This window comes from Cygnus atratus, chromosome 2, assembly GCF_013377495.2.
Source record: "Cygnus atratus isolate AKBS03 ecotype Queensland, Australia chromosome 2, CAtr_DNAZoo_HiC_assembly, whole genome shotgun sequence".
Lineage (NCBI taxonomy): Eukaryota > Metazoa > Chordata > Aves > Anseriformes > Anatidae > Cygnus > Cygnus atratus.
Window position 1 is genome coordinate 151,439,309 of NC_066363.1, and position 288,358 is coordinate 151,727,666.

At 38.7% G+C, this 288,358-nt stretch overlaps 1 protein-coding gene across 1 annotated transcript; it reads right to left on the reverse strand.

Moving 5' to 3' along the window:
* Positions 1–21,367: 21,367 nt before the first annotated feature.
* Positions 21,368–146,392, reverse strand: ADCY8 (adenylate cyclase 8). The gene is made up of 18 exons (XM_035556245.1): positions 145,463–146,392; positions 119,700–119,849; positions 97,778–97,908; positions 95,676–95,787; positions 85,198–85,325; positions 75,052–75,210; positions 71,712–71,982; positions 64,941–65,138; positions 57,709–57,809; positions 49,082–49,283; positions 45,769–45,861; positions 43,918–44,090; positions 41,023–41,104; positions 35,547–35,705; positions 31,611–31,757; positions 25,336–25,428; positions 23,047–23,161; positions 21,368–21,855 (listed from the first exon to the last, which is right to left on the reverse strand). The coding sequence occupies exons 1-18, from the start codon at positions 146,390–146,392 to the stop codon at positions 21,368–21,370; spliced, it is 3,732 nt and encodes a 1,243-aa protein (XP_035412138.1).
* Positions 146,393–288,358: the final 141,966 nt, after the last annotated feature.

Consider the following 288,358-nt stretch of genomic DNA (forward strand, 5'->3'; position numbering starts at 1 on the left):
ACATCCCCTTGAAGCTGAAACCTAGTCTGAGTCACAAATAAACACGTTCATTGAGGTGAACGGCACCATTGATTGAAAAACAGATGGCTGGGGACAGTTCTGAAGATCTAGAGAAGAGTGCTCAGAGGATGAAGGGAAACTGATCCTGGCAATTGCTTTTAACTGTGCATGAAATGGTGGGAGAGTCCTAAAATGAAGAAAATACTGGCATTGTGTGCAAAAAACATGAGATACATTTTGAAGACTCGATTTTTAACAGAATTATACTGCAAAGGTTTGCCATCTACAAACATCGTTAACAGCAGGAACTAAATGGAGGAAAGAAACATGAAAATCAGTTTTGGATTTTGAAGGGATAATTTGAATGATGTCTGAAGAAACCTTACCCAAAAAATTAATTCAAAAAGTCTTTGTAGAAAAGTTGGTTAAATCCACTGAAATTTTTGAGGAAGTGGCTAATGGGTTACCATTAGAGTCAGTCTTGTTTAATACCGGTGTTAATGGTCTAGGAAGGCTGAGTTGGCTACTTGTTAATGGGATTTTCAGAGACTATTAAATCGAGGGGAAATGTGAACACTAGGCAGGAGATAGAAATAACAATAAAAAGACACAGAGCTGTTATCAAATGCAAAATGAGATTCAGTTTAGAGAAAAAGAAGCAAAATGATCAAGAGGAAATTTTGTTTGTTTGTTTGTTTTAGGCAGTGGCTAGAAGAATATGAAAAATCAATGGTGCTGAATAAAGTATAGAGACAGAAATAGAGCTGTGGGAATGTTATAGGTTGAGCAGATGGGGTTGGGGTCAGGAGGATGGTCCAGATGTCCTATTTTCTGTCCAATTTTCTAGGATTCTGCAAATTTTCAATAACCCACTACTGAATCTTTTGGTCTACATAAAAAAATAACTGAGCAAAGCAAACTGATCATTTATCTGAGAGGTGTCAGTCTTATCTATGTATCCAGAGCATCATTGTAAGTAGGGCAGCATATTCAAATTGGTGAAAAGCAAAGAGCAAAAATTAAGGCATCTGGAAAACTGGAGGAGTTAAATCAAAAAGAAAACATTAGAAAGTAAACTAATCTAGCTAAATAATGCCGCAGGCTGCAGTCCTGCCATCACAAACTACAGTAGTGGCTGTCCAGCCACCAGCTGAGATTCAACTCAAAAGCAAGGCTGTTGATTAGAAACCTCCCCGACCTACCAGGTCAATCTGAGCTGAATAGATGAGGCTCTCCTTGGGGTGTAACTGCTCTGTTTTTCTCTGAACATTTCCAAATCTCATCACATCTGACTAATGGTGCACCAGCAGGGCATAAATTAAGGAGTGGCTGTTGGAGGTAAGGACTCTCTTCTCCTGGGACTTACAGTTCCATGCAAAGATGTCCTCCCTAGCCTCTGTTTGCAGTGACACTTTTTCACCACCACGTGGGCTTTGGGAGATCTCCTATGGGGAAGTCAGCCCTGATATGTGATCTGCGCTCATGCTGTAGGGTGCAAAAGAAACAGTTCCTGGGAAAGCTGCTGAACCATGCTGATGTCTGCTCAAAATACCAATAAAACAGCTCAGGAGTAAGGAAGAGAAACTGAGGTCCTTGTATCAGGGTGCACTGTGATGTCCCAGACCAAGGTGTTTATGAACATGAGAATCTCTCTGATCATGGTCACAGGGTAGATGGTTTATTGAAGCCTTGTTCTTGAAACCAGGAACAACTGTGCCATACCCAGGTGAAGAGCTGGCACGGCCATGTAGATGTAGAGTGGCTAGGTGTCACTAATGGCTCACTCTCTTTTTGGGAGGGACCTGAGGGAGCAGATGCACAGACAAGTCAGACAGAGATGGGGTTAGGGTTGTGTCAAGTGCTCTTCTCTGTGGGTGTGGGCAGCCCTTTCTCAAAGCATAGACACTTTGCCATTCTCTTAGACTGAGCTCCAGCCATCGCACTAAACCTCCTCCTGCTCCTTATTTTTCTCATTGGCTTATTTTCTATATTTTTCTGTTTCTTCCCTGCAAAACCTCACATGCCAAGGCAAACAGTAGCAGCATAAGGGTAAGAGGCACTACTGCTGCCTCCTGTCATACTTCCTATACCCACCCAATAATTGTGTCTGTCCTTTTCCTTTAATTTGTGAGGTTTGGGACTGGGATTTTCCTGTACTCTGTTGTTATACTCTGAGGATGGCTATAATTTACAAAGTTATAAAGATAAAAGGGCCTTACTCTTTGTTGGTGCTTATGTAAAACAATAGTAAATGTATTTAAAGAAAGAAAAATATATAGCTCCTTGCTCCAGTGAGAAAAAGAAAAAGGTTTTGAAACATGAAAGTAACATATATCACAGTGACTTTTCCAGCCACAGCACAGTACAATGTGATTCTGCAATTCATTAGATTTTACAGATTTTGCTGTCAAAAAAAAAAAAAAAAAAGGAGCAAAGCAAAGGCCTGGAAGTGAGATACATTATTTTTCCCAGTGAATAAATGTATTGTTAGTGTTCCAAGACAAAATAATGTGGTGAATTCACAAAGTTTGAGTGAGCCGGCTGTCAGTACAGTTTGGCAGCCAGGACTCTTCCATGTGTCCATGAATTGCTGCAGAACTGAATGTGTTGCTCATTACTGAAAATCAACAGGTCAGATACTAATTGGCATCACTTCCTTCTCTCATCATTTACGCTGTATGCTGTGGGTGTTAAATGTCACTGTGGGGTCACTGACTGTAAATCTGTGACTTGAACAATGAGTTCACCCATTTTGCCAGATTCTGCCTGAGGACACAAGAACAATGATTGCAGAAAATTATGACCTCGGGGTGTTGGTTTCTTTTTAATGCTCAGAGCATTTGATTGGTTAGGTTTTTCCTTAAATTAGACATGACAAAAATGATGCTTTATCAGCTAGAATGTCTGCCCATGTTAATTAATGTAGCATCAGTCAATGCAACAGAGCTGTATCAATTTGCACCAGTAGGTGATTTAAAGAAATTTGCATTGGCCTAGAACAGCATCCTAATTTTCTTTGCACACCTTCCCCACATGTCAAGGTAACAGATATTTTTACTCTTCATGTTTGGACTGTTTGTTAATGAGATTTATGACAAGCGGTGTATGAGTTTATTGAAGTGACACTGTTTTAAACAAAACAATAATTACTATAGCAAATTGCTGATGATAACATTTTCCTGACTGTTTTGCAACATAAGGTAGTGCTGTCACTTACTGTGTGCTTTTGCATGGGCAGATAGGAGGTAAATAGTTGGAGTTCACATGGGTGGAGAGCACTGGTGAATGGCCAGACTATTTAGCACACTGAATAGCATCCATCACTCTCAGAAAAGCACTCACAGCTAGTTATGCTAGGCATTATGTGAACAAATAGAGCATTTTCTGGCCTCAGAGAATGAAAACATTATGCAATATGGTCAAGTGGGCAGAGTACTGGTCTCCAAAGAATAGAGCTCTCTTGCTTGCTTCTTGACCTTGAATAAATTGATTTGCCTCTCTGTGCCTTCTTTTTCTCATCTGTGGCATTGTGGTGCTGATCTTTGTTGGAAAATATTTGGAGATAAACTGTTGAACAGGACATCCTAATGATGCCTTCTTAATTTTGTCTAGTAGAGCCTAGCTAGAGTACTTTAAAATGTAGTGCCAAGCTCATAGTAGATGAATCCTTTCCACCCCAGTGATTCACCCTCTGGAACTGAGATCTGGGCTCACAGCACTTACCACTTTTGACAAGATATTCGCTATTGTTTCCTTCAAAACTTGCACAGAAAGTAGCTGTTCTGTATTGTTCCAGCATCATAGATAAATTGCTTGACAACTAATTTTCCCACTCTGTCTGCCACATGTCCTCCTCTAGGATATGTGATCTCCCCATTTAAACTTTTTAAAGTAATTCAATGAATTTACAAAAAGAATGCTCTTTGTTTCTCTGAATGACTGCAGAATCACAAACACAAAGCACGTGTAGTTGCCTTGAATTTTGGCTTCCAAATGAATTACACTCTACGATGCAGCATGGTCTGACAATACGATGAGTACTGATATTATCTTCTGAAAAGATCAGGGTACTGATATGGGTACCTGAAAATATCCCCTGAAAATATGAAATGCCTGAAAATATCAAATATGAACACACATTTGTACATGCCAACGTTTTATAAGAAAGTCTAATGTTTGGGCTTACTTCAGCAGTGACTGTGAAGTATCCCAAAGAATATACTTTTTGCATGAATAAATCTGGGGGAGGAAGGTGGGATAACCACTCAAATTTGTTTCCCTGAGGGCTAATATTTAGCTTCCCCACACAGCTAACATGGCCTGCTTGTATGTGCCATGATTGCCCAAAGAAGAGAAGTCTGAAAGGGGCCTGTGGTGTACTTACTGAAGAGGGTTCCTTTCTCTGTTTGTGTTAATGACCACTATGAAGCCTCTGTTTGCTTTTGTTGTCAGGCTAATGGTAGACCATGCCCAGAGAAAGAGCTTAGGGTAAATAAACTGCCTGAGCTTTGGAAATATTAGGCACTTATAAAATATGTAAATAAATGCCTGCTTTTTATGGGATACAAACTTAGTCTTCTTAAAAAGATAAATTTTAACTGAAGAGGAAAAAAGCAGAAAAAAATCCAAAATAGCATATTTTAAGTGTCTCAGCTGATGCCAATTTCAGTGCCTAATTTGAGACCATGTTTCACTGTGAGGCTGTACCTACAGAGCCCTGCAGTCCCACAGGCTTTCACAGCACTGTTTTACTGGGATAACATAAAGACCTTCAGGCCTCACAGGTTTATGTCATGTACTCTGTGGATATTTTCCTTGACAGTGCAGCAAGCTGGAGGCAGCCTTGGCTGCAGCTCATCCAGCGATGATTGCATTATCTGCTCTTGGCCACCCTGTATTGGATAATAACATTTAGTTACTCATAAATAAATATCACGTGACTGCATTATTCAGTGGGAATTAAAGATGTTAATAAACTAGTACCCCGTAAGAGAACCTAGTATGGATATAAAATGTAAAATTCAGGTCACTTCTAATAACTTACCACCATGAAGTCATACAGTGTCTATTTATGATGCCACAGGCAGAAGACAACTTTAAATTGTTAGTGGATTTTATCAGTCCTACCTACTTAAGCAGCCTTTATAGGCTCTAGCTTATGACAATTTATGTATATATATATATATTGTATTTAGGATTTTCTATTCTTTCCATATTTTGCATAAAAAGACTGCCTGCATGGAGAATGTATTACAGTATAATTTCTGCAAGTGAAAAAATATTTCCCTCATAATAAGGAAGACGTTGCATAATCTTAATCATTCATCAGCTCACACAGTTCCATAAGCAGATAAACTCATGAATGATCGTTCTTCAGCTCTTTTGGGGGACTTAAAGCTTTACCAAAAAATATATACATCTTGGAAAATCTTGGGTAACAATGAGATCAAAGTCGTCTGTAATGTGAGGTGTGTGCACAGTGCGAGTGCTGCTGCAATCCTCTGAACTGATGTGCTGCTGCAAACTTGTTCACTTCAGCATTTCTTTGTTTAACGGAAAGCAAGTTTTGGCTGTTAATCTTGTCTGACTCTTTCTCTTCAAAATCTGTTACAGTCTCCCAAGAATGGGATTTTCTTCAAAGCTAATCCAGAAATATTTTATTTGTCTGTCCTAGAAATCATGGCAGTAAGGATGAGAATCCTGCTGGGGCTGCAGTAACTAAACTCCTATTCATATTGCACTTTATATATACATATATATGCATAAATATGTAGATATTTGCATAACTGCTTATATATCGGTAAATATATGCATGCACATACGTATATTTCCCCAGAGGTCATTCAAGAAAAAATTGCTTCATGCTGGTTTCACCTGACCTGAATGATGATGTTTTACAAAATGGATATTTTACATTTGAGATGTTTTACCATACAGACCCTGGCACTCAAAGAAAAACATATTTCGTGAAGAAACGATATGAAATAAAACAAGCTGGTTTCATGAACATCTGTCTCCAGTCTAGGTGAATTTAGGTCAGAATGTATTTTGGTGAATGAAGCCTCTTATTTTTGTTCTGAATGGGCGTTTTTTTCTATAATCCCACAAGAGGGCAGCAAAGGAAAATAGTTGCCAAAACAGAGACAAAAACATTCAAGGACATTTAAGCATTTAAGTTTCCTACTGTGTTTAATATGATACTGAAAATACCATCGTGTGGGAACTAGGAGAGCTTGCTGAAAGCCACCTGGTGAGAGAAAGAGAGATTTTTTTTTTTTTTTTTTTTTTTTAATGCTCTCCAACCTTCCCAGTCCGTTGAGAGCTTAATGAAGTCACTTGCTATTACCTTCAAATATGCTCCCCCATCATGTGATAACAGCACAGCAGCTAAGAAAGGTCTCCTGGGCTTCAGTATCCTCATCTCTAGTGCTAATTGTTATATTCTTGCCAAATTCAAGTGCTTTCCCCCAGATCTCTCCTTCTCTTTCTAAACCATTCTTTGTCTGAGGAAGCACTGACACTAATAGTGAGGGTTGCACTTGAAGTGTTCTGGTGACAGCATAACCGGCCCACTTTTGGCTGTTTTATCCTAAGATGACACCTAAGCAATAAAGGAATTCTCATTTGGGGGGATTTTGTCATCTGGCAGCCTTACTGAGAGCTATTCAAACAGGAGCCAGGGTGTTTAAACTGGGTTCAAGTTGCTGGGGGAGTGTCTGTGTGCCACAGTGTCTGTGCTGAATGCAAATAGAGATTTAGTCAAAGCAGAGGTTCTGTGCCACATCTTGCATTTTCATTCATGTATTCTGCAATCCTGCAGGCAACCAGGGCATCAACATGTTAATAACCTCTAAAATATGAAGGAGGCTTTTCACCATTTGAATGTTTCAGTTTCTAAATAAATGAAACAGAAGGCAGAAACAGCTTTTTCCAATGGCTGTATTAGAGCTTGGATATGAACCCAGACCTCAGCCATTCCGTAGCCTCAGGATGGTGGTGTTTTCTGCAACCACCACTGCCATATTGTACCTAACAGAAAAATGTGCTCTGGGTGACTCCAGAACACAGGTAAGAGGGACCATGCAAAGGCAGATTTGTTTATTCAAAGTAGGACCCCACTCCATTGCCAGGTGCATCCAGCGAATGTGGTAGTAGGATGTGTTAAGTATAGCAAATAACAAGTGTAACAAATGGTATTTCTATTTAGTTGAGGCTGGGGATTAACTACAGTTTCATATGCATAAGCTATTGGGCTTGGGTGTAAGACCCGGGCATCCTTCCGCCATGTGTCTATTACCAGAAATGAAGCCTGAGCTTCTGCCCCAGGGGGAGCATCACAGGATCACAGAATGGTTGAGGTTGGAAGGGACCTCCAGAGATCATCTGGTCCAACGCCCCTGCTCAAGCAGGGTCACCTAGAACATGTTACATAGGATCAAATCCAGGTGGGTTTTGAATATCTCCAAAGAGACCCCACAACCTCTCTGAGAAGCCTGTTCCAGTGCTCTGTCACCCAAACCATAAAGAAATTCTTCCTCATATAGCAATGAAACCTCCTGTGGTTCAATTTATACCCATTACCCCTTGTCCTATCACTGGCCACCACTGAGAAGAGTTTGGCCCCATCCTCTTTACATTGTCCCCTCAGGTATTTATAGAGATTGATGAGATCCCCTCTTAAACTCTTCTAGGCTAAACAGGCCCAGCTCGCTTAGTCTTTCCTCATAGGACAGATGCTCCTATCCCTTCATCATGTTCGCAGCTCTATGCTGGACCCTCTCTAGAAGCAATACGTCCCTCTTGTACTGGGGAGCCCAGAACTGGGCATAGTACTCCAGCTGTGGCCTCACCAAGGCTGAGTAGAGGGGGAGGATCGATTCTCTTGACCTACTGTCCACACTTCTCTTGATGCAGGCTAGGATCCCATTGGCCTTCTTGGCCACCAGGGCACACTACTGGCTCATGGTTAACCTGTTGTCCACCATGACCCCCAGGTCCCTTTCCACAGAGCTGCACGCCAGCAGGTCATCCCCCAGCCTGTACTGATACATGCTGTTGTTCCTTCCCAGGTGCAGGACCCTGCACTTGCCCTTGTTGAACCTCATGAGGCTCCTCTCCACCCAAATCAACATGCTCCAACCTGCTGCTTAGATAGAGAAGTGGAGTGTGACCCCATTGTCATCTGTGATAGATACTGAAATATGGAGCTGATGGTTTAACCCCCCACTTTTTTTGCTGCGAACTAGTGAAAAACCCTGCTTAGACTCGAAGTAGAAGCAATGATCACTGTGCCCTGTCTGCTGCCATTCATGGGGTGATGCGCTCCATCCTGCATCACAGACATTCACTCTTCATGTGCCTCTGTGAGCAGAAATCTGTGAGCTGTTGGGGACTCACCTGCAGCTGTGCAGCCGTTTTCTCAATACATCTGCCTGGCACCAGGGCCCCATGTCCTACAATTATCTTTGCCTCAAGCTACTTCTATGGCTTGCTGGGATGGAGTGTGGGGCTGTTCCCCTTCAGGGTTGCAAGAGTCAACCCCAGATCTACTCCAGGACTGGAAGAGCCCTGTCCAAGCCCTGATTAAGACCAAAAGAGAAACCCATGCAGGATACAACCACACACTTGGTGTAACACTTTCATACAAGGGAAAAAGAAATATTTTCTGTGTCAGACTGAACACCTGAAATAGTAAGTGCTGCTCAGCTCTCCAGAGCTCTAGAAGAAGCAGGTACTTGAGGATGGATTGGGAGTGTTTTTTAAGGCAATGTGCACCTCTCCAAACAAAATGCCACTCTCCATTATTCTTAGCTGGAAGAATAATGAAAGAATCAATCAAATCCTCTAACAGTGACAGAAAACAGACAAAAATCCATGTGAGTCACTTTTGAGGCTCTAAGAGGATTAGACTCCTCAGGCAGGAACACCTCTATAAGCGTTTGTTTATGGGGAGAGAGAAAAGTTTGACAGATGTGTATGATCAGCTCAACAAAGCAGCCTGTAAAAGCCTTGTAGGCTATCTGAAATGACACAACTCAGTTCTTTAGGTCTGTGTTAGGATCAAGGACCTGAAATGCAATTTTGACTCTGACATGAACAGGCCAAACATCATCAAACAAATCCCTCTGGTACTTAGTACTTTTCCTTTTCTTTTCCTCTCCATCCATTTTGTCTGCTTTGGTTGCAAACTTTTCGTTATTGACACACATTCAGAAGTGGCTGGCGAAGTGATTTATTCAACCTGAGAACCACCGAGGGCATCTTGCAGAGTCCCACTGCAATAATGCAAAACCACTCCTGAATACTTCCCCTCATCAGCTGTGACTGCACCTGGTCTTGTGTCTGATAACATTTCCCTGGGCACTGAAGAGATAACAAACTCCATTTGCACCATATGGAGTGGAGTGAAGTGGGATTCCAACTTTGGCTAGAGACTGTATTACAAATCAACAGGAGTCTGGTGTAACATAAAAGAAATGTAGGAGGAATTAGCCAAACAGCTTGGACATTGCCTGTGGCTTATGGAAGATAATGTTTTGGAGAATATAACACATAGGGTAGTGTTTTGGGGATTTCTAGTACAATAACTCCAGAGGAAAGTGATTTTGTTTTGTTTTGGTTTGTTTGTTAGTTTTTTTATTTATTATTATTATTTTTTAATATATGTATATAAGCCTGCTTTAATGTTAGAAAGTGCTTGATTACATATTCAACAAAGTGAAATTACTAAAAAAGTTTTCTCTCTCCCAGATGATTGGGATGTCTTTCAAATGACTGTTGCCATTCATAGACTTGGGCTGTGTTCTCCTGACCAGAGATCCCAGCACCTTATGAGTTGCAACACATCGTGAAGGTAGTTTTAAACCCACAGGTTTTATTTTGCAATTGCATGGGGCTATCAGCAGGCACCCAGTCGATGGCAATTGGTACCTCTGTGGGGAACAACAATTTGGCTGTGCAGCTGGAATACACTGTGCTGACTACTGCAGTGCTGTGTGTTGGATATATAGAGATGTATATGCTGGATAGCTGCAGTCCTATAAGTTCAGGACTTACTGAGGCCCAGCAGGGAGATGTCCTGAATGTTATTGCTCATTGTTGCTTTCATTTAAGTCTTCCTGGCACATGTGTATAGAGATGGAGATACTGTAATAATCCCTGTCCAAGCTGAAGTGAAACACAGGGAATTCTGGGGGTTGCCAAGAAGAAATCAGGTTAGAAAAGTCTATGTTCTTCTTGTCCCCCTTCTCATTTCATTTCCTATCCTATTCAAAACCTGATGATTCCACATTAAAACCATATATGTCCAAACTGATATGGCAAACCCCCTCTAGGTTAGTTTGGGCCCTACAGCTGGCCTGAAAAATCCAGAAATGCTATGTGACCTTCTGGAAAACTGATGTGATCACTGAGAGAAATCAGATGATTTCCATGCGCTTTAATTTGCGCACTAAATTTTTTGCTCGGCTATAAATACAACAGCATTATATTTTTAGATATATCTGCCTTCCTTGTTCCAGGCAGGGAGCACTGAGCTTGAGAAGAGCATCTGATGTTTATTTGTTAGAGGGCCACGTGAGTTAAGAGCTTCTTTTAAAAAATGATGTACTGTAGAGGACAAAAGCAGCTGACTTTTTTGCACATTAGCATTCAGTGCTGGTGAAAAAGTGAATGCTATTTAAGGGTGTTACAGGAAAACAAGAAAGAGGGAAAGTATTTCCAAGCTACCTAAACAATGATTACAGAGTAAATGGATCTCTCAGAAAATACTGGAAATGTTTCTGATGCTACTGGCTTTCCTCTGCAAGCAGTATGACAGATTTTCTAATGAATTAGACTGTGATAGTCAGCAGATGCGATTGTTTTCCAAAACCATTTTTAAGACAACCTTATTGAAATTCTGATTTTTTTTTCAAGCTCTCTGCTTCCAACAGGAGCTTGTGTTATTCTGTCTTTCTCTCTTTCTTCCCCTTAAGCATCCTAGACCCTTTGGTCTTTATTTTCTTAAAACTGACATGAGACTCAACAGTGTGTTGTTTTCATCTTGTGTCAGATAGCCAGGTTGGGGGCTATGTTTGCACATGTACAGGTTTTGCATGTGATCTTGCATCCTTTCTATTTCTGTACCTGTGGCTCCTTATAGCTTCCATAAGGATGATCATGGGACCAGCTGTCTTACTGAAAGCAAAGGAAGAATTTGCACTGAACTCTAACAAGGGTTCAGGTAATGTCAAGTGTGGGATGTTTCATCTGCTACATTTGTTTTTTAAGACTGTGCATACAAGTGTTTCAGTGCCAAACAACTAAATGTAATGCAGCCAAGTGCTGTCACAAAGGTCTGGAAAGGTATCTGTTACAATCTGATTGCTCTGGAAAAGGCTCTTCAGCTTTAACAGTCCCTAATGTGCTTTGACATCCATGGTAATGAGCACCAGGCTCCTGGAGTCTTGATTCCAGCCAGGATCATGATCATGAAGGAAAGTCAAGAGTAAAGGTCAGGGTAGGAGGAAAATTCCCAGGGGTGTCTAAGATGCAAAATCTCAGTAGCCATTTTATGCTGTTTGGCATGGGAGGAAAGGTCTCACTTGAGCTGTTTGGTGCTGCTGTAAAACTTTGGGTTTATCTATTCCCATGAATCCTCAATTCATCTCTCCATGACTGAGATTTGCACCAGCACAGTGGAGCCTGAACTGAACAAGGAGTCTTCAGACATCTGGGAGGAGTTAGGTTTCCATGACTATTGGAAGAAATGTGATGCAGGCCCCACTAAGAAAAGTATTTGCTGTCCTTCTCGTTGGGATAGAAATTGCAGGACTTAGCATGACAGACTCCAGGTCACAAACTAAAAGTAACCAAGATTAGAAATAAATGTTAATTTTGTGCTGGACCATTAAACTCATTTATATAGATTATCCAGCCCTAGGTGCTTTCAATGCAAGGTAATAAAATAATGAGTCCATGCACATAACTTGCAGAAGAATTGCACCAACAAGCAATGTCCATGCCTCTGTACATGCATCTCCTTGTGGTGGCATTGTGAAGAGGGTACCTACACAAAAGCAGCTTCTGGCAGGCTTGCAGTGGGCAAGCAGGATTTATCCCCCAAAAGGCTACTCCTTGCTTTGGGTGTCAAAATTAGTAACTCGGTCAGCTGTGCATGCTTCATCTTTTTCATCTCTTGGGCCAATAGTTTAATCCTTCCTGCAGGTGCAAAAAGATATTGCTGTGTCATTTATGCTTGTTTCAGGTTTAAAATACTTTCTTCTTCTTTCAAATAGTAAAATGTATGCTTCTGCTATAGAAGTAAAATCCTAAGTTTTCTAGTTAATTCAATCCAATATGAGAGATTCATGATTCCTCTGCAAGTTCTCGCATCCTGAATCATCACCTGTCAAAGTGAAGGAGACAAGGGAGGTTGCAAACAAAGATGCCTCTGCAGGAAGCATTTTTTACATAGGTGAGGAATAGCCATAGTGGAGGCTGCTATGAAGGGCACTATGGAAATAATTTACTCTAGTCCACTGCACCTTAAACCACAAACTTGTTAGGAAGCAAGATTATCATATTTCAGAACTGTTATTTGGACTCAGCGAATACACTGCTGACAACCCCCTGAGCTGTCCCTGCTGATGTTTCTCTCAAGTCACAGTAACTCCAGGACACCCATAAGAGGTGTCCAACAAAACAATTTCTAGTTGTCCTGAAGAATCTGCTTCTCTTCCTCAAAATACTGTTCAAGCTTTTTAGATATGTTAGGAAAGGCTTAAACATAATCTGTGGGATAATGTGCATAAAGACACCCAGCAGAAGGGAATCATGGTGCACAGCAGCTCAGAAAATCATACACTTTTTTTTTTTTTTTTTAAAGTAGAACTTGAAGGGTTGATAAACACTAAACTGTTCTCCTTCCACTTAGCTTCTTTTGAAAATGTCTTCCCAAAACAACCCACGTGAAAGCCTCCTGTTATACCCCAGGCAGGATGCTATGTCTTTAAGAAGGCTGCCCTGCCCTGAAACTATCCCAGGTATGAAATAGCTGGGTGGATTTGAAGCACTTTTAAAAGGCTTGAAGTACACTGGAAAACTATGTTCCTTTCTCCTGAGGCTCCAGAAAAGAGAGCAGTGTGATTGGTATGTGCAGTGAGGTGATACACTATTAATAATTCAAAGCAGCAGAGTCTTTTATTCTGCTTTGCCATTGTTACTTTCCAGTACAAATCTTTTGCCTCTGTCATTTGGTGGGAACTGCTAATCCAAGTGAAATATTAGGACTTAGCTTGTTCTCATCTCGGTGACAGAATTAGGTAATGGTGCAGGTTGGGGGGGAAGGGAAAAATTCTCCTTGTCAGTCTTTGTGAAAAGTAAGAGAAATGCATCATGAATTACAGGTTGCAAATAGGTAATTGGGTTATTTGGAAGATACTTCCCGAGCATTTAACATGCCTCCCTTTCTTCCCTCCACAGATCCTCTGTTTGAGCTTTTATTTCCATTCTTCTTTTACTTCATCCCATGCTTTCTATTCAGCAGAAGCATTTCTGGCTGTGTAACAAAAACCTCCAGACATCTTGTCAGGCTGGGTCTTTTACTTATGTCGTATCATATGCTTATATAAAAATGTCAGGGAGACATTGTGACAAAAAAAACCTACGCTTATATGGAACTCTTCATCCGTTTAACTCAAGGTTATAATTTCAGTTATATGGGAAAGTAGTAGCACCCTCATTGTAGCCAAGGTCACATCACTGAATTAACACAAAGATTTCCTGAGATCTCATCAAATGCTCTGTGAAAAGACTCGTTCTGTTAAGAAACAAATGCTCTTCCTCAGGGTCTCTAATAGCCTTTCCTTAGAACAAATGCAATGTGTGGATTGCTCTAAGCACCAGGGCAAGTAAGGAGAAAGAGCAGAGAGGTGGTGGGGTGGGAATGGTGGAATGCAGCTGGGGACCAATTCAATTTCTTTCCTGACGCTTGACTACAGAGTTTTTGCTAAAATTAATGAAGCAGCTATATGAATGGTAGGGAAGCTGAACAGTTTGGTACAGTGTCTGCCTATGAGCTGAGCCACTGGTTTGCAACACCTCTAGTGCTTCCACAAAGGGAGACATATGAAAAATCATGGTTTTCTGGGCTCTGAATCAATGCATGAAATGGAATAGGTTTGCCTTCCCCATCATCAGTTAGTACCAGCAAGACCTGTGAAACATTCCCAGGACAGAAGATTTTGCTTCTTTCTGTTTTGCTTGTTTAGCTCAGTGGTGAAGAGACAATGCCAAATTCATGGTATTAAAAAATAAAAATCTTAAACTATCCAGTCTGCCTTTCAGGGCTTCACACATTGTAGAAAGCTTTATTGTTCCTCTCTGAGTGGACCCAGGCACATGTGTTTGAAAGAAAGCATAATTTCCAGAAAGATCATTTTGATTTGAACTCTTGAGGAGATAATAGATTCACTGGTTTGCATGGTAGTTTGTTCCAGTGTTTAATCATGTTTGCTGTCAAAAGCATGTGCCTTATTTCCAATTTGACCTTGTTTAACTTCCCATCATCATTTTTGTTTTGCTTTTCTTCCCTAGCTTGAAGAGCTCTGCAGAAACTTCTATTTTTAGCCCATGAAAGTATTCATATATTGGAATTAAATCAATTAACTCCAGCAAAGGCTTTATTTCAATAAGCCACACTGCTTGACTCAGTTCTGCCACAGACCTCAAGCAGAATTCATTATTAACTCATTTTCATCATCTCTGACAGTCTCAGGGATCAGAAGAAGGAGCATCTAAGGCTATTACAAAACTATGAACCAGGGCTGAAAGAACTTGAAATATAAAATGCACTTACACAGAAAACAGGTGCCCAAAACTGAAATTATGGTCTTGAGCAAAAATAATTATGGTTGTTGTCCAGATGTAATGGCTCTCACCTCAGAGGAGGAATGATGGTTGGATACCAGTCTCAGCTCCAAAGTCAGATTTTATTTATTTATTTATTTATTTACTTGCTTATTTTAATTGGAAATTACTCTTGGAACATGGAGCAAAAACAATTTCTTCTTGACTGTTTAGATACCAAGACTTAATGCTTTATGATATCCACAAGAAATATTCCAGCATGGGCATGAAAAGAGGGAGAATAGGTTGGAGCTGTAAGGATAATCTGTGACCTCTTAATCGAAGCATACAGATTAGGGTCTGGCTAGCTGTCTATCAGTGGAAGTTCACATTGCAGCTGTTGCCATGAAATTTTTTGTCAAAAAAGCATGACATGTTTGTTAGGTGATGTTCCAAAAGAGAGAATACAAAGGCATGCGTTGCTACACCCAGCCAGGTCTGGCTAATGTCAGTATGCTTTACATGGGAATAGAGATTAAATATGGAGGCAGCAACAAATGTGAACGTAAAACCTGTGAAATTGTGTGCTAGGGACAGTGGGTGATAGTGGGGGTCTCTGTGTTCACCATGAGTTTAAAGCTGCAAGTAAAATATTCACTTTCAGCTGTAAAACTCAAAATAGCTTGGAACTTATCTCATGGAGAATTTTTCTTTTTTTTTTTTCCCATCCCTCTCAGGCCCATGAAAGCCCTTCTGCACCAGTCCACTATCTCTAAAAGGGATGGGAGCAGAGGTGGGGTGAATTGGGGGCTGAGGTTTCCTTGCAAACATTCTGTATATAGATCTCTTCGGTGGGATAACTCTGAGGTAGAGATGAATATCTCTGAGAGGGAAGTATGGTGGGGCTCCTTAAGCTGCAATGGACACACAATCAACCTGGTCTGGAAGTGTAAGAGGAAGACATATTGCTTTTGCTTAAGTTGATTTTTCAGTATTGGACACAGGTGTGGTTTTAGTTTTGTAATGTAACTCTGAATGAATAAATTAAGTGGATTTTTTTTCCCTGCAGGAAACATTTTAAAAAAGAAAAAAAAAAAGGAAAAAAAAGAAAAAAAAGAAAAAAGGATTTTTTTAAGATGGTTCCATGGAAACTTGTCTTCTAACATCCATACAATGGTTTCTGAAAGGTCATGGGTCCTGCCAAGTTAGCTGCCAGGAAAGGGGGGAAATTAATGGTGCAAGAGATGGCTGCATACTGCTGTGTCAGCTGTGGTGCAGGGGAGATATCCCTTGTGCCCTCATTACCCTGTCAGCTGATCTGGGATGGCCAAGCTGCTGAGAAGCCATTAAAACACCTTGCAATTAACCAGGCTGTTAATGAAAAACAAGCTGTAAAGGCAGCATCTGGACTCACCTTGTGGGATGGATCATGCTGGGGTCTTCTTCCCACCCTTGTTTAAATGTGAAAAATGTTCAATTACAACTCCTAGCATGCCCAAGTCCCTGCTCTTGCCTTTCTCAGGAACAGGACCAAGGGGAAAGAGTTGATGCCACTGTGAGTCTTGGTTTTGCCCATACAAAGTGCACTGACCCCAGAGATGGGGCTGGGGGTCCTGACTCCTGAAAGCAGCATTACACCATCAATCTGGATCCATCCGGAGGGGGCAATCATTCGTCTGAAACGCAATCACTCTGTGATTTATAAAAAACTGGAAAACTGACAGCTTGTCACAATAGTCACTGTGAGCGAAAATGATTAGGAAGAGGGTGTTGTGTTTTTATTATTTTAAGTAACTGATGAGTTAATTAAAATTATACTTAATATCCTGCTGCTGTGAAAATATCCCTTAACATATCCCATGTCACTGCTGTTGGGAGTGGGCTTTGCAATCAGAAGTCATTTTACACATAACGTTATTTTTTTTAAAACCTTAGATTTTCAGCAAACCAGCTGACATTTCTTTTTAGTTCCCTTGTTGTTGTTATGTCACAATGGTGACACTTATTTTATTTTAATATTGCAAAGCTGAAGGAGGAGCTGATTTCTAGACCCTCAAAAAGCACATGCCCTGTGAAACAGGTTTTACAGCATACTAAAAAAGAAAAAAAAATCAGCATTAACATATTCATCAGAAAACAAACAAAAAAAAATCACAAAAAACGCACCTTGGGCTGAGGGAGATCTGGGTCACAAGAAGAAGCATGAGTTGCATTTTACAGGGGATGTTGTCTAACCAACCCTGCACATTGATGTCATTTTTACATAAAAGAGCTGAATGAATCAGTCTCTGGATGTCTCTGTAACTCTGACGGCCTTCACCTAAACAAGCTCTTAGTGGAAAATAGACTGAAAAAAATATATATATTTTTTTTGGGGGGGGGAATTGGACCTTATCTATTAAAGTTACCTAAACCAATGACTAATTTTTTTTCTTTAACCAGGAGAGGTAATGAAAGCATTCCATAAATAGCAACTCAACTGCAGTTTCAAGTGACTAGAGATATGAATATTGAATATTTACCCCTTCTCTCCCATCTGCTGACTGCTCCTCTGTTGTATTTTCCCCTCCTCCAGGAAAGCTCAGAGCTGGGGAAACCGCGAAACACCTCATCATGTCACTGCCTTTGAGCAACACAAAAAGGATTCATGGGGAGGTTAATAAGTTGACTGTGCAATTTTAACGCTTGCCGTGTACCACTGACGATGGTTAATGTGGTTATTTCCTGCTCCTCTGATCACTTCTCTGCGTGCTCGCCAAGTCGGCTGTGGAGCAGGGCTCTCTGCTGCCTGCATCGCAGCTCGGCAGCGCGCAGCGACGGGCCCTTTGGCTACGAGCCACCATCGCTGCGCTGTGTGTTTGTCTAAACTCCTTGACTCCTGCAGCACTTAGGAAAAGGCAGATGAAGTTCTGCTAATGAGGCAAGGATTAGATGAGATATTTTTTTGCTGTGCTTTTCAAAATGTGCAAAGTACTGTGAAGTAATCAGGAATGAATTGAAGCTGAGGACAGTGAGTAATATTTTCCCTGTATGTGCAAAGTCTGCTCTTTGAACTGCTTTGTGTCAGCTAGCACACACCTCTAAATGATATCACACCTAAGCTTTGTTCTCTCCTGAGTCTTAATATGAGCTTAGAGTAGATACCTTGATAGGTATCAGTAGTTAACTGTAACTTTCTGGATAGATATTACTAAAATTGGTTAATGGTATAAATTAATCAACCCTAATACCTGTTCACTGTCTGCAAACAAGCACTCTTGCAACACAGATGGTCTTTACTAGAATGCAGGGTTAATGGTTGCAAATATCCACATGGAGCTTTGCAAATTGATGACTTTGGTACAGAACTATTATCCAGGTAGTCGATATTCTGTCTCCTTTAATGATTAAAAATGAGTACTTCAAAGCTGGCATAAACTGCCCTTGATGCAGTTGATTGTATGTTGCTTTTTGTAAGCTATGGAGTTCAGCTTGTTTGTTTAGAAAACATTGAAGTCAGCAGAGCTTATGGCATGGAGATTGTCAGAGGGACTGAGGTATGAATTTCTGATCAAGCAGCTGGCTGCTGTTTTTTTTTTTTTTTTTTTTTTGTAGTGTACATCGGTAGAAATAAATAAGATGACATCAAAGAGTATATTGAGTTTCTGCCACGGCTTTCTCCTCTTAACGGGAAGAATCTAGCAATGTCCTCGATATTGGCTAGCTGGCTTGGCCAAGGAGCTACAATATCAAGGCAATTCGCCTTTATTATTCAAGCATGTGTGTTTCAAAGGATATTAACCAGGTGTTTTGGCTTTATAGATTCTTCCTGTATGAACAATTCTGTTCTGTATGAACAAGAATCCCTGAAGATAGTGTTGTGAGGGAAAGCTGAATGCACTAATGATACCATGAAATGGAGTAAAACTAGAAGACAGTGCATAAATAGTAGCTGCTGTTCCTCTGAAAACAAATGCTACAACGGGGAATAACACTGCTGAGCCTTTAAGGTCATTGCACTTGGAAAAGGAACAGGCAGTGTAATTGCTGGGGTGACAAATAGCTGCCTCGTGTAGACAAATAGACCAAAGCAGGGATTTACCTACAGCAGACACAGGTGAAATTCCTCACTAAAGAATTATTCATGGTAATGAGCTGATTTGCCACATTCTTTATCTGGTCAACACAGGCTCAGAGTTCTTTAGCAGACAGTTTTTATCGGGAACATAGTTATGTTAATGGGGATTTTGAGAGGGATAACACAGAAAGCCATCCGTGTCTAGGATAAGAAGCAGGAGATTTAGGCCTGTTCTAAAACACAGTGAAGGTGCCCTCAGTCTCCAGTCTCCCAGCCTGTTTAGATAACACTTTCCACTCACTGCTAATTGTCATTACAGAGGCTGGCAGCAGTAGTGAGAATTAGAAAACTGGTTCAGCTGGGATATGCGTTTATCAAGAATTAAATGTTTAGAAAACCAGGAGGAGTGAACCCACATCCAGCAGAGAGATAAGCTGAGGAGAGGACAGCTGTTTTATGAGGAGTTTAAACCAGCCAAAACTTTCTTCTCTATGACTTCAAATACCACTTTAAATGTGAAATTGGTTTAGCTGCTTCAGATATAAGCCATGTCTTGTCTTCTTCTCCTACAGCACCAATACTGTCCTGGGTGGTTGAGGGGCTCTGCTTTACAGTGTTCCTAGGTGGTGTAAAGAGCTGATATTTGTAGGGTCTAAAATCAGTAATCAACTTGAAATAAGAGCTCTGTTACTGGCAGCCTTATCACTGTGTATAACATTTCTGACAGCTTTCTGATATCTGTGATCAGACCCATCCTTCAATGATACAGTTTTCTCTAGAATTTATTTGGCCATTTATTGTTATTTTCTGTTTCTGAAGGCTGCATTCAGCTGATCAAATTTTGCCTGACATACCTATTCTTTAGCTTGTTTTACAATGAAAAGCATTATTTTTGTCATACTACAATTAAACTTTTTTGTGCTTTGATGCCTCTTTTGTTAGCAAACCATGGTGTCTCATAAAATGTAGGAATCAATATTTCTTAGCCAAACTGGCCACCTTTATAAAAATGTGCCCAATCCAGTGGTGACACACCTGGGATATCCTAGTTTTCATTAAAGACTGTGTAACAGCCTGTAAAAAAGCAAGGCCTGTATTTACCAAGAATCCATATGTTGCACTGTATTGGCTGTCTGGGGTCTCGTCTGGGGATTGCTGTGTGATTGCAGGTTCTGCTGCTCCCATCTGTGATTTATTTTAAAGATAATATTTAACGAGACAAGCCCAGCTCCTTTGAGCATACAGACTTGATGAGAGGTTCATTTGTGCGCTTTACTGATCAGTATGAATCATGTTACTGATGCATATAGGTACCTGTGCTATATATTTACTTTTTCCAGGGGAAAGCTGATAAGCTATCCTAAAAAAAAGTCATCCTGTACTTGTTTTAATGCAGGGTTTGTAGCACCTAGGTGTACCATTTCAGCATCCCAACAGGACTGTCTCTGTTCTGGCACACAAACCATTTGGGGTAACCTCAGTCACGGCCTCTCTCCTCCTCCTGAGGTAACCGAGCGGGTGTTCAGCTTTGTCTCCTGTTGTACTTTAGCACATTCTCATTTTACAGCTTGAGATAAGCCTTCTTTTGCTAAAAATGCAGACTGGGGATGGGTTTAAGAGCTAAGCTCAGGAAAGCGAACCAAGGGAATTTGGTTAATTCTTTGACTGGACAAGAGATTCAGCTGTAGACTCCAGACAAGTCCATTTATGTCTTGTGTCATTCAAGATATCTTAGTACATTTGAACCCTTCAGATGGGACTGACAGATATAGCATAGTGCCCACAGGAGAGCCTTGACCTCCTGGAGTGGGTGCTAGAGCTCAGGTGGGTAACAACATGCAACACTGCCTGCAGTGCAGCCTTGTGGGCAAGACACTTCAGTCTCTGTTAACAGCCCATAGCCAGTGACTCAACGGAGTCAGTGGGTTTGGGGTAAAATCTCTCCCTTCTATGTCCCACAGCCTCACATTTGGGCAGATAACATACATAAATCCATTGGCTGTATTGACTAGCTTTTCACTGGTTGTTATGGAGACCAGACAACTAACTTAGATGGATATCACTCTTCTTGAAGACAACTACAAGTGAGAAGAACCTACTCAGTCTCCTTTTGCCTTTGCTTCCACATGACAAGTGTGTTGTCTCAGTTTCCCATGATTTATACAATTTATGTTCTAAATCCCCCCAAGTCAGGGATTTATTCTTGACCTTTTCTGTGGGTAACCAGCACAGCTGAGCAGAGGTCTACAGCTCCTATGGCTGGACATTCAGAGGTGAATCATAGTAAATGGAGAGAGATACTGGCAGCATTTGTAAAAATGGATGAACTGGAATCTCATAAAAATGTCACACCAGAAGATAATCACGCTTATTCTAAAAAAAATTAAACCCTTTTTATTTGTATATTTATTTTTATATATAAAAGAAATACAAAAAAAGAAAAAAAAAAGAAAAAAAAAAAGAACACAAACAAAATGTTGATTATGGCAATTCAGTTTTGTCGGCCCCCTCTGCCTGGGCTGCTGCCTCAGATCCACCGGGAGTGAGCAAAGTCCTCCGGTTATAATGTCCCTTTATGATTCCAGAATTATTGTTCTCATTAAGGATTTGCTTCTGTTTTTGCCTGTTAAGAGACTGTACAAGTCCTAATACAACAGCTGCTAATGAATACTGTCCAGTCAGTTTTCTTGGTTGTAAGATTAAAGGATTTGGTTGAACTCTTCCTAGAAGAAAATATGTTTTGATTTTTCCTTCCTGTTCACTGATACCTTTGACATAAATCTCTCCTCGGTAGTCGAAGGCAAATCCTCGGTCCTTCAGGATCAGATATGTTTCTTCAGGCACTTGTATTCTGTCACTAACTCCTGTGCTGTCCATTCGACTTGCTAAATTAACCGTTTTGCCCCAGATATCATACTGCGGTTTCTTAGCACCGATAACTCCTGCTACGACAGAGCCATGGCTAATCCCTATTACAAAAAAGAGAGGAAGGGAGAGAGAGAACAACCAGTTAGATGAAAATGACTGAAAACCATGTTTGTACTTCAGAATTGTATGAAACCTGTTTCACATATACTTATCTCTAAGTTTAAGGAAAAGGTGCATATAAAAAGAAAGTAAGAAAAAAAGTTCAGGAAAGGTAGAGAACAAAAGTTATATCCTCAGAACTATTTGGCAGGGCATCCATCACAGTGGAACTGCAGTACTTACATGTCATCTGTATTCCACATACTATTGCCAAAATTCCTGCAAAATTATTCTTAAGTAGTAGGAAAGATCTTTCTGGCTCTGCACTTGTTGAAGGCAACCCTGTCAGTGCTATGCAGTCCAGAAATGACATCCTTATGTTCCATGAAGCGAAAATACTAAAGTATTCCTGTGAAGTTATTGGAAGACTATATCTTATGATATTGTTGCATAAATTCAATGCAAGAAATAATATAAAGGTGACTTTTTTTTTTTTTTTCCTACAGTGAAGTTTTAAGAATAAGTTTACTGATAGTGAAAGGCACTTTGGGAAAAAGATCTTACATTTTTAGATTTTCTTAAAAGACTTTATATATACATATACGCAAATACGTATATATGTATAAATTGTTTATAGACATGGTCTCCAAATACAGTTGCATTCACGATGGATAAAAGCTTTGCAAGGGATCCACATTTACTGGACATGGATGAATGTTCCCTGAAAAATCCTGGGAGCTGGAGTTTTCCATGGCTCAAAACTTTTGGGAAGCACTCTGAGTTAGCACAGACAGTGATGATGCTCCTCCATGCTGTGATTAACGAATACACTTCAGCTTTTCTAAGGGTAAGATTGTCTGTAAAGGACATGTTTCTTCTGAGTGGAGTTGGTTTTGGCCAGTGATCCAGTCAGCATAAATAGTCATCAAATTTGTTCCTGCTTTGTTGCATACATTCAGGTCATCCCTACATTCATGTCCCACCCTATTGATTTCCTCCAGGATAATAGTTTACCCTTAGCAGAAGTTTAGAGGTGCTGCCACTGGGACAGATCAGGTCAGAACTGGAATTCAGTTTTTGTGCAAAGTCAAAAGGCTTTGTGCACAAAAACTGTGCATAGAGTTTAGGGTAAGCTACTATTCCCCTTTTTAATTTAAACCACATTTTAATTTTCATGCTTGTACTGTGCTTACCAATGCGGAGCTCAAAGTTGTTAAAAGAATGCTTGTTGATCTCCTGTATACTTTCATTCAAAGCTATGGAGAAGTCAGCCAGAGCACACAAATGCCCCCATTTGTCTTCACATTGCTGAGGAGTCATTAAAAATAATGTTAGAATTGTTTTGCATTTGCCTGTAGAACAGCTCCCACCCATCCCCACCAAGTGCCAAGTATCTTACAGATTTGGAATTTGTGAGAACAGTCTAAATGTGTTAGATCAAAGGCAGATAGGGTATTATTAAAGTTAAAGTAGTGCTTCCCACTTATATTACATCATTTGTATACCTGGATACAAGAAGGCTCACTGTGAAGTACATGGCTTTTATAAGGACAGATAGTGATAAAACAAAGGGGAATGATTTTAAGCTAAGAGTGTATATTTAGATTGGATCTTAGGAGAAAATTCTTCTCTCAGAGGGTGGTGAGGCACTGGAACAGGCTGCCCAGAGAAGCTGGGGATGCCCCATCCCTGGAGGTGTTCAAGACCAGGCTGGTTGGGGCTTTGGGCAACCTGGTCTGGTGGGAGGTGTCCCTGCCCATGGCAGGGGGGTTGGAACTGGGTGATCTTTAAGGACCCTTCCAACCCAAACCTTTCTATGATTCTGTGAAGTACCAAAGAAATCCATTTCCTACCAATAATCCAAAAGGCAAAAATGGGAATTAACAATGCATATGCATATATCTAATGCTGAGAAAAGAAGTATAAAGAGGATTGAGATTGTCCTGATAATGTTATAATGTCACCTCATCTATTATGAAGCCGGGTAATTCTTTCATTTAACAAATTTCCAGTCCATAGGAAGGAAGCATTGCAAGCCCCACCTCCAATCATGCAGTGCAGCCCTCTGACATTTTGATCATCCTCAGTATTTGAGCCAGATCATAAGAATCTCCCTAGCTTCACCCTCTTCTGTTACATTCCTTGTCCTCAGCTTTATTCAGTTCAGGGCATGTCATCTTCCCTCAGCAACCCTCACCTCTTAGATATTGATGCAGTCATATACATATATGTATGAAGATAAGTATATTTAAAACATAGTTATAAATTTCATTAGGCTTTTGTTGTTTAAAAAAGGATGAATTAATCAGTATTGGAAATGCAGTGAAGATTTTCTCCTTTTGAATTTTTACCCTCATCAAGCCTAAAGAATTAGTTAGGAGCTATGTAGCTGTGTCTCTGATGTTCAGTTCTTTGCTCATCTCTGCACAGAAGCAATTTAAGCTGGAACAAACAAACAAAAAAAATCTCATGCATGCCTAGTTTTGTGGATTTCTAGCTGTCAGAATCACTTGTTACTCTGTAGGTGGGAGATGCTCAGCTAGTTACACTCCACATGTTTTATAATGTATTCTAAACAAACAATGGAAATTTTCTAGTTTATAAAGCTCAGTCTAATCTAGTTGCTGTTTTCTTGGCAGTTGCAATCAACGTAGGCAGATCTGATTCCCACTCTCCTGTTGATCTGGGGCAGCACACCCCTGTTCTGTGGTGTTCTTCCTCGTGGGGAGGCACCGGTTGCCAAGCAAGACAGATTTCAACAGAAGCCAACTTCTTGCTGGATGTATTATAGAAACTCATTTTATTCCTTTGGAGACCCCATTTTCAGGCATATTATTGCATGTAACTATGAATGGATTTCTCTCATCTGGCTCATCTGAGGTTCATGGCTATGACAGTGTATGTGTCTTCTGGGGCTGATTTTTTTGCACAGGTTGGTTTGCACCTCTGTAGGTGAGGACAGTGTGCAGACTTCTGGTTTTATGATGCTCTGACATGTCAGCTTTATTTTGATGTATAGTTTATCATTCTGTCTAAAAATACACAGTTACATCCTTGTAATAAATGTTTAAATGCAACCTTGCGCTTACATAAGCATGCTGCTAGTTAACAGATCCTTTCTTTTCATAATTTATTGCAGATTTCCAGTCAGATTCTGCTCTGAGTTACAGTGGTAACTTTAGAGTATGTCCGAAGATATAGATAGACCTGCTCTAGATTCACATCAGTGTGATTGAAAGGAGATTTTTTTCTCTCTGATAAACTTAAATTTGAAGAAAGAATCCATATGGTTCTTGTTCAGAGCACAAGATGGCATTTCAATTCAAGAAGTGCAACTGTTGTCTGCCAGAAGCCCCAAATGTCTATTTTTTTTTAGCATACACAGCTCTATGAACATCAAAAAGATAACACTAATATTTTCTAATATGAATGTTGGGATCACACCAAAAAACTTTGCTTCTTAAAGTAGACTATTCTCTTACCTGTTTTTCAGGTGATAATCCTGACACGGCCATGTATGTACTGCCAATTGTTTTAATTTTTTCAATATCTTGAAATCGCTCTTCACCTAGTAACTAATACACATGTAAAACAAACAACAAACAAACAAACAAAAACAAAAAAAGTGTAATTTTTATTGCAAAATGCTTGTACAGATATAGAAATAAATCTTTGTGTTCATGGTTTCTTCCGGTCATGGCACACAGTTTGCTCTATGTTCTGGGACACACTGAGCTGTGGCTCTTTGCAACATCATCTATTTACAGAGTGCATTCAAGATAAAGCCTGCTGTGCTCTGTAAAGCTGTTTGGTACATTTTGGAATGGATAATATAAGACATGCATATTCCAGCCTAACAAAAATGCAGATGAATCCCGCATTTGCTGAGATATAATCACAGAAAATTAATGAAGACAAACATTCTGTGTATGTGTGCTTGTATATAAGAACACCCAATCACATTAAAGTATTCCTAAATCTCTTTGGGAGGAATTCAGTTTGCTTAAATTAAGTGCTCTTATGACAACGTTTCAGGTGATGAGGCCAGTATTAAAGGGAATTCAGCCAATTAACCATTTAAGCATCTTACACAGTCAGTGGATAGAGGTAGATGCCTCCGAAGAATTTCTATGAGAGACCAAGTCCTCATGCATGGCATGTTTCTCCCTATTTACTACCATGCCTGATGCCAGCATGTTGTCATTGGGTTGTTCCATCTGCACTTTTGTTATGTGTTTACCTCTTCTACAAAAACATCATGGAACCAATAGGAATTAGTAAACACCTGTATTGATGCTAAGTAGGAGTAATAACAATAAATAAATAAATAACAAACAAACAAAAAAATACCGTGCCAGATTAAGAATCTGGAAGAGAAAGAATAAATATTGTCTACTGACTAAAGCCCTGAGTGGAGTGGGAATGTCAATCAGGTCCCTATTTCAAGCCCATCTTCATAGTTTAAATAAGGATTTTGCATTAAGCTGGAATCAGAGCCTTACGTTCCTTGAGAGACCTAGGCAGACTTCAGATTGTGAACTCTACCAATGACAGCAGAACTTTATGTGGAAAGTGGGCATGTGTCACCTCATCACAGGCTTTAAAGATGTGTATTACTGAAGGTAATACCAAAATACCCTAGAAAACTTCAAGACATGCAGTGTGGTATCTAATAAATTCAGGCATCAATATGGTTATGCAGTCCTGGAAAACAACAACCAAAACCACCAACCAAAACCAACCAACCAACCGACCAAAAAATCACAACAACAAAAAAACAACCAAACCACTGTTCCCAGGCAATGAATTTGAAACTTTCAGTTCTAAAGTTGGGATTTAAATTTAAAAAAATTCAAAATTTCAAAAAAAAACCCAAAACTGTGGTCAGGCAAAAAATTAATGGAGTTTTCCCCCTTCTTTTATACAGTGTCATGCATTCTTTTTCCATCTTGTGGGTTTCAGTTTCCTGTCAATTAAAAACTAAAGGGAATATTTTACTCAAAGGGAAAAGCATACCAAAGGCACAACATGAAATATCCCTGGCCATTGAAGTAACCACAGCATACGTCAGCCACAGTGTCGGGGGCTTGGAAGCGTTGCTGTTCATGTACAGATACAACACCATCTGTCTCTAATGGGAGGCTGCACAGCATCGCACAAGGGACACAAAGCCATATGGTTAATGGATCCCTTCCAAGTCAGGAAAGTCCAAAAACTTGACCCGCTTCTCATTTTCTTTAAACTGCCAGAAAAGCCCATTATCTGCATTTCCCTCCTACACGGGCAGCTCTTCCAACTGCTCCCTTAAAGAAAAAGAATGTTTCTCTTTGCTATGCTTTTGTCAGCAGCCTGAGAGCACCAGGTGTGTGGGCAAGGAGAGAAAACGGTCTTGATTAAAAACAGACTATGTTTTCATTTCACATGCTCACTGGAAACAACAGCAGAGAGCACAGTAACAGAAAATGTATGATGAATATCTAAAATGGTTATTTTTAAGGAGGAAAAAAATTATGGGCTCTCAGGAAATTTAAAAGAAATAAACTTATTTTATTTCTTCTCATTCATTATTATTTCTAAATCTCTATTTTTTTTTCTTGCTTTATCTTGTTTATTAAACAACATATTTCCTTCTTCAAGTAATGGTTTATTTACCCATTACTTTCTTCACAGTATGACAGGATGATGGAATTTGTTATTGGGGAAAGGTATTCCCACTCAGGCTTAAGGCAACAGTTATTTGTTACAGCACTTTAAGTAGGCTTGCTAATTTACCAAGATAGTCCAGGAAACATTTTCAATCACTGTAATGTGGTTGGTATCTGAAAAGAAACTGAAGCTTAATCATTCAGTTCATGTACAGCCAAGGTCAGACCCTGTGGTATATTATTGCAGTAGAACGTGTACGAAGTAGTAGAAAAGGAATGCTTCAGGACATGCCACACAACTGCAAAGTAATCAGCGAAGTCTGAAAGCAGGATCCTGCAGGCTGCCAAAAAACATGTTTGTGACAACATAGTATATTAGAACCTGTTTTTATAAACACCATGCAAATCACTGCAGGATAAAGGAAAAGGGAGGGAAAAAGAACCCATGAACTAGAAAGCTCTTATTAAAGAACAAATCCCAACTGTACCATCACTAAGATACACAAACGATAGATTAAATGACTAGAAAGACTATTACTTTACAGAAAAAAAGTCTGTCAAAACTCAGAATTTTCACGAGAAATGTTCTGGTATTAATTTTTGGTAACAACGTTTCTAAGAATGGGAGTTTAGCCCTGCATGTGTCTTAAGAATACAGACACTTATGAGTAATTATAAAAATGAGTAATTATAAAAACAGATTTGTAATGTTCATGTTTGTTTAAATGTGAAATATTCCCTTCAGCACCTCTGGGCCTGGGTACAAAATAGGAAATAATTGTATCATGTAATGATGTTATGTGCCAAAAAAAAAAAATAGTGTCCTTTTGTCAGTCCAGAACCCAATATCTCCTGAAACATCTCCCATTCTGCCTCAGTCAACAAGATGCCTGGACAAGTTGGAAATCAACAAATTTGGGGGCCTTCAGGGGAAAAAAAAATCCTAAGTAATGACTGTGCTTTGAGAAGACTCAGTCACCTACTCCCCAATACTGACTTTTGGACCAGGTTCCCCAGGCTCCTTAAGAAAGAGTCAGTCACATCCTGAGTTGTCTGGGGACTCCTACCCTGCACAGCTGCTGGTGGCAGATTCTGTAAGGCCACTGTTCACTACTTTTTGTTTGACTGTTTTTGACTCCCTAACACAGATCCGCTAAGTGCAAAACAAAATAACAGATCTGGATAGTAAGCTTTCTGTTTTATTGTAACAAATAAATGCCTCTAAAATGAAGTAAAAAGAACCCAGATCCCCACCCATGTCCCTATCACATTTTTCAGACCAGGTCAATTTGGATTTTTACCACTGCTTTCATTCAGAAATATATTCCTAGCACTATGGATAAAACATCCCTTTTACTATTACTTGTAAAAGGTAAGGTGGGGGTTCACAGTGTAGAATCTGTTTTGAGATTAGGAACTCAATTCAGTTGTCCACACACAGATATCTAGTGTTATTTAGACCATGTTTCCTGGTAAAACATCCAACAGCTTGCTCCAGGACAGTATGAGTTTTCTGATGGTGCAGTATGGGACCTGTCAGTCCCATGTGGTTGTCTCATATCACCTCAGAAATATCAAATGGCATTAAGCACCAATGTCTTAGACTCCTGTCATAAGAATTCTACATTTGGGTGTCTCTACAGTGTTGTTCACGTGATGCTAAGGACCAATGTTCTTCTATGAAGAACAGATGTTCTTCCGTATATCTGCTCTGTTCTTAAGCTGCAAGTCTGCATTTTGTTTCCAGGCCTGTGTTGAGACAGACAATCTTGGCAAGAAACATAATGATAAGCAAGGCATAGTGACATCATGTAATGTCAGTCAATAGTTATGTGGAAATATTACTGTCCCTGAAACACTGGACCTGAAATGACTTCTGGTTCCATTTCCATGGCTAGGATTGCTCACTTCACAGTGGTTCTGTCACCTTCCAGATTGCTTACAGAGTAAACTAATGGCATGACTACGCTGGAAATAGGTTAGCAGTCAGCAAGGGATCACATAATTTCATTTACTACCCATACCAAGAACATATCTATTATTCAACTGAACATGTCTGGGACATAATGCAGTCCCTAATTAGGTCCTTTATTAATTACAGAACAGGTGTTGGGGACCTGAATGCATTATCATGTTAGGGTTTTTGATGAAAATGTTGTCTTCGGTAATCACCTCAGTAGCAATGAAATTTTGCTGTGAAGATTATATGAACATGCATGAAAAGATATCTTAAATTAATTCATAGCAATAGGCTTTGCATTAAGTTTGAGCCATAATCATTTTAATCAGATCTAGAAAGAAAAACAAAACTATTAATCATGAAGCAAGCTGACAGCTGTGCAAGATCTCAGAGATAAGAATGAGGTATTTATACCTATAGGGAAAGCAGAGCAGGAGTTTAGCAGGTGACAGAGCTCTTCTCATAGGAGAGAAAGTTAGTTTTCTACTGAAATGCACAAGGATGCATCTGTGAATTCTTCTATTTCCTGTTGGCAATTCTAGTATTTGCTCAGCTGTATGAATTAACCCTCAATTTCATTGTCTCTCACAATTTGGTACATTTGACCCTCATCCAGTTTTCATGAGCTACCGCTCTATGAACTCTCCTAGTGTTCATCTTTACCTCCAGTAGCTTCCTCTGAAGCCCTTGGAGATGTCTGTAGTTCAAAGCAAAGTAAAACAAAACAATAAAAAAAAAAAACAAACACCCTTAGACTAGATCCTCAAAGGGAGATAGGTACGTAAAGTAGGACTGAGATACTAATTATGAAAAAAAAAGAAAAAAGAAAAGAAAAAAAGGGACACATTCTCAATTTTTCATTCAGCTGTAGTCTAAGCCCTGGAGATGTCCAAATTCTGTCAGTGCCTGGAAAAAAAATCTGTATGCTTAATCTATGGACAGAATCCTGGTATCCCTTCTCGTCGTCTCTCAAAAACTCAAATTTAATAATTTGTATTCTGATAATGCCTTTTGAGTTTAGAGCCAAAAAAATAAAAAGAAACAAACAGTGGTGAAAGCTTTTCTCATTTTTGCAAAGCACTACCTAAGTAGAGCTTTTCCCTATTCTGTTTAAGAAAATTGTTCCATGGTTACATCGCTCGTGTGGGATGTGAAATCCAGATCCAGCTCATTTTGAAGGAATTAACTCATTCCTTCTGCTTTCTTGGAAGGTGTCTTAATATCAACCTGACATGACATTCTTCACTTCTCCATTTGATACTCTATCACAAAACAGAAAAGAATTAAAAAAAAAAAAAAGATAAACAAAACATGAGATTCTAGGGTAGAATTTTTTACTGTTCCTCAAAGATTACTTGCTATACACATGCCCAGTCCCCTACAATCCAGGTTAGTGCCAATTTTGTGTTTCTCAGAAAAATTCTAAAAAGAATGTGTTTTTCCCATTTTCTCTTTAAATCTCTTTCCCATATGGAATATTCCAGTCCAGAACATAGATCCAATCTCACTTGTTCACCTTCTTGAAGGACAGGATACCTAAATAAATACTTCTTTCTTTTTATGTCCTTTCCAAGCTTTTTTTTTCCTCTCCACCTGTGAATTCCTTAACAAAGCAAGCAGCTTAACCAATGTATTACTTACCTGATCAGACAAGTGACATCAGTAAAAATGCCACCACCTTTCATTCATTACCCAACAACAGATTAAGAGCTGTGTGCTTCACATTTTACTTGACACTGTTTTACCTTTAATGTTTATTGAGTCCATTCACCTATTGTCTTCAAAAGAATACCTTTATAAATTCCAGTATTTAGATCATTATTTCCCAGAACTGCTGTAAATATCTTCACCCTTCCTTCTGCAGAATAAAGGCATGTTCTACTTTTAGGTATGCTGGAGCAGACCAGTTTTAACTGCATACGTTTATATTCAAGTAACTATTGATTTCAGTCTCTAATTTACTAGTCATTCAGACCAAAGTTTGGCAAGTCAAAATTAAAAAGCAAAGTAGACAATTGTAACAGCAACTGGAGTTAAAAAAAATATCAGAAAATGATTGGAAGAAAAATAGTAAATTTGATAATTTAGGACAACGTATTTGGTGTTTGGGAACTCTAAGCACTACCAGATTTTCTCTAATCGCTGGTATTACCTCATCAAAGTCTGCAATGATCTCATTCAGCAAGCGCAGACATTCTACCCCTTGGTTATTCATCTCAGTCTGGGAATAGAAGTCAGCAAATCCAGGAATAGAAGCAAACATCACACCAACAGCATCATAAGACTGAGAGTACAATTCCTAAAAGAACAATGAAGAAAAACAAGTTGGAATGGGAATATAGGGAAGAGAAAGTTATTGTCTGCAAGTAAAATATGTTTCTTATTTTTTCCATGAATAGTACCTTCATAACTGAGGTTAGCATTAATGTATTGTGTAAGTGACTAGCCAGGTTCAACAGAAGCAGGCTGACAGCTTTCATATTTTTCTTATGGATTTTATGCAGGGTTTGACCTTTATTGGAAAACCTCTCTTTTTGCTTCTGAGGTCAGGAAACTACACCAGAAAAAAAAAAAAAAAAAAAAAAAAAGAGTAGAATTTCTGATTTTAATTTATACGGGGAATCACTTGAAGGAATGAGGAATTAATTTGCATGTATAGGTACCAGAGAATCAAACACTGTTAGGGAAGTAAAAGGAACCTAATGTTTATTATTTTTAAGATTTTTAAGTCTGTCTTGTATGTTTGGAGTCACCAACATATTTCTAGATTAGTTGATTAACAGGGATAACAGGGATCAGGTGGAGTCATTTTAAATGTTTAATATGAATTCTTTGTAAAGATTCTATCAATTAACTCATTTTCAAGTGGATAGTTTATACTTTAGATTACTGCATATCTTTACAAGTTTGTCTACTCTCTGGTAACCTGTGGTTCTCCTAAGGTGACTATGGAGCCATCTGTTTGCCTGGATCTTGGAGAGGTTCCTGTTATTAGGGTTTGGAAAGAGGGAGAAACAGAAGTGAGGGTTATAACGGAGTTACTGGGGATAGAAAGTAGTTTATAAGGGACCAGACGCAGGAGGCTATAAGGATAAAGTATCCCCTGGCATAAGCTTTCACTTATGCTACATATATGTTTCACTCTGATATTGAATGAAAGATTTATATATGTATTGATTTTTGTGAAAATACATGTGAAATACAGTCAGTTCTTTGAGCCCAATTTTTTTTTTTTAAATTAAAAAATGCCAAGGACTTATTCTGCACAGTTCCTGGTATGCTTTGCTAGTGGATAACATAACACAGCTGCACACGTTCTCTTTTATTTGTCTTTTATTTTATTTTATTTTTTAATTTCAACTTCTAGCCATTGGCTCTTTCTGTATCCTGGCAGTGCAAGGTCAAAAACTGGCATGGTGTTGCCCAATGTCTGGGTACTTTTGTTTCTGTTCTGGGACTTCTCTTGATATGCTGGTATGGAGCAGTTGTTCCTCAATGTTTTTGTTATTGTGCTTTAGGAAATGTTACTGCTTTACCCTCATTATAAAAGGACTGGACCCCATACACTTAATGTGAACACCTCAGGCTCTTATTCTTTCATCATTCTGTTTCTCCCTATAAAAGCATCCTGAACCCCTGCCCTGCACTTTGGTATGCTCTTAATGCTACTGCTTATCTAGACTTTTTAGTAGTGTGTCCTCCGGTGAAAATAGAAAAACTCTACTAGTTTCCAAGTTCACTGCCAGTCTCTTATTCAGGGAAAAAAAAAAAAAAAAAAAAAAAAAAGAGATTGATTACCATTTTACCCTTACACTTTCCTCCACTGAAGAACATCTACAGGGTCATGGAAGTCATACTCTAAGGATATTTCTGTTCCCTTCCACAGATATAGAAAAAAAGTAATACACAGGCTAGTTCATTGAGCCTTATGGAAAAGGAGACAATATGCACTTGAAGCACATATGCAATCAGGCATACACTTTCCTCGGATCTTGAAGATAGAAAACAATTGGTTCAGCCTTCGTCTGTTCGGTTTTTCTATTTTTGGTAAGAAGCATCAAGACAAAAATAATATATCCATGAGAAAATGCTTACAGTACACATTTGAGAATTCATGTTTTGAGAGCAGAGAAATTAACTTAATGGCCAGACTTGAACAGCAGAATAGATTGTACTGAAATGTGGTAGATGTTACAGCCAGCCAACTCACACATAAATCATCCACAAGTATAGTCAGTCTGGGAAATTGCCCTACAAAATGCAAAAGTGGTGGCAATGAATTCAATGGCAAATTATTGAAGCATCAGCAATGATCCGTGGGGCATCTGCTTGCTTCTGAAGATTATTATGCATGTGAGCATATGTGAATTGATGTGTAAGAGAGGACACATATTCCCTGAGAATCCATAATGCAGATATGACAAAACACTCTCATGGTTGGTATCAGGTCTGCTCCACTTGCAATGAAGTGTTTTAACCAAGTTGCTTTCGCACATCCATTTTCTCACATGCAAAGTGGTGTTTTTATGACCATTTAATACCCACAGAGTGGGTATTCCTCAAAAACATGATTCCTATAGTTCCTTTCCTTGCAGGTTCTCACTATGTCACCTTTCTCTTGGTGTTATTTGAAATCACATATTCAGAACACGATTCCTCATTGTGTAGTGTAATTTGGCTGCTTACATCTATTTTCAAAATGTAGAAACAGAAAGAGGGAGACCTGAATCCATTTTACTACACAATGAATCTTAGTATGTCAGAGTTGGCAACTTTAATCTTGAAGCATTTGTTATGTCTTCATTGTTAAATATAATTCCAACATTAAATGAGAAAATCCCAATTTTATAATTTCTGTCTCTATTCACGGACAATACTAAAATATGCATTTGCCTTATTTCAGATAAAGATTAAGTGATTTCCTGCTGTTTTCGGAATCAAATGCTGATCTTTCCTATATCTGTTCAGCAATCCCTCTCCAAATTCTGTTTTAGAAATATGCAGAAACTCCATCACCAGCAGACTTTTTACCAGTTTTCCCTAGATTTGACAGACCTTCAGGACAATTAGCTTACACTTACAAAGCTTTTCTATGTGTATTGCAAATATGCTTTAGAAACAAAGCTACAAACTGTGTTTCTGAAATGAGTGCTTTGTTAATTGCACAGAAAAGGCAATTCAAAGCAAACCAATATGAAATGGCAAAGATGTTCTCTTGGGTCTGGATATACAGGAGGCTTGGGTCTACTGCTGCCTGTTGCACGGATTGCTTGCATAATAATTGGCAAGGCTTTAATAATACTTCTGCAATACTGGGCTATCTTAAAGTTTCATGGGTATCTTGTTAAATATCTAACTTTTTTTTAGGAATATTTGATTTTCATAGACTCAGAAGTTGGGAGGGACCTTTGAAGAGTCCCATTAGAAGCAGGAACAATTTGATCAGGTTTCTCATGGCCTTTGCCAAACTGAAAAGCTGAAAATTTTACATCCTCTGTGAGACTTTGATGCAATATCTGACCAGATCCCTAGGCAAAATTTTTCTTTCATCTAACTGGGATTTTTCTTCCTGCAGCTTGTGTCCATTGCATCTTGTCCTTCATCTGAGAAGGGTTTGTCTTTGTCTTTTCTATAACCAACCAGTAGGTAGTTGAAGACAACAATAAGATCCTCCTTCATCCTTTTCCTCTTTAAGGTTGAACAAACCCAGTTCTCTCAGCCTCTTGTCATATGTCGTGGTGTCTGAAAATACTAATAATTTTAGTGGCCCTAAGCTGAAATTGTTCTGGTAGGTCTATGTGTGGTAGGTCTACTGGGGACCCTAAAGCTGGATGGAAACAGCACTCCATATGCAGACCTAGAAGTGCAGAACACAGAATAGCAATTTCCCAATTTCCCTAACATTAAAACATGATTTTTTTAAAATTCATTATTTATTTATTTATTTTTAAAATATGGACCAGATGCCAAATACAGGCAGTATTTTTGTATTGAGTACTATTGAGAATGGTGTAAAAACAATTCCTGAACAGATCTGTTTTTCTTTTGCTAATTAAACAAAATTTTCAGAGATAATATTGATACCTACTTCATTATCCCGGTCCTTCTCCAGGAAGTGACGGGCAACATGACTGGGTAAAATATTCCGTAGCATATTTTCATTGTGCTCCCTTAACTCCTTCATTTCATTGATTTCTTCTTTTGCTTGAACACGCCAGAGAAAATCCAGCCTTGCCGTGTATTCAAGCTGTAATTTCAGAAATAAAAGAAGTGCAAAAATAAAACCCAACAAGATAAGAGTAGCTGTTGTATTGTCATTCTGGAAGGCTGCTCCTGCCATGTAATTTCTTCAGCATTGCTGAAGATCTTTGACTCAGAAAGAATTTGATTTCATTGCCAGAAAAAGTATCCTTTATTTGCCTTGTGTATTGTGAGTGCCTCAGAGAAATATTGGGACTAACAATATTTGTCATTACTGTTACAGTCAGTGGCTAGAAATTTTCAGAAAGTTATTTTCCTTTTAAACACCTTACTATTATTTAAATAAAAACATAATGGAATAAGACAGGAGATTAGTAATTGGAAGATATTAGTATGAAATAAATATGTTCTCCTTTTCATGTATATATATATATATTTAATGAAATGGATTTCATGAGGAAATAACAAATATGATTCCAAATACTTTTCAAAGTAAGGTGTTTTACTTCTTACAGATGAGCATCTTTCAGCAAAACTAAATCCAAAAGTCCAACACAATGTCAAGGAGGACTTTCAAGTCTGTGGTACCAAAATGAGATATTTCTGTTGTGGGGACATGCACTTGTATGTTTTTTAAATCTTTTAAAAGATAGTGAAAGATATGCTATTGGCATTCCCTTGAGTATTCAGTCCCTGTTGTACTGGGGATCCAGGGTTTGCACAGTAAGAATTTCAAACCCACAAAGTGGCAGTGCCTGATAAGTTCTAACCAAATTAGATCACTTTCAGTGCTGCATGTATATAGAGCAAAAGTAATATTCCTGCACAGCACAGTTTATATATAAATACATATATATATATATTTATTGCATATTTATACATGTATATTTGTATATGTAAAAATGGAAGCTGTCTGCTAGCTGGAGAGCATGCAGAAACATCACATTTTTTGCCTGAGAGGCATGTCTTAATACATGGACAAGACCACAACTGCCAGGACTTTTGAGTGCATGGCACTGAAGGAGAGCTTTCAGATTTGAAGGCAGGTGATACTTTAGCTTGCACAAGGCCTGTACAAAAGCTGATTTATTAAACTACAGCCTGATGGAAATATACCTTTCTGTGATGCAAACTGAAAGAGAAGATGTATTTTTGAGACTTGAGATGCTTTAAACAGAGATAATAATCAAATATTCAGCAGAGGGTTATATAGCATCAGTAAATAAATGCATATTCTATTTGGGAGAGACATCAAATGGATTGCCAAAAGGTATTGGGATAAGTATGTGGCTGCGATATAATTCACATAACAAGGGGAATCCTGCAGTGGGTGGGAATGGCTAAGACGGGGTTCAGGCATTGACTAGTGACTCATCTGGTCCATGTTTTTCATTGTTAGCAGTGACCAATGGCAAACAGTTTTGAAGAATATACAAAAGCACCTTGCAAGGGGGCTTACAGTTTGACTGTACTAGAGGAAGCTTTTCTTCCTAAAAGCTAAAAATGAGCCTGACTTGATATAATCTTTCAAAGCTTGTATGCATTTTAGTAGTGATTTACATTTTCTCTAAATGCTATTGCCACCTTTAAAAACAATCAGTCTCTTTTCTAATTCTAATATTTTGATCTTCCATCTTGTGACTGTTAGATTAACTGCCCCCCCCCCCCAAAAAAAAAAAAAATTAAGATAAAAATAATCCTGTGTCAGGAAAATATATAAAGCATTTTTCCTGACATTTGGAGTTTCCTTGTTGTTCACTTTGCATTTGTGCTAAAAGAGAGAGCCCATACATGATCATATCTGACTTTTATCTCTACCAGCTGACTGTGAAGGCAACACTGACTATAATTTTGCAAGAAGATCTTAAGGTATTTTACAGATTGGCTTGGAGCAGGAGCTGCTGATGGATTCTAAGGTCTTTGATGCTTCAGATATTTAAAACCACTACAATGAAAGGTTTTCAAAAGGCTGTAATGCATTTTTTTCACAGCTGAGGTTTTTTTTTTTTCCACATCTCTAAACCTAACTCAGAATAGCAACAGTTTATATTTTAGATAATTTCATTTTGGTTATTTATAATCTTATTGTAGCATAAAATATTTTTCTTGGATCTTCAATAGCTGAGATGACGTTGATAGTTCAGAGGTAAGAGGATGTCCTACATATGAGGTTTGAAAATAGTTTTAGGAAGATGTTCTGCTAAGTTCTGATACTTACTAAAACTAACAAAATTGTAGGGTAGAATTTTGGGTTTAGAAATACGAGTACAGAATAGAAATAAAAATATCTGACTGCAACCGTCTGATCTTGAAATGTTCAAGTTTTCTTGTCCTGCCATATATTCCCCATATGCACTCCTAATTTCAATAGTGAGTGAAGAGAATAGAGCAGATGCATTATACAGCAAGCCTAGCGTTCCCTATGTCCGGTATTGCTAAACAACCCAATCTTTCTCCGGACAATTTCCATATGCAAGGAAAGGACAAGGTAAGGATCAGTGTTTGAGAGACAGAATATTTTTTCATTTAAGAATGAGAAAGGAGAGGGTTTGCATAACAAAAGGGCACATTCAACCACTGAAAATTGTCTAACTTCAAATAAAACAAGCAAATAGCCTTTACTCACTAATTTAAAATCTGTGCATAGAAAAATTAATGAAGAGACCTGTAGCATAGTATCAGAATTAGATATGTATCTTCGTCTCTTTTTCTCTTTCAATTGTAACAATCTCCTCTTCCTATTTCCTCATTCTTCCTTGTTTTCCCAAGCATGAATAAGGTTAAGGTGGTCATGGTTTTTGCAAATAGTTTGCCTTGGAGGGATGTCAGTCCTTCATCCCTTCCCAAAAGTCTTTGGAGAGTAAAGCTACAGCTCTGACATCCAGAGGTTATTGTGTACAAAGCTGCCTGTGCCAACCCTGTCAAAGCTCAAGTTGTCCTTTGTACCAAATAGCTCCAGAAGCAGAGGAGCAATCGGTCAACACTTGCCGGCGCCAGAACACCCATCTGCAACCTAACAGAAACCAGAGACAGTCTTTGACCTCTGTTTCATAAGGTCTCTTCTTAGGTCTAATTTCTTAGGTCTAATTGGAAATTGGAGTGGAGGGAGAGGGAGGACTGAGCCTTCTGTGGGCAGTTTTATTCCTTCTGCATTTGTTAAAACCTTTTATTTATTTATTTATTTATTTTTTAAAAAACATGGTGGTAGGTTGCACTCAGGTTTAATAGGTTACTTATTTTTGTGTCTTTTCATGAGAGATGTATTTCCAATAGAGAAGACTGTATGTGATATTGTATTTTGGTAAGATTTTGAAGGATCTTTTATGTTCTATTTAACTCATTAAAATGATAAAGCAGTACATAAACACATTTTAAGTACAGAATGTCTAACCTCAAAATAGTCCACAATACTTCTTTCATGAACTTTTTTTCAAGTTTAGCTTGCAGAAATACTGTTGTAAAATGTGTACTACTCATCTTAAGAATATGTTTCTAGATGAAATTGGCTTTCTAATGAGGAATTATTCTATTTGGCCTGATGTCATAAATCAGTGATAGAACTATATATAATTATGGGTTTAGCACAAGAGACTGTCTCTATTTTTTGGCTGAAATACAGGCAAGATTGTAAGAAGAAACTGACTTTGATTAGACATACTCACACAACCTTTTCTTGATAAGAATCTGATTTAAAAGTCTGTCTGCAAATGTGGGGATTAATTTTAAATCACACTAGATAAAGAATAGCAGAGAATTAGCTGTTCAGAAATTAAATGCCCATAAGCTTGATCTTACAAAAGTAGTCTCTTTTGCAAAAACACCTAGAATGAGGCATATCTTAAGCTATTCTAATTCTGCAGTTTTTAAAAAGTAAAGCTGTGCTGGAGGACAGCTTTATCAGATTTAATGAATTCTCCATCAGTTCATACAATTGAAGAGGTTTTTCTAATGTGCTCTGGATTATTATAATTCTTTTTATAATTCTTTTAATATATATATATTTCATAGTTTGTATTTATACAGATACTTTTAGGCTAACTTTATAATAGTAAATAAAACAGTGCAAGAAAATGTTCTCAGGCACTGTTTTTGGATTTTGTTAAACTGATAGATTAGCCCTATGAATCATTTGGGAGAACATGCAGAGGTAAGGGGGTCCACATGTCAGGGACCATTTCCAAGGGCAGTTTGGGTATAGCCACTCTGTTTTATGGGACAAGGAAGATTAACAGGCTGGAAAAAGGCTGTGCTGTACCAACAGGCCTCCAGGCTGGAGAACAGTTTCAAATACCCTCACTCGGATTTTTGTAAAATACAAATGTTTACACACTCAGATTTTGATCCTGAAGAGCATTGCTGTCTTAATTCTTACTCTATCTTAATCAGTGTTTCTTTCTAAATGCTTACTCTCACTTTAGGAGATTGCCAACCCTTAGAGTTGTATCTTTGCTTATGCTAAGAATTTCCTAGCCTTCTCTTATTGCCTCACTCCAATTAGGATCTACAAATGCTGGTATTAATCAGCCTAACCCTCTTCAAGGGAAAATCTTTAAGCAAGTTGAATATGCAGGACCATGTCTAAGGGCAATTATCATTGATGCTTCCTTTAATGTAGTAGTTCTGTTTGTCTTTATGTGAACAGAAACTGCCTGCAGTCAGCATGCTTGATATGCAGTGCCATAGAGGTTGTCAATCAGAAGCACTGCAAAGAAAACACCCTGATTTAGATGTATTTTAGTGAATGTGTTGGTTGATTAACTATTATTTTGATACAGTAGTTCCTTGATTCCTCCTCAAGTATCAGTCCTAAAACACTGAGGCATCTAAGTCCTTGTTATGATCTAGGACAAGGTGAAAGCATTCCTGCAAGCGGTCCATGACCCAAAGAAGTCAGTGTTGGTGCTTAGACCTCTATAACCTCAAATTTTCCTCAGTTCCTCAAATGCAGTGTTTTTCTTCTATCAACATATTAAGTCATTTCAAGGGAGTTTTATTTACTGATTTGTTATTCCCTTTCTTCATTTTAGTTTTATGCCTGCTCAAGTGCACTGAAGTAGTCAGATGACACTGGAATTGCACAAATACCTAAGATAAATGAAGTCCCATTTGTTTGTTCAACTTCTATAAAGAACTACAATATAACTTGCCTATTGCTGAATATAATATCGCACGTGTTCTTTAAGAATGCTAGGCAGTGTCAGATGTAGGCTTTCTTTAATCAGATTCTGCATATGGCTTATTAAATTGTTAAAGGTCATATGCTCAAGTGGATAAAAAGGCAGTTGGTATTTTGAAAGTAATTATTGTCACATCCTGCAATTGCAAGTGATATAGGGAATGGTTGAGGCAAATGTTTGCATTACCTGTTGACCATGATAAAATACGGCTAAAAGGAACATTGCCATCAGTAGTAAAGATGCCTCCTTTGTACCCAGGAAGTCTGTTCTGGAAAAATAAAATAAAATACAGTTATTGATTTGTCAGTGCTTGTTGTAATCATGCAGAAATTTCATTCTGTAATTCCCTGGTACTTTTTCTTGTTCATTAAAAAGTCCTCTGTATTTGAACATTTAACTTAGAAATAATTAGTTCAAGAGGACAGGCATGTAATTAGAGTGCTTGCTGTTTGGAAACAAATGTATTAAATAACTAAATTGTAGCCTACAGTAAGTACACAGAAGGTGATGATCTTTCTCTTTCAAATGTGATATGCAAGCTGTGTGCCAGTCATTCCGCTTTCCTGGGAGCTTTATAAACAACAATGAACACAACAACCCTTGCCACGTACAGGAGGTTGTAGCTGCATAGGGAAAGGTTTAGGTTGAATCTAGTACAGGGAAACTTCCAGAGTGTGACAGTAAGAGCCCAACAAATGGGCCTAGACATAAAAGATGGACCCCAAGGCTGTTGCTGAAATTTAAATATCCCTATATTGATTTTACTGAGACACAAAGAGGAGAGCATAGAATTGTTTGCCTATGCTGGGAAGTAAAGGAAACGCTTGTAGATAGTAGGGAAACAAAGAAGATGAGTTAAGAAAGTATGTGTCTATTTTCTGCTGAATGGAGTCAGAGATGCTGTGTGTGGAACAATGGAGAAAGTGTGATGAAATATGGTGAAAAGAGCCCAGAACAGTTTAAGTAGGTTTCAAATACAGGGAGGAATTGCAATTATGTTGAAAGATGACAAAACTGAAAAAGCCATTATCTCTACAATGCCAGAGGGTTTTAAAGAGACATGTTTCTCAGGGGGGAAAGACATAAATGGAGAGGTTGGGGAATTGGCAGGGTCAAATTTATAATAAAACAAAAGGGAGAAGGAAAGTTTGGAGCTGAATGGAAACAGATACTTGACAATTATTTTGTTGAAGGTAGATAAATGAAGATGAGGAAATGACTAAAAGTTGCTTAAAGCGTGAAGTTGTGAAAAAAAGTCCATATTGGAGTAAACAATGAAAGGTGGAAGAGACTTTGGGACACGCTTCTGTCTACCTTGAGATATAAGAATAATCATAGAATCATTTAGGTTGGAAAAGACCTCTAAGATCATCCAGTCCAACCTTAAGTAATGCACAGCCCAGACCCTGAATCCATTTACCACAGTAATTTTGAAAAAAAGATAGATGATACTTGTCAGAGGACTCCCATGACAACTACAGCACACAGAAAAGTGGACCTTGACAAGACTAAACCAAATAGAAACTTGCTTGGGAGTGAGGTAACTGAACTGACCTTGTGGGTTTGATGAAGAATGTAAATACTTTGAATTCAAGTGTTTTCCCATTTTGCAGTTGTAAGAAATATGGCCTCCCCAGGATTTCATTCTGGAAGGACTCTGATACACTGGCTGAGGGCAGCAACCTCAAAGATAATAGTTACAAATGCCTCTATCATTGGATATTGTAGTAAAGTAGTTATAGCCCCAAATATATGAGACAGATGAGTTTTGTATTAAGTTGCAATACCTTTTATTCAACTATTTAGTATAGCTAAGAAAACAGAGAAGCTGCTGAAAACAGGGCCGTGAACCTTGTGCTTCCTAATGTCAGAGGTGAAGCTCAAGTCCTTTTCCTGAGTGTGGAGCATCTCAGCTGAGATGAACTGTTCTGCTGGACTGCTGGTTGCTCTGAAGTATATTCCTGGCTGTTTCTTCCTCTGTGGTAAAGTCCCTGGAGAGTTTTATTGCCATGGGAAATAGAAACTATTCTGAATCTGAAGATTTTCATGCAAGGATAAACTTTCTTTGCTGTGCTTAATTAGTGGAAATAAAAATATGATCATGACATCATCAGATAATGACCATAATATCTACTTCTAGTTAATGCTCTTGGTCAGAGTATTATTTCCCTCCTGTCATTTGTTTTATTTGCTGGGCTCTGTCATGAGTATACTATATGTTATATGATTAGACAGTAAGAGCATAACTAGGATTAGAAAAAGGAATTGCATCTTAAGTCATTAGTATTTTGGTACTGTAGGAAGCTAGTAAGGAAAGATATGTGTGCAGAGCCTTATTGTGTGTAAAGATGTGTCTGTTGTGAGAACTACTTGCACTGCAAATGCATGCTTTTCTGTGCTTTTGCAGTTCTTCAGTTACAGGTTTTGTTGGCATGCACTTAAAAGCACAAGCAGCAGCACAAGCTGGTCGAGTACCAAAGATTAAAGATGTATTTTTCTGAATGAGCTAAATCACTGCTACTCTATGTTCAGAGTTATTTAACACTTGGAGCAGCTCTAGCTGCAAATCGTGGTGGATCTTCTGTCCTCCCACTGGCTCTTCAGCTCCTCTTTCTGACAAGAGAGTCTACAAAATGAGATCATCCCTGTATTCCTTATATCTCTAGCAACTGTATGCTATATTTTGAGATTTATATGGGTAAAACCCTGCCCCTAAAATATCAACTGTTTACTCCTGGTTTCTTAATTGGAGGTAAAAGTTTAAATCAGTACTTCTGGAGTATTCAGGACTAGAAACAAGTGGTGTATATGCACTATAACATATTTTTGCAACATGGATGGACTATGGGAGATTTAAGAGATAATCCCTGCTCAATATTTAATTTTCCTCATGAAATGAGTACTTAAATAAAAAGGCCTGAGAAAAAAAAATCACATTATAAATCTTGTTAGATTAGCCATTGCCTCTTGTAACCAACCCTATTCTTTACTATTATGTTATCCAATATGTGTACTCTCTGGTAAGACTTGACCTTTTACCTTGTTAAAAAACAGTTCCGAAAGGAAACTGTGAACACTTACTCTCCATTGTGGTTAAAGTTGTCATATTGCAGAAAAAGTGAAGCATAAATGGTCTCAGTCAGCAGAGAATAGATCGCAATCATGATGAGGAGTACTGCCAGTTTCAGGACAGAGTTGAGACGAAGAAAGACTGCACAAGTCACCATTGCCAGCACACCAGTGAAGACAAAATACTGAAGAGAAAATGACAGTCAGTTACTTTTAGTGATTAGTGATTATACATTCACTTCATTGATATCTGCATAAATGATCCAGTGATCAGAAGTATCAAAAACTATTGGTCTCGAATTTGGTGCTCTTGTAAGTCTTAGCATACAGACTACTATAGAAACAAAGTGCTCATATAGAATGTTCAATTAAAACTTCTCTTATTTTGCATGACACCTCCATATTAGCAGAAATGCTCTTTTGCACCTTTGTTGCATTTTCATAGTATTAGAATGGAAAGGGCATCCTGTATAATGAAAAGAGGAAAGTGAGAAATGCTGTATATAATAGCTGGCTAATGAAAAGTCAACAGTGAGAATCCTTTCTATTCCTTTGGTTCTAAACTTTCACAGGATTCACATTAATTAGGACAGGAGAATCATACTCCTGCTTTATCCTTTTCCCATGCTACCTGAAGAGAGGATAAAGCCATAGGTTTGGGTGTTTATTACAATTATTTATTTATTTATTTAATTATTTCTAATATTACAAGTAAAGCTCAGTTTCACTATTCTCTTAAAATGTGATGCCCGGAAGTTTTATTCAGACTTCATTTTCTAATCTCATCATTGTCTCATTTTTCTCAATGATTAGTCATCTGTCAAATGCAAACCATGCAGCTGATACTGGATATAGAAAAACAATCATGGCCATAAGCTATTCCGATTTGAAATAGCAACCTCAACACACATGGTCCAAATGTAGTTTAAATTAACTCCTATCATACAGTCTTAGGAGAGACTGCAGCACTCAATTTTCTGACTACAGTTTTTTCTTTAGTACAGTTCCTCTGTGGGAAAGAGTGCTCCTCTGCAATTTGTGGCAATATCATGACACTGCCATATGACATTCTAAGCAACATGCACATAACCAAACCATTGATTTTGCTATCTGCTTGCTCATCATAGAGAGGACATTTTTGTTTGTTTCAAATGGAAATTTAAAATCACTGCAGTTTTTTGTTGTGTTTATTTATTTGTTGATATAAAAAATATTAGTCTCCTCCATTAGCTTCCTAAGAATTAAGTAGTATGTTTTATTGAGGTGATGCACTGAATCGTTGCTGGATGAGTTTCCAATTATTTTTAAATACACAAGACAGGCAGAAAAAGCTAGAAATTTGGGCAAATGAGATTCTGATGCTTACAGAAAGGAAGCTGGAGGACTTAGTTTGGTAAAGCATTTAAAAATGATTTGTCATTGATTTCATACATGAACAAGGATATTACTAGCCAGAGGGGGCTTCCGTTTTTCTTAATGACTTCTATTGAAGAAAAAAATAATAATCTTTACTTGTACCAAAATGCAGGTCTTGCCACATCTCAGTGTCTCATGTCTACTCACATTTCAGCTGTCTGCTGAACGCTGTCTACATATATACAGGCTGAACAGCAAGAACAATAAAAACCTTAGGATACATAAAGATTCTGGTTGTAATGTTCTATTAGGCCATAAGATTGATTCATTCTGTAATCCATCTCTACTTTTTCTGCCAGCCTATTGATAGATGACAAGGTTCAACTTCACAGTCCTATTAAGGCACCTGACTCCACCACCACTACGCAGGTCATTGATTTTAGTTAGTAGTTGCCATGTAACTTCTGTGGAGCTGTGCCTCAGATTCAAAAGCACCCTCAGAAATACCTCAGGATAGGAACAGATGTCTGTAAAAGGTGCAGATGAATTGTTGAACGTCTGGTTCTTCAGGGGCACTGGTTTGTCAAAATCACACCATAGCTGTGAATAAAGGAAAAAAGAGAAAAATAAATAAATCGGGGCTACATTGTGCGCTAGTGATTAAGCGCTTGTGTGGCTGTCTGGCTTGGTTCAGGGGTGGAACTGGCTGACCTGCTCCGCTCCATACCAGCTTCCTAACTGCCAGCAAGGGCTAAATGGACAACATGAAGACAGAAAAGTGGGAATGAAAAGGAAATGGGAAAGCTATTCACACTACAGGCATTTAGCGTCTGCGTAGCCTTCCTATTCAATCCTGTTCCCAAAGGTGAAAGATGAGCTCCTCCAGGAGTTTCAGAGGACTGACATTGGACTCTTAAGAACTACCATGTGATAATGTCTATATTTTACTATGAATTATAGACAACATAATTGTATTGTGAGCATAAAATCAAACTATATGTGTACACTTGCTTGAAGGCAGGTTTTTCCTGCTATGCTGTTATGGATGGTGTTATCCTTCTAGGGGTGGGAAAAAATCCCATGACATCACGCCATGTGTCAAAGAATAACATGCTCCCAGAATTGTAAGTGAGACATCTAGAATGTAAGGGAATGAAAAATGGTTCATGATACAATGTTTTTGATAATAGTATCTAGGAGAATTTCAGAAAATACAGCATTTTAACTGCTATGACCTGAATTCATTTTAATGGTATTTCAAACTGGCTGTATTAAGTATAAATAAGACACCAGTGTTGAATCGTAATATATCATGGTCTTAGAACACAGGAAAAAAAATCATTAATGTTTTCATGTTTTGACAGTCAAAGCAGATGGAGTTTCCCGTCACATATATTAATCCAATCTGGATGTTTATACTAGGTCATTTCATTAACCTGATGTGTACAAGCTAGTTCCCTTGTCCCTCTTTCTAAAAGTTAGATAGTTTGTTTAATGAAGCCCAATTACTTAAAATTAAATTCTAATGAATTTTGAACTTGGAACTCTCTTGTTTGTTCTTTCAGCAACTCGGTCATCTCTGAAGTGCAGCAACATTTTCTAGGTTGTCTATACAGTCCTGCATGACAACAGATAATGGTAACTTCTGCAAGTTCATGAGGTGTATAGCACCTCTCTACAAGGCAGAGTGCGATCTCTGAGTGCCTCTTTAAAAATATTCAGGATCATAATCTTTTTTTCTAATGTTTTAATAATAAGAATGTACTCGATATAGAGAATCACTAGACTAATTTGCCCATCTAGTGAAACCAAAGATTTTTGTTAGAAGGTACCCGAACCTTACTTCCCTCCAGCTGGCTGAATTTGAACTCAATGTATGCACATAACTGCAAGGCTGAGCTGCATTACCTCCTCTTAAATCCACATAGGTCCCTATAGTGCTGCAGTCCACCATATGGAAAGAAGTGGCTGCTGTGGTACCTACTTCATAGAATTCACTTTTTTAGTGGTGTGCAGGAAGTAGATAAAAATAAACTATTATTAAGGCAGGATTCCTTTCCGTATAAATTAATGATATATTACATACATGCTGCGGTTTCTTGTAGAGGTGAGGTCTCAGTGCCCCAAGTCACTGCAATTCTGAATATAAGACAATAAATGTAACTATTTCTTGCCTTATGGAAGCCCACTGGCATAAGAGTAAAACCAATTACATTTCTTATGACTATTTTTGGATTAGCCATCACACAAGATTACAGTGGGCACAATCTTCAAAAATAATCCGCGACAAACCATGAAGAAAATCTTGTTATCATCATATTGATAGAAAATTGGGTATGGTCACCTTGTTCCAAGAGCAAGATTCATTATACCAAAATCTTTCCAATTTGTCAAACATGATATTTGTCAAACATGATTTTAAAACCTCTATATTCTACAACACACCTTAGTGATCCATACTATAATGTAGCACTGTCCTTATCTTTAGGAAGTTTTCAGCCCTATTGAACTTCCTGTCATCGACCGTATTTATATTTTCTCAGTGGTGACATTATTTTTTCTCCAAACGACTACCCTATCAGTGACTGCATGGTATCACAAAGAAACCAAGACACATGTTGAGTTCTAGTATATTGGCAACCTGTGCTGTTATAGTTGCTACTATTTCTATTGTCACTAAATGCTTTCTTGGTCTAATCTTAAAGTAACAAATATCTATGAAGAACAAAGTTCAGATGAAAAAGCACAGCTACATCTATACCCAAAAGGTTCCTTAGAAGAAGGAGGTGTGATAAAAATGTTATTTTTAATCTATCAGTGAGATATTTACTGTCTTCTTGGCTCAGGTTGCAATACCTGCCAGGTAGTCCGATACTATTATCTGCCTAATTCATGCAAAGCTGTCTCTTATTTCTAAAGACATCTGGATAATCAGAGCTTTATTGTATTTGCACCTGTGTTACTCTTTTAGCATGTGACATGGTGAAAATGACATGTCGGCTAGGCTGACAGTATTCAATTAGCAATAATTTTATCTAAGCACAGTTGTGAAACAAAATTTGGTATATGCCTTTTCTCACAGATATGCTGATAAAATTTGGTCTAGATTTGTCATACCTGGGACTTAGTGGAGACGTACATTAGGAGCCCAGTCAGACCATATTCCTAGTGTGGACAGTGGAGAGTGGAAAATCTCTTTATTGGGACCGGTATGATTAAAAGACATCTTTGAGGATACCTGTTTTTCTGCACTGACTATAAAGAAAGCTGAAAGTGACCATGACCATAGCTTGATACTTCAGCTAAAGTGAATCTGGAGTGAAGGGAGTTGTTAAAACCCCTTTAGGCTTTTAAACTTTTCTCCTATGCTGAAGTTACTGGCCCAACTTCACCTTCTCTATCCTTTTCCTATAGGTATTTTCTAGTTTTGTTGACCCTTCTCATTTTTTAGTAATGTAATTGATAGAACTGTGAGATGAGGAATTTAATACCTATAAGCACTATGGACTAACAGTCCTTAAGAAAGTATATCAGAACGTCAGAAAATTGTGAATTATCCTCAAACTGTGGATATATTGAACAGAAAATGGCAGAAGGGTTTTAAAAATGGATGATCCTTATGAGGGAGAAATAATTATGTATTTCAGAAATACATAGTTTAAGCAACAGTCTGAATTTCCTGAAGCTGTGGTACTTTGCCTTTTATATTTAAATTATAGCTGGCTTATAGACACATTAGTTAGCAAGTCCTTTAGCAAGCTTAATAATTCATAAATCATATTTTCCTGTATAATAGACCCTGGTTCCCTATGAAGCTTACGATATTTATGATGGCTCCAAGAAAATTAATCAGAATAGATGCAAATATAATGACATTCCTGGCCAAGTAGGTCTCATTAATCCAGCAGCAAGTTTTCCGGAGCATTAAGGGTAAACATTTGTAATCCTCTGCTGTGGTGATTAGCACAAGAGCGGAGTGCAGCATAATCAGAATAGAAAATTGAATGACCATTGGTATCACCCTGGAAAGAAAAATAAGAGAACCCAGCATTAAACCACATCACAATACTACTGCTAATAAAAATAAATGTGCAAACTGTTAACTCTAGGAAAAATCAGTTTTCATAAATCTGAGACAATTACTCCAGGGGGGGGAAAAAAAAAAAAAAAGAGAGAGAGAGAGAGGGAGAGAGAGAGAGAGAGAAGCAGAGGCATGTTCCATAGGTCTGTTACTATTTCACTTGTTTTCTTGCTGAGAAACTGCTGTTGAAGAAATAAGCCAGGGAAATTGCTGCCAGTGCCTCTGTCTGTCTACCTAGGGTCTGAACAATCAGAACATCCCTTCTTTCAGCATTCAGTTGTCCCTTAAGTTGCTTTTGGAGCAAATCTATTCACACTGTAGGATTCTGACTCCACCTGTGTATGAACTGCTTCCCAGCCCCAGTAGGCTAACTTTCTGTGGGCAGTTTGGAAGAGTGATATTTTGTATACAGCACAACACAGGTATCTTGAAATTGTACTACATTTTTGGTCTCAAACTGTAAACTCAGAAATGACCAGTAAAACAATGCAGCCTGATTTCTGGCATGTCAGAAAATGGTAATTACAGATATGCAAGATTTTCCTGATTTTAATTAATAGTGGGTCAACTGCGGCTAAGAATGTCATCAATTTTAAAACAAACAAACTGATCTACTGTTTTCATGGAAGACATTCAAAATATAAATCATATGAAAATATGTTCTGTGGTCGAAAAATTTTAAAATAAAACATGTAATTTGGCATACCCTAAACACTTCATTCGTGTGAATGTGATCTTTATCCAAGTATTGTTAAATATGTACATTGAATAGACAATTAAATTCCTTTGAGTAAACCATTAAAACCAGAATTTCTTCTTGTCAATCTTTCATTATATTTTTCTAAATTTGTTCCTTTTTTTCTTGCTTAAGTCTGGGACATGAAGTCAATCAAGTAACTGACATGCCTGAGAAATGTGGTAAATTGTTTTAATTCACTGAGAACAAAGCACTCAGCACTTCATAAATCAAGTTTATTGTCCCTGTTTCTGCCAGTTATTGTCCTTTCATATCTCTTTTCCCAAAGATTTTTATTTCAATTAAACCCATGAAAATTAAAAGTAACTCCACTGCTTCTGTAAAGTTCCCATCTCTTCACACTCCTTTCCCTTGCCTTTTTGCAATACAGAGTAATTAAGTAATTAAAATTTCTAGTAACCTAGTTGTATACATGCCAGTACTCTACAGTGACATAATTGTAATTTCTCACAGGAAAAAAATCTTTGAAAGAGATTTGAAAGAGATCAGAGCATTCCAGAGAGACTTCTGCAATTCCAGGTAGCTAAGTGTAGGTGAGATGTACTCTGGCTCTTTAAGCCTTTGTAAGAGTATGTTTTATCTTATTGAAAACATGAAGATTCAGATTTGACTACACATCCACTATCCCTCATCTTGTTGAGTAAGGTACAATACTACCCCTATGCCTGGGCCTTATTGCAAGACAAATTTAAGGGTGTAAGTGGAAACAGCAGTGAAAATATCACCACAGCTTTTCTATCCTAGTTTGTCAGTATGTTTAGATCAGCCATATCCACTCCCTGAATCCGAGTGGGCTATATTTCAACTTACCTGGAATTGTCCTCAGTTTCAGGCTATTCAGATTTGGATTTAGCAGAGCAAATTCTGAACTGGATCTAAGCTATGGTTTCTATGTGTAGGAGTCCAGAAAAAAAGAATAGCTCAACAGATAATAAACAGAAAAAGTGTTATATGCATAAGATGATAGTTTTTTTGTAGTACCAAATTATGTTACAAAACATTTTGAAATAGTATACAAAAAATACCAAAATGGAAACTCTGTTCCCTAATGACCTGAAATAAAATGATTTACACATTAATGTCCCTTGAGAGCTTCCATGTGGTAATATTAGTTTTGAAACTCTTCTCATGATGTACTATTAGTACACAATGTTATATTACATTTGTTTCAGCATTTCAGTCCTACAAGACTTTCCAAATATTTGCATGTGATGAACACAGAACACAGTGGAGCTTCCCAGAAAAGTTTCATTCCTTCAGCGAGCTCATTCAGAATTTTGAAGGAAAGAACAATGTAGCCAGAGAAAACAAATTGCATTTGGGAAGAGTGAATAATGAAGAAACAAAGACTGGAGCAGAAGCCACAGATTTCATCCTGTACAACTAAAAGTTTCGTCACAAAAATCTCAAGATTCACTGAAAGTCCCAATGACACCAAGCAGGCTATGTGACAATGCTTTGAGAACAGCTTCTGTCTGTGAAAATACACAGAAGGCCACTGATGCTTACTGTAAGAGCAAAATATGTTCATGGATACACTCAGGATATCCTCATGAATAGAGTATAGGAAAAAGGAGGTATGTGTGAAATCAACAATCCTGGAGACAGAAGCCTTTTCTTCATGGAACTGATAGTTCATGGACACTAAATATTCTAGTTTTTCTCTCACTACTATATAGAGAGATAAGAAGTAGTACAGTCTCCATGAAAGAAGACTATACTGTGAAAAAAAAATATACAAAAACACTAATATGTTTAAGAGACAGCAATGTAGAATCATAGAATCATAGAATCATAGAATATCCCGAGTTGGACCCATAAGGATCATCTAGTCCAACTCTTGGCACTGCACAGGTCTGCCCAAAGCTTAGACCATGTGACTAAGTGCACAGTTCAATCGCTTTTTAAATTCAGACAAGCTTGGTGCAGTGACTACGTCCCTGGGGAGCCTGTTCCAGTGTCCGATCACCCTCTCAGTGAAGAACCTCTTCCTGATGTCCAGCCTAAACTTCCCCTGCCTCAGCTTAACACCATTCCCGCTGGTCCTATCACTGGTGTTTACAGTGAATAGGTCACCTGCCTCTCCACTTCCCTTCATGAGAAAGTTGTAGACCGCGATGAGGTCCCCCCTCAGCCTCCTCTTCTCCAGGCTGTACAGGCCCAGTGCCCTCAGCCGCTCCTCATACGTCTTCCCCTCTAGGCCCTTCACCATCTTCGTCGCCCTCCTCTGGACACTCTCCAACAGTTTAATGTCCTTATTGTACTGTGGTGCCCAGAACTGCACACAGTACTCGAGGTGAGGCCGCACCAGTGCACAGTAGAGTGGGACAATCACCTCCCTCGACCGACTAGCGATGCCATGCTTGATGCATCCCAGGATACGGTTGGCCCTCCTGGCTGCCAGGGCACACTGCTGGCTCATATTCAACTTGCTGTCAACCACAACCCCCAGATCCCTCTCTGCAGGGCTGCTCTCCAGCGTCTCATTGCCCAGTCTGTACATATAGCCAGGGTTGCCCCGTCCCAGGTGCAGGACCCGGCACTTGCCTTTGTTAAACTTCATGTGGTTGGTGATTGCCCAGCTCTCCAATCTGTCCAGATCTCTCTGCAAGGCCTTTCCACCCTCATCAGAGTCCACAATTCCTCCAAGTTTGGTGTCGTCGGCAAGTTTGCTCAAAACACCTTCTAGTCCTACATCCACATCATTTATAAAGACATTGAAGAGGACTGGCCTTAAAATGGAGCCTTGAGGGACCCCACTAGTGACCATCCACCAGCCAGATGTGGCCCCATTAACCACAACCCTTTGAGCCCTGCCCGTCAGCCAATTGCTCACCCATTGTATGATGGCTTTGTTAAGTTGTATGCAGGACATTTTGTCCAGTAGGATCCTATGGGAAACCGTGTCAAAAGCCTTGCTGAAGTCCAAAAAGATCACATCAGCTGGTTTCCCTTGATCGACTAGATGGGTGATCTTATCATAAAAGGAAATCAAATTTGTTAGGCAGGACCTACCCCTCATGAACCCACGTTGGCTGGGACCAATGACTGCATTGTCCCCCAGGTGCACCTCAATAGCTTCAAGAATCTTCTTCTCCATAATTTTATCAGGCACTGACGTGAGACTGACAGGCCTGTAATTGCTAGGGTCTTCTTGCTTACCCTTCTTGAAAACTGGGACAATATTTGCCAGCTTCCAGTCTACTGGGACCTCTCCAGATTCCCAAGATCATTGAAAAATAATTGAAAGAGGTCCTGTGGTGACATCAGCCAGCTCTTTAAGCACCCTGGGATGGATCCCATCCGGACCCATGGACTTGTATGGATCCAGGTGGAACAGCAAATCCTGCGCACGTTCAGGGTCGGTAGGGAGTTTGTCATTCCCACCGTCATCATGGTCCTCCTGCTCAGGGCACCCAGGGACCCGAAGCCCATCATCAGAGACGAGTTTAAGAGACAGCAATGTAGTCAAGGAAGAGACAATAAAGCCAGGAAAAAGCTGCACAATAGTCATGGAGAACTAGTCAAGAGAGTCAAGAGAGCTGTGTAGTTTAGGATATTCATCTCACTGCATAGCGGTCTCATATTTATTCAGCTGAAAGGCACCTTGAGGTCCACTGACTGACTGGTTCTCTAGTGGTTATATTTTGAACCCAGGACATGGACTCTGGGTTTCAAAAGTTATGTGAAATAAACTCTTTTGGCTTCCTACACTACAACAATATTTTGCAGTAGGTAAATGACTGAGATCCTTTTTGGAACTGAGAGTTTCTATTAATAACTCAGATGCAGATAGACAGCCTATTCATGCATATGTGTCCAATACAGCAGACCTAAACTGACCCAGCTTTAAATGAAAGCAAAATAAAGCTTTCAAAAAGTTTGAGGTCAAGACTCAAGATGTCAAACCTGAGGACACTAAACATGAGTTCTTATTTTGGACTGTCGCACTACACATTTAAGACCAAATGTTATTGTATTATGGTACAATACAGGGAGCAGCTAGGGACCTAAGACTGGGATATCAATCCAAAATGCAATGCAACCTGCCTAGGCACCTGAGAAACCATGGCTTTGTATTTATTTATAATAGATATGTAGGGAACAAGAATTCTTCTGTTGTAGCTATTCTGTTAGATATTGATGTGTTTGTCTCATCCAAGTCTGCTTATGATAAAAACAAAATTAAACTGTGCACACCTAAGAAGTCCCAGAGAATCAGCCCAGTATCTGTGTAAAGATTATATTGGCAGCATGCTGATAGGATCAAGTACAGCAGAAGATATAACAGAGGTTATAAGAAAAGGAACAAGACATAATATGTTTCTGTCTAAGAACTTCTCTCAGAAGTGCATGGGATAGATCCCCTTTTCACTGAAGAAGCAATTTAAGGCCAAATGATTTTCTTTTCCAGGGGTCCCCTAATGTCAGAATAGAGTTTGAAATGGAGCTTTTTGCCTTCCCTCTTCCTGGTTCACAGTCGTAAATCAAGAGTTGTGGAGCCAGAAGGAAAATTTATGTAAAACAAAGGATGCAGATGTTTTAAATGAACAATTTGAAAACTGTTTTTCTCCCCTCACAAGAACAACCCAGTGAAAAACTGTCAGAAATAAGAGTAGCACAGAAGTCTGCTCTAGTATGACCTGTTGCCCATGTGAGCATATAGAAAGTTTATTGCAGGAGATGAATCAAACTCCCAAGCCTTTCAGATGGAAAAGATGAATCACTGCAAAGTTGGCAATGCAACTTAATGGCTTCATAGAGGATAATTACAATAGAAATATGGCATTAATTTATGTCACTTAGAGTAAGGACTCAATATTTCAAAGCATGAAAGCTACTGCGAAGATTCTTAAATTCTGTGAGGTACCTATCCTATCAGGGGAAAGTATGAATGAATCCAATATTTATCCTGCAGGAGACATATATAAACTGAGATAAAATTCTGCAACTCCCTTACACAGGAGTTATAATAACAGAAAGATAAGTTAACTTTTCTGTTAAGTAAAGTTAGTCTTTGTTCTTTTTGCAATTGCTTGATGAAGTGCTGGATGAGGCCCTGGGCAACTTGATCTACTGGGTGGCATCCCTGCCCATGGCAGGGGGTTGGAACTAGATGATCTTTAAGGTCATCCAACTCAAGCAATTCTGTGATTCTATGATTACCTTTTTTAGCACACAGACCTAGGCAACCTACATGGGAAATTCTCTGAAGATCCTTAGTAAGATATCCTTTATGATGATTTAAATAATGTTTCTTTTACTGTGTTTCCAGAAATTCCCAAAAGACTCAGCTTAGCAAAATATTCAAACGTACTTAAACAAACACATAATTCCATCCCTGTTCAACAAAGCATCAAAGCATAAATTGAAAAGCTCTAAAATATGTTGATAGGGTAAGTTACCATGAGGGGTGTGAATTATACAGTTTGTTAGTTTTTCCGTGTAAATGATATCCATGCTCTCCTCCTTTGGTACTTCTCTGATATCTACTAGAGGTATAAACATAAGTGTTTAAGATTCTCTGAATCCAAATCCTGCCTAACTTAGTGATACCTTGTTCATGTGCTTATACTCATAAGTGGAATTGGTTTTTGAACAGAAATTTTAGAAATCTGAATTTATCGGAACTTATTTCCTCATTCAATACATTTAAATAAATCTTCTTGTTCAGATCCCCTCATCTTTTTCATCTTTTTTTTTTTTTTTTTTTTTTTTTTGGCCTTGCTCACCTTTTGAACACTCCTCATTTAACAACTATGCTTTATTAAGACTGAAGACTGAAACATATTTCTGAAGTAAAGTATCAGAACTTGAAAAAATGAAGCCAAAAATTTGGCTTCTTAAATCTTTACAGTGGTCTTCTGAAAGGACATCAGAACTGCCATGAAGTACCTGATAACTTACTCAAATCCTCTTTCTCAAAGGGATAGTGGTAGTTAGTCTTTCCCCAGATATCTTCCCAGGTTCTATTAACCAACTTCTAAGGCAATCCTGGGGCCAAGGTTCCACAATTTTGTTTAAAAACCTCTGCTTATCTTATCTGGTAGGAAATAATATAGGAAATATCTAAACTTTTTTTTTCCCATTTATTATATTTACAGCCTGTTTAATATTCAGTGACAAAAAGGTCCAAAGAATTTGTGAAGTGCAGGGGAAAACACAAATTACTGTGCAATATGGGAAACCAGAATGAGAGACAGCTGCAGGCATAGCAGCTATGTGACTCCTTCTCTAATTCCAGTGGCACTAGATACTGTCATGAGAATTAACAGAGATGAATTTGTGCAGATAGAAAAAATGTCATGTATTTTTGCTGGTATAGTAGTGATTGATATAGCAGCAGAAATAATTTTAGAAAACAGGTTCCATTAATAAGACCCATAAATCTTGTACATACTGAGAAAAAGCAAAAATAACAGCTACCAGAAGTGAAAAATTTTGAATGTGCATTGGGAGAAAGACTTTAGACAAGCAAACAAACTTACTACTATTAGAGCAATATAGCACATAAGGAACAGCACAAGGTCAGACACTACTCTGGGTACATTCCCATCAAGGAACAACTATGGAATACATGGTACACCACTGCTGCAGAATGCAATTACCGACCTGCATCCAATCACTGTTTTGTTATTTGGGGACATAAACATGGTGAACAAGGCCTTCTAAACATGATCCAAGAAATATTGCTGGATGATTGTAACATAAGCTTGTTATTTCATATACAAGTACTGCATTTTCAAGGTCATTGTCCAGGAAGCCATAAGCTAAGGTTCATCTGAGTGGTAGAAACCACTTGACAATTATGCTCATCTGGGCATTTCCATTTGGGCACTTGTTCAAAGATCAAATGGGATTAGAGGCTTGCTATAGCGACAGTTGATGTTCTGCTGGCTTTGCTATGATGTTAGAAAACTGACTGTACTCCTTATATATAATCTTGTTTTGTTAAGTAGTAGACTGAAAGGCCAATTGGTGGGCTTGGCTATGTTACACATGTGAACATATAGGTCACAGCTGTGTCAGTTTCTTCATTTTGATAGGAGCTTGTTGTTTGGTCAGTCCCAGACAGAAGCAGAAGTGGGAAAAGGTCTACCAGATCATTTACTGCTGCTGCTTCTTAAGGGCAAAATATTGCTTCCCCCAGCTAGGTAATAAATATCTTTAGCAACAAAGCACAACAGTACAACTTTCTAATGTAGCGTGTAAGGAACAAAACCAAAACAATCACAGATTGTTACTTTGTAAAAACAGTTTTAAGTCTGGATCATGTTTTATTTGAATACAGAAAGCACCAGACCATGCCATGTCAAATTTTTGTAAGACGAAGTTCACACTTATCTCAGTGGGAGTTCTGCTTAAAAACATAATATTATAATGTCAGTAGATACTACTGTCTCTCACATGAAAATGTGAAGTTTCAGAGAATGTGATACAAAAGCAGATAATGGGGGGGGGGGGGGTGCGTAAGAGGAAGGGCAAAAATATTTCCAAAGAGTTTGGGGAACAAGCAGTTTATTGGCTCATTCCACATCTGCTAGCAATGTTATCCCATTATTTCCCCAAGAGTGCCTTCAGATATACAGTAATATATTTCTGTATTTACCTGGAAGAAGGAAGTAAGCTTTGGATAGCGGTGATAAACACAAGAACAATAAATGCGCATACCAAGTTTGATTTGAATACTTCATCCCGCATTTGAGAATACTGGAATAAAAAGAAAAAAAAAGAAGAGCAAATTAGCTGTTAACCCAGTGATTTCATAAAGACTGATGCATATGAGAGGTTTGGGGGAAGAGCTAATAAGTCAATAATTCTGAATTTATTTTTAAAATCCAAGCACAACAAATAAATCACAAATACACTGGTAAAATACTTATTGAACATAAGTCTCTAATTTTCATTTGTACTATGAAATGGTTTTGTTGGCTGTCTCTTTTTCCAATTTATTTGCCTAAAATGAATGAATAGATACTAGAGGGTTCTGCTGCTGAATACAGTACTAAAAACATAACTGCTTCACCAAAGGAATTGTGGGTCTCTTCACCTAAAAGCAAACACAAAAGTAACCTGTCTGCGTGCGTTATATTACAGAGGTGTCCCTGTGCTTTCCATATTGATACCTTTCTGCTTTCTTTTTTAATTATTTTAAATGCACCCAATTTGGAACATTCTATAGCTAGGATGTAGGTTGTTATGTCTGTACCCTGACATTTCCAGAGGCTGTACAGAAACTTGTCAATGTGGGCATTCTCCAAGGAGAAAATGAGGATATTATTATGTAAAAGATCATTTGAAGTGCATTATTACTATCATTTATTGTAAAGGTATTTTTTCCCCAGCATATTGGACCACTAAAAATGCTAGCAGGCTCCCATTCTATTGGAGTTAGCCAGAATTGGCTAACAGATACATCAATAAATCATAGTGGGTCAGTAAATTGCAGTGAATCAGATTAAGTAGAAATGTTGCCTAAATCTTCAGCTGGTATTAAACACTGCTAATTTAATGAAACTCTAATCATTTATGGCAGATGAAGATTGGTCCATAGACATATTTATCCTATACAGATGACAACAAATTTTCTTCACCTAATGATCAATCCCATAGGAGCTTGTCTCAGTCATTTTTCTTCCTCTGAACAGTAACTCCATTTTATTTAATCTCTTTTGAGGGATCTGAGAGTTACATATGCAGAAGAAAAGTAAACCAGAATCAAAGAAATATCTGATATTAGGATATTTCTCCAGGAGTTTGAAAATAAGGCAAATTGCAGTTATAAATGCCTGAAGAGTTTTATAATTGAGAAAAATAAAAAGCAATTAAGAACTGTATCAGCAACATGCATTGAGAGGGTTCATATGCGTACTCCTGCATTTTACTGCTAAACTGTTCTTGAAGGAAGATCCTGTCTAGACTTAGGCTATACTCATACAGACTATACAGACTCAAGCTTCTGAAACAGGAAAAAGGCTTCTCTTTCCTGCTCCCATTTGCTTTGAGTAAGAGATGTGTTTGTTTGTTGACGCCTTTCATTTTGGATCCTCCTCTGCCATGATTATACCCTGTGTCTGCTGTTTTCAGAAGCAGTACTGTTTTGACATGATTTTTGATGGTGCTCAAAGGCATCTACACTTCATTCTGCTGCTGAAAGCACAGAGGCACTGACCCCAATTTCATGTGCAGGAAAACAGAACTGCATCAGTCTGCTTGAATAATGGACCCAGTCTTTTTTGGTTGTGGCACAAAGAGAACCAAAGGGAGAAAGACACATTTCTTAAAATATAACATTAAATCCTAAATATTACTTAGGAAAATTATAGCAAATTAATTGAATGAAATACAGACATGGAATTGCTCACTGTGTCAAGCGTTATGTCAAAGGATGAATGCTGTGGTCTAATCAGTAACAAAGTTGTGATGAGAAATTTTTATTGTCTCTGAAGCAGCACAAACACCCATGATAAAAGTAGCATTTCTCTAACAGCCTATCTTTTTATGACTTGGAGAAGTCATTAAGGATAAATTAAGCCTCAAGACTCTTCCGTAAATATGGAAAGGCACGTAGCCTGCTGGAGCCAAGTAGAGTGGTAGAAAGAGTCGTGATGAGACGTACTCTGTAATCAAAGCTGTAGCTGCAAAGTCACACAGGCCTACACGCACTGGCATGACTTGTTTATTGTGCAGCAGGAGCTCCTCCTTGATTCCCAAGGGACTTGAGCCATTTGTCTTGAGCTTTGGGCTGTTGGATGGCACTGTTTATCCATGCCCAGCCAGCTAGCTGAAATTTGGCTCAAATAAATAAGGCCAAGTTTTCTCTGCCAAGTAATGTTGCTCATTTTTTGAGGAAAAACTTTATTATGAGAGTGACTGAGCACTGATAGGTTGCCCATAGAGGGTGTGGAGTCTCCTTCCCTGGAGATATTCAACAGCTATCAGGACATAACACTGGGAAATGTGCTCCATGGGACCCTTCTTGAGCGGGTAGGTTGGACTCCAGAGATCCCTTCCAACCTTAACTATGCTGTGATTCTGTGATTCACCACCTCTCAGTTTTTCCCAGAGCTCCTTGGAAGGTGAGTGCTGGACATGCAATAGGCTTTATATGTTCACCTAGAGCGTTTGCACACTGGATAGGAAAGTAGTTGGCTTTATGCTCATTGTTCCTCTTTTGGATGAAAGGGGAGACTGTTTTTTTGTTTTGTTTTGTTTTTGCCTTCAGAGCGAGGATGTTTGTGCTGCTGGAAAAGCTTCTGCAGTTTCTGCTGGGCAGGCACGGAAGAAGATGGAAACTCAAGGCCGGAAAAGGGATGGATGAACTTCTGAGAAGAACAAAGAGTCTACACGGACCCTGTTGTAAATCAATAACAGAAAAGAAGATGCTAAACAGGCTCAGAATTTGCCAAGTGTTTCTTCCAGAGCTTCTTGGCTCTGCACTGGAAGTTTCTGAATCAAAGGAAAGAGGTGAGGCTTATTTCTGCAAGGATATGGGATGAAGGAAGTGCAAGGTTTGTTTTCTAGTCATTTAACTTCTCATCCATCTGAACCTTTTATACAGAGAAATTCAAATATTTAGGTCTAATTTTGACATAAGATAACCTGTACTGAGAAATTCAAAGCTCTTTTGATATTTTAAGTGTGCTCATCTCACAGAAAATACACAGACACTCCACCTCTAAGCCCAGTCTTATTTATGATCTCAATACAAACACACATGAGGGCTTAGGATATCTTTATACAAATCTTTACACTGGAAACTCTCCTTAGCAAAAACCCTACCAGAATGCAAAATTCCTTACCCCGTTTCTATGATTTATCTTCTCTGAAAATACATGCTACTGATGTTACCAAGTCATTGTTATCATGGTAGAGTGTCTTAATGACATCTTTTAATATGTGGAAATCAACTAAAGTAGAAGGAGATTTTCCCCATGAGCGATTACATGTTTGAAAACCTTTAGTGTATTTTCATGCTACCATTAGAATTACTCTACAGTGATGACTCTTTTGCTCTATCTGTCTACATCCTATTTGTGAAAATTACCTCTAGTAAAATTGAGAGTGAATTAGTCTCTAAACGAGCCATCAAGTGCTAATGAGTAAAATACAGGTTAATAATGACTAGTCCATTTGGGGAAAGAATCTATAAAATATACCAAGTGGGGATATTGCACAAATCCTCTGAAAAATGTATTCTTACAAAGTTCATGTGGAAATATGCGTATTGCCTGAGGGATATAACCCCTTCACTAATGCAATCATTGCAGCTTGCTGTGGAACCTACATTTATGCTATCAACAGGAAGGACATAAAAGCAATGAGATAAGAGAGGAATGGGAAGATGTATCACTGGCTTAAATTGCTGTCGTATACAAATGATTTAAACTGTTGCAAACTGGGACCTGTGCTAGCTCTCATGGTAGTTCTGGGCATGCTGTTTCCAGAAAAAAAAAAAAAAATATATATATATATATATATATATATATACACTAGTGTAAATCTGCTGTCTACAATTGCTTTGCAATGAGAATAAGAATAAAAGAATAAAAGAATAAGAATAAGAATAAGAATAAGAATAAGAATAAGAATAAGAATAAGAATAAGAATAAGAATAAGAATAAGAAAAAGAGATCCATTCAAGCCACCCAAAAAGGCTTATGATCCCAATGCATAGCAGTCCTGTTACAAATGCAGGAGAAAGAAAGATAGAGTATTGTTCATATGGTTACTCACTTCTCTGTGGTTTCAGGCACAGAACATTAACTTAATATTGACTGAACACCATTAATGTAACAATGCTTGGTGGGGAGATCCAGTATGGGTACCGGTTGTTCTACCTACTGAATAACTGTGAGGTCTGCAGTGAGAAGTATTTGCAGGTAAAAGAAATAAGTATTAGGCAGATACAAGTGCTGCCCAAAAGTGTGATGTCTAAATGTAAGGGTGCAATATTTTACATAAGAGAAGTTCGTTTATTTCAGAATTATGTCTGACTTACAGCTGCTTCTGTGCTGAGCTGAAGGTGACTGGCAGCAAATGGAAATGGCAGTGTGAGATGGGAGACCAACAGACTTATACTCTCTCTTTGCTCAGCAACACTGCAGGGTACACCTCATGAGGCTGATGTAGAAGGTCATGGTAAGCAGTTGCAAAATGTTAATGACTAGAAGAAAGCATAATTCCAGACTGAAAGGTTAGAGAGAACCTTTCATAGGTTCTTTCTAACAGAGAGAACAGAGGGGGGCTTCTAATCTGAGCTTGTTTTGCTTCCTGAATGGGCAAGAGGAGAAAGGGAGAAACTGATAGCAATAGTAACATAAGACAACATGGAGTAAATAGCTACCTTCTGTAGGAAAACATTTCCCCTATTGTTTTTTTCATGATTGTTTGTATTCTATAGTTTAACACTAAGGCCATCAGGACAACCTGTAACTACTGTACGGGCTAACAAGGAAGAAAGGGAATGACATTTTCCACATCGTCCCCTGTTATAGGCAGGTGCCTGTTACAGATACCTGCCTATAATGAAGAGTACATTGCAATTCATCTTTCCTTAACCCACATCATCCCTTTACATCCTGATGCAATCCTCAACTTTCTCTGAACACACTCATGGTGTCTTTGCACACTCAACACAAGCAAGAAGTTTGCTGGCTGGCAACTATCTAACTATTGGAGGTGGGTGAACTAGAGCAACTAAAACAGTGTTGACATTTAAAAAATAAAAACAACACTTATTTCTGTGCAGTGCTAAAAAAAATCAGCCCAATTCAGAGGCCAGAAAAAAAAATAGGAAATACCTAAGGAAATATTGAATGAAAGGAAATATTAAATGAAAGAACTACTTTCCAAGTCTGTTAACATAGGGTGGCGTTGGAAATGTTACACTGAGAAGAAAATGTATCAAAACGGATAAAAATGTTGGCTTTCTAATAGACTTTTTGATATACAGAAGTAATTAAACACTTTATTAATATTTAAAATCTGACCTATGAAATGTCATAGATTAGGGCATGGTTTTGCTCATCCTACCCCCCTTGCCTAAATTGCATTTTAATGAAATTCTGACCTGACTGCCTAGATTTTCCATAAGGATGTTAATTATGAAGTCTAAAATCACGAGCGAGTTAGGATTCTGAACATAGGACCTGATTCTGGGCAGTGTCCATTTGCTCCAGCCTATGTTCAGGACTTGTTTTTATTAAATAGCAATGTAAGGTGAGGTTCTTAATTCAGTAGTCTGCTTTACTCTGCAAGTTGTTTGTGACCAGGCTGTTTCTTCTTTTACACATACAAAAAATTCTAATACACCATCCCCCACCTTGATTATTGCTGTTATATCCAGACTTTTCCATCTTATCTTTTTACCTTGGGTCTTTAAAAGATTAAAGATTGCTCATGACTTTTAGATCTTTAAATGCTAATTAACAGGATATCAGAAATCCTGAATTTAACTTCCTGCTCCAAAGCCTAATACTAGTGTTAATGTCTTTTTCATATAGCATTCACAAACAGGTCTTGGACCAGAGCATGTGATCCGGAGAACCCCACCAAGCTTCCAACCACTATACCACAGAGTCATATTATTCCTCTTACCAAGATTTATGTCCCTGACAATTTTGGCTTCTTTTCTGGTACAGTCTCACAAGACAAGTGGGGAAACTTTCTTCATTGACTGCTTTTGTCCTGCTAAGAGAGGTGTGTTTTCACGCACAGCCCTTTCTTTAGCTATTGTTGAGATCTGGGTTCCTGACAGCTTTGCATAATAACTGCATTCTTTTGCAGCAGTAGCATCTTTTGGGATTTTACCTTGTGTCTCAGTATCTTAAATATCTTCATGGGGAAATTGAATCTTTCCCTTTTTTAAGCAAACAATTATTTTTCCTTCTATAGGCTTGCTTTTAAAATAAGGACTTTGATACACTTCAAGCAGATTTTTTCTTTTCCAGCAGTTTTCACGAAGCTCTCACCATTAATACCACCTGAAGACTAGTCTCCTATAAGTCAAGCAAAACAGTCTGTTTTCCAGTGGAAAAGTGATGGTGATGTAAGCCTTCATACTAGCAACTACTTTTTGTTTTTCTTTTCAGTCAAATGCACATTATATCATAGGCCTGCTGTTGCTGCCTTTCAATAGCATGCAAGTCAATGAAATCATTTGAGATCTATGCAACACCTCTCCCACTCAGCTTGCAAGTAAAGTTCTCCCATTGCCTTTCTCTTTTTAACTTAAAGCTTATATATGGATGTGGGCTGAAATAGAAATTAGTGAGACCATATTGCTGCTGAGAAGCAAAAAAAACATTTACCTCTTAAAAACAGATGTTAAAAAGGGGTGTTTAAAACAAAGAGTTGACATTAATTTTGACTTGAAATAAACAGGGACTGACTAGAGGAGACCAGATGGATTCTATTAGTAAATGAAAGGCACATATCTATATAAATATAGATATATATTTTGAATAGAAGTGTCAGTATATTAATATGCTTAGTCACCATTTGTGCCAAAGCAACCTGTCATATGACAGAAAACTGCTTGTACTAGACAGCAAATGAAACCCGCAAAGTAGCTTTTGTTGTTTTCAGAAGAAGAGTTTGCTCAATGTAGGCATTTTCCAGCAACGAAATATAATCACTGCAGCACTGTAACACCCGCATCATGACAGTGTCCATTATGACCTCTAGTTCAGTCCCATCTTCTGAAAACTGAAACAAAATGAAAAAGAAGAACAAAACCAGAAAAGAAACAATGCAAGCTAGAACCTAGAGCTTCTCTATTTCAGTGGACATTTATTACAATTTGCGTAGCAAATAATTCAGCTACCAAGACCCAGCTACCTTGTGCTCCAGGCTGGAGTCTTTAAACATCAGTGAAAAAGGCTTGATATGCTCTCTTCTCAATTTATCGCCACTCCGTAAGTCGATGGTGTGCTCTATTCGCTTGTTAATTTCCTCAGGCCCAGACTGGACATGCAAAGCTTGTGCAAGATGGTTTGGAAGCAGATTTATTGAATTTCTTGTTAGGGCAGCCAGAGTCTAGGGGAAAGCACATGCAAACAGAATAAACCTGCTGGTCCCCTTGTGTTAAAATGCAATGTTTTAGATCATGTTGCATTGCAAACCATTACAGCATTCCATGCAATTCATTTGATGAAATCTACAGAATTGTAAAATAATATGTCTGTTCCACTAAACACGTACAGTAGATTAAGGGGAGTACTTTAATGTCTGGTTTAAACAGACTACGAGGTTTGCTGTTGTACTGAATATTAGGAATACAATCTCCTTTCCAGATTCTGACACACAATCATTAGAGCATGCATAAGGGGAGTACACACCAAAATCACAACAGAGTATTGAACTCAATGGTGTGTTTTCACAACTTAGAATGGAAGCTACAGAAACAGAAGACACAAACAAAACAGGAGTAACAATGTTTTTCTTGGTCTTAAAGTTACTGGATGTGTGTAGTTAAGGAACAGATCAATTGGGCAGGACTGAAGAAGGTGCATTTATGGTTACTTCAGCATGGCTTTTCAGATAATATGTTCTTCTTCACTACTGGTATATTTTAGCCAGTCAGGATTACAGTTAGGCTATATGATTTAATGTAACTGTAATTCAGATTATTTAAAAAATATATATATATTATCTAAATTGCTTTATTCCTTTGATATTTCATTGACATATCAAAAAAAAAAAAAAAAAGTCCCTTGCACGGCTTTGCAAATGAAAGTTAGTGGAGGTAGTACAAAGGATGTTTCACCTTCAGGAAAGAAGTAGAGTTTGCTTTCATAAAAATAACTCAATCCAGTTTTATGGTACCATTTTGTGACACAAACTACAGGGAAGGTGCAGGCTGAATAGGAAAATAATCTCTACTACCTGTGATATTCCCAAGTGTTAAGACATGTTAATGAATGGAAAGGATATAAACCTTCATACATCACAGCATAAAATACAAATTATGGAAAAACAATATACTTTTGCTTTAGGAAATTTATCCTATAGCTCCTTGCTGGAAAAGATCCTCACTATTTCTTACAAGTCGTTGTGAAAAGGAAGTTGGGATGGATTTATCGCTGCATTTCTCTGGAAAGCCAATTCTTTTGGATCACAGGATTATGTATAGATAATGAGATAAGGAGGTTTCCCTCATTCTTAAAGTATAGTCAGCAGTTAACTTTTAATGAAACTTGGAGATCACATTAAAACACAGATAAGGGTCTCAGGTACTTGCTGTCAAACACTAATTTACAACTTTCTTTGCAGTCCTAAAATAAAGTCCAGGGACTCCATAGTCATGGATAATGTCTAGTTTTCTCATATTTCATTCTTTAAAGATGTAATTAAGAGTCCAATATATAGGCAGAAAAGGATATTACGACTGAAATCATCTGCCTATTGAAGTGAAAAGCGATCTTCTTGCTTGCTTTAGTAGACAAAAGGCTTCAATCATGAATGTTTGGCAAGTCTCTCTACTCCAGTTTCCCCATCATCCCTCCAGAAAAACAGTATCATCAACATTTTGGGAAAAAAAATCAAGGAAACTGATACTAAAGTTTCTCTTTTTATAATAATATTTCAGATATGCCTCAAACCATATCTTAATTAAGTTGATAATTAATTTGATAGCTCCAAGATTAGAGCCAAAACCCAGGGAAACAATCCATTGAGTCAATACTGTATTGCTACACATTAAAGCACTTCTTAATTTAGCTATTCCTATCTCTTTTAAACTGGGTATTGCAGGAAAGTTATTATCAGTTTCTGGGGATGAAATCTCAAAAGAGGATCTGAAGTCACCGTTAAAGGACAGGATCATATCAAATGCTGTTGTGTGCATTAATTTCTGAGAACTCATATTACTATATCTGCATTGGAAATGAGGGTGGAGAAGGTCCCTAATGTTTTAGTTGGGTACTGTGTTTTATTTACATTAAGTGGATGTTCTCAATTCATTCTGTTAAGTGACTATTTTTTCTTCAAATTATCTTTTAAAATTTGATTAATATGAAGAACAGTTTTCTTGCTGAATGTATGAACTGGTTTACAATTTGTAGCAGATGAACATGCCGTAATGTCAAGAGCATGGCAACAGTCAATAGTACTGGTGCAAAATTGACTCTGAAGTTGTATTTATTTTCAGAGGAAAACAAGAAAATTCATATTTGAGTTTAGTAGAACATCTCCCTTATACCCATACACGCACTTAAGACAAATGCTTCCCAGTAATTAGCAATAACAATAAAGCAAAATATCATGCAAATTATTGGCCAAGAATATCTTCTAACCATACTTTGTCTCTGCAGCCCCGTCTTCATTCTGTATTTTTAAGACTGTGCTTTCCCTAGGTAAAGAAATATTGGTTCTCCTTGCTACCTCTTCTACACTTTTATGAACAGCTGTGTGAATAATAGTTGTGAATCCTACAATAGTCTTTTGAGCTTTCCTGATGCTGATGATAACCATTCGTTGTACAAAACATGTACAGAGTTCTTTTAGGCAAACCCCCCACCAAACTTGAATCTGAGTATAAACAATAGAATGAATTAAAAGCAAACAAAGAAATAGAGAAATCCACCCTACTAATCCATCCTATTTAGAAATATTTTACAAAAAAATAAAAAAGGTAGCTAGGATTAGTTTTTTCCTCCTTCCCATGAAGCTGTTATTTAATAAATCCAATCATCCTGACTTGAGAAAGAAGGGAAATTTATAACCAGTGATATTTATAAAACTCTAGGTAAGCTTTACATTATTATTATTTTTATTATTATTATTATTATTATTATTATTATTATTATCATCATCATCATCATCATCATCATCATCATCATCATATATCAAACACCAGATCTTAGAGGTAAATGGGGAAATACAAGCTCACATGTTTAGATAGATGGGGGGGGGGGGGGGGGGGGCGGGAGCAGGTAGGATTTGGTTCAGGAGGAAGACATTTAAGTGAAGATGCCTAGGTGTTTGGTGTCTAAGCATCTATTAGTAACAGTACATACCCTGGATACGTTCAGTTGCCCAATCAAGTGCAGTAATTGAATTGTCATCTGAGATGTCCTAGGTTATCCTGGAAAGCAATCTAGAGCTAGGAGATTTGACGCAGGACCTACTGAAATCCCACACACTGTTGGTCTGGGTGGGAACCAGCTGAAGTGTGCTAGGGTATCTCAAACTGCAATAGATAGCCACAGTTAAGAAGCTGTATGAAGATCTTACTCCACATGGTGAAGCCTAGTGAACTGTTCAGATAATGCACTAGTTGGGACATTCAATTGTTTCAGCTTGGGCGATTAGCAGTATACGAGACATCACAGTCTCTTGCCTGGTTTTATCAGATAGTCCAGATGATCACGTCTTTTATAAATCCCTTGTATCACATCCATGCATGTGGATGGCATCCTGGAGTACCTCGAAGAGCAGTAGACCTTTACAGTTAGGAACTGAGCTCTGTGGGATATTGATACCTGAGACAGTCAGTAGACAAAAATGGAGGTGCTTTGGTTTTGAACTGAATTCTATCCTGTTTATACTTCGCTGTCTTGGAATTCATTATGTTTTTGTTTTCTTTATTGCTGTTTTTTTTTTTTATGTCTTTCTTTCTTTCTTTCTTTCTTTCTTTCTTTCCTTCTTTCCTTCTTTCCTTCTTTCCTTCTTTCCTTCTTTCTTTCTCTCTCCCTCTTTCTTTCTTTCTCTTTCTTTTTCCTTCTTTCCTTCTTTCTTCCTTCCTTCCTTCCTTCCTTCCTTCCTTCATTTTTTTATTATTTTTTTTTATTTTTATAACTGCTGTCATTGCAGCCATTACTAAGATATGCTTACTAAAACACAGACATTTTAATTTACTTTTATCTAATTCACATCATTACAGCCCCATTAGGTGCCTCTAATACCACATCTAATCACCATATTTTGAAAGGCCCTCTGGAAGGCCCAAAGAAGAAATCCAGCTCTGTTCTCTTAACATAAAATAACTGCTGTCTGGCTTTCCCTGCTTTAGAAAAGAAACCCAGACACCTATTTCAAAAACAGAAAGCTCCTTCCATATCAGCCATGGTCTGAATTTCCAAGCAGACACTTGCATCCTTGGCTTACCTCACAACCACAGCTAAGGCACGTGGTTGTGACAGCACTGTAGATCCTTACATCTTTTGTTAAATGTCTATGAATGTGTAAATAAAGAGTGGTTATTCTGTTCCTCACTCATATCAAGACACTTTCAATTCACTGACTTAGGCTGCCCTCAGGTTGCCTCATACTAAGTGAGGCTGGGGTAAAGAATATGCATGACAGTGAATTTGAGTTTGGGCAAGAGAGCTCACCAGACAGTCTGCCATTTCATATACTTCTCAACATAACTACAGCTAAAAGTAAGCTAAACGTGAATAGAGTTACTCAAATTTTGTAATAACTTATGTGAGGTAATGAAATCTTTTAAGTGTTATTGGCAAATATTCAAATGTATTGAGTGACATTGTTAGGTTGCTGCTACTTGGATTCTCAACATCTGTTGCTATCAGTGCCTTTTAGGCTGCATAATTACAGTTATTAAACCGTTGTCTTGTCCAAGGCTGACATGCCTCTGAAAAAAAGCTACTATATCCTAGTATGATTTAAATTTATCTGATTTTTGAGCTGAAATACATTATTTGTGAGCAGTAATGACTATTCTCTCAACTTTAAAATTAAAAATTACATAATATAGTCACACCTGAAATAGTAGATTTTTTAAAGCTAATGTTCACCCAAAAGCTTATTGTAAAACTGCGTAATATAAAATTCTAGTTGCTTCCAGTACAAAATCAGTTCTGTTCTGTTCTGTTCTGTTCTGTTCTATTCTATTCTATTCTATTCTTAAAAAAAAAGTGAAAAACAATTCTAGATATGGATCATTTGTTGCCATAAGACAAACATCTTTGTAAGACAACAGTTTAGCTATGCTTATTTCAATGATTTCCATCAACTTTTTACTAGTTCATTAGGTGAGAGTTTTTTCAATAGTAGAATAGAAAAAATAACCCTCTATTTTATTTATCTTTTTTTTTAGTATCAGGGTCAGATTTAACTGAAAAAAATAACAGTGAAATGATAGCCTATTCTACATAGATTTTTTTTGACTACAGAAATGGTAATGTCTTAAAGTGAAAGGAGAAAGAGAGACATCAGAAGGTAGGTACAGCAGCATGCATTCATACCTCTGTTCCTAATGAAATGAGAAACTAGAGGGAGCTCAACAAAATACAGAGAATACTAAAAGGCAGTGTACATACAGATACATGGATGTACAGAACATAAATAAAGCAGGTGTTTTATATCACAGAAAACTTCAATTCACTTTGAAGAGATGAAGACACCACCATGGACTGATTGATTGTGAAGGCTTCTCACTTCAGACCAGATTTGCAAGAAGCAGAAGACAGTTGACAGAAAGACCTGCACACAGTGCTTGAAGTTCAACAGACTGTGAAGACAAGTAGGACTAAGGATGTGCAGCAGAAGAAAGGATATATCATGTCATTACAGATCACTCAGAAAAAATATAATGTAAACGTAGTCGACCTTGTTTCATAAAGACTCATCAATCTTTCAAATGCAGTGAAAACAGAGGTGTCTGAGGGCATTTTAACCTTTCCAGCTTCAACTCCTTTAAGTAAGCAGACTTCACAAGTAATTTCTGTGACTGTATAAGAATTGCTGGTTCCTAAGGTGCTAGCAGTTAGTGTTGTAATGCTTTTGGAAAAGGTCTGATTGGGAACAGTTTTCATTGTTTCATATTTCTGTCAAACTAGTCATGACTTTAGGCTCTAACTCACTTGCTATTGAACCTTATTTATGTCTTAGAATTAGCCTTTCAATTTTTTTTATTTTTTTTTAAGGAGAGGAGAGGAGAGGAGAGGAGAGGAGAGGAGAGGAGAGGAGAGGAGAGGAGAGGAGAGGAGAGGAGAGGAGAGGAGAGGAAAGGAAAGGAAAGGAAAGGAAAGGAAAGGAAAGGAAAGGAAAGGAAAGGAAAGGAAAGGAAAGGAAAGGAAAGGAAAGGAAAGGAAAGGAAAGGAAAGGAAAGGAAAGGAAAAAAGGACAAAATGCTTTAACAAGGTGCTTTTTTATTTTTATTTTTTTATTTATTTATTTTTTTTAGGTAGATCTGTTTTCTTTCCATTACATATCAATAACTTACACTATGTTTTTTCCTCTGTCAGAACGTCCACACACATATCCTTTTACTTTCATGGCAGTACAATGAAGCTGTGCAGTGAGATTCATGCTTTGACTAGAATGTCCCAGCTAGTCTGGTTAAATTAGATTAACTTTTAATTTACTTCTTTAAGGACTGGTTCAATTAAAACTAAGTTGTATAGTATTACATTTAAGTTGGAGAAAAAAGAAAAAAAAAAGGAGAAGAAAGAAAATACCTGTGCTCCTGGAATTTCCCCAATTTACGCATATTTCTGCCCTGAAACAATTTGTTTAATCATCTGCTCTTACAGTATATGTTAGAGAAAAGGTTAAAGATGAATTTGTTTTCTCTGAGGCTTCCATTATTTAAATGCACTCAAGCACGCATTCATACTCAATGATACTAAAGGAAGTTTGACTTACGTTCTGTTTTCCCACTATGTTATCAAATGGAAGTTCAGGGCTCCATGATCCTTCGGTAAATGTTGCCCCACTGTTTCTCCTGTCGGAGGAGCTGACAGCCTCTTTCACAATATCTTCAGGCAAAGCCAACAGACTCTCCTCAGGCTGTTTAATTAAATACGTCTCAATGTTATGTTTTCTCAAGAATTCATTGCGTTCTTTGCCATGCCCTTCTTCAACTTTATAATCCCCATTGAGGCAGTCCAGAGTGGCCTTGGAGATGTGGATTCTCCTGTATAAGTGAAATAAGTAGTAGCAAATACTGATTGTGCTCTAGTATAAATAGGTAACAAGGAGTTTTATGGACTCTGCACCATTTTTATATGATAGATAAATAAAAGTGTTAGAGTTGTTTATGGTGATTTCTATAAAGAAAATGAAATAATGTATTCAACAAACGATGATTTGGGGATAAATACTGTCAGAGCACATTCTCATCAATATGATCTCATGAATGCACAAAATCTTGTCACAGGAAAAACAATTTGATATTAATATCTGATGCCTTTGTTCACAGTAATAGTTTAATAAGAGATCTTCCTGAGTGAAATGTTATTCAAAATAAATCAAAATTACCACTTCGTGTAGATGGTCAGAGGAAAATAAATGTTATATATTAGAGCAGCTTGTGTGAAAGTGCTTTAATTTTCTTCAGTTAGCTGAGGTAGCTTAGACTATTTAAATTAGCAGTCATTGTATCTGAAGTGAATTAGGGAATAATTATGCAAACTGATCATGTACTAGACAGGTGAGGTGATAATTTCTGGTAAGACTAAGTGGTGAGTTAAAAGCTTTTGGAAAAGTGGATCTAATGAATCCAAGAGATGACATATGAACAGCTGAAATTTTGCAAAAATGTAATAGGTCTTTGAATGTCTTAAAACGAAATCAGGAGGTGTTTGGTGTTGATTTTCTTCATCATAGTTATGATTACTTGAGAAGGACAGAAATAAGGTAAATTAAAAAAAAAAAAAAAGTTTCTTATTTCTAGTTTTAAGAAATCTTCAACCACCTATATGTTGGATAAATTGAAGACACCTCTGAAACACATGGTTTGCACAGTTATTATATTATATTGCATGGTTAGCCATGCAATACTTTACAAAACAACATCATAAATGCAACATGAGGAGATATTCATTAGATATTTAGCTAACTGAAAAATAAATGTACTGTCTCTTTACTTTAAAACTGTCTCAGTTTTTAAACTTTGGATTCATAGCACTTTTTGAAAGTCAGGCTTGCAGACAGATTTCTAAAATTCAGAGTTAGCTAAAATTCATCATTTCTTGGTGGCATGTGCTGAGGTATTTTTCTCAGACACTGCAAATTGGTTGGCTTGACTGAAGGAAATGGTCCTAGTACATCCCCTGGGAACTTTTTTTTCTGGAACTAAAAAGAATGCCTCTATACTACTATAAGAACAAAATATTACTGGATTGAAAGGGTTGTGAACACCTGTATAAGGTGCAGGTATTGCCAGAAGAATCAATTGCTGATTGTCTTTAATCATAGTGAAAAACCCAGGAGTATCAGAACCTGGCACAAACTGGGCCTATGTGGAATATTAAACACCAGTCTACAATTAAAAGATCAAAAAATTGTAGCTTAGCCATTTTTTAACTTGTTTCAGCTTCTCACTGAAGTCAATGTAGGTCCTGTACAACTTTCACTATCTGAAGTCATGCTGTTATGATGTTCACAGAGATTAGTACACTTGTAATCAAATCTCAGTAAAACCGACAGAAAAAAAAAGAAAAAGAAAAAAAAAAGAAAAAGAATACTCTTTCTCAAATATAAGCAAATTTTGCCCTGGACTTTAAAAACAGATTATATATCTTAGAAAGATAATGCATTTCCTATCTCTTACAATAGGCTAAATCGATTGAAGTAAACTACTAATTAAAAAAAAAGGGGGGGGGGGAGGGGTGAAAAAGAAAATGATACATTAGTTGCCAGGGTGACTATCTGTGTAGTGAGTTTCAACCTAATATAATTTCAGAAGATTGTATTATAAAGTCCTGAAATATGGATTTTATAATGGAAATGATAACAGCTTTAACTGGAGTATGGAACTGGCTATTGATGTAATACTCTTAAGTGGACCAAATACTAATAAAGAGTTGCTAGATTAAAAATACTTTGGGTTTCACCTTTTCTACAACTTACTTAAAAATAAAACAAAATAAAATAAAATAAAATAAAATAAAAATAAATAAAATAAAATAACAAAATAAAATAAAATAAAATAAAATATATAATGGAGAGTCCCCTAATTTCATACAAATACAGCAAATTGTGAAACTGAGCACCGAAGCCAAAAAGTATCATCTATCCTACTGTTGAAAACATATCAGGCCTAAAGCTTTAAATAATACCTGTCAATGATGCATCCTGGAATATTAATTATTAGCTAAGTTTTATGACAATTCAATACAAAAGATTAATACCTAGATGTACCAGGAGAAGAAAATTAGAAGATGGGAACCTGGCAGAAGAATGTTTCTTAAATAACATTGTTCAGTCTTATAGTGGGAGAAGTAAGGAGAGGCTGAAGTGACCTTAACTGCTCTAGGAAATCTACTCTGTGCACCAGGAAATCAGACTTCAGTCTGATGTAAATCACTGCTTTGAGAGACTTAGTGAACTGCTGTCACGTACAGGTTTTATTCTGTTAGCAAATGGATATGCAAGAGTGGAAATTACTTTGCTCCAATAGACTGCAACTTGCTCTGATTTTTTGGCGGTCCTGTGTGGAGCCAGAGGTTAGACTCGGTGATCCTTCTGGGTCCCTTCCAACTTGGGGTATTCTATGATTCTATGAGCCTGCTATCCATAACTCCTTGCTATTAGCCATATCAACCTATGAAGACATAACTCTTCCCATACTTTGTGCATTACGAAATAAAGTAAATTACATTACTGTGCCTCACAGCAGCAGAATGAAGCTTGGAGAAACTCAGGAAGGGTCAACACCTAACTGGGAAATTTGAGCTATCCCTGTGTACCAGATCATCTGAATACAACCATTGACCATCGTCATGAAATCTTAGCTGAAAAAGGAAAAAAAAATATTTTTGTCTTTGCCAAAACTCCTGCAAGTGGACCATTTCTACATTGTTTCTTCTTCACAAATCCTTGCCAATCACAAAATAGAAATAAAATAAAATAAAAAATAAACAAAGAAACCCAAGAAGTCATAGTTGATGGAATAATGGAAAGACACTTAATCTGTTGGAAATGTGAATAGTGTACGGTGTTGACAATGTTTTCTGACTGTGGGAAATACATGTTGCCTTACCCAGGAATTCCACCAGACTCAAGTTTGTTTGCAATATCCACATCCCATGACCAGACATCAAACTGCCACTTTCGCAGGCCCAGCACTCCACACAGAACTGATCCTGAATGTATCCCTATTCTCATGTCAATGTCATGCTTCGTTCTTGACCTAACGTATCTGTTAAACAAAACAAAAACAAACAAACAAACAAAAACCAGACTCATGAAAGTATATGCCACATTTTTCACATCTTTTAGAAAAAAATACAATGTAAAATACAATATCAATTTGGTATAAACAACCACTTAGTCTGCAAAATGAAGAGCTATTTTTTTAGGTAGGCAAGTACAGGTAGTGATAAAATGACTGTAAAAGCCGGATTATCATTAAGTGCTTAATTGTATGCATGGTTCAGTGGCACACATATTACTCCTATCAGACAGAAAGGGAAAGATAGGGAGAGAAAAACATGTCTGAATGAAAGGATTTGTTGAACTCATTGAGTCCATTAGCTTAGAATTATAAAAGAGCAATCAACAACATGAAAAAAACCTACTATAATCAAATGTGTATATACTTTTATATTCTATTCTATTTTTGAATAATCTTCAAAATTTGATTTATTTATTTATTTATTTATTTATTTTTTGGACTAAAACTTTCTAGAGTTACTCTTTGTCCAAAGGTGAATTATTTGCAGTAGATTTGGCCAGAATATTATTTGCTTTGTTATGATAATGATATGATTGGAAAATAAGTTGTTTCCATTCAATGTGATGGTAAAGACCATTTCACTGCTCAAAAATAGAAACACAGAAACATTTGTCAACAGCCTCAGAAGAGGGACTTTGTCCCAACACAGTTTTCAGTTAATATATCTGTGGGCTATAAGGGGAATTTCATTGTTTTAAAACAATATCTTCCTTTTCTGATACAAGAAAACACATATTCACAGCTACAGTCACTTTAAAAGTATCTTAAACCTAGGACTGCTTTTTTCCAAGTCTGTGTTGGGATAGTCCAGCACATCACCATAAGAAACTCACAACTAAGATGATTGATCCATTGGGGTGACAAAGAGAAAGATTTTCCAGTCCTACCTGAGTGACAACAATTATTTGCACAGAAAATACTGTTAGAGCTAGTGTTCATTAATATTTGAATAGCTTGCTCAGGTTCGGAAAAGCGTGTTACTGTTGGTCTACAAACAAGACAGCTATTTCTCTGTAAAGAGTCCCAGTCACTGAAGTCAAAAGAAGGGCAGCAAGGTCACACAATAGAGAAGATAAAGAATAAACAGCTCTGTTTCATAACTCTGGAGCTAACTACCATTGCTTCAGATGCCTCAGTCATGACCTTGACAGACCCTCTCTACAGGAGAAAATTGCTTACTGAATTCAATACTTGGCCTTTTGTTATTGCAACAGGGGGACCAATTCAGTGTGTGAAACAAATAATGAAATAACAGTTTCAAAATGGAGAGAAATCAGTCACACAAAAATGTGAGGAATTGAAAATAAACAATTAATCTTTATTTCCCTTTCCTGCATAATCCAAAACCTTGGAGAAAAGCATGTCCCAATGCAGTTACTTGTGTACTAGAGAAGACCTTTTCATCATATCAGGAAGCTAACATATTTCAGGTATTTAAAGAAACAGATTTACACAAAGTTAATTACAAGCTAATAAAAAGGAGAAGCTTTGGGAAGGAATTTATCCATGTTTAGATAGTCTGTGTGTATAGTTTTCATCTACATATTTCTTTGTTTTGCAATCAAGAAGGCTTGAAATATGAAAATTTAACACAATCACCTAACTCTGGAAGACAGGACTTGAAAACAAATCTTCCATGTTGAAGAAGTGCCTTAAGTATTATGAGAACAATTAAGAGAATTAAGAACACTGCAATTTTTAATGTGTTGTGGAGAATTTTTTATAGATATACTACAAAAACACCTAAACTAACACTCATAACTCTCAGAGGTATTATCACACAATTCCCCACGCAATAGTTTCCACAGTCTGCCTTTTTTTTTGGTTCAAGCCAAAATAATTATTTCTCATTTTATGTCTGATTTCTCTATCTTGAAATAATAAGCTAATTGGATTCAGAGAAGTAATTGAGCAAAAAGATTTTAAATGGAAAATGCACACAATAAGAGGACCTCAAGTTTATTAAAATAGGCTAATAGCGTGTGTATATATGTATACTCTTTCTCTACATATATATACTCTCTTTTAGACTGTTAAATTTTAAATACGATAGTACTTAATTATTAGTAAATAATGTCATTTATTTTAAATACTGTAAATTATATCCCTATATCTGTACATTGTATGGGAATTAATGCACACGTCTCATTAGAGAGGCCTGGTATAAACAATGGTGCAACTGAGTAATACATCCCTCTGTTTCCTGAATGTTCACTAATAGTTGCTGGATTTTAACATTTCCTTTTTTTCATAAAAAATGGAATGATATCCTGAGAAAACTTCAATCAGCCACACAGGACTTTTGCATTTGTTCAAAGCTTCACGTAGCTCTGCTGTCCATGCTGCCTCCTGCATGACACTGTCTATGTGAGGCCCTATCCCCTCTTGTCTCATCTGTTGTCTTTCACAGCTTCCCAGCAACTTTTCCATGTGTGCTGCCGAGGTGATAGTTGATCTCAGCTCTTCACCTGTGGTCAGTGGGGATTTGGCCACCTGCTTGCATCCTTTGACTGAGGGCTGTTGTGTGTTTCTGTCTGCTCTGGTGTTGGTGCACCTGCAGGGCCCTATCGTCACATCCTTCTCTTACTTGCCGTTCACAGCAGTATGCTCTTACATTGATAGGTAGGAAACTAATTGCATAGAGGGACCTGATTGAATTGAGCCACAGGCAGTCGGAGATATATTTAAACAGACTGTCCAGAACATGAATCAAACCATGATGGAGGTTTGGTCCTGCTTCTGTTGCTTTGCTATTTGCAAGACCAAGAACAGAGCTATTGAGAACATTTGTGGAGATGTTATATTTCTGCAAACTTTTGTTGTAAGGTTTTAATGTGAATAAAGAAGAAATAGTTGTGGTTGAAAGGAGAGGTGATTGATTAGTATGTAAAAAGCCACTTTATTTATTTATTTATTTAGTTAGTTAGTTATTTTTAATGTGGATTGAAGCATTTCAGAATTACATAAAGAAGGGGACTTCACCTGAGTTGTCTCCATAGCCAAATCCAACTCCCTAACAGCCAGACTGTCACTTACTGTGTAGAGTCTTGTTTATACACTGCTATAGGACAAAAACAATTAAAGTTTTAAGACTACAAAAGTTGGGTTATCTTACTCAGTAGAGCTAGTTCTCATTTATTCAGAAGAAAGAAAAAAACTTCTCATAAATAATACTGCATAATAGATATTGAAATAACTGTTTTTCTCTTTGCATATGTTCATGTTCCGCATCCTCTAGTTCTTCTGACTCTTAAATTTATTCAAATATAAATTAAGTTTCTGATTAAAAAAAAAAAAAGAAAAAAGAAAAAAAAGTATTTGCTTCAACTGTTTTAAAGGTTTTCTGCAAATATTTTCAAAAGGCCTATACATGAAGCTGAATTATTGATACTCTACAAAGCAACCTAACAAGCTATGAGATATCTTATTCAGGACATTGAAATTTTGATTTGAATTTGATGCTATTCATGCCATATCTCATTTCAGTCAAGTTGGTGATAAAAAATTCATTGATTTTAATTAGATCTTGGCATTTCCGTCTGGTCAGCATCCATTGATGGATTTATTTATTTATTTATTTATTTGTGCTTCTAATCTGAGGCTCTCCTATTTGCATATAGAAGGTAAGCAAAAAGTCACAGATCTGCTTTTCAACCTTTTCTGACGCTGCCAGAAAACGGAATGTCCTGGGACTCATGCCTTGCAGGTTCAGACAGTGACACAACATCCACACCTGTGCTAATCAGTGTAACTGTGCAAGGCTCTGTCTACCAACTGAGATATTTAAAACAGCCCCAGCATGTTTTCTTCCTGGCCGACTAGCTCTCCTGCAGGTTCAGGAGTTAGTGTGTGATATCTGTCAAGACATAGCCATTACTGTCTTAATGCACTTTTAACAGGAATAGGAAGACTGTGCTTTCTAAACTAAACAAGGGTTATAGGTGACCCTGCTTTGAGCAGAAAGTGGGACTAGCAATCAGTCTCCTGTAGTCCTCTCTAAACTGAACTGTCCTCTGATCCTAAGGTTCAATCACATAGAAAAAATTTTGGTTGGACCTAACAGATTTGTGGCATTTTCCTAAAAGAACTCAAATGCTTTTTGGTACTGACATGAGACAGTAGTAGGTTATCTGAGGTGAGTGCTCTCTTTGGTGTGATTCTTAGAGCTGTGTCATCCTTGCAAACCAGACATTAAAAAAGCTAGGTAACAGGGTGCACTAAACTAAAGGTTCAAAGAATACAGCTAAGGTACTATGACTCACAGGATATAACACTTTGCAGATGGACTTTCCAAGCACTGAATTTACAATTTAAGGTAGATATTATCCCATGAAGACAGTTTAAAAGGGTGGGCCTACCTTGGAATTAGGGCTGGATTCCAGTGCCAGTAACAACTGTTAACTGAAGAAGTTTCATATTATCAGACTTATCATGAATGTAAATGACTTGCTCTGAGCTCAGACTGATACTATAGCAACATGGACAGAGTTAAACTACTGCTGTATTCCTCTTTTTTATGTCTGCCTTCTCTGAAAGGCAGGAAAGAAACATGAGGGACTATAAATATTATTAGAAATCTGCTTTGTCATTTGAAAATTATGTGATAACAGCTATATAAATATATACACTCCTATGATAACTTGCCAATATAGCTTTGATTGTATTTGGTAGTACATTCAAAGAAAAGGGGACTCGGAAGTATACAAGCCTATTGGTCATGACACAGTTTGATTAATATAGGCACCCAATAGCAAAAGCAGGGAAAGATATACTGTCCTGATGCTCTGTTCATTCATTGTCAGTGGCTGAAATGGACACGTGAAAGTGATGATGTGATTTGTGTCTGAAATGCACTGAACTTGTGAACTGAGAACTTGTGAATATCTTGCAAAGCCTCTTTCCACCACCATACAGAAATGAAGGTGTACAATAGTTTTTGGTTTTGAGAAACATTGTTCTGTTTTCTGTGAATCAGGGCTAGCTCCAACATAGGTTGAGCCTTGTATATTATACAAGAAAGAATCAGTGGAAGGAATACGTTAATGGATTAATTACATAATAAGTCATGGATTATGAAAGCAGTTCCTGGCTTCTTCGTTGCATAAGTAACTTATTTAGCCCCCATCAATCACTTTATGATTTTATTTTAATACCCGACAGATGAAGTTAAAAGCATTTTTTTTGTGTGTGTGTGTAAAAAGCTGAAAACCTAGCAGGTCAATCACTGAGATCACCTAAAATATAGTTTCTCTTTTATTTATTTGTTTATTTATTTATTTTTCTCATGAATTTATATTAATGTTAACAACTTATCAATTTATTATAGATGGTTTCTGGAGTTTAGTCTACATTGCATGCAGGGACTATTTTTTCTGTCATAATAATTGCTCTTTCAGCTGGTAATTTAGTGGGAAATAATCCAAGAGAAGAAACCACTCGCAACTCCTTGACTTACCAAATAAATATACCAGCAAAAAAATTTGCTTGATTTTCCACCATTATGTGGATATTATAGTTGGATTTCCATCATTATACTATGTGAATGAGTCCTTGAGGACTCCATACACAGTCTTGGGATTTTAGTAATAAAGACATTTGAGAAGATGGTGGTGAAGAAAACAGTCTTTAACCTGGAAGCAGTTCTTGTCACCTACACTGCCACTGTGTCCCAAACTGAAGAATAGAAGGTACAGTTGTCCATCCTGATATACTGTGTGACACAGAACAGTACATTTTACCCACTTGTATTTGTTCTTTTATGTTCCAGTAGCTTGTGTCTAATGGAAGTATTTCTTCCAGAAAAAATAAAGTTTTGATCTGAAAACACTGAGGGACAGAAAAGCCACCACTTCTTTCAATAATATTGTTGCCAATCTTTAAATCCAGTGTTTTCTGCCCATATTAATGAACCCCTAGCAAATAACTTATTCATATTATTATTATTATTAAATATTATTATTAATAATAATTTAATCTAAACAGATCTATGACAGACTGTGTAATTCTTTTATTTTAAAGGTACTTCTGCTTCACAAATTATTTGCATGGCTTTTTTCCTACATTCTTATAAAAATGCTTAAAAAGCTCTTTAAAATGAATACATAACACCAAGATTCAATATTATCATCTCAGTCTTGACATTAACATACTATCATCTACAATTTCCACTTTGGAAGTATGCTCTCCTCTTCTTTATAGTTATTTCCTTCAGTTGTCTCAACAACGTTTTTTCTATTCCTTTCCTGTTTCCCCACCCTCTCCTTTACCTCACTTTTCTGCTGAACTTCCCTTGGCCTCTCATTGTGCTTTACGATATATTTCCTCTTTTAACAGCTCAACTGAAAGAATAGAAAATTGTAATGAACAAGCATACTAATATCTGACTGGAGCATAATGTGATATTTAGAAATTATCTAATTTTAGAATTACTTTTATGTTCTCTTTCTCTTATCTATTTTACATCCATTTTAATATATTTGAAGAAGAGATTGTTTCAACAAATCTAACCTCATTTTACTGTTAGGTCTTAAAGTTGTGCTCCATAATTGACTGTCAGCAAGTAGATATTCCTATCTTGAATTTTATCACATATCCCATCCATAATCCCATCCATCTGGCATTCCAACACAGTTTTTAAACTTCACTAACAGGCAATGAAAATGCTGATGACTGCTTTCTTCTTACAGATCTTCCCCTTCTCATATATCAATAAAGATAAAGATAAAATGACTGACTATTTTAAATAGATAAGAGCAATTACAGATTTAGTTCCCCTCAGTGTTATCTCTGACATCCATTTAGCTTGGGTGATAGCTGTGAAAATGAAACATTATCATCTGATGACTAAACATTCCTCTACTATCTTATTTTTACAAACTGTCACAATAGACAGGCATTAATAAAATACATTTAAATGCAGGAAGATTTGCACAGCATGTAAAAAGATGTGAGAACCATCTGAATAAATGGACATAAATGAATCTTCATAAAGATGAAGAGCTTGTTCTTTTTATTTTCATTTGCCCTTTCAATTGAAGCCTAGGACATTTTCCAGAAGGTTGGGGCTTGCAAGACAGCCAGAGTTAGGATTCTTGGTCATGAACAAATGTGATGGGGCAAAGCTTCCTTGCTTTAGATTAAAAATCAGATTTTGTGGAACATTCCCATGGATTAAAGTAATATTTCAATTGAGCTCAATGGTTAAGAGAGCAAAATACATGACATTTGAAATATCAAGAAAAGTTTTTCTTGTATAAGCTTTGTAACAAGAAACAGTGATGCATAAAACATTACAGAGAAAGCTGTGTCTTAGATTATTTGGCTGAGCCCTGAGCATTTGCAAAGAGAGAAGTGGAGCAGCAAAACTCAAATTTAAAGCCCTTAGGACTCAAATTTAGCATCCTCAAGATCAAGTTGAAGAGCCTTAATTAACAATGAATAAACACTTTAGCTGTATGGATATGAGTCATATTAAAACACCTAGAAGTCCCTTATGAGTCAACCTGTCCAAGCAGATTTGTTTTACAGTTTGTGTAATTAATGATTTTACATTCTTGTTTAATTTCTGCTGACTGTGTAATCATCAAGAAGACTAGAAGGAAAATTCTGTGGTGGTATCTTGAGATGGTGGACTTCTGGGCACTGCCTCACCTAAAGGTACTGATACTTGCAACATCATCAACTAGGCATTGGAACAGGTGTCCTAGGGAGTTGGTGGAGTCACCGTCCCTGGGGTGTTCAAGGAAAGGTTGGACGTGGTACTTAGGGACATGGTTTAGTGGGTGACATTGGTAGTAGGGTGATGGTTGGACCAAATGATCTTGGAGGTCTTTTCCAACCTTAATAATTCTATGATTCAACGAACTACATAGTGTCAATGAAGAGAATAAGATCTTGGAGGATCTACAGGAGAAAATCTGGTCTGCCTAACTTAAAAATACCTTCTATATTAATTGTGCAAAGAATTTACTGCTAGAAAAATCAAAAGATCTAGAACTACATGGATTTTTCTCCATTTAAGTGCCTAAATCCCAATTTAGCTGGGATATCATAGCATAAATGTAATTTTTTTTGAGGGGGTGGTGGTGGGTTGTTTTGTTGCTGGTGTTTTAATATCAAGTTCTTAAGCTAGGCTAAGTGCTTGAATTAAAACATAGTTGAGATTTAAGAACTAACACAGAGCTCTGCAAGATGGAGAAGAAACAATGGTTCATGTCGTCTTTATCAGTACTCTTTAAATGTTTAGATGTTTCCTGTAAACTTTCTCTGCCTTGCAAGAAGGCTGTGAATTCATCTATACAATTTGAATATAATTGTGAAAATCTGAAAGATAGTTTCTTATATCTTGGGTCATTTCCAACTATTTTTAACATACCAAATATTTGTTTCATAAAAACTTCAGATAAAGATTAAATACATTACAATCATAAAAATGTCATTTTAAACAGGTTATAGATCAAATATGCACAGATCAATATAACAGAAACTCAGTTTTTCAAATAAGTTTTTTCATTTTAACTGAACGAGTTCTATCAATTTCAGTTCTAATTAATGGACCGTTGGTAATTCTAAGTTCTCTCAGATGTATTGACTGAGTTTGACAGACTGAAGTATTTGTAATATCCTATAGCAGGATTGGTCCTCCCTGTTTACTATATGGCTGCACATTAAGATAAGTAAGATACCACTTTTGTAATCTGAACGGAAAATCCATGGGAAAACCTTATCGGATGGCCAGAAATACTATCATTATCAAACAAAGTGAAGACAATCTGAACTGAATTAGCCTGGGATGACCAAAGTCCTACTAAGCTTTGGTTTCACAGCTCCTGTAGGGTGCACATATTATTTAAGATATGAAAACTACAGTACTATTTCTGTTGGAGTACAGTCTTTGAGACCTACTTCATAACAGGACACCAGCATTTTAGAGACTTCCACATATATAAGGAAATTCAGAGAAACTCAGAAAAGAAGAATGACTTACAATGGGTTCATTGTGGATGATATTACCAAACAAATGCAACTGATTTAATATACATCTCTAAATATTTTTAACAATACTTTTTTTCATCAACGTTTTTTTTCTCTAATTCATGTTTCGCTTTCACTGTGGGGATTCCAGAAGCAAAATATTGATTACTTTGTGCAACATTTAGTCTGTGATATTTGAATCCAACCTTAGAGATCATTGTTGCATAATCATTACTCAGTTACATTTTCCATTTATTATTTTTTGCCAAATTCTTTCTCTATTAAGATCTCAGTAAAGTAGCTGCAGTACACCCTAACTTTCTAATGTACATAATGAAACACATTCAGATTAAAGGAGGAAAGCGGTCTGGAAAAGAAGCAGACAAAGATATTGCATGGCAAAACATCCATGAGAAGAGGAGAATGTTCAGGATAGGAAACACTGTTTTAGGGAATACAGCAACAGAAGAAGGATTTGGAAAAGGGAATGTCAGAAAAATTGATAAAGTGGATAAAAAAGACTGAGAAAACCTCTTTTGGAGATGTCATGGTAAATGACGGACTAGCTGCTGCAGACCATGTAGCACAGTAGCTGTGTGTGCTTTGAGAGCAATAAGTTTCACAGATCTTAACAGTTCTCACTTTATACTGTTGCCATTTTTAAGAGGAGGTTGAGGATGAGCAGACTAAATTGTTTGCTGTAATCCTTTTAATACAATAAAAAATAATTAAAACACTAAATAGACACTGGTGTCAACACCTTACCTTGGAAACTAGCTTATAGACAAGGTAGCATTTAGTATCTGTTTCCACACATATGGTGCCTTGTATGGATTGAAAAAGTCTTGTTCTTTTCACAGTGATAACCCTGAGATCTCTGAACCACCAAAAGAACTAATTGTCTAGTAATAACATTCTTAGATAGGAAGTACAAGACATTGTCAGTACGAATGAAAAAAGAAGAAAAAATCATATTACCTGATAGTTTTGATCATGCTGAGCCCCATTTCAACGCAGCAGTGTGCATGGTCCTGGCGAGGTTCTGGGAGCCCAGACACACAGTAGTAACAGTCCCCCAGGATTTTTATTCTAAGACAATGATGTTCCTAGATGTAAATATATCAAAAGAGAAAGAAAAGATTTGCAGTTGTGTTCTTATAATTTTACGATGAATTTGAAACTTGTTGGAAATAGTACTGGAAAGTAATGTAAGGGATGTTTCCTGTTTGCAACTAGTATGATCTTGATTTATTTTTTTCTTGAAATAAATCGCCTTTACTTTTTCAGTAAAAAAAAAGGATAATAGCCATTTCTGTGTTATGTCAGGCAGAGGTGGACTTGCTGATGGTGAGAAAGGTCTCAGCAGAGTTAGACTGGAAACTACGCCAAGGATTCAGAAATACCAGCTGAGATAATGAATAACACATTTTAGACTATATTCCTCCAGGTCATTCTTTCTGCCCCTTTTTGCACTGGAAATAAAGGAGAGAAACCTCTTTTGTCCTACTGATAATGCCTTCCCACCTGTTTTCCACTGTCGCATTCCCAACAGCTATAGGAGCTGATCAAGTATCTGCATCACAAAAATATCAAAGGTGTCTTGTCTTAGGCTTGTACTGTGGAGAAATGATATTTACTTGGCATCCAGCTGGAAACATTCTTTACCCTGGAAGCAAATATTGAGTTTTATTCCTTAAATACTTATTAACTGTATCCTTATAGACTGAAAGAACATACTGTGGTGTGATTAGATAGACTGAAAGGACATATTGTGGTGTGATTAGATCATTATTTTAGAAGATCCTTTTCTAGTGAGTTGCCAAAACTTTTGCAGTTCCCAGACAAGCAGAACAAGTAAGCCCAAAATAAGCTGTAATCATGCCCAAAGTATTCTGCTGGCCTGGCATCCACAGGTGATAATCAATGCTGAGGAACAGGGACCATAACAATTGGAGGACACAACTGCAAGTGCATAGGGGCAGGACGTACTGCAAGTTGAGTCAGGGACGCATTTTCATGATGGGGAGATCATTGAAATGCAAGATTAACTTTCAATCAGTAAAGGCTCCAATGAGAGGACATTAAAATGAAGACCGGTCATTATTGGAAAGCAAGATAATTTCTAAATCTGAATCAGTAGAAAATAGCAAATTTTTGCCTGTGGTGTATATTTCAGCTTTTCTTCTCTTTCTCTCCACCAACCTGTGGTGAAGGCTGCACTAATCAAAGAGGAGCAGGGATACGCTAGTCCTATTGGGGAAAAGACAACTTTAAGTAGGATACAGGAGCAAACATGAATGCTGACAATCCTCAGAAACTGAGTACTGGCCAAATGAATGGGAGTCTAAGTTATTATTCAAGATTTTGCCTAGGAAGAATAAAAATTTGTACTGAATCTCAGGCAAGTGTTTAAAAATCCAAAGTGGCAAAAAAACCCTAAACACTTACAATCATAGGATCACAGAATAACCCAAGTTGAAAGGGATCCATAATGATCATTGAGTCTTTTATTGCCCTTCTTTGGACGCTCTTTATTAGTTTTTTATCCTTCTTATATTGTAGCACTCAAAACTGTACACAGTAGTCAGGTGAGGCCACACTTGCACATAGCATGATTTCATACCCAAATCTTTTGTACCCAAATGCTTTCACCCAAAATCTTTGTACCCAAAGCTTTTGCTGAAGTCAGCTGAAGCTTAACACATACCAGTGAAGGTAAAATTTGCTCTGGTCACAGGGACAAAGTAAACTGATTCAGCCTGAAATCTCCTTAAACCATCAGTAGGAGCTGACTGTGTCTGAAGCCTTGGCTTCATCTCCAGCTACTACTATCACTGGCTCTAAGAGTGCAATATCTAGATGCCAAAGTTTCACTGAGAAATTCAAAACTAGAGTCAGGATTCTAAAATGACAAATTTCACATGTAACTCTTCTTTCCTTGTTCCTTTCTCTTCATTCCCTCTGCAGACCCACACAAATGAGCAATGAGTATGTTCCATAGGCTTGCAACTGAAATTTCACATCCTAAAATCCACTGAAATATTATTTTTATACATTTCCCGCTCAATGGAAAGAATGAGAGATTTGACTTTACAGCAATTTCCATCTAAATTTTTGTTTGTTCTATAAAACTATGAAATACTACAGCTAATCAGCTATTAATGAGCACTCAATGACACAACTGAGTGCATGTTAAACTGTGTTCCTCTTCAAACTTTCCTGTGTTCCCAACTTAGAAAAATGGCAAAGATATAAAGATATAATAAAACACAGATTCTGTGGTTCTTTGTCTTTGCTAATAGTGCCATTCAATGAATTCCACACTCTAATTGTCATGTGATTTTACATCAACAATGTAGAAAAAGCATTTATAACATTATATTAATTTGATTGAAGTGCAGTAAAACAAAAGGCAGCACCTCAACAACATTCAGACCCACTACACATAGATTACAACTGATGAATCCATAGTATAATTAGAAATAAATGGGAAAATATTCAATTTTCAGGAAAGAAAGAAAGATATGACTCAAGTAGTACCTGTTAGTTACTACTCAAGTAGTACCATAGATTCTGTGGTACCTTCCTATCTGAAGACATGGGACTCACCTATTAAGTGAGCATCTAATTCCACAGTTAGAAAACTCAGTATGCAGCAGGAAAAATGCCTGGATTTGGATCATAATGTCTCATTTAAACTGGTTGAAGCACTGATTCTATTAAAGTCAAATGAGACCTCTGTCATGGCTATGTCTCCTCATTTACTGAAAACCAGAACAAGACAGACCACTACAAAAAGGTGTGATTTTGATAAAAATAAGAAAGAAGAATCTTAATGAACAAGACCTGCTAATGAGGGTTTGATGTATGTAAATGCGAGTGCATGTGACACAGGAAATAATTTCAGCTGCACATGAATGTGTACTTTTTTTTTTTTTTTTTTTGCCTTGATATGTCATCTCTACAGTCATTTGCCAAAGCTCAGGAAGAAGTAATTTACAGAAGTGAGCTATCCAAACTGACATGACTATATATAGGTGTCCATATGTCAGCCAGCAGCCAAGGCTGCCATTACAGTCAAAAGGGAGACAGGAAATGCATTCAGTTAAACCTATAGTGATTCAGCTCACAGCTAAAGCAGTCAGCTGGGCTTTAATTCAGTTGTCTGCACATAAGCTTATGGTGCATTGGCATGACCCCTGGGTATGTGAGGCACCCACACAGCACTAACAGACATGACACAAGACATATGTCTTTCTGCATTGGTGCAAGAACCATGCAGGGTGTCTCTATTGGCAACAGAATCCACAAGGAATATTTAAATGACTCCTTGTCTTCCTAATTTGTCTTGTTAGTTGAACTGTTCTTACTGATAAATGAGTTACAGTATGGTTATATTGTCCTTACCCCTTTTATATTTCCCTTTATATTTTATATTCCCCATACTTATTTTGTAAGTAAACCATGGATTTTTTATCACTGGAAATGTTTTAGTTAGTGAAAGATAGTTCAACAACTGCAAGGAAGGACAGAGGACTGATAGTATCTGCTTTGGCAGTGGAAGACTGTGTGGTCTTCTGAGATCTCCTCTGATAACTCTGTAGCTGAATCACACCTACAGTTTAGTTAGATGCTTTGCCAGTCTGGTTGAATTAGTATATTAAGGCTAGATTTATGGGTAATGTGTGTCCTTTGACTAGCCATGCTGCAGTGATAAATAGGAGATAGTTTTGTTTGTGCCTACCTGCTTTTTAGTGGTAGAAAATGATAGCAGCAGCGTTAAGGATCACCTTTCCTCACACTTTAAAGCTCACTCAAACCCAATTCCTAACAACATCTCACTGTGACATTATCAAATAGTTGTCTGTTACCATTAAATAAAAATGGATGAAAAATCAAAAAAAGTATGAAGTAACTGCAAAATGAGTAAATGACTTAAATAAGAGAAAATGGATATACAAGAATTTTGATGCAGCAGTTGTTACATGGCAGTGTTAAATTCTTATACTCCTTTTAGGCTGTCATGATCTTTTCTTTATTTTATTCTACTCCCCTTCACCTTCTCACGAGTAATTTCAGAAGTTCTCCTTGGGCATGTACATGACAGATGATATTGTACAGACATTCACACCAGTATCCGTCATCTTGCACCCTTCCCAAAATCAGTCAGTAGTGCTATTTGCTGATGGTATCAATTAATTTCAAAGCATGTCACAAATAGAGGCTTTTTTCCTCCTTATTTGTAGCCTCTCATTTGATAAAAGTTAAAAATTAAGGGGCCTGATTCTGCCAAGATCATTTGAAATCAGTAGAATTTTTGCCTGGGGATGTTGAACAGGCTCAAACACTCAGATAAAAGTAATAGTAATTTTAGATGGATTCAGAGGTAATTGATAAGATTATTTTTTTTTTCAAAATCAACTTAATTCAGTGCAAAAGAAAATATGCAGCTCTTTCATAGATAACTACCTAATGCATTTGAATGATTTATGTTTAAGCTTATTAAATACACCCTTAGTGACTGGAAAGGGAACAAAGTAAACTGTCATAAAGTGGAACTGAAGAAATGAGTTACTCAAATATCAAGTTACTGAACAAAGCTGACAGAAACTTCATTAATATTTCTTGTTTCCTTCAGCTAAATTTTGGGGGGGGGGGGGGGGGGGGGAGTGTTTTGTATGTTACACCACATTTTTAAATCTGCCTGTGGTGAATTAATCACTTCACCTACTTTTCAAGGGAATAGGCTACTTAACAGCCCATAAGAAAATCCACATTACCAATTTTTCTAATTTCAAGATAAAATTTGAACACTGTGGTTGAGAAATTATTGAGGCTGAACTGTAGAACAAAGAGATTATACATGTATATCTTTTAAAAGTGACAGAGAAGGAGGAAGCAGGGACTTGGCCTTTGTATGCAACAGCTCAACTCCTGAAATGTTTGCCAAAGGTACAGGATACCTAGATAAAAGGCCTTTCTCAGCATGAATGGGGCCTACGCCAAAACTCTTAATCAGCAGGCTGGTTTGAGAGGGCTCGAGAAAGAAGTCCATCCAGGTTTCTCTTATTGCAGCTCTGCCACTTTTGAAAACAGAGCTAGGACCTTGACAAAGCCAGATGGAAGGAAATTCTCTAGTCTGGTGATTCAGGCAGAAAGGAGGATCAGGTTTTGGGTCATGGCTGCCAGGACTGTTTCTATTTTTTTATATAAGTGAAGGAAAATACATGACAATGCACCATCATGTATCCTCCGACTACACCAGGGAATACTTAAATATTTTTACACTGGACACCAGTTTAACAGATCATGTAAGGAATGACTTCTTTTGGAGACTAACCTATGGCTGGGTGGTTAGGAATTCTGTAGGCTGACAGAAAATATGGTTTTGGGGTCTCTTGTTCCATGGAAGGAACTAAAGAACATTCCTGCATGAGTTTTCTGATATATTATATCTATGCATCTGTCCCTTGCGGTGCTGTGGAAGAAATGGCTGTGACTTCTGTATTTGGTGAGCAACCACTCTTCCTAACCAGTGTTGATTAGTAGGTGGTGCCATGACTGTTTTTAAGTACAGACACTCCTGTTACAACGATTCAAGGTGTGTTTCTTTCCTGCAAAGGCAGAGCCCACTGAATCTCATGAGGCAATGGGCATAAACTGGAACACAGGATGTTCAGTCTGAACATCAGGAAGCACTTCTCTACTATGTGAGTGATTGAGTGCTTGAACGGGCTGCCCAGAGAAGTTGTGGAGTGTCCGTCCTTGGAGATCTTCAAAAGCTGCTTGGACGTGGTCCTGGGCAATCATCTCTAGGTGTCCTTCCTTAAGCAGGGGGATTGGACCAGATGATCTCCAGAGGTTCCTTCCAAACTCAACCATTCTGGGATTCTATGCAGTTCCGCATGGAAATGAGCATAGCCTGTGCCTCTTAGGAATTTCTAAGACTGCAGATGCATAAAGGGCAAGGTGGACATTTCTCGATAGTACACTTGTAAATCCAGAATTTTATCCAAATCTCAATTTAGTCAACAAAGGTTTTTTTTTTTTTTTTTTTTTTTTTTTTTTGGTTTGGACTTAAGTGATTCTATTCCTAAAATTTCAACCACTTCCACAGTGATTTATTTCTTTAATCAGTCATTTTCATCTGATTTTTTCATAAAACACCTGTAGATTAATTATGGTGACAAGCATTTCTAAAACTATCTTATGGACTACTGCTTTATTTGGCTGCCTAGAACCTTTGATGATTCACTGGACTCTTTAGCATCTGAAATACTATAACTTTAGTAATAAGATTGTTTAGTAGTGTTGTTTATTCACTGGTATTAGACAATTAATTATTGACATTGGTGAGGAGGGAAAAAACCTTAAGTACTGCAAAAAGAATATTCACTTCTCCCTGTTACTATAAATTTGTATAATGTCCTTATAACTAATTAAATATCAAATATGTATGCTCACAATCCAGTTAACTTTGTTTCTTAATACAGTACCCGAAACATATAAGAATGGAGATTCACACCTTTATTTACTGCTCCATACGTTTAAACAGACAGTTTTGTTTAGGAACTCTAGGGAGTTCTGAGAGTTACATGCTTGAATATCATTTCACAAAAGAACAAAGCACTGCTACCTCAGAAGTAAAATGTGTCAAGGAAAAGTAAAACACTGCAACAAGAGTGTCTTTATTGAGGAGACAAAGGAGCCTTTAATGCCCTCCACTCTTCCTTCTTTGTGGTGAGGTCATGTACAGGGGTTATGCGATGCATTCTTGGCTGAAGATCTCACTAGTTAGATGGGTTTCCAGCCCTGGAAACTCTATTCACAAGCAAGACCAATAATTCCCTTGTGGTGAACTTTTTAGCAGGTTGTCTGAAATCTCCCAAGACAGAATTCAACCAGTGTTACAGAAAAAAGACCATCTCTCTTAGGAAAAAAAGGTAATCAATTCTTAAACACGTGTAAGTAACTTGTGATTCACATTACATAACTCTCCCACTAACACTAGGCTACTGACTTAAAGAGAAAAAAAGCTCATTAAACTGTGAATCTTCCACTTAGCATCTACAGCTCCTCTAAGTAAGAGGCATGGATATTCTGGTTTATCAAATGAAAGCTGATGAAATTGCGAAGAAATGAAGTGTCTTACAGGTTAATCAGTAAATTCTTATATGAAATATTAATTTTAGTCTTTTGTGTAAAGATTTCTGTTTCAGCATCAATGCTTCGTTTTAAGGATGGGTCTAATTTCAAATATGACTGTGTGTTTATCTAGCAGCATGTGCATGTGTCTAAATTAAAATGTTGTGTCTTGATTTTACCTTTATATCTTAATGACATTGAACTACATCTCAGCTGCTATTGTGACAAAACTTACAAAAGTGTCCTCTCTTTAGGGTTTTACTCTTTCCTCTGCCATATCTGAAACCGAATCTACTCATAGTGTAGATACATTAATAAATATGACAAACTATTTAAATCATAGTGTTTGCTGACATCTAGCACTGCATAGAAGGCAGAGGAAAAACAAATGTCAGAAATAAGTATTGTTTCATAAAAGCTGGATCTTTTTTAGGCTTAAAGTATTTTGCTGAATGTCAACTTATTTCCATTCTCTCATCAGAATTTCTGCCTAAGGAAAACATTAATATTAATTAAGTTTCTGTTTAGACCTCACAGTAGATGGATATACAGAGAAACCTTTTCTTCATCTCTGTTTTATGCCAACTTGTTTTTCTTCTTTTCCAACTGCCTCTTTCATCTTTAATAACTACAAATCTTTCACAAATATCATAGAGCAATTAGAAGGGGGAAGTAGCTGTATATAACGCAACATTACATTTCTTTCTTCTAAGAAATATTGAACTGAGTTCTAATTTTGATTTAAAGTGTTCTGTGGTAATGATACAGATATTATGGAATTTTTTATTAATTATATTCATAAGCATATGTCATACTACTTGATGCAACCAGCTGAAGATTTCAAAAAATAAATAAATAAAAAAAAATCAGACCTCTCATTGCTTCTGCATTGCAGAAGGAAAACAAAGGCTGAATAAGAGAAACAAGAAACTAAGCTAAACTACGTTGCTCAGTAAGCTGTGAAATAGTGTCTTTTTTAATAATATATGATTTATATAAGAATATATAGCAGGTCAAACAATCCTTTCTATGAGATTATAGAATATGATTTTTATTTGGAAGTAATAAAGATTTGTAAGGATTTTCCTCAAAATCCAAAGAAACTTCCTCAAGCTTTCTGCAATTGACCTCTTTGCTTTGATGGTAATTCTAAGCAAAACAAGAGTTTGAGTAACAGTGGCTATTAAGGGTTATGATGACTCTACTTAAGCTAATTAAGAACTATTTAAGTGAAAGATCTGAAATCTAAGTGCTAATGTATAATCTTCATTAGGGGAAGATCATTCAAATGAGTTTTTGAAAGGATCTCTTTCCAAAAGGGCTGTCAAAGATTTATAGAGAAGTATGAAACCATTGCTAATAATATTTGCAGGAGAAATAAGACTGGTGAAATAATCAAGCACCATGCAGGTATATGTGTTATAACAAGACAGCACGACCTTAAAAAATAAAAGAATAATTTTCAGTAAAATACTGTGGTCATGGTATATCCAGAAACTTGTGATCTTTGGACAATGATCAAGGAAAGAGAGAATAGGAGGAAAGGTGATGATCTGTGTGGAAGTTGGTCCAGGAAAATGGCTGTCAGTACTGGTACCTATGGTTTAAAAGAGATTCTGAAAAAAAAATAACTGCAACCCAGAAAAACAGCTACAAGAATCATTTGAAGGAATAAATTTTACAGGGGAAAAAAAGACTCACAATGAGCTTGGTCTGTTTCTTTTTTCAAAAAGAAACCTGAAACGTGACTTGATCAAAGGACACAGATGTATTCCTGGAGAAAATCAGAGGCTACAAGATGGCTCTTTTGTCTAGGAAAAGTAGGCCATAGCAAGAATCAATGGATGTAATTCCGATCCGGAAAAATCAAATGAGAAGCCAGGCATACCGAATTAGCAGCGAGAGTGTTAAGACAATGGAATAGATTCCCAAGACACATGAGAATTTCTCTATCTTCTGGGACCATCAGATGAAAAAACGGGGATTTTTTTTTTTTCTGAGAAACACCTCTGACAGGTTTGAAAGATTCATATAACATCAACAGAGCAAAATTTAGGTTCATGTAAATCACATGTACTTAAAATTCATGTCACAGATCAGTCCATGTCCACTTCCAAAATTTTCCAAAGGCATATGTTAAGCCCACTGCAAGATTTAGGCACCTATATTTTATGCAGACAACCCATTCATGAGTGTCCAGAACCCTGAGTAAGACATCTTGATTTTCTGTACAGTGCAGAGCTCCACATTTAGGACACAAAGGCCAAAAGCCATGCAGAGCTTTGTCAGATTTTCTGTTCCTCTCTGGAGTTGTTAGGAATCTCTATTTTCAGGACACCAGACAGGTACTGTGACAACCAGAGAAACCACAACCAAGGAACATAACCAAAAGCCTTTATTTTTCTTTTTATTATTATTTTTTTAAATAAATCTAATTAGTAACGGTTAGATCACTTTAACCACTGTTGCCAAATCCATTTAGCTTCCACACTAATTCTTCCCTGTGTCTTCTGCCCCTTAGAGGATTGCTCTAAACAATTGGATTAGTCAACTAAAAGACATGTAGGAGAGAAAATCAAATTCACAGATCAGGAGAGAAAGTACAAGGACTAGACCTTCACTGGCTACAGTAGCAGATTAGTTAGCCAACTCACATGTTGACACCTAAAGATAGTGGCAACAAAACCAGCCTTTGACCAAATAAACTTTAAAAGAAAGAAAAGAAAATACAGGCCTAGCAAAGTTGAGCATGGGTTATAGTGTGCTTGTATTTCTGTGCTTTGCACTTAGCTTTTTTCTATTATGTAGTACGAATTAAGTAGCAACTGATTTGTCTAACATAACAAATTCCATTACTCTGTTTAATTAATTTCATTGTAGAGTAAGATAGAATTCAACCAAAAGGCTGTAAAACCTGCTAGCAACTAACCTTTTCAATGACTGTGATGGCCGATTATGCATCATTTAAATGAATTGGTCTTCTAACCTTCTTTAGTTTTAAGAAGAAAAGTCAAAATAAAGATAAGGTCTTAAAAAAATATAAAATCCAGGAAGGACCAGAACTACAAAACTTCTGTAGAAACTGTGGTAGACAATCTCCAGAATTACAAAAGCCCAAAGCTCTGATAACTAACTATCTGAGCTTTCACTTGCTATGACTTTTGATAGAATTTGTCAGTGTCTTCCAACCTCAGTAGCTGTATAAAGTTCCAGTGGGAAAAATCTGAATGGTGGTTATAGTATCTTCCCCAAGGTCCCCAAATACAGAGTTGACTCCATGCCCCTTTGCAAATAAGCTGTGCTTAACTCACATGTGCTAGTCGATCAAATCTGGCAAAGAGTTCATTCAGCATTCGAACCAATTCCTGGGCCGACAGAGTCGTGGAGAGGTTGGTGAATCCTTTAACATCTGCAAAAAGAATGCTAAAAAAAAAAAAGGAGAAGAGATATTAATAATGCAGTTTATTTCCTTTGGTAACTCCATGTGATAAATTACAATCTGGTGCATTTTATGTGTTCTGTGTGCTCTGTGTTTATTCAGTGTCTATTAGAGGTGTGTTCTGAGAAGATAATTACTGAGAAATAAATTACAAGTAAGGAAATATTTTGAAATCATTCTACTTTTGCTCTACACTTTTGGAGATTCTGGAGTATCAAATAAAAATATTAAAAGGACTACGGAAATACCACCAAGAATGAAAAAGGTTTATGTAATTTTGGGCTTTCAGAATATTCAGAAAGGCAGAGCTGAGACTTAATAAGCACTATTGTCCCCATTTATCTGTGAGAAGACTGTGGCATAGTGAACCCATAGCATAGAAGGCGCAGAGACTTGTCACCCAGCTGTCTGTTAATAGTTTCTTTGTGAGTGGGTTTATATATCTTTATATATGTGGGTTTTTACAGTGCCTTTGATTTCAAAGATTTCATTTTTTTTTATAGTGATCTTCAGGCTTTGCACAGCTATGTACCATACAAGACTCAATTGGATGAAGATAAAGTAAAAGGCTCACAGTCTGGGTGGGATTTTTATTTGTGAAAAAAAAAAAGAAAAAAAGGAAAATTACCAAACTACCCAAAGAGGAATGAGTATTAATAATAGCCTAGATAGTGATAAAAATACAACTTTCATATGACCAATTTCTCCAGTTTTCATTATCAAAACAGCAAAAGAAACATAATGGGACACTAAATTTAAGGGTTGATAACCCATTGGTTCAAGTAGTGTTGTGTGCTCAACATTTAGGGAAAAATACTGAGAAACTGAAAAGATCTTGTCTGTGGCAGCATGCATAGGAACAGACCAGCATTTGTGCTCTAAATTATGTTTAGAGTTTTTATCCTTAACTAAAACTCTTTTCCATTCATATAGAAGGTCCATCTTCTCCCTGTTTTGATTCCTCTACAGCAACACTTACTGAGAATGAAAAAGGGTAATGAAAGATATGTTAATTTAGCGCAAAGCAAACCTTTTGTAAAGGTCCTTGAGACCTTCCACTAGATTTAATGAAAGAGTATGTATGAGGTACTGCAAAACCACAGAAGCAGCAGATAATCTATTTACTCTTCCGTAGAAGTTCAACATTGCATTTATTGAACTGTTCCAGACAAAGTTATATTTGTATTTCATCAAAAGGCAAAGTATATGCTTTTCTAGCTAATCACACCCCATCATATCCAAGGACGCATATTTTTCTCTTCCTTCAGTGATGGCAGTTCAATCACTTGCCCAGGTGTTTTGGGACAAATTTATGGCAAATGTTATGGACTTATCTAAATATCCTGTTTGTGAGGGATCACATTTAATTCAAAGATTCTGTAAAATTATAGAATGGAAGCGGATCATCCTGATGTAAATGTACAGCAAGTACTTATTAAGTGAGTAGCAGCTCTGGGATTACTATTACCCCTAAACCTAAGTTTGGGATAGGCAAAATTTAATAGGGGGGATAACGGAATTAGGAAAGTGATAATAAGAAGGACTGAATGAAAATATTTACTAATCAGAGTAGACACATGACATGTCTGCATGTATGAGAGGGTCTTACAGTCTTCTCATTTCTCAGTCCATAGGGTCAATAGGAAGGTTGTGACAGAGTCTGTGTCCACATGCAGGCACAGCTTCACATTCGTTGTAACCCTGAGCACACAACTAAAGTGAAAAAAGCAAAATAAAATACACAAATGATACAGCTCTAAAGGTTCAGTTCAAACAGGTCTCACTAGGGCAAAAGCATCCAGCCATCCTGATGAGTAAGAGAAGGCACCTAAGTGTTTATCTACTCAGTTATTATGTAGAAGTACATTAATTTTCTAATTTATTAATGGATAAAACAATGTAAGAAGAACTCTCAAACAAGAGACATTTAGCAGCAGCTAAGACCTTAAATATTAGAGAGGCTCCACCACTTACCTGACATTCTCATAGCGATGAATGTAGATCTTATGAAACTGGTGTTGCAAATGTTCATCTTCTACATTGGTCATATCATTTATCATTTCCAGAACTACAAACCGTGGTAAGACAGAAAGCACCAGCCGTTCCTAAAAAAAAAAAGAGGAAACCCAAATGTTAGGCCCATTAGTATCATACTGAGTTAATACTTCACAGGAACTGTTTGAGCTCTGTGTTATTAGAATAGCTAGGTAATTGGCAATTTCAGATGTGATTCTCCCTTCTAAAAATTTGTGATAATTCACATTAATAACCTGAGTCTAGAACAAGGACCCTTCCCACAAATTCTTTCCTTGAATGTTTTAAGCTTACCTGTAGATTATTTAAGTATCCATTCTAGTCATTATGTCCATTACAAGCTTCTCAGTAAACATTAGTTACAGACATATCAAGCACTGTATTTTAGCAGTGGTAGCTTGATTAACAGGTATAGGCCAAAGGAATTTGAATGTCCTCCAAAGCAAGTAGGATCAAATTCTCATTGTTGCTTATTTATCAGAAATTCCAGACTGTATGCTTTGCATTCATAAACTGTATAATTATTAATAAAGCTAGAGATCAATCTGGAACAAGACATATCTAGAGGAACCTTACTACCATTCACCTAATGAAAAGGACAACATTTAAACAAATTTTAATTCTATTGTCAGAGCTTAAAAACAGGGATAATATAAACTAATGCACACATAAGAAATGTTTTATGGGACAGATTTAGCAATAAACTAGTTTTTATGTTAATCAGGTTACAATAGTTAAAGAGAACTACACAGCCACAACAGCTGCCTTCAGCTATGTAGCATTCAGTGCATTTAGTGGCTGGAGTACCTACAGAAGCATCCAGTGTCACTGGCAGAATTTGTTTTATACATCCATGCCCATACATTTCACCAGAGCAATCTTCATTCAGTTTAAAGAGAAATGGAAGAAAGTGTTTGCAAGTTATGGAGCATATATACTCTTGCTAATCAAAACACATGATACAATGCATTGAAAGATGAAGACTTGAGTGAACTGCTGTGTGACATCATGATCTGTATGAAAAATATATAAGACCACAAGGAAAAGGCAAAAAGACATGGATGGCCCCGTGCAAGCTTGGGTTTATACTGGAGAGTACAGCTCTTTCACATTTCCATTTTCAGATTGTATCACACAGCTAAAACTCTGTTCTATTCCAAGAGTTGGAAATCTTTACTGGAGATTCTCAAATATCACAAATAAAACCCCAAAGTTTTCAAAAAAAAATTTGAGTGGTTTAAAAATCTACATCTCATTTCAAAGGTGCAATGTGGGTAAAAGACAAACACATTCATGAAAATTCTCTTTTTGATGTCAGCAGGATTAAATGTCATAAATGAAATGCAGCAGTAGATGAAACATCTGAAATAAAATAAAATAATAAAATAAAATAAAATAAAATAAAATAAAACAAAGCAAAACAAAACAAAACAAAATAATAAAATAAAATAAAATAAAGTAAAATAAAATAAAATAAAACAAAACAAAAAAACAAAATAAAATAAATGAAGGAATCCATCCCCAGCATTTTTAGGAGGCAAGACAGATTCTAACTTTTATATTTTGCAGTGAAAAGCATGAAGAATTCCCACTCTAAGTAGTTTTAATAGTTAGTAAATAATCCTCAGCTACAATGATAACACATTGTGGATAAACACCTTCATTTGTCTAGATGGTAACCCCAGCTGAGGTGAACTGTACTTTTACTCAAGAAGGCAAAGCACACATTGCTAATAGCTTCACTTGGAGCAGAGGTGCATAATGTTCCCCTTAGAGACAGCAGATTTCTTCTGGGCTCCTGTCTGCATAGCATGCCAATGCACAAAACAATGAGAGAACAGGGACTCTGCTATTCTTTAATCCACCTGTTATGCAAAACTTCACTAAACCAGGGTTACCTCTATGAAAGGGGAAAAAAAATGATGAGAGGTAGGGATAACTAATACAGAGCAGGCAGTGAGCTACCATGCAGTGAGCTCACGCTTTATTCTGTCAAACACCTTTTATTCTGGTAAAAAGCCCAGGCTGGACAATTGCCTCAATTACCCCATGTCGCTATATAGATAGTACTAATTTTAGCACAGCTACATTGTTTTGATTTTTTTCTGCCTTTCAGACCTGTGAATTTCGCTATCTTCCCCTCCACTTCTGATGTGTAAAAACTACACGTGTTTCTTGTGACAACAAGAAGCATACCAGTCCCTCAGGAGGTCCTTTCCACTCCTGCAAGCCTAAGTTTTCACAGAAATGTCTGGCCCTGAGGTAGTTCCACTTTCAAGCAAATATCTCATGGTCTCTTAAGATAGTGTGTTTGGGAACAACAGCTGATTATCTTCCAAGAACCAGAAATATTTTTGATATTTTGTGTCCTTCAGCCTCCTATAACAGAAGGTATTTAGGCTATATATTCTCTTATTCCTTCACTATTATAATACTTTGCTCAATATGGCCATATAACAAATCCACCTTTTGAGTAAATCATATCAGTCCCCATATAGTCCCTCTCATATCATATCAGAGAGCCATATGATTAAAGTGTTCGATGAATTCCTCTGAGGATACCCTCATAATAACATAAAATCTTTTCACTGTAAAAAAAAAAAAAATCTACCTTATTTTGTAGGAATTAAATAGAAATCCTGTTTAGTATTGAAATGCTTATGAAATGTATGTTAACAAAACATTTTTAAAAGGCCACTTTTTAACAGATGTGGGGCTAAAAATGAGGAACATGCTTATTTTCACATCAGGAAAAACTTACGCTGCTTGTTTGTATACACTTAAGAGGGTATCAGGCAATGGCTTGACAACATTTATTTAAAATAAAGGAGAGTTCACTTGACATGTGTTCACTAAGCCAAGATAAATGTGTCCCGCACATTTGATACCCTAAAATTCATGCAACTCATTATGGTAAGTTAAATGTTTTTGGCTGCATGTAAGATCTGGCAATGACCCATTAAAACAGAGGTTAATTAGTGTGCCTCCACTTCAGTCCTCCTCTATTAATACTGCATCATGTGAAGAGCTCTTGTCAGGATGCTGATTCGAAGCATACATATACCTCATTGTCACTATTCTGTATTACCTCTGTCATGCTGTGGAAAAATACTAAAAGAAAATAATACATGAGGGTTTCTGCATTCATGTGTGTGACAGTTATGAGACAATACAGCCACAAGTCAAGCAAGTATCCAGTATTGAAATATTCAAAGCTCAATTAGCCTAAATCCCACAAAGCAAAAGCAGAGACTAGAAGAATGAAGAACTGCCCAGTGTAGGAGATCAGGTTTGAGACCAGCTAAGGAACCTTAAGGTGCACAAGCCCATGGGACCTGATGAGATACATCTGTGGGTACTGAGGGAACTGGTGGATGAAGTTACTAAGTCACTGTCTATCATATCTGAGAAGTCGTTGCAGTCTGGTGAAGTTTGCACTGACTGTAAGAAGGGAAATGTAACCCCTCTTTTAAAAAAAAGATAAAGGAAGACCTGGAGAACTACAGGCAAGTCAGTCTCGCCCCTGTGCCTGACACAATCATGGAACAGATCTTCCTGGAAACTGTCCTAAGGCACATGGAAAATAAGGAGGTGATAGGTGTCAGTCAACATGGCTTCACTATGGGCAAATCATGACTGATAAACTCGGTGTTCTTCTACAACGGGGTTACAACATTAGTGGACAAGGGAAGAGCAACTGACATCATCTACTGGGACTTGTGCAAAATATTTGACACTTTCCCACATGATATCCTTATCTCTAAGTTGCAGAGACATGGATCTGATGTATGGACCACTCCGTGGGTAAGGAATTGTCTGGATGGTCACGCTGAAAGTGTTACAGTCAATGGTTCAATGTCCAGGTGGAGATCAGTAACAAGCAGTGTTCCTTGGGAGTCAGTATTGGGACTGGTGCTGTTTAACATTTTTGTTGGTGACTTGGACAGTGGGATTGAGTGCACCCTCAGCAAGTTTGCTGATGACACCAAGCTGTGTGGGGCAGTTGATGCAATGGAAGGAAGGGATGCCATCCAGATGGACCTTGACAAGCTTGAGAGGTGGGCCTGTGCGAACCTTATAAGGTGCAACAAGGGCAAGTACAAGGTCCTGCATCTGGGTTGGGGCAATCCAAACACAAATACAGACTGGGCAGAGAATAGATTGAGAGCAGCTCTGAGGAGAAGGACTTGGGGGTATTGGTTGATTAGAAGCTCAACATGAGCTGGCAATGTGCACTTGCAGCCCAGAAAGTCAACCGTATCCTGGGCTGCATCAAAAGAAGCATCACAAGCAGTTTGAGGGAGGTGATTCTCTGTCTCTACTCTACTCTCATGAGACCCCACCCAGAGTAGCGCATTCAGCTCTGGGGACCCCAGTATAAGAAGGACATGAACTCAGAACGAGTCCAGAGGAGTGCCATGAGGATGATCAAAGGGCTGGAGTACCTCTCCTATGAAGAGAGGCTGAGGAAGTTGTGTTTGTTCAGCCTGGAGAAGAGAAAGCCTTGGGGAGACCTTATAGTGGCTTTCCAGTATCTAAAGGGGGCCTACAGGAAATCTGGGGAGGGACTTTTTGTCAGGGAGTATAGTGATAGGACAAGGAGTAATGTATTTAAACTAAAAAATGGATAGATTTAGATTAGACATTAGGAAGAAGTTCTTTACTCAGAGAGAGGTGAGGCATTGGCACAGGTTGGCCAGAGAAGCTGTGGATGCCCCATCCCTGGAGGTGTTCAAGGCCAGGCTGGATGGGGCTTTGGGCAACCTGATTTAGTGGGAGGTGTCCCTGCCCATGACAGGAGGGTTGGAATTAGATGACCTTTAAGATTGTTTCCAACCCAAACCATTCTGTGATTCTATGTTTCTATGAAAGGACAGAATATTCTTCCTTGTACAGGCATCAAAATTGTCCTTTGCTGTTCTGATCTGCTCTTAAATAACATTAGACTGACAATGTGGTGGGGATATTGAATCAGGTGCCTTCCAAAAATTGGACAGAGAGAGAGAGATTCTAGGGTCTAGATCAAGTTCATCCTTTCTTTTCTTAAAGCTGATGATAATATTTTATGGTCTAGAATGTGTACCTTCTTTACAGGATTTTCACACCACTTTTCTTCAATCTAACTGTTAAAAAAGCTCTTCAGTTATCCAGGAATATGCTTGTCAGGTCACCATTCCCTTCCTATAAGGAACCTCTGCATCTAACTCCACTTCAAACTAGTTAAATATTATTATTCCCTTTTCAGAGATTCTGATACTGTGGCACAGAACAGTGCAAGAAATAAGTGGAGGTTGTATATAAAAGAATAGTAAAAGACCACAGAGAAGAAAATTGCAAAAAAAAAAATGATAGTCTTCTGTACTGTATTACTTGAAAGACTAAAAGGTCCTCACGTTTCTACTCAAGTCTCTCCTAGAAGGCATTTTCAGAGAGAGATGGAAAGATATGAATAATAGTAATAATAAAAAAAATCTCTTTTTCAGAGAAGGACCTAATAAAGAAGTGTCATGAACTCCAAGGTGAAAAACTACGTTATCTAGCTCTGCTGAAAGCTTGCTAGTTGAACAATTGGGTAAGCAGAGACAATTCAAAGGTGAGCAGCAGTAGTGGTAAGTGGTTTGAAAAGGGACAGAGATATATTTGTTCAAAAGAAATGACATCATGGAAGAAGATAGCAGCAAAGGCATGTTACAAAAGAGCTAACGATCTATTATCCTATTAATCATTCATGACATGTGTCAACTCTAGTCTTTTAGGTGGAGTGGTCACATTTTAAAGTAAATAAAGAAATGAATAAATAAATAATTAAAATAATGTTTAACCCAAAGAGTAACCATGTAAAAGAGACATACCGGCAGAAACCACTAAATATTACAAACATATTATAATTCATGTCTGGATTCAAACAACTGAACTTTGATGAGTACAGTGCAGGTATGCTTCAGATTCCATTATATCCGGTGAGTCTGCAGAGTTACTCAACAGAACAGATATTAATCTACTTTGGTGTCTCTGTAGGTTTCTCTGGGCTCCATTGTCTGTATTGACTAGATCTCAGGTGACTGTAGTGGGAACTCAGGGATGTAAAGCTCATGTAGTCAGTTAGTTTAGGAGAGGTCCCAAATCTGGAGCTGACTCCTACTCTATCCACTTCTTCAGGAAAATTTAGGAATAGCGAAGTAAATACTTTAGTGATAAAGAAAGATAACTTCACGAGTCACACATGTCAATTTGAAGTCCCAAGATTGTAACAGTCACACTTCCTCTAATGCCCACTTCTTGTTTCATGCAACTGTAATAGTCATTTTTTATTGAACAACTTCCCTGCTGTCTGTGCACAGTGATACCTGTGTCCCTCATTAGGGGGTATCAACCATACTTTCAACAACACAAGTGTAGCTGGGCACATTCACAGCAAAGTGGGACAAGTCCCTGATGAGTAAATAACCACTGTAAGAACCATTTTTAGGACAGTCAATTAACCAGCACAAGAGGTCTCAAGTCTTGTGAATAAAAACAGAACTGGAGACCTTTCCACTGGAGCTGATCAAAGGGAACAAAATACCAACAGGCACAAAACATCAACAAGCAATCTGGTGCCTGCAGGGGGTTGCCAATAGGAAGACCAAACTCCCCAAGGTTTTCCTGCAGAATATGGAATGACATCACCCCAGCAGGGTCTAATGTCTGCATAAGCTCCCAGTACCAGCTCCCCTTAGGTGGTAAAGGGCAAAGGCTGAAATTTTGTGTATACTATCCTGGAATTTCCGTTGTTTCCGTTGTTTACTTGAAGGACAGTTCAAGTTTCGTTCTTCCTCCTCTACATGTACTTTCAGATGAATGAACCCATAGATATTTCTGGGTGGAAGTATTTTGATTTGGGTATGACTTGCTTTTGGCTATTCTCAATGCAGTTTTGTAAAAATGGAATGGACATACTTAAAAAATGTTAAATATGGCAGAGATTCTAAAGAAAACATTCCACATTTTCCATCCTGATTATTTAGGAACCATTTTGCCAGAACTGTCAAGCTTGGCCTTAACAATATTTGTAATTAATACCATGGATGCACTATAGTCTTAATCGCTGAACTTAACCGAATGAGAAAAGTGCTGTTCAGAGCAATGTTGTTAGCCTTTCTGGAACGCATAAGCTTTTATTACATTTAAGGAAAGAAGATAAAATGGCATTGTTTTCTACTGAAAAAGTGACACTGTTCAGAATAAATGTAATTACTGGAGATGCCACTCTAGAAAATGGGAATTAACACATTTCATTATGATGAACAGCTCTAACGAGAAATTCCTTCCTTCTTAGTGCACAATGGACAGTCTATTTGCAGCCTTTCTTTCTTGTGTGTTATCAAGACAATAGCAAGTAATTTAAAAATATGTAAAGAACTGCAATAACTGATATGTTCAGACTCACGGGGTTATGAGGTTGCCTATTAGGTTTTTCTACTTACTGCTGTAATATGTGATATGAGCTATCTCAACTTTATTTTATTGGAATTCAGGCAGTTACCATTCCCACTTATCCCATCCTTGGCTGCATATTCCATTCAGGCATCTGCTGTTCTCAGAGAGAAACAAGGCCAGATCACAGAGGAGGTTTTGGAGACTTTTGTTTTTTGTTGTTTTCAGTTACTGTTTTATGAAACAATACAATCTATGGTCTCATCCAAACTGATAACCCAGTGTTCATAAGAGTCATGACTTTTTATAATGGTGCCTAATTAGTTGTTAACTGAGAAATATTATGAAGTTTGTGGTGACATGAGAAGGAAGAAGCTTCTTCCACAACCTTCTTGTAAGAACATTTTATCCATTTGTTTCCTCAATAACATTGCCCAGAACAGCATGAGACAGTATAATGTAGCACATGCTAGAGGGAAGGATTGCAAGATACTGCTGTTCCTTTGCTTTTTTGGGGTGAGGAATGGTTAGAAGATAAAAGTACCTGAAGCCACATTACAAAATCCTGGCAGAGCTTGTTGATTAAAAGTTTATTGTCAGGTGTCAAAGGAAGCTCCTTTCTCACTGAACATGTAAGAATATTGCAATCTTAATGCCTGCTTGCCCTATGCAACCTGAGCCATAGAATTCTGGTTCTAGGGCTTCCAGTTTGTATTTTCATGTCTTTCCAGTATCATTTTGGACTCAAAAAATTAGCTTATCTTGTATCATGCTGGAAGGTGGTGGAAAAACTTCCTGCTGAGAGATTTTTTTGGAATGGTCCCCGTTACTTCAGCTGCTGTATCTTTTAACTGAAAAATAGTATTCCTCCATAAAATACTTAGAAAAAAATAAAAATATTTTTAAAAGTAACATTATTAATCTTGAACCTAAGTGCAGCCAGTGTTTACTCTGCGTGGTACTGGCACAATGGTCAGCTCACCATAAGGTCACACACACAGAACTAACCTGCATAGGAGTGGAGGGGAACACATCTGGAACTAAGAGCTTCAGGGAGCAAGTTTACATTCCTTGACATCAGCATCCACCTATTAGATCTACTTGGCTATATCACAAAATGATCTCCTGACACTGCTTTTTCATCTGAGCTATCTTTTAACTTAAGCAATAGAAAATACAGGTGCTGAATTCAGTATGTATATACTGCAATGGTTAATAAGCTCAGATCCTCTGGATCCTAACATGATTTTCTTAGATGAAGAGCGTGTTAGACTTATATTCCAAGGGGAAAACCAATCATGTAACAAAGACATACTGAGAAAAGCAAGAGTTACAAACCAACATGTATTACTATGCTGTCTTGTTGACATGAAACTTTATGTTTATAAGCGATACTGTCCAGCGCTGCAGTAATCCAAACACATACTCAGTACACTGCAAGGCAAATTTTATGGCTTTGTAATTGTTTTTCTAAATCTCATGTTTTTTGTTTGTTTGTTTGTTTTGTTCTGTTTTGTTTTTCTTCTTCTTCTGTGTTAGGTGATTCCAGAGAGGTAAAATATCCAGAATAAAAATATTTATATGGAAATATGACAAATAACTCAACAAAAGTATTGTACTGTAATCTAACATGTTAGTTTCCATAAATTCCAGTTAGTCTGGACAGGAAAGTCAAAGGCATACCTTAAGAACAGAAGAAAGAAACATATTCTGCAGATGGATTCCATAATGGCATAATCTTAAGCTATTCCTTGTTTTATATGAATAAAATGGGAGAGTAAAATGGCTGCTACAAGTCAATTTTGTTCTAAAAGATCAGGTTGGCCCCATCTGACTTTAATGTCTGTAGTTCTATGCCCTGGTACACTTTCATTTTTCTAGGGCTGTTTTGACTTTGCTGCTGTTGAATCATCATGTAAGTCTTCTGCACTATTTGTACTTTCTATTTATTTAGATTTTTTTTCCCATTTTGTTACTTTATTTGCCATTTCAGAAATTACTAGACCACTTCAACAAAATATACTTTTCTCAGCAGTATAAGTTATTGCAGATAATGACATGGGAGATGTCAGAAAGCAAGCTCACATGCCATTTATTCTCAGCTTTATATGACTAAATCTCTGCAGAACAAAGAGATGAAAAAGAGCTAGGATGACATTCTGGTCAAAACAAGGAACCCAAACAACGTCTCTTGTGAGAGACTTACAAGACCCCAATCTTAAACAGCACAAGCTAGATAAAACTTCTCCTGGGAAGTTTCAGGAGGTGGAACAATGGTCACTTTGTGAAAATCAAATCCTTTTTAATAGACTTGTAGATGGGTACTTAAATACTGATGATATGAAAGATGTTCAACCTATTCATAAACCTTAATCCAAAATTTTTATCTTACCTTAAATGATCTTAACAATTGCATCAGTGACTTGCCTCTGGCTAGCTTAGAATTAATACTGCTCATTTACAAAGAATTTAAAACTATTATTAGGACATCAGAATCCCTATTAATTATGATGATGATAAGGACTTTTGAAAGACTCCTGCAGTCATTCCAGGGTATTAAGGAAAGTTAATGTAAAGTTCTGATCCTGAACAAGAAATAAAAATGACCTTAAAACAGGTAAGTCTATTCACAGCTCAGGAAAGGTGCTAGCCTGATGAGTTTGGAGCCTGGAGTTCTTTATTTAAGCAGAGATGACTGCAATGCAAACCAGATGGCAGAAGTGTCTCATCGCTGTAGGGGGCTTAAACTATTTCATTCCCCTTACTCATTTTACCTTTGTTCACTTCCTTGAGGCAGTCAGCATGGGTCATGAGCCAGTGGTAGCTGTGATAATGGCTTTTTTTTTTCTTTTTTTTCCCCTTTCTTCCTTTATTAGACACCTCTCTCCTTAGCAAGGAGCTGAGAAAACAGGTCAGAGGCCACCAAATACTGATCAGTGAGCTATGAGTCCCATTTACTATTGATGAACACAGTAATTGAACAGCTTTAGAGATTTAAAAGAAAAAGAAAAAAAAACTTTCAAAAGTAGCTTTATCACTAGTGAATCCAAAAGAGATGGGAAGCAGTTTTATTCCTCACCAATATTTTCTAGGGAAAACTCCCATGCCTGAAGTCCTGCCACTCTTCAGGGTTATTTTTTCCCTCCATAAATTGTACTTTAGTGTCTGATTCTGAACTCTGTAGCATTGGTTGTAAATCTCATTACTCTATTTGTGTCCATGTGACTAGTCCAGATTTAAAAGTAATGGAAGAGAAGGCAAAGCATGATTTTTATCTTGATTTTACCTTACAATTCTACTTGAAAGCAAAATCTGGGTCTTGCACTCTGAGGATAAGAAACAAATATCACCAGCAAATTTCTCGAGTGTGGACAAGCAGAACGTGAAGGAACAGCACCTAAAGTTTGACATACAAAATGTGTTTTCTACTGAAAGTGGAAGTGACCAGATGGGGTATTTTGAGACAAGAAGATGTAGAGAATGAATGTGCTGGTCCTGTAATGTGTTCCCTGGAACCAACAGAAACATAATCAGAGAATCACAGAATCACAGAATTGTAGGGGTTGGAAGGGACCTCGAAAGATCATCGGGTCTAACACCCCTGCCAAAGCAGGTTCCCTAGAGCAGGTTGCCCAGGTAGGCATCCAGACAGGCCTTGAATATATCTGGAGGAGACTCCACAACCTCCATGGACAGCCTGTTCCAGTGCTCCGTCACCTTCACTGTGAAGAAGTTCTTTCACATGTTCGTGCGGAACTTCCTGTGACCCATTTTGTGGCCATTGCCCCTTGTCCTGTCCCCACAAACCACTGAAAAGAGGTTGTCTATATTCCTCCATCTCCCACACTTAAGATATTTGTAAACATAAGATTCCCTCTCAGTCTTATCTTCTCAAGTCTGAATAAGTGTGTATGATTTTATTTTATTTTATTTTATTTTATTTTATTTTATTTTATTTTATATAAGGAATAAAAATCTGTTAAGGGACCTAGGTCAGCTTCTGAATCACAATATGAATTAAGAACAACAATATAAAGTCTGCATATCCCTTCAGCCGTTGGATTACCCCCTAAGTTTTTATACCAAGTATGACCCTCTAAATACCAAAAGAGCAATTCCAAGAACAAATTTCTATTGAGATCAGGGATCTTTAGAGAAAGGCACCACTATTAAAAAAAGTCTGAAGAACTGGGAAACCTTTCTGAGCATCTCACATTCAACACTCTGAGTTTCCTATACAGAAGAAAACTGGCTTAAATGCAATGTCTAACCAGAGGTTTCCCCAGAATTTTTAATTGGAAGGTTGTTGTCTACTCTCTGAAAATAAAAGCTCAATTACTGTGATCACAATTTTTATTTACGAAGCATTTAAAACTAGTTTAAAACTCATGGGACCTCTAAACTTCAGATTATTGTTTTTCAAACCAAATCTGAACTTTATCCTCATAGCAGTTTAGACGGACTTTCATACTCTTAGCACCGATATCAGAGAAGATGACTTTATAGTGTTTAACCCTCTTAAAGTGTCCTTTCCAATCTCAGCCCAATCTGTTCTGACTTTAAAGGTTGCAAAGTACTGATGGTTGATTAAAATCTAGATCTGTAATAGCTTGATAAAACATGTAAGCTTCTTTAAAAAAACAAACAAACACAGAATTCATCAGTTTGCAGGGGGCCCGTTAAAGCTATGGGAAATAGAGACTATTGCAGAGGCAAGTGCGAAATAGTCCTCAGGAAGCAGAGGTAGAAGGGAAACAAATGGTCAGACGGAACAATTTTCTAATGGAGAAGAGATTTAGACAAGATTAATGTTGTTCCACAGAGAACAGGAAAGACTAAATAGGCCGGCAGCAGACTTCTGGAGACTAAGGGGTGTGCTCTTCTTCTGTCCTAAAAGCCACATATGAACAGGAGGAAGTGAGTTCCTACCCAGAAACCAACCCTCTGCTTGCCTAGTCAAATGGTCCATTAGAATGTTTGAGTTCAAATCCATCACAGAAATCACATGAAATAATAACCAAGCTGTTTTAATTTTCAAAATGAGCTTTAATTGAATTTGTGGAATACTCTATGAGAAAGAGATCAGCTGTAATGTAGTTTGCCAGTAAAGCAGTGGTAGGACTTACAGGGAAGAGAAGCCTGCTAGGGTATTTTTATAAGGGACTCTTCTTTTTAGATCATTTAATGAATAAAATTTTCTTCTTATTATTCCCCATAAATCTGACAAAATTGAGAATTATGCCTGCAGAAGCCTGTCTTAACCCCAGCTTGACTGGAAGCATCCCCAGAAGTGTGGTGGATCAAGTATGATGCCAGCTTGGACTTTCTCTCCTGAGTAATCCTTGCAAGACAAGAGGCAGACAGTGGTTGTTCCCCCAGTCACCCTCTGTCTTAATTGCTCCTTCTTCCAACCTTCAGGTCAGTCTCTGACAGTGTGCCAGACACCCAAGAAGCCATAAATAATGCTTAGGAAGACATTGAGAAGGGGTTTTATTTTCATATAAAAGGGCTTTGTTTTGGTGAAATTTCAGAAGATGCCTGCAGAGAAAGGGGTCTGCTTTGTAAAGAACATATTGGAGAGGGATGCAAAAAATCAGATAAAGAGACTATTGCATTGTGGTTCTAGAACCTTTTAGCACAGGGTAACTTCACTGTAGGTAACAATGTAGTGTTAGAGTAGAATAAATTAGTTTATTTGGCTTCTCAGGGGTTAAAAATATGGATGATTTCTTTCTGATTTTTGTCTTAGTCTCCATTAATAGTTTAGCACAGCTGTGTCAGTGCAGCTTTGCTGGTGAGCTCTCTGCACACCAGGTAGAGAGTTTTCTTTTCATGAATGATGCAGAATCTGCTGCCATGAGAACAAGAAGAAACACCTCACAGGAGGATGAAAGTAAGCGTCACAAAGATATGAATTGATTTCACCTGTCATCTTGAACAACTGCAGAGAAAATCCTTCTTTCATAAAACAGCATCATGTGCTCTAACTCTACCAGAAATTATGCAAATAAAATCTTTCAGAAAGGTAATGTTTTCACAGAATCACAGAACCACAGAATGGCTGAGGTTGGAAGGGACCTCTGAAGATCATCTAGTACAATCCCCCTGCCAAGCAGGGTCACCTAGGACACATTGCACAGGATGGCATCTGTGTGTGTTTTGAATATGTCCAGAGAAGGAGACTCCACGACCTCTCTGGGCAACCTGTTCCAGTGCTCTGTCACCCTCACAGTAAAAAAATGTTTCCTCATATTCAGCTGGAACTTCCTGTGCTGCAGTTTGAGACCATTGCTTCCTTTCCCATCACTGGGCACCACAGAAAACAGTCCGTCCCCATCCTCTTGACACCCTCCGTTCAGGTATTTCTACACACTGATAAGATCCCCTCTCAGTCTTTCTTCTCCAGGCTAAACAGGCCCAGCTCTCTTAGCCTCTCCTTGTATGAGAGAAGTTCCAGTCCCTTAATCATCTTTGTAGCCCTCCTCTGGACTTGCTCCAATAATTCCATGTCCCTCTTGTCCTGGGGAGCCCAGAACTGAACACAGCGCTCCAGGTGAGGCTTTACCAGGGATGAATGAAGGGGCAGGATCACCTCCCTTGATCTGCTGACAACACTCTTCCTAATCCACCACAGGATACCATTGGCTTTCTTGGCCGCACAGGCACATTGCTGACATGCTGACATTGCTGGTCAGCCTGCTGTCCACCAAGACTCTCAGGTCCTTCTCCAAAGGGCTGCTTTCCAACAGGTCATCTCCCAACTTGTACTGGTGCATGAGGTTATTCCTCCCTAGGTGCAGGACCCTGCATTTGTCTTTGTTGAACTTCATGAGGTTCCTCACTGCAAAATGCTCCTGCCCATCAAGGTCCCTCTGAATGGCAGCACAGCCCTCTGGTGTATCAGTCACTCCTCCAAGCTTCGTGTTGTCAGCAAACTTGCTGAAGGTGCACTCTGTCCTGCCTGACCAACCTCTTCTCCTTCTATGACCGGGTGACCTGCCTGGTGGATGAGGGAAAAGCTTCTGATGTAGTCTACCTATACTTCAGTAAGGGCTTTGACATGTTCTCGCACAGTATTCTCCTGGAGAGGCTGACAGCCCATGGATCGGACAGGTACAATCTTTGCTGGGTTAAAAACTGGCTGGACGGCTAGGCCCAGAGAGTGGTGGTGAATGGGGTGAAATCCAGCTGGCTACCAGTCACCAGTGGTGTTCCCCAGGGGTTAGGGCCCATCCTCTTTAATATCTTTATTGACGACTTGGATGAGGGAATTGAGTGCACCCTCAGTAAGTTTGCAGACAACACCAAGTTGGAGGGAAGTGTCAATCTGCCAGAGGGTAGGAAGGCCCTGCAGAGGGACCTGGACAGGATGGGTCGATGGGCATAGGCCAATGGAATGAGGTTCAACATGGCTAAGTGCCGGGTCCTGCACTTCGGCCACAACAACCCCATGCAATGCTACAGGCTTAGGGCAAAGTGGCTCGAAAGCTGTGCAGAGGAAAAAGATCTGGGGGTGCTGACTGATGCTCACCTGAACATGAGCCGGCAGTGTGCCCAGGTGGCCAAGAAGACCAACGGCATCCTGGCTTGTATCAGGAATAGTGTAGCCAGCAGGACCAGGGAGGTGATTGTCCCCCTGTACTCTGCTCTGGTGAGGCCGCACCTCAAGTACTGTGTTCAGTTTTGGGCCCCTCAGTACCAGAAGGACATGGAGGCCCTGGAGCATATCCAGAGAAGGGCTACGAAGCTGGTGAAGGGCCTGGAACACAAGTCCTATGAGAAGCGGCTGAGGGAACTGGGGTTGTTTAGTCTGGAGAAGAGGAGGCTCAGGGGAGACCTTATTGCTCTCTACAACTGCCTCAAAGGAGGCTGTGGGGAGCTGGGGACAGCCTCTTCTCGCAGGTAACTAGTGATAGGACTAGAGGGAATAGCCTCAGGTTGCACCAGGGGAGGTTTAGGTTGGAAATGAGGAGACATTTCTTCTCAGAAAGAGCAGTCAGGCATAGGAACAGGTTGCCCAGGGAAGTGGTGGAGTTACTGTCCCTAGGGGTGTTTAAGGAAAGGTTGGACATGGTGCTTAGGGACATGGTTTAGCGGGTGACATTGGTGGTAGGGTGATGGTTGGACCAAGTGGTCTTGAAGGTCTTTACCAACCTTAATGATTCTATGACTGAGATCTTATTACAAAACCTCTAATGTTAGAGGTATGTGCTGGAATGAGTTTTAAAGCTATTTAGCAAGTTAACTTCTGTGATGTTCTTGTATCAGTTACAACTCCATTTACATTTTTAGTCATAGGAAATTTTGTTAAGTCAAAATATTCACCTCCTTGCTTAATAGTTGTTTTCAGATAGATATAGCTTGCTGTATGTATGTATGTGTGGTGGAGGAAGAGGTAGACTGTTGTCTGAGAAATTATTTATAAATAAACGACAATATATGACAGTTTAAAATGTTAGACAGATTTCAAACAAATACGAATTGTTGGATAAAGAGCAAATAAGGACATCACAGAGGCCTTACAAATTCAAATCATTCTAAAGACATCATTTCAATGTATGAGTGGATTTAATACATCATTCATGTGAAATTAGGGATTTTGTTTTGAAGAGAAATAGAAATGAAAATGAAATGTCATGTAGGTTTCTGTTCTTCACTGAGGGCAACTTCATAACATTTTTAAAATGAGGAAAATGATATATTCCTTGTTTTTGAAAGTTTTACAGTAGCTAATTAAGAAAATAAGTTATACTTTCCATTTTCATTGCCTAGGTATAATGAAATCAGAATCACCTGCTGTGCCTTTACAATAAAATCAAGATAAAAAGGAAGACAATGTTTTTGAACTGGTTGTTAACAAAACACTGCAGAGTGTAAACATTTTTGAAATGAAGAGGTACCAAATAAAAATATTGAACCAAATTTTTAAACAGGTAATGGTAAGTGATGATGTCATTGAAGAAGAATTGATTCAACAAAACTGAGAACCTCACATTCCTCATTTATACATAATTACCATGTGGTGAAAACAAAATTGGAGGATATTTTATGGATGCCATTTTTGGCTGTTTGATATAACTATGTATCTTAAACACAAGCAGGTAACTACATTTCATTAGAAAATATTTATATTAATGGTTTAGTCCATAGCTGGTAAACTAAGACTGTTTATACAACATAATATCTTGTTATCTTTCTGCCTCCTTTATGTTGTTTCTCTAATCCTTCTGTCTTTCTATGGTATAATCTTTCTGGTAGTCATTGGCAGTGAAGTCTCATTTAACTAAGCCAAGCTGTAAGATGTTTTAAGTCTTCACCAAAATTATAATTTTGAAATGAAAATAGAGAAAGAAGTGTTCCCTCAGTTTCACGGAGTGCTGAGATTTCCAAATGGTGTCACACAGATAGTACTGTACAGTTAAGTGCATAAACATTGTTAGCAATGGCTTCTGGAGTAATTCTCTTTTGTATCCATGGTACAATTCACTTTATTATAATAGTAATTAGATTTAGGAAACACATTACTGTTGAAACTGCTAATATGTTTTTATTAACAACCTCAATTGCTTAAAAATTCAAAACCAAACCAAAACAAAAACCAGATCCTTAGTGAAGTAGTTAATCTTGAAAATATGACTGAAACTCTGAACTTTCTGAAATACTTCTGAAAAATTTACTGAAAAGTCTTGTTGAGAATAACAACAATTGATGGAGTGATGGGAAAGGAAGGATGGAACAGAAAAGATTTAAATGCTTAATTGTATAGAGTTTTTGAAACATGGAAGCTAGAATTTAAGTCACTTAAGAGCTTTGAAATAGTTCTCTCTTTATGAATCTTTCCTTTCATACAGGACTACACTTCACCCTCTTCCTCCTGTGCAGTAAGTGAATCAACCTGAAAGCTAAACTTGCACCTGAGGATATTTTCTATGAACAATGGGTGAATCAATCAATGGGGTGAATCCAGAATTACAGCAATACGGTTGAGGGCATAATGTGGCACATAGACTTTTCTCCAGAGCAAAATTACTTTGACCATCAAACTGAAAAAAAAAAACAAAAACAGCCATATTGAAACAGAGCCAGGAGTCCATAAGTACTGAAACCCTAAAAAAGAAAGAGATTGCAGGCTGATGGAAAATGACAGTGGGGGAAAAAAAATAAAAAATAAAAATCACATCTGTCAAAATTTCAGCTCAGAGTGCACAAACAAGCAAACAAACAAAAAGCATTATTTCCCCATAGTTGGACAAACTATGATTTTGGTGGTTTTAACTTCTATTTTCAATGCAGTCCACAAAAAAAAAATAATGACAAATGAAAGAATGAGACTATTTCCACTGAAAAATAATTCAGCTTCTCAAGATGAAAATCATCGGGAAATACAGAATATCATCTCTTGCTTTCCACCACAAGACAAAAGGTAATATATTACAAACTTTATATTTGTATTCCAGGAAATCTGCACGTACATTAGGGAATTCTTAAAATTCCATTAAATCCAAGCAGGTCCCTACTGAGCAGTTCTAATTTCTTGTACACCTTCATGTGTATAATGGTACCTCTCTCTTGCCTCTAAAATATAAAGTATAAAATATTTGCCACAAAACCAATGACTTTCCATAACTGAATCTTTTAGGCATTATGTAATGCTCAATAATGATAACAATAGCTTTTAGAGTTATTAGAATGACGGATAATTAGAGATGATAAATATAAGGCATATTGAGGGGTCATTTTGAGAGCACAGAAATGATTTTTTAGTTTTCTCAATGTACAGTAATGAACATAAGTATACCTGAAGTATTTATATAAGCTTTACAACTGGGGAAAAAAAAAAAAAAAAAGAGTCTTCCTATGCAAATACTTATGAAATGGCATAACATTCCTTTTTTTTTGTTTGGTTTTTTGACTCATGTTTTTTTCTGCTTAGCTGGTCTTCTGTTTTAAACCAAGTTAGTACAAAACCAGACCATATGGGACTTATCTTGCAACCTGTCATACTTCATATGACATGTCATGTATGACATGTTGGGTGGAAACAAAACTTGAGAGATTTTAATTATGCCACCTATTACCAAAAAAGGAAACAGTACCACCACTGAAAGCCACAAAAAGCTTGACCTTCCTGTAAGAAACCTTAAGTTTAGAGAGCATATGAGAAGCAGAGGAGAAATAAATCAAAGTGGAATGGAATTCAGGTTTTCAGTCATATTAAGGATGGAGTTTCTTGCAGTTATGGGAAAACTAGTATGTAACTTTGAGAACATCTACTTTTGAGGACCTATTGAAAACAATAATGAAGATAGTTCATAACACTTATGTCAAAAGAAAATAGTCTCTTCAAAATGAAAAGAGAATATTTGTTTTCTTATTGTTTCACCTCTTTAGCACATTCCTTATTGAATATTAGCTAAAATTTTAGCCATCTAGTTTTTAAGTAGATATATATATATTTTTAAAAAGCCCATGCAGTTATTGAATAAGGAGGAAATATTTAATTTATACCTTCTGCTTTTTATTTATTTTTTTCTTACTTTAAAGTTATATTGTGACTCCTGGAATTATTATCTGGAAGAATTGCACAAATAACTATACTTTTATTTACTTACCATATTTTTAGCTCCTTATCCATATCTGTAGAAAATTTCATAAGCCACATCACAGCTATTAGCCTGTGCACTCTCCCCACCCCTCTTCCTATATCACATACGTTCACTGGAAAGCCATAGAATGAATTTATTAAACTTCATCAGGATTTAATCCTTTCTAAAATGTACATGTACAAGTAATATAATTTTTATAGTCACGTGTTAGAAGAACTACAGATACCCTGTATCATGAAATAAATATGTCTGGAAGATAAAGAAAAAATGCTAGCAGTCTTTGGATTACTGCCCATGGATACTGATCAAGTGAGCATGATCAAGCTGCTCAAAAAAAAGCAGCCACCCAATGTGTGACATTGACAGTCATCTTAAAGGATACATTTAAAAATTGCTTAAATGAGCCACTATTTCAGAATCAAAGGAAAAAGACAGAAATCTGAGGGAAAAAGAGTGTCCATTCATCAAGAAATTTGAATATTTCATTATTGTTGTTGTCCCAAATACAAATGAGGATATTTTGTATATAAAATACATATATGTGTATGTATATTATCTGTAACATATACGTGTATATATATTGCATATTATACAATATTTTCAGGATGAAAATTAGGAGAAATTTCTTCTCAGAAAGAGTGATTAGGCATTGGAATGGGTTACCCAGGGAGGTGGTGGTGTCACCGTCCCTGGGGATGTTTAAGGAAAGGTTGGATGTGTTACTTAGGAACATGGTTTAGTGCGTAACATTGGTAGTAGGGGGGTAGTTGGACCAGGTGATTTTGGAGGTATTTTCCAACTTTAACGATTCTATGGTTTTATGATTCTATATACATTTAAAATGTATCAATATAATATATGTACTTTTCAGCTTTTCATTTGCATTACTATATAAAGCATAATATGGAATATTGAATATGGAATATTGGAATATATGGAATATTGAATATAGAATAATATGGAATATGGAATATATAGTATAAATACATTAAATTACGTAATATAAAAAATATATTTATAAAGAGATGTGCATAATAAAACGTTCCAACAGAGTTATTGAAAATATATCAAAATGTTTTGTTCCTAATTTTGGGGTTAGTTTATCATTAAATTGAGTTTTAGAAGATCTCTTTGATTTAGTGTCCAGACGTCTGTGTTTTCTGTTTTTGGTGTTGTCCTTGGCCAGACTATATTTTCTCTTATGCATTTCCAGTCATATGATGCCTATAGCACACTACTTTGGTTATAGGTGAGTCTCAGCCACAGAAAAGTGACTGCAGGAAGTTGTGCCCTCAGGGAACAACTCAGCCCCAAAACCTTGCAAGACACTGGGCCAAGACAAAATGCACAGTCCAGCACTGATTAGAAGCAAATATTTCAGATTCAACCCCTACTTTCACCCACACTGAAAGAAACCTGTGTGTGTGTGTGTGTTTGTTTTTAAAACGCTTTGAAATGGAAGTATCTTGTCTTCATTTTCCTAATAGGAAATAACATTTCAACAAAATTGAATTTCTCAGGAAAAAATATTTTCTTCATAGAAATTTCATTTTGCCTGAGAAAATAAAATAATTCTAATGGAAAATCCTCAGAATCCTCTGGAGCAGGGGAATTTTCTGATGGTGTTTTCTAAATAATTTTACAATGAACTCTAGGAAACAATGATGAAAGTAAACCTTACAAAATGTTAGTTTACAAAAGATTAAACAAGAAGAGAGATTAAAAAAAAAAAGCCCACAAAATCCATAAGCCACAAAAATGTAGTCCTAGTCCTACCGTTAAAATGAGAACAGAGCATCCTAGAGAGAATCCAGCTCTCCCTCAAAGCCTTCCTAGTCAGCAACAGCTGGAGAGACTTTCTGATGTAGATAACTGACATCACCCTGCACAGGCATTGCTTCAGTTCTCATGTAAAGTCTAAAACATGACGTTTTCCTAGATATCTTTATGAGAGCATAGTTTAATGTATTAAATAAAATTGCAAAGCAATACACATATCCATACAGGAGGACAACATGAATTCTTTTGAGAAAGAATGAGCAGTGTAACACTATATATTTTGTATATATTTTGGCTGTATTTTGATCTCAATGCAAGTTCTAAAATAGCATGTGAACCTTCTTCTGATATTTCAGTGGGAATGCAAAATATGCATAACACTACATATAATTTTTGCTGCCTTGTTACAAATTAATATGTAGCGAACTTCCTTTTAATGGATGCCTCAGTTCTATTTTGGAAATGATGATGTACCTAAGAACAATTGCATCAGCTTTGACGAAATGTTCACCTAGTCAAGTATGCTACTGCACACAGTGACCAAAAGATATCTGAGAAGAGCTTAAGAACAGAGAAAACATTTAGTGATACTTCCCTGCTGTGGCATCACAGCTCCAAAAACTGATCTGTGAGCCAAAGGTGATGTTTTAGGATTTTCTCTGCCCAGGTAGAGTTTTCTTCCATGAACTTAGTTCAACTGATATGTACTTTTCATATCCAAAACATGCTGAAACATCCAGTTTTGCAGTTTAATCCCACTTGTGTAAAGAAAAGTTTTTTTAATACCTGTGAGCTATTGCTTCACATGATGGCCCCTTCTTCTTGTGTGGGGAAATGACAATGAACAGCCATTCACTATTCACCCGGTTTCTCAAAGAAAATCTTTAAAATGTCATATCAGATCGATAAACAACAGCAAAATAACAGCAATCATCTCACTTAACAAGCACAAATCAGGTGGCATCACACTGGAATCAGGAAGGTTACAAATGAGCCAGCAGCCTGGTCTTGTTCAATAATCAATTCCAGTTAATACAAAAATAAGAATGTTTCTCCAATACCTGGCGCTGGTTTTCTGTCTCAAGCCTCAGTCTGGCTTCTACACATCTTCTGGTCTCCAAGAAGGCTTGACGTTGTGCTCTGTCTGATAGGTAGCTAATGAAGATTCCTGCGGTGTTCATACACATAAATAACACTGCTTGAGCAGCTATCTGCAAGGAACAACAAGCAGGATTTTATCAGGCAACAGAAAAAAAAAATCTGTTTAAAAAAATAGAAGGAGAGAGAATGACTGCTCTGCAGTCACGTTGGCTGTAAAACTAAATGGTTAGGAAAGTTTGCATAGAAGAATCCCCTGGATCTTAATTAAAGGCATCAAACATATAAAATTCTCTCTGCCTCGAGGAAGAAATATACAGTATTTGGGGGCATTAAACTCTAGTTGAACCACAAATGATGTTTCCAAGAACTGACTCACAGGCCTATAGTCAAAAATGATTACAAACATAATTAACAATTCGTTTGTGCTCTGCCTTTTCTGTAGAAGCAACTTTGTGATTTGTTTCATGGTTTAGTTTGAGAGCAAAGCCATATTAAGGAAAACAAAGAGTGTCATTTAGCTAAGAATTACTATTAGTAATAATAGTTATTCTGTTATTATTGACCAAATTAAATAAATTCATTTTCAGCTGATGCCAAAGCACAAGCTTGCACAATCTGAATCCTGAACCATCCAACAAGGTAAGCTGAAAGCATAACCAAGTGCTTCCATAGCCTGTGCCTGTGTACACAAACTTTTTCTTCACTGATGCCTATGTAAAATCTACAGTAATTCCTTGTAGAAGGTGCAGGTGTAGTAGGGGTTATTTTTTGTTGTTGTTTTGTTTTATTTTGTAAAATCCATGCAGTCGTTGAATAAGAAGAAAATGTTTTGTTCATGGTCTAGAAGTTGTATTTTTGTAGCGTTATCTTATAATCACTTGCCCTGAAACCCATCTTGCTTCTTCCAATAGAAAACATTTAGCAAAACTCCCTAATCTCATTGTGATGCTGTGCCTAAGGATTGCAAGTCTCGTTCCTCACACTCATGTGGGTTACAGAAGTGAGATTTGATATCAGACTAAATGCATTTGGCAGAAACTTCAGCTTTATGCATTCCTATATTTCTGGATCTGGAGCATTGTTCTAGGATAGTACAGGGAATTCATTTACAGTTTATATTCCTTGATTAAATAAGAATGCATATCCTGGCTCCAGCTGAAGTTCTGTTTAACCTTTGCCAATAATAGACGTCTAGGCAAAGCTTTTGAGAAATAGGGCTTGTTTAGCATGATCTTCACATCTTCCTAGCTTCCAGGATCCTGTGGTTTACAGCACCTTTGAGCTGGAGGTGGCATACTCCATCCATCTGCTCAACAGCCCCCGGTAGATCTACCATGTGCATTTTTCTCCGATATCTTTCTGAAGCTAATTATACTTTTGGCCCTTATGACATCTGATGACAAAGATTTCTACAATTTAATTAGGCACTTTGTGATAAATATGCTTCCTTTATTTTTCTTTAATTTGCAGCCCTATCATTTCTTTGAGTGCCACATCATGTTTATAATATGAGAAACAGTAACTAATCATTCCCAATTCATCTTCCTTTCAACTTACCTGATTTTACTGACTTATATCATACCTCCTCTCAGCCTTTCCTTTAAAAAAGGGAGGAATTCAAGACTGTCTAGCCTCACTGTGTTTGTCACAATTCCACCTCTCTACTGCTTTTTCCCTTTCTTCCACCTTACCCTGGTTGTCTGGAGATAATGTGCCTGAGACAAGCCAGTTTCCACTCAACACTTTCCATCTTTGCTCCACTATAAAACAGAAAATACAGTAATTCAACTCATGAGATAACTCCTTTCTGTCACAGGCTGCTAGTAAGTGTATGATGGGTTGACATGAGATAAGACCAGTTTGGATTGCATTGTTCAGCACAACTGAAGTCAGCTGTGGGTGGCTGAAGAAGTCAACATTTCATAACATTTTGACCAGCCTGAAGATAATCTGTGCACACACACTAGGAAAGCTAGGGTTTAGGGTGACAAAAACAAACAAACAAACAGAAGTCTAGTGTCAGGGCATTCTTGTTTACTTGCAAATTCAATTGTAACATCCACATGAGCCCAGTTCAGTCACCTGTCTCTGCTAATACTCAAGACTAGTGCCACTCACTTCAGCAGATCTCCTTAGAGCAAATGCAGTAGAATTTGGCTTTCAATTAGATTTCATGAGTACATAACTTGATTTGGACAAAGGGAATTATGGAAAACATGCTACAGGTAAAACTGCAGCTTATTCAGAGGCAGAATTTGCTTTTCTTACACATAGTCATCTGACTGAAACAAATTTAAAGAGGCAAGTGCTCTGCCTTGCAAAGATGTCAATCTGTGTCTCTTCTTAATAAAAATGATAATAATGATTAAAAAATAAAAATAAAATCCATAAAAGACTTGAGTCTTTCATTGTCACTCCTTTCTCTTGCTGTTTACAGTGGTCAATTCCAGAAGTCTTGCAGGATTTTCTTTTGCATATCAGGGCCACAGTCCAGCGTACACTATGATTTTATAAGATGCATGCAGATCTTTTTGACTGACCTGAAGATAATCAATGCTCACACAGTAGGAAAGCTGAGGTATAGGGTGAAAGAAAGGAAAATGTTTTCACATTTAAAAGTCCTTTAGTCCATTTTTACCTTGCACAGAACTCAAATAAGTAGCTATAGCAGAAATATCAGGTAATCTGAAAAGCCATGAGTGATACATTTTGATGTTAAATAGAGCTCTGGGAGGTCTGCTTCTTGTATATTTAAAAACTGCAGACAAAAAAGTATCCATCACCATGCTGCTTGGGAATATTTGTGTAACAGGACCTGCACTGTCCATGCTGAACCTGCAGTTGCACATGATTGAAAGCAGGATGAATACAGCTAAAGAAAGTTACTTGACAAGATCATGCAGATGGTTAGAAATAGCCATAAAAAATATTACTCCAAAACTTCGCTTTCCACATTTCTCAGAGGAGGTAATTAAAAATTTAGTTCACAGAGAAATCAGTTGTCAAATCAAATTTACATTTATAAAGTATCCTTCATAGAGGCACCTTAGGGTACTTTGCAAAGTTGAAGTGAAAAAAAACCAAAGGCAATGAAAGGAGAAAGTACAGGTCAGACAAGTTTAAATTTAAATTTGACAGTACACATGGATTCTGACCAATTCATCTATATTTGTCATTCATTGTATGAAAAGGGTTTTGCTGGGGTAGCTGAAAACATGATAATATTTAGAGTGAATTCGGGAACAACCAGATCTCAGGGAAAGAAACAATTAAAAGGCAATGGACACAGCTGGTCAGGTGGAAGTATTAATCAAGGTAGGTACAGTATAATAAAGTAAGGGAACAGGGAAAGGAGAAATCATTAAAAAGACAGTGAAGGAGCTCAAAAGACTGTTGCGAAGTGGTTCGTGAATCCCAGACACAGAAAGATTGTCACAACAGAATTGAATGTAGTTCAGGAAACTGGAAATTCAGAAGGGTACTGGTGAGGGAGTTTGTCTGAGCTGTTGAGAGCAGAGCTGAGTTATGCATAAAAACAGCATTTAGTAGGCATTTCTGTTAAGAGAAACTAGTTGAGTTTGTCTTGATTTGGAGTTTATGACTATTTCCAGGAGTTTATAATCAGAGAGTGAGTTAGGGAGGAGTTTGCAAGTGTCAAAAAGTTTTAGATCTTCAAAAATCATAACTGATGTTTTTTTGAATTCTGCCATGTGTCTCCTCTTTGAAAAAGTGCATTTGTCCATCAGGGAATGTAAATCAATAAGGTCTGCTGTAGAGTCTCCTAATTCAGTGCTTTCTGAGACCTGCCAGTAATAGACATTTCTGCAATGCCTAACTAAGCTCAGCACTTCCAAGGAGCTCTTAACCTAAGGTGCAGTAAATAGTCAATATTCAACAAATCCAAAGATTGGAAATATGTTGACAGTCAGCTAACACTAAAAGAGAGTCACTACTGCAGAGAATCTTTATCATGAATAGTTCAGCCAAAGGTAGCATACATTTATGCAAAAAGCACATTGGAGATGGAGGAAAGAAAGCTGAAAAAGCCTAGAAAAAAATTCTGAAATATGGGGGAATGCTGAATTTTCTGTGTTATCACCCCAAGTGCAGACAGAAGAAAACAACAAACAAATAAAACTAGCATGCTCTGCAGAAATAAACCTATTATTAAGCTTCTTAGCAGATGTTTTTTTTTTTCTTCTGTATAGAAACAAAACAGTGTTGCGGCTAATCTCACCAAAACACAGCTGAAAATTAAATAAATTATTTTCTACATAATCTTTAGCTGGACATTCTCAAGAAAGATTAACACTAAAGAGCAGGAATTTCATTAATTCCTGAAATGAGCCTGTGGGAAATTATTTAATTCTTCTCCTATTTGCTTTTCTGGTTTAGGATTGGCTTCAATAGCAGATGAGAGTGGTTCTTGGCTGTTTTGGGAAAACTAGGAAAGTAAAGCTGTTGTGCTACTTTAAGAGTGTTTTCAGAATGTGCCACATAAAGAACTGGTTGCTATGGTAATTATTATTGGTTAATTAGGTTTGGAAAAGCATTTTGATTCATAATTAGTTGTTTAACTAAAAATAGCAGCTTGCCACAAGGTTGGATTTTGTACCTAACATGTCTCAGAAACCTCCCCATTTTCCCTTCTCCATCTACCCCCTTTCCTAGGTTACATAGAGGGAAAATAATTTATGTTTTTATAAGAACTGATCACCAGAAATGAGCTGAGGGTTGCATGAGAAGTGTGGGATTTGAGACCAAAATGCTCTACTTTGTATAGAACAAGAACATCTGGCAGCACAGACTCCAGCACTCTCTCACTGCTGGGCTGTAGCAAGCCTCTATCTCCAGCTGAGACCATGATTTTATGAATCAAAGCTCTTGGCAGCAAAACTAGTAAGTACCTGTATCTCTGTGCGCCTCTTGCCCACCTTGATCCCTCAACACAGCTTCCTCTTTATCGTGCCAGATCAATTATTTGTGGGACCCTACTGTGAACTGTATCAGGGAACTTAGCCAACTTAAAAAACAAACACTTGGCGTTGGCAGTGATTTTCGTATCTAGAGCAGTTGTCTGATTGAGTTCACAGCACAGCCTCCACAGGGAGAGGAAGCACGTGAGTATTCATAGCTGGCACTGCTGCCAACTCATTAACCAAAATCATTGCTGCTTTATTGTTAAACCACCTTGTAAAGAGTTTTCTTATTTCCCATGTTCACTCCATCTGACTTCTCCTGGGACTCTGCTAAATGACAATGTGTGTTTGTTTTAGATTATGAGTACTTCTTCATCAAAGTCTATTGGAGACATACCTGTCCCACAAAAGTGCCCAAACTGCTGCCTTGATATTCCAGAAAGCTCATCTGTTCCTGATCCTCTACATTGTCCAATTGTACAACAGCTCTTTTATTGCTGCTCACAGCTGGAGCGAGTGTTGTCTTTTATCTGATCCAAATATACATAATTTACTGAAAGTTAGGAATATAGCATATATCTGAGAAGACGGGGAGAGAGAAAGGGGTGTTGTTTACTGATAGTAAATTTAGTCAAGCAGAGACCGTGCTGATTAAGAGGGGTGCTTCACCCTGGTTTGCTAAATGTGAAAGCAGCTATTTGTATAAATACAACCTCCTGGATATAAAGCCTTTTCATTTAGACCCGAGTTTTATGGTTCAGCTGTGCACAGCTCCCATAGGAACATCAGCTGATTCTTCAAAAACTCAGACCTTCTTTCAGGCCTCCAGGAGTGCAAAGCTCTTTTAAGAATCCTGGTCTTCTTGCTTCCAAAACTGGCACTAGAGGACTTCATGATGTACTTAGGAGCACAGTCTGGCCCTTAAGATGCATGAAATCTGTAGCCTCCAAGGCTGGTTAGCCCTGTCTAACAAAATATAGTGTGTACCCCAAGGAATGAATAGATCGTCCACAATGGGAATAACTGGTCTCAGCCATGGTCCTCTCCATGCTATTTCAGAGTATCTTAACATACCTATTGTTCCTGCACTGCTAATGATTTAGAAAACAAAGACCATTTTCCTTTTGAAAAATGACACATTTGTGTAAAATCAATTATTCTAGTTGAAGATAGAATTCAGAAATACATACCTTTAATATTCAGAATAAGAGGTTTAATTTGCTGTTAGAGAAATAGCCATTTCCTTCTTGCTCTTTCCATCTCATTGAATCCATTAGAAACACAGAAAATTGAATGTCTGAGTAAATAGTTCACTGGTAGCTCAAACCGTACAATTTGGCAGATCAGCTATCAACCAAGTTTTGCAACATAGTGTGGTACAACAGATCTTCCAGGAAAATCATATCATATCAGACACGTAAGAGCTGACATAACTTGAGTGATGTACAGAGGCAGTCAAGAAAATACATAACCCTGCTAGTGCCACTGAACAGCCACAAATATCAAATTATTTTCAGCACATCACATCCAACTCCACTTGAGTCAGGCTAAAATTTAGGATTCAGACAAAACCTCTACAACAGCAGCAAACATCTATTCTGGGACTGCTGATAACCTTTTGGTACTTTTCTTTTTATGGATATTAAATTGAGTAGACATGTCTGCGACAGTGTCATACTAGGGTCGTATCCTATATGTACACGTGAACAGACAGAGGTGGGTAAATTTTCTTCATTAGGAACAGTTTTCTATGGCTACAGGATAGTTTGCTGAACCCTCTCTCTGACCCTCATCTAGGAACTGATCTTAAGCAACACAATGATATCTGGTGATCATATCTCCTGTTCACAGCACTCTCTTGTCATCATTTTGCACACAGGATGCTGTTTAGAATGAACGGTCTTGCTCTTTCTGGTGAATAACCTCCCCTATTCAGTATTTTGTCTGCTGGGTAGGTATCTTCTCCTTCTGCTCTCAAGACAGCTGCATTGCAGTGTAATTAAAAGAAGAAATCTAATGCCAAACCTTGCAGATGTCATCATTTTATTGTCCAAAAATGTCACCTCATTTAGTGTGTTTAGGTAAACATAAAAAATTCAGATAGGAATCTCCATTTCCTTTCAAAATATATGTAAACTTGAAACCACGGTACATGCACTACAGAATTACTTTAAATTACCTGGGCGGTCTAACCAAGAGTAGATCCTGTAACACCACCGCCCTTCCCCCTCTCCCCGCCTTGCCCAAACAAACAAACAAAACTGATAAGGCACAGCACAAATGCCTGTATAGTAGAGAAGCACTCTGGAAGCAGCCCATGACAATCATAGAGGGGAGGTTAGGAAACTGCTGAAGTGATGGTATTAGATTGCTAACTGCTTGGAAGGGAATGCAAAGCAGCTGTGGATTTTCCCTTTCTGCACTTTCCTATTTCAGACTCATGAAGATCAGACTGTCTGACTTTTCCTTACACATCTTTTTATGCAGAAGTTGATCTTCCTTGCAGGCTGTGCATTTGGTCTTCAAAACAAATACCAAGTAATTACATTTAATAGAAGCCACGTCCCATTTAAAGCCACAAGAAAAATAAATTGTTCTTAATAAAAGTGACAACATCTAAACAAAGATTTATAATAATTTCATCTGAAATGGGGAAGCACACGCAAAACATCATAGATATTAAGAATGAAAAATCGTTCCTGTTTTTTGTGGACCACTCCTTACCAAATGCAGATTTTTTTTTTATTTATTTTTTACCCTTGATTTACATAGATGGACAGCCAAATTCTAGATAACTATCTCCCACTTCAGATGCACCAGTATTTAGAGACCAGATTTCAGACATCATAGCTAACTTCTCATTGACAAAAAACTTCTAGCTGATACCCAGTCTGGAAATGTTTGAGATCTTCATTGAGTATAAGGGTGAGTCTGGACGCCCCAAAACTGGACCTCTAAAATGAAAGCCACTTTTGGAAAATTTCCCCATTTTTTCTCAGTAGTTCTCTCTAATCTAATGCAAGATAGTAAAGGGCAGAACTCCTAGTACTTCCTTTAATAGATTATGCAACTGATTAGGAGGAATGGTAGGAAAAAATAATCATAAAAGCTGCTTTGCAGCATTGGAAAGAGTTTAACTAGATTTTAAGGAAAACAGAATTAGGTAGTCTATATTTCTACTAAATGGGTTTGTGGTGGTGCTCTGCACAGCTGTTTTTATTGTTGTAGATAATGGCTCTTATCCGAAGTAGGATGTCAAAACTGAGTGAGCAATAATTATGTTTGGAGAGCTGACAGCAGTTCATCTTTTCTGACACACTTTGTTGCTGTTTTCATCTGATCAAACGTATGTGCATCCCAGCAATTACCTGCAGTATGTACTCCACATCTCTTCCCGATGGAACTGGCAATTGCCATGATTTGTGTGCAGGTGGCCCTGATTCAGTGCAGTTTGCAGAATTATAGCAGCCTGCACAAGAGAAGCTTGCCTAGCTATGTTAGGTCAGGTTGTATGTGTTTTCCTCTGAATTATCAAGATGAGGCCATAGGTGGAGGAAAGAAGATTTTGCAAATCACTTTTTTTTTCTCCTTTTTGGTTCTGCAATGGAAATAAAAATCTGCAAAAGGTAATGATTTTAAAACCCTTTCAGATCCTTTATTAAAGAATAAATACACTCTTATGAAAAGCAGTCTAGTCCGGGTAAGAGTAAGCCTAATACTTTTTAAAAAGTAAACTGATTTAACTAAAATTGTACTGAAAATACCGGTAATGAAAAATAAATGAGGGTATCATCATCTTCAGTGTTATTTTCCAAATTATTCAAATGTGTTCTTCAAAGCTTGCTTCTACTCTGACTGGAAGCTCTGCTGATCAGATGTTTGTGTTAATCAGTTATACCTGCTGGCAAACAAACAAACAACTCCCCACAGCTGCTCCTTTTTTAAACTATTAGCCTAAAAAGCCAAAAGAGTACTGGAAACAAAAGCTATTTACACTTAATTATCAGCATTTTTAACAGAAGACTAAAGTTCCCTCACAACTACATCTGTAACTAGCGGTCATTTTGCAAAGGTGTTGTTAGAGAGGGAGTTAGCACAATGAATCTACAGCTGATTTATGTACGAGACCACAAACGTCAACTTTCAGAATTTCAGGTCACGTTGTAGGCCTTCTAGCTCAGAAATGATAAGGAAAACAATTCCTCTCTTCAAATTTCCTATCGTGAGTGCTTTGCTTGCATTTTAATATATATATATATATTTGTGTGCATGAAAAGGACCTGAAAGCCACAATGAATGCAATTAATATTCCTTGTGCTTATTCTTGCTGTCACTATCTCCTCTTGTTGTTGACTATGATGACTACAAAAAACAAGAAGAGATGGACCTCAGCAATATCCTCTCCTAGCAAAGCATTAAGAAGAGAAAAAATAAACAAACAACCAAACAAAAAAACAAACAAGGTTCTCAGCTATCCCTGATGCTGATATTGGGTTGTAAACATGGCAGATTGAAGCACCTGAGTCCTGCCCTTACTTTGGAGAAATCTTAGGTAGCATGAAGGTGGTGGACTGTATTCTGGTGTGCCACTTTGCACTGACTAAACTTAGGAGAATACGGGATTTCAAGCATCCTTAACTGCATTAATAACCAATGGTGATATGTCCTCAGGGAGTCTTGCAGAGACCGCAGGAAATACAGACTGTGAAGATATGGATGAGCCTGCAAGGAAAACTTTAGGATAGTTTAGGATGGGGTAAAAGGGTCTAGGAGCCTTTGTTATCTGGAGTTGAACTGAACACAGCTAAGGTACAGTAGCAGGACTGAATCTCTCTTTTCCAAGCTTAAATGGGAATTTTGTTGAAAACCATCTGGTATTATCCAATACTCTCTTTAAAAGCCTCTTTTACTTCCATTTTTTAACTCTCACTTAAGAACTATCATGGATAAAAAATAAGGAAGGGACATGGGAGCAAATAGAAATGTACTGGACAAAGGCCATGAAAAGTTACAGCATTCCAGACCAACGGAGTAAAACTTTATCTCACAGAGTTAGGCAAGGACAAACATTTTCCTTTGTGAAACCTGTGGGTGTTGTTTTGCTATTAGTCATGGTGAATGCTTCAGTGTGGTGAGCTAGAAGTCAGACTGACATCAAAAGTACAAAGAGTGCTGTGGGAAAAAGTTGACTCAGTCCTTTGCCTGGCAGAATATGCCATAGACAAATAATAAAGGATTAGGGCTTATTATTATTATTTTTTTTTTGCCACTTTGCTACCAAAGGAGATGTATAGTGCAGGATTCATTCTGAATTGACACTGGTGTGATTAGGTAGTACTAGTTCCTTTGAAGGCAGTGGACTATTCTGGTGTAAAACAAGGATGGGATTAACATTAAACCCTGATATTTACAGTGGGCCAAGTACTCCTTGCTTGACAATACAAGACATGCCTTTGTTTTTGCTGCTTGTGTAAGCATGAGGAATAGAGACTGAACTGTTCATGGAATATTAAATAAATTATACAAGACAAAATAACCACTGTCTCTGATCTTAAATAATGAATTCTGCTGAAACCAATGAGAGCTGCTGGAGAGTATTAAATCTTGATGGATATAATATAAACTAACAGAAGATGCCTCACAAATGGTTTAAATCAGCATAGCTCTGTATAAGTAATACAAGGTTTGATCCAATGTGTAGCCATGAATTGTACTCAGTTTTGCTGTTCAGACTGTTTAAAAGCAGCCACTTGGGAGCAAGGTCACTCTTAACCTGCTCACGTATGAACTTATGGGTTTCAAAGGAGTATTTGCTTGAACAAAGCAGTGTTTGATATGAGTGAGTGTTTAGCTCATGTATCTACTGTATAGATCAATATAGCAGCAGTCATGATATGTAAACATTGCTCTCCTAGGAGTACTCAGCAGATGAGTACTTGAAAAGAAGTTGTAGCCTTGGACATGAAGGGGTAGGAACACGAAGGCTGACAATGTTGTGTTTCATGGAAAAAAACACACCACAGAATTTAAGTCAAGAATTAGCTGACGAAGTGGATTTTTGTTACTGAAATTTCAGGAAAACAGGAGAACATTAGTTCCGAACCTTAAAGAAGGAAACCAGACACAAACAGTTTTAGAAAGTGTTCATCCCAACTGGTTCATGTTTTTTTGGATGCCAGACAGTGCAGCAGTCAAGTCTATGAAAAGGTTCAAGGGGAAAGGAGACAGTCAGTGCTAGGGTAAGATATTTATGTTTAATGCTTGATAAAAAGCCCGGTCTGTTTGATGGAGATATGCCTATCAACTCTGATGTTTTTTAGGCAGTTTCCTCCAACAATCTTGGTTTGCTAACTATCAGAACACAAGTGAAACAAAACATTTCAGATGCCCTAGGAAATCACTAATGTTTCCTTCTTGTTAACAATTTGATTTTTTTTTCTTTTTTTTTTTTTTCATGCTCTACAAACATGTTAGCTGTCGATATTAAGTGGACTTCAGATACTGTACAGTAACCACATGTGAAAACTGTATTAAATTATGGAGAAAAGCAAGAACGTGTTTAAATGTCTTCTTCATGTTGCCCTCCTCATGAACATCCACATCAGCCCAATTAATCATTATGTAAACATAAAACTAACATCTTCTTGCAATAAACAGACAACATAATTGTATCATAAATAGCATTTTCATGCATTTTGAACTTCTTTTTTGCCTTCTGACATATTCCTCTGTATTATAAAAAAATAGTGAAAATCTCTAAGTCATGCCAAATATTTTTTTCTCAAAGAGAAAAATATTAATCAAAAAAGTAGAACCAGTCAATCTGAACACCTCATCCCAGATGCTATTTAAATATAAACATATATATATATATATACACACATACTTGGGAGTCATGTCTAGAGACAGGTAAGACAAATTTGGAGAACCAGAAAATTTTTATGAAGGGCTTTTATAGAAAAACAAACAAACAAACAAAAAAGCAACAAAAACCCCACACTAATACAAATCAAACCAATTGTGTGAGTACATGTGTTAAAGATTTTTTTTATTTTTTTATTTATTTTTTGTAGGTAGGTAGGTAGGTAGGTAGGAGCAAAGAGGCACAACTACTGCATTTCTGGGCAGCTCAGCCTTGCAGGTGTGCAAATACCTTTTTCAGACTGGTACAACTGCAGAGGAATCTAGAAGGGAAAATGTGGTCACTCAGAGATACTTAAGATTCAGGTGTCTTGTGGGCAACACCAGGGCAGGCTTTATAGGAATAGAGCATTACTGATGCTCATTTTGAGCATACTTAAATTTCACTTTAAGCTGTGAAGTCCTGCATGGAAGTCAGCCCCAGGACTCCAAACACACACAGGGCCTTTGTGAAGGACCATGGGCTCCTTCAAGTAAATGGCTCTTGGTGCTGCATGGCACAATCTGCTCAAGGAACAGGGTTATGATTCACAGCAGAGCGTGACATAAGTATTCACAAGCCAGCAGAGACCAGTGGTTGTCTGTTCATACGCAAACTTCCCATCTCAAGCCTAGAAGTATGCTGGGCACATTCACTCTGCACTGTACCCATTCAAACAAGCCTAATGACCCAGTTCTGATGGTCAATGCAGGATGAGGTAGCAGAGCTCTGTCTCTGAATTTGAAATGGAAGATTCTGCCATCAGAGTTGTCCACTACACAAAATATTTCCTCGGAGACCTGAAAAGCTATCAGTCTGCATAGCTTTCTTTTCACAGTCTCCCAGAGGAAGATTTCACTTTGGATTTTTGTTCACCAGCTCATCTGTGTTTTCTTCAAATATTTCTTGTTTTGAATAGATTCAATTGAACAAAAGAATGACTGGACCAAAGTCCCACTGTTCCTGACATCAGGTTGGAAACATCAGAGATGTTCTGGAGTTTCCAGAGGGGTGTACACTATTTTTGAAATGTATGCAATAAAAACATTTTGATGAGGGATGAAAAATGTGGTTACGGTCACTCTCAGCTTCCAGTTTCCTCTGAACTCAAATTGAAACTGAAATGGAAGAGTCATTTTCATTGCTGTTTGAAAAATTCCTGCTCTAGGAGATAGAGGGTGATGTTGACCTCAGTATTCAATAAAAACTCGCTGGATTACAGAGGAAGGCACTGCTCATCTGCAGGACTTGCAGTTGCAAGCAGTGGTACCTCACTAGCCAACTCACTCCAGGGCTTGCAGCATCTCAGCAGTAACATTGGGTTTGAATGGGATCATCCAGATGTTTCAGAAAAGTGCATTCTTATCAACAAACTGTTGTGTCTGTCTTCAAAATTATGATAACAATTAAAAATAAGTGTGAGTTGACCTACTTCTACTCTACCACCCTAATTCCACTAAGAAAAACAAGAGTGTCTGTATTCCACATGTGCTTTATGCCATCTTCTATTCTGAACAGAAAACACAGCATGAATTTGCAGAGTATTCATCATTACTAAGCAATTCCTGTATCGGGCAGGAGTCGAAATGGCAGACTAAAAATATTTTATTGAAGATTTCTTTATAGTTGATCTGAATTTCTGATGCTGGTTTTGTAGTCTGGAAATAAAGGCTTTTTGCTGAATGAGTGTATTGCCTTTCACAACATGAAAAACATGATTATCCTGGCAAGGTCAGAGTTTATTGCCCTTGAAGAGAACATTATCCACCATGTTCCCTGAATGACAATTGCTAAGAACCTTTATTGGAGAAGAAAAGGAGCATTTTGTGTCTGTTCAAAAGTAAATGCCCAATTCTCTGCTTTCTGTCAGGGGTAGGATTCTCAGCCCTAGGAAATGTGCTCTGCTACTCCGGCAACATAAAACAGCCTTAGATCTGATGAGCCCATCTTGAGTGTCATACATAGAGAAACAAGCAGATGCTACAAGAAGATGCTACAAGAAACACCACACTCACACGCTCTCATCCAGGTGGGGGATTTCGACCTGATCTCCAAATTGGAGGGACATTGATTTGAAGGGTAGATCATTCAGTGGATAAGGAATTGGCTTGAAGCTCGCACCCAGAGAGTGGTGGTCAATGCCTGTATGTCCTGGTGGAGGATGGTGATGAGAGTTGTCCCTCAGAGGCCTGTCCTGGGACCAGTACTATTTAATAACAATGACGTAGACAATGGGATCGTGTGCACCCTTATCAAGTTTGCAGAAGACACCAAGCTGAGTGGTGCAGTTGATACAACAGAAGGAAGGGATGTCATTCAAAGGGACGTGGACAAGCTTGAGAAGTTGGCTCATGTGAACCTAATGAGGTTCAAAAAGTCCAAGAGCAAGGTGCTGTCTGTGTGAGGGCAATCCCAGACATGAATACAGACTCTTCTCTTGGAAGAGATGATTAGATTCTGATATTTTCTTGCACTATCAGCAATATTATTGGTTAATTTTAAATTAATGGTTGATCCACCATGTCCTTAGATAACCACAGGTATAAATTCCTGAAATTGTGGAATTTCAGGCTACATAAATGAAACTAGATCAGACTAATCTGTCAGCTTCAGTGAAGGGATAATTAGAAATACAAAATGGTTTGCTTCTTTGGAAACTGAGAGGTGAGAACAATTCACATCAGAGCCATAAATAAGACCCAGTATCATTTAATTATAGAAAGTAGGGCATGAAGGTCTTTTCCAACCTTAATGTTTCTATGATTCTATGAAAGGACCTTGACAGGTCATTTAAGCCATGCTCCAGGTCCTAGGTGTTACCTAAATGAATCCTAACAAAATGCCTCTCTAAACTGCTCAATTATATTTCAGGATGAAGCCTCCCAGGCAAATTGTGGTTACCTACATATCTTTGTTGTTGTAAAGTTTCTCCTACCATCTAATGCAAATATTCTTTTTAGTAACTTAAGACCATCATCTCTCTTGTTAGCTATAGATGAAACTAAGAACAATTATTTTCTTCCTTTCTGTAGCTGCTTCTCCCATACTTGAAAGCTGTCACAGCTTCCCTTCAACTTTCTCTTCTCTAGAGTAATCCTCTACTCTGAAATCAATATGTTTAAAGATCATCAGTGCTTTGCTGGGAGAAGGCTAGTTACTGTCTTTTTAAAAGAAGGATAGTGTCAATTGCTCAAATATGGTCCTGACCGCCTAAGGGTAAACCTGCCTCCAGCTTACATTGGTAGCTAAGGTTGCTGAGGAAGCTGCAGTGAAACCACAGTTCACAGCTAGGCATCTCTTGTACCTCCTAACACTTATGTAACAATTCAACCAGTGAGGGAAAAGGAACGGTTGCCACTGGTGAAGAAGCTCTTTTTATCGATGGATAGAAGGGACATGTATTTACTGATATTCTTCAAACTTTTCCACCTGCAATGTTACTCATACCACAAGGATCTAGTGGGTGAAGACAGAATCATTCCCTGAAAGATTCACTAATTGTACATGTGCCTGATGTTTGCTATAAGCTTGTGCTCCAGGGCTGCATGATATCACCGGGTGGGGATGGTGATAAGCCCATAGACCATATTCCATGAAGAAGTGCTGTACCATGCCACATGATGACATGATACAAGCCTGCAGCTATGTCTCAGTGCAGGATTTGAGGCTGCAATGGACTGAAGTGGATGCAGAAGGCATGGCATGTATGCTAAAGAAGGTCTCGTACTGTGAGCACAGGAACCATGCCCTGCCCTAGCTGTGTGTTTTGTCCAGAATGAACAGTCCCAACTCTCTCAGCCTCACCTCATTGGTCAGAAGTTCCAGTCTTTTAATCATCTTAGAATGAGAGGATCATTTAGGTTGAAAAAGTCCCTTAAGATCATCAAGTCCAGCCATCACCTACCAAACACTACCATCCATCATCTAAGCCATGTCCCTAAACACCACATCCACACGTCTCTTAAATACCTCCAGGGATTGTGACTCCGTCACCTCCCTGGGCAGCCTGTTCCAACATTTAAACATGCTCTCCATGAGGAAATTCTTCTCAATATTCTAAATCTCCCTTAGTGCAATCTCAGATCTTTTCCTCATGGTCTATCACTTGTCACTTGAGAAAAGAGACCAAAAACCACCTCACTACAATCTCCTTTCAAGTAGTTGTAGACAGTGATGAGTTCTTCCCTCAGCCTTCTTTTTTTGCTCCACACTAAACAACCCCAGTTCCATCAGCCACTCCTCATATGTCTTGTTTTCTAGTCCCTTCACCAGTTGCCTTTCTCTGGACTCACTCTAGTATGTCCATTTCTCTTAAGCCCCTTAGTTTACAGAAGGTCAAAAATCCCACTGACTACCACCCTGTACTTTTAGGTCCCTAGATCACATATGAAAAATAGGCTATATGCCAGATGACTATCCAGTGAATAATTGCTATGACTGTCTATCCTTCCAGATTTTGTAGACCACAAAGTTCCTATAAGGTCTGTGAGAATTTTTGTATGTATGTCTTCATGATTTGTGATCTTTCCTTTCCTTAATTGTAGGATGCTCTAGCATTTTATTTTATTTATTTATTTTTTTGAGATTCTTTGGATTTTCACTATACGTTAAAGGATTCTATGTTCTGACTAGGGAATTTGAAAGTTCTTTGTAAATCTGCAACTGCTGAATCCATATAAGCCAGAAGAAGACAGTCTGATTTCTAGATTATAGTTTGAGTTTTTAATGATAGTAATTACGACAAACGTCTCTTAATTAATGGCGTGTGTATTTTCCGTTTTTAAATTACACCTACAAACTCCCTTTAAATATACACAAACTTTAGGAACATAGTAAATATTATTTTGACTTGCAAATGTAATTACTGAACCAGAAAGCAAGTTACAAAACAAAAACAACAAAAAAGAATAAATCATGAAATTCCACATCATTGCCTTTACTGGGTATTTGTATCTATCTAATATGAATATATGCAAATCTATGAAGTGGTTGGAAACTTTAGAACTTTAAATATGGGGTATTATCACTTTTGTATTAGACAGATTAGGGTAGATAGATAGGGTTAGTATAGCTACAGCCTTAGGAGAGAAGGGTTGACTGAATTCTGAAATGTGTCCTAACTTTGGCTAATTGTGTCCTAACTAATGTGTCCTAACTTTGGTTAATTATTTTTGGGCAGCAAAGAGCTCATCCAGAGACCTAGAAACTCCAGCCAATTTCACACAGCATGCAGGAAGGAGGAATTGCTTCCGGCCCAAGAGCTGACAGCATTTGCACAAGGATCACGATTTGATCTCTTGTTTTCCTTCAGTTCCATGTGAGGGAGTTTGAATCTATGGATCCATGTCAGGAAAGATCTCTATTAAGGCAACAAATTAATCCAGGTGGGAATGTACTCCATTCCAATCACTGAAACTGCTTCACTGTTTGGATGTGAAAGCAAGAGTCATGGGGTCATGAGAAGGACATCTGAGGAGGATGCTTACTCTGTAACCCATACACAGACCTGTATAAACTGTATGGCTTTTACTGTATGGACTAATGTAAAGAGATCACGGAGTCATTTATGATCTGGCTGAAGTAGAAGAGAATTATACAGAACCAGGCTTCTTTTTAAAAAAAGCTGAGTTATAATGAAACTATTACCACTACTTTCAGCACATTCATTTTTTAACAAAATGTGCGTGGCTGACAAGTCAGTAGTCTTCTTTTTACATCATGGAAGGTGATGGGCATGTTTTGCACAAAAATCTCAAAGCAATTGAATGTATTAGTCACATATTTGAGCAACTGAGAAAGGAAATTTTCAAATCAACTGAAGCACAGAAACATAAAGTGATGTGTGTGGGTCAGCACAGGCCATTAATAAATTTAGTGATGAAATGGGAATGATCCTCACTCCCAGTCCCTACCTGAAATCTGTGATGCGTACAACTCCTTCCTTTAAAAGAATATGCATGTCTGGCACATTACATTAGAACTGCGCTGAGCATGTGTGGGATGATTTCCACATCAATTATAACCCTATCTAGTATGCACAGGGAAAATATTAATACTAATAAACATTAGAGATACTTTAATGTATGACAGAGAATCACACAATAAAAGAATGTGTATATCTAGACCTAGTTCAGTTATCTAAGTAACTGCCATAAAATCTAATTTATTTCTTTAACTAAGATCCTTACTCCTTACTTGGTGCCTAATATAATATCACATAGTTCTTCTGCACTGATTGATTTTCCTGGTTATTATTATTTCTTATTTGCATCATGATGATACCTCTGGATTTATTGATGAAGTTTCTACCATGGTAGACCTAAGGTGAGCAGAAGAGAACAGATCACTCCATTCTTGAGTAGCTCCCAGGTAAACAAAGCAGAGGTGTGTGAACAAAGGAGAAATAGCAAAATACCTGGAGATTACATCCCTCCAAAGAAATAAACATTTTTTTTTCCTAATTAGGATTCTGCCTCTGTTGAAAGCTTCCATTGATTTCAATAGAGTGATTTCTGCATTTTATTTTTAAGGGACTGCACTGTTAGAAACAAAGGCAAAGATATTAAAAAAACAAATAAATCAAAAACTGTAATGATCAAGTCAAATTTGAAAACCAAAACTGAATAGGTAGAAGAATTGAATAACTCAGCTCATTCAAATATTCTTTCATCTATAACAGGGACAATTGTTCCTTAGATTAAAGCTAAGACTATCTTACAAAATGATAACACCAGCATCAGACTATTCAGGAGATACACAATTATTTGTTGGGGTACTGAAAAAAAAATCGTTTGAGTTCATTTTACTTTATTTTTTTATGATAATATGCTCCAGCCATTTCTCAGACTGTATTTTTTTATGATAATATGCTCCAGCCATTTCTCAGACTGCAGCACTGGTTAATTAATGGACTTGGCAGCCTTCCTCTCTCTTCTAAGGCTAACTGCGTGAAACCTTGCAGCAGCAGAAGCTGGTAAATGAAGTAGCAGCACTTCTTAAAATAGTTGCTTATAAGCAAAACTTGCATGAGGAAATATTACTCTGTCAGCCAATGACTGCCTGGCTTTGCAGTTCACCCTATGTACATTTCCTGATAATTTTTGTTCTAGATAATGCAGTACCTCACTTATATCTCTGTCTGCAGACTTGGGTGTTTGGAGAGATAAGAGTGACCGAGTTCACTCCAAGATATTCCTGGAGGACCTGGATGTCCATGTTTGTGCTCTCCTCCAGAAGAAATGCAGATTCAGAGCAATGTTTTCCCTAAACAGGGCTCTGAGAAATTATTTTCTTTGTTTACCTAAAGCTCCTAATGTCTGTGGGATTCCTTTCATTACACTCTGTGGGCTTTAAATCAAGTCCCTAAATCAAGGTGTTGAGAATTTCTGTGTCAGTCAGGTCCCAGTAAGGTTTCTTAGTAAGATCCTTAGTATCAAGAAATGCTGTGCAAGAACTCAGTACTTTCTGTGACTGATCCCTTTTGGCCAGCCAGGTCTCTTTTATCCCTGGTTTGAATGAGCGAGGCTAGCACCAGAATGATCAAAATTCACTGCACCAATAACAATGATTTGCATTCATCTCCCTTCTTGGGCCAGATTGCAACTCTACTATCTCTGCTGTGCTGGGGATGGGTACAAGCTGCACTGCACCAAGAACAGAGCAAATGAAACAGAGTTTTTCTCTGAAAGAGAAGTTAGAGATGAAACAAATTAACAAAAAACAAACAAACAAACAAACAAAAAAAAAAAAACCACCCCAGAAGCCACAATAAGGGATGTCGTGCACGTAATTTGCAAACACATGACTGCAAGAATTTAAGACAGAAATGTATGTTGAGTGCCACCATCCTCTAATGGGTCCTTATATGACACATGATAACCTATGGCTGAGATTGAGTATAAAATAGCCAGCACGGTGAGCAAGAGGAGAAGTAGCTAGGAGGGAACTATGAAAGACAGAGAATGTCTTAAAGCTATTATTTCCTTATGATTTAGAGTTTCACTATGAGGTTTTTCCCCTACACTTGGGATTTTCAGCCCCACATCCCCTTCCCCACTCCTCACCACCAAGAGTACTGTATCTCTTTGTTTGAATACTGAACTGGGCCTACCATTGTCTTTTAAAACATCTATAAATCTGTATAACAACATCTCAATGACTGGAGGCTCACCGTCATTCAATATTTCCTGCCTCCCTAAGGACTACCTTCCCTGTAGGCTCTGCTTGGTTTTGGGGAGCTGGAGGAGCAGCAGAAAAGAAAGCAGAGAAATTCTCTGGGAAAGATTCATCGGGTCAGAGAGAGGGAACCACAGTGTAGAGTCTGTCACTTGGGACATGTGCTTGAGGGAAAGATTTAATAGCATTATATAAAACACTAAAATGTTCAGCAAGGACATCAGAAAAGATGAATTTCTTAATCAGTTGGCTACAGATTCAAGATTTATTTATTTATTTATTTATTTATTTATTGGCACACCGAATCTTAAACTTTTATCTTCCTAGAAGAACAGCTTTCCATGGAGTGGGTAAAGGTTTTCTTTGGAAACTCTCTGAGGTAAGGAGTAGTGGATTCCAATCCCCATTGGAGTAACAGAGATTTAAACCTTGGCCTGCCACATCCCTGGAACTGCGTTTGTTACATAGAAGGAGAGCAAAAGCCCCTTCTTATCTGTCTCTAAAACATAAGGAAGACACTTACAACCATGAAATGTGTTTCCACTGGAACAGTGTTTGGATTCTGGCTTGGCTGAAAGGTGACTTTAACACTAAGTGGTTGAGGCACTTCACCAGATGCTCAGAAACAGAACTGTGGACAAGTGCGAGAACACTGTGCTTAAAGAAATGGGATGTTAGCAAGCTGCCTGCGGGGATGGGGTACTAGGCACCAGCTGAGTACGGGTTTTCATGTTTGGAATTTCCATTACCTTAAACATAATTTCAAAAACCTAATTCCTTTCTGTTTACTAAAATTCACTTTCTACATAAAATACTCTAGCTTTTCTTATGCTTAGCCAGATGTTCCTGAAATAAGGAAATTGGAGGAAGAAATCCTACCACTCATCAATTTCTCTGTCCTTTGGAAAGAGAATAATCCATTAAATGGTTCTCATTTTGCCCCTTCTATTTTCTGCACAGGTCACATCATTGACAGGATTGAAAGGTGCAGTAAGAGGGTGGAATGGAGATGTGTATCCCCTTCAGTTTCTGTACAGAATAATAAGGAACATTCCAGCATGATCTGTTGTTAAGTGTCAGCTGTAACTGCACTACTCCAGTGTGCAATTATTTTGTATTAGATGCTGCTGGTTTAGAGCTTATGCCTCTTTCTGGACCATGAGAAACTGTAAGCAAACAATAAACAAAAATATAAAAACAACTCAGAGGTGTTCTGATGGCACAAAAATCAAATCCGTCAAATCCAGCAAAGTAACTTTCATTGAGAACAAGTGCACTGACTACTTTGTAAACTAAAATTTACTGATAAAAGCAAGTTTCATTCATGTTTCTGCCTGAGTTCCTCCATTTTGGAGGAACTCTCTGAAGGTAATTAATCATCAAATTGTAAATATAACTAATACATTTGCCCTACTTAGCACAACAATGATGCAGCTGCTTCAGAGAAAAGTGTATCCAATTCTAATCTAATTATGCTGTGACCCACTGATACTGGTCGGGTGACGTTACAGGATATAAAAGGAAACTAGATCATATAATCCAGTCTAAAATCATAGAATCAGGTTATAAATCACCCACAGCTGACTATGGCAGAAAAAATGAATTGTAAATAATGGTATGGAAGCAACTATAGGGATAAAGGTAGTGAGATTAGATTCTGATTCTCAAATGGTAGCCAACTTTAAAATATCCTTATACATTACAGTTTTAAAAGATATTCCACAAGCATTTGGCAGAAATTTTGAAGAGATGAATGTGCTCGATAATTACTCATATGCTGATACCTATGATCAGATTTTAGAAATCATATAGCCGATATATGCATTAAAAAAGCTGTCATTTGCCATTGTATAATTATACAGATTCATCACTATAGGACTCTTTGTGGCTTCATGAATTCTGCCTTTTCCTCTTTTAGTAATAAGCAACCCTGAGAACGAGTTTTTGGGGAAAAAAATGATGCAAAAATCACTGCACTAATTCACAGAACTGCATAGACTTGGAAAGACAGATGCTATCCAAGGGAAAAGAATGAGTTTCCCCTGTCTTGGTATTACCTACTTTAAGGTTATTTCTAAATATATTTTTAAAGTTTGATTTAATATGCATAATTTCAAACTTGATCCTTCAAGACATCCATTATGCAGATGACTTAAAGGAGTAAGCTTACTGACTCCAAAGGAATTCACTCATATGAATGAGGGATGCATGGGCAGAGGCTTAAAATCCAGTGTATGCTTACATAATTCCGAGCTTGTCAAAACCCATGTCTATATTATCATCTGCCTACGTTATATAACACTAAGGAGCTTTGAGTTGTTTATTCTTCCCCATATGCCTGGAACACATATATGGTCTTAGAAATTTTGGTTCTTATATCACATTATGACCAAGAAAAAAGTTAGAATGAAAGTAATAAAAATGAAATGTTCCTTTGGGAGAATGTCAGAAGTAAGTATGACCCCCAGCAAAATATCTGATCAGGCACAAAAAATCAATGCACTTGTTTATCAGTAAGATCTTGTATTTCTCATTTGATTCCTGAGAGAATTAATACTTAAGTCAGTATCAGCATTGCCTTTACCTAAATCATGATGTCAGGACCTTTTTTCCTGTCTCTTCCCAGGTTGAGCAGCAGCACATTGCTCAACATTTTGCGCTGGGGTCAGCTGGGTTTCAGGCTGTTCGCATCTCCCCAGAAACACTGAGCAGTTAGCAAAATAGGAACCAGTGATTCTATGTTTGCTCTTTTCTTAAACAACAACAAAAAAATGTAGTTATGAGGTGTTTTTTCTCCTCCACTTTTACCTAGGATGTTAGTTCAGATTAATTTTGGTGATGTAAGGGAGGAAAACATCAGATAATCTCTTAAGTGTTACTGCAAGAGAAAATGGTGGACTGTGAGCATTCATAAAAATGAATATTTTGTTGAATTCAGCAAAAAGCTGAATGAGGCAGTACTGTGTGATTGTGTTCAGCATTACAAATGATTTAAACTGCTTGTGAATGTCTTTATCAATGAGACCTAAAATTAATTAAGAGATTAAGGGAAAACAGGTCAAAGTACTTGCTTTTCCTCTTGTATAAACTGTTGCAATTTTATCAGCTTAGGGAGATTTATAACAGATTTATACCTGTGTGGCTGAGAAGAGGATCTGGACAACTGTCCCCTTGCATACTAGTGGGTGCAGTAACAAGCTGACTCCAGGATATACAATTCTTTGTGTTCAGAATTGAGTTCAATGTTTTCTCTGCATGAAATCCTGGGCTCATCAAAATCAGTGGGAAACCCGTTATTTAGACTCATGATCTGAATTCTACCCCCTGGTTTTTCTTTCAAACTGCATACTTTAATTCCCAGATCTAGTTTAGCGTAACCAACTCCCCACATCCCGAGGCATAGAAAGATGGTCACAGGTATTGCTACATAATCACATGGGTTATTTAGACTTGTAAGGCTTCTCTGAAGGGAAGATGCAGTATTTTACTTGGGAAATAAGCCTTGTGATAAAAGTACTTTGCCTGTGAGATCAAGAAATGTGCATTGTCCCAAATACTTGCTATATATATAACTCTGATGACACGGTCTGCATTCACCTGTAGTTACATGCTACCCTTCATCAGCAGTACGAGCTCTCAATCGCCAACTCTTGAAAACCGCCAGGCAGGCTCCCACCGGGCCGCTGGAGGGAGCCCCCGGGCAGCTTCAGCACCGCGCTGGCGGACAGCGCCCGGGGGGCGCCGCGCATCTCCCGCGCATCTCCCGCGCATCTCCCGCGCATCTCATCTCCTCCCGCTCATCTCCTGCCGGGGGTTTTGTGCCCCTTGCACAAAAAGCCGCGGGGTGAGGAAGGATCCGGCCTCTCCCATAGCGGGGTGAAGGCAAAGGGCCGAAAGAGGAGCGTAATTAGGGGGAGATAATTGGACTCCGGGAGGGGGCTGGTGTAAATGGACAGTGAAGTGTGGCAATCCCCGCGGATCCTGCTAAGGAGATTTGTATACGGAGTTCATGAAGACAATCATCTGGCTGGTAATCTCTCTTTGTGCACCACTCAAAGGCAGTTCGTTCACACAGCTGGAAAGGTACTGGGCTGCGAAATGAAGATATTAGTATCTCTCCCAGGAAATGTCTTTGTTAAGGATGTCTGTGGGAAATGAGTGTGGGGGTGGGAGGACCAGCTAAACAGCCGTGATACCTGCGCATAATGAGACAGCAGTCCTTTACTCACAGCTCCGGGATAGGACGTGGAAGTGAATTAAGAAATGAGCATAACTCACACAGCTTTTGACCCAGCACTAACACCGGCAGTGCATGAGAGTGGGACACAGCACACAGCTGCAGTTCATTCATCAGCACGTTACCAAGAGCCGAGCAACAACTCTGCCCAGTCTAATTGCTTTACATCCACAGAGCTCATCAAGGCACAGCACACTGGGTCAGCTTCCCCCGAATCAGGGTGAGCCTGGCCACTGGGAAGTGAGGTCAGGCAGCCCCACAGCTCATGTGTGTGGAGGAAAGGCACAGACAGGGGTTACAGAAGTGCCGGGGGGTGAGGGATGTCGATGTGTCCCATAAGCCATCATCATCAACACTTCCAGGTGAAAGATCAGCCACCTCCCAGCTGCACATCCCGGCAGTCATGTAAACAATATGCCACCAGCAGTACATTCCTCTGCACCCTCCCTCCCTTGGAGATTATCTGCCAGTACCTCCACCCCCTCCTCACCGATTCCCTGGAGCTAGCCAAATGGAGATGATAATCTGCTGTGAAATATTGGTAGCACAGAGCTGTGACAATCTAGGAAGAGGTGGGGGGAAGGGGAGCAGCAAGAACCCCAGGATTAAGTTGCCCTAGAAAGACAACGTTTTCTTGCTTTGCAGGGGTTCACTGTGTCCTAGCTTTCCTGTGGAAGAAGCCAGGTAAGTGTAAAGTCAGGTCAGTCCCAATTTTAACAGGACTTGTCTTGCCCAGTGCCTCTCAACTGTTTGCACTGCACCACCAGTCCCCAGTATAACTGGTTACCTGTACTATACATCACTTCTAAGGATGCAGCACAGCATTTGTCCCATGACCAACAGCAAAACAGGTTTGTCAGTGCCCTCCAAAGACAACCCAGGAGCTCACACCCAACCTCCAAGGGGACCTTTCCCTTGATTTGGTTGGAGTATCGCTTTGCTCTCCTTGCAAAACGGCAATGTGCCCTGCTCCTTTCCCATAGCCCAGATCAAGCTGTACTCACACATGAAAGTCGTCCCAGGAGATCCAGAGTTAAAAGGCATGATCAAGTAAATGAGAAATGAGCAGTGGGAGAGCTTGGACAAGACAGAGTTATCTTTCCTATCTCATCCTATGCACCACTGCTGGAAGTAAGGGAGGGAAGTGACAAATGTCCCATCCTCCTGCCTTGTCCCAAAAAGCTGTTCCAAGGGACAACAGTGAAGTGAATGCATAAGCAGAGGGAACAGCGTGACCAGGAAACATCCCCCTCCCCAGCCTGAGGTGAAAACTCAATCCCCTGCTTCTCTCACAGGGCAAGGGAGTGATAGGCAGTGGGGGAGCGAGAGGGAGGGAGAGAAATTTGCCTTTTGCCTATGGACTCCCCCCTAGGCAGTGAGCCTCTGAGTACCTCAGTAAAGGGGAAAGGATCTCTTGGGACTCCCCACACCTCCTCTCACCCAGGGTGATGGGGAAAGAGGAAAGTTCCCACCCATTCCTCACCACAGTACCTGGTTGAGGGAAGTCACGGCCAACCTGGGGATAACCAGCTGCATGACGAGCTGCAGGACGGAGGTGACCAGCCCGGCCAAGATGGCCCAGGTGAGTGGCAGCGGGAGCATGCTGTAGGTTGCAAAAAGCGTGAAGAGCACATAGCCAATGCCATCCCCAAGGAGGCCACAGCCCAGGCCAGCCGCCAGGATCTGTGTGGCCATGGCCACCCAGGTGACCACACCGCTGTACTGCAGGTAGGTGTATGAGGTTGTGTCCTTCCTGACCACCACTAAGGCACAGATCACCACCTCGATGCCAGTGAAGAAGCCCAAGAGAATGCCCTTAATGGGGTCCATGGGAGCAGAGGCCAGAGTCAGGTGGAGGAACAGCAGGGTCAGCTTGGTCAGCACATCCAGGATGTTCATGACCACCTCGGATTTGCGCCGCTGGCCCAAGAAGTAGCGCTGATAAAGGCGCTCCAAGTCCCTGGACTTGAAGGAGTTGCGGAGCGTGGGGAAGATCACCCCGCGGTAGGTGTAGCCCCAGTTGAGGAAGAAATCGGAGTTACTGGGGGCACAGTCCAGGGGCAGGAAGCCCAGGTCCCCGCTGCTGCTCGTGCGCTCCGGGAAGACTTTGGTGCCTCCGTTGTTGTGGCGCTCGCCGCCCAAACTCCGGCCGGCCGACTGTCGCCGGAGGTGATGGTGGTGGTGGTGAGGGTGAGGGTGGTGGTTGGGGCAGCAGGTCTCCTCGGAGCTGAAGCCCTTGCCCCCACCGCTGCTGCTGCCGCCGCTGCTGCTGCTGTGCTCCTGGATGAAGCGCTGCTCGGTGATGTGGCGCACGGCCGTCTGCCACAGCAGGCGCTGGGGTCTGCTGCTGCCGGGGGGGGTCCTGTTGATGGTGTAAAGTTCATCGCTGTCGCTCAGGCACCGCACCTCCGAGAGCTCCATGGCGGTGACTGGCGGGGGGCAGAGCACCGGCGGGGGGTGGGGGTTGGAAGGAAGGAGGGGGGGACACGGAGGGGGGGGACCCGGGGGAGAGGGATGGAGCCGCGGGAGAGGAGGGAGGGGATGGAAAGGGTGGTGGGGGGGGGATCACATTTATAGGCAGGTCTCCGGGGCCGGCTGCTGGGCTGGCGGAGGGGCTGCTCTGCCGCTGGGGTCCGGCTCAGCGCTTGCGGCCCTCGCCCCTCGCCCGCTCCCGCGGCTCCCCGCGGAGCCGCATCCCGCGGAGCCCGGCTGCGGAGCAGCCCCGGAGCCCCGGCGGGCTGGGTGCGAGCCCCCCCGGGGGCGGCGAGCAGGGAGAGAGCCGAGCCGAGGGTCCGGAGAGGAGGAGGGAGGAGAGGAGCATCTACGGGAGCAGCCCCGCTGCCCGGCGGGCGATCCTCGGCCCCATCCCGAGGCTGGAGGCGCGGAGGGGCGATGGGGAGCCGCCTTGCCGAGAGCCGTTCACAGCGGGCAGCTCCGTTTTTGGGGAATGCCGGGGTTCCTCTCCGAGGTCTGGTCCCCGGGAGATGCTGTAATCCCCGCGGCTGCGGTCAGAGGGAACCCTGCGAGTGCGGGCAGGGGGGCAGAGGCGGCGGGGGTCGCGGGCATCCTCGGTCACGGCGTCGGAGCCGCCGGCCGGGGGCTGCCCGCCCGCATCCCCCCGGCGGCGGGGCATGCCCTGCCGGGCTCGCAGCCCCGGCTCAGAGGGGGGAGCCTCTGCCCGGGGGGGTTTCGGGGCTGCCATCCATCGCAGAGGCTCGGTTTGCTTGGTAACGAGGAAAAAAAAAGGGGAAAAAAAAAAAGAGGGAGAAAAAAAAGTGGGAAAAAAAGAGGCGGAAAAATAGAGGGGAAAATTAAAAAAAAAAAAAAAAAAGAGAGAGAGAGAAAACTAAAAAAGCTGAAGAGCGAGGAGTGAAAATCCCGCCCTAAACTCAGAGCCCTGCGAAGAGCGCTGGGAGCATCCCAACTTCTCGGCGGCACAAGGCAAGGAGGGCTTCGTCTCCGGGGCTTCCCCCGGCTGCAGGGAGGAGGAGGAGGAGGAGGAGAAAGGGACGAGGGGCAGGCTCGGCAGGGAGCGCTGCGGCGGGCAGCCGGCGGCCGGTGCTGCTGCCCCGGGAGCCGCGGGGACCGGCGGCCACCGCCGCCGCCGCCGGAGTGGTGCTGCGGGAGGGCGGCCCGGGAGGAGGCAGAGCCCGGCTCGGTCAGCTGATGCCCACGACATCGGCGGGGCTGCCCGCATCCCCCCCCCCCACCCGCCCGGTTAAAGCAGCCGCAGCCGCGGCTCCGGGAGGGGGAGTGATGGGGGTGCGGGGTGCGGGGTGCGGGAGGAGGATCTGGGGGACCCCAAGGTAGGATGGGTGCTCAGCTAGCCCTCCGCTTGTGGCTGAGGTTTGTTTAAATTGCACTTCTTGGAGGTGCCCTGCTCCGTCCCGCGGTGCCTAGAGGATTTGTTCGCCTGTCAGTAAGGGCTGGTGCTGAAGCCGGGCATCCCTCTGCCCTGGCAGCCGAGTGGGAGCAGGCTCAGGCCCTGTCTGGGAATTACTGCTCTTGTCCAGGGTGGGGGAGCCTTGGGAACCATCTTCACCTCTGTCTGGGTGAGCTCAGCACCTCCGAGAAAGGTGCTATCCCTGCCAGGACTGTGGCAGTAACCACCCCGGGTCAACTGAGTGTGTGTATCATGGCTCCCATCCTCAGCATTTACGTTAAAAATATTGAATGAAGAATAAAAACTGTCCCATGCACACAGGCTGCAGTTAGAGGCACTCCTCACCGCGCCCCCCCCCCACCCCCCTGCCCCATGTTGCCGGGTGAAATTGTCCCTGTTCCTCTGCGTGTTGGCTCTGCTGGTGCCAGCAAACCCGAATGCTTTGTGCACAGCCTGGAGAAGTGCAGTAGGAGGTATCAGTCTTTACCTCTTCCACCTTTTCTGTTCCCAGAATAAATCTTATTAAAGTGGCTGAAGCCTGCCCTGGGGGAAATGCAGTTTTTGGAGCAGAAACACTACCAGTAGGAGCAGCTGAAACAGAAAAAAATCGACACCTTAGACTACTGCAAATCCAGGAGAGGAGTTTTCTTTTTATTTCAAAAGACAATAATGATTTCTGCTGAATTCTTTGAGATAAATGGGTAGCTGCCTTCTGTCAGCAGTGAGGGTTTGTGTGGACAGAGGCACTGCCTGGAAGTTCAGAGTAACACTTAAGAAGTGAGACCTGAATTTCACTCCCTCCACATATTTTATTTTTATTTTTTAAGCGACTAGCTGTCAGCAGCTTCAAGTACAGCATGGTGAAATTAGATTGTTTTATTCTGGCTGTTATGGGTAGTGCAGATCCCTTTTAAGTGTCTGATTTCTCACCCCGCATGGGACGGGAGCCGTGTTACCCAGCTTGTAGCCCTGGCTTCTGCTGGGAGCCCGGGTGTGTGACCATGCCGTGTGGTGCTCCTCTTCCAGTGTGCCTGATCCTCCACGAGCAGCCCTCCGACTGTCATCACGTAGCTCACCTTTTATTATTATCGTAAGGAAGGCACGGAGATTTAGGAAGGATTTAACTGATTGTTTCTGTACTTGCACTACAATGGATCTGAGGACTCCAGCCAAGTCTGCGTCCCATGTGTGAGGCAGTTTTGCACAGATATAAGCAGAGGAAATTCTTGTTCTAGAGAGCCCAGATAAGGAACAAGTGGTGATTTTGTGAACAGGGATAGGTCTTTCCTGTAGGTCAACATGACCCTCTGGCATGCTGCTAACTTGGAAAGGGTTAATACTAGTTTTGCAATAAAATAGAGACACACATCCTTACTCCAAGATAAATCCCAGGGAAAGCAGCACTACTTAAAGATGAAAATGTTCCTGTAAGTGAGGAAGTCATAACATGGTAAAAGAAATTGTAATTATTAATGGTATTACCCCAGAGCACAGCAACAACCATCTTGCTCATTCTGGTTGCTCAACACAAATCACACAAAATCAAAGGAAGAGGAGACAAATATGTAACACAGCTTACAGAGACATCCATTCCAAAGACATAAGATGAATCAGCTCTCAGTTGTATAATATTGCTATAATCACTGAATCACAGTGCTGGAAGGGTCCTTGGGCCCCATAGCAGACTGAGCTCTACCCTTACCATTGTTTCTGCAGTGAAGGCTCTGTATCTCCCCAGGCAGTCTATTTCTATGCTTCTCCATCCTTATCATTTTCATAATATCTAACCTGAATATTCTTTGCAGCACTCACTAAGCACATCACTTCCTGTCTTGTCCACCATGGACAGGCAGAACAGATTATCCTGGCAGCAGTCTAGGCATATTTAATGAATGCCTCTTCCATCCCTTCCCTCTTCCCCTTCTCTTTTCTTAGGCTAAACAACCTCATTTCTGACATAATTTTTTTCCTCACAGGTCATATTTCTAGGTCTCTGATGATTCTTTTTAGTTCGTTCTGTTTTCTGTACACTTGTTTAATTATTTGGTTTTCTTTGTTGCAGTCTGAGATGCCCACAACTCAACTAAGCTCCGCACTGGAAAAATTACAATGGTTTATGAGCTGCACTTCTATTTATACGCCATGTGAGATGTCTGCTTTCTTCCAATCACAGGCTTATCCACAACTGATGACTTACTGAAGCTTCTTTGTTGTCCTCAAGGCCTGGGCAGGTGTTACTTGCTCCATATGTGCATAACTGCCTACGTGAAGTACCTTGCATTTAACTTTATTAAAGTTCATTTACTTTTTCCAGCCTGTATTCCCAATTTGCTTAGATTGCATTGAATACTAAACCTGCCCTCCTCCATGCCAGCAGTCCACCCTAACTCTGTGCCATCTGTGGGTTTTGCAAGCCTACTCCCTCCTCAGTGGTGATGGTAAAGTAAGTGCAGTGCATTTAGGTAACAGCCTCTGTGTGCATTTCTTGTGTATATTTCTGAATCTCAGCCTCAGAAGTACTGGATGTCTTTGTGCAAGACTATCAAGAGGGCACAAGAGCTTTCTGAGTGTAGAGACCTGCAGCAGCAATGTTCTAGGACCTGCAGAGTGTCAAGGAAGGATGCAGGAGAGGTATGGGTCTTCCAAAGCCCTTGTTGCCACTACCAGGTGGATGAGCTGGGGATGAAACAAGGGAATTTCACACATCCTTCCTGAGCCCTGTGAATCCTGAGAGGGCTCAGTTGGACCTTGATTAGTACTGCACATTATTTGGTCTCTGTTGCTATTGAACTTTTTTTTTTTTTTTTTTTTTTAATAGAGCTAAATGACTTGGCAGTGTCACAAAATCACTAAAAGCCATTTAAAAATAATACTGTCACTAGAAGGCTTTTGAAGGATGAAATCAGGCAGAATTCATCCCTCTTCTGTCACCTGAAAGTTTATGTCACACTCCTCTCTTTCTTCCCCCTCTCTACCCACAGCAGTAACATTTATGTGCAGCTTAATGTTATGATATTTAATCATGCAAATAATGATCTCATCGAGTTTAGTGGGATTATTTATGTCTCCGGAATTGCAAGACTGGCACTGGGCTCAGTGAAGCACTCCAGTGTTCTCCAATAAAGGTAGCCTCAATATTTAATACATTATGAACAAACACTTTTGTTACTATACGTCTTGTTTATTTGAATAGTTTTCACAAAATAATGAAAAGCAAAGTAAGGAAAAGCAAAGAGAAAAGCAAAGTGAAAAGAAAAGAAAAGAAAAGAAAAGAAAAGAAAAGAAAAGAAAGAAAAGAAAAGAAAAGAAAAAAGAAAAGAAACGAAGAGAAAAAAGAAAAGAAAAAAGAAAAGAAAAGAAAAATGAACAGTCAACATATAGCCTATCTATCACCTCAGGTACATACGAAATATGAAATTTCAGTAACGGTGGAATTGACAGATTATGGGGAAAATACTTTGCTTTTCCTCCTTACTTGCTTTTTTTTTCCTTTTTTTTTTCCCCCTAATTATTTATTTTGTCTTTTCTCCTTGGCAACAGCTTAGACTTTCTAATAAAAATAATAAAAAATAAAAAAAAAATAGAAAAAACAGCTTCTGGTATTGATTGAGTCTCCTTTTTTAAAAACTGTCTGTCATTTTTTTCTCAAATGAATGCATACCTCAATATGATGTCTGTATGAAAGCAAGCAAGGGGCATAAAGGAATGGATTAAACATCATAACTAGCTAGTAAACGCACTCAGACTGATTAATGAAAGTCACAGTGAAAGAAAAAAACAAGGCATCATGAACTGAAAGATCAGAGAGAAAGAGGACGAAGACACAAAGCTTAACAGATGATGGAAATAATCAGCATTTGCTGGGATTTGCAGATAATTTTTCTCAGTGCAGTGAAAATATCAATTAAATATTTTAAAATTTTCAGGCAATGTAGATAAATTATTGCATACCTCAATAATACCATATGGCAGGGAAAAAAAAGTAGGCAGAGTTATAGAACTAAGAGGTAGAAATATAATGAATTTTAATGTTTGTGTTTTTAAAAATTATATTTTGTTTAGTTTTAGTTTTTCTTTTTATTTTCCTGTGCATATTACAGTTTATCCAAGTTATGAAGCAACAAATCCATCATATGCAAACAAAATTCTTCTCTCTGTCTCTCCACAGGTATGCATACCTACATGCAAGGGTCTGAAGGTGGTCTAAGCACACAGATTTTATGGATGGAGAGGAGGGACCAGAGACGAGTAATTTGCCTTTAAACCAAAGGATGGAGCTGTGTTCCCCCCCACCCCCCACCCCCCCTCCCCCCACCCATCCTAGGCCAACTTCTTCCTCATTCACCCAGTTCCTATTCCAGTCTTTAGAATGGATTAACAGCTGTGACCATTTCTAGTCTTTTATTTATGTTTTTGTGGCCACTAGTGCTATCAGGAATATACTTGCCATGTTACTTTCTACTGAAAAAATACTGGTTTGCCTATTCTTGTAATTGTTGCAGTTTCCCTGAAAATTAACCTTCAGAAAGGCATTAACATGACGGAAATTTTCAGCTCTTAGGATTTTTTTTTTAAACAGTCAATTTCAGTTTTTCATTTATAAATAATTCTTTTAAATTTTGGTTGCAGATGATAGTGGGTTTGTAGGTTTTGTTTTGTTTTGTTGCTGTTTTTTTTTTTTTTTCAGAATAAAACCTAAAAACCGACAGTATCCTTAGATCAAACAAGATTGATTAGAAAAGAAGACTATTTTTTTTCCCTTGAGAAAGGAGGGCATTTATTCTAATTGAAAATCAAGTGCCATTTCAATAATTTGAGAAAAAAATAATACCCTTCCCAAAATAGAACTGCTGTTCTTTGCATTGCTCTTGAGGCTACCCAAAAGTTTCCCTCCATCCTAACATCCTCTTCCAACCATGTTTCGGAAACAGGCTCTTTCTGAGTTCATTTCTCTCCTCTACACCCACCACAACTCTCATGTAATGCTGTTAAGACTGGTGAATCCCCAGGGCACCTGCATTGCTGAAAGAATAATACATTTTACAAAGTAGTAGACAGTTCTTGATGCTTCATGGGATTCCTTCGAAAAACATTTTTTTTCTTTTAATACAAAAGACCTTTGACTTGCATGTTAATTGCAAGAGAAGTTAAAAGGAAATGGATTATTAAATTCTCCTCTCAATGCACTACAAGCAAAATCTTTGTAATCTGTGGCAGTCAGACCACTCACAAGCATTTTGTTCTTGATTTGCTATCTGAAGCAGCAAGTGGTAGGAGTGATAGCCTGATGGGCAAAGCTACAATTGATATTAATACTGAAAAAGAGACTTGAATTTTAGACGTTCAAAAGAAGCTAAATCTAAAAAAAGAACACATGAGGTTATTCTGTATAACTTTTACGCTTGGAAGAATAATTCTTAGCTGTATGTAGAGGCTTTCACAAGCAGATCTCAAAGTGTTTTTCTTGTTACAGGATGGAGATGTTTCCTGTGGATATATACAATAAATCTAATTAGGCTGCAAATAGGGAGCTGTTATATTGTATGAGATTTTAAGACCATCCAGATCAGTATCCTGCAGTTACTGCAGTATAAGACATATCCTAAGAGGAAATCCCCCTGTCAGCCAGATCAAAGGGGGGAAAGTCTGGTAGGGTTGTGTATGCATGTGCTTATGTGCGTGTATTAAACCTTGGAATGGGAACAAGAGCTAGAAACACTGATGTTTCCAATGAAAAGGAAATTCCTTTTTGTTTCTTCTCCTTCTTCTTCTACTTGATGGAAAATAATTCCGTTCAATTTTTAAATAAAAAAAAAAATGAACCCAACTTTTCTGGTCTTGGAAACTCCTTGCTTTGCAGCCTGTTCCTTTCACAAACCAGGGGACCTGGAATCCCTGTGCCAATTTCTTAGGCTGGACTTCCATGCTTCCAGGATTGATAGAGTTTGAAGGATGATGAAAGCTACAGAAATGCTGAGAGTCTGGGCCAAAAAAATCCTGTCACTCTGTCGTTTTAGCTGCAGAGTCTCTAGACTGAGTTTTGAAGCAGCTCTCTACCAAGCTGGCAGGATGCCAGGCAAGTTTCAGAAAGAACCTGGCTCATGTTTCTGAAATGTTGTTTCATCTGATACTTTGCATATGCAAATGTGTAGGACCCCATGTTTTGCTGGCCTGCAGATAAGCACAAGGTTTAATTTGGCTGGGTTTGGCAATGCTTTTCCCCAGCAACATAAACCTTGCCTATACTCTCTCATCTTATTTTTGGTTTCTTGCCCTACAAAATGGAGAGTATGTAAAATAACCCTTTAAGGGACTTTGCCATATCACAGACAGAGCACTGCTGCCTGTTGTGCTGATATTAACAGGGACTTATTTCAAACTGAGCACCCATCATAACTGAAACATGTTAATCTACTCATTGCCAGTCAAGCTGGGGATGGTAGGTGTTCTTAGACAAAATGTTTAGGAGGAATTGTTGACTCATGGCAATCTTTAGTCATTCTCCAAAATTATACCATTAATATGTATGGGATTAGCATAACACTTGTTTCTCCATTCTATTATCTTGTTTTTACATTCAGTAACATCTTCCTTGGCATAAGGGGAGGATAACAGATTCTTTTTTGAGCAGTCTATCTGATTTGTATTGTATTTTTTTAAATCACCAAAACCTGTCATTTTCTAGTGTTGTAGGATTTGCTGTACCAGATCAAACCTGGAAATCTGTTTTCCTTTCAGTAGCAATGTCAGGTTCTTGGTGATTTAGAAGAAGGAAAAACTGTGCTGTAGGTGGTCTGCTCTACACATTAGATTAATTTGATCTTCTCTCACATAACTAGAAGAGGTGATGTCAGCCTTAAAACCTGCATATATTGTGTTTTCAAATTTGTAAGATTTCTAAGAGCCAAGGAGCATATCATCTCATTGTCAGGTAATGCATGGATCTACAGAACATCCAAAGTCTTTTCCATGAAACAGTCATGGATAATGCCTATTACACCCATAGGGCTCTAAAACCAAGGTAAATAGCTTCATCTGAGAGTCAAACCACAAGTACTGTTATTGTGATTAATATTATTCATAATGGCAACAGAAATATAATTCACACAGAGGATGGTTGTGGCCACTCTCAGTTTTACGAGGATGTAAACAGGATGATTCACTTTGGAAACATACCAGGAGCTAAAATTCTTAAATGCCAATGCTTTGTTAGTAGGAAGCTCCATACTGTACTATAACCTGCTGGAAGTTTTCTGGCATTTCTCTATTCAAAACATTTGCAGTGGAAGTTTTCAGTCTGCAACAGCTCAGATATTTTATTTTAGCAGTATCAGAGCACTGTGGTACTACAGCCTGTTGATCCCAAGTGTCGATTCCAATAAGGTTCACATCATGCTATATTAGAGATGCCTCTAAAAAGAAACCCCACTTTTTTTTTTCTTTTTCTTTTGATAGTTCTAAGTTATTGCATATCTTTTTTTTTTTTCCTTTGAATTATAATAACATCTTGAGGCTACAATGCCATTACACAAGTCTTTCTACAAACATATAACAAAATATTTCTGATTCTGGTAGATTTCCAGCACATGATGGGAGGCAATGCTTAGATATAGTAAAGAACTATATGGAATTTTAGAAAATGAGAGAAGTATGTGTGGGAGCAGTTGTGATCACTGGGGTAAGAAATGGCCTTTATATAGCAGTTGACCTCTTTTGAGATTTCCGCAGGAATTATAGAAGAGAAGAGTAAGTATTTAGTGGTCAAGAGCTTTCCTAATTTTTACAGAAACTGACAGAATCTTATCAAAATGATGGCAAACTACTGAAGATTTAGTGCCACAAATTCAGGAAAGAAAATGAAAGTTTTTCTCTGTAATTGATCTGAGCATTTTCCCAGACCGCTTGGTACCATAAATGTTCCCCCTGATCATTCAGCTATGTGTATTTTTGCCAGTTAGTCTTAAGAAACTTATCCTGGTGGACCATTTTGTCTGTGATCATAGGTCACTGACTTTCTTTAACTTCAATGGCATTGCATTATTTACACTTTAAAATATCTACCAGGGGTAAAAGCCAGGATGCTGGAATAAGTGCTGTCATTACTAAGCACCAGGAGTATCAGTAGTTAAAGGGCACAAACTGGTTTTAAAATAATTTTGGCTAATTCAAGATGTGATCTAGAAAAACAAAGAAAACAACAGAAGATGAAGTTCACTGGAAGATAATGGAAAGTACCGTATACAGGCAGAAATAATCAGCTACATTACCACATGATGGGAAATGGTTGCTTAAATAGCAGTTCTGCAAGAAATGATCTGGAGTTTATTGAAATTGAGCCAACAATGTCATGCTGCTGCAGGAAAAAAACAAATGCTGTGGTGTATAAGCAGAAAGGTAGTCTTTTAAGGCTTGTGAAATAATCCTCCCTCTCTATTGAATACTGGTAAGACCATAGCTGGACACTGTCCAGTTGTAAAGGTACAGCGTGGTCTGGGGACTATCTGGGTCCATGGGCAGTCCCCTGATGGGGCAAACCCTGTCTGCCAGACCCTGCCCTGCCACCCCAGCCAAGGAGCAGGGCAGAGCAGGGGGCAACCAGAGCCAGCTCCAGCCCAGGTCATTGGGCATCTCCATGGGGATGGAGATGGGCTGAGACATCAGCCTATGGAGCTGGAGACTGGCATCTTACGGCATTGCTGGGACAGGGACTGATGGCCCTAGAATGGGCTGAAATGGAGTCCTGAGCCATGGGCAAGGGTGGGGGAGTCCCTGGGTGTTGGGGCCAGTAAAGGGTTGTTGGTGTCATCAAGGGCCAGGCACTAGTTAGGGGGACTGCAAGACAAGAAGCATCAGACCATCCAGAAACAGATAAGAGAAGCATGACCAGAGATTTAAGAAATGTAACTAAGCAAGAAAGTTTGAAAAGATCACTTGCTAGGTGTGTTCATGTATTGCTTTCTAATGTTGTCTCCTAATAAAAATAAAGTACAATATTATAAAAAGTAAAGCAATATAAAGCAAGTAATGATGTTTTATAACTGTAGAGAATATAGCTATTTAGGTATTTCTATTTGACTGATATGTATTCCACTAAAGAAAAGAGGCAGTCAAACAGCATTAGTAATTTCCTGAAGAGTGCTGTAGATACTATTTAGATGTGATGACACTTGTCAACACTATTTGTAAACTTTATGCATAATGTGTTCTTGACTCATATTCACCTTTATATTTCAAAACTTTATTTAGTCTGTGTTAATTTAAATTCCTATATTGTACATACAGCAGTATGGGAACAGGACAAGTTAAGAATTTCTTTTTAAAGAAACATGGTCAGCTTCTATCAGCTCAATTTTAACAATTTCTGCAGCATAGGGAGGAATTCTTTTTTATCCATGATGGGCTATTAACTGTTGAAATGTAGCTATTCATCTTTCATTATTTCAATAGTTCAGAGTCTTAGACGCTTGTACATTTACTCTCATAATGCTTCATATTTTTGCAGACCTCAGTATTTTGTATGAGCTGAACACACCAGGTCACATTTTCATTCCACTGAGACTCTCTTGACTCAGCAGTGAGGGAGGCTGGCAAAAGTCCAACTACTTCTCCCCATTTCTGCATTTGGCATCAGGCCAGATCAAGCACAGCCACCAATCTCCAGAAGATTCACCCCTCAGGGTGCAAGGGGTGCCTATATGCATTTTATTTCTTACTGTATCTTAGGGAAGGAGTGTAGTAGACTGTATGGACATTGAGCTGGACCTCCCTTTCCTACCTCTCATTTGCTGTAAGGGCTCCTTGGGAATGGCTGTACAAAGGCAGCTGAATGGAAATGTGGAATCCTTTAGCTCTTCTGAACTTATTTGTTCTCAAGACAGCCTCACTGACACCAGTTCTGGTCTTCTCAGTATAGAAATATGGTTAAGCATCTTGCTTAGCTGCACTCTCCTGGGAAGCACTGTTTTCACCCAAAGAGTAAATCTATTCCACCTTGCCAGCTTGCTTCCAATTTATTTTTATATAGCCATGGGGTATCTGTGCTATGCTGAACTCCAGATGCCTGAAGCTATAAAACTCTGACACTGACATCACTGAATGATTGATGAAATTACTGACAATCTGTGCTCTGAAACTCATACTTGGACAATGTGGAATGGGACTTCTAATGCAGGTGATGTCTGTAACCAAACAAAAGTGTGCTTCAGAGTTAGGTCATTGCAGAGCTTTTGCTGCCTTTTTGCAGAATAGCTAGCAGAGTCATTTTTTCCACATATCCAAAAATGTGACATCAAGGAATGCCTATGACGTGTATCTGTGTTTCAGCCTGGCTCTTGGTTGTACAGCAGCTGAAGAAGCCTAGGAAATGACACACTAGGGTAAATCTTAATCTAGAATAGAACTTCCATTCTGCCTCCTGCTTTTTAGTGTAGAATGATGTTTCTCACTAAGTATGTATATGGATGAAATGTATACCCAATAAATGAGTCCTCACTTGCCCCAGGATCATGTGGTGAATGTTACTCTGCTTTCTCATCACTCATCAGAAGCTGATGGTGTGGTGAGACCAAAGCACACAGGGAAATTCTCACTCCAACAACCTGATGTCTATTCATACTATGGTTACAGTGTGAGTCCAGAAATGCAGAAAAAGAAGATAGCAGTGATAAGACCTGGGAACAGCGAGGCTCTGCCAGCTTTAGAAGATCTTTATCCTTCAAGAGACACTAGTATTAAGAGTCATGAGAGATGGTGGTCAGCAGCATGCACTTGTGTGATGTTAAAAGAAGTGAAGAAAAGATCCCAAAGGAACAACTCTAGATTCTCTTTCTAGTAGAGGAATTTGAGGAAGTATGGTACAAACCACCAAAATAAGGAATACTTATGGTACAAACCACCAGAAAAGGAGTAAATTGTAAGTGAGGAAATATCAGAGAAATATATGGCAAGTATGTCCCAAGGCAGGATCCTGAAGTAGAACCAAAGAACTGTGCTGGTATTTAACTCAGTGCTGGTCATAAAAGCTACCAAGAAAAGATTTGTTTGCATTTCTTGTAAAAATGAGGGAGGTTTTCAAAAATATTCGTAGCAGAGATATAGTGGTTTGGATACTCATCTGAAATAAGGGATATTTGTCTTCAAACTCCTATTTTTTCTGATGCAAAGCAGAATTTGAAGCTACATCCTCAGATGTCGTGGGAGCCCCTCATCACATAGGAACTGAGACAACCTTTGCGTGACCCTCTGGGAGTGTAATTATCTATACAAAGAAGGGCTGCTTGAACAAGAGCATGAAACAGACCTGCCCAGAGTGACACCACTCTTTCCCAAATTCCCGTGACTGTGTCTTGGATTAAGGACGTCCTTATTAGGAGTTGTAGGGGGATACCACAACGTCATTCACTCTGCCCCTTGTCATGCAGACTTCACTCACCTAAGCACTTGATTCACAGATACATTTAGTCGGGATTACCAAGATGATTTTGATGTATTTTATTTGAAATTGCTTAATTCTCTGAATCCTTTGTACATTGGAAAACCTGCTGGGCATCCTCACAAATTTTGCATTTATATTAGAGTAGCTGCCTCAGAAAAATGGAATGACCTTTATGTTTTTTCCCCTAAAAGTAAGTGCAGCCAGAGGAATGGTGGATGGTCTGGAGATTGTACAGCATGTTCATGACATTAAACATAGTGAAAACAACATGGATATCATATACCTACAATGCCCTCCCTAAAATATGCATTTGCTCACCAGGGTTGTTTGCTTGTCCCACAATATTTCTGAAGGTTGAAGCTATATTGTACTAGGCCTTTGATTTCACTGCAATAAAGATAGTGATACTTAGATGAGTATTTCTAATGCAGAATAATAATCCTTTTGGTTGGATGAGCAATAAATGTGCAAAATGATCTAGGCTGAAAAAAAAAGTGGTTTCTGTACAGCTCTGGGATCCTAAAAGCACCAGTCAGAATTTCAAGTCAGCGGATTAAAAAGAAAAGAAAAAAAAGAAAAAAAAATGATTATTATCAATGTCACAGTTAAAATATCCCACTTAGAGGAGGAGGGCTGATGTCTAGGATCCCCATTGTCAAGGCAGAGAATGCACTCAAGAAACTTTTTGGCTAAATGAGATTTGAACTTATACAGGCCCTCCACAGCATGATGAGACAGAGGTGAAATCTACACTTTAGCACTTTAGTGCTAGGAAATGGGTTGTGAGGATTAACTGACTGTACAGGGAGAATTGAGTGAGTTTCTTGCATTTATATGTTACACTTCTAAAAAAAAAAAAAAGAAAAAAAAATGATGTTTCTCTATTCAGAGAAATGAGGCCACCAATAGAGTAAAAGGCCTCTTTGTGTTAAGAGGAACAACTAGAAGAGGAAGGTTGCCTGCCCTTATGAACGCATGGAAACACAGAAGAGTGGGAAGTGCCTGGCTGAAGAAGTGCCACACAAAGAAGGCAGGAGAAAGGGGATATCTTGGTTGACTGCTTCATGACATATAGCTATTTTTCTTCTTAAGGAGCACTTTCATGCTCCTCTCTTTCCTGAACTCTGTTGCTGCTACTTGGAGCTGTGTCTATGAATGGGCTGATTGATCTGGAACACCCTTTACTTGACTTTGCCTCTTTCTGGTGTCTTCCTTATGGCAGTTAATGTTTGGTGACACCTTGGTGTGCCATCCACCATGGTGGAAGTATCTTCAGGGTCTCCCTCAGGGCAGCTTCCCACTCCCTTTCCAAGGCTGGAACAATATCTCTCATCTACACCAATCACACCATCTAATGGGCAGGGACAGAGAAACCCAGAAAAAACAAGGAACAGTTAGGCAAAAATAAAGTCCGCTACCCTAAAAGATTAAAGAAACCTTGATGATTGAATTTTAAGTGGCAGAAACACTGGTTCAGACCAAATTATTCTAGCATTTCTCTGCAGCTGCTGATTGAAGTTTCTCTTTTTCTTTAGCCAGTAATGATGTGCAGTTTGAGCTTACATGGATAAATCCTGAAATCCATCATGTTATCAGCCTCCATGACTAAAGTAGGAAATAGAATCCTACAAGTATATCTAAGGACGAAATTCAGACTGGCAGAGATGGGCTGGATTTGTCACCAGGCTTTTACCAATTGTGGCAGGAGTTATTGCAGTGACTTTAACAGATCTGTTTTGACTGAAATCTAGAGACTTTTCTGACTCAGCTGCAATCAAGAAATCATCCATGCTCTTTATTTCCTTTCTTTGAATAAAAGAGTTTCTGTTTCCAGTTGCCAAATACAAAATCAATCCCACATGCATCCTTTAGAAGACAATGAAACTTAGTGTTTATTGTTCTATAGCTTCACTCCTGCACATCCATCATATTTTTGAGCCAGAGATAAGAGTGAAGGGAAAGTTTTGTTATTCAGTAACCTCGTCCATCTCTCTGCTTATACAGGATTGACTCCTTGTTTTGTTTTGTCCAGTTTTCAATGACTGAAATGAAGTGTTGCCTACCATGGGCACGTTTCTCTTTGACTAACAGACATTATTGTTAGGCTATTTCTTAGAGGTCAGTCTATAGGTGTTTTTGCTGTGTGCCATTCTATGCCTTCTATTTCTCTTCTTCCTCCATAACAACTGTTATAAATAACTATTGCTATCAATAGTTATAAATAACTAAATAACTGTTGTTGAATAATTATTGTTCTTCCATCTCCAGAACAAAATATTATACTGTATATATTTTTGTATCCTGTGTATTTATCTATATTTTAGAATGCAATACATAACCTCTTATTATTATTATTTTTTTTTTCAATAGTACAATCCTCCATCTTTTTGTTTTTTTAAATTGCTTCAGTAGGCATATACCCTGGGTTTGAGCCCTACATGGGGCTAAAGAACTTACAACTGTGTTATAAAAGCAAAGCTCTTGAGCATTATAATACACAGAATGTATTTAATTATTTCCCTGACAGAGCTACCAAAAAGACTCTCCTATTTAGAGATACCCTCAGTCTTCTCAACAGTTTCCTCAGTATGAAGCAGAACAGGTAGAAGGAGTTTAAAGTATGGGATAAGAACAGCTTGTGTGTACACAGCATTATATTTATAATTTGCTTGCCTCCAAAACAGAGTTTTCTTGGGATATCTATACCTCTAACATAATTGCCAAGGATGAGGATGAAAGCTAAACACATTTGATTAGAATCTATAATGTTTTGAACTGTAACTTGCCTCTCAGATGCACTGGCAGCATCTGGAAAAGTCAATAGTTCAAGGAAGTATTTTACTGAAGAAAATGGACTACATCTTCACCCCATTTCTGTGGCACTATTTGTTTTTCTGAAATGACTGCTTCATCCTCCTGATTGCAGTATGTCACAGTAGATTCAGAACTAACAGAAAACTACAGGTCACTTCTTCTGAACAACTCCATTAACACCTTCTGTCGATGAAGTAATGTGAATTTTCAAAATATAAAGTTTTAATAGCCCAAGAGGGTGTCCTGTTTCAGATGCTTTTCATGTCTTATACATAATTTAAAAATTCTATCTCACTGAGGATCACAGGAACCCTATCACTGTGCTAACCACCAGTTCTTTAGTACTCTCTCAGGCTCATATGTGAGCTCACATAACCATATGTGGAGGTTGTTGTGCCTTATTTTTCTTACACATGCTCTGTTACTGTCTAACTTATGATTTAACAAATGCTAGAACAAAGTAAGTTGTTTGTTTTCCTTCCCAGAGGGCAATGGTTTTTCAATATTAGAAGACTAAGCTCATGCATGTCAGGAAAAGAAAACTGATAATGACTCCTCACAGTTCTGTTGTACTTTAATAACAGCTGAACTTTCCATGTCTCCTCCTGCCAGGTAGTTTTCTAAAGCCTACCCTTCTTCCCATACTGGAACACTTAAACTAACCTTGGTGTGCTACCACGTTGTGAAAGAGTTTTTTCCTCTCATGTCATGTGAATAGCAGAATAGAACATGTTGGCACCGAGTGTTCATAAAGATATGCAGACCCAACAAGTGCTAAATCATTTTCTTTCTTCAGACATGTTGTTCCTGCTTTTCTGTAGTCTTAGACAGATTATTTTCTGCCTGATGTTTTGAAAGTTTTCAGTGCAATCGCCCATGGGGATCACTGGGGGGGATCAGGCCCAGTCAGCATGGGTTCATGAAAGGCAAGTCATTCCTGACCAACCTCATCTCCTTCTATGACTGGGTGACCCACCTGGTGGATGAGGGTAAAGCCTGTTGATGTCTACCTGTCTGTCTACCTAGATTTCAGCAAGGCCTTTGACACAGTCTCCAGCATTCCCCTGGAGAATCTGGCAGCCCATGGCTTGGACAGGTACACCCTTTGCTGGGTTAAAAAATGGCTGGATGGCCAGGCTCAGAGAGTGGTGGTGAATGGAGTGAAATCCAGCTGGTGACTGGTCACCAATGGTGTTTCCCAGGGGTCAGTGTTGGGGCCCATTCTCTTTAATATCTTTATTGATGATTTGGATGAGGGAATTGAGTGCACTATCAGTAAGTTTGCAGACAACACTAACTGGCCGCCCCAGACATGGTAAGTGATCAACCAGAGCCAGGAGCCATGCAAGGTTTTCAATCATGAGCAGAAGGTGATGGATTGAGGAACAGGACTGGAGAGTGGGCTAGAACAAGACTGAGTTCCTGAGTCCATTCAAGAGACAGCACTATAGTCAGGGCTAGGAACAAGGTACAGCATACTCCTGAGGGGTATCCAGGAGGCAGGTTACCTACAGTGTAGCTCTGAGATCCACCCAGGAGTCAGGGACAGGGACAGGTTAGAGACTGGTACCTCTACGGTTGGGTAGCAAGCAGGGACTGAAGGTCCAGGACTGAGGTGAAATGGAGACCCTGGACCCATAGGTAAAGGATAAGGGTGAAGGCCCTGAGTGAGGCTGGTCAGGGGCATTTATGCTTGCTAGTGCCCTCAGCACTCTGACAGTCATCGGCTCAAGGTGTCAGTTGGTTGAAGTTAAGGCACCTAAACCTTCACATCCATGTGTACAAGTGATAGCTGCCCAAGCTCCATTAGAGGTGATATGCGTCTACGGCTTAATTAATCTGCTAAGTATAAGCCATAGGTCACTGGACACACAAGTATATCTGAAACATTACTGGGAGCTGGTTGTTACAGCACTGGATCAACAGGAGATATGCACACTTCTGACATGCAGGAGGCCAGGTGGGAATCCCAAGGGCAACTCAGCTGGCCCCAGGCATCCCTGTCAGAGTCAGTTTGTCAATGACTTGTGCAGACACTGAGCTGACCTGTTCTTAGCATTCAATGCAGATGCCTATAGCCAGCACCTAAGCTCATTTTAGACACCATGGATGAGTTTTCTGACAAACTCAAGCATGGAGGTGAGAACTTTCCAGGCTGATCTAATACTGCTCTCTTTGTCTCTGTCTCTGTCTTTTGTGCTGAACTCTGGAAATCCCCATCTCATAATGACTGTGGCAGATGATTCATGTTCTTCCTTTTCAGTTGCTCTTCACCACATGGACAAACCAACCACTGAAAAACCAATCTGGGACAGGAATTTTATATGAATAAGGACAGTGGTTGGGGAAGAAGACCATGCTTGCTCTGGAAACTCTTTGATGCAATCTTCCCCTTCTTCCTCAGATACATGCTACAGCCCTAATCCACATCTGCAGAACCAGCTCACATTACATTGGCAGCACATCCTTGACTATGGAAACTGGGATGCTGTCAGATAAACTTGTCCAGAAAGGAGACTAGTACATTTAAACTACAACCACCATGAGTCACTACAGCAGATTTTTAGAACCAAGGGAAGCATTCTGAGTTGTGCTCCATTTCCAATAAAAAGCCAGAATGTTCTGCAGAAATCAGACACTACTAAATATATATCTTAAAAAAATAATAATCCTTGGTAATCTAAATTTTCTCCTAGTATTTTCTGAGTAGTTTTGATGTAAATTTTTCAGCTAGCACTTGGAATAATATTCTACTAAATACACCATTCTTTCAAAATATTTAACATCAGGAAAAGGTAAACATGGGATTAAAAAAAAAAAGTCTAGTCAGTGGGGAAAATATGATAAAGCAGAACTCTTTAAAAATTTCCTTGCAAAGGTTTCATTTGATCTTCCTTTATGCAAGTTTACGTAGAATATGACTGATTTTGATCCTTCTTTTTTAAAAAATTTTTGAGACACAAGAAAAAAGAAAAAAAGACTTAAGAACTACCAAGTATGCCATAAGAAGATGCTATATTGAGCAGAAAACTTTTAGCAAACACGGAATTTTAGAATCTCTTCCTAAAAAACCTACTTGATAGATGAGCATATATGAAAAAAAATAATAATAAAAATTGTCTGCAATAATGAATTGGAAGCATGTAATATAAATTGTTGGCTTTTGTGGAACAAGATTGGAAAATTTTGAAAAGTAGTTTTAAATAGCTTACAGCACTGGGAAAGAGATAAAAAAACTGATGACAGGTTCTGGGACTTGCTTTTGAAGAAGCTATGCTACCACCTCATCATGTCTGATGCCATGTGCTCAGTGTACATAGGTGAATCCAAACAAATTACATTTGCATTATATGTTCCTTAAGCCATGCACTGGCACAGCCTACAAGGTTTCACCCAAATGTCTGCCAAACAACAGGGAAAACCCTTTATAATTTCTGCCATTACACATCTAATAAGATATAGAAGCAACTGTCCAGATTTATGGTGATTAGTTTTAATTGTCTCTTCAGTTAAGATACTGGAAGATAAAAATAGGTCTAGAAGAATCTCAGATATTTACCTAGGAAATATAAGCAAAAGCAGACTAATTGGACTGAAACAGATGCATAGCAGGACACAGCTGCTTTGATGCGAGATAGCTCCTTCCCATCATGAACCAGCCCCAAATGTTCAGAGCCAACCCTCAGAAATGCCATGCCAGAGCGTTTTGCTCTGATCCCCCTGCATAGTCAACGTCTGCAGCAAAGTACAAAGCCTAGGAAGAACAGTTAGTACTGAAATTAGCTAATCTGGGTGTGAGGACGGGGTGCTTTTACATTATTTCTCCTGCTTTCACCCTTACCTACCTGTGGTAACACTGGCGCTGTTTCTTCTCATTTTTCTTAGAAATGGACAGTAAAGCTTATTCATTTCATACGTCAGCTCCTCTCTCTTTCCTCCCCTCCCTGCTCCCCCTTCCCCCCCCCCCCCCCCCCCTTATTTCTATTCTTATTCTTATTAGTCTTGTTAGACTCCTACTCACTTTTTACCAGTCAGAAATATATGTCAGGTTGTTTTCTGTCATTAGTGTCTTAAAGCAACCTGGAATGTGGAAACATTGCAATAAGGAATAATGACTTTTCTCCCAGAGGAGCTTAAAGGGAGTGGTAATATATCTGAACCAGATTTTAATTCATCACATTTGAACTGCTACCTGAGGCTGCAAAATTCAAATGAATTAGGCTTGTTCCCAAGATCTCTCCTCATGTCTCAATAAGGGACATGGACCAGCCTCTTTACAACTCTTTGGATGACTTCTAGCTGTTCTGAAGGCAGAACCTCTCCCATATGGCACTTTAATTGCACAATAAAAGTGATTTAATCTCAAATAATTATTTTGTTTTCAAAGTATCATAATTATTTCATCCCAGAGCCAGGTTTTGTAATAGGATCTTGTAAAAGAGTGTATGGATGATAGAGCTGTCTGTTTTATATTTAACTACTGTGTACATCCTTCAATTTACCTACTTGGTACTGTTTATCTTGCTACACAGAACTAAAGACAAACGGCTGTTGGTAAGAGCAGTCAGAAATGAAACAAGGAGAGAGTTGAAATATCTTCAAAGAAAATATCAGGAGACCTTAAAGGAACAAAGGAGGTTTAGGGGAAGTGCCTATTTATCTGGCTGCAGCCAAGTGCACAGGCATGCTTTTCTTTCTGTTATTGGAATCTAAGATCAAAAAATAAGTGAATTTTTACAAACCATTTATATAGACAGTTTGGAGGGAAGTAGGAGTTGGTGTAGGGGAGTAACAAGGGCAGTTAAAAATGTTGTTTGAGGATGATGTTGCAGGATCAAGACCAAGAGGGACAGAGGAGGACAAGGAAGCCCCAAGCAACAAGCCTGGCTTGTTAAACAGGAGCATCCTCTATTTGTGAGGAGATTGTGAACTGTAGTTAGACTTGATGCAGCTTAGCTTGTGGGTTAACCATCTCTTCTGACAGCTGTTTTAGTAAATAAGCGATCTTTTATTTTGACAAAGCTCTTTTACATCATTTTCCTCAGCATCTGGTCAAGGCTTCCTGGAGGAGTTTCTTGGAGGTGTAAGTGAGGCTGAGAGAGCGGGACCAAGTTTCCGAGCAGCTGTACCTTGAGAGAAGTGAAAGAAAGAGTGCTGATTGCCTGACAGCAGTGTTTGAAAATGACTAAAGGGGTGTGATGCAGAGTTCGGTTTGTATCATGATGGAGATTTTTATTTTGGGACAGCTACAGCACAAGAGTTATTCCAAAAATAGTTCTAGAAAACAGCTTACGCCTTTTAGACCCAGTCATAAAATAATCTAAAGTAAGCCATTCTGCTGTTAAAATACGTACTCACACAGCCTTTGGGATTATTTTAATGATCCAGGTATGACTTCACATTAGCAGCTGTTCTGATGTACCTTTCACCTGTAGATCAGTTTGTGGTGATGTCTCTGCATTTGTGCTGTCACTCAGTGCACCTCAGCTATGCTCTTATATCACTTCAGAGGAAAGATCTCATGCACTCAATTATCCCAGTGTAATGTAAATTGTTAAGGTCATTCTGCTGTTAATTAATTGGTTGTGCCACATTAAAATAGTCTCCCTGAAGTCCTCTGCTTTACACATTAATGTGAGCTTCTCCACAGACTGAGCCGTTTGAAGTCTCACTAGTAATCTAAATGACAATGATGTGCTGGGTGGATAGTTATTCTCTGTATTGCAGGAGGGAAAGATTTGAATAACATTTCAGCTGTGTTTGGATGCCTGTTGGAAATACTCCCTGAAATACCAAATGAAATCTATGTGCCATAAAGAGGATAAGTAGAAAAGTGAAGATCATTTGGCTATGTCTGAAGAGCTTGTATAAGCCTAAAGGATTAGCAGACAGATGATGAGAGGCAACAACATTATTGCTTTTTAAAAATAGGGCTGAGAGTCTTGGAAGCCACCTGTGGGGAACCTCTAAATGCGTGGCCCCACTAAGCAACTGACCATATTGTTTTTAATAATCTTCCAATGTAAACTTGGGGAAGTTTATTCACAAACATCATTGTAATTTCCATGGGCAACTAATCATTGCTATTATTCTCATGCCCAGCTGCAGCTGGCTGCAGCTAAAAATGGAACTGGATTTTTTTTTTCCTGTAGTTTGTTTTGGTAATTAAGATTCTGATAATTGAAGTATTATTGTGAGAGTGAGAAGCATGAAAGCTTTGCAAAGCTTACCTTGTGATCAAGCTTTTCATCCGAAAAATTTGGCTCAGGGCCTAGTGATGGGCAGGATTAGTCCCCACGTCCTCCACTGCTATCATTCTTCTTTTGACAGCCCTTTCAGGATCTCAGAGTGCTGGTACAAATGGCTGCTTCTCTTGGCAAGCAGCACTTAAACCTTCTCTCTTTGCCCCATTTACCTGATTTCTCTAGTCAGCCTCTCCTCATGAACCCCACTTATTTTCCTGATCACTGGTAACTCTGGGAACTGCAGAGGTTCCATCCCTGGGGATATTCAGACCTTGACTGAACAAGGCCCTGAGCATCCTCATGCAAATTTGAAGCTAGCCTTACTTTGAGTGGATTGATTCAATCATTTAATCTGAACCCTTGCAGAGTTTCAGCCATGGAAGTCAGGAATTCTTGAACTGAGGCCAAGAAGTAATTCAGGCCTGAAATGCCTCTTTGTACATCTGTAGGCTGTCCTATGAGGCCTACAACCTTGTGCATGTATAGAAAGTTTCTATTAAGTGGGTGAAAAATGTTGACAAACCAGATGGGGTATGTCTCAGACCCATATCATCAAGAAGTGGTGATGGGCTTGAACTGAGTTGGTTCCCAGCATAAATTTACCTGCAAGTCACTGTGAAAGAGCTTTTCCTTTCCTCAGAAGCCACCAAAGATCACAGCTGTCTGTATTTCCATACTTGTCTTTGCAGCAGCAGTGAGTTACTCTGTTGAATTGGCTGAATCTGATTGATATAAGGTAAATAGAAGGATTTTTCTTTCTGGAAGTGGCTGTACCCAGGCACAGAAGCTGTTAAATTATCTAGTATCTTTGGAAATTTTTAAGCATTTTTACATCATGGTAAAAAAAACATTGGAAATAAGATTATGAAGTCTGTGAGTCCACGGACCAAAGCCCAGAGGTTCCTGAATGTTATGGACACCTTTCCAATTAGTAAGTGCCTCAGCCCAGCTAGGACTCTCAGAAGAGGTTGTTTCTCACTTTTCATTCCTAATGAACTGACAGTGGTGCCCATTGTGGTCCCCTTTGCCTCCCTTTCTGTAGAAGTCTAATGATTAGAGGATTTGGCACAGAACCAGGGCGGTTCATCTTGCATTTTCTCCTCCACCTTAAGGGTTTGGAAGTTTGGTTTGCGGACTTTATTCAATAAGGGCATTCTCCCCATCCTTCCAAAAAGGGGCCTTGAGGGCTAGAAAAAAAGCAAGCAAGCAAACAAACAAACAAACAAAAAATACAAATGAGGACATAATTGTAGTACTGTGATTCCAGCACACGGCTGGGGATGGGAAAGAACTTGGTTCTGCTCCTGATTCCCCAAAACTACCTCTGTGTTTTATTACTTTTGTTTCTGTATTAACAATCATTATGTAAAATACAATGAAGTCCATTATAGTAGTAAGAATATTATGCAATTCAGAATGCAAATAAAACACATGATTATACTTTGCTTACTTTGTAGGCTGCTTGACAGGCATAAATTAAAAGCTATTTGAAGCCTAGAGATGACACATTAAGATTCTGCTTCAGTTCTTCTCCAGATTTTTATTAAAAAATGACTTGAAATAAATGAAGATCAGTCTCAAATTAATTTACATAGGAAATGAGGTCTGCTTGAAATTCTCTGATATTTTAGCTGCTGACGAGATAGCTTACTACAAAAACAACAAAAAAACAAGGTTTACAAAAAAAAAGAGTATCTTTTTGTTATTTCAACCAATACTTCTGGGAAAAATGAGCAAATTCTCAGGAAAGAAAATATCATCTTCAGAATTGTAGACAGTTATGGCTACAAGAACATTATTCATAATAAAAAAATAATAATTACATTTTAATTGTAATGGCCCGAATAGGTCAATAGAGAATTTTGAAGAAAAATAAATGAAAGGACTACAAAACCGACTGATAATCTCAATATCAAAAATGCCATTACAATTTTGATTTTTGTTTTCTTTTGAAATGTCAGAGAAACCTGTGCAGTTTCAGTAGCCATAGAAGAATTTATATATATATATATATTTATTTATATATGATTCTAGTGAACATTACAGAATAATCTTAAGATAAATCCAAATAAATCCAGCAACCTGAACGTGAAATTACTAAGTATGATATGGGGAAAGAGATAAACTTTAGATATTTGAGAGTAACAGAAGGAATATGCTAATTTCCGTTCTTATTTTACACGGAATAATTGGACAAACAGTAAAGCCATTATTTTCAAAAATGATCTGCCATTTTGGATGTGTTTTTCAAGTGATTTTTAATTAAGATATAGTTTTCAGAGTGGAAGACCCTACCTGATGTGAATGGAAGCTTCAGTCTTGAATACTCTTGGAGTTTGATCTTTTATGTATAAGCAATGGCTCACAGAAACTGTGGCATCAGAAAATAATTAAATAAATAAATCAATATTCAACCCATTGACTTTCTTAGTGTTCCTAACAGTCCAGGACGTTCATGACCTTACTCCCACTAAGCTCAATGTCAGAACTCATTTTTAACTTACATTCATACGTCAACTTGCGTAAGGCACAGGGACACAGTAAACATCATTTTACAGTATTTGGAAGTGAGATCTTCTTTCTCTAAATATGTTCGTTGTGGACAAAGTGAACCTATACATACATACAAAAAGAAAAAAAAAAAAAAGATTTCATTCATTGTTAGTTTGCATTTTCTATTGTGTGGTAGCCTCAGAGGTCCTTAGGACAACTGATGTTCCTTGGACGATGATGCATTGGCAATAGTATTCCTTGAAGAATGGAACAGGGCATTCCTCTGTATTTTCCTTTCTATTTCAGGCAATTTATTAAGCATCAAACTCCATTTTCCAGTACAGACTTCTATTTGATTAAAAGCAAACGATTCTCTGAGTTAGGTTTGTCTGGTTGGAAGCCGTTTCCTATGCCCATGCAAACAGGTCTGTCAGATTGTGACCTTTCCTCATCCCTGACATGTTTATGTTGGCAAGGTCACAGAGAGAGACGTAAATTGTTTGGACTGAATAAAAACAATCAGAACATTTAAATCACAAGCAGATTGTAACCCGGTGACGTGGCAACGGAAAAATCTCAAAGTGCTGCCCACATTTTTCAAATGAGATGCTGTTATGGTATTGATTTATGGGCAGTGGTATTTCAACAAAAAAGAAGCTCAAAAATATCTGCATCTGGCATTGGTTAGGGGATGTCTGGATGCAGCTGAGACATATCTAAGCCCCAGAGTATTCAGTACAGATACATGTAGCATAGTAAACTACCTGCATATAAAATTATCTTTAGGTACCCTGTCTGACCAGCACAAAACAGCCCATGTCCATACTATTAACTTTTCTTGCTTTCTGAAGGGTGACTGCATACAGACTAGTTGCTGAGAGGAGTTTCTGCCCTCCACTAGGTCCTGGAGGAAGTGATACAAGTCCAGAGCAAAACTCTGCTATTCTGAACAATTCATAGCAGTCTGGGTCTGGTACCCACTGACATTTCCTCACTTTGTTTAATTTATTAGGACAGTAGCTATAGCCTTAAAACATTTCTTGCTGTGTCCATCAAGTCCACTTTCCCTGGAACAGGTTCATTACAGTTAGTAGGCATTTAACTTGGTGATTTAATGTAAGACAGGAGGTGAAATGGCCTCATTTTCTTTCACGGAGAGAGAGATGAGGTCCAGCACAACTATGATAGATAGACAATGCTGCTGTCTTGCAAGTACCTGTCTGTCTCTCCATAACGTATGGGAGATTTACACTGATAGCTCCCTTGTGTAGGCACCTCTGGCTGGTGCCTGCAGTTAGCTGGGATGAATCTGGGGCTGTTCTTTTCTTTCCCTGGACATATTTACCAACCAATATGTCTACTATCAGAATCAATTTTATTTTTTTTTTTTTTTTATTTTTTAATCCAAAAATAAGATGGAAACAGCCTGGTAGCAAGGTAAACCTAGACACAGACAGGCATAGAAAATTGAATGTTTGCTGACATATTAACTGCATTTTCTTATCAGCATTGCATGAAATACAAATGAATATCTGAAAGGTAACTAAGTTTTACATTCACATGATCCTTGCTACAACAGCACATTTGCCAGTAAATCCACAGTTTCACACTAAAGGCTACACCCAAATGACCCATTTTAAGGTGGCTAAGCCAGTGGTTTAGTGCAATTAGAAGTGTTTAGCTATTCTTTGCATGCTATCAGCAAACAGAAAATGGTGAGTCTTCACGTCACTAGCCCATTAATCTCAGGACATATCTTAATGCCACTGCCCACATATTGGCAAACAAATTTTGTCCTGTGCTTTGAGTGAACAAGAAGGAACATGACTGTAATAGCATAAAGCTGAATCAAAGCTCAGAATAACCTCTTGACTTTTCGTTTACTTTTCTGAGTTCTAGCAATCATTTTGATTCTTCTAGTTCAAGTGGCTCATGTGTTTTAGGACCAAAAACTGATGGATAGGAGACATCTGTCTAATAGTCTGAGAGGAAAATACTGATAATAATAATACAATCACTGGTCATGCTGGAGTTCACTGCTTACATCTTCTAGGTGGGTGAAGAGGCACAGGGCAAGGCTAAGTGCCTTTTCCAATGAGGAAAGTGTCTGGACTGTCAGAGCCTCTTGTTAGCTACAGATAGGGAGGAAAGATGATTAAATCTTTTCAATCCCTTGCTCCCAAAGTGACTTTGATTTAGAGAAGAGGGCAGGCAGGAGCAGAACTAAGTAATGCCTGACACTGCCTTGGAGGAGGGAAGTGGGGAGTAGGAATTGGGGAAAGCACTATTGCTGGTTCTGCTCTCATCAGTAGCCTGTTGCAGGAAGCTACTCCTTATTTATAAGCGCTCTGAGGTCATTCTGTGTGATGGCTCATCCCTTTCTTGTCCTGCCTTCTGGCATCCAGGATTCAATCAGGCATTGGGAAAATATAAGACTGTTTTGGTTAGCAAGGCATTTTGAAACTGGATGAAAAATAATATTGAGATTTTAATTTATCTTCTGACCTTGACACTTTACAGCACCCTTCTCTATTCAAGAGGTTCCTTTTATTATAAGAAGGAAGGAGAAAAAATCATTAGGAATTAGGGCTTCAGGAAATACAATATATTGTGGGACTGGCAGTTAATCACCGCAGTTGTCAACCTTGTGTTGACACTGCACACATAGTTACCTGTCCTGTATGAGGAAAAGCACCTGCAGTTCAGCCACATGCACTAAGGCAGATACAAATCCCATGAACTTGTTCCTCTTTCTGATTTGTGGAGGCTAGGAACTTGTTTTTTTTTTTGCAAAGAAATCTAGGGATGAAGTCTCTAGTACCCATTAATCTTCTTATTGAATTTAAAGTCTTCTTGGATTTCAGACCTCAGTTTTCTTCAGTGAGTAATCAAACAGAATATCCCTTCATAAGGACTTGCTGCCATGGCTCTGGGTCTTTTGAACCCTCCAAACTGATATTCTCCATTTGCAGTATCCTCTTGCAATTTTCTGTGGGGTTTTTGGCAAATCTCTTCTAATAATCAGTCAAGATGAAAACTCCCAGTTCTGAGTCTGGCTATTGTGAAATTATTGCTACAGACACAAGCTTTGGTCTATTACTACTAACCACTGGATAGAGGAGAAATTGTTGTTAGATGATATCCAGCACCACCTATACTTTGTGAAAATATTGTGTATACAGACAATTTCCATTTCATTTCAATATCAAAACCAGTATTGTCACTGCTTTACCTCTTTAGAGAGTTTGGAAAACATAATTTCTTCCTCCCCTGGTCACTCTCTCTCTCTTCCACCTGGGACCTTCTCTGTGCCAGACCTTTTCTCATACTTGAAACAAGCTCTCCATTCCTCTGGCTGACACATTGCCTCAAATTTCCTTGATGTTTGCTTTGCATCAAGCTTTCCCGTGGTATCTGCCTTCTATAAGCAATTTGCTGCCAGAAGGGCCAGTTTACTGGGGCACTCAAGAAAAACAAAACAAAACATAACAACACAAGACAACAGAAAACAAAACAAAAAGCAAACTCACCATGCACAAATATTTATTCTGTATCTTGCTCCTGTTTATTGATGCATGTAGGGACAGCCACTTCCACTGATATGGAAGCTTTGCCCCAAGGACAGTCCCTTTCCTCTAGTCCAAAAGGGTACTCATTATTGAAAAACAAACAAACAAACAAACAAAAAAACCAAATGAACAAACAAAGAAACAAACAACAGCAACAAAAAGAGGGAAAAGAATGAAAATGATAGCAATATGCAAGTGATTACATCATTGATTCGCTCATTAAAACAATGTAATAATCATGATAAAAGAGATTGAGCATTTTTTTTTCTTTTTAAATTCAGTTTTTCCTTCAGAAAAAAAGTTAGGCCCACTGTGTCTTGAAAGATCACTGCTAAATGAAAAATAAATAAATAAATAAAATGCTGCCTTTTGGAAAATCAGCAGGCTCAGAAACAACTATTTCACTTTTATTGTCACTGTTTTCCCCAACTAATGTTACTTGGCAGAATTTGGGTTGAATTTGTGAATTTGTGAAGAGTTGAGTTACCTCCAGCTCAGACCTGCATTTTTTTGACAAATAAAGTACCCCGCTCAGCCTGTCTCTGAGGAGGAGCATGTCTTTCACCTCTCTCACAGATGGATGGGTTCACCTGCTACATCCCAGGAAAACTGAAAAGTTGTATGTCATGGCCTCAGAGCTGTACCACTTGCAGCTGGTTTAGACCGAGGTACACACAACACCTTTAAAATAGTGATGGAGACTGGACAGCCACTGCGGCATTAACTCAGGGCTTCAACTGTTCTGGACAGCTTAAGCTAGATTCCCTGTTGCTTCAGTGCTAAGAATCTCCTGTGTTTAAACCACCATGTGTATGCATTCACAACAACATTTCTCTTTCAGTAAATTACTGTAATTCCTGGAAAGTGCCTCTGGGCAGGGATCATAGCTTCCTGTGTGCCAGCAAAAGACCATGCTCATCTATCTTGCACTGCTCTGTTTGAGAACTAATTCTGTGTTTGGAACGTTTTATAGTTCTTTGATTTCATTCTTGATTGCAAAGCATACTTACACAAAGCCAGATTTTAGTGTTTGGAGTGTTTATCCACTCTCCTGAAGTCCTAATTGCTTGTTAGTCACCTCCTAATTGATTGCTGTGGAATAGTGATTAGGAAGGCTCAGGTAGAGGATAATGGCTTCAGGTGGGATGTACACTGGAAAGCCTGAGTAATATCAGGCATTCAAACAAATCATCCTCTTAATAAATAGGAGTTATGTCAGAACCAGCCTGGAGGAAGGTGTGCTGTGGAGATGGACATTTTATGGGTCGTGCAATTGCATGAACTGACTGACAGGTCCAAGAGTAATGCAGAACCTTCAGTGACATTCTGCCTTTGTGAAGAACTGTCTTAAACATCTCTATCAACTTATTTTATTTTTATGACACTGCCTGTACTGCTGACTGTGTTTGACCCTGGCACTTGTCGAAGGTAAAAACAGGAAGGAATATCCTCCATTCCCTATGGAATCTGGGGGTTTCTGTGTTGAGTTAGCAAGAAGAGAGGAAGAAAAATCCCACTGACACCACTACAGAGGGATGGCATTTCAAACAGTGAGATAGCTAGCTTAAGCAGTTCACCCTCTGCAAACACAGGAGCTCCAGTCTGGAGTGAGTCTGTGTGGTTATGGCAGATGTCACTGCTCACAGACAGCTCTGCCTTGGTGAGCTGCACTCTCTGCTCCACTTTCCCACTGCATGCCCATAGTGACCCCACGCAGTGGGCAGGTGCCTGTATTTGGTTTATATGGCAAGGTGGTTTTTTTTGTTGTTGTTATTTTTTTCTCTCCCCCCCCCCGTTTTTTTTTTTTTGGGGGGGGGGGGGTCGGGGGGGTGGTGAAGAAGAGAAGAGGGAGCAGGGGAGGGGGACACTGTAAGGATGTCCTCTGTAAGAAGAGCTCAGAAGCTACCCCATTTCAGAGAATAGCCAGCTCAGAAATGGACCCATCACTAGCCAAAGCTGAGCCAATAAACAATGCTGGTTGTGCCTCTCTCAGTGCAGATTTAAGAGAAGGAAAGAATGCAGCACAACAGCAGCTGCAAAAGAGGAGTGAGAACCATCCATACAGCCCTCAAGGTGAGTGCAGCAGGAAGGCAGGAGGTGCTCCAGGCACGCAGCAGCAGTTCCCCTGCGGCCTGTGGAGAGGCCCCTGGTGGAGCAGGCTGTCCCCCTGCAGCCCATGGGTCCCACACGGAGCAGATCTCCATGCTGCAGCCCATGGAGGAGCCCCCGGTGGAGCAGGTGGATGTGGCCTGGAGGAGGCTGCGGCCCATGGAGAGCCCCTGCAGAAGCAGGCCCTGGGCCGGAGCTGCAGCCCTTGGAGAGGAGCCCACGCAGGAGCAGGGGGTCTGGGGGGAGCTGCCACCCATGGGGGACCCGTGCTGCAGCAGTTTGCTCCTGAGGGATGGACCCCGTAGGACGGAGCCGTGTGGGAGCAGTTGTTGAAGAGCTGCTGCCTGTGGGCAGCCCCCGCAGGCTCAGTTTGGAAGGACGGCATCCTGTGGGAGGGCCCCCACATGGAGCAGGGGCAGAGAGGGACCGTGAAGGAGCATCGGAGACAAAGTGTCAGGGACTGACCGCAGCCCCCATTCCGCATTCCCCTTCGCCTTTCGGGGGGAAGTGGAAGAGGGTGGATGGAGGAAGGTGTTTTTAGTTTACACTTAGTTTCTCTCTGCTGTAACTTCTTACTAATAGGTAATAAATTGCATTAATCTCCCTTATGCTGATTATATTTTGTCCATGATGGTAATTGTTGAGTGATCTTCCTGTACTTACCTCAACCTATGAATGGGTCATGTGTGAGAAGGAAGGAGCAGCCAAGAGGGGCTGTGACCTACTCTGGGTTGGGACAGTCCCAGAGATGAGTACAGACTGGGAGAAGGACTCATTCAGAGCAGCCCAGCAGAGAAAGACTTGGGAGTTCTGGTAGATGAAAACATGACATGAACCAGCAGTGTGTGTTTGCAGCCCAGAAGGCCAATTGTGTCCAGGTCTGCATCATCAGAGGAGTGGCCAGCAGGGGAGAGAGGAGATGGTCCCCCTCTGCTCTGCCCTTGTGAGGTCTCACTTGGAGTGCTGCATCCATGGCTGGGGCCCCCAGCACAAGAAGGACAAGGACCTGTTAGAGTATATCCAGAGGAATATGAAAGATGATCAGAGGGCTGGAGCATCTCTCCTGTGAGGAAAGGCTGAGAAAGCTGTGGCTCTTCAGCCTGGAGAATGCTCTGGGGAGCCTCACTGCAGCCTTTCAATACTTAAAGGAATCTAATAAAAATATATTTTTATATCTTTTATATAAAATATGCCTTTTTACTCAGCCAGATAATGACAGGATAAGAGGGAATGGTTTTAAACTAAGAGAGGGGAGATTTAGATTAAATGTTAGGAGAAAATTCTTTGCTCAGAGGGTGGTAAGGCACTGGAATGGATTGCCCAGAGAAGCTGTGGATGCTCCATCCTTGGAGGTGTTCAAGACTAGGCTGGATGGGGTCCTAGGCAACTCGATCTATTGGGTGGAGTTCTTGCCTATGTCAGGGGGGTTGGAACCAGATGATCTTTAAGGTCCCTTCCAACCCGAGCCATTCTATGATTTTATGGTTCTATGATTCTATGATTCTATGATTCTATGATCTGTTTTTAAAATAGAACCTTCCTGCAGGACTCTGATGTGTTTAATTGCCTTAAAGATGTCTGGATGATTTGCAAAAAATCTCCATCCAGGTAAGAACATAAATTTCCTGCAAGTTAAAGGAGAAACTCATTTGAATGTTGTAATAGCTGTCCCTTGGCACCTTGCTCTTTAGATGTCTAGATAGCACCGTAAATCTGCTCTGATAGGCTTACAGCCACACAGGGAGTTAGGTGTGAGAGTCCTTCACCAGCAGCTAAGAATAGAGTGCATCTGTATTTTCTCAACCACCTTTAAATTGCTGTTTGCTTCACTCATTTGTATTTGAGGACAAGACTGTCATTGTCTTTGTCCTTTGTAGAAGTTCTAGGATAAAAACAGCCCCCCATATTGATACCTCTAGACCAAATGTCAGCCTAAGCCTTGTTGGGCAGGCTGTCCAAGCAGGCTGAAAGTGCTCCAATTTTCTGCATCCAGTGGCACAAAGGAGATATCAGTTCCCAGCCTGACTGACCAGATGCTTATTTACAGCTGGGAAATCCAGCATAAATGAACATACATGCTCTTGCCAGCAGCCATTGCATTGTTCCTGGTATGTGAATTTGTTGAGCCTATCAATAGCACTATTGAGAAGTTAATTCATGGTTACAGACAGCAGCTTCTAAGGCATCCTCCATTCCCCTGAAACCCTTTTTTTTTTTTTTTTTTTTTTTTTTTTTCTGATCAAAGGTAAAGCCTGAGCTGTGCAGAGTGCGGCTTCTAAGGTAAAAACAGTCAGTGGGCTTGGCTTAAGAGAAAACTCATGGTTCAGAGAGCTCTCAATTCCTGCTAGTGCAACGTTTTCCTCAGGCCTTCCTATGGTGTTTTATTTTATTTTATTTTATTTGTTTTTTTTTGGTGGGGGGTGATGTCATTTTAACACCTGTCTGCTCAGAATCAGAAGATGCTTTGATAGACTGATGAATATATTTTCAAGCACAAGATACCACTGTGCTAAGTATCAGTCCACTTTACAAAGGCAGAAGCAGAGGTTTGGGACAGGAGCACAAGGAAAGACATGGTGATAACTCATGAAGCTTTGTAATATCAGTTTTAGCTTTGGCACCATTTCTAAACCTCTGGGTTTAGAACAGGTCATGAAGGGGATGACCTCTTCATCTGGGCAAGACTTTTTCTGGCGCTTTACAGCAAAGAGGAGACAAAACTTGCCCTTCTCTTGCCCATCCAGCTTTGTGCTTTCTCACAAGCTCCTGTCTCCAAATTTCCCCTGCATGGAGAAACCACCATTTTGCAGTCTGCAGGTCATTGCAGCACAGGGGAAGGACTGAGAGGAGGCTGTCCTCTGTCCGCACTGCCAAAAGCACAGCCTGGCTGCGCTGGCTGAAGGCATGCGGCTGTGTGTGTGCTGCCACCTCACCCTTGGCACCTTGTAGACATTTTCCATTTTTGGCAACATGCTCCAGCCATTATCCTTCCATCTCCATTGCACTTTTAACCTAGTACTGAGCTCACGGACCAGAAAGGACTAGTAGTTTGATAACTGCAGTTTTGTTTTGTTTTGTTTTGTTTTTTTAATAATATATAAATGCTCAGTGACACTGTCTGCGTGCCTCTTCTTAACAGTAATTGTCTTAGTCCTTGCTTCTGCTCAGTTTGAATAGTTTAGATTTTATCTTTTCCCTTCAGTCTTTCCACTCTGTGTGTAGGCACTGAGCTCACAGCTTCTGTTTGTGCCACCACGGTCTATCACTGTAGGAAGGTGGGTCCTGCAAGCAAGGCTTTGCTCATGCTCAAGTCTATCTGACCATTATGAAATGTATTATGTAATTATGAAATCCACACACATTTGTCCCTCAGTTGGAAGAAATCAGTCAAGCGCAGATGAATTTTTTTCAGTTAATTAATAAAATCAGTTGAGAACAAGGGTGGGTGAACCATTAGGAACAATGTTACTTTGCCTCACTTCCAATTTTCTATTTCAGTTTCATATTAAAGCAGCCAAACTTTTGGGGAGTAGTGGAGAAGAAGTGGGAGTTTAAAAGACCCTGACTGTTGCAGTTTTATCAGGACCACTGGGCTTCTGCATTTCAGCTGAGCTTTTTCCTAACTTGACTTCAGAACTAACTAGGAACTAATTTGAAACAGATGTTATGACTGGTTTTACCAAAAATTCTTGTATCCTTAAGTTCGGGGAGCTCTGCTGCAGTTTAGATGTAGGGAAACAAATTAAAAAGCATTATTTGAAAATTGGGTAGAGGTGTAGTCTCTGATGCTTGACCAATGATGCAAGAAGAGACTAGTTGTTCATTTTCCTTTGGCAGAAAAGGAAAGTAGAATTTTTAAAGTCAAGGCTGATTAGGCAGCTGTGAGTAATTGAAGGAAGTGCCATTGTGTTTAAGATCCTGGGAAAGTAAATATGAATAAAGGAAAAACAGAATCATCCTCAGCTATAAGGAAAAAATGGTTACTCATGCTGGAGCACCCAAAGGCTCCATGAATGGTCCTAGATGAGTGCTAGGAAGTGTCAGCTGCTCTTCTCATGACATCTTGGTGGGGAGGCTGTGTAGCTGTGAAGTGGTCACTGGGGCCATGTACAAAACAGGCTCTCTCCTGGCAGTTGCACAGGAGGGGTTCACAGATAGGTTCACAGACACACTCTTTAATCTCACATATGACAGTAGATCCAGATCTTGACACAATGATAAACTAAGGTTCCTTGCCTTCTCTTTATTAGTTTGTTGTTATGATCCCAGCTGCATTTCCCAATTACTAAAACCTGTTTTGTCCTAAGAGGATTCTCTCTATTCACAAATTCAAATGTTTCCTTCATTTGTAAATGATAAAATATTAAATGTATAATAATATTAAATATATAAATGATAAAATATAAAATCCATCAACTGTATATATTTGTACTTTTAAATGTTCTTTCCATGAACTGTGGCCACTGAATTCTTCATGGAAGTCTGTAAGAATTGCCACCCTTGTGGGGTGAAAGAGAAAATACCAAAATGAAATTGGGAGATCTATGTCCCATGTGAGCAACAACTGTTTGATACATTAACAATTCAGAGATGCAGCAAGGGATATTAGAAATTGCAAAACCTTCCCATGAGAGTTCTTTAGGGGTAGCTGTTGCCAAGATATACTTTTCCCTAATGAAACCTAGTCCACTCCCTTGCTTTTCATGTTTCTCCATTGTGATGACATAAGCAGGAAACAGTGAGTGAGAATTTCTGAATTCTGTTCCTACTTCTGTGATTTACCTGCCACATATCCAAGAAAAACATCTACCTTTTCCAAACTGCTTATATTACCATTTTCATGTATCCATGAACACATTTTTGTCACTGCAGGTACAGTAATGCAAAATGGACACATTGCCTATTTCTCCTGTAAGGTCCCTTTTTCCTAATAGAGAATAAAGCATATGTTTTTGTCTGTAGGGGGAAAATGCATAGACTGTAATCAATATTTTTTACAATACCTGCTATTCATTAATCTGTTATTACTGGTAGCAGATTCACACATTCACTTAGTCATTCAGTCAGTTCACTTGCATATTCCCATATAGTTACCCAGTTGGAGAAACAGCTGGGAAAACAACACAAGCTGCTTACTCATCTTAACTTCTAGGCAAGTGTTCAAGTCTGTCAGAAGGTCCTTTGCTTTACCAGGTGTATATATAAATAATCCTGTAGTCTTCAACTGTATATATGGCTTCCACCCTTTCTTGTATGTGGCCTGAGTTACAAAACCTGCAGTTGATATTAATGTGTGTTTATATCCTTGTACAGATTCAACAGATTCTTGGTGCTGTGAGTTTTATCAGTTCTTGCAAATTCAACAGGACTACTAGTGTGCTAAGCTTGTCAGCCCATGGAGACTTTGGTACAAAATCTTCTAAGTGCTTTGCTTTCCTCTTTCAAGTTTGTTGTTTTCTAGTAACTATTTCTTCATCCACACCTACAGACAGCTACAGGGCTCATTCACTGAAAGAACATTTGTGACCCCTCTTACCTCAGCCATGAAATATATCCTTTTTTAGGCTATTGCACTGGATATACATATGTAATTTCATGTTGTACTTCGCCTGATATAAAGACAAGAAGAACAGGTTGCACATTCCCTTTCCTCTGTGGATTTCCACCTCATGCCCTGCTTCAGATTTAATATTTGTCTCCCTTCAGAGTGATCTTCATCACTTTGTTGATTGAAGGAAAATTAAAAGTTTAAAAGAAAAAGAAAATCAAATAAATTTCCTGTGATTCAGCAAGATGGCACAATCAACAGTTTGAAGGCAACGAGGACTATGGAAGTTCAGTTTGGAGGACATGGGAAAGAGGTGCCACAGTGCTGGCAACAGAGTTGGACCACATTAAAGCTAATGTTAACATGCTCCCCAAAATTTAGCTGACAAATCCTTGAGCTTCCTCACTGCACTGTGGTGATCATCACATGAATGTGATCATCAAATAGTGTATTGTGCTAAGTTCCATTTTTATACATTCCCTGTACAATGCATTCATGGACTCCTAAAGCTTTACAGATTTGACAGCATCTCATGAAAGTGGATTGTGTCACAAATGGTCAATGCATACAGCAACATTAAAAGCAAGGTGCATCACTATTAACAAGGTGATAGCAGTGTGTCTTCATTATTTTCTGGAGAGATAAACTTGATTTTTACAGTTAAAGAAGAAAGGTAGAAAAAGCACAGGAAAAATCAAATATAAGACACTAAAGGATGAAAATCTAAATTCCACTCCACTGTCTGGCAGCCCCTCTAAGGTCAAATAGGACACAAATTCTTGCTGAGCTTTTAATGGTCATTTTAAAAATACACCATTCTGATGACACAGAAATCCTAAACTGAATATGCATTATTCTGAAGGAAAATCAGAAAGTGGCAGGAAAAAATAAAACGTTAGTGATCACCCTTTATTTTTATGCCAACAGGGTTTTAAGCAGAATACTGCCAGAGAGAATTTGAGGCAGAAAGAAAGGATTTTACTGCCTTCAGGCAGTAGGCCCTGCCTACTCTCTTGCTCACTCTTTTTAAAAAATCTATCCCTAGTAGGGACCAGCATCTCAGCTGCAATAGAGTGATTCACAGGTCTAGAGTATTCAAATACCTGTCTGCAGTGTTACACCCATTTCTAGAGACCACACCACAGTGCTCAGGAGCTCAGATGAGCTCAGAGCAGTTTGGTAACCCTCTTGAAGACCTCTTTTCTAATCCTGATGCAAGTGGGCCAGTCTGTGTATCTGAAGGCTAACTTGGTACTGTCAAGTGGTTGTTCATATCATGAGAGGCAAAATGCAGGAGTATTACTATAAGCCAAAAGAAAATTATGGAAAGAAGGGGGACCCAAGTAAAACTACTCACTGGCTCAGCTGAAGCTATTCTGCAAATCACTGGTCAGCTCAGATGCCCTCCACAATGGGCACTGCTCCACAGTGCTGTGGACAGTTCAAAGGGACTGGTAAAGTAAGAAGCACAACTGTCACTCATCTTCCTTAGGACTGTTAACCTCCCCCCCTGCCCCCCCCCAAAAAAAAAAAAAAAAGAATTTAATACTTTGTCAGAGTTTGTTACATGATTTTGTTTGTTTCTCTGCTAAAAGCGCGGCTTCAAATTAATTTTGCAGCAGCTGTGAGCACTCAGCATTTGTGCAAATTAGCCTTGGGGTCTTCTGTTTGGCACCTTCCCATTAAAAGAGGAACAATGATTTCCGAGGTAGTCTTGTATGGTATCTCATGATATCTACAGCAGAGGGAAGGGTAAGGTCCAGTTCCTTAGTTCAACTTGTCATCTTATTAAAATTGTCTTTTCATTGTAACAAGCAAAAGATATACTTTCAACAAACCCAGCAAATGCTTCTGCTGTGTGAATTTAGCTCAATCCAAGGACAAGGCAGCAAAATACTATACAATTAGGTACATGGTGTTGTAATGCTTATGCACAAATCATTACTTCCAAGGCCATATTGACTCTGAAGTTTCCTTTTTTTGAGTGCTTTACATTGTACCCTCAAGCATTCGTCCATATACATGAACCTATTGGAGTTCTTCCTGTACAGAAAGGGAATATAACCATAGAATCATAGAAAAATTAAGGTTGGAAAAGACCTCCAAGATTATCTGGTCCAACTGTCCACCTACCACCAATGTCACCCACTAAACCCTATGTACCACATCCAACCTTTCCCTGATCAGCCCCAGGGACAGTGACTTGACCACTTTTCCTGGGCGATCCATTCCAATGCCTGACCACTTTTTCTGAGAAGAAATGTCTCCTAAATTATCCTCAATTAATTGCTTCTGCCTTGAGGACTGGTAAGTATAAACTATATCAAGGGAAAGTTTTTGTGTGCCAGAAAAAAGCCTATAAGTAGTTCAGGGCTTAGACTTCTTGGTCCTAGTGTTCCAATGTCCCGCATCATCTGTGGACATGAACACTCAGGCAAAATGAATATCAGCTGTGCAGAAGGCTGCATTGAGATACATAAGAAATTATTAATATATTTTCATTCTTAATTTAGAAACACGAATTGTAAAAAGGACCTTGGGCCTGGTTTCCAGTTTTATTTTTTCAGTCTGATTGTCCCACAGTCATGAGTTTCTGTCAATACACAGTGTTATGTACTTTTGAGAGGATGCCACTGTATGAAAATGGAGCTATAAAAATGTACATAGGGCTTCAGCTCAATATAGGAAGGAGTAAAAATAGTACAGCTTCTCCTTTCTGGGGTGCCAAATTTCAGGAAATTTAAGAGAGATGACTTAACCACACTACTTTCTATAGAAAACACCAATAAATACTGCAATTTCTCTGTGAAAGTGACTTGTCATCCTAGCTTGCAGACAGGTACGATTAAGTGATGTCTTTCTAATGCCATGGACATGATGCCAAAGACAAGGAGAAGCTAATAGAGCCAGGCAACGTGTTGTATATCAGTAGAATTAGTTAGGCTTGCTCTGGTGGCATGACCCTGCTGGGCAGCTGAACTCCACCACAACCACTCTCTCATTCCCCCTCCCCAGAGGAAGTTGGGAAGAAAATACAATGGAAAAGGGTATAAGGGCTGAGATAAGGACAGGGAGATCACTCAACAATTACCATAATGGAAAAAATAGACTTAGCATAAGGGAGATTAATGTAATTTATTGTATATTAATAACAGACTAGAACAGTGAGAGCATAAAAGTAAATTACCGCCCCCCCCCCCCAACCCTCTTCCACCTCTTCTCCCCGAGTGGCGTGGGGAAAGAGGGAATGGGGGCTGCCGTCAGTCCCTGATGCTTCGTCTCCGACGCTCCTTCACGGTCCCTCTCTGCCCCTGCTCCATGTGGGGGCCCTCCCATGGGATGCCGTCCTTCCCAAACTGAGCCTGCGGGGGCTGCCCACAGGCAGCAGCTCTTCAACAACTGCTCCCACATGGCTCCGTCCCACGGGGTCCATCCCTCAGGAGCAAACTGCTCCAGCACGGGTCCCCCACGGGCGGCAGCTCCCCCCAGACCCCCTGCTCCTGCGTGGGCTCCTCTCCAAGGGCTGCAGCTCCGGCCCGGGGCCTGCTCCTGCGGGGCTCTCCATGGGCCGCAGCCTCCTCCAGGCCACATCCACCTGCTCCACCGGGGGCTCCTCCACGGGCTGCAGCGTGGAGATCTGCTCCATGTGGGACCCATGGGCTGCAGGGGGACAGCCTGCTCCACCAGGGGCCTCTCCACAGGCTGCAGGGGAACTGCTGCTGCGTGCCTGGAGCACCTCCTGCCTTCCTGCTGCACTCACCTTGGGGGCTGCAGGGCTGCTTCTCTCTAAGTTTTCTCACTGCTCTCTCCCAGCTGCTGTGGCACAGCAGGTTTTTTCCCCCTTTCTTAAATTTTCTCTCATACAGGCACAACAAATGTTGCTCAGTGGCTCAGGTCTGGCCAGTAGCTGGTCCCTTTTGAAGCTGGCTGGAGCTGACTCTCCTTTGACATGGGACTTCTGGACTCTTTTCAGCAAGGCTACCTCTGCAGTCCCTCTGCTACCAAACTCTTTCCACATGAACCCAATACACTCACTCAGTTCTAGTTTCTCTTAGTGCCAGCATACTGTCCTAACCCTCAGGTTAGCATTAGCTACTCCTGCCCGAGTTCCTGAATATCCACAGGGAGGGAGAATGCAAACGCTTACGGCTCTGCAGCACTAACACTTATATGAATGGGAAATTAGCATGTCATTACAGGTATATTTATCATGTTGTACTATGTACCTAGTTCAAGAGAGCAATCTCCCTACACGGTATTTGAGTTTCTTATTCACACATGGGCTACATTCTTTCTCTCTTACTTTTATTTTCTTTCTTACTTTTATTTTCTTTCATTATTTGGGAAGAGAAACATTGAAAGCAAACCTTTGACAAGAAATAGAGAGAGAAATGCCACTTGCAGATCACTTAGAATCCCAGAATAACAGAGTAATTTAGGTTGTAAAGAACTGTATGTTCCTTCTCATGACATGTGCTCCAGCCTCCTGACCATCTTGGTGGATATCCATTCAACTTGCCTCACTTTGCCAGTGACCTGGGAGACCGACATCCCTCCCTCCAGTTTAGTGTCCTCCACCAGCATGCAGAGAATGCATTCCATCTTCCTGTTTCTGTCATATAAGAAGAGGTAAACAAGCATTGCTCCCGCTGTCGAAGCCTGAAGAACACTACTTGTAACCAGAGGTTTGTAGAAACTTTCCCAGTTTTACTGAGTTGATCATCTTTTAGTTTCCATTGCTGACACTCCATCATTACAGATCATCCAAGTTCCCTCTTCAGAGGAGCAATTTACACTTGCTAAAGTGAAATTTCCAAAGTCCCAATCGCCCTCTAGAGAATCCAGTGAGCTGGTCATCTGAATCCTTCACATTTTCATTATTATATATTCTTTAATGAGAACTGTAATGAAATCTGTGAAATCTAATAGCAGTGTACCAAAAGGATAAAATTTCCAATCTGGAAGAAACCAGCCTCATTTTAATCCTGGCAGCAAATATTATATATATATATATATATATAAAAAAAAAAAGAAAGGAATTAAATGCACAAGAAAAAAAGTAGGAAAATGTAGTAGGAAAATAATATATGTACACAACAGACCTAGAATCCATATAATATGTCTAACTACTTTTTTTATGCTTCTTCAGTGAAGGGCACATGAACATGGCAGTGTTCTTTGCAAACCTCTTGACCAAAGTACATCTTCTTTTTTTTTCCTATCAAAATGCCGTTTGTGTAGTAAAAATTAAACAAAGACGAAGTGATAAAAAAAAATGTAAATCAATATATATCATTTCAGACATAAACTCTGTCTTTGGGGAGACAAAGTGATTTCAGTAGACCATTGACCTGCGGTAGAGTCCTTAGAAAATGAAACTGTCCAGAGAAAACTTTATCTAAAGTTCTTATTTTATATCAAATATGATCTTGGACTTAAGCCATACACATTTGTTCTCTGAATCTTCTCACACCTATACCTGCTGCTTATACCTTTATTGCAGAGAGGAACTCACCACTTTAATGTCTTTAATAGATTTTTCTAGCAGAGGCAATACTACACAACATTCAGATTTGTGTCCCAATGATTTAACAAGGAAGAAAACAGCAATGGCCAGTGGCAGTCTGGGACCTAAGCAGATGAGATTGTCAGAACAAAAGAAATGAAATTTGCATGTGTATGTTTTTGGTGATTTTTTTTTAATAAACTTCTAAATGACTGTTTATTTTCTAGGTAAGAAAATTGCAAGAGAGAAAATGTACTTTGGAAAACAATTACTGCTGCGTGCTAGAAAGTATTGGTGCAATGTGCATGTACTGCAGATTTCTTTTCTAGTCTGAATTTTGATCCGTTTCCAGTGCTAGTTTCATATTTCTCCACATCATACATTAAAATAGAGAGAAAAAAATACTTAAAAATGCCCTATCTTTAGAGACAGCACTGCAAACTTCCATATACATATGTAAGTTTAATATTAATCTACTTTAATATTTCATAATACCTAAAACCAAATAGGCTGAAATATTTTTAAACATCTGGAATTAATATCCCTGTAGAATTTCAGCTAATGCTTAAAAAAAATGAGGTGGCATCTAATGGGGATCCTTGCTTTGAAACTCCCATCTCTGGAAGCAGTCATACCATCTAATTGTAGACATCTGTATGTTAGAACATCTTTCTTTGAATCTCAACATCTGTATGAAGATGGATTGACTCATTGGTGGTAGTGAATACATACACTTTAGGCTCTAGCTCTGCATCACCTGTTGGAATAGATTACTTTTCTCTGTTTATGTATACAGAGTGAAAACAGGGGGATGTGCATCCGTGTGTGTATTACTGAATTTGATGTCTGTGGTGAGGTTGCGTGAATAGACTTTTTCATTGGTATAAGGCTCAACTTGTTTATTGGTATAAGGCTCAACTTGTTTATTGGTATAAGGCTCAACTGACCAACAGTAAACATCTGCACTTGTCCTGGTCATCTCTACTGCTTGCACACCTCATCCAAAAGGAGAGGTCTGAAAATGAACACAAATTTTGCTGCAAAAGTGCTCTGTTTCTCCACTGACTAAATCAAGATTTTAAGTTATTTCAAATTCAGATAGACATTTTTGTTGGTGTGGACTTCTAGAGTTAAATGAGATGAAGTCCATCCTACGTATCTGACATTAAACTCATGAGTTAATGCTGATCAAATTTTTGTTAGCCTGTTTACAGACATACTCTGATTTAATCAGAAACATGGCTCCCCAAACAGTTTTTTATCAGCTGTGATCTTTTCAATATTTAATGAATTCTTTGCTAAACAACATGGGTTAACCTTTTCCACTTCCACCATGAGAACAAGATTTTGAATTTGCACATCCCTTAACAGCTCAGTGATCAGTATATACTATCATTTTTTAGATAATTTTATAAAATCTGGAAAAAATGCAGTGCAGTTTCTAAAATAATTGTATGACAGCTTCACTGATCTGCTCAGACAGAAAGCTAAATAATAAATGAATTAATCCATAGATTCCTTTGAAGTACAATTTTCAAATTTGGATACCTACATGGAGGCATAACATCCATATTCAGATACCTAAATGATTAGGTGTTTAGGAAATTAGAAAACCTGCTTTCCAGAAGGGCTACTGCAAACCAGAGTGGGTGTGCAGGGTGTGAAAATCCTCCAGTATGTGGTTGGGATTTGACCCTGGCTCATGGAAGACAACACTGAAGAGAGGAGGATTTTCAGGTAGGACATGGAAATCAGGTCCATCTCTGTAGATGCCACTCTGTAAGTCAGAAAACTTCAACCTCATCTATTGGAGTAATGCACTTAATGCCTTAATGTAAGGCACTTTGGAGCTCTCTGTGGTCTCTTACACTAATAGAGATTGCTGGTAACATTTAATATCTTCAGTAAAACATCCAATCTCTGTGGGACTGTAATTGTGCATATAAAGAGGCTACAGAATGAACAAATACAGCACAGACTGCAGGCAAGTGAGATCAACGTAAGTTTGTTAGAGATAATGGAAAAAAAGGCTACATGTAGAGAAATGAACTACACTTTGCTTCCAGGAATACCTTGCTTGCCTCTGTTATCTCTAACCACATAGTGAGGGTCTAGAGACATTTTAGCAAAAGGGAAAAATTCATATGTAAATAGTGCTACTGCCATTGTTGCAGTATAGAGCAATCATTATTTAATAATACACAATCATATTATGAGGCAGTTTAGACTTGGGAATTACAAAGAAAAACACCATATTTGCAGTCCTTCTGGAATATTTGTGTGGTTACTACTTTCTAGTTAGTTACAGGAATTATAAAAAAAATACATGATAAGGATCTGGACCACTGTCTGCCCTTCCACAATTAACTACTTTTTATACCGCTGGAGCTTTATATCATTTTTCATATAATTTGATTTATGCTTGGTGGGTATTTGCACAGTGCATTAAATTTACTAATCCTATTCATAGGCAAAATAGAAGAAAAATATCCTTCATTTCCGAGGTTATGCAGATATTTCATCCCTCACTGTCCTCTCAGTCCACTTCTCCCACTGCCTGACCTCAGATTTCTCCTTCTCTTTTCGTCCTTCTCCAGTGATTCTGCAAGTACATCATGTTACTACACAACATCATCCCTCAATGCCAGTGGATCCTGTTTTCTTTCACCACTCCTTTGAACATTTCTGTGAGTGTCTTTACCCACACTTCTCACCTTTAGCTTCAGTTTGTATCTCTGCTAGTAGTCTCTTCAGCAATACTATTCTGAAAAACAGTTACTCATGAAAGAGTTTGGTATGAGATGAGTATTCTCTGTGTAAGACTGACAGGTCTCACTCAGACATCCACATTTGTATTTGAGAAGAGATTTACAGAATTCCTATTTGTCAGTTTTTAAGAAAATTTAACTAGATTTCACATCTTTTTTCTTGGCAGGTTTGCTCACTGGCCAGGTGATCCTGGTTTACCTGGCATTTCTTTTCATCAGATCACAGAGTATTTCCCAACTCCATCTATATAAGTAAATTAAAAGGGGTATTAAACATTAAAGAAGTTCTGACATATCATCGCCTATATTGATAAACTATCACTATTGCCTGCAATGAAGTGTTGTCCTATGCCAACTTGCATTTTATCAGACTGTGTCTGGGAAGCTTCTGTAGACCAGGGATCATTACCAGTCATCAATTTGGATGCAAACCTTCTTCAGGGTCGATAAGTTTAGCTGCATGGATACAAACCGGAATGTGTCAGTGCCAGAGAACAGCCATGGTCCATTTAATTTAAGAGTACAGAAGTAACCCTGCAATCTAAAGAACAGTGAGGTCAGTGTCACCTCAGAAAAGACCTTCAGAAAGCAGTGAAACTAAAGAGACTATAATATGAGAATTACCAGTTATGGGCTGGATATTGCACCATATTGCAGAGCCAGAAAGCTCTGAGGAAGCTGCCCAGAGAGGCTGTGGAGTCTCCCTCCTTGAAGACACCCAAAACCACCTGAACATTGTCCTCAGAAACCTAGGCGTCCTTGCTTGATCAGAGGTGTTAGACTGTGACCTTCAGAGGTGCCTTCCAACCTACATCATTCTGTCTTTCATTCAGTGAAATCTTGGTTGTCGGTTTGAGTTTCTTCCATATAGCTTAGCTGGAGATATTGTGGTTTTGCTGCTGAAGAAGCTTGCTGGGTAGATTTCAAGGAGCTTTGAAAGTATCTGCATAAAAATCTATTGGTGTTCCTGTGCCAGTTCCTCAGAATTACAATTTAGTTGCAGCCCTTGCCAGAGCAAAACAAAACAAAACAAAGCAACAACAAAAAAACTTGACTGCAGACTACTTGTCAAGGCAGATAATTGATTTAGAAGAACAAACTCAAAAGTCAGACTCGGTCACTAATTATTAACCTGATCAAATAACAGTCAGATAACAAACCCGTGCCTGGCCACTGGGGACCATGAAGTTTCCTACTGCATGTCACTTTTTGTGCTTGTTTAAGCAGATCTCAGTCCTACATCCTGTGATCATTTCTGTAAACTTTGAAGACTTTGAAAAGTCTTGGTGTGCTATGGCTAAGACAGACACTTATATTGTTTAGCCTAAGACTGAACCTGTATTTGTACTGCTCTTTAGACGAAACACCTCTGAATATCATATCTTTTTCTTTCTTTTTTTCTCTTTTCTTTTCTTTTCTTTTCTTTTCTTTTCTTTTCTTTTCTTTTCGTCTTCTCTTCTCTTCTCTTCTCTTCTCTTCTCTTCTCTTCTCTTCTCTTCTCTTCTCTTCTCTTCTCTTCTCTTCTCTTCTCTTCTCTTCTCTTCTCTTCTCTTCTCTTCTCTTCTCTTCTCTTCTCTTCTCTTCTCTTCTCTTCCCTTCCCTTCCCTTCCCTTCCCTTCCCTTCCCTTCCCTTCCCTTCCCTTCCCTTCCCTTCCCTTCCCTTCCCTTCCCTTCCCTTCCCTTCTCTTCCTCTTCCTCTTCCTCTTCCTCTTCCTCTTCCTCTTCCTCTTCCTCTTCCTCTTCCTCTTCCTCTTCCTCTTCTCTTCTCAATGAACATTGCTTGGGAGAATAAATATACCTGACATGACTAAAAATACTGTAAGATTTTCATTATTACCATTTAGTAAAATACCATATCCTGCAAGTCCCAAAATCTGTCAGAGCTGTGGCTTTGCTAACTCCCAGGGATATATAGAGGTCCTGAAAAGAAATGCTGGATAAGCACAGAGAGTTCAAAGATTTCCAAACATGCTTGACTTCATGTCCCCACAGAAGTCCTAGTGCAGATGTGACATCCATGTGTGCAGCACATGTGTGGTCTAGCCCAACCTCAGTGTTGACTAGTCAGTCACACTAGCCATGAAATCCACGTCAGTTTTCATCAACAGAAATGAGGGAACCCTAAATAGTCACTCTGGATTTAGACAATCATAAGCACAGTAGCATCCATCCCTACTGTTCCCCTATGGATCCTGTAGCTTGTTCCTGCTTTCAAATATTTATCAAAGATCTTTCAAAACACTAAGAGTTAAGTTTTAATATATATGTTGCTATAGTGATATTTCCTCTATCTATTACATTAATGACATATAAAAAAGGAGTCCAAGGGATTAGGGTGATGCAATTTTCTCCTGCAAGGGTCAAGCTGGCTGGGCCCTCTCTTGAGATACCCTGCAGACATTTATTATTCTGGCTGCACTTGTTTACATATGACATTTACTGCTTTCTTTGGCTTTGGAAGAGTGGCTGTTTCGAAGATAGACTGCACATTTTTTCATAGAGTTTATTTATTTATCTATCTATTTATTTATTTACTTTCTGTACTCACACTCCCTAAGAATTCTGAGGTGTGTTGTTTGGGTCTGGTGGATTTTATCACTTAAGTTGCTATTTCTTCTCCTGCCATTTCAATATTCAAAAATATTTCCTTTTCCATGCCAGGAAAGATCAAGTTCAAGGTAAGTATTTATCCAGCAGTCTCCTTCATGAAACAAATACAAAAAGGCTCCTAAGCCTCTCATCAATGTGCTTATATTCCTTCATAGATCCCTTTAGCCCCTGGTGATTCAGTGGAATTATTGATCTCTCACAGACTTCCTGATTTTCATTTGTTTTCACACCATTAGCTATTTATTCTATGAAATTAATCTTGGCCTCCCTAATTTTCTTCTTACTTAGTAGTTGTTTATGTATTTTATCATCCTTATTATTGGCTTCATTAAGGTCAGATGATAAAGGATTTTTGTTTGACTCATTTTGCTTTTTGAAAGTCGTCAGTCACGTCAGATAACTTCTGTATTCCCCTCAGTTCCTCCTTTCCCCCTTTGTTTGTGCTTCCTAATTCCACTCCAGGCTTGATTTGTAGAATGATTTTTTCACCACTAAGTTTTCTGGTTGCTTTATTTATTTTTACTGTGGAATATTTAGTATAATTTAATTTAATTAAAATATAATATTACTTATTTATTTAATTTAATTATAATTTCACTTAGTATAAGTGAAAATGAATCAGACTATGATAGCACCTCACTTAGAGTCTCAGGACAGTGACCTCTCTAGACCCAAATTTGAAGGTGCTGAGAAAATGCTTAAGCTCCAACCATCTCAGTTCATTGTTTGGTGTCTCAGTAAAAATACACCTTCTTCAGAGACTTAACCCACATCTTCTGGCTGCTGGACTATGAACTGAAATGATTTAGAGAGTATTATTCTCCTACAGAGATGAGGCAGGTAGATAAGTGATAGCACTTTACATAGATTACTGGAGGTTCTCTCTCAAAGTCTTCCATACTGGCACTTCTTGAATTATTTCTGATGTGCTCCCTCAGGTTAAGACAAAAACCTAGAAGAGTGAGAATACCACTTGCAGGTCTGCCTATCCCATATTGCCTTCTGTCAGCCCAGATTTTAGATCCACCCTTTACCTGCTGCCCCAACAGTTTGTGACTGTATTGTGGACATCATACACACCAAGACTGTACTGACACAGTGTCCATTTCACTGATCAAGTCTATCTCTTCATTTCAAGTCACAGTTAGATTTGGGGTAAACTAGAAGATGCCATTTCCTAAGAAAAATAATATGAAATAAACTCTGATTGCATGAGTCACTTAATCAGTACACTGCTCACGAAGGACTTTATGGATCCCCTATATGATGTCATTGCTGTTTCCATCCCCTGAATTCTTAAATCTATGCTTCTCCATTTTTGGCTTTGAAAAAGTTAATGGACTTTTTCCATTCAGTTTTGAAAATGGAAAATATATGGTGATAGATTCTCTAACAGTCACTCAGAATGATGTTTGCTTGTAGTTACTTGTGCAAATTGAAAAGCCACTTTTCTCCATGGGAAATGAAATTATTTCCAGTGTTGACACATTTCCTTAGACAGCTGAAATAAATGGACAGTTCACATTTCTTGGAACCATGCTGCAGTCTGCCTGCAAACTTATCTGTTATTACTTACAGGTAGTCAGTTGTGAACCAGTGTTACACAAGGTGAAGGCTTTGGAGTATAGTAACTGTGTGCCTGCCTGTGCCCTTAGAAAGCTATTGTGAGTTGCTGCAGAGAAGGCTAACATTAAGGTAATAGAGCAATCCCCTCCCAGTCAAGGAGCACATATCTCGCTTCACCTCCATTGCTGTGTACGCAAAACGGAGGACTAAGGAGAATCTCCATCCTTTACTGGATGCGAGGGGAAACCTAGTTACTAAGGATGAGGAAAAGGCTGAGGTGCTTAATGCCACCTTTGCCTCAGTCTTTAGCGGCAATACCGGTTGTTCTCTGGATACCCAGTGCCCTGAGCTGGTGGAAGGGGATGGGGAGCAGGATGTGGCCTTCGCTATTCATGAGGAAATGGTTGGTGACCTGCTAAGGAGCTTGGATGTGCGCAAGTCGATGGGGCCGGATGGGATGCACCCGAGGGTACTGAAAGAACTGGTGGAGGAGCTGGCCGAGCCGCTTTCCATCATTTATCGGCAGTCCTGGCTATTGGGGGAGGTCCCAGTTGACTGGCGGCTAGCCAATGTGACGCCCATCTACAAGAAGGGCCGGAGGGTAGACCCGGGGAACTATAGGCCTGTCAGTTTGACCTCAGTGCCAGGAAAGCTCATGGAGCAGATTATCTTGAGGGTCATCACGTGGCACTTGCAGGGCAAGCAGGCGATCAGGCCCAGTCAGCATGGGTTTATGAAAGGCAGGTCCTGCTTGACGAACCTGATCTCCTTCTATGACAAAGTGACGCGCTTGGTGGATGAGGTTTACCTTGACCTCAGTAAGGCTTTTGACACCGTTCCCCACAACATTCTCCTCAAGAACCTGATCTCCTTCTATGACAAAGTGACGCGCTTGTGGATGTGGTTTACCTTGACCTCAGTAAGGCTTTTGACACCGTTCCCCACAACATTCTCCTCAAGAAACTGGCTGCTCGGGGCTTGGACTGGCGTACGCTTCACTGGGTTAAAAACTGGCTGGATAGCCGGGCCCAAAGAGTTGTGGTGAATGGAGTCAAATCTGGTTGGAGGCTGGTCACAAGTGGTGTCCCCCAGGGCTCGGTACTGGGGCCGGTCCTCTTTAATATCTTTATCGATGATCTGGATGAGGGCATCCAGTGCACCCTCAGTAAGTTTGCAGATGACACCAAGCTAAGTGCGTGTGTCGATCTGCTCGAGGGCAGGAAGGCTCTGCAGGAGGATCTGGATAGGCTGGAGCGATGGGCTGAGGTCAACTGTATGAAGTTCAACAAGGCCAAGTGCCGGGTCCTGCACCTGGGGCGCAACAACCCCAAGCAGAGCTACAGGCTGGGAGATGAGTGGCTGGAAAGCTGCCTGGCCGAGAAGGACCTGGGAGTATTGGTTGATAGTCGGCTGAATATGAGCCAGCAGTGTGCTCAGGTGGCCAAGAAGGCCAAGAGCATCCTGGCTTGTATAAGAAGCAGTGTGGCCAGCAGGTCTAGGGAAGTGATTGTCCCCCTGTACTCGGCTCTGGTGAGGCCGCACCTTGAGTACTGTGTTCAGTGTTGGGCCCCTCGCTACAGGAAGGACATGGACGTGCTCGAGTGAGTCCAGAGAAGGGCGACCAAGCTGGTGAGGGGTCTGGAGAACAAGTCTTACGAGGAGCGGCTGAGGGAGCTGGGCTTGTTCAGCCTGGAGAAGAGGAGGCTCAGGGGAGACCTCATCACTCTCTACAGTTACCTTAAAGGAGGCTGTAGCGAGGTGGGGGTTGGTTTGTTCTCCCACGTGCCTGGTGACAGGACGAGGGGGAATGGGCGAAAGTTGTGACAGGGGAGTTTTAGGTTGGATGTTAGGAAATACTTCTTTACCGAAAGGGTTATTAAGCATTGGAATGGGCTGCCCAGGGAGGTGGTGGAGTCACCATCCCTGGAGGTCTTTAAAAGACGTTTAGATGTAGAGCTTAGCGATATGGTTTAGTGGAGTACTTAGTGTTAGGTCGGAGGTTGGACTCGATGATCTTGAGGTCTCTTCCAACCTAGAAATCTGTGTCTGTGTCTGTGTCTGTGTCTGTATTTGCCTTATGCAGTAATTTTACCTGCTGTGTGCAGAACATCGTTTCATTTCACTAATACAAATCTCCTGACTCATCCACTCCTCCCTTTCCATTTAATTTTATTTTTCAGTCTCACATCATTTATATCCAGAAGTATGTTTCATTATCATAAGTGGAAAATATTCTCAATTGATTATATCATATGTAAAACAGAAGATGAAAGTTAGTCATGCGTAGAACTTTATTACTATAAACCGAACATGTGTCAAGAAAGTTGTTAGTTTTCAGTCCTTGGTTTCTTATTATTTTTACACAGACTACGTGCAGACTTTCCAATTTGATTTTTTTTTTTTTTTTGGTCAGGTAATGCAAGAAGTAAGGTTTTTTAGAGTTAACAGTTCTTTTCCTCACAGTTTTGTCTGCATACAGCCAGTGTATAGTGGATGAAGCAGTTTCTTAACATATTTTAAAATCCAATTTTTCAGAATAGGAACAATGAAAAGAAGGGACTCTGAAATGTGTGAATTCCATATATTTCTGATGATGTGACTTTTATAAATTTTTTATTGCATACCATTAGCTCTTTAGTCTTGAGTGACAATCTTTCTGATGTCAATAGAAATAAAAGAAGAAAAACAATGACCAGAAACTGTGCTTGTACATTAGTTGTAATGATGAAATATGAACATTGTTATAATTGTATGCTTTCCATGGAGAAACATCAATAGTCCTAACTGAATATATTCAGTATATCAGAAAAGGTATTATGAATTATGCATAAAATAAGACTAATTAAAAAATTACCCAGAGGCTTTTTATCTTTACTTTCAGACTCATCTCTTTCCTCACAGTCTCTGCCCTTCCCTTATAATTTCTTATCTACCCACGTAACAGGTTATTGATATACTTGGACTTTTGCTAGGATTTGAGTAACCATACAGCACTGCATCCATCTTCAAGATTCTTTACTGAGTGCCACAGATGATGGCATCATTGCCATAAAGATAGACAAGTAAGTCTTAGGAAAGACTGCAGGCAAAACCATGGAGTTTCTAAACCTTAGATTTTTTTTCCTGTTTGTTTTATTGTTACCGTTGGCTTATATATATATATATATATATATATATGTATATAGCGTGTTTTGAGAAGTGTGTGGTAGCTCAGCCATTCTTAGCCGTGGATCCAGGGAGATGAAGACATGCCCATACCAGGAGATTGTCCATGCTTTGTCATAAGGCATGAGCACATTGCAGTTCTACACGGCTCCTGTTGTGGCCCACAAAAAAACAATGATGGAGCTGGATGCAATAGGGACAGGTGAATAAGTTTGGTTCCCACTGCTTTGCTCACCCAGAAGCTTAAGGCTCATTGTAGGAGTCTCTGCATGAATGTCCGTGGCCTGTACTGTACTCAGTGTTGCTCATTAAATGGTGTTTTCAATGAGCAAAGAGGCTGGTAATATATCTATTCCTCAGTACATATATAGGCACATAGAAGATACATAGAAGATACATTGTGTATACGAGTAAGTCTTATATATCTTTCCTTTAAGATCTTTTTACTCCCACATCTTGTGAACTGCTGCTTGCTATATTAAAAATTGTATTTATCCTTATCTTATGCAGGGGAACAGATATGAAATTCTCAGGCAAAATGGAGATAAGGGAGATATTCCTATGTATCTGCTCCATTAAAACTTTCCCTTTTTACCTGCTGCAGTTCTCAGATCCTGCCCTCCCAATCCCCAACATCTGTAACTGAGATTTTCGAAAGCACTTCCTGCTCTTTAGGAATCAGTACACATTGCACCAAGGACACCATTGCAAGCAGGTTCACCATGGTACTAAGTAGGAGCACAGAAGAGAATATACAATACCAGTAAGATGTGGTTCTGCACACATCTCTTGTCCACAGCATGCCAGACTCAAAAAAGGAAATCTGTTACACCTTTAAAAGGGAAGCACTGTGTATCTGTGCCCATGAGAGGAACAAAATTAGGAACTGTGATTGTGAGACAAATGTCTTTTCAAGGGCTGCACTTAGAGGGGTGAAACCCCTGATGTTCTTTGTTTAGGGTACTGCTATGAAAATTAAATATAAACATATATATTTACAAATATTTTAAGTGTTCATTAGTCTTTCCCACATTTCATCTTTACTCAATTTAATTTCCATAACACGATTCTTAAAGGCACATAAAGAAAATCTTTATACTCTGAATTTAATTGAGAAAAAATATATTATTATAACTCAGGGAAATATTTTCCACTTGTCCTGGTACTCTACTTATGCCAGACTTTTTGGTAAGTGATGGAGTTAGCATCATGCATAGACTGTGATGAGAATTAAATTTTATTTCAAAACAAAAATGCAAACAAACAAAACCTTTCATTTACAAATAGACCAGCTTTTCATGACCTATTTCTCTAGCCTATGGAAAATTCACATTTTTGATTACAAATGCATTTTAAAAGAGAAATAGCACAGATATTCCAACATAAGGCAAAATAAGGAAATAAAAAACCTTTAAATCCCTGAACATCTAAGAAGTCTGGGACAGTACAGTTTTCTGTCCAGGCCTTCAGTAATAATCTCAGTAACAATGCCTGATTCCCATGATGATAATTTTTTTTATTTACTACTTAACAGGACTCTTCAAATCACCTACAAACTAGCAAAAGTGTTTACTTTCCCCAGAATTTTCCTACAACTTTAAATGTTCTTGCAGAATGCCTTTTCCATAGTAATTTTTCAACAAAGCAAAGGAATGGAGGAGGAGGAGGATCAAAAGCCAAATGAAGCAAATAGACATCAACCAGTCATTCACTTAGCCAAACCTGCATGCACTCTCCATGTGCCCCCTACTTAGCAGTCACTTATGCATGCTGTCAGCTCTCACCGATGCTCCCTTGTAGCTGTCAGAGCTAGCCCATGTGTGCTGAAATTTAAACATGTGCATCTGCGGTTGGCCAGAAATGCTCCAGACGTGGATGTGATCACTCCTCTCACATAATTTCTTGCAGTTGGATTAACACCTGTGCTTTAATATAATTTGTTAGAAAAGTTACAAAACAGTGAAGATAACTGCTGGAGAATTTGTGCATGCTTCTTACCCTGACATCATGCAGACATAGGTGAAGGCCTTGGGCTAGTGCTGCTGATATCAAGGAAAATTACATGTAAAAATCATGCGTTTTGCAGAGCTAGGCATGGGAAGCTGGTTCTGAGTTCCAGTATTTTTTATTCTTTTCTATTTAACTAGCCTTCACCTACCTTCCTTCCTTCCTTCCACCCATCTATCCATCCATCACTATGTATTCTTGAAGAACATCTGGTAAATATGAAGTGCTGCAAAATATATGAGGAGGTTGCTGATATATCAGCAATGAGAACATCTTGTAGTCTAAGAAGAAAACAGAGAGGACTTTGAAGCATGAAATTTTAGCAGGGCTGCACACTAACTTGGCTGCTCATATATCATGTTTCTGAACACATTACACCATAGCAATGGAAGGTGAACCAGGACTACAGCCGCTCTAGCTCTCCCCTTCCTATTTCCACTTCTGGTAAAAGAGTATATGATATTGTAAATACTAAAAATTTTGCTATTGAATTCAGAGATTTCTTTGCTGGGTTGATCTATGTTGAAAAATTGGCTAGTATGAGCTTGGATTACAGATACAGGTAATTTTGGTTGGAAGTCTAGGGAAAAAATATTTAAGTTCAACAGAATTTTCTTTAATTATTCTATCATCTTTCTAACTCCAAACTGAAGGTGAAATGCTTAGAGTAACTCATACAGCTATAAAAATACATCCTGAATTCAAATCACCATTTCCCTTTCTTTTGTTTTGCTCTGGAAATATCATAGCTCTAGGTAACTTGTCAGAAAACAGTAATTAGGATAGGAAAACCAAGGCACAGCAAGTTTCTCAGTCAACCCAAAACTAAACAGCAACTGGCTGACAGAATAAAACAAAAACAAGCAAATAAAACAAAAAGAAATCCAGATCTCATCTCCCCATCCTCTGCTACATCCACTATGAAATGATCCTATGCCCTAAATTTCTTAATGTCTACATCCTCCACGGGAAGCCATTGAAACTTTAACAGTCCTCCAGCTATTTTCCAACTTTTTTTTTTTTTTAATGCTTATCAGTCCCTACATCTTTGTGAAATTGTTTTGTAACATCAAGGAAGTCTCATTTGCATAGGAAGATTCTACAGCAAGAGGGAACATTCCCTCAGAATAAGAGTGGTGCTCAACATGCTGGTGTGTCCTTTGCCACAATTGGTGCGACAGTACGGCACAGAAGTGTATTTGTAACGCAACTTTCCCTATTAGCGACTGACCTTTCTTCCTGATCAGACCGCGTGCTTTTTAGCCTTTATACCAAGTGTGGAAAAGAAAAGAAGAATCCTCAAATGCCTTTTCAAACACAGAGTTGGAAACTAGCAAAGAACTCATTGATGATGAAGATCTAAAAATATGTTGCAGCAAAGAAGCTGGCATACTATAATGTAAATTTCAGGAGAAAATCCAGTGTAGGAAGAGTGGAAAATGGTAAAGAGACAAAAAAAATTGAAGTTTTAACAAGAAAAATGAAAAGTTTGGAAAAAAATAAAGAGGAAAAAGAACCTCAGTTATGAAAAACAGCATGTGGAAGCCCAGGCATAGAAAGTAGCTGAATTAAATTAATATTTTACAATAAAATACACTTTTTCTTGGCCAGAAAGCTGTTCATAATTTATTGTCAGATAACTCAGTGCTGGTGCTATTCTTTAGCATGCACCTCACCCGTGTCTTTGAAAGTCTGGCCCAGCACGAATGGGATGCTGAGATTAAGATTTGAGACAAGCATTCTACCATGTTTTCAGTAAAGAAATCTGCCTAATAGCTTGGAACGTGCCCACATTCAATTTATGCAAGATTCATTGGAGTTCAGCATTCTGTCCTTAGGCAAAAGAAAACAAAACAAAACAAAACACAGTTCCAGAAGCTTGGCATAACAGTAGAGGTGTAATATAGCAATACTTTATAGTACAGCCTCTTTGCAATGATTTATGTGAACAAAGTCTAATCTAGCAGACTGTCTCAAACCCTGCCAGCTGCCCTGCTTGTGAAACATAAGATTCACCACAATGTCAGAAATAACATTTGTCAGCTCATTTATCCAGTCATGGACTACAACCAGTGCCAAATACTTCAGAATAAGATGAAATAAATCTCGCAGGAGACAGCTATATGATAATCTGCCTGAGTAATGTTCTTATTCTAAATCTTAATAGTTACTGTTTTTCTTGAGCTTTGTATCATGAGGTTTCATCTGCCTTTCTTCATCTTAGCTGTTTTCTTTGCCTAAGCTATCCTTTGTCATATTATCTGAAAGAATATACACTCCCTCCTTATCTGTGGTTAAATTATTGGTCTTGTCCACTTCCAGTGGAACTGTGTTGTATGTTGAAAATGTGTATTGTGGGGGAAAAAGGGAAAATAATTGTGCAGCTTTTTGCCCCTGACACCTTTATAAGGGGGCATTTGGTTGGTTTCCAGAATGTCACCTTTTCTCACGGTGTAGAAGAGGCTGCTGTGATTTACTGTGTGGTGGGTGTCCTCTGCCCATAGCTGGCCCTTGATAAAGGAGAGTGGGAACCTGACTCCACGTCTCATCAGTCCCAAGCAAGATATTTTTCTTAAAGACTACTGAAATTTAAGGAACCAGATAAACTTTGTAGCTTAGCAACTCCCTTTGTATAAAGACCTGCATCTGAGGCTCCAAGCCAGATCCAGCTCTATACAAACAGAAGAGAGAGCCTATTTTACAGGGAGTTTATTGTCTGGCTAGTCAAGACGGAAGCAGAGCTGGGGAAGGTAATGCAGCAGACAAACATTATGATCTAAGAGAAGTTTGGCAAAACACCTTGTTTGCATCACAGATGACCTTTTATTTTATCACTTGGCTGTCAGTTTTAACATTTTAGGACAGGGTTTTGTTGGGGCAGGAATAAGTGAACAAAAAAATAAAAATGTGAATGTGGATGTAAAAGGCTGAGCAGAGGAAATGGCTATGGGGTAAGCAATTTAACATGGCTGTTAAGTGGGAAGAAAAACGACAGAGGGAAAGCAACATCCACAGCTGAGGTGAGGGTGCTCTGGTGAGACACTGGAGTTTTTCTCTATCCTGTTTCTGCTGGCTCATCACAGTGACCTCTACATTTCCCAGCTTTCTTGGCTGGGACTGTAAAAAATCATATTCTTTCCCTCTAAATTCTTGTTGTTCTCATCTTGGAAGCAGGTGGGGGTAAATGCAAGGAGAGATGGGGGGAAATAACCCCAGCTGGATCACGATTCCTCTTTCCCCTCATAGTCCATTACATTTCTGTGCCAGCTCTGCTGTGTATATGATGCTACAGTAGGTACTTTTATTAGTGTAAACTAGATCTTTACACCTTTTCCCCAAGGATCATAATGTCCCCCTAATTCTAAGATTCATCTCACTCTAACAATGTGAACAAAACTGTTGCTTAAGTTTTTTTTTTAACCTCCTCACTATGGCTTGGTGCCACAAACTCCTCTGACATTCTCTGTAATGACAGCTGATCTCTGATTCTCTCTCCCAGATGACTGTAGGCACTTAGAAGAAAACACTGGTTTTTATTTTCCCCAAGGAAAAGACAAAGGTTTATCCATGTGCTTAAAGCAACAGAGTTACCAATTACATTTTTTTTTTTTAATTTTTTAATGAAGAAAATAGGCTTAATTCTCTAAAGCAGAGCAGTTCAATTCCTTAATTTCAATGGTATCATGTACATGAAACAGAGCTGAAAATAAGGGTCAGTACATGTAACTTGGTGTAACAGCACACATTGGAATTATTTAAGCATAGCCTGATGACATGAATACTGTTCCATTCTGACAGCCTGCACTGGTGTCTCCCTTGACTTTGCTTCCAGTCTTAGTGCTTGTGAAGCACAACAGTGTGCTAAGCAATGACCAGTTCCTGAAAATAAACTCAGTCTCTGGGGCAGACCCCTTCACCTTTCTGCAGCTCTGGTTTCAGGCCCTTTGCCTGCTATGACATTAGCAGTCATTTATTTTTTTTTTGGTTGTTTGTTTTGACTATAAAAAAATAAAATACTGAAAAAGTGCAGAGTCCTGAAATGTTTCAGTATGGGAACACTGGTAGCATAGCTTACATATTTCCATACCTCCTTTCTGTATATTAACAGGTTATTGTATATCTTGAATGATGGATCATAGGGTCTTTATCAAAAAATCAGACAGCATCACCTGGATGTTCTCAGCTTCGGTGAATTATGAGAAGTGGTTTGGCAAATAAAGGTGACATGATGCAACTGAATTATAGTTTTCATGAAGTACTCTGGCAACATTTAGAAATAGAGAAGTTTCAATTATTGCATCTTTTGACACTTTTTATGCTTCAGTTTTGAAGAAGATACCTCCTCCCCCTAAATGGGTTGTTGAAAATCCAGTTTTCCATTAGCCCTTCTGACCAAACAGCTTAAATGCAACACTTTCAACCTTGCTACGCCATTTCACAAAAACTAGATTTCCAGTCTCAGCTGCTGCCCTACAAATAACCACACAGCCCTAATAAGAAAGATAGGCCCATGAAAATGCACTGCCGGTTCTGGAGGCATCCAAGCTTACTGCAGATTCACCATAAATAGAAGACTCCAGCTACCCTGTCTGAACATCAGCAGAGCATTTTCTTTTCTTTTGAACTATGATTATTTTTTCTTTTTTCCTTTCCTTTCCTTTCCTTTCCTTTCCTTTCCTTTCCTTTCCTTTCCTTTCCTTTCCTTTCCTTTCCTTTCCTTTCCTTTCCTTTCCTTTCCTTTCCTTTCCTTTCCTTTCCTTTCCTTTCCTTTCCTTTCCTTTTTCTTTTCTTTTCTTTTCTTTTCTTTTCTTTTCTTTTCTTTTCTTTTCTTTTCTTTTCTTTTCTTTTCTTTTCTTTTCTTTTCTTTTCTTTTCTTTTCTTTTCTTTTTCTTTTTCTTTTTCTTTTTCTTTTCTTTTTTCTTTTCTTTTCTTTTTCTTTTCTTTTTTCTTTTCTTTTCCTTTTTCTTTTCTTTTCTTTTCTTTTCCTTTTTCTTTTCTTTTCCTTTTTCTTTTCTTTTCTTTTCTTTTCTTTTCTTTTCTTTTCTTTTCTTTTCTTTTCTTTTCTTTTCTTTTCTTTTCTTTTCTTTTCTTTTCCTTTCCTTTCCTTTCCTTTCCTTTCCTTTCCTTTCTTTTCCTTTCTTTTCTTTTCGCTTTGCTTTTTTTCTCCTCTTCTTTCTCTTCTTCTCTTCTCTTCTCTTCTCTTCTCTTCTCTTCTCTTCTCTTCTCTTCTCTTCTCTTCTCTTCTCTTCTCTTCTTTTCTCTCTTCTTTCTCTTTTCTTTTCTTCTTCTCTTTTTCCTTGCCTTGCCCTTCCTTCCCTTCCCTTCCCTTCCCTTCCCTTCCCTTCCCTTCCCTTCCCTTCCCTTCCCTTCCCTTCCCTTCCCTTCCCTTCCCTTCCCTTCCCTTCCCTTCCCTTCCCTTCCCTTCCCTTCCCTTCCCTTCCCTTCCCTTCCCTTCCCTTCCCTTCCCTTCCCTTCCCTTCCCTTCCCTTCCCTTCCCTTCCCTTCCCTTCTCTTTCCTTTTTTCTTTTCTCTTTCCTTTTCTTCCCTTTTCTTCCCTTTTCTCTTATTTTCTCTTATTTTCTCTTATTTTCTTTTCTCTTATTTTATTTTATTATTTCTTTTTTTTTTCTGCTATTATTTTTTGATAAACAGCTACTAGGTTTCTATGTCATACTGTCATTTTCATGGATGACTCTGAACTTATCAAAGCAAAATATTTGTAAGCTAGGGATCAGCTGCTATGACAAGAATAATGATTTCATTAACAGTACAGTCTGTGCAAGGTCACACATGTGGCTTTGAAGCTGTGGAAAGATTTCCTAGAAATGAAACAAATATAGGGCTGAAATAACATTCAGTCAGCATTCATATTGAAGCAAGCAGATATTCATCTTGGATGAGGACTATATCTTATTACAGAGTCATTTACCTGCCCTAACATGAGCTTCACTGTATGTAGTCTGTATAGGCCATGTTAGTGTCTGTATAGATTGTGTTAGTCAAAAGGTGAGATATCAAAAGAAGGAATTCAAGTAGATGTAATGTCGCTCTTTAATTTTTGTATTTACAGTAAAACTTCTTTTTGCTCATTACTTGGTTTCCTCCACTTAGTTTTCTACATGACGAGTTTGGGGTGTGGCAGGTAGAAAGAGACATTTCTTCTCAGAAGGAGCAGTCAGGCATTGGGACAGGTTGCCCAGAGAGGTGGTGGAGTCACCATCCCTGGGGTTGTTCAAGGAAAGGTTGGACATGGTGCTTAGGGACATGGTTTAGTGGGTGACATTGGTGGTAGGGGCATGGTTGGACCAGATGATCTTGGAGGTCTTTTCCAACCTTAATGATTCTATGATTCTATATCTCACTGGTTTTATTTAGATACTGATATTTGGGATACGCTGATTCATTTGGGGCTTGTGTTATTCTGAGTAGTTAAATCATGGTTCTGATTTTTTCTATGAAGTTTCAAAGGCACACATCAAATATTGCATGGTCTACAATAAAAGCTAAAGGTATGTTTAGTATAAGACTAAAAGGCAGGAGTAGGATTATCCCTTTTTTTTTTTTTTTCATAGTGTTTCATCTACCTATCTGTGCACCTCGGAGAGAGATGTCTTGCAAAAATGTTTCTTTCAAAAAGTCTTCCGAACTTGATTTGAAGATATCAGAACATGATATGATGGATGGATCTTTGCCACTAATGAGGAAGGACTGATGGTGAAGAAAGTTAAAAGTAACGTTCCTAGATATCTGTGCTGGCTTACCCATCATATCGTGTTAGGTGACCAACATGAAAGTATGGCTTAGAATAGAAAGAGGATTACTTTGATAATTTGTAATCCCGTAACCTTTAATTCCCTCCATTGTGCCCGTTAGTAGTTCCAAGATAATAACTCTGCAGAATTTCACAGATATTAGTTTTAGCCTATGCTGTCTCTGGACAGAGAGTGCACAGAAGGTGAAAACAGGCTTTGTTTGCATGTGGTTACCCACCACGTAGTTGGCAGGCTGCATATTCTCTGCCCATCCATGTCTTTGTCAGCAGGAAGAAAGGCTTCACTACATTGTACTGCAAGTATTGTAGGTCACTGGAGAGTGGTTTACTGCAGCTGACACCAGCTGATCTGGCTAAGTTCATGGCAGCAGTGTCTTCTACAGCTGGGTCTCAAGCCATGCCAAGGAGCCTGTATGGACCTGGTGCTTTGAGATCAATGGTGTCACTATGCTACCCTGAATACTTGGCGGTTCCTTCCGTGGGCCTGTTGACTTGGCTTTTACTGCTGTGGCTTGTTCAAAGGCAACCTCATACCTCATTGCACCCTCCCAACTTACTGCCTCAGCAGCTGTGGCTTGGTACTAGAGGTAGGGTCCTCAATGGCAAAGTCAAATCTGACCCCAGCTTCCTTACTGCAGTCACATTTCACATTTGAATGCTTTTTTTTTTTTTTTTTTTTTTTTCCTGCACAGTAATTGCAAGATAAAAATGGAACAGGTGGCAAAAGGGTGGCTCTGGGAAAATGTAGTGGAACTACCCCCCCACACACCTTCTCACCAGCAGCAGTTCATTTGCTTACCCATATGAACTGTGCAACCACAGGAAGCCCTAGCTATTCTTTTTCTGGAAAATTTTCATAGTTGTTTTCTATAATTTGAAATTTTGCGTATGGAGGATTCAAGAAATAAAGCTTGCATTTCCTTGATATAATTCAGTGCTTTCCTCCATAGTCCTTTTGGCTTGGACCTGCAGGTTCTGGCATCCTGGCTCCTTTAAATTCTGTTTGCAGAAATCATGACACTTCTAGTGACACCTCTATCATTTCATAAGCAACTCTACCTCTGGCTGACTTCACAACACTGTCAGCTCTTTTCTGTCCAGGATTTTATTACATCAAGGGAAACTCAGTAACTACGTGCTGTCAGAGTTACAGCAAATGAATCCAAAGGAAATGCTGATTTCTTGGACATGAAAGCATCTGAAGGAGAACGAGTGTAAGAGCTTACCATTTGGGGATATGTCTGGGAACGCAACATTGCTATCTAATACTTTATTCAGGTTTATTATCTCTGCCATATTGGCCAAGGATGGCAAAGCACATAGGATCTGGCTGAGTGCCCAAAATTGGGTAAGAACTGGCAAGAGGTTGAAAAAAAAAATACAAAAAAGCCTGAGCGTCATCCATCCTGATCAAGTCACTGCAGTCCTTACTGGTGATAAATCATGTAATCATTTCGGTGGTTTTCTTTTTTCATGGAGATCTAGATGATATTCCTTTCTTGTAAGAAACAAACTGGTCTCACACAAATGATTGTGATGTCCAGCTTCAATATCCTTTTTTTCTATTTAGGGTTCACTTACTATAGTGTTGGCTTGACAGTTCCTACAGTACCACAGGGCTACTAACAACCTTGCCTTTCCTGCAGACTCAGTTCACAGTATTGGTCATAGGTGTAGCCTGTTCCAAATCTTCCTGTTTACAGCAAAGCACAGGTTGCTATATATATGCTCTTAAATGTGTCCACTCTGGGGAATAATCTCTGGCTGACAGGCCATTTGTACTACATGTACTACAGAGTGTTTTCAGCACCTGGTTGGGGCTGGTCCTCTATAGTGAGGACCTCCTTTCAGATCTTCATCCAATAATCCTTGGAACAAATTCCAGGATCCACAGGTCCCCATTGCTCTAAGCCACAACTATTACTTGTTATAGTATTGCGGGGTTTTGTTGTTTGATCTTTTTTTATTTTATTATTTTTAAATACAAAGTGTCAAAAATAATGTAGGGCTTGTGATGGATCCCATGAGAATGATGTATTTATAGGATAAAACCAAATGTTGTCTCTTTCTTTGCCCTGGAGTGTGGCATGAGAACATGTAATGATCCTGGAAGGTGGAAAAACTACTGGGATAATGCTGGAAGATTATGTGTTCAGTGAGGTAAATCCTAGTCTCATCCTCAATACACATTAAGAAATATTGCTTGTGAGAAGTATTCCTAAAGACCACACAAGCATGTTTTGTTTCAGAAGGGTTCTGTTGGTTCACTATAAAGGAGAGCCTATTAGCAATTATTAAATGTAAATGCTCAGGACAGAGCCTGAGAGTTACGCTATTTGACAATGGACTTCTAAATCCCTGGCATAGTATACCTCATCACTGAGCGTAATACCAGTGGAGAACTTGCATATGACCCAAAGTCCAGTATTTCCATCCTTGTCTGGTTTAGGTGAGAAGAAATGGAACTGGAGAGACAAAGGAAGTGTCCAAGGCGCTGGCTTGCAGCTTGGACAAGGGTGATTATTCTAAGCCATGACTTTGATTTTGTACCAATAACAAAGATTAAATCAAAAGTCTAATGCAAAGGTATAACTGGAAGAGAATTTCCAAAGTTCAAAAAAAAAAATTTGACTTGTTTGAGGAGAAATCTCAAATATGGCCCTCCAATTTTGTATTTTAAGCAATTCTAATGATATCCCAGTACAGGGACTGTTAGGAAAAATGAACAGAGACTCAGAAAGCAGGGAGGTGGACAGACACTAAAATAAATTTAAAGAGAGAGATCATATCCTGGCTCAGTGATCACATACTATGGTGTTTTCATGTGCAACTAGCATCCCTACAGACAGATTTAGTGTATCATCCAACCATAATCAGTGAGTGTAGCACCTCGTTCGGGAGTTATAAACTATTGCCTAATTGACCTCAGAAAAATGTGCCAAATTTACAATTTCAATTTGTGTGGCTGAAGTTTGTAGTCATTAATTTTTCTTAGGTTTTTCTCTACTAGTCAAAAGAGCTCTATTTTACCCTCATTAACACACTTTGTAATCAATTCACCACTCAGTCATCTTTCTGATAAGCAGAACAGATTCAGTTCTTCAGGTCTCCCGTAGGAATGCATGTACTCCAGGCCTCTAATTATTTCTATAACATTTTTTGTAACTATTTCAGTTTTTCCCAGTCTAGCTACCGCATCTGGATGCAGTGTTCCTCTCTTGGTATAACCTATGAGATATATGGAAGTCATAAATAAACAAACAAATGAAAGAATGGTCTCTATTCCTCCTCTGTCACTATCTGTTTAAAAACCTACTATCTATGCATCCAGTTTGGAGATACTGCTGAGCAACTTCTGCATTACAATGCCTAAATCCTTGTCAGAAGCAGTGACTTTTCAGGACGTAATTCCACCCTCTTGTGCTCTGACTTTCATTCCTCTTCCTAGGTTGACATTTGGCTGTAGTGAGTTTTCTTTTTGTCTGTTTGGATGGGCGCAGGTTAGCTAGGAATACAGATTGCTCTGTACGACAGCCTCAGCCTCACTCTTATACATCATTCAAGCAAGCTTTAGGGCACCTGCAAACTATACTGTGATTTTAAAAGACAGAGTTAACAATAGCAAGAGGAATTACGCAGGTGCAGGAGCAAGTGGGAAGGGCAAGAAAACATATCATTCCTTCTTTCTGCTTCATTAGAGAGTATACGTCTATGCTTGACAGAGAGCTGTGAAAAACTGAAGCATAGCAGTCACCTCAGGTTCCTTCATAGCTGTCCGCAGATTAATACCAACTTCCATTCAGGAAGCATTCTTCTGCTTCTTTTTCCCTCTCCAGGCTTCTGCCATGTCTTGCAAAAGCTCACTTATTAGCACAAAAATAAAGTACTGTGTTAGTCACAATAAATAAGCTGGTGTGGTTCACAGGAAAAGCAGAAAAATCTATGGGTGAAACTAGAATTTAAATTTACAATAGGGATGGAAAATCTTTGACAGACTCAGATTTTGTAATGACAGGTGAAGGTATTCATTAGAAAGGTTATAAGGCACTGCTGGGATGCATCTTTATGAGGATAATTGAGTTAAAACAATGTCTTTCATTGATTCTATGCAAAATACATAAATAAATAAGGAAAAGCAAAGGTCATTTATGTCATATTGGGAACTGTTCCATTTTCATATTTTTATTTATTTATTTATTCATTTATTTTCTGGGAAAAATCCTGGAGTTTATTGCTGTCTTCTCATGCTGTCACAATTGTATTCTAATGGCTTTTGAGGTTTTACTGCACTGCAGTATGAGTTCTCCTGCCTACGTGTGTTCAGCAACAACCACAAAACAGCCCCCACCTGCAGCAAAAACACTCTTTCAACAAACTTGATGCTTTTATTTACAGTGGAGTTTCATTCAAAGCAAGCAAGCAAGCTCATAGGACTGAATCTAATTTTCTCACATCACTTGGAGAGAATAATGCTCCTGTGCCCCCAGTTTTGAATATTTGAAAGATTTTTTTAGAAGAGATCAACCCACATAGTTAAACGGTACAATTGAATAATGAAATAGTTATGTCAGTTCAGCTACACACAAATAAGTGATAAGCTTTGGAGACAGATGCTAGGCTCATGGAAGTGCATTAACAAATACAAATTCTTTTCTATGTAGATCAAAGTTTGCTTACATGGATTTATGGTAGATCTTCAATGTTTCTCTAGGGCTCTTTGCTTTCAAGAGAGAGGAAAGAAAAAGGGAAAGGAAATCTCTTTAGCACTCCTGTTTTTCTTCTATGCACACACTTCCAAATCTTTTCTTTGCTTTATGACAGTAGTTACTTGTGTCACTGGCATCAACCCCAGCTGGCCCCAGAGTACCAAGAACAGAATAATTTTTCTTATAAGACTTCTTACCTTCACCAGGCTGGAATACAGAGCACTACATTACAATGTCAATAATTATCCTTGGCCAGGTAATATCCTTAGGCCAGTTTGGCTGTGACATCATTGCCATAATGGTTTGGAAGTTACTGACATAACCTGAAGAGCTGACACAAAAAAAGAGCTGTGGGCCTTAATAGGTTTTTAATATATATTTTTTTGTTGTTTGGTTTGGTTTTTGGCCAACTGTACTAGCTGGGCTAGTGAAAGATACCATGTCTTGCTTAAAATCTTGGCTATTTGACAGCTTTTTTTTTTTTTTTTTTTTTTTTATGAGAGAACAGTGCTATCCATAATTACCTTCTAGTGAATTTGTGGTATTATTTGAATAGCTATGATTGTTGCCAGGCTTTCATCCATGATTCATATGAGAGAACTGCTCTTTGTTACACTCATCTAAAAACAAAAACAACATCAAAAAAAAAGAAGTTTTGAAAGGTAAAACTAACTGAAGATTATAATTAGGCTGGTCCAAAAGTTACTTAGAAGATATGTTTTGTGTGGACTAGAACCACTAGGGAACTTGCACAGAAGTTAATAAACTTACAAATAATTTACTTGAAAACATGTCTAGTTAGGTTTAATGCTGTTAAAATTCTCTTTACTTTTCCTCAAAGTTTTCTCCTTACAATAAATATTTTTGCAAAAGTTGAATTTTATTTGCTTGCATCTAGCAGGAAGAAAAAAGGAAATAAAAAGAAGCAGTAGGAATACTAATTCAGGTTGTATTTCTGAAATAACTCAAGCTATTGACCTGAAGTTTGGAAAAAGCTTGAGGAGAGAAGTGCGTGTTTAGTGTTTCTGAGCTTGAAATGGGGTTAAAAATTAGTTTTGCATTAAATCTTTGATTTTGCTCCACACTTTCTATGCGACCTTGGAAAGCTGCTTCAGTATACAGAAGGTGAATGGGCAATGACAGTCTTGATTTACACCAATATCAGAGAGACCAGCCTTCACCTTCCTAAATAACATCTGATAGGAGAACCAAGCTGAGATCCTTGACCTCTCTGCAAAATGATCCTGATCTTGTAAAGCAACCATGAGGGGAAAAAAAAAAAGTCTCTAGCTAAAGAAAACTGTTTATTTCTCTGAAGAAATTGGGAGCATCTAGCTATAAGAAGTATTGCTTACTTATTATATTGCATACTTATAATAAGTATGAAACACAGGAACACAGGATGCTTTTTTGGTACTAGATCAGTCAGATGATGCTCAAGGAACAAGTCATCCAGAAATAACATCACACTCCAGTAAATAACAACTAACACTGCAAAAATAATACCCATAAATATGCATACCTACAGCTGTAATGTGCTGCAGGTTCCATGAAGCATTCAAAAGTGGCTTGTTAGGTGATGTACCTTGAATACTACTTACTACACCATTACTAATAATACTAATACTCCCACTTCTAGCCTGAGTTCACCATCTTGGACACTACTCGTAGTCATTAATAGCTGATTACAGAACTCTCACTGATCTCAGTTTGCTCATATATCTACTTTTTTTTTTTCTTTTTTTTTTTTTTTCCTTTTCTATTGTTGCATCAGAGCATTATACCTGCGGTAGATTAGAGAGGTGATTTGAGGTCATCCTATTTTTTTTTACCCAGGCCATTAAGATTACACCGATATAAGTATCTTTCAAATTCTTCCAGTCATGTCATCCTTGTATTATGTATTTGGACAGTATCAATAAGTGAAGCAAAAATAATAATATTTGATGTAGAGAGGTATTTCTGTCTGGAACTGTCTAAAAGTTTGTGGGTAGCCTCTGACATTTCAAAGAGCTATTCTTTTATGTTAGTGAGAGAACATGCTCTACTGCACTGTAGAGGGTATTGCGCTCTTTCTGTTCATCATCCAGAAAGTCTATTTAAATTTAATTCAACCACACTGAAATTCTAGGAAGGTTTGAAAAGAATTATTTGGGGGCATTTTACACCCCCCATTTATCCTCATAATCTTTGTGGCATTTGTTCTAAGAGTAAGTACCTACTGATTCCCTGGGAGTTTGAAAGAAGGATTAACAGTCAGGTGAAAAAAAGTTCAGCAGAAGTTATCTTTCTGTCTCTGCTGCAATGTTTGTGTGCTTGGCTATTTTCTATGTAGTGCTAACCTTCATGGCTACTCTTCTCAGTCAGTAGGAAGGAAAAAGAATATAACAGATTTCTCTTAATAACAGGACAGGAACATATATCAACTTCTCTAATTTTTGAGTGTCATTGTCAATAATGAGAAATTTATTTAAGATAACAATAGCTATTTTGCAGAGTTTAAAAAAAAAGGCAGTTAAAAGCATAAGCTGATTCTTAATATTTTGAGTTAATTCCTTTCTCTCCATATGAATAATGAATCAAAATGCAAACAAGAACTATGGAAGTTGGCCATTAGCAAAAACAGCAGCAGCTGCTTCAACACACCTGCATTCTTCAGGCCAAGACAATGGAGTATGACTTTCTCTGTTAGAGTGTGTTTATGAAAGGAAAGTTTCTTCAGAGCTAAACAAAAAAAAGGAAGGTCTTGAAATTAACTTGAGTAAGCTGTAAAACCAGAGGGTGAGAGCCAAGATTTAAAACATCCATGTATCCAAGGAAAAAAGTAATTTGGGGAATTCTGCCATCTGGGGTGAAATCCTCCTGCTGCTTTCTTACTGACCCTCATCAGCAACTGGAGTGACGGATGGATCCATCACCTGCTGGTTACAGGCTCAGCTGTAGTGGAGGAGCACTGACCTCACACACTGGTGAGTGCCATCCAGGCAATCACAGGCAAATATATGAGAGCTGCTTTTGAATAAAGTAGCCCACCAGATTTAATATGTTCACTCATGCAGACTACAAGGCACACAACACTCTGCATCCTATCAAAGCAAATACAAGAACTGGAAGAAAAAAAAAAAGTCCCAAAGCCTTCAAAATATCAAAGTGTGAAGGGGAGAGCTGATAAAGGGCATGACTGCAGTTACACAGTTCTGATTCTACTGAAAACAGTCTTTTCCCCATCCTTCTATGTCACTATATGACTTAATTTCCTTTACAACTCCTTTAACACCTCCTTCCTTTGACCACAGCAGCAGACCTATTAATTCTGATTCTCCCAGCCTGGAACCATTTTCAGCTGAGGGGATTTCCTCAACGTGACATGATTTTCCATTTAGGAATCCTTTATAGATCTCTCTTCCACACTTCTCTAGTTCTCTTGTTTTGGCAAAGAGTTCCACAGATCTGTTGCCTCCAACTCAAAGAAATTCTCTTTGTTTACTTTGAACGAGTCCTTTTCATTTCAACTGAAATTAAATCAAATTCTGTTCATGTATTCAAAAGCTCTTGACTATACCTAAATTCTGCTACTTGCCTTTCCTAATGCAAGATTCCACAGATCAAATTTCAAAAGTTGCTGGTTGAATTTGGAACCTAAAACAAATCATTTTGCAGTGGAATTAAGTACTTATATCTCTTTAGATCCAAACAGTGCAGCTTAACAAGTTAGTTGAGCCTCAAAGTATAGCTATGGAAAAGCTGTGTAACAGAGCACTTTCATTCCTTTGCTCATCTGCATTTGCAACAGGGAATACCGATGCAGTTCTCTTGAAGACATACACTTCTCAGTTTGTATTCATTGTCTATATTCCTTTTGTTTCAGTTACTGGCTGCGTGTCAGAGGATGCACAGGGCTACAGCCAGGCTTCTCAGCCTGGGGATCCACTGCATTTTGGACCCCCTATCAACAGGTGAAATTAAAACAACTCTTGTTGGACTATGACCTGGGATTAAGGAGAGACCTGAGAAAGCTAAGTTTGGCCGTGGCCACAATTAATGCTGGCAGGGCTGGATTGAGAAGCAGGTGGAAACTGCTGCTAAGAGTTCACTACCACATACATGGAAGCAAGTGCAGCAGCAAAAGCTTTCAGACTGTCTGTGGTGAGAGGAGATATTTCTTGCTTGAATAAACCATTCCTTACATGTGTACTGAAGGTGGAGCTACAAACAGCCTTTCACAAATATACTTCCCTCTCCCCACTATTTGCTACCCTTGATGTCTGTCTACTTAGTCTGCAGCCACTCCCTCTCTCTCTATGGTGTTATGGAAGAGGGTCATATTGAGAAAGATTCCTCTCTTCAGTACTAATAAAAATCTTAAATATTTAGTTAATAAATTGAACTAATGTGAAGTAACAAGGTGGAAAAATGTATGTGGAATTCCTGAATGAAAAGATTCTTCCTCTCACAGCCTGTGAGGAAAGCAACTGTATAGGTAGATGGTCAGTTCTTATAACTTCATAATTACTTGGTTTGATACAGAGCAGCTTGAAACAGCTTGAAGAATCTTTTATCTGATACATAGCAGTTTGAAGAAAGATCATTTTATCTAAATTATTTGCTTCTCAAACCCAAGAAAAACCTCCAGCCCAGTTGTGAAAAGAGGGTGAAAATTTCACCCAGTATGCCTAAACTCCTTAAAACCATCAAGACATTGCTTAATTTAATATGGTGCTATCTTTCACACTGTGAAACTCTGGAGGGGTCATTAAGTAATCTTAAAAATGGAAAAAAAAAAAAAAAGACTAGAAGGAAAGCAGAACTCAGGCTTTGATCATGCTTCCATGGGACTTCATAGCAAAAACTCTTGGTCTGTTCTCCATGATGGAAGCCGATTAGTTTCTCTACCAACAGCACCACCCTTCTGATTAGATTTACAGACTGTTGGAATTTTGGGAATCCTCTAAAAAAACCTGTAACATTTCCAGCTTAGAAGTGGGTGACTGCTGGAAAAGACTCATCATTAAGACATAGTTACACACTGAGAAACATCTGTCTATGACGAACCGTAATTATATCACTAATTACTCTGATGTCAGCCGAGACCAGGGAACATTGCAGGGATAAAACTGCTGTCACACCAGGCACTCTGCTAGCAGTGGTGTGCTCCATGCCAATGGAAATGAAGAGGTAAAAAGGAAAATAAAGACATCCCAAAATGATATAGTGGCATCACTAGTCTCCTAATCTTTCCTGATACTTTCTCCACTTTGAATTAATTGACTTTGAATGTGCTTTTCATTCTTGTTTACCAGTTTTATAATTACTGTATTAACATTTATCAATATTGATTTTAATTAAATATTGATATTTATTAGTTTAGTATGTATATTCTCAGTGGAAAATTACAGTAGGTCAACATTCCACTTGAACATGTACCAAAAAAAAAACCAAACAACTGTCAATGGAATAGCAAGCCCAAACAAGTGAATGTTGGAAAGCAGCTACTTAAAAAGTATATAGCACAGAACCATAAAATGCATGAATTGTTCATTTGTTGCAGAATTCACTCACATAGCAATTCCTTTGATTGAATTTTGAGTTTGGTGGGGTTCCCATAGTAATCCCAATGCTTTTCATGTAGTAATCCAATACGGTTCAAATTTCTAATATTGCAATGAGCTACTAATGAACAATTTACTAATTATTGTTTCCTCTGCAAGATTGTACACATGCTATAAAAAAAAAAAAGCAGTTTATTAGTTATAAATAATTCTCCCAGTTGTGTTCTAGAGGCTCTAAGACATGAGCTATATTGGTAATTGCTCTTTTTTCTTTCACATTTTCTTGTGCTTCAGTTATATACAGCCTTCAGTTCCATTCCTTAAATTCTCGAGTCGTGCCACTATTATCCCATACCAGCTCCAGACACTGACATAGTGGTTGTGTGTGAATTTAGTGCTCTCTCAGAGGCTTTTCCCTGACAGCCTGGAAAAACAAACTCCTTTTTATACATATGGCTAAGTACAGAATGGAAGTGATACTACAAGCTCTCTGAACAGTCCAGCAATAGATGAGAAGGTACAACCTTAATTTACAGTGCCTTTTCCTAAATATCTTTGATGACTCTTCCAAGGTGTATAATTTTTACAAGTTTTGTTATGGTCATTGGGAGGTAATCAACATTAACTGTTATTTCAGTCCTAAATGGCTTATATTCTCCATCAGTATGGGCTGAAGTGTATCCATGGGCTTCATTTTGTTTTATCTACTGGTGGTAAATGTTGTAGGTAAAGCAGATGATGTGGGATGTTTTATGGCTTTGATTCTGTGAGAAGTGAATCAGTGTAGCCCATTTTTAACAAATTATTTAAGCACCAAAATGTTTTGTATGCTTATGCGCATGGAAAGTGGAAAGACTGAAATCCTCATCCAAATAACCTTCCTATTTATTCCCTTCTGTAGGCAACCTTTTAGGTACGATAAAAGATTCAATGTAACCTCAAGGTATATGCACAGATATCCTTGTTCCCCTTCTCCCTAGTGACTTAATTTATTTGTTAAACTATAGTAAACTGCAAACCATAGAGAGCTCTCTGTGCAATGAAAAGGAGGTGAACAAAGCCAGGAGACCCTTCAAGACAGCCTCAAGAAACCTGTGATGAGATATTTGAGCAACAGATAGGACTTGCCTGGATGGAGCTTCGATCTTTGAAGTTGTGACCCTATGACATTCCTATGCCCCTCAACCACATGCTTCTTCTTTTAAATCCTGGCATGTTTCCTGTCAAAACCTTTTTCCTCTCCTATTCTCTTCCCTAAAACAAAACCCCACAATTGATTTTGCATAACCACCTAGAGAGCAATCAATAGTTCCTGAAATTTAATGCAGCGCTTTGTTAAGCTTGCAAATGGAATAATGATTCTGCGGGGCCAAATGCTGGGCCAGAGCTGCTTTGCCCCTTTCAGAAATGGGCGGAGAAGGTTTCCCTTGCATGTTAATATGTTGTGTTGCAACAGGGGTCAATAGCTTCAGGCTTTATGTTGATTAGTATTTAAAGGAATGTTGTTGGAAAGTATTAGTAGAGGCATTTTAACCCTACAGACAATTGAGGAAACTAAAACACCTATTTGCTGGACAGCTGTCTCTATAAATACACTAATGCCAGTAAGAAGCACATTATTCCTGGTCCCTGTGGTGCTTTAAAATGCACTCATTAATATTGTCTAATTTACATTTAATTCTAGGAAAGATATGCCCTGTTGCCACTGCTCACCCCAACCAACCCCCAACCGTCTAGCAAGCTATGTGAGGCAGAGTGAGGTTTCATTATCTCAGAAGTCCTGCTCAAAAGGCAGTTCACTGCAAAACACAGTCTCCCCTCTGCGAGATGCTGCAGGGCCAGCAGCAGTGGTGGGAATCCTGAGGTTGTGGAAGATTTGGGCTGACAGGTAGCTGGGGGAGAGGTGCTGGCAAGCCTAAAGATGGCACAGAGGTTGAAGCAGAGACAGAATCAGAAAAATAAATGTGGCAGATCTGAAGCAAGCTTCCCCATGATTTATATTGAAGCTGTCTCTCATTGTGAAGCATCCAGCCCCTCTTCATGTGCATGCCACACTCCTTCCTTGCATGCTCTGTTTAGCAATGAAGTCACTGACCTTTTTGTTGTCCTCATGATGCTTCCAAGGAATGAGTATAGGTTAGTTTCATCTCCCAAAATGTTGGCAGTCTTCTCAATATTAACTATTTGGGGTTCATATAATTTCTGTAAGTCCACCTCTGGAGTCAAGGAATCGATGAAAGGGAATAAAAGGTATCAGTAGTTGCAATTGCAAGGCTATTCTGAAACAAAATGAACAGAAAATCCAGCACAGGAGAGAGAGCCAAAAGGGAAATGTCCTTCCTAAGGTCACACACAGCCTCATCTATGAGAGTGCATAGTGGTTTTCTGACACCTAATGATTTATTCTACAGAGTTTACACCATCTTGGAATTCTCTGTGGTCTAGTGCTTCAAATCCTGAAAACAAGATCCACAAGATTAGTTTCAGGAATTCCCAGTTCCCAGATCCTGCTGTTCTTTTTTTTTTTTTTTTTTTTTTTCCTGATTTCTAGCTTTGGATTTGTCTATGGGGAGGCATAGAAGAACACAGAATGGATTTCTCAGCTATTTTAAAGGAGACGTTAAGGAGACAAGCAACATCTATGATTAAAATAGATTATCTCTGTGAACTGAGAAAGAATGAGGGAATACAGGGTAACAGTCAAAAAAAAAAAAGCTTTAAACATGCTACAGAACTGTAATGCAAAGGTTAAAAAGATACACATTTCCACTGTGTAAGCTAGAGCTAGCAAAAAAATGTCAGAAAATATATGTCCCCAGCAGAAATCCAATTTTGGTTTTATCATTGCTTTTCCACCAGGAGGTGGGGCTGTTAAGCACTGAATTTATTTAGTACTGCACTAAAAAAAGTAGGTAAAAAGAAAACTCTTTCTCTTCCCCTTCCCTCTGAAACTCATTGTGAACATGTGAGTAAAAAGCATGAACTTTCTAGATATTTTAAGAACTGATTTCATTTTCTCAAGAAAAAATGGAAATACCTTTAAAATGATTTTGCAATGGTTTAAATGAACTGCCTCCAGTAGTGAATTAAGTACCAATAGCTAATTAAAACATACATTAATTTGTGAGACTGGAAAGCTCAGGAGGCTTATAGTTATTACTATTCCCAAGTTTCTTTTGAGTCTATTGCTAGGAGAGCTCTGCAATTCAGTTGTAAGGATTAAGTCACAAAAAGAAATCACAGGACCCTGTAATGTGGCTAATTGCATAATAAAAAGATAAACACATTTAAGGTCATTTGATTCTAATTCTGACAAGCTGCCAAGAGGGATGAAAGCAGCATTTCTGCTGCTTTCTCACGGCCTGAACTGAGGGAACTGCTTATTTCTGATGCTTCCAGGGTTCCTGATTTCACCACCTTCAAAGGAGATGTCCTAGACCCCTTGGGATGGGAAGGTGCAGCCAAAGGAAGGAAATGTGTGTCATATGTGCAGCTGAATTCCATCAGAACAGCTCTCTCACTCCCCCTCCTCAAAAGAAAATGAGGGGAGGGAGGGGAATGTAATGGAATGAAGGGCTCAAGGGTTGAGATAAGGACAGGGAGATCACTCAACGCTTATCATCATGGGAAAAATAGACTCAACATAGGGAGATTAATATAATTTATTGCCTGTCACTAGTAGACTAGAGCACTGAGAAACTAAAAGTAAACTAAAAACACCTTCCCCTATCCACCCTCTCCCACCTCCTTCCCCCAAAAGGTGCAGGGAAATGGGGATTGGGGCTGCGGTCAGTCCCTGACACTTCGTCTCCACGGCTCCTTCACTGTCCCTCTCTGCCCCTGCTCCCCTTGGGGTCCCTCCCACGGGATGCCGTCCTTCCCGAACTGAGCCTGCGGGGGCTGCCCACAGGCAGCAGCTCTTCAACAATTGCTCCCACACGGCTCCGTACCACAGGGTCCATCCCCCAGGAGCAAACTGCTCCAGCACGGGTCCCCCACGGGCGGCAGCTCCCCCCAGACCCCCTGCTCCTGCGTGGGCTCCTCTCCACGGGCTGCAGCTCCGGCCCAGGGCCTGCTCCTGCGGGGGCTCTCCATGGGCCGCAGCCTCCTCCAGGCCACATCCACCTGCTCCACCGGGGGCTCCTCCACGGGCTGCAGCGTGGAGATCTGCTCCATGTGGGACCCATGGGCTGCAGGGGGACAGCCTGCTCCACCAGGGGCCTCTCCACAGGCCGCAGGGGAACTGCTGCTGCGTGCCTGGAGCACCTCCTGCCTTCCTGCTGCACTCACCTTGGGGGCTGCAGCGCTGCTTCTCTCTAAGTTTTCTCACTGCTCTCTCCCAGCTGCTGTGGCACAGTAGTGTTTTTTTTTTTTTTTTTTTTTTCCTTTCTTAAACCTGCTCTCCCAGGGGCACCACCAATATCGATCACTGGTTCGGCCCTGGCCAGCGGCTGGTCCCTTTTGGAGCCAGCTGGAGCTGACTCTTCTCTGACATGGGGCAGCTGCTGGATTGCTCAAAGAGGCCACCCCTGCAGCCTTCCTGCTACCAAATGTTGCCACAATAAAGCATGGCATGGGAATAGGTGCAAACCTGAACCCTCTTATGACCTAGCAGTTGAACCAAGGTGCCTCAATGGCAGGCCCGTTTTCCTCTCTTCAGTGTCAGAATTGTTGAAGATCCACTCTTCTATTTCATAAAATATGTGTGATGGGCATATAATTACTGGGCACAAACCTGCATCTGGAAGCATTTGAGGGGATTCTTGTCGCCATCATGCTGTGTAGCAAGGTCTTACCTAAAACAGCAACAAATATATATGGTTATCACACTGTGCTGATCTACATCTACACTTGCAGAGAAAGCATTTCTGACGGACATGATCAGAGACTGTCAGTCCACACAAATACTATCTGTACAGCATGTCCATGCAATGGATATTAATAGATGTTCATTTAGGCATTCAAAGAGACCTTGACTGGCCATAGGGCTTACGTGGGTGCCATAAAACCTGCCACATCAGAGGTTATCCTAACCTGATCATATTCAAAGTCACGGTCAGGAGTTAACTAACTCAAAGAAGACCATCAAGACATCCACATTTGCCAGAGAGGGTACAGTCACCAGGCCAGGGAAGTCAAGAATTATTTCCAGCCACTGCTGCTAGTGAGTTCAGGAGTAATGACTGATCATTGCATCCTGCGGCAGTCACAGCTTCTGCCAGCTCATCCAAATGCTTCCTCCCACTCACAACACAGCACTTCCCTCTCCTCCAAGATGACTCATGCTGTGTTCACTTCCATCCACAGCCCAGTGGCTGCTAGGCGCTACCAATATAGCATAACTAAAATTTGGCTTTGGGTGTCATGGCGAGACATATGTAACATCTGAATGGCAATGAAGCCCCAAATGTTGGGTCTTCTATATGGTTTCATCTAGTTACAGAACAAGATGGAAAATCATGAAAAAGAGGCTTTTTTTTTTTTTCCTGATAGTCATTTTTTGTGCCCTGCCTGAAAACACCATCCAAACTTATCAACCTCAAGAGTTTGAAGGCTACTTAGCAAGTATTTGTGATCAGTAGTTTCAAAAATTATCAGTGGGTTTATTCGAATTAGCGTAGATAACTTGTTCCCATCCATCAGCTAAAAGAGAGCTTTAGACAGGTAGCAAGAGTTTGATTTTCATATCCATATAAAAAACAGACATGAAGACATGGCCAGTTAAGACTTCCAGAAAGCCCAACAGAGGGATATACCAGGCAGATGAAGCAGTAATGCTGCTCAGTGCTTTTGCTGCTTACTTGACTGTTCAGCATCCAAGTTTCAAGTTCTGGGCTTACAAATCATAAAATTAATTCTTTAGTTGGCAAGGATTTCCTTTGTGATCTCAGATTTGTCACTCCACACCATTTCTAAATACACCATTTGTATCCAGGTGCCATACATACTCATCTACCATAATGTGTTAGAGGTCTAGAGTCACAGAGATGCTTGAAAATATTTAATGCTAATATTTAGGAAACACTGACACTACAAAATCTTGTTAGATCTCTGTTAGCTTTTGCTCCCTGGTGCCCAAGCATAAAATGCAGTTTGAGTAGTGACAGCAACACAACCAGATCTGGACATACAGCTAGAAAGGGGGTTACTGGGGTTCCTTTCCCTGTTCTAGTGAATATCTGAATATGATATATAAAATAGGTCAGATGTTAAAGGAGGAAGTGATAAGTTGAGAGGTTCTTAACTCAAAGTGCCCTCTGATGCTTTCTGCACTTCCTCAGAGGGATGGAGCATGAATTCAAGTCCTCTCAGGTAGAGGATGCTTAGTGTAAATGCTCTAAACACTGGATCATTACTTAATAGAAAAAATACCTTGCCTGTTTCCATACTCCATTTTCCAGTTGGATTTTGAAATGACTCAACCTTTCTGGAGCTTTTTAAATAGTAGTAGCCATTTAAGAGTATATTTTGGCCTTATGCCTTTGGCTGAAAACTACAGAAGACGTTAAAGTGCTGATGTCTCACTGACATGCAAGAATATCTTGGCAGACCTTGACAAGAAAAATGTAGAGCTATCATTTCAGAGATATATGATTCCTATTGTAAAACACTCACAGATGGACTGGTGAACTCATAAGCTATTTTGAGGAAGAGAGGTATTATTGTAGTGTAATATAAATGGTGTAGATGGGAGTTTTACTGTGGATTCAATGAAGCCAGAATTTCATCCTGCACCACTAACTTAAGCTAAATAACCTATGTATAGCACATACTTAAATGACCATTGCAGGTTTCTGAGCCCCTGATCTGAAGCAGGGCAAAATGATTGACCCAATAATTCCTTCATTATCACTAGAATTCCTTTATATCACTTCATGGTTTTCTGTTTTTCCTCTTTGCTTTCTGCTTATGCTCAAGGCAAAAAACATCCAATACTTCCAGAACCTATTTTAGTTTCCATACTTTTTTTTTCTTTAGCTAGCAGCAACTTTCTAGTCTTGAAACTTTGCTTTACCTCTGGCTGAAATTTCACACACACTTAATATTAAAATTTGTCAAACTGGAAACATTATAGCTGAATTATCAGGTAGTTTGAGGCTACAACTTAATCTACAGTAAGCAGATTTATTCCAGTAGGGAATGTCTTATAGTATATTTACTGCTAGTGTTCAATATGTTCCTTTGTTGTTTAAAAGTTGCTTACAGCTTAAGTAATTAACCACTGTTTATTTATAACACTACAGTATTCTTTTTTTTGCATACAGACATGGCTGAACTGGTTGTGAGATCCTTGGGACAAAACTGCTGTTTCTTCTGTCTTACACATGCTGAGCACATTAACATGTAAAAGCAATAATACAATGAATCTCATTCAGGCAAGAGAAGGTGTATGAGTAAGATAAAAACAAATATTTGCATTTTGATTCTGATTTGAATTCATCTTTGTTTGTGGTGTAAAAAAAAACAAAACAAAACAAAACAAAAACATGAATTTTAATCTCTGGAACCCTCATGTAACTTCTCTGAGTCTGATCGTTTTCTGTGTCCAATAAAAAGAAATCTTAGTTTTATGAAAAATCTCAGAAGATGAGAAGGGATTGCAGGGATAAATCCCACAGTACAAAGTTTGTACTTCATTTATTTTATTGCTGTTGATCTGTAAATCTATGTTGTATGCAAAGATTTATGATCTTCATTCATCGCCAAGTTCAGTCTCATCAGTGAGAGGTTATGATACTGTAAATTCTAGCACCTTTGTCTCACTAATAAAATATGACAGTATACATCTATAGATTCCCAATTCTGATGGTCACGTTGTGTTTCCTGCAAGGGTCTTTCAAGCACTGACATTTTCAAACAGATTTCGTGAATTAGGGAAGCATGATTTGCGCAGGGTGCTGTGGTCTTCCTTGTGCCAAAAAGCATGGATCTCTTTCAAGCAAATTCTGTCCTTAGCATGAAGTTGACAGTAATGTCAATGCTCATAAAAAAGCAAGCAAACAGTCCAGCTATGATGAGTTATGCTGTGTACAGAAAGCAGTAATAGAAAGGTGACAGCCTTAGCCAAAAGAAAATCAAAGGACAAAAAGGACAGCAGAGTTATTTTAAACATTCTAACAGGGTACCAGTAATGAAGAAAAAATGATGAACACTATAAAAGTAGCAGAAAGTGTTCTTGTGACCAGAGCTGTTTGCTTTTCTTGTGCCAGACTGTTGTTGCAGAACTATACACTTTTATGATGATAATTTTTTATTTCAGAAGTTTGGTAAATGTTCCCAGTGCGTAAACAGCACAACATGCCGAAAGCTGGGCACACTCAGATCTGGACCCCAGTTTCTTAGCTTTCAACTGGGCTTACACTTGAGATTTCATTTGGAGCTTCTCTCTAAAGGCAACACATCTCAGCTCATATCGTTAATCTATTTCTTTGTCTTCCCTATAGAAGGGGATACTTTCAGTGACAGCTTCTTCATCTGTACTGCAATAAAGTTTGGAGGTGCTTCTGTCACACAGGGAGACATAAAAACTACTGAACCAATAGTGGTGAACTATAAATCCCCAATAAAATTAATGTAAATTCTCCCTTTAACTTGAGTGACTTCATTAATTATTTTGAAAATCAGGTAAACATGGGTAGCACCTTCTTCATCTCTAATGTCTCAGGATTTTCTCATCACTGGAATCTCTTTTGTTTCTTGCAAAGCATAGTTAAGAATATCTCCCTGCAGGGAAGCAGGAAAACTTTTCACTTGTTTAACAATGAAAAGTCCATCTCAGAATCATTCTTGAGCTGAAACACTTACTGAAACAGGGCTTGTTTAGTTATGTGAAGAAAAAATGAAAAATGGCTTTTTTACAGCTGTTACGTAGTTGTTACATATGTCTGTTTTGGTATCAGCAGACTTGTCTTGTTCTAGATATAGTTTTCTCTATAGAACAGTTCTATCGTTCTATACAGCTATATATATATCTATGTTCTTGATAGCCTTGTTCTATCTACAGAGGAGGAATAAATGTTCAGTGAACAATGGGCATGAAGTTCATATGCTGCAAATGTTATTAGAACATTATTCAAATAGCATTATAGAAGGTTATATTGTGTTGGCTGTATGTGTACATCTGCCCTTAACTTCCTCAGGTCATAACAGTTTAGGAAGATCTTTCTTCACCGTTTAGCATTCCCAAATGTATTTGTAGCTGTAGAAAATAAAACTTTTAGTTAACCTACTGTTATATTCTGCCTCATTTATGCTGGTGTAACTGAGGAACCATGCCGTTCCCTTCTTCAGAATTTTATTAGATTTACAGACATAAAAACAAGAATTTGGTCATAAATGGGATTGGATACAGAGCATGCTTATTATTGAATCGATAAAAGCTGCTTTCAGTTTAGATTTTCTCAATTAAGCAAACATGAAGAAATCTTGCTCTCCATTCTTTGCAAGCTTTGTTGTGTTTTTCCACTTACGCAAAGAGCTTTTTTTACTTGTTTCCTTTTTTTTTTTTTCTGTTTAAGAGTGACAGAAGCCTTCAATTCTTTTGAAGAAGATAGAGACCATTAAATACTGCTGAAATAAGAAATAAAATCCAATACAAAAACCTCAAAACCTGAGGGGGTGGAGGAATCTATTCCCACCTTATATAATATGGTCTTGGTGTCTTATACATAAAAGACAAAAAAAGAGCCTTTGAAAAAGGCAAACATGTGGAGGAGGAAACATTAGAAATCTGACTTGGCCATCCTGCACTACAAAACAGAGCTCTGTGGGTGTCCTGCCTTTCCTACCGCCAAAAAAGCAACCTGCAAAATAGGCCCTGGTCCCTGCTCTCTGCCCAGCCCTATCCTTTCTGTTTCATCCACCCCTGCTCAATACAAGAACAAACAGAAACACCAACTCTTTCAGAACGGCAACATTATTTTATTGGCAAAAGGACAGGAGAAACAAAGCAGAGGATGGGAGCAGGATCAGGGAAAAAAAATAAAAATCAAGAGAACTGTTTTTCTGAGTTGTCTTTGGACTATTCTAGTTTGTAACAGGAGCATCCAAGACATCAGGAGATATCTGACAGGTCCCTTTCCACTGGTGAGGTATCTGATATGCTCATATTTCTTTCCACCCTATTGCTTATGTGATTTGGTTTTGTTGAATTTAATTTACATACTTGTATGTAGTTCTCAAACCTGATGCTTTTTACAATAAGGTCCCTTTGCACTTCTCTGACTCTATAAAAGAGACTTAAAATGATACATATGTTATATTTTAAAGAATTCTGCATGATCAGAGTACATTTAAAAGAACTTACTGATTCTGAAAATCTAGCTCCATACATGACATCTGGTCTAATTTACTCTCTAGACCTCTGGCATTCATGTGTTGCTGCTCTCTGAAGGATACACAGCTATAGTGTTCCCAGAAGAAGAGCTGTGACTTACTAGCAGAGCCTGAAGTCATATGTCAGATGAGATGGCCGTCGAGGCACTTTCACACCTAGTTAATCACAGTGCGGTTAGGCTGGGATCAGATTCCTAAATCACATGGAGCCCACACATGAGCACAGCTGCTGTAAGCATGTGAGATGTCTGAATGTATGGCCTGGCTTTCAATAATTTAGAAGGGGAAAATGTGTGATCAGCATTCTGTAATTTTAGAACATAAAAACCTGTTACTTACATATGAAAGTCCAGAGCAGAACTTGTGAGGCAGAACTTGTAAACTTTGTCATAAGCACTGTCTGGATGAGGAATTTATCTGTTCTCTACAAAGCAACTGTTGGCTTCCAGCTTGCAGGTGTCCTCCTGTCAATTAGCGTGACCACTTCCTTGGTAGGTTCATTACCCGTGTATCTGAGCACGACAAAGAAAACTGTAGAAGAAGTTCTCGAGCTTTGGACCCAATTAATTATTATCTCCACTTGGGCAACACAGAAGTGAAGGATGTTGCACTTAGAAACAGCATGAGATCGTAGGAGTTCCCTGCTCATTACTGTTTCTCAGACCAGAAGACCATGCTATTCTTATGCTGCAGTGAAACAATTTGATAGCCAGGATTTTTCTGTCAGACTTGTTCATTTGTTTCTGGTTTCTTTTTTGTTCCATGTCCTCTTGCTGAATTTTGGTAACCTCTGAAATCAAGAAAGATATGCTATATACCTCCTCAGCAATGTTACCTTGCTTGTTACATCCTTAAAAGCAATTCTTTAGTTCAGCTATTTTTTCCTTTCCTCATGGGGATTTCCTGTTCTGTATTTTGCTCTACAAGATGCAGAGAATGATTTTTCCATTATTTCTTAAATAAAGTCAAGGTATACAGGGAATTAAAACAGGGCACATAAATGTATGCTTTCAACACTAAGTTGATATGGAAAGCAGAAGCACTTTACTGGTAATAGAATAGCAGCAAAGCTTCTATGGTATGGATGCAGCTGTACTGGAAATATTTTGTTTATTACCACTGAAGGAAAAGAACCCACAAGGAAGAAATAACTGTATTCTTTTTTTTCTTTATAGCTGTGTTTAGATTTGTTTACTTCCTGATATTATCTGGGAAAGCACAAGAGCTGAATAAAAATGTACACAGAGAGATTGTGTCTCTATGAAAACAAGGTGAAAAGAATTTACTTATCAATATAACCATGCAATGTAAGTAAATAAAAATTATGCCATGCTGATATGACATAGCAAATGCTGGTGCTGCTGTGACCTATAAGAAACGTATGCAAAGGCATACAGATACCAAATGAAAAGAAAAATTTCTGCGGAAAATTACTTCTTTTAGTGCAGAAATCTTATCTAACTTACCTTAAGTTCAACAACTGAGTTTCAAGAAGTGTGTGACAAGGACAAAAGAACATATCTGGAGTGCCAAAACTATCTTTTATTACTGCAATCAATACTATGAAACATTTTAATCTATAAAAATGTAATTGTATATGATTATACTATTTTCTTGCAATCTAAATAAAACAAAGATTATGCTTATGTCTGCTTGGCAATTAAGTGGTTTCTTCTAACTTTTTGCCCATAGAAAGTCTTGACTCAGCTTTTTCTCATTCTTCTCATAATGTCTACTCCTAGAGTTTCCTCTTAGCCTAACTCTAGTTGGTCTGCACTCCCTCAGGTGTTTCTCATGCATGCTAATCTCATACTCTTACCCGTTCTGTCTAACATGATTACGATATAGTTTCCCATACTATTTTATAGATAACACTATTAACAATACAAAAAGAATTAGGCTTAAATTATAGACACACATTGGACCATCCATTGGCACAACTCTTTCAGTGAGTAATAACATCCTTAAGACCCATACCAACATTCCTCTTTTAGCCAAAACTTTCCACATAAATCTCTAAATCATCTCATTTACCATATTCAGGCGTAATGTAGTCCATTTAGACTAGCCAGGACTTAACAAACTGTCATGGCTTAATAAATTTAATAAGTTTAACACATCATCTGAGTTTCAGAAATGAACTGAAAAATTACTGTAACAGAGTGCAAGGGATTCTTCCAAGACAACAGGTGTGGGATCATGGCCATTCTATCTTGCCTGTGTGGCTGATCAGAGGCTGGGTTTACTTGACCTGACTGAATGAAAAAGAGGTGATACTGAGGCAAAGTAGTATGTAGTTCTAATTTATACAGTTGTAAGGTAGGTACTGGAATGTGTTATTTAAATTTTACATTGCTTCCACCTAACATTAAGCCAAACTTATGACCTTCTGTCAGATGATTACTGTACAGTCAGGATTATGAAAATGTGTTATGACTGCTCCAGGAAGAGTAATTATTGGTATTGGTTGTCTTGCTAATGGAGGTGCTTCATGCTATTGGAGTATGTGCAACACTGCTAGCAGATCTGTGTGCAAAGCATGAGAACTTTTTTGTCATAATATTCAGTTCTGCTTGGATCACTAAAGCACTCAAAAGGTAGAGAAATCCATAGGTTCTTCATGTTGTTGGCTAATTTGTTTGTACCCTTATTACTCTTTACAGAAGTCTGGGGATTTCCTCCATTTTACATTTTAATGTATGGGATAGACAACACGGTCCAATCAAAACTCATTACTATTCTAACCATTAACATTCTGTGGCTTGAAGAAGAAGGATTGCTTCCCTCTAGTTACATCATTTCAAGCTCTTTCTTTTTTTTAGATAGATTGGTCATGAAGGAGATAAAGTCAACGTAAAGCTCTATATTAACTGTCCTCAGAAGCTATCACATCATCTGCAATAGCTGCAGTGAAGGCATTTGATAATTTCCATTTGCTTAATAGTTTTCCACCACCTGTCGACAGTCCTCTTGACAATCATAAAGGAGATCTACACTTAGTACCAGAGGCAGTAGTGCTTCTCCTGAACAAAAATTACAGGAAGTCAGAGCATCTGGGTGGGGAAACCACTGCTATTTACAGTCATACAGTTACAGCTCTTATTTATTTAGATAATATATTAGAATCACAGAATCATAGAATGGTTTGGGTTGGAAGGTACCTTAAAGATCACCCAGTTCCAACCCCCCTGTCATGGGCAGGGACACCTCCCGCCAGACCATGTTGCTCAAAGCCACATCCAAACAGACCTTGAACACCTCCAGGTATGGGACATCCACAGCTTCTCTGGGCAACTTGTTCCAGTGTCTTATCACCCTCTGAGTAAAGAATTTCTTCCTTATATCTAATCTAAACCTTCCCTTTTTCGGTGATCAAGAGAATATTGAGAATACAAATGATGTCAGTTCTGAGTGTCTTATTTGCAGTCTATAAACTGTGGACAGATGCTGCGGTTGTATGTAGGTGTATTCCTATTAAAATACCATGCGCCTTCCAGTTGGAAGTAAGATCTAGAAATCAAATCCCTACTGAGAAGTAGAAATCATTTAGTTGAATATAATATGTATGTATTACATTAACCGCTAAAGCAGATCACTGATGTTTTACTCAGTGCAAGATTAGTAACTACTGAAATATCAGACAAGTATCTAAAAATGCTGAATTCAAGAAAACTAATTGAAACACAGTGTTTCAAATTACAGTATTCGATTATTGACAGCTCACACTAGAGGGAGCCAGTCTTTAGGATACAATGCTTTAATGAAATACAGTTCCCAGGAGGGTACATTGGAGTAGAAACTTTTAAACATCTAGGTGCATTTCTTTCTGGCTCACTGCTTTTCTGTCAGAGGCAGGCAAACAGTTGTTTGAGCAGTGCATGATGCCCTAGCAGCAGCATGACTCCCACTGTGACTGTAAGCATCCATCAGCATAGACAACCAGCTGTTGTTACATCCACCTGAAAGTGCTTCTCTTCCTCCATTCATGTGGGTAGGAATGAGCTATCAATATCATGCAAGGGATGATCCCAGAACTGTTATATTGTCTCCAACAAGGATGGACTGTTGTGCATCTTTGTAGGTAAAGCCTGGCATTATCCAGAATGCTTTCAAAATATGTTAGCATAGTCACTGGAGATTGTAGAATGTAATACTGATTGCAATAATATTAACTGTTACCCTTTTATACTGTTAGTGCTGAGGTGTTTTTTTTTTTTAATCACATTGTCCTTTACTGCAGTGAAACTTCAGAGATATTTCAGTGATTCACCCCATATTTTTGGGGTACAACATCAATAATGCAGTGCTACCCTTGAAAGTGGTTACAGGGCTGACTGAAACATTTTAGGAAGGCTCTGCAGAGGGATAGATCCATAGGCTAGATCCATAGGCCAAGTCCAGTCACATGGCATTCAACAAGGCTAAATGCTCGGTGCTGCACCTAGGTCATAATTACCCCATGCACTTATATAGGTTTGCGGAAGTGTGGCTGGAAAGCTGCCCAGCAGAAAAGGATCTGAGGGTGCTGGTTGAACATGAGCCAGCCGTGTGCCCAGGTGGCCAAGAAGGCCAATGGCATCCCGGCCGGCATCTGAAATAGTGTGGCCAGCAGGACTAGGGATTGTCCCTCTGAGGGAGACTTTCCTTCCTAGGCTAAATAACCCCAACTACTTTCTCATCCTTTCTTTATAGGAGAGGTACTCCAGCCCTCTGATCATCTTTGTGTCCCTGCTCTTACTAGGAAGCTTTTATGGATTTTAAATTCACTTTAGTGGGCAGAATCAGAATGTGCTTTCTCAACAGTTTAGAGGAAAGATTAATAAAGAACTGATTTTCCTCAGTGAAGCCTAGGAAAGCATTGCATTTTCCAGGATAACATCCTCTATTTCTTGGTGCCGCTCTAACACCTGTAGTTAGAGGAATTAGAGTCCAAAAGTCCCTCTGACAGTAACTCTTTAAGGAACTCAGTCCCTTGTATCTCTTTATACACACTTATACACATCCTTTCTGTATGAAGTAACACCACATTTTATCTATTAATTCAACATATCCACCTTGTAGTGTCTCTGTGTACTTACAGGCAAGGTAGGCGAGGCATCTGTCGATAACAGAACTAGAACAAAGCCTAATTCTTATTTTCTTCCTCTAACCACCAGCCCAAAAAACTGTCTATTAACAGGAAAAGTTTAGGGGGAAAAATGATAAGAATTAATCCTGCAGCTTCATTTTCTTCTTCTGTGCCCTGCTTAGATCCCAGGTATGCACAACTCTGGCAACAACCACATCTTTTTGTAATACTTATTCCCTCTGCACTCTGCCACTGGGATTGGAGCTCATTGTGATACACTTTTTTGAACCATATCCATATTCAACTAACTTTGGTGCCTGGTGACTTATTTAAATGTAAATTGCCTGTCATAAATGGACATCCTGTTCTGTCTGTTCCTGATGACTGGAACTCTTACCTGAGAGAAATTTTGGATACATAGTGCAGCGCTGACTGACAGCCTGCAGTAAGACTGATGCTAGATTGGAAAACTCAGAAAAAGGCTGCAAGGATAATTAGAGGTCTGAGACTTTTACTTTTGTTTGTTTGTTTGTTTTTGTTTCAGTGGAGCATTCAGAAAGATGTAGTTTGTTTAAAGCAAAAAAACTTAACAGCAGATTTAATCAAAGCCCGGAAGTACCTATGGGGGTAGATATTTCTGATGCTACAGTTCCCCTTAATCTAGAAGAGAAAAGTTAATAAGATCCAATGTTTAGAAGCTGATACCAGACAATATAATTTTAGATTTAAGGCTTAGCTGTAAGCCCTGAGTAGGAAATGACATCTCCCCCCAAAAATAAAAACTAAAACAAACACAAAAAAGAGACTTTCTATTCCGGTAACTCCCTAGATGCATACTTGATTTAGACAGTGATGGAGTAGAAACAAAAATTCCATGGTGAAAAGCTATTGAAAGCTATTGTTTGTGGTAGGCAGAAGCTCAGACTGAATTAGTGTTTCCTCTTCAAAATCCACAGCTTTGTGAAATGAAGCTTGCATCCTTTCATATACACCCAGAGGAAAAGGGGAGTCCAATTCAGGAGACACAGGCTGAATATGGAAGTAAAAGTGGAGACAACGTGAAATACGTACCCCATATCCAGCTGTGGCTGGCAAAATTAAAAATAAAACCAGGCTTTCTGATTCTCAATGTTTTTATATCTGTTTGGCTATGGAAGTTACTATTATAGTAACTAGGGCTGGTCAGATAAGTGCTTTTTTTCCTTTTTAAAAGATATTGATTGTGGTTTAGAAATAGTGAATAACTGAAGACTATTTCAAAAGATCTGGCTGAAACCCAAAAATTCTGATATAATGGGATTTGCAGTTCGAACATGGTTCCCTCAGGAATTTTAATTTAGTTTGGATCAGGGTACCCAATTTGTCCACTGTGCTTTTCTTCTCCTATTCTTATTGAGCTATTTCAATATGCAAGGAAAATCCCACAGCCAGAGGTACCATATGGAAGACATGTATGGGTCAGTAAATCTGGATATAGAAGAAAAATAGAGGAAGGAAGGCAAATAAAAAAATGACACCAGGAAGCCACATGGCAAAGTTTTAATAAAAATTTTGTCTTCCACCCAGCAATATTCAGAGTTCTGAATAAGTTCATTTTTAATCTTTTTTTTTTTTTTTTTTTTTTTTTTTTTTTTTCCACAGAGGTTAGATATTTAAAAATATGTCAGTGGTCAAAAATTCATTTTCTTCAGTCTCAATAAAAAATATTCAGTCATCTGTTGTGATGACAGACAGCAGTAATAAAGAATCAGAAGTTGTGTATGTTACCATCAAAAAGCCCAGATGTTTATCTGAGAGGTGTCTGAGTATTTTCGATGGGCATGTTTTCATTGCACAAAGACTCAAAAAATCGTTTTCAACTTTGAATGTTACTAGCTACCTACTTTCTTTGAAAATGTTTCTTTTCTTGGGATTTTTACTTGCCACCATATAACCAAGATGAGGATGAATAGGTATAGGTAATTAAAATAAACTTTTATTATTTTTTCAACATAATTTATTTTAAGAATGGAAGATACTTCTTTTTCATGTAAACTGACTGAGATTTTTCAAGCCAAACTATCATTGTCAGTAAACTCTTGTCAAGTGCTTGTATCATGATATAAAATTATGTATTAATTTTGTATAAAAGACATAGAAACATATAACATACACAAATATAAAACATAATTGTCATATAATACATAGTTACGAGCATATATTAAAGATACAAAATTATATAATCATCTTATGATACCTAGTTATTTGGATATGAGGCATATTGTTTTCATATGTTGTGTTTCTTACATGATATTTAAATGACATTATCAGACCACTGATGAAGCATATATTCTAGTCTTCTTTGATATTATTGTCAGATGGGTAACCTGTGACTTCATTCAATCTGGAAGAATATTGCATTCAAATTCCCACATGAAGAAAGTTATTAATGACTAGATTGATTCAAGTTTCCAGGACAACATATTGCTGTGAAAGATTAGGTGGAATTTTACAGTAAGTTGGTTTCAAAATTGCATTCAACATGAGATAGGGCCAACATATCATTAGGAATGGGCCTGAGCCTATGCAGGAATTAATAGCAAGGTGCAACCCTTCTGCTTCAGCAGAATGTGCATAAGCAGCTTGACTTACCAGGGCACAGACAATGTACATCTATTTCCTTTTCCATCGGGGATGACACTGAGACTGGTACCCACCATTAGCTTGCTTTTGGTCATTCTGCAACAAAAGATGTTTGAGTATTACTGGGGGGTTGTGCTAGTGTAGTTTGAAACTAGAAGTGAAACCATGCTGGAGAGACAACTTGCTGGATAAGGGAAGCTATCTTCCTCTCTGGCACCACTTCACACTAAATCCTCTTTACCTATCACTCTAATGTTGTAGGCTTTTGGCATTTTCATTCTGGTGAAATACAAAGGACGCTAAACTGCAGAAGAGCACAATAATCTGTGGAGGGAATTGACTTCCTTTAGATCCTTTCATGTCCTTTGCTACATGGATAATTTATTAGATCAGTTACATGTTTTAGTCTTTATTTTCTTTCCAAAATACCCTCTCTCCTCAATAACTTCTTTCTTCCATAGTATAATACTTGTCAGTGTCCTGTAGGTGGATGTGTGTATTAATGGAGGAGAGACAAATGAGACTGAAACTAGTAATTGTTCAGAGAAGAATTGCTTTTCAGATAGCAGATTTGATGGTCTAGATCACATATTCCAAATCTTCAACTAGCAGTAGACTTCTTATGTGACCAGAAATTCACTTAGGTCACCTTCCTATTTCTATGATGCTTCCTCTCTCACATCTGTTTTCTCTCTTGTCTGCTTTGTTGTATATATTTTAGGGGTAAGGATTCCCAGAGAGACATATTTGAAATAGGGAATGAGAGGCCATCACAACATTGAGGCTGAGCTCAATTACTGTTATTCAGGAACACACACATCCTAAAACAGTGCTTTAAGAGGAAAAGCACAGATAACCTTCCTACTTCATCAGATTTCCATCTGGTATGTATAACGCATCTTCATTGCATCCATTGCAATGCATCTACTATCTCTTGAATAAGGCCTGAAAGCTCTTATCTTCATAATGACATAGATGATGAGATTGAGAGCACCCTCAGCAACTTTGCAGATGGCACCAAGCTGAGTGGTGCAATTGATACCAAAGAAGGAAGGGATGACATCCGAAGGGACCTGGACAGGCTGGAGAAGTGGGTCTATGGGAACTGCACAAGACTTAACAAGTCCAAGTGCAAGGTACTGCACCTGGGGTGGGGCAATCCCAGACAGGAGCACAGACTGGGAGAAGAACTTATTGAGCAGACCAGCAGAGAAAAACTCGCCAGTGCTGGTGAACAAAAAGCTTGACATGAGCCAGCAGTGCATGCTTGCAGCCCAGAAGGCCAACTGTGTCCTGGGCTGCATCAACAGAGGAGTGGCCAGTGGGGGAGGGAGGTGATTGTCCCCCTCTGCTCTGCCCTTGTGACGCCCCACTTGGAGACTGCATCCAGGTCTGGGGTCCCCAGCACAAGAAAGATGTGGATCTGTTAAAGTGAGTCCGGAGGAGGGCTACAAAGATGATTTGTGAAAGATCATTTAAACTGTTATCCAAAGACTTAAGTTTTCTGCAATGTTAAAAGTAAACCAGTTACCTTTTTTTTTTTTTTTTTTAAGTTTCTGTTTAGAAAAAAAAGTTTCTCTGGCAATTTCCATTGCAATTTAATTTTTTAGCCATTTACAAAGTATTATTGAGTTTATTTATTCACCAAGACATCATATGCACCAAATGACCATTTATGTAAGAATTATGTTTTTATCCAAGCCCTTTTCTTGTGAATATTAAACATTTTTTTTATATAATATTCACTCTGACAGCTCAGGCCTGTGGGATTCTTTCTTACCTGATATGGACCTTAAATAGACATTTAGCCATTATGACAGTTCACTGGTCTGGAAGAGAGAACAGGTTAAGGTATCCTTTATGCAGCAGTGTATCACTACAGGATAGTACCTTTTGGTACTAATCTAGTCTTAGACATTATTTAAATCACTGGTTTGGGAAATTGGAGAGTGAAGGAAAAGTTTTTAAAGACTGTGAAACTTTTCTGCTGTTTTGGGAAGAACTCATTTTACCTAAGTCCAATTAGTTAACAGTTGAGTGTCCAGCCTCCTCTACAATCTTAGGAGAGAAGGAGAGATACATCAGATAACAATTCACTTTATCTCTCTCTAACCCAATTTAGGATGAGATTTGCCATTTTTTTAGGATATGGCTGCTGACACACAAACAATAAAATCACAAAGAATAGTTTAGACTCGATGTTTACTTTCTAAGTGAGATATAAGCAATCCATAACATGTGTTTCACCTGTCTTTTGGACATACCTGTATTTTTGGACTTCTCTGATGAAAGTTATAATCTGATGTAAAAATGTCTTCCAATGAAGTAACCATTTACTTTTACAGTATTTTAAAACAAACAAACATGTTCAATATATAAGTTAGGAGTGCTCAATATGATAGGCTGATAAAGATGAGACTTCTGCAGCTTCAGGCCCACAGGTCCAAGCCTGAACATGTGTTCTCAGTAGTTACACATATATAGAGCACGCACATAAAACACATCTATACATGTCTGTCTCCGTAGATCAACACAAGTTTATGCAGTCAATGCTTGGGCAAACAAAAGCAGCACTAATTGCCTCATCCTGTTGTCTTTTCCAGCTGATTGGGATGAAGAGGCAGTATCTGCCTCTGGGTCCCAGTCTCTCCAGTCTCTTCAGACTCTCAGCACGAGAGTCCCTGAGGCTGCATCTCCACACCAGCTGCTTGTGCATCTGAATGCAAATACATGCAGACACACACTGTGGAGCCCTCCAGTAACAGGCAGACACCGGGGTCTACCTACTAACTGGCCCTTGTATCCTCTGATCTCCTGTTGCCTCATGCACATAGATGCCACATATGCAAAACGGTCTCTCAATCTATCCCCAGACCTTACAGTGTCTCCAGTAGCTGGCTTGGACCTCCTGGTCCCTTTGGTAGCCAACTGGCAGGCCTGGTATTTCAGTCTGTCTATTTCGTGTATAAGCAGATGAGCCTTGTAACACATAACCTCATAATATATATTTATATTACTTTCTCCAGTGTATTTTACAGATTCTTTATTTAAAAAATCATTTAATTTCTCAAAAAAAAATATAAAAGACTATAAACTATTTATGTCATGAAATGACATCTGTAGCATGGCTACCTATATGGACAAAAAAGAGCACAATGCCAAACTAAAAACATAGAATGTTGACTAAATATCAAAACCCCAGCTTTGACCTAGACAATATGGGTGAATTTTTTTTTTTTTTAAAGTAATATTCTTCTAGGTGTCTTTCAGTAAGTTTCATTTTAATTTCACATCTCTTTCTTAAAAAAAATCTTCTTAGCAAACATTGCCAAAACCAGAATCTGGCTTGATTTCCAAAATCATGTTTAGTGTGTCAAATTTCCACAGTGATCAACGATCATGGTACTGGTGGTTCTCCACATTTGTAAGAGTAGCAAATTGGAGTAAGAGTTAATACCATATCATTGGGTATACCTGTTAAGTTGAGAAAGCACTGATCTTCAAAAGTATCATGTACTTCAACTGTGAAAGACTAAGTTGTTTACCCTACTTGAAAAAAATGTTATTATTTTCCCATTTTCTGATGCTGTTGCCCAATGCAAGTACAGTGCTAACTGAGATTTAATAAAGACATGATTTCATAGTTTTAAATAGAAAGGGTCTTGTTTAGTTGTGAAATTAACATTTACTTGTTAGCAGGCTATGTGCTATTGTACAGGAAAAAGATAATGTTACAGTAGTCAAATTAAAACATATTTGAATGTGTCTTTCTTTGTACCAGCTTTTTATGCTTTTGCAATTAATATTATTCATGGGATCCATTGTCATTTTTTCTCTTTGATTAAGAGACAAAGCTGAACACTGAGTAGCAAATGAAAGGAGAAAATACCATTTTATGCTAATTGATTTTAAAAGTAGCCCATGAGCTAGAAACAATTCACAACTACTGAGAATAAAGTCTCACTGAGATTATGTTAATGGAGATTTTCATTAAAAATAAGTTTTTTCTTTTCCTCACTGAAGTACTGTAATTACTGTAAAAATGAAACAATAAACAGAATCTAATGGCCGATCCTATCTTGTATAGCTTAATATTCTTTTCACAACAAAAATATTACATGAATTTTCATGTATAAGGAGACTGATGGGATTATTACAAAGCAAATTGAATAAGCTTGATATGATCAACAAACTGTAAGTGTAAAAGCTCCAGAGAACTGGAAGATGGTTAATGTGAAACCAATAGATCTTCCAAGGGAGATTCTAGGAACTGCAGGGTAAAAATCTGATGTCCAGTACAACCTGTAATAAAAAGCAGAATTAACAGATAAATTGGAAAATAGTGTGGGTGTAGCAATGCAGCCTTTTGAAAAAAATTCATACCTTGTATACTTTCTGGGGTTATTTGATGAATCAACAAGTATGTGGGTTCATTTTTATTTTTTTTTTACTCACCCAAAAAAGATATTTAACAAAAAGTCAGAGAAAGACGTTGAGGAAATTAACCAAATCTTACCAAAATTAAGCTGCTATGGTATAAGATGGAAGTTCTTTGTCAGGTGAAACAATCTGTTAAATGATAGGAAAGGGGGACAGCAGTAAGCAATTAGACTTGCAGTATCGTGAGGTCCCCAGTCCAGGGACTTGTGCTTTTCTATGTATTCACATATGAACTGGAAAACTGTGAATAATTAATTAATCTGGTTTGCTGGTGATACTAATTTATTTATGGTAAGAAAAATAAGGTGGTTGAGAGCTTAAGAAAGCTATTACAAGACAATAACTAAGCAATAGAACAACAGATGACATTCGGTATAGATAAATTTTAAGTGATGCTTAACCAGTAATACAGTCTTAACTTTACATTGAAAAAGATTGGTTTTGAGTGGACTGTTATCATCCAGGAACAAGACCTGGAATTAGTGCGCCTACATCTTCTCTAGGGCATGATATTCCTGCCCCCATGTCTCAATAAATAAATAAATAAAATATAAACAACACACCAGTTGTGCTTTAAAAGTTGTTTGTATAAGGACCTAGTTCAGTAAACTGAATGTAAATGCGTAGTGCTATTTGAAATACCCCATGGTATCTGAGAGATCCTCAGGGTCCTGGCAGATATACCGTAAGGCTTAAGCCAGACCCTTCTGGAGCAGGAGCTGGAAATCAGAAAAAAACTGTGGCACAGCAAATGGCTCTAGACACCCATGTTTAACTGCAAAGTAACTGAGTACCTGCACATTAGTCATCCCTCATGAGATATTGTGCCTGATGTGGTGCTCTAAAGAGAGCTCAAAACTTCAGTGAAACAGCTTTATCTCCCTTTTCACTTTATGAATGGGTTGAATTAAGAGTATGCTAATGGACTGTTGCATATGTTGTTTCCTCCATTTCTTCTTAAGGTGCAACAATGGCCATGTGTCCAAATGAAAAAAAATCACAAAATAAAGTCCACACTTGTTGTCTGATACCAACAAATCTTGTCGGTAGCACTTTTCCTTTTTTCACTCTTTTTCTAAATACCGTCTAAGTCTATTTCTTTAATGTGATAGAATGTGCACAAGCAATTTGGCAGGCAAAGGGTTTACATTTCTATATCAGTTCTTTAATGAAGCATACGGGCACAAATGTTAATTTTTTATTTGATAATAGAGACATATCTCAGTAGAATACCAACTTCAAAGAATCAAACAATAATGAGAACTTGACTTTAATTAAGCGTTTCACCAAGTGGAATATTAGGAAGAAGAATCTTAGGGAGCCATCATTAAATTTAATGAGGCTGAGCATCTGAACTATACTCCACCCAGACAACAGCAACAAGATGCAACTATGTCAGTGCCAGCAATGAAGGTATAAAAACAGTCATTATTCTTCTGAAGTGAAAAAACATATATATATATTATTATTATTTTTTCCACTGCCTACACCAAACACTGCCCAGATACGTGCTAATGTGTTAGCAGCCTACAACTGTCGCAGGGACAGTCACACAGGTGACACACTTTCCCCTGAGAAGGAAGAATCTTCTGAAAAAAAGTAGTTTAGAGAGCAAGTCCTGAGAAGAACCAGCTACTGGGCATCTTATCTTTCTGTCTCCCATAAACCACATGCTTTAATTGTTCCAGTAGAGAGACGGCAGAAATCTATCACCACTGCACTGTCAACCCAGGGGAGTTTTGCTCTCTTTTTCCTAAAATTGTGACTGGCCAGTTGCGACAAATGGCGGAGGGGTGGGCTGGGGGTTGTGGGGTGGTGCCAGCCATTCCATAAGGCACACCATTTTTGCTGGCAGCACAGCATCTATAGGTGCAGATCAGTATCTTCCCAACAAGAGATAATGTGAAAATTAAAACCAGTGTTTATAGTCATATTCAACTGCAGTGACATTTTTCTAACCACATGCTCATACCACATCCAACCAAGATGACACATGTAAGGACTGACTTGAGAGGGGTGAGGTGGGTAGCAATAGGAAAACTCCTCCCTGGCCCTTATGTTGCAGTTCACTTCTCTCTGAGAAAGGTGGATACCAAAAGTCAGAAGCCATTTTCAGTTGCTGTCAAGGACTGTGCAAGGCCAAAATAATAGAATGTCTAGTGTGACATTTAAATGTGACTTGAAGAGCATACTTCAGAGTAGACTGAGGTTAGATAAAGTACCGTATTATCCTCCAATAACTTTCATATGCATTACAGTACAGTGATAGTGCATTCACTGTCCTATTTTCCTAATCTTCTTGCTTGTGGAGCTGTGGCGTGGGTGGATATCAAGATTAAAAGATAGGAGCCTAGATAACTGTGCAGAGCTAAGCCCTGAAAATATTAATTTTTATCTTTGAACTGTGCTAGTCATGGTAGGGAGTAAATTAATGCAGGATTAGAAACATTATTTTATCCAAGATGTAATACAGGGCCAAACTGAAGAGCCCTATTCCCTGTTAATTAAACCACATAGTTCAAACTGCTCAGAAATACTGATTTAAGGAGTAGAACTGCAAATTAGAAAATATTTTGGTGTATGTTTAATTTTAATTAACTGGAGACTTACTAATTTGACAAGTGTTTCACAACACAGAACTTGTAAAGGGAGAGTTGAAGGTTATGCTTCGTTTGTAGACTATATTTTAAGTACAACTGCATAAAAAAATCTTAAATACATACTCCAGTCTCACAGCACAAGACATTTAAAATACTACTGTACGTTTTTTATTGAATAAATGTTTTTGCTCATCATTAAATTATTGGCTAAATATTTGTGAACGTCACTGCTATATGATTCAACAAACAAACTGATCATTTTGTTTTACTGGGAATTCTAGAAACAGCAATCATGGAGTGGAATACAGCTGACCTAACATTATCATTCTAGGGGGAATTCATCTCATGCTAAACTAGGTATCTATCATAAAACATAATTCAGTATTTGGAGGTGACTATCTCACTTCATTGAAGACAGACAAAGCCTAAGTGATGAACTTTACACTTAAGCACCTCATTTTTATTTATTTATTTTTTTGGCAATAAAAATTTGGGAAAGTGAATTCTACTTTTTAGGTTACTGATAACAACTTTGTTCAGTCAAACGTTCTATGGTATATTTGCTTGCTGGACAACCAAAGAAGGAGTGATTAATTTCATTCTAGATTTTCTGCAGAATTCAGTGGTTTGGCTCTCCTTGGAATTGACTGTAGTGATGTTTCTGTTCTGTAGTTGAGCATAATGTTTTGGTATCTTCCCTTCCATTTGATTTTCTTGCACTCTGTATATGTGGCTTTCCTTTTCTTCAACAATGGTACTTAAAATCATGAATTACACCCCATTGTTTGTGCTTCTCAAGTTGACTGTTCTGCTCTGGAGAAACAGAACTTTTCCCATATTGAGACTCTGCTTCCCTAGGATTTTTAAGAAATCCTTAGAAATAGCTTGACCGACTTGGCTCTGAGAGGACCACCTTACCTTCTCTAGCTTGCAGCTCCATAGTTGAGAAGTGGTTCCAGGGAGGAAAAAAGGAGTGGGGAGGGGGGGGGAGGGGGGGGAGGGGAGAGAAAAAAATCTTCAAGATACGTCTGAGAGACAGAGTGGAAGAAAGGTAGTGTCACAGTGTGGTCAGTCTCACACAGAGATGTGAGAAAGGAAAGGTCATGGGCTTCAGGAACTATCCAGCTACTAGTTGAATATGGTGAGGATAAGAATTAGTATATGAAGTGGAAAGCGAGTTAAGAATGCTGCAGCTGAAAGAGGACCTGTGTGTGAAATACAGAAAGTTTACCAGACCGCCGTTTCTGCTTTTCCACTGTACAATAAAATCAAGTAAACATTTTAAGGTCTGAGTAGTGGGAGGCAATCATATATCTGCACTCTTAGAAGTCACCACATTTTAATTATTTCAGGGTGAATTGCTTGCCCTTTTTAATGCCATAAATTGTGCTTAATATCATATTGTTTACATAATGATAATTGTTCCCTGAGCAGAGAGATCCCTGAGCTTTTCTGCATGGGATTTAATTCTCTAAATATAATTCTCCTAGCAGCAATGTGGTTAAGATTAGGGAACAGATTCCACCTCAGCCACCCCCACACCCTCCCCCAAAAAGGCATATTCTTCATCTTACTTAGATACAAAACTTATTTTTCATAGAAATTTCAAGATAATTTTGCTGTTTAAGGAATCATTCACAGATAAACAGAAGAGGACAAAATTCTTTTCACAATGAGCGCTAGATGAAACTTTTTTTTTTTTTTTTTTTTTTTAATACATAAGGCCAGTAGCACAGGCAGTAATGCAAAAGTGTGAAAAAAATGATTAATTTCACCATTTCACCAAGTGATGTCAAATTTTCCTGGAGAAGAATTCTTAAGTTGAAAGTCTGAGGTACAACTAAAGATTTGATCAAGATCTGTAACTGTTATAGGAGGTGAAGTCCCCAGACCTTTCCCACAATCTTTTGAAGTAGAATCTCTTGATCAAGTCAGTCAGTGCAGCCAGGGAGCTGGAAAAGCAATGTGTCTTGGCGATGGACCAGAACAGGAAAGTGAAAATAGAGTTGGAAGTCTGGAAGATAAGGAGAGTTGCACAGGAACTGTGATAGGAAAAGGAGCAGACTGAGCAGCTCAGTCTCATCTCAGTACCAATTGTAACTATTCTTCTGCTGATAGGAACAACAGAGTTTCAAATTTTATATGTTTAAAGGAAAGATCCTCCCAAGCAGAAGCTGGAAGATTCTGCTTGTTTGCAAATGGGACATGAATCTCAGGAAGGCTGAATTATGGAAATTGCTTAGTTAGGACTGCACAATGGATGGAGCAACCTCAGAGATATATGAAAAACTGGCATTTCTTCTAGCTTCTGAACATCAAAGTTTCCCAGGGTGCTTCCAACGACTCTGAAGGACTTCCAAGGCTTTGAGGATGTCCCTCAGAAAATATCCTTGTCTTGTTTTTCATATCTTGAATCAGTGGAAGATTGCTATAGTAAGATAATTGGTGATTCCTTATCAGATCTATTGAATTTCTATAGAGAAGAATATAGGATATAGATATTTAAAGTAAGAATCATACTAGGACTATCCTCTGCTCAGTGCAATTTGCTCTTACCTGCTGTAGACAAATATTTCTTTACAGGAAGTGGCAGACCACATATGGGATCTAAATTTAGGTGTCAGCTCAAACTTGGGCAGCTAGTGTGAGTGCCATATAGCAGGGAATAAAACACGAGTAATGCAGATGCATGACACAGAATAGTTATAGATGGGAACTGATCCCACTAGTCAGTAAGAGCCGTGAGTGAATAGTGACAGTTAAAGAGTAATGTTACCTTTGGCTTCATGATATGTGAACTTAGAAGTCCACAGCCATAGATATACAGCCCAGATTGATAAGGTAATTGAACTTTGGTAGCAATTTCCCCAGTTTTGACCTTAGCTTTGACTCCTTCCATGTTTTCCAGTAACTTTTGACAAATGTAGGTGAAGAGATGGCTAATCACATTGCCACCTTCTTCCAGGGCCATCACAACTTCTTGACAGATAGATATCCTTGAGACACTTATTTATATTAACCTACCCTTCAGTAAGCTCCTGGATAATGAAGTGGCCTTCCCTCATTTCCTCAAAACCTACAAAGAATTTGCTGAAGAAATCCAAGCGGGAGGCTGACTGTGACCTGGAGGCTTTGGAAAACCATTAGAAAGCACTGACTGTGAAATGTTCACTTCATTGACTTTCAGTGAGAGGCAGAGGAAGACACTGATGCATAGTTGCTAAAGAAAATGTACTAGTGTTGAAGTGCACATAATACTGGACCAGAACATGGGACAAAGATGCATTAAGGACGTGTGTGAGATGAGGAGAAGCTAAGCAGCAGTGTAAGCGTCAGAAAGCAGGAGCACAAAGCCAGAAACAAGAGAGAAAGACAAATAGGAAAAAAAGAAGTGAAAAGAAATTGCTCTAGGAGGCAATTTTTGCATTGTGAATCTACCTCATCAGAACCAGGAAGCAGACAGATGCCATTGTTATCTTTTAATAGCTAGGTCAGAATTGTATCAAATGCAACAACTAAACTTCACATTCAGCTTAGCTACCTGGGGAGACAGAAGATGACATTGAATATCTAATGCACCATAGGTAACAGTCAAGAGAATAACTTTGGATTGACAAATGGATGATGCAATGTACCAGGCCAAATGAGAAAAAAAGAGAGAGATTTGGCAATATCAAAATTGCTAATTGCTGATTGTAAGGATGTTTAGAATAAGAAACAAAGACGACAAAAGAAAAGAGGAAGAACAGCACTCACAGTGAGGGCCATTATCTTAATCTGACATCAGTTTAATTGTGCACTATTATTTCACATGAAATATTTGCTGAAAGCAATCTAATCTAGAGAATAGGCTCCTAAATAAATAAATATATAAATAAAAAGTGCCAGAAGCAGTGGAGTCCTGTACTGCTTAAAGAACAAAAGCAGCTTTAAAAGAAGCAGTAAGCCTTCAAAAAGATGAGAAAGACAGGCAGTGATATACAGAGAGCATGAGAATGAGGAGAAAGGAAAGAAAAAGTGATCTTTATGGCCAGAAGTTTCTTCCAACTCCAGGCATATTTTATAAAAAGAAGAAAGATTTCTACTAAGAGAAATTTGAGTACATATATGAGATACTGTAAAATAAATTGCAGTTGAAAGGAACTTTAAGCACATATTTTCAATGTTAAACTTAAATCCCCTGGAAAAAAGTGAAGAAAAAAGAAAAGGAGAAAGGCATTTCATTCATTATAATAGACAGTATCATACACATAAAACTTTTCAAAGCAGTGTAAATATTTAAGCAGTTACTATAGAAAAACTTTTATATGACCTGAGAATGAAAGCATATTTCTGGAATCTGATATCTTTGATTCCCTGACTAGAATAAAATTTGAGCTCGTCCATTCTAACCCTCTGCAAAACAGGCTTTCAGATCTTTCCCATCATCCAACCCCACTCCTTTACCATTTCTATTTCTCCATCAAAGATCAGGTATCTAGTGGAGAGTTTGATTCATTAAAACTAAATTTGCTATTAAAATACACTTAATGTCAGCTGGAACAGGGATTTTAACAAATCCAATGTTAGGTCAATGCTTGTAAAGAGCTTTTTAAATACATGACTCTTATTGTGGTTGGATTTGCCCCCAGGAGTTTCAGTTGTGTTATGTCATTCAATTTCTGAGTCCAAATTGCTTCTTGCTTCTAGGCCTCAGTTTCCAATTTTAAGCAGCTAAAATAGCTTCATTATTTTCTTGTATTTTCCCTGCCTTATCATTATTTAATACCAAGACCGGAGGACCAGAGGATACTACTTATTTGTACAGGTAAAAATGTAATGATTGTAATATCCCCACAAGAAAGAATCATGATGTCATTATAGTATTTTTTCACTCCCCTGTTCCTCAGCAAATATTCTTTATTCCTATTATCTCAATCTTGAGACAGATGCTGCCACCTGTCTTTCTGGATGTTGTCTTCTGCCACTAGTAGTTGAAAAAAATTAAATAAAAAAGAATAAAATAAATTAAAGATTTCACCAGCAAAGGACTTTAATTCTGTTCTGGAATGCTTCTATGAGCCATAGCTAGATTAAACCATAGATTTTGGCCATGGACAACAACCCTAAGGCTTGTGGCATACTCACAATTTCAGCTCATGTTAAAGAAAAGGAAAAAATCTCATATTCTTTGTTTTAGAGAAAACCTTGTGAATAGGAACAGCTTGTACCTCACACAATGAAGTCTGCGTAATTTTACAGACAATTCATTTCTCTAGCAGAGGACAAAAAACAATAAAGAGAAAAACATCCTTGCCCCAGAAGCATTTACATGGTCTAACTAGACCACCACCACTGGGAGGAGAGTGGTATGGGATGGGACAAACCCTTAATCCAGTGGAAGTAGAAACCTTGGGGAAATCCAATGCAGCAGGTTTCAGAGGGACCTAGATGTCCAACAATCAGCTCTGTTGTGAGTAGCAGTGCCTGCTTGAATGGTACTGTCTCCCTCTTCAGCAATGGAAGGAAAAAAGGTCTCATCTGTGGGCACATACCACTGTGTTTCACCAGAATCCTGATGTCCAAACTGCCCAACTCAAGGACTGCCCAGACTCTGCCCCATCATGCGCAACAGTTTCTCATTCCTGTGCAAATGGGCACAGGCTCTGAGAGTTTGGTGTATGCCCCAGGATGTATATGGGATGTCTCTAGGGTGCAGACCTCAGAACATCAGGACCTCAGATGTCACATAGGTCCATAAGGCTCTTGTGGTCTATAACACAGCCTTGCTTGATGGGGGTGAAAAGTGATGGCTGCAGTCAAATCCCAATGATTCTTAAGAGAACTGAAGAAAAGATATCAATATATCACCAGATTTCGGACTGTTTAGTAGAAAGAAGAAAAGATTTGAGTACAAATGTTTAGAATCAAGTCACCTTTTCTGAAACCCATGCTGTTTTTTGCAAAAGCAGGAATAGAGGAAATAGAGCTCAAATTTCAAATGACTTGTTAAAATGGAGCAGGCGGAGATAATTTACCTGTCCTAAGACTGGAAACCTGAACAAGGCTAAATGATAGCAGCAACAGAAACCCAAAGGAGCACCAAACTGCAAAAGAAGGTTTGGGGAACAGTGCAGGAAAAAACTCTACATGTGCCTGTCATTAATATTATTTTGAATTTTTTAGCACTCAAGACTGAATAAAAAGCATGTTATAGGAAGAAAGCAAACAGTAATTTTGAGGAAATCATTTTACATTAATCTGAATGATATTAACGCATTAAAAAAGCAACAGAAAAGCCACCCTGCTCTGTGAAGTTTAGATCGACAGTAAATGTGAAGATAAGCATCATGACAAGCTCAATGTTAGAGACATCATTTATGAGCCCAGTACAAAGAATACCTCAGTTCAGTATCAGAACAAGGAGCAATATGGCAATCGAGTCATATTAATATCATATCATGACCAATCATATAATTACTGTGATAATGCCAAAGAAATAATGAAAGTTAATTTAAAAAAAAAAAAAAACTTAAAATGCTGTTAACGTACAAACATCTAGTTGCAACTAAAACTTGTGAATGGCACTAACGTACCAGCACAAAACATAAACTATTCAGACAGAAATAGGAAAAAAAAGAAAAAAAGTTACAGAAAGAGGAAACTCACTGAGCCCAAAGAATCCATTATGAATTTTTTGCAGTTGAGCTGCTAATTGGCTACCAGAAAAGTTCTAACTGTCTTCTAGGAGTCCTGTAAATTACTTATTGCTCAGTTCACTATTTACTTGGAATAATGATCTGAAGGAAATTAATGGAAGAAAACAAGTCCTTTCAGAATCATTAAAGGATGGGTACACAAGCTGGATAAGCAGAAGGGTATCTACTGAAAGGCCAAAGAAATAACTATCACAATGCAAAACTCAATCATTCAATGCAAAATAGGGGTGCTTGAGACCAGTAACAGGCATTGGCAAGAGCTAATCATTGGAAGCTCTTTCATTAGGAGGGCAATTGCCTTACCATATCTTGAGTATTAAAGATAGATAGTTCAACTAGAACAGTCAAATGCACAGCAACAATACTCCAAGTAGGAAAATTTTACAAAAAGTTATATCTTAGCTACCCACCAAGGTCTGTTTATATTACTGAAGTACAAAAACTATGGGTTCATAAGAGAGCACTGGAGATGTGTAAAGATTCTCTCAAAAGCAATGAGAGGACACAGAAAAATTTTACTTCTGTGCCTGCTCTATCTCCTCCTCCCATAATTTTCATGATCGTCTCCAGCTTTGATAAGAGCTATGAAAGGCAGGCAAAACAAAAGAAAGAGGTAATATCCAGGCACTGTGCACCCAGCAGAACACAGAACAAAGCAGAAACAAATATTTTGACTAATAGCTTCTTTCACTGCTTCAATATTCCATTCTATAACTCCAGTTTCTACACAGTAAGCAACTTGTCTGACAGTGTCAGAACAACCATCTCAGAGAGAGCAGTGAGGCTTTTTCACCAGCCCTGGTTTGTTCACCATCCTGTTTTGTTTCAGACAGCAAACTGCAGCTTACTGGCTGGCAGTTTGTACAATTTACCCAGTGATGAGAATTCACTCACAACATATCATCACCATACCACAGCCATTCAAATATCAACACTGAATTAACAGCTGAAATGACTGAGGCTCTGTTAAAGAAAGCTGCAAACATCAAAGAAAATCTATGGCAGACCATCTCTTAATGTAGAAACACTGTCACAAAAGGTATTCATTAACAGCAGCTTTGTACAATATCTGATGTCAAGATGGTGTTAGGTATTGGTACTTGCAACTCCATCAGTCACAGAAATGACAATGGAAAAATCATAGGACAAAGGAAAGTTACATAGAGACAAAAGCTAAAGATCTTTCAGATGTACACCTTGGACAGACTATTACCTCACATTAAAATGCACACATGCAAAAGAATTCTGTAACAAGGCTAGGAATGGGCATTTAACTCACTCAAATCCTCACTATTTCAAAGACCACTAGAAGACAGATGTGGAGATAGTCAAACATACACTCCATTAAACTTCAGTTAACAGGCATGAGTGAACCCATAAGCAGTTGATGATGAGTATGTGAAGGCACTTGAAATATTTAATTTACAATGGGACCAAAGACAAGAGTCTCCTTAAAGTCAGAAAGGTTCTCCCTAACACCTATGTCAAACTGCCACCACTATACAGAAAACTTCTGGGGCAGTGGTTAGCTGTGAGAGGACTGCCTTTCTGGGAACATCCCTGGCTTCTAAGAAAAATGAATTGTTAGATATTAAAAATAAGAGTTGGTGCTCTCTGTTGGTAACATATACATACACTCCAAAATCTTTTATTATCTGAAGTCCCTTGGTTTGTTTGGCCTAGAGCAGAGCAGGCTGAGGGGAGGCCTCATGGTGGCCTGCAGCTCCCTCACGAGGGAAGCGGAGGGGCAGGTGCTGAGCTCTGCTCTCTGGGGACAGCGACAGGACCCAAGGGAATGGCATGGAGTTGGGACAGGGGAGGGTCAGGCGGGGTGTTAGGGAAAGGTTCTGCACACAGAGGTGATCAGGCACTGGGACAGGCTCCCCAGGGAATTGGTCACGGCACCAAGCCCGACAGAGTTCAAAAAGCCTTTGGACAATGCTCTCAGACACATAGTCTGATTTTGGGGTGGTCCTGTACAGACCCAGGAGTTGTACTCGATGATCTTCATGGGTCCCTTCCAACTCGAGATATTCTATCATTCTACAATTGTATGAAGTTCAAATGAAGTTCAATGCAGGGGAAGAAAAAATGTGATTACAGAGAACGTTGAAGAGAAATATTCATTATATTAGGGTAGTATTTTGGGAGGAAAGGTTGAATGCTGCACTGTCTTGGCACTCTCATTTCCACTCTCTCTCAGCTTGAATACCAAGCAGATGGAATGTAAAATATTTCAATTAGTGGCAGCTACCATTAAAGTGACTAAACATTTTGGGAACAAACCAGTGTTTTTATAATGACTGTGCTTTAAACGCTAACAAATCTTTTGCATTATTTCAGGCACAGAGGCTCATTTTTCAAATGGTTTGCTGTTTATGTCTTTTAATCTGAGACTATAAAGAATATGCTTTACACTGTGGTTGGCCTGCCAGGTTTCTAGTGAGGCGATTGATATGTTTGTCACCAGACTTCTTTGACTAAAACCATGTCAAGCAACTCTGGGACTCACAGAGAGGCAATCAAAAGTGACAGGGTAACTGACAGCTCTGACAAGTGATTGTAGAACACACTACACTGCGCTTTGCTGTGGAAAAAATGACCTAAACCTTACGGTTAAGTCTAAACACCTCTTAGCAGCCTGTGTTCCTTCACGGAGAATTATTATATTGTCAGGGAGGTTAGCAGAAAGCAGAGTTACTACCAACGCATGACTGAGTTGTTCCTGGTTTCTACCATGTCCAAGGAATAGAGTTCAGAGGCAATGGTCATTCTGCAGAGTATAAGCTGCAGCCAGCTTTCTCTCTCCTGTTCATGAAATGTTTAACTCCCTTCCTCAATACATTACTGACTTTTTCTCTCAAGTCAGGATCAAGAAATCCTTCTTTTGTGTTCTCTGTATGAATAGTCTCAGACATAAAAATTGCACATCAACAGGCAAGAAAAGGGAAAACCTTGAACACAATGAAGGAGTGCAGATGTAAAAAAAAGATAAGCAAAATTCCAACTAGAGCTTAAAGTGCAGTTTTAAGATTTGCCTCTTTTTCCTTGTTTTGGGACTAAAACAAGCTTATGTAAGACTGTGAGGGTGTTTGTTTATGTGTGGAGGTGTATTCAACTTTATGCTATGCTCTCTCCAAAGAAATCACCTAAATTTGATATCTGAAACCTTTGATTTGATGGTCTTCATATCTACTTGCTTTTTCTTTTGCGGTGTTTCCACAGGGATATTTTCACTGGCATCACTAAGCTTTGATTTAGGCTATTAAATCATATTTTGCTCTCCAATCTATCTACTGACATTTTATTCCTTCTATGGAGATAAAACCTCTGTTATTGTCAAGTGGATCTGAAAGTATTTTCTGCCTTAAGGTGTTTTTCTGTTATACAAGGGAAGGAATGGGATGAAATGAAGATGTTCTTATGGACTCAGGCATTTGATCTGTTTAAAAAAAAAAAAAAAAAAGTAACTAAATGCAAGTGCTAAGCACTTGCTTTACAATGCTATCCCTTGAACTAAAGCATCCAGATGACACAGGGCTCGATTGTTTTGTACCTTATGGGAAAAGAGGCCTGGTTCGAGGTCTGCTTTCAAGACAAGGTTGAAAATTGGAGCTAGCATTGTAGAAGTGATGGTCCAACAGAAGCATCAAGCTGGGAGCTAATTGGATAGAGAAGGACTGGCAGGAAAGCAGCAGGGAGCTGGGGCTGGGCAAGGTAGATCTCAGGTGGGCAGGGATTGACCTGTAAGTGATGTAAATGTGTCACCATGAACAAGAAGCAAGAAGGTTCACATCAGTGTAGTTTTTGAAGTAGATACTGACCCTGAATCTCCTGATGATTCAGGATTAAAATAGAATTAACAGTGCTGCAATAATCAGTGAATGGAAAGATGTTTTCAAATACTTATTTTAGTACCTATGAAACCATATATTTAAAGTTATTGTTCAGGGTGCTCTTGCCCAGGTGCTGGCAGGGGCTGCAGGGTTCCAGCCAGTTCCAGATGGCTCCAAGAGCTCCATGGCAGTGCAGAGCTGAGCTCAGCACCAAGCTGGCAGAGCCTCAGGGAAAAACAGATTTCCAAAAGGGCAGAGCGGGCACAGGCCGAGGAGTAGGCCACAGTGAGGGAGAAGCAGCAGAGGGCCCAGGCCCCAGGAGGAGGAGGGCAGGAGGGGCTCCAGGCCCACAGGCAGCAGGGATTCCCCCAGCAGCCCTACAGAGCCCTGCTGGAGCAGATCTCCACCCTGCAGCCCGGGGAGGGCCCACGCCGCAGCAGGGAGACATTTCCTGAGGGAGCTGTGGCTTTGGGGAGCCCCCGTGTGAGCAGGGTGTTCCTGAAGGGCTGCAGGCCAGGGCAGGGTCCCCGTTGGAGCAGGAGGAAGGGATGGCCAAGAGGGGCTGGGGGGGCTGAGTGCAGCCCCCATCCCATCCCATCCCATCCCATCCCATCCCATCCCATCCCATCCCATCCCATCCCATCCCATCCCATCCCATCCCTGTGCTGCTGGGAGAGAGGGTGTGGGAGTGAGGTGGTGAAGCTGGGCCTGGGGAAGAGGCAGGTGTTGTGGAAATTTTACTTTTTCTTTCTTACCAACCGAATCTATTTTAACTGACAATAAATTAGGTTAATTTTCCTGAGGTTGAAAGTGTTTTTCCCATGATGGTAACTGGTAAGTTATCTCCCTGTCTTCACCCTGCCAATGTCCATTTCTATCTTGTTTTGTCCTCCTGTCCTGTTAAAGAAGGGGGGTGAGAGAGTGGCTGGGTGGAAGTTTGGCCCTTAGCCAAGGTTAACCCACCACTGTCAGATTAAAAAATTCTTATGAAGATTTCCTGAAACAATCTTTTCAATCATGCATTGAAGTCCATGCAGCAAACTGTCTCTTTAGATTGGCTACATCTCTTAAAAGAATAGGCCCATTTTCACCTACATAGGCTTTCCTGGCCTGTTTTTACTGCTGAATTCTAAAATTATAAATTAAGTGACATCACACCTCTGGTTGAGGTGTGCTTCCCGCTATCTTACTGAGTGTCAGAATATTGCTCTGATTATCAATTTTCACTGGAAGAAACTTGCCCTGGCCACCACATTTCCATTTTCCAAAGTAGCTTGTGTAGTTTATATGAATATCCTTTGAATATCCAACAGTGATAGATGCAAGAGTTGGATACCTTCCAGTCCCTAAACACCACACTTGGAGGTATGAAGTGCCCTGATTTTAGATTATTACAGTGACACTGAAAATCACATTTAATTCAAGCCAGAGAAGGGCTATAGGTTTACTAAATCCAAAACAGATGTATTAGCAAAATTTATAGAAGTTAAAAGAAGGAAAGAGAGAACCTGAAGGCTACAGACAGCCTCTAATCATTTCTCTTGCCTGTATGCCTTGGTTCATACACTGACAGACTGTCTTCTGCTTTGATGGCAGAAAATTTCAGCTCTCAACAACACCTGAACTCTAAGATTGCCTACACAAGACAAATCCAAACATTTCTAACACCTTAATTTTAATTGTTCTGATCCATCTGTTGGTATCATTTGTACTTCCTCAACCACACATTTGAACCAAGCAAAAAGAGGAACTGGCAATTCTTCATTACACTTGAAGATGCTAATTACTGTGGATCTGGCACGAATAGTCTTACCCACATTGCCAGAATGCTTTTAACAATTGTTGTGTTCGTCCAAACTTTTAACAAGTCATTAATGCACAGTGAAGCATGATGCCCTTTTCTAGTGGGTAAGGAAATCTCACACCTCAGACTGATGGCTTTTCAAAGTCAGCTTTAGTATTTCACATATTACATCTAGACCAACATTTTTTATAAAGACAGGCACACGAGCTAAATGCAGATCATTACTGGCATTTCCTTGAGACCATGTATTAAGGTTTTCAAGGACTTTGAGGGGTTAAGGTTTCATCCATTTTGAAAGATAACCTCACAGCCTGCCAGAGCAGATCTCTGCAGAGAGAGAGCAAAAGAAAGATGGCAAGACAGTGAACTCACAATTGTTACATATAACATCAGCAGTGTTTTCTGAACTTGTGTTCTTCATAAAGCTGCACTTGGAACCATAAAGAACCTAAGGCTGCAGACAGAAAGTAATACTAAACCATTTCTAATAGCAGTTGGCTCTTAGGCTTTGCTGCCAGTCCGGTGGTTAGAGCACAGCCTGTTGCGTTACCACAGTGATCACAACATTTGCCTTCTCCACAGCATCTGTTCAGAATGACGTTTTCCCAGGCTGTATGTACTATTAATATATTATTTAACAAACACTTGAAGGGGTGTGATGGTGTCAGGAACATTTTGGATAACAACTCTTATTCCTCCCACTCTGCTGTCACTTTATTTGTTTCCCACAAGGGTACTTCTCAACTCTGAATTTGATCCCTGATATCTATGAAATGAAGGAAAAAGCATATTTTTTTTCTTGTTTTAAATTAAGAATAAGTAAATGGTTCACACTCAATCAGTAAATCTTCCTCAAACCCAAACCGCTTCTCTTTCCATTTGGAGTCATTCTAATTTTAGTGACAGCTCAAACTAATTAGGTTATTTATTTTAACAGCTTCATTAAAAATCAACATGAAGAATAAAGAATTCTGTTGACTTTACCCTTTGTTCCCATGAGCCTCTGCACTATGCATTGTCACAACAACAAGCTAAATCAACCTTGCCCAACAAAACAGTGAGCTCAACAAAACACACTCATACTCTGAGATGTCCACCTAAGCTTTTAAAGTTAACAGAAATAGGCACTTCCAGAAGACTACTTGTCCCTTTTTCACCTTACCATTATGTCTTTTAGGATTGGGTCAATTGTTTTCAGAAATAACCTCTCTCTCTTTCTTGAATAGTGAAGAAGATGAAATCTGATGCCCAACTTCTGGATGGATAAAGCTGGAAAATGATTCTCACCTACCTAAAATGTGAAAAAAATATGTGTGAAGTCAACTGCATTCTCAGCACTTGTAAATTTATTTAATATTCATAGTGTTTCTTTACCCACCTACAGTATCACCATCTACCACTTTCTTTTGCCAGGCAGCATTCCTAAAAAGATACACATTCCCTGTCCTTAAGAGTTTACATACTTAAATAACCAATGCAGATTTCCAGCTGAAGAAGAGGAAGAAACCACAAGTGAAGTAACAAACGCAGAGGATTATTAGAAAGGAAAGACTTAAAACCTACAGAAAGCACCGTGAGAAGATGGATAGGAAGGAGAGGAATGGGAAAGGTGGGAGATTACAACGAATCATAGAATCATAGAAATATTAAATTTGGAAAAGACGTCCAAGATCATATAGTCCAACCATCCCCCTACCACCAGTATCACCCACTAAATCATGTCCCTAAGCACCACATTCAACCTTTCCTTAAACACCCCCAGGGATGGTGAGTCTACCACCTCCCTGGGCAACCCATTCCAATGCCTGGCTGCTACTCCTGAGAAGAAATATCTCCTAATTTCCCACTTAAACCTCCCCTGGCACAATTCGAGGCACTATGAATACCCTATTGGTTTCTAGAGGTGGAGGAAATTGGTTAAAGCCCCAGAAATATGAGGTAAAAAGCCATCAAGATAAAAGAAAAAAACAGTGAAAGGAGGAGACCAAGGAACATAAAACACTGCTTCTCCTACATTGGAGAGAAGTTCCTTCATAGGAGAGAAGTAGCAGACCCATAGGTATGTCACCTTTTTCACACTTCATTTCATTCTGATCTCAGATGAAATAGGCTATGACAGCCTATTTATTGCAGTTGAGAACTTGTAAGTTTTTTTTTAACTTTTCCCTTCAGAGACTTTAGTTTAAAGTTATACAAAAAGGATACAAAAAAGCCTTTGGTTTGAAAATTTCCCTGTTCTTTATCTGCTGTAATGATTGGTTAAAAATAACATTAAGTTCCTTTGCTTTTACTTTAATCTCAGTTATGACTCTTCTCTTGACATTATTTTATTGGGTCCTTTTTTTCTCTCTCTCTCTCTCTCTCTCTCTCTCTCTCTCTCTCTCTCTTCCTGTTATGGATAACATCTTGGTGTTATTATCATTTACTTCACCACTATTCCAAACTTCTCTTGGCTTTCTTTATTTCCGATTTACACCAGACCTGGCATCTGTCTTATTTGGACAAGATCTGTCTTATATTTTGTTATTTACACAAGATTCCCATATGTTTTTTAAGAAGGCTTCTTTAGCCTCAGAAAATGTGCTCATTTTTCTGCTTAATGATATGGGTTTCCTTTTTTCTCTTGGTACTCGTTGTCTCCGGAATTGGTTCTTACACACTTTCTATGTCAGATTTGTAGAGTGTAGGGTGTTCCTTTTGTATTACATTCTTCAGCATGCTGTTAACCTTTTCTATCAGCATTTAGAGTTTGCCCTTTCACAGTTCGTTGTCACAACATTTGCCTTCTGGGAGATACTCTTAGCTGTAATATAAAATCTAATTTTGTCCTGATGCCCAATGGAACCCATGTAACCTTTGTAGATAGGTATATTAAATATGATTTTACCAGAACTGAATGCAAGGGATTAAACTCTACATTTTACAGCCATTGCCATTACTGACAAATTCTCCTGCCAACCTGACTCCTTTTTTTCTAAGTTAAGGTGATGACTTGCAGAGCTTTGGTTCTATCTGGGAGATGACTTCTGAATTCATGCAATCCTGCGGCTGCTGATTCGATATTAATTCTGATATTGCTCAAGCTTGCTTTATTTTGAACAAAGCACCTCAAATCAAACAATACGAAAATATTGTTGAATGTGTATGTCACATAGATAAAAATTGCAGAGACCATGAGGAGTAACTAATGATATGCATTAACACAGGTGAAGATAAAGGCAGATACAGAGATTTATTTATCAGGTAAAAGTAGGAAATAGGTAAAACTTCTCTTCACATCTGAATTTATACCTTATAGAAGGTGGGGGTGTAAAGGGTATTAGAAAAAGAGACATAAATGTGTACCTAACACATGTTTTAGCCCAACATATAATTCATAAACAGCTTTTCTGAGTTCGTTCATCCTTCTCCTGAGCCACATATCAATGTGAAACCACCTTGTAGCCTTTTGTACCTTTTCTTATCATTTTATTTTTGTCTATAAAAATCTTGTTACTGGAAATGTTGGGAAATGCAGTCATTAAATACAGCATTGGCTCCAGGAGGGGGGGTTGATAGGAAAATATGGTCACTGAACTATTTACAGGAATTGAAAGTTCAAGCTCAGATGAGAAATATGAGCAGGATTGGTAAAAAGGAGGGGTTCACAACTATTACCATTACCCTGAATGGGTGTGCTGGAAAAATTAAAAAACAAACAGGATAAATTACATAAATATTCACCACCTGATACTTCTTTGTCTTCTTAAATGATATACAGAGTTTCTGAGAAGAGGAAAGACCCTAAGTATCAGTTAGTGTTGAGGTCACGAAGAGAAAAATATTTATTTCAACAAGCTTAATCTTCAAATAAAATGAGATAACAAGGTAGATAAAACAAGCTGCTGGAATGAAGTTGAGGACTATAAATAAGAGATGCTGGGTTAAGAACTGACCACTGCCTTCACATTTCTTTCTTTTTAAAGCAAGTCTTCTGTGAAACTTTTAGAACTGGAATTCTTTCTTCTCTTCTCTTCTCTTCTCTTCTCTTCTCTTCTCTTCTCTTCTCTTCTCTTCTCTTCTCTTCTCTTCTCTTCTCTTCTCTTCTCTTCTCTTCTCTTCTCTCCTCTCCTCTCCTCTCCTCTCCTCTCCTCTCCTCTCCTCTCCTCTCCTCTCCTCTCCTCTCCTCTCCTCTCCTCTCCTCTCCTCTCCTCTCCTCTCCTCTTCCCTTCCCTTCCCTTCCCTTCCCTTCCCTTCCCTTCCCTTCCCTTCCCTTCCCTTCCCTTCCCTTCCCTTCCCTTCCCTTCCCTTCCCTTCCCTTCCCTTCCCTTCCCTTCCCTTCCCTTCCCTTCCCTTCCCTTCCCTTCCCTTCCCTTCCCTTCCCTTCCCTTCCCTTCCCTTCCCTTCCCTTCCCTTCCCTTCCCTTCCCTTCCCTTCCCTTCCCTTCCCTTCCCTTCCCTTCCCTTCCCTTTCTCTTCTCTTCTCTTCTCTTCTCTTCTCTTCTCTTCTCTTCTCTTCTCTTCTCTTCTCTTCTCTTCTCTTCTCTTCTCTTCTCTTCTCTTCTCTTCTCTTCTCTTCTCTTCTCTTCTCTTCTCTTCTCTTCTTTTTCTTCTTTTTTTTTTTTTCCTGGTTGACTTCGGAATTTGTATTGAAACTGTAAAAATTGAGCTTGCAGTTGCTATTAACTGTGTTGCAGCCCATGTGTGGTTATCAATGAAATCATTTACAGTTACCTTTTTTTCTTAATTTTTCAGACTGTGATACTTTACTAGTATATTTACCTACCAATGATGTAGGTACTCCAGCAGGGGAAATGGAAATTCAGACACATGAAATTCAGACACACCAGTTTTTGTCCTGCAGCTTGTGTACATGAACATGCTGGTAGAAATGTTTTGGGAATTGCCTGTCTGTTGCCTTGTCCCTCTGAAACTTTGGACACTTGCAAAGAACTGGAAATAGTGCCCCAGGAGTGTCAAAACTACCATACAATTCACAAAGGGCAAAGCATTCAAGCCAGAAACCTGAATTAATTAAGAGATGGCATGATGCAGAACATTTTCTGGGTTCTGCCAAATATAATGTTAGGCCATACAATAATATCTACTTTGAATATATGATTTCATGTTAGATACTATTTTCCAGAACCCTACTTATTCACTTATTAAATATCAGAACAATTTATCTACATATACTCTATTTTTAGTTTCGCATTTTTGGTATCTCTCTTGCTACTTCAGTAAATGAAGTAAGAGTGGACATTTGTGTTAAATTGACAAAGTCACCAGTGTCACTTAGGCCATTCTGACCTTGGAAGCATTTATCAGTGAACCAGTCTGCATCACTGAACTTGTCTTACCTTCCAGATTAAACTTGCTCCCTCTGGAAACCCCTGGAACCACGTCGGGTTCTGTCACAGAAATCAGTAAGCTCTGGAAGAGTGAAACTCAGTAGAAGTCTTGGGGAAAAAAAGAAGAAAAAAAAAAAAAGATATGCAAAGATACGCTTGGATCATTTTACAGTGGCCTCGGCTACTGAGCCCTAAATGCCTGCTGAAGCATCTAGATTGCCTGAAATATCTGTATCACAGGAGGCAGAGGAGACTGTCACTTTGCTGTATTGTGCATCCACTTACAAGCATTTTCCTTCACTGTAATACTAAGAGCAGGAACGGTTATTAACAGATGCCAGAAAATGTGAATTCAATTACAGCATGTTGCAAAATCCACAGATGTTAAGTAGATTTACAAGGTACAGATGTATATTTAGTCCAAGTAATAATGATGAATATAATTGCCATTTTATAGCATGAATGACATGAAGTTACTTTTTTTTTTTTTGTGGCTTTCATGTTCAGAATCAAAACCTACTGAGCATGAGTGATAAACAGAGATCACTGAAGCTCATATACAAGAAATTTTGAGTGAGAAACTATACTTCAACTCCTACACATTTTTAGGAAGTATTGGAATGGTATTGAAAAGTCAATGAATAAAAAGATATAATTTGAAAAAAAAACGCACAAAAACAAAAACAAAAAAAACGTTTTTATCCAAAAATATATATATATATATTTTTAAATTGCAACTGCTACCAGCTGGAATTACAGGCAACAGAGACCATAAAGTATCTATCCTGTTTTTCTTATATCAAGTGTTCCTCTGTATGCTTTTTTTTTTTTTTTTTTTAATAATAGGAAAGAAATTTGGCTCTTGGACTCAAATTAAACAGTAATTTTCACCCACATATATCCTCAGGCAGCATGATGAGAACTTAGTCAATAGCAAAGTTCTCTCTAACCTTTTCAGGGCCACATTTTTTTAAACAATAAACCAGTCCAGGCCATGTGGAGCAGTACTGGCTGGAAAAAGAACATTATGTTGTCAAAAGAACATTATGTCACAGCACCACAGTAACACTAAATATTATGTTCCTGTTTCACTGGCACAACTTCACAGCCCAGTCATCTTCATGACCTTTGAGGGCCAACATAATGACAACTTTTAAACTGTTTTCTCTGTTCATACAGATAACAAACCCATTAGCCTATTAGCATATGCAGCAAGAGAATATTGTCTCAGATACCAGTGATCTGAGTCTGCCCTGAGACCACGGGGGATGCCTGCACTCACCTGCCAAGTTTAGATAGCACGTATATGAAATATGTAGACATGGAGAGATTAGGAAAATTTGAACATAAATCTTGCTGAATTGAAGCCCTTACATACCCTTAATACAGAGATCAGCCCATGTTGACTAAAAAATTACCTAATCGCAATGTGCTCAGACGTGTATCTCTCCCCTCTCTTCTCAATACAGTATATGTCTCATCTTGTAGTGCCTTTACGTTCCTGGTGCTGGACATAAAAATGCAAGCAATAGTCCTTGCGCAGTGCAAACAGGCATGGTCTGAGCTATTGTTTTCCTGCATTTGGCCATTCACATTCACAGAGTCATACCAAATTGCAAGTATGGTTTCAGCACACTGCAAGGCTTCTGCACTGGAGTTTGTCATTCTTGCTGTGCCTGGGCTTATCTAGGCTATCCCTCAAGCTTTGGTTTAGATTTTTGCAATTCCTGGTGAGCAAGTAACTTTTGCCACATTTGTCTTAGCTTTGGTTTGTGTAACTGCATTGTAAAGCCTATTGCTAAAATGATTTTGACATATTACATGTAAGTGACAGTGTTAACAGATACTTGATCTCTTTAGAATGAACTATTTATGACTCTAGAATAATGATGTGGTACAGAGGAGTGCAAGTGTAAAAGAAAGAATATGGGCTTTGAAAGAACAAACAATGTGTAACACCAGATGCCCTAAAGTTATAAACAACCTAGCAGTGTTCAGTTACTGACTGCTAAGGGAATGCAACTTTAGGAACTAAGAAAACTTTTTAGGAATAACAAGATTTTCAAAGATAAAATATCCAAATACACAAAACATGCAATATAAAGTAAATACAGAGGTAATGTGGAACTGTTGACCAATGAAGAAAGACAGGATGCAGAACACATTAGAAGCATAAAAATTGCTTTAATTCCACCCTAGGTTGAGAAGAAAGAAGCTCCCAGCATCTAGATCACAGTCTTTTGGCAAATAATTTTTTGCACTGAGGACTTGGTGCAACCCACCCAACTTCCATTTTTCTCACAGAAAATTTCAGCCATTGACTGTAGGACCCGGAAGAACAATGAAAGATTGAGCATAACTTCACGGAAGGGTGGTGTTAGGAAAATGTGTATAATAATCTTAATTATATTATATTAAGACTTTCCTGGACTAATTAGATAATTTGTAGATAATTTGGTCTCTGAGTGTCAGTATCACTAGGCCAATAACAAGTGTTTGCTCTGCTTTTATTAGATTGCTTTTTTTTTTTTTTTAATAAGCAAGCAATGAATTCTCAGTTTTGCATGTAAAATGTTTCTTGTTTTCCATAACAAGGTTTCTAGTATAACAGCAAAAGTTTACACAGAGTCAAATTGCAGTAAGTTGTGTTGTATGTAGCCTAATTAAAACTAGAAAGCAGCTTGTCCTTTGCTCTCCAAGATCCATTCAAGAGCTGAGTGTCAAACTTGTCAAAACCAAACCACAGTGAATACAGTATGATAAGGCTGAAGGGTAGATACAGAAAACACATGATGAACAATGTCTCTTCTGGCTAGGAACTGTAAGTTTCAAAAACCTAGACTTCACCAGCGAAAAATCATTACTACTTAAAATAAGTTGGCTTCTTTCTTTTAACAAAAGGGGTACAAGAGAAGAGTGCTTGAACTTTGATAAGGTTAAAAGATCCTTAAAATGATGAGTCCTGGCTTAAAAATACAACTTTTATTAGATAATGGTTTATCTTACCAATGCTCTGAAATTTCTCAAGAATTTCAGAGAAAAAAAGAAAGAAAAAAAAAAAGTACTGTGAACACTCCACAAGTCTCTGAAATCCTAAAGCAGGCCCTAATCCTAAACAGGCCTAATCCTAAAGCAGATGATTACTAATCCATATGAAGGCACACAGTGTAAAAGCAGTAACAGTTAATGATGGTTAACAAAAGCTTTGACCCTATCTTGGTTCTCTAATTTGTTTGTAATAACTGTTGTTCCAATTATAAAATAGGATGTCAGATTAGACACAAGCATTGGAGGTGAGCTAGGAATTTGACCATGCAGACAACATCAGTCTTCCAACTAAATCAATAAAAGATATTAAATAAAGTACAGATGGTCCAGTAAATACTGCCAAGCAAATACATCTTAATACTAATTAATCAAAAACAGAAGTTATGAAAATGAACTTAATCACCAATAATTTCATCTGCCTGGCAAATTAAGCCTTGAAAATTGTTAATATTTTTACATCTTGGAGCCGTGCCATTATAACACAGGTGACTGCAGCCTTTGAGGCCTAGAACAAGCAAACTCTATATTTAGCAAATTAGTAATTGTAGCCTTGGTGTCCTTCTTCTGTTCCTAGCAGGCAGCCAGTGGGCAAACCAAACACATGCTTTTTCGCAGGTGTGCTGACCTGCTATGCATCTCTAACAACATGCCCTTGGGTGGCCCTGAAATCTGCAAGTTCTGGGGGCATGTTGGATAAGTCTAATCTTAAGGATAGACAAAATATGGAAGAGGTTATGATTCAAACACTGCTACCTAGTCATATAAGAAAGATAAAAAGACAGACATAGTCTCTCTGGAAAATAAGACTGACTACTGAAATACGTGAATTCTTTGGTGAATTCAAGTCAAGGACAGTAAGTTCTCCCTGTAGGACGTACGGAATGATCAGCTCAGGAATGCTTAAAATGTTATCACTAAAATAAGAAAAGTAACTCTTTGTTACATTACCTAACAGACAAACTGAGTACCTTCTCAAGTTGGAAAGCATGGTGAGCAGAAAGCCCTCTGTTTAGAGTCACCTTTGAAGCCCCTCCCTTATAGGACAGCTAATCTACAAATCACGTAAATTGTCTGTGAATACAATTGACCGTTGGCTTTGTTGGATAAAGGCTGGATAAACAGTGGCAGGTTAGTTGTAATGGGCTTCACTGGACTTTTTTACCTAATAGCAGGTAAGTTTGGTAATAGAACTGCTGAGAGGTAGACTGTTTGTTTGTTTGCTTTTTAAGGATATACCTGAGTAATCCTCAGCATTACAGGGAGAAATTGGAGAGCACTCTCTGCTTTCCTCTTACTTTCCCTCTTACTTTCTTGCACCCACGGATATCCATTATGATTTCAGTTGCTTCCTCCCCTTCCTGCATAGTTATTATTGGTCTGGAAGAAGAAAGAAGTGCTGCACACCCCATTTGCAAGCTTCTCTCATGCCATTTATTTCCTGGAAATAGCAGGGTACAAGACTAGTTGATTTCGAGTCTAGACTAGCTTCTAGCAAACGAAGTCTGCCTTCCCAAATGGTACCACTCAGGAGAGGGGAAAAGGAGATGATTAGAACTGACAACTAAATGTCATTACTTTTCATCTCATTGCAAGTTTTGGCTTTTCTATCATAAATCACTTCATGGTGTATCTCTGCGTTACTGAGTGGGATATCCTACCTGTGATATAGTACAGCTTGTCTCTATCTGTGCATCTCTGGAACACCCATAAGAAGTTTGCCAAGTGTGTAAAAACATCCCTTTTACAGCTCTTTTTTTTTTTTTTTTTTTTTTTTTAGGGCAGGGTAAAACTCAATATAGCACCTGTGACTGGTTGCTCACTTTGTGAAGCTTTAGTAGCTTTCTGGGGTAAAATGCTTCAAGGAACCTGCTCTACTGACCATGATAATGCTAAAATTAGGAATATTTGTTTTATATAACTTTCAGAACAGCTTCTCCCAGAAAACCTGGAGAGAGGTTTGACACTGAAGTCAGCTATTTAACTTTGGAATCTGTGTTGCTGCGTCTTTTTTATACTGAAATATAGCAAACAGATGTAGTACGGAAATGTTGCTTTGACAGGTTTCATATCCTAAAGAGAATAAGACTTTCTGTCTGTAGTGAAAACATCTCTTTAAAATGGGCTAACGGTCAAATTTTAGCTCTTCAGGAATCCTAAATAGATTTAATATTTCAAAATTAGGCAGAATTCTAAAATAACTGGCATTTTGTTATAAGTAGCAGCATATGACTGCTTCTTGCAGTATTAGCATTTCATGGATGTTGGTCAATACTGGGTCCCTGCTGGACAAGCTACCAATATCCTTTCTTTTGCGAGTTTCTTTTTCCACAGGTTCTGCATCTCCATGGTCTTATGAAATTTGAACAACAGCTGAAATGTGTCAAAGCAAATAATATTTCATCTTGGATTTTCCTGGGTAAAAATCTTAAATTTTACTGAAAAAAAAAGACTATTACATTGTCATGAAAATACTTTAAGTGGGGAAAAAAAACAAAAAAACAACACAACAGTATTGTCAGCAACATTACTTCCAAAGCTATATCAAAATGTTTCTAAGAGTAAACTTAATAAATAACAATATGAGACATGAAATTGATACCTTAGCTGCTTGGTGACTGCAAAGACTTACCATTTGTAAAATATCATTTGTAAAATGATATTCTAGCTTAACTTGTCTTCTTTTGGAGACTGAAGAGTAGTTGAAATGATTTACTGATATATATATGTATATATATATCAGTATATATATATCTATATATATATATATTTCTTTTTAAATAAATTTAGTATGTCTGGTCTGGCAGATTTTAATTTATTTTTTAACATTGGGATATTAAATCAAAAGTGCTGGTAGGAATGATATAATGTTGGATTGATCTACAGATTAGTCTTACGTATGTTTGTATTTGTGTTGCAGAAGAACTTGAGCAACTGAGGAAAGACTCAGAGTATCTACTTTGGCAATGATGAGAAGGCAGAGATAGGATTTAGGGAGCTAAATCAAAGAAAATATTCCTGAGAAAAAAGCTGGAATTAACTCAAAAGTTTGGGGCATTAGCTCCTGCGCTTTTCTCAAATTTCTTATTGTTATTTTTGCTGTCTTCTTATCCAAAGTAAATCCAATACAAAATGCCAGTCCTTCTCATCTTAAGGCAACATCTTCTTACTAGAGTTACCATTTTCTGCATTTTCTTCCCTCACCATGGCAGTGGCATTCATGCCTGTGCAGTGGCTTGCTCTCATCAGGAGCTGCACTCTGAACTTTTCAGATATTTCTGTAATTTTTTCTTGTCTATTGTCACGCTGGCTGAGGTAAACACTGTTGTGGGCACAAGAGACCAGGCCAACGTCAGAATGAAGCAGCAAACAGAAGAGTGGTTTGAGTTCTCCCATGAGAAAACACAGTCCCCCAGACCCCAAGGGATCAGCTGCTATCGGCTGCTTCCTTGAGGACCACAACTCCCCTGGGGAGCCTTCAGCAGAGCCACACGAGCACCCAGAATGGCTATGAGTGCGTTTCTGAGTGAGCATTTTCCTCTAAATCCTGCACATTTCCCTCCCTCCTTTGATGAATTGGTCTCAATACACCTAAATTGTATTTAGGTATATTGAGAGGATATATTAAAGGAGAGGAGGGGTTTCATTTTAATAAGTTGAATTGTGGTATTTCACAGAATCACAGAATTGTAGGGGTTGGAAGGGACCTTGAGAGATCATCGGGTCCAACCCCCCTGTCAAAGCAGGTTACTTAGAGCAGGCTGCCCAAGTAGGCGTCCAGACGGGGAGACTTAAGACTGCATTAAAATAATCTCAATTATTTTATTGAAAAATGCCTTATAAACATTGAACTAGGTTTACAAGTGAAGAAGATGGCTTAAAAATTGTTATAGCATTATTTTCTCTTGAAGATTCTACACTGACCGCTGGTGAGAAGAACGGAACAACTTTTTGGCATGCAAATAATTTCCTGAATTGTCTTCATACCTCTTCTTCTTCAAGAGAGTTCTATACTAACAGCTGTAACTGTGAACACATCTTTAAAACCAAATAAAACATATTTTCCTTTCTATTCTTTCCTTGGTTCTGAAATTACAACATTTTGAGATCTTAAATCATGACATGCTTCATTTTCAAGAATGCTGGCATGCGTCTTGTCCTACAAAGGTTTTGACCTTCTGTAATCTGCACAAGATGTTCTCTAGATGAGGCAGGGCCCTTTTTCACAGAATCACAGAATGGATGAGGTTGGAAGGGATTCTGGAGCTCATCTGGTACAACAGCCCTGCTGAAGTAAGGACACCCCTAATTCCACCCCTTAATTCCACACCTATTAAGAGAATTAGACTTATTATTCTTACCCAGCTGCCAATTTTCATAAAATTCATAAACACCAGTGGAAACAAAATGGTTGGTGTTACTGAGGCGGTTTATTGTTTCTCACTCACACTTGAGTTGACAGCTACATACTTTACCTATCATGAAAACCAACCTGGGATGCTAGAATCTTAACCGGTATGTAAACCCTGCAACTCTTATTCACATGTAATGAATGATCTTTATTTACCCAATTAGCTTTACTGACATCAGTGAAGGTGCTCATGTGTAAGGAGAAGTGGTCCTGTAATACAGATTTCCAGAAGAAAGTGTAGCATCCTTGTGGTTTCCTCTTTGTCTGTTGTGAGGATAGTCTCTTCCATTTTCACTTATTTTAGATAATTTTTTAAAGGATTCAGAGAGTTTCCCAGTAATAACGTTATCTAGTTGTTTTTATATATAGTTTCTTTCATTGAAAGAAGAAATCAGTGTATGTAAGCATCATGCATATCTGATTTCCTGGGAGTAATGAAAAATACAGATTCACTGTCTGCCTGACACAACACAGTGATATCCAGGAAAGGTTGGCTGCAAGAATCTAACACAGCTAACAGCAGAGCTTACACTGAAAGTGTTTGGTCCCAAAAGCAAAAGCCAGTGCTATAGTGCTGAAAGAAACCCTAATTTAGCAGACATATTTAGTTGTCTGTATCAGTCATTAAGACAGAGAAGGCAACGTACAGCAGCAGGTAATAACTAAGGAGACAGTTTGACACAAACAGTTTCATTTGCAAGGGAACAGTCACAAGCTGATAATATGAAGTTTGAGGAGAAAGTACAACCAAAATGGAGAAGTATAGCTCTGTAGGAGGCAAAGTCAAAACTGATTCCTTGTTATGTATCAAGCTAGTGATTTTTGCTGTCATCACTATTTCATTCACTGAACATTTGCAATATTAAATGACAAGAATGGTAACCAAATTCAAAACCAAATACCACAACCGAGACTTAGTAGTGTGTGCTGGGGGAAGAATAATATGAATAAAGCCTTTGAAAGTGAAATACTACTGCAGAATACATATACATCCAGTCAGCACAGATTCAGCACCTGGGAGCAATATGCCTGGAAAAAAAAAAAAAAGGTCCTTCTGTGCCTTCTGTGACTCTCTTTGTCAAATAAACACTACAACCTTTAAATTCAGATCCCTCCTAAAAAGAATGCTAAAACAAGCAGGTATTTTCCTCACGGGTTCCAACTACTACCCCATTAACTATAACCACAATGAAACATGTTGTTCACCCCATAGGAGATACGTGCAAATATAAAATGCAAGTCATTCTTAAATTTGTTATGAGGCTGCTTTTAAAACTGAAACAAGTGTTATATAATTTTGCCAATCTGGAAAGCTGAGGAACTTGTGGAGAGTTGAATGCTTAGTTTAAGTCCAAGAATGCCTTGAAAAGCTGTGACCTTCAAATGCAAGTTTCGCATTGGTAATTTATCTTTGCCTATTGTAAAAATATCCTTGAACTAGGAGAGGTGTAGTACAGCTCCCTGCAAAAAGGTGAACAGGAGCTATGTCCAGAACTAGTGGCTGTTTGGTTATAAAGGGAGAAACAGGCTCAAGGCTTCGTGTTCAGAAGAGTTGGACCTATGGTCTAATAAGTTTTTCTTTATTCATCCTGCAAAATATATGAGTGCTGTGCAATATCAGTCATTTTCTTACATGTACTTGTTCTCTCGAGTAATGGTAGAACACAAAGATATTTCAGTATGGCAGTTCCATAGGTATCCTGCAAATCTATAGTCTCAGATACCAATATCCTTTGAGCAGAGAAGGCCTTCCATATATCTACCTGAAGACAGAAGGAAAACCTAGGTTTATACCTTATTCCTAATTCCTATTAACTACAGCAGAGTGCTCCTATCACTGTAAATTTTGTTCTTCTACACCAAAAGTTCAGTTGCATCCAGAGTATGTGGGCAGTGACTTTTGTTTGCCATGATGCATACTTCAGTGATGTACAGCTATTCAGTAAAACTCACGTCACTTGATAGTAACACCTTGCCATTACTGGGCATTTTTGAACTAATTTTGTCCTTCAAAGTAAAATTCATCAGTCCTGCCTGACCTGAGCTCCTGCTGAACAGGTTTGTTGGTACAGTGTTCTTGCTAAGATTTTGAACTTGAAATATGTATATTTATAGGTCACAGGGTCCTAGAATGGCTTGGGTTGGAAGGAACCTTAAAGATCACCTAATTCCAACTCCTCTGCCCCACTATACAAGGTCGCTCAAAGCCCCATCCAGCCTGGCCTTGAACAATTCCAGGGATGGGGTATCCACAGCTTCTCGGAGAAGTATAGAATAATATAGCCAACTAGAAGGTACGAATTTTCTTTGCTCACATCTATGGAGACTTCACCAGTAATTTCTTCAAGAAGTGTACAAAACATATGAAATTTAATAAGAAAGAAGGAGTGTTTTTGTGGAGAGACAAAGGTCTCTGCATCCCCTCTGACAGATTCTTAACTTTTTAACTCTAACTGTACATACTGACAGCCTTTGACATGCCTGGGGATGCCTATAGGTAATTGTACAGTTACGTTTCAGAACATTACAACACAAGCAACTACAGAAGCCCGTAAGACTGAAACATGATGTTTGAGACAAGATCTTGCTTATTCTGTTACCTTCATTCATCCTTTATTTCTTTTAATTGACATGAGTAGTGGTTTTCCTGCTATTATGTGTTTTCTGACTTCTGGAAAAAGGAAAGTTGAAGTAAATATTGATAAAATCACTCTTCTGAATTGTACTTGACTAACAGAAGCACAAGTATTTGCTTAAAAATACATTTCTATTTTAAAAGTAAATAAAAAAATGATATGGAGATCCACATCTTTTAACGGGTTCATAATCAAAGACTCTCACTTTGCTGATAAATCTAGTCATTATTAATACTATTTTTCTGAAAGCCAGACAGAGATATTGATTCTGGACTTTCACAACTGCAGTGGGGTGTTTCCGTTTTTCACCTCACCCTAACACTGAAGGTTCATAACGACACAGACAGCTCATTTATTCCTTCAATGATTTTCTTCTAATAAGCTTCTGGAGTATTTACGCAATTAGAAAGCTGACACGTTCTTCTGCTGTTCTTTCAATACATTGATCATTTCTATGCTGAATAACTTTTTGTAAGCAGAAAAATACTAAAATGATACTACAATTCCTTTGAGGTCCTGCAAAATACAGTCTCTTGAGGAAAAATTACTGTTTTGAAATACCTGCATTCCAAATTAAGCTTCTTCTAGACTTACCGACTATATTGAGGAGATTTTTGTCAATGAAATAGATATTATTCTGATTTTCTTTTGTCTCTCCACATAACCATTTGCTGTTGCCTTCCATTCTCTCTTTTAATCACAAAATTATAATTAAGGTTGGGGAAGCTGTGGACAAGCTCATCTAAATTTCAATCCCTGATAAGATTTACAGGTTGAAGTAATAATTTGATCAGCCATAAACCCAGCTGGCATTTTAAAATTCACACTCATTCACATCTCAAGATTAAGTAGAAAGCTTTTTTATTTGCCAATACCTGAAGGCAGAGCAGTTTTTTTTCAAGTATTAGTGGAAACTGTGAAACATGTGTTATTAGTTTCAGGACAACTAGTGAAAGCAGCATTACACAGAGCTCTAAACCCAGGCGTGCTGCAGTTATACAGTAAAAGAAAAAATACATAAAAATAATAAAAATATTTAAATAGATAGGTAAATATAAATAAAAATTCTACATTTCCAAGTATCTCAAACCTATCTGCTAATTCTGGTAAATGGCACAAGACTTAATGTCTTTAATGTCTTTATTTTAATTGTACAGAGTGAAATGAAGTAGTTTTGCTGTACACTGTCCTTTTATTTGTAAATGGGGTGAAGAGTGAAGCACAACTGGTTTGGAACCAGTACTGTGTGACTGCACAACTACACAAAGAGCAGAATTAAGGTGCACAACTTACTTTTCACTCTTTAACTTCTTCATAGTTATTTAATGAGGAATATAATTTGATTTTCAGCTGTCATCTTCCAATTTACATTCATTGCCACTATTCAGATTAGTTCTATATCTGCTTCAGCCTAAAAAACATCCTGTTACCAATCATTTCTTCTGTTCTCAAACTCTATTGTCGCCAACACTTGCTATTTGGCCTTTTGTCTGTGTGACGATGTATTCTCACATAGTCAGGTAGCATTTCCAAATTACCAGAGAAGCTATCAGGAGGATAAATAGATGTTATGTCCTCAAACCCGCAGTACTGGATACTCTGTTATAAAATAGCTTGAGTCTGTTTGGAGTTTTGGGATGATGTTTATGACTTTGTCACTGGTCCATGTCCCATATTCTCATGCCTGCACCTATCCTGACTCATCTATCTCCTTTATGTGCAAAATTAAACAAACATGTATGTATTCATCCTTCTCCCTTTATTACTCCTTTGAAAATCTCCCTCATCATTCAGCCTTGTCACCCTTGAAAACACAATCATCTCCAATATTTCTTTTCCATCAGCTTGCCACCAGATGCTTTTGCTCTTTTTTTTTTTTTTTTTAAATCCTTTTCTTTTTTTCCCCCCCACCCACATTCTCTGTTTCTTGGACAAATCTTTCTCTTCTCTTTTTTTTTTTCTTAACAAAATTTCCCAACAAAAGTCCTGATAGTTGTGTAGCCTGCCTGCTGCTCTGTCAGCCTTTTCTTTTTATACACCAGTCTACTAGTTTTTTCTTACTTTTCAAAGTCTTCCTTTAAACTCACATCTTCCATTAGGCTTACGTGTTTTAACTGGTCACAGAAATGAGTTCGTTAGAAAGGCTCATTAATAAGTACTCAAACAACTTCTGAACATAAGACATAGAAAATTTTGGCTGGTATTTCTTGTTTATATGAACTACAGTCCAATCAATCCATCATGAACTCGTAGAGAGAAGAAAATGTTACTAACCTGAAGAAATGGCTATAATGGAACAGGGAGTGTATAACAATGGAACAATGAGCATAAAGGAGCTTGGATATGTCTGTCATAGCTGTTTGATCTTCCTTTAAGGGCAGTAAAAATAATTCCAAAGAAATTAAGCCTCTGCTTGGTGAGAGATGTAAACATACAAATTGTTTACAGTATCAGCTTGCTTGAAATGGCGTGGAGCATTTTGAGTGTAGTAGGTTAAGGCAATAATATTTTGAGACAAGCAAATTCATATAAAAAAAAATTAGTGCTAGAGTGTTGTCATTAGGCACCTCGGAATACATACATATCTCTTATGTTTTAACCTGGCAGGCAGCTTAGAACCACACAGCTATTCACTCACTCCTCAGAAGTGGAATGGGAAGAGAATCAAAAAAGGTGAAAAAGTGAGAGAACTCATGGGTTGAGATAAGAACAGTCTAATAATAAAAAAGAAGAAGAAGAAAAAAAAAAAGAATAAAAAAACAAGTGAAGCAAAACACAATTGCTCACCACCAGCTGACCGATGCCCAATTAGCCCCCAGGCAACAGCAGCCTCCCCGGCCAACTCCCCCCAGTTTTATTGCTGAGCATGATGCCGTGCAGTATGGAATATCCCTCTGGTCAGTTGGGGTCAGCTGTCCTCATATCCCCTCCCTGCTTCTTGTGCACCCACAAACCCCTCACCGGCCAGGCAGCACAAGGAGCAGAAAAGTCCTTGACAGAGGACTTTTTTTTTTGCTCAGCAACAAATAAAATATCAGTGTGTTACCACTGCATTATTTCCATCCTAAATCCAAAACACAGCATCATATCAGCTGCTATGAAGAAAATTAACTCTATTCCAGCCCAAAACAGGACAATATGTTTTACATGCATGTCATGCATGTGATGGCAAGATGAAAAAGGTGAAGCAGATTAACAGCCAGGTAATAAACTACACTATCATCTGCCTTCAAGACTTCTGAAATTAAAGTTATAGTTCACTGCCCATTTTAAAACTACAAGCCTCAAGGTCGCATGAGCTTACCTTCCCTTACTGGTCTCCACAATCAATTCAGAATATGCCTTTCATGGCTGAGGACCCAAGCCCATGCTCCAGTAGATTGCATGCTGATGCTTGGCACAGCTATCACTTAGATTATATGCACATGGGACCTGTAAGAACTCCTTTCTAGTACAACTAGTAAGTGGTTCTCCTATCCTTACTGTGGCTAAATGTTATAGAGAGTTGCACTCCTTAAATACACAGCATGGGTTACTACAGCTGGCTGATGTGAAGGCATTAGTTTTGCTCTGCTGGTTAGGTCTTTGGAGTGCACAGGAACCCAAGGTAGAAGCAAACAGGGGTGTCCGCATACAACCACCAAGAGCAGAGCTGTTTCCTTGTTTTTAATGTAATTTCAAAATTAATAGAAAGGGCTGTAGTGTCCAACCTGCTGTGTGTGTTTACTATTGGGGATTAGGCTTTCTGATTAGATAAGAGTCTAGGTTGCATGTGTTTCCACTTGAACTGGAACTACAATACTTCTATTATACTGTCAAAGTATTATTTTTACAAAATATTCCCTTCTGGTTTTAATTGGTCTTCTTCACCATGCACATACTATCAATTTAGCTTGTTTGTATTCCACCTACTGTTATGTGAAATTATTTCATGGATGGAGTGAATTCCCAATAAAATGTGCATGAAATTAACTACTCTCTTTCTCTCATTAACTGTAATAGCACTTACAGCAAATGATTTCCCATCCAGTAAGATTATAACCAAAAAAAATAAATAAACATCCAACCTGATTTTGTTGGGAGGCTCCATTTTCTTTACAAATTTTGTAAAACTGGCATATGAGCATCTGAATAAATGACTTGCTGTCTGTGTGTTTGTTCATATGACTACTTACTCTGACATGCTGATTTGATTTACTAATTGCAATCATTTCACTGTTTCTTTTCTGTGGTAAAGTGTCCTTCAGAAAGAGATTGCCAATTGCTTCTTTTGTGGTTCTTTCAATAGGAAATGATAGCAGGATAACCAAACCTGGACAACCTGCAGAGAAACAGTTTCTCCCTCCACTTTGCTCCAAATTTATGTTAACATATTTGAGACAGTTCAAAAGCCGAAATTATTTTATCAAACTTATAATTGCTGTGGCAGACTAAGCCTTTCATATGGATGACAAGTTGGTTAGGAGTTAGGGAAAATCATTAAACCATTCAGATGTAATAGCTAGCAAGAGTGATAGCATGCAGAGTTAGTTACAGCAGCTTCAGAAGGGGAGCCATTTTAATAAGTCCTGCTGCATCTTTGGTAATGTCCATACCCTTCAGGAAGAAGGAAAACAACAACAACAACAACAAGAAAATATTGGAATGGTCTGTGCCAGATGTGGCCTGAACTGTTACTATTCCCTAGAGAGGTATCTGTGCTCGTGTATAGAATAAGTCCCTTGGTACGCACGCAAAATGGAAGAGGTGGTGTCTACCTGATAGAGTCCTGAAGAAGCTTAAGACATACTTCTTGTCTCTGCCCTTAATATTACTAATTGTGCTACCACAGAGCCTACAAGACTTGGTCTTTGCTCTGAAGTCCCTTGAGCAACACATTGCCAAGGCACAAAACACAATCCATTCCGAAGGAGTGTGTAATATAAGCAGAGCAGACCTAAGCAATGGGGAACACAAGCGAGTAAATTCTGGTTGGTGTGATTTACCATTTGTCAGTGGCTTGGAACAGAGGGTTTTACTAGCACTTGGCTCTGTGAAGCAGCAGCTCTGTCATACATTTGAGCATATGGGATTTAGTAGGCACTGCTGTCACACAACAGTCCTTTCAGAATTTCAGTAGAGGACACTAGAAAGATGGTGCATGACGTGACAAAGTGTTTATTAATTGAACCAATTAAGTGAAGTTGTTTGTTTTTTGAAATATTCACTACTGTCAAGCTTTAAAATGCAAGTTTTCCCAATGTTGTTAGGGTGAAAGATATGCTCACGGATGTACCAATAATAGGATTTAGAATAAAAGCTTTAACATTTCATAGAAATGTATTAATTGAGATGCTTCTTGTAAGCAGACTCTAAAATTTTACAAAAAACATCAGACCTGTTAGTGGGAAAAAAATTAGCGGTTTGTTTTTATTTTAATGGGGAGAAGAGAGCAGGGAGTTTCATTTGTAAGAACATGCTCTGTCAGAACAGACAGTCCTTGCTTTGCTCCTAGCACTGCTCAGTGGCCTGCTGCAGCATTAAATATTCCTGTTGGGATTTTCATGCACTTTCAGTGGAAGAAAAAAATAGACTAAAAATAATCAAGTCCTGTATGGCGCTGAGAACTACTTTACAAAAGTTTTCCACTGTCATGTTAGGTTAAAGTCAACAGGAGGTAAAAGCACTAAAGCAGATGTATTTTGAGACCTAATCATGAAATCATGAGCCTGAAACTGTTAAATCCTAATTCCAGTTTTGAGATTAATTCATCACCTAAACTCTGGTGAGCATATTTCCCTGGTGTGTTGCATCCTACCCATGAGCAACAAGACTGCTGAGTCAGGTGGTTAAACTGAATGGAGTCTCTTTGTGCTGCCAGAGCAACACAAAATTCAAGATGAAGAGCATGACCCAACATTTTGGTTTTGATTTCCTTCTATAAAATGCACAAAATAATGTCTACGTCAGCAGAAGCTGCTAAGTTTATTAACTACCATGTGTTCAAAGTGCTGAAGAGAAGCAGAGAAGCAAAGGTTTTATTCTTGTGATTAATTGTTTATTATTACAGAGGTATAGTTAAAGAATAAGTTGAATATTAAATGAGAATTGAAGGCAGTGTTAAAGCGATCATAAAATGGCACCAGTTCGCAACTTTTTATCTTAGCCTGCGTTAGAGTTCCTCATGATTAAGTTATGGTGAATGTTTTTAGCTTTCGGACACTCCGTGCATTCATACTTGGTACAAAATTTCTACAAGCAGTATCAGAATTTTCCTTCTCTTTTGGTCTCAGATACAAAGTCCTGAAGCAGAATTTTCTTTTGGCAACAACGTGTATGCATTGTACTGAGGTTCTTGGAAAACAGGACTGCCCTGCTTTTAAATGCCGTGATGGCTGGATAAGTATATATATATATGAAACAACACTCCATTAGAGTACACTGTGACACTGCCTTATACATTGGCTTCACTGGCCAGACAACCTGCAGTCCTAACTCTCCAGTCTTAGTGAGGTTGTTTTTTAATAGGAAGAGAGACAGTAATATCGTATTGCTAGCCTTCTGTAAATGGTGGTGAAAATAGGACATCTGATGAAGCCTGAAAGAGCATATGTTATGCCCATAGCTGATGTGATGCCATATATTCTTACAGATGTCAGTACTCAAAGTTAGTTTGGGTAATTAATGTTAGTCATGGATATTATTTTTCCGTTATCTAGTTTCAGCCCTCTAGTCTCAGTGTGGCCTTACGAAGCTTGTGAATATTTGGGTTTGTCTGTTGTTTGGCAACTATATTGTATTACACAATATCTCATATATTTCTGTGATGTAACATTGCAGTGTAACATCTGTTACTCAGGTGAACACATTTGTCAAACAGAAGTTGTTTAAGAGATGATTGATCATTAATACAGGCAGCAAAATAAAACAAATTGGCTACAGAAAGTGCTCTCCCTGAAAGAAAATTAGTTTGGTGCCTCTCCATTAACTGTTTTTCACAGCCAGTGGATGGCTAAGTGCCCATTTGTCCTTGGAAATAAGTGTGACAAAAGAGGTTAGAACACAGCAGTTCTTTTTTGAGGAAGTTTTTGCCTAATGAGAATGCCTAATGAGAAAAAAATAAGCAAATGAATCCATTTGAGATGGTGATTAGCAATGGAAAGCAACATGGCACCCTATAAAAATGTAGCAAATATTCAAGTTCATGGAAATAGGTACTAGTAGCTTTTCTAGAAGATAATAAAAAGCGTCTTTAAAGAATGAGTTCTTCCAGACCTCCCCCTGTCTTTTTCTTTTGCAGCAAGTGTGCCTTAGACAAGACCTTCTGTAAAGTTTATAGATAGATGAATTGCAGAAGTACAAACCTTGTCTTATGCATGAAACTTTACAGCTTTGTTAAATGAAAAATAGGATAGTAAATGTAAAAACAAAACAAAACAAAACAAAACAAAAACAAAAACAAAAACAATGATGTTGGTATTCTGTCTTTTTCTTTCATTGACTGTACTGTATAAATGTGACTGAGTTCCTGAGTTCTGGGGGGTAGCAGTGCGTATATACATACACAAATTGGAAATATGCATGTAAGAAAGATGTGTCAAATGACTTGTGTTGCATGGAAATTCTGGCAGGAGATCTTGTTTACTTGGTTAGTTGCTTGATTATTCTCTGGTTCACAGAGATGAGCATTCCTGTCACAGACCTTCAATCAGCATCTCCTTATGAACGCACTGTTACATCTTAAAATGAACAAAGGAAGAAAGATAAACACACCAGCCAAAAGTAATGAAAGTACGTGACCAGTTTATGGAAAATACAAGATGAAAACATAAAGGAAAACAATGTGCAGGCAGGTTGCATAATTTACCAAAGTGCTTCCAGCTACCGGCAGCTACATAGGTATCATGTTCATTTTGTTTTCTGATTTGCTGATTCCCCCCCCCCCCCCCCCCCCCCCAGTATTTTAAGTCATTCTATAGTTTCTAGTATATCTTTCACTGTTCCCATATGTTGTTTCCATCATTAAGAGATTTTCAGTACAGTTAAGGTTTATTAATGTTACATATTTTCAGAGAGGAAAATAAATGGCAAATACTACTGTACATTTCTTCACAAGCTGCTTTACAAAATACCTTTAAAATAGCCATTTGTTTGACATAGTTGCTCCTACTTCATTGAAACTTCTTGTCTGTAGCTAGCAAGTAGAAGTTTGAATACAAAATGTCATTGGAACAGAAGGGAGAGGTGTGTCAGCTTTGGTAAACAAAAGAAAATATTCAATGGCAAGTGAGTTTTTTTAATGTTCTAACAGAGTTATATTTTTATAATCTAGGGGATATGTTTACAATAAGGAAAGGCTTAAATAAATATCAAACCAACAAATCATCACCTGTCATTATGCCTAAATTAATTTCAGTAAATGTGCTGTGTAGTCATGAAGAAATTAATTTAGGTACTACTGTTTTTGACAGGTTGGATACATTCATTAAGAGTATCTATTGTTTTTAATTATGGTACTTGAATACCATATTGCAGGTAAATCATTTACTTGTATAGTAGAGATGCCTTTAACCTTAACTGAAATGTGGCTATGTAAGATACACTCAGAAAAGAGGTACCAAAACATGCAAAAGGTGTGAATAAGTCTTTATATCCTACGCTTATGCAAGAGTTCGTTTTGAGTGATAACAAGTGTAATATGTAACCTGAATTTTGCAGGCAGGTAATAGATACAAAGCTAACTGGTGGTTATTTTAACTGTATAAACTGACACTGCTTTAATTTTTTGTAGAATGTAAAAAAAGAATAGACATGAGGTACACCAAGGGAAAATTTGCTTTAACATAATGAAAAAATCCCCACAATGATGGTGTTTAACACTAGAACACTTGGGCTTAACGGAGAAGATATTATCCCTGAGGATATTCAAAACTCAGTTGTTCAAGGCCCTGAGCCTCATCCATTTAAGCTTTGAGACCTAAGGTAACCTTGGCTTAACATAGCTCTGAGGCTGGCCCTGCTTTGGTAAGGAGGCTGAACCAGGTGACCTCCTGAGGTCACTTCCAAACTAATCAATTGTATGATTTGTTGTCTTATTTAAATACAAAAACAAACAAACAAACAAAACTTTTTTTTTCTTTTTTTTTTTTCCTCTTGTTGTGGGGTTATTTTTGTTTGCTTTTTTTGGTTTGTTTGTTTGTTTGTTTGTTTTGGCTGGTTGGTTAGTTGTCTTGGTTGTTTTTTTTGTTTGTTCTGTTTTGTTTTGTTTTGCTTTACTTTGGTTTGTCATTGTTGTTTTTTTTTTTCCATGGATGGGAAGGGAGTTAGACAAGATGACCTCTAGAGGTCCCTTCCAGCCTCAGCCATTCTGTGATTCTATATGAGCATATAAGTGGAGGCATGGAGAAACATGTTCCTTGGCTACAGGATAAGAAACCACACTTTTCAAATTGGGCAGACACACATGGGAAAGGAGGAACAGAAATTCAGGTTAGATTGGGATCAAATTTTACTAGGTGCTATCCTCCAGTCTCACATCCTCTAGAAAGTTTTAAAAGGGATGGTATTGACTTTCGTCTTTCTAGAAGGCTCTGAGATATATTGACATTGTTACTTTTTTTCCTTTCTGATTTCTTCCACTGAAAACTGATGAGGCTGCACTGGGAGAAGAATATTTTGCCATTTTCTTTCTTTCTCTAGCCTTTTTTTCTTTTTCTTTTTTTTTTTTTTTTTTAATAGACAATGATCTCTAACCCAATCGTCCTCAACCAAGATGAAGTCCTCCTTTCTCCAGACTTTCTCTCTTGTCTCCAGGGTCTGAGATTCCTGAGGCCTAGCCTTAGCAGTAATGATTGAAGTAAAAAGTCATTTCTTGACTGTGCTTTCTCTGTATCCTTTGCCACAAAAGTACCCACCCTATTCAGCAGTGTGCCCACATTTTTCTAAGTTTTCCTCTTGCTACTGATGCATTTGAAAAAGCCCTTCTTCTCGTCCTTGGCATCTATTGCCAGATTTAATTCCAAATGGGCATTAGCCTTCCTCTTCGCATCCCTGCATACTCTGACAAAGTTCCTATGTTCCTCCCAAGTGCCCCATTCCTTTCTCCACATTCCATATACTTCCTTCTTCTGTTTGAGTTTTACTCCATGCAGGTCTCCAGACCACTTTGCTTGATTTCTTACTCAAAGGCAAACACTGATTTTGAGTTTGGAGGAAGTGATGATTAAATATTAACCCTTTCTCTTGGACACCTCCCGCCCCCCCCCCCCCCCCTTTCTTCTGGTTTCTTAACCAATGATATTCCTCCAAGTAGGTCTATGAAGAGGCCAAAGCTTGCTCTCCTGAAGTCCAGGGTTGCGATTCTACATATTGCCCTGCCTCCTCCACGCCGGATCATGAACTCCACCACCTCATGGTTACTGCAGCCAAAGCTGCTGACAAACTTTACATCTCCAAACAGTCCTTCTTTGTTTGCTAGTAAAAGGTCCAGCAGAACACCTCTCCTCATTGTCTTATCCACCACCTGTGTCAAAAAGTTGTCATCAATACTCTGTAGGAACCTCCTGGACTGTTTGTGCCAAGAACAAGGCACAGGGTGCAAAGGTTTTTCTTTTCACTCTCTTGAAAGAGTCCTGGCAAATAAAGTGGTACTTACAACAAATGAATCAAAAAGAAAATGGTGATAGCCAGAGATTCATGATAGTTTTGAGGGCTTTGAAATTTTTTAGCTTTTCTTTCATTACCAACCTTTCATTGCTATGAAGATTTGCCAGCCAGGTAAAATCACAAGAAAATGATAGAAGCTTCTATAATCTTTATTTAATCTTTAATTAATTCTGCGTGGGTAGATTAACATGCTTATGAGTAGTTTGTAAGTAAGCAAACTGGAATATTGCAGTCTATGTGTTGGGAAATCTCAAGAATATATACAGTTATTCAGTCCAGATGCTGATTAACCCAGGCTGTGGTAGATGGGCCTTCCTCCATCTTTCACCCTTAGCATTGTGTTATTTCTTAACACTGTCACATTGTGGTGCTTGAGATCTGGCAGTGTGATTAAGAAGTAGGAGTACGTACCTTGTAACTAATATTTTATTATAGTTCTCCTTTGATTTAGTCTCTGCCTTAATTAAATTGTAAGTCTGACTCAACAGCTTTCCAAATATATCTTCTATATAGATGAATGTGGGCTGTTTCTGTAGCTTAATGAGGAGAATGCAATGTGTGACAGCTTTACTGCTCCTTTTATTTCATTTTTTTCAAGGAGAGGTACCACCCGTGAGGATATTTTATTTTTATAGGGGGCATTGGCCCTGATTTCCCACTCAGTGAAAGAGCAAGTGCAGTGAAAGCCAAGGTCCAATGAAAAGGTGATCACTGGCTGTGTTTCATTACCCCTATATCATGGTATGAAACAAATTTGAACATAACTGGTTTTGGCTTATGCTATGTGTTTGTGTTTGAGGACAGGCAAGATAATGGAGTGAAACTGGGCTTCACCTTGACCTGGAGTGTTCTGCACACACTCACTAGGCCCCCTGGCTTCTCCTGGATCTCCTGGCAAACGTTAGGCATGGGATTCCTCTTAGTTGACTGTGAAGACTCGACTATATCAGAGCTAGCTGCTGAGGCTTTCCTTGCAGCTGATGAAGACACAGTCAATGGAAATTAGGAAACAATCCATCTGACTACATGCTAACAACTATTTTAAGATTTGTTAAACTGAAACATTATTTTTTTAACTGAAAACAAGCTCTCCATTGTCTGCAAAGGGTGACTACAGTAACCTGCTCAGAGGTCCATACTAATATTTTTGATACTTACATTATGTGAGATAAATCCCTCCCCATGTGTAGGGGGCTTCAAGTTGTATGGCACATCTAACAAGGGAAGCCATTATTTAACAACTATTGCTTCCCTCTTTCCTCTTCATATACCTACCTTCACTAACCCGCCACAAAAACACAATAGTTGTTAGTTTACCAATTAGTCAGACCTTGAGAATCACTGGGCATGGTCCACCACTGGCCACTATAACTCTTCCTTTGGATAAATTCTGTCTGGAAACAAAAATGAACTATCAAAGATGCAACAGGAATCAATAGGAAACAACATCATTGCACTTAACCTTCTCTCTCAGTAACACACACACACAGAGTCAGATATATATTCTCTCACTAATTCTGTCTTTGTAATTATACTACAAAAAATCTGATATAAAGCACACCTCCTATCTTTTTCAGTAACACATCAAAACATCCAGAGTTACTATTTCTGTGATATCAAGACTAGATAAAGTAGAATGTTTGATTGATAACAATTGAACAGCACATCAAACAGAATTATAATACTCTGATCCACACACTTTATCTCTTCCCAGTCAATACTGTGCACACTGTGAATGCATTAAAAAAGCCAAATGCATTGATCATTGTCAGTCTGACAAAGGAACATCACACTGTTGATATTAAATTAAATTAGAGATACTCTAAAATAGATTACAATTATTAGAAATGTAATTATTGGACTTTCTATTACAAAATATTGCCAACTACACATCATACTATCTACTCTTTTATATTATTATTATAATAGTAACTAGGGGTGAAATATCAAGCTAAAGAATTAGGTGCAATGCAGACATTTTGTTTCCAAACTTAAAAACAAAACAAAACAAAACAAAACATTCCATCCTGAAAGGAAGCAAACAAACACTTTTCTTTTGACCTTTTGAGGTCAACTTATAATGATAAGCAAATGCAATAGCACTTGGCAGATGCATATAGACATTGCAGTTGCTCCCTGATTGAGATCAAGATTTGTGAATCTTTTTAAACTTTTTTACACCCTCATGGTGTTTTGTTCATATTGTTTCGTGGAAATCCCTGAATGCCTCTTCAGCAAACATATTTCCCATGTTGAAAAAGGACAAAACAAAGTTTTCTGAGATGCATAAATGCGTATTAAGAAGATACCTCTTTGTCTACATAGATCTTAGTGATCAATTCATTTGGGACAGGGGGACAGAAAATGGAGAAAGGATACTGATCCATCATGATTTTTCCTCATTACTGTCTGACTAAAAAAATTTTCTGAAATTATGTATAAACAGAGTGAACAACATGCTGACAGAACATTTCATATTATCCAACATGACAGCTAATGCATTTCATGTTAGCCAAGTGCAAGGTCCTGCACCAGGGCTGGGGCAATCCGAAGCACAAATACAAGCTAGGTGAACAATGGACTGAGAGCAGCCCTGAGGAGGACATGAGAGTGTTGGTTGATGAGAAGCTCAACATGAGCCAGCAAGGTGTGCTTGCAACCCAGAAAGCCAACCGTATCCTGGGCTGCATCAAAAGAAGTGTGGACAGCTGGGTGAGGGAGGTGATTCTGCCCCTGTACTCTGCTTTCATGAGACCCCACCTGGAGCTCTGCATTCATCCCTGGGGCCCCCAGCACAAGAAGGGCACAGACATATTAGAATGGATCCAGAGGAGGGTCACAAAGATGATCAGGGAGCTGGAGCAACTCCTACGAAGACAGGCTGAGGGAGTTGGGGTTGTTCAGCCTGGAGAAGAGAAGGCTCCGGGATTATAAGAAGACTTTACAGTGTCCTCCCAGTACCTAAAATGGACCTACAAGAAAGCCCAAAGCATTCCATGATTCTATATTTCAACCCAACTCGAACTGGTTTAAATCAGAAGATTCATCTAAGTAGTTGCACATTTGTTTTTAGCCTCAGTTGAAACAACATTGATTAATAGATACATATATATAAATGTGTGTGTGTGTTGAAGAACGTGCAATTAAAATATGCTTTGGAAATGTCAGAACATGTTGTTCCACCATGATCCAACACTGATCAGCTTCCTTGACAGCTGGAGTGCCTTACAGGAGTTTCGGTTTGAATGCTTCAGGCTCTTAATCCTTTCTGAGGCTCTGTCTTTCCAGATGGACAACAATTCCAGGATAATCTTATTGCTCCAGGGTTCAAACAAAGCAGGTCAGTGTAGTGTAGTGTACTGTGAATGTGATTCTGGCCAAGAACCTTACCTGCAATATTTATCAAGGGTAAGAATCAGTGACCTTTAACTTCCATGAAGGTAGATGTCCAGAGGGCTGCAGATACTGAGTTGACACAGAATATTTCAGCTCAGTGTGATGAGCCAAATGTGTCAATTCAGGTTGTCATAACCCAAAAAAGTAACAGAGTAAAAATACCAAAATTTACGTTTTCGAAGGAGTGGACAAGCAAACAAATAATCACCCCAAAATTCCCTAGCATCATTTTTTACAAATCCAACAGTTTCTCAGACATCACTCTCAGATTTTTCAGTTCCATGATTTCTGGACAGCTGGCATAAAAAGGCTTTAAACAGCTCCATTCAGCGTGTCTTTGAAACTTTGAATCAATCTTACAGCAGTAGCAGCATTAAACTCCCTAGGTGTTAGTAGTTAGATATTTTTGTGATCTTTTTCTTCTTTCCTAGCTTCGTTAGTTTCTCATTCACACACACACACACACACACACACACACACACAGTTTTCCATTTTGTTGATGTTCTTGTGCACTTTCCAGTCTCACCTGTTATTTCTTTCTTTCTAGCACAGGTTCACACACATAGACGCCCACAAAAAATCTTCTGCGTAGAGCAAAGCTTCTGTACTTTTCCTTACTCTCTTTATCTCTTAATGGTAGCTAAGTCCTGTAAGATAAAAGATGCACTTTCTGGGGTTAACTGAATTGTGCAATAGCATGTGCAGCTCATATATCTCTCTGCATTATTTATGGAAATGAGTGGTGGCAATTATATTGTTTCCACTGAAAGCAAAAGGAGTTACCAACCTATAAATGCTCTTTTTATTCAACTTGGTTTCCCGGGATTGAACCCAATTAAAATGTGATTGCTCATGAAGTAGTCTGATCATTATTTTCACCTCCCATGCGGATTTATTGGCGTGTCAGGATTTCCCTTTTTTTTTTTTTTTTTTTTTTTTTTTAGGCCTGCTTCCCCTCTGTTTTGTACACTCATGTTTACCAGTGTCAAGTGAACACAAGGTATACCCTATTCACACAAAAACAGACTCTTGTATCTACACTTCCAAAAAAGCAAATAAGACTGATGTCCTCCCCATCTGGTCCCAGGGATGCTCCAGCAAGAACCCGGCTAGTGTCTCAAATATACCTGGCTCACTCTGTGCCCTCCAAGGCTCTCATTGATGGGCTGGCAGACATTGAAATACATCTGCTAGTCTTCCAGATCTTACTTCGGGAAGCAAAACTCACATGGCTGTGTCCATATGCCACACTTGGGCTCTCCTAAATGCTCAGGACACACAGGATTTAATCCGTTATCTCCTTGTGTGGCAGTACCAACCTGCTTCTCAGGAGGACTGCCCATCACTATCCAAATCATCACATTGTACTCTCTCTATAGCAACAATGCTTATAACATTTATAGCATATGCTAACTGCTGTCACGAGCAGGTCTATCATACGTATAGCCTGCTAAACTATCACAGTTATGAGGCAAGAGTCACTTCCATCTACTAAAGCTGCTACAGCATCCATCTCTGCAGGACTGTGCCCACTCATGTTGTACCTAATACCACAGTTTGGTTAGAAAACATGCAGAAGGACAGAGAGCCACAGCCTTTCCACAAATCATCTGTATGTGAGATGGCACCAGCCACTCAGCATGTTTTTCTGCCCAAGTATGCACACACACATCTGGTAGCCACTGCTGTCTCTCTACTAATTCAGAGAGTACTATCTCCCTTCTTTTTCCTGGTAGCAAGCATTTGACTCAACATTTAACTCACTATTAAAAGAAAAAAAAAATAAAAAAGAAATTTAATCCCTTATGTAAACTGCTGAGGATGATTTCTAGAATATCATGTGATGTGAGGCCATGAGAGTCTTTTAGTTTTATATTTTGTTTGATTGGCTGTGGAGGTCCTGCACTTGGCTTTGTGGTCAATGGTTAAAACTGTTTTACACTGGATTATAGTTGATTTTACTCAAAAGAAATAAAGTTCATCGTACTTCTCAGTGTGAATTTTATCTTCTGTCACAATATCCTTCCCTTCGGTCAAATTCCAACCTTTCTCATTCAGTATAAATGTGCAAAACACAAATGATTGCTCTCTCTCTAGCTTGGATGCTGGAGAGCCTTGGTGACCCAGGGAAGTTTCCTAAAAGTTGGTGACCTAAAAGTTTCTTAAAGGGAGAAGCTGAGCCAAGAAAATAACAGAGAAAGGTGTTAAAGCATGCCACCATGCCTTGGTCCCAGAAGCCTGGAATGAGGTTGGAGGTTTGATATACTTCTGGAGCCAACAAGTTTTAAACTTAATATTGTACTGAAACAATACATGAGAATTTGGAATAGGTGGGAGCTCAGATGAAAAAGAAGCTTCTGGGCAAGATTACTGAAATAACCCTGATTTTTACAAGAAGGCAACATCATATTTTCTTGGTGTCAACTACCCAGGTTGAACGCAGCAATAGTTTGCTGTTCTTTGGAAATGCACCTATCTTGCCACCATGAATTATGGATTGAAACCTGGATTCAGTTTCATTCTTTGCTGTTGTTGTTTCTGCATCTCTCCTACTTCTTTATTTTCCATTTGACGCTGCTTGTTGGAGCAGTCCCATGAAATATTGACACACTTTTGACTCAACATTTCTGATGAGAGCTGATGATGACCAGACCTGGGGCCATTCTGGTGCCCATTGGTGGATGTTCCCAGATGCCAGGCTCATCACCGAGGTGTCCTTCTGTCTATATTTTCCCTGAATAAAAGCAGTCAAGATTAATATATCCCCATAGAAAGCCTTGGCACATCAGGATTGTGCAGTCCATATCTTCACTGCTAGAAAGAACAGCTCTTCTCACAGTATGAATGAAATTTCTTCCTTTTCTTCCTGTTCTGTTCTGTCCTTAGATAAAGTGTCAAACTTTCAAATTCTCCTGTTTCATAGTAGGAAACACTGTCCCAGTAGGAAGTAAATTATAACCTCCAACTTATTCAGACAGTCTCCCAATATGATTTATAGATGAAAAATAGGAGATAAAGATAAGAGCTCTGGCGCTCTTTATGTTATTCTAAAACCATCTTATTTCTCCTTTTGCTATCATAAGGTTCTATAGAATGATTTAAATAAACTATATATATTGCTGGCTCATCATTTAGCTTTGCTTTTGTCTTCCAAAATAGTAAATGTCTTACATCTTCCATTTGTGTCCCTTTGTTTTCAGACTTGTAGGCTGCTTTATACAAAAGAAATAACCATAAAGCAGTGATGTTCAGAGGTTTGCTAACAACATATAAATATTTATGTATCTTGTATTGAAGGCTTTCCATTGATTCCAAATACATGTATAATGCAGACATTTATATATTTTCATATGAAAGACCCAATAGAGATTAGACAGTTTCATGCTATCTTTCATTTAATACACTGAGATTGAAGGTCAATGCTCTTTCATTTTGCCTTTGAAGATGTGCATTTGTGTTGGCTTTTTGTCTTTGTATTTAGGCCTCAGTGATGAAGATGCTTTACAGCATCAGCATTTTACCTCCGGAGACGGGGTTCAAATCCTAATCTAGATCAAACACAGAGAGGTTAGTGGTCTCGTCATGCTCTCTAGTGGCTGCTTTTCTGCTGAGCAGCTACCATGCTCCAGGGAGGGCCAGCACTGGAATAGGCGTGCTGCCTGCCACAAGCCTATGCAGTCTGAGGGATAACTGGTGGGTCATTCTGGCTTGGCTGTAGTCACTTGTAAAACGTGTCTTAATCTCTCACCTCAAGGAATCAGAGAATAAATATCTTAATGATGATCACATCAGTTTTTTTGAATAGTTTCAATTCTCCTCTTCTCTTCTTGGCTATAGTCCCTTCATTTGAAATATAGAATCAACAGTGGTCAAACTGACAAACAATTGGCTGACAAATCCAATTTTTTGGTTACTTACCTCAAGCTGCAATGAAAAGAAGTATAGACATTTGTGAGAATGTCCTGCTGAGCTCAGTGGGCTTTGAGACTTGAGCCAAACATACTGATAGTTCTCACCTCATGGCACTAAATTTCATGAGTGTGTGAACTGGTACAAGGCTCTCCCAGGGACAGCTTTTTCTTAAATTTTAGGGTTACATATTTGCTGCTGAGTGTGTCAGTGAAGTATAGCCCCATAAAAGTTTATAGGGAAATTGTAATTGAAACCTTTATAAATCTCAGAGAAAGTTTTGGTTTAAGTTCTGAGTGGCAATGAAGATAAGAATTATTTTCTTAGTCCAAAAAATGCAGTGGAATTAAACTGAGATTCAGCAAAAACAAATGAATCACCCTTTTGATCATACCTCTAGCAGAAAGTAAACTGTCATCATAAGAAGATGATAGTTTTGTTTTTCAGGGTTACTTCAGTTTAATGCTAAAATATCATGCTAGCAATATGGAGTGGCATCCTGATGAAGTGATTTGGTTGTGACTCTAGTCCAGGATGGTGTCACTTCTCCTACCTGCCACAGCAGCCTTTTCACACACACTTTTAACTCTCAGACCAGACACTGATGTCCTTCAGGTACCCATTCTCCACCATTTATGATGGCACGTGACGGCTGGGAAGGCATCCCTTTTCCTCAGGCTGTGACCAAATGGGTTTGCTGACTATTTCCCCCCACAGTGGGGGTTATACTGTGGGGAATAATGAGGAAAAAAAAAAAAAAAAAGAAAGAAAGAAAAGTGATGTTTTCCATTTGTGGGATGTAGGTGGTCAAGGGAAACAAAAGTCCTTGTAGAGGTTTTACACAAGATATACAGATGGCTTCGGGGGTGT

Coding starts and splice junctions, on each gene's coding strand:
- ADCY8 (XM_035556245.1), bottom strand. CDS start 146,392: ATGGAGCTCTCGGAGGTGCGGTGCCTGAGCGACAGCGATGAACTTTAC. Junction 119,850..145,462: donor CCGTGACTTCCCTCAACCAG/GTACTGTGGTGA, acceptor TGTTCCTTGCAG/ATAGCTGCTCAAGCAGTGTT. Junction 45,862..49,081: donor TTGGAGCCATCATAAATATC/GTAAGCTTCATA, acceptor CTTTATTCACAG/CTATGGTGTGATTTTGACAA.